Consider the following 219,492-nt stretch of genomic DNA (forward strand, 5'->3'; position numbering starts at 1 on the left):
GTTCAACGACTTCTATGAAAAGAAAAACTGAGAGAGAACATAAAGCTAAAAGCTGAAATAACAGCAAATAAGTAGTAGGAGAATGCAGCAGAGTAAGGAAAATAATCATTATGTCCTCCAGTTATTGGTATAGTTCTATAACTACGGAGATAGCTCAGGATGACCTAAGCTGCTCTAATTATAAAAACAGGAAAAGTTTTAACGTTTCAAAAGTAAACAGGGCGTCTGGCTCACAGGCTAAAATTGGGAACCTGGTTACTAAAGCACCGGTCTGCCTTTCTACTTTTAGACATAACACCAGTGTACCTGCAGTCTGAAAGCAAAGTGCTCTGTTAGGAGCATATGGAACAATCAGATCTCTTATGTATAATAAATCATATTATCTATTAATGTTAGATCATATTAGGGTGTTATATGTAAGAAGAACCATCTTAGATTCCATTCTGGATTTAACAGGGAACCAATGAAGGAATGCAGAAATAGGATAAATATGTTTATAATACTTATCAGAATGCTTGATGCTGTGTTTTGGATCAACTTTATTTTGTTTACCACACACAGAATACAAACAAGGACTTTTTACTTAAAGCAGCTTATTTGACTAGCAAATTCTTTATTTGATTACTGAAACTTCAATAATGAGAGATTTCAGAACTTTTTTGCATCTGGAACACATTAGACCTGACCTCTTCCTATCAAATTTGGTTTATTTGCTGTTATTTTAACTTTTAACCTTCTGCTTTCTCTCCTTATTTTCATCTTCTTAGTAACTACAGCTGAACTGGTGTTCTGTTTAGCTGTGGCAGCTTCCTGCAGGGAGGCATCAGTTTAATTTGGGTCAGCTGACAGCTTTCAACTTTATTTTGTTTACCACTCACATGAAACAAACAAGAGCTTTTTTCTTCAAGTAGCTTATTTTACTAGCAAATTCTCCCATTTGCATCACATCATTGACATGCCACCGTGGCTCTTCTGCAATACGACAAAATTTAATTCACATTCAAAAATACTTTATTGATCCCAAAGAAAAGTTTTATGTTGTAACTAATTTAATTAAAAGATTGCCTGTGATACTCTGTACTACAGCACCAGCATCACTCACCCCACTTATCGCTATACTGTATGGTCCTTCAGAGGGCTGCCAAGGCAACAAGAAAACACACAACACTTGTCAAAACTAGCAAGACAAAGTTTACTTAAACTTTCAACAATCAATCAATCAATCAATCAATCAAATTTTATTTGTATAACACATTTCAGCATCAAGGCATTTCAAGGTGCTTTACATAATTAAAAACAAAATAAAAACAGCATGTGACATTGAATAAACAGAAAGAAAGAGAGAGAGATTTTGGAATTGTTACGGAATTTAAGCGCCTGTCGTCGCTGGACTCCGCCGTCCGTTTAACACGGGTATTATCCAGGCCCCGTCGCCTAACAGGACAAGGTCTCCAACCTTGCAGCACTAGGCTCCGTCCACCTATCACACGGATTTTTGTGCATTATAACACGGGTATTATCCAGGCCCCGTCGCCTAAATAGATAAAAAGAAAAGAAAAAAACATTAAAAACATCAGATAAAAACATTAAAAATGTCAAAAACATTGAAGACATCAAAATCCACACTCTAATCCTAATTTAGCCATAAGCTACGGAAGCGCATTGCTATCACGCAGGAAAAAAAAATTTCGAGCGCTATCACGTTATAACGTGATAGTTATCTCGTTAAAACGTGATACGTATCTCGTTAAAACGTGATACGTATCTCGTTAAAACGTGATACGTATCTCGTTAAAACGTGATAGTATCTCGTTAAAACGTGATAGTATCTCGTTATAACGTGATAGTTATCTCGTTAAAACGTGATACTATCTCGTTAAAACGTGATAGTATCTCGTTATAACGTGATACGTATCTCGTTAAAACGTGATACGTATCTCGTTAAAACGTGATACGTATCTCGTTAAAACGTGATAGTATCTCGTTAAAACGTGATAGTTATCTCGTTAAAACGTGATACTATCTCGTTAAAACGTGATAGTATCTCGTTATAACGTGATACGTATCTCGTTAAAACGTGATACGTATCTCGTTAAAACGTGATACGTATCTCGTTAAAACGTGATACGTATCTCGTTAAAACGTGATAGTATCTCGTTATAACGTGATAGTTATCTCGTTAAAACGTGATACGTATCTCGTTAAAACGTGATAGTATCTCGTTATAACGTGATACGTATCTCGTTAAAACGTGATACGTATCTCGTTATAACGTGATACGTATCTCGTTAAAACGTGATAGTATCTCGTTAAAACGTGTTATGTATCTCGTTAAAACGTGTTATGTATCTCGTTAAAACGTGATATGTATCTTGTTAAAACATGATAATTTTATGACCAGGAAGTGGCGGTATTATGCTAGGCTAGTACAGTGGCTAACATGAATTGGTCAGGTTTCCTATCATGTTTGGTCTACAACATGTAGAGATACGGATGCTGCTTTGCACTGTGGCTAAAACCATTAATAGCATGCGTACTCTGAGCAGGATCCTAAACAGAACGGGACTGCACAGAAGGAAACGTCAGTCCGGTCCTCTAGCTGTAGCGGCGTTCCTGACTGTCTGGATCGAAGCTCAAGTTGGCTTCCGATTGTAGCTTCTGATTCGGGAAATGGCTAAAGGGAGATTATAACGGAGGCTCAGACGTATTTGCTGACCAGTTTCTGTTCAGATTTTTTTTTAACAGTACACTTGCTGAACCACGGCAACGGCTGTTCGTAACCAAGCAACCGAAATCAACAGAAGGCTCATAGTGGCAAAAGACAAAACTAGATCCTGTTAAGCATTCTTCAAAATAAAAGACTTCCTCTCTCCAAAATAAATCATAAATCAGCAAAAGCTGAATGGCCTCCTTTAAGCGTCCTGAGAAACAATCACCTAATGATCCTGATTCATAAATCTCTACTCGGCTTGGCTCCAGCATACTTAAACTTTCTTTTACATAGATCTGTTAATTCCCATTCTTTACGTTTTAACAATATTTTTCTTTTGCATGTTCCACTTTTCTGAACTGAAAAAGGGAAGCAAGCTTTAGTGTGATGGCTCCTACGGCCTGCAATCAGCTCCAGTCTGAAATAAAGATGTCAAAACTGGTTCCACTGGACTTATTTCGAGCGATTCTTAAAAACAGTCGAGATTCTATTAAACAGTGTCACTGTTTTTAAATTCTTTTCTACTGTTTTACACTTCTGCATATGTATTAATTAATTTTATTTTGTAACCAGGTTGCTGTTGCAGACTTCTACCCAGGTCCCTCTTGAAAATAAGATAAGATGTATATCTCAACAGGGTTTACCTGATAAAATAAAAGAAATAAAATAAAAAATAAAATAATATTTGTCAAATATTGGTCAAAGATTTTTAATATTTGTCGACAAACAAGGAGCAAAGAAGAGACACCTCTCCTTTACCATATAGGTGACTTACAATAATGTCTTCTAATGAAGACAAAGAGGGTAGATAAAGATTATTGTGTTGCTTTGATAAAATAAAACTCTGAACTTGAAGATAGTTATAGAACTATTTTGTAGGAATATCATGTTTGTTTTTAATTTCTTCAAGTTACATAAATACCTTCCCTGGAAAATGATCAGACACTTTAGCTATATCCTTAGCAGTTTAAATCCTGCTCTACATGGATTAACATTACATCAGATAGTTGTTGCATTTCTCCCAAATAATCAAGTGTTTTTTGCCAGATCATCATTGTATTTTTCAGAAATGGGTATTTTGTTTGCTTAATTAACCTTTTCCTGCCTGATGAGTACATGTACAAGTCTATAGCAATAGAGATCCAGTGGGACACAATAGTAACCCATTCTGGGGGCTGTTTGGCAGTAAAGTAAAACATTGCTGCCCTGATCTGGGTTGAAATAACATAATAGGTTTGATAACTGTTAACACCCTCTGTCATATGGCAGATATAAGAGAGAGTTTGGTCTACAACATGTAGAGATACGGATGCTGCTTTGCACTGTGGCTAAAACCATTAATAGCATGCGTACTCTGAGCAGGATCCTAAACAGAACGGGACTGCACAGAAGGAAACGTCAGTCCGGTCCTCTAGCTGTAGCGGCGTTCCTGACTGTCTGGATCGAAGCTCAAGTTGGCTTCCGATTGTAGCTTCTGATTCGGGAAATGGCTAAAGGGAGATTATAACGGAGGCTCAGACGTATTTGCTGAACAGTTTCTGTTCAGATTTTTTTTTAACAGTACACTTGCTGAACAACGGCAACGGCTGTTCGTAACCAAGCAACCGAAATCAACAGAAGGCTCGATAGTGGCAAAAGACAAAACTAGATCCTGTTAAGCATTCTTCAAAATAAAAGACTTCCTCTCTCCAAAATAAATCATACATAAAGCTTTGAATTTAATTATTTTTCACGTCACCTTTTGTAATTGTGTACAATCAAGTTAAATTCGGTGAATAATAATCATGTAAATTATACACATATGACTTGACATATGACTGTAAATAAGTAACTAATCATGGAAATTATATTTAACATACAAATGTTAAGAAATCATTTGTTCTGCTTTAAAAACAAACATACATCGACACTTCAAATCTGGAGTAGATTATTCTAATCTACGCTAATGGCAGAATATTTCAAACCTAGTTTGTGATTTGTGAAATCTTTATCTGAATTGAAACCTCAGTAATGAGAGATTTAAAAATATTTTTGCATCTGGAGTGCATTAGAAATAAACTCCTATCACATTTACAATATTTGTTATTATTTTAACCTTCTGTTTTCTTTCACTTTTTTGTCCTAGAGCACCTGCCTTTTTGTGTGGCTTACAAGGATCCATCAGCTGGGATAATAATGCCCACAACTTTTCAGATTCCGATTTATAGTGATGCAACATAGCATCAGAGATGAATAATCTATTCTAGGTCGGAAGTGTCTAAGTATGTTAGCTTTAAAAGTTTAATAGTTAAAGATGCTACCCATCTCCTTAATTGGTCACATCAATATTATAAAAATTACAATATTGCCAAAATTCTTATATGTTTTCCAATCAGTTTCAATTTCCTCACTCCCCTTCTTCTTTAAGGAGCTAAATATAACTTTTTCCAACTTCACTTAAATGGTAAACGCCCGAGAATGAAACTGTCTCTCTTATATCTGCCATATGACAGAGGGTGTTAACAGTTATCAAACCTATTACGTTATTTCAACCCAGATCAGGGCAACAATGTTTTACTTTACTGCCAAACAGCCCCCAGCATGGGTTACTATTGTGTCCCACTGGATCTCTATTGCTATAGACTTGTACATGTACTCATCAGGCAGGAAAAGGTTAATTAAGCAAACAAAATACCCATTTCTGAAAAATACAATGATGATCTGGCAAAAATACTTAATACAAAATACTTAATACAAAAATTTACAAATATACTTACATTTGTGTAAATAAATTTTAAGTATACTAAATATTAAGTGTACTACCTATAAATATATACAAAGTATACTAAAAGTATGCTTGTACCAATTTTGACATTATAACTTTAAACATACTTAAATATAATTGTACCAAAATACATTTTTAAGAAATATATTAAATAAAAGTATGCTTTATGTGAACAAAATATATATTTACCTAAGTGCATATATACACTTGCTCAAGTGTACATTTAAAATATATTTTAAATATGTTAATATGTTTATATTTTCACGATATACCGTTTATTTTTAAGAATAGTGATCAATTAGGAGGCGGTGCTTTTACATGTGTTCCTGTTTTACGTCAAAAAGATAACCCTGCCTAGGAGGAGGTTGTACAGTAGGTTTCCAGTATAAATTGCCACACTGACAGAAGCAGCAAAGCATTTTGCAGTTACTTGCTTTTTGTTTTAACGAGATACGTATCACGTTTTAACGAGATACGTATCACGTTATAACGAGATACTATCACGTTTTAAGGAGATAGGTATCACGTTTTAACGAGATACGTATCACGTTTTAACGAGATACGTATCACGTTTTAACGAGATACTATCACGTTTTAACGAGATACGTATCACGTTTTAACGAGATACGTATCACGTTTTAACGAGATACGTATCACGTTTTAACGAGATACGTATCACGTTATAACGAGATACTATCACGTTTTAACGAGATAGTATCACGTTTTAACGAGATAACTATCACGTTATAACGAGATACTATCACGTTTTAACGAGATACTATCACGTTTTAACGAGATACGTATCACGTTTTAACGAGATAACTATCACGTTATAACGTGATAGCGCTCGAAATTTTTTTTTCCTGCGTGATAGCAATGCGCTTCCGTAGCTTATGGCTAAATTAGGATTAGAGTGTGGATTTTGATGTCTTCAATGTTTTTGACATTTTTAATGTTTTTATCTGATGTTTTTAATGTTTTTTTCTTTTCTTTTTATCTATTTAGGCGACGGGGCCTGGATAATACCCGTGTTATAATGCACAAAAATCCGTGTGATAGGTGGACGGAGCCTAGTGCTGCAAGGTTGGAGACCTTGTCCTGTTAGGCGACGGGGCCTGGATAATACCCGTGTTAAACGGACGGCGGAGTCCAGCGACGACAGGCGCTTAAATTCCGTAACAATTCCAAAATCTCTCTCTCTTTCTTTCTGTTTATTCAATGTCACATGCTGTTTTTATTTTGTTTTTAATTATGTAAAGCACCTTGAAATGCCTTGATGCTGAAATGTGTTATACAAATAAAATTTGATTGATTGATTGATTGATTGATTGATTGTTGAAAGTTTAAGTAAACTTTGTCTTGCTAGTTTTGACAAGTGTTGTGTGTTTTCTTGTTGCCTTGGCAGCCCTCTGAAGGACCATACAGTATAGCGATAAGTGGGGTGAGTGATGCTGGTGCTGTAGTACAGAGTATCACAGGCAATCTTTTAATTAAATTAGTTACAACATAAAACTTTTCTTTGGGATCAATAAAGTATTTTTGAATGTGAATTAAATTTTGTCGTATTGCAGAAGAGCCACGGTGGCATGTCAATGATGTGATGCAAATGGGAGAATTTGCTAGTAAAATAAGCTACTTGAAGAAAAAAGCTCTTGTTTGTTTCATGTGAGTGGTAAACAAAATAAAGTTGAAAGCTGTCAGCTGACCCAAATTAAACTGATGCCTCCCTGCAGGAAGCTGCCACAGCTAAACAGAACACCAGTTCAGCTGTAGTTACTAAGAAGATGAAAATAAGGAGAGAAAGCAGAAGGTTAAAAGTTAAAATAACAGCAAATAAACCAAATTTGATAGGAAGAGGTCAGGTCTAATGTGTTCCAGATGCAAAAAAGTTCTGAAATCTCTCATTATTGAAGTTTCAGTAATCAAATAAAGAATTTGCTAGTCAAATAAGCTGCTTTAAGTAAAAAGTCCTTGTTTGTATTCTGTGTGTGGTAAACAAAATAAAGTTGATCCAAAACACAGCATCAAGCATTCTGATAAGTATTATAAACATATTTATCCTATTTCTGCATTCCTTCATTGGTTCCCTGTTAAATCCAGAATGGAATCTAAGATGGTTCTTCTTACATATAACACCCTAATATGATCTAACATTAATAGATAATATGATTTATTATACATAAGAGATCTGATTGTTCCATATGCTCCTAACAGAGCACTTTGCTTTCAGACTGCAGGTACACTGGTGTTATGTCTAAAAGTAGAAAGGCAGACCGATGCTTTAGTAACCAGGTTCCCAATTTTAGCCTGTGAGCCAGACGCCCTGTTTACTTTTGAAACGTTAAAACTTTTCCTGTTTTTATAATTAGAGCAGCTTAGGTCATCCTGAGCTATCTCCGTAGTTATAGAACTATACCAATAACTGGAGGACATAATGATTATTTTCCTTACTCTGCTGCATTCTCCTACTACTTATTTGCTGTTATTTCAGCTTTTAGCTTTATGTTCTCTCTCAGTTTTTCTTTTCATAGAAGTCGTTGAACTTGTACAGCAGGTTTCATGATCCGTGTTTCTGTGTATTTATTTTAAGGTTTTTCTGTGTTCCGTTTCTGTCCTGTGAGTCTCTGTTTCTGCGTCTTCCCCGTTGATTGATCCCAGCTCTGTCTCATTCCTTGATTACCCTCCCTGTGTATTTAGTCCCACCTGTTGTCTGTGTTCCTCGATCCTCGTCGTACGTTTACTGTCGCATGTTTATGCTCTCCAGTCGTACTGATAAGTACTGGTTTGCTTAGCTCTTGTCTTTCAGTTATTAGTTGCTACTAGTATTTAGCTGTTTGCTAAACTCTCTGCCGTGCTGCCTGTTCTGGACTGTATTGAGCTTCTCATCATTAAATTCATTATCATCTTCATCTGGTTCTCCGCATTCATTCTCACCACCAAAAACACCCCAAGACAGCCGGGATATCATCTAAAGAGTAAAACAGAGAATCCATAAACATGGCATAGAAACGGAGAAGAAGGAGGAAAAGACAAGACAGAATGCAGTATAAATTATGTCTTTGATCGATTGTCAGTAATTTTCTAGTAGGTACAGAAAAGATAACAGTAGATGGGTGGGTGCCCATCTGGGAATATCTTTTCCGGGGCACAGTAAAGGCTGTCTTCTGGCCTGCTAATCGTTCTTTTAATTTCAGCTGTAGAATGCACAAATGATGAGATAAAGCAGATAAAATATAATTGAAAATAAGATCTTGAGCCTCATCTGTGGAAACCATGACAATCTCTTGATAATAATGTTAGAGGAAGCTACATTAACAAGAAATGTATAAGGATTAAATTTGGACAGCACTTTTCCAGATGTGCTGGCTACTTAAGGCAATTTAAAATCATACAGAAACATATGGTGATCAGTCAGCAACTTGGGTTTAAGTATAATGCCTAGGGGCACATCAACACATGACAGGAGGAAACAGGAATTCAACCTACAATCTCCAGATTACAACTATTCTACCCACCAAGTCACTGTTGACCCATTCTATAAGTAAATATGAGTAGTGCAGATTGGAGTGTTGTATATACTTAATCAATGTTTGATTTTCTCAGAAAACTGGTCTGATGGAGCTAGTGAAATCAATTAAATTAATCATTTAATTTCCACTTTTCCTGAAAATCACTGGGTTATGTTTTTACAAGACAGACTGACTGACAGTGTAATAAGACAGTACTTCTACATCTTTACAGTGTGCTGCAGATGTTGGGAATTACTGTTATAGCTTTATCAAACATAACATTGAAGTTCTTCCTCAACCAGGAACTATAGAAGGCTTATGTAAAGTTTGTGCTGTAAGTTTCCCCTTATGAAAAAAATGTACTTTAGTATATTTCAAATATACTTACATTTGTGTAAATAAATTTTAAGTATACTAAATATTAAGTGTACTACCTATAAATATATACAAAGTATACTAAAAGTATGCTTGTACCAATTTTGACATTATAACTTTAAACATACTTAAATATAATTGTACCAAAATACATTTTTAAGAAATATATTAAATAAAAGTATGCTTTATGTGAACAAAATATATATTTACCTAAGTGCATATATACACTTGCTCAAGTGTACATTTAAAATATATTTTAAATATGTTAATATGTTTATATTTTCACGATATACCGTTTATTTTTAAGAATAGTGATCAATTAGGAGGCGGTGCTTTTACATGTGTTCCTGTTTTACGTCAAAAAGATAACCCTGCCTTGGAGGAGGTTGTACAGTAGGTTTCCAGTATAAATTGCCACACTGACAGAAGCAGCAAAGCATTTTGCAGTTACTTGCTTTTTGTTTTAACGAGATACGTATCACGTTTTAACGAGATACGTATCACGTTATAACGAGATACTATCACGTTTTAACGAGATACTATCACGTTTTAAGGAGATAGGTATCACGTTTTAACGAGATACGTATCACGTTTTAACGAGATACGTATCACGTTTTAACGAGATACTTATCACGTTTTAACGAGATACTTATCACGTTTTAACGAGATACGTATCACGTTTTAACGAGATAACTATCACGTTATCTCGTTAAAACGTGATAGTTTTAACGTTTAAAACGAGCGCTATCACGTTATAACGTGATAGCGCTCGAAATTTTTTTTTTCCTGCGTGATAGCAATGCGCTTCCGTAGAAACCTGACCAATTCATGTTAGCCACTGTACTAGCCTAGCATAATACCGCCACTTCCTGGTCATAAAATTATCATGTTTTAACGAGATACGTATCACGTTTTAACGAGATACATATCACGTTATAACGAGATACTATCACGTTTTAACGAGATACGTATCACGTTTTAACGAGATACATATCACGTTATAACGAGATACTATCACGTTTTAACGAGATACTATCACGTTTTAACGAGATACGTATCACGTTTTAACGAGATACGTATCACGTTTTAACGAGATACTATCACGTTTTAACGAGATAGGTATCACGTTTTAACGAGATACGTATCACGTTTTAACGAGATACTATCACGTTTTAACGAGATACGTATCACGTTTTAACGAGATACGTATCACGTTATAACGTGATAGCGCTCGAAATTTTTTTTTCCTGCGTGATAGCAATGCGCTTCCGTAATAAGCAACTCTAAACAGGTGGGTTTTAAGTTTTACAGTTTTCTGGAAGTTTATTCCAAATTTGTGGGGCATAGAAACTGAATGCTGGTTGTGGTTCTGGGGATGCAGAGCAGACCAGAACCAGAAGATCTGAGGAGTCTAGACGGTTAGTACAGCAATAACAGATCTTTAATGTATTGCGGTGCTAAACCGTTCAGTGATTTATAAACTAACATCAGTATTTTAAACTCTATTCTCTGAGCTACCGGGAGCCAGTGTAGGGACTTTAAAACTGGTGTTATGTGCTCTATCTTCCTGGTTTTAGTGAGAACGTGAGCAGCAGCGTTCTGGATCAGCTGCAGCTGTTTGATTGATTTATTAGTCAGACTGGTGAAGACGCTGTTGCAGTAATCAGTGCGGCTGAAGATAAACGCATGAATGAGTTTCTCTAGATCGCGCTGAGACATCGGTCCTCTAATACTGGAGATGTTCTTCAGGTGACTTTGTGACTGTCTTAATGTGGCTCTGAAGGTTCAGGTCAGAGTCCATCACTACTCCAAGGTTTCTGGCCTGGGAACCAGATTGCTGGTTTTCAGTTGTAATAACTGAAGCTGTGGCTTGATTCTAGTTCGCTCCTCTTTAGGTCCAAAGATAATAACTTCACTTTTGTTTCTGTTCAGCTGGAGAAAGTTTTGGCACATCCACAGATTTATCTGTTCTAAACATCTATTCAGTGATTGGATGGGTTCAGAGTCACCTGGTGACATCGTGATGTAGAGCTGTGTATCATATTTGGTTTTGGTGAAGCTTTTTTAACTTGGATTAAGTTGCTCTATTCTAACCCACAGGTCTCGGTTAGGACTAATAATACTCGGTCGGAGAACTTCCTCCTTCATCGTTCTACAAGACAGGGTTGCCCATTGAGTCCCCTTTTATTTGCCCTGGCTATTGAGCCGCTTGCCATCATGCTTCGTTCAAGTCCAACTATTGTGGGCATACGACGTCATAGTTTGGAAGTTAAGGTCTCACTTTACGCTGATGACTTACTTTTATACGTTTCAGACCTGCACAACTCTATTCCGGCTGCTTTGCACCTGCTTTCAGACTTTGGCCGGTTATCTGGGTATAAGCTGAACCTGGGTAAAAGTGAATTGTTTCCTATTAACTCAGCGGCTAGGGCTCTTCCGCTGCATGGCTTTCCTTTCAAAGTAGCCAATGACAGTTTCACATATCTTGGAATTCGAGTTACGCATAGGTATGAGGACTTATTTAATGCTAACTTCTCTCCCTTGCTGTTGAAAGTTAAAGAAGACTTTGAGCGCTGGTCCTTACTTAAACTATCTCTGGTAGCTCGAATTAACTGTGTCAAAATGAATGTTCTCCCCCGTTCTTTGTATCTTTTTCAATGTGTCCCAATTTTTTTAACCAAATCCTTTTTTGGTCGGGTAGATTCTCTTGTTTCAGATTTTCTCTGGGAGGGGAAGGTCCCTAGATTGTCTAGACAATATTTACAGAGACCTAAGCCACTTGGGGGGATGGCCTTACCGAACTTCAGGTACTACTACTGGGCTTCCAATATTGGGGTTTTAACAGCCTGGCTTCAGTGTGGCTCATCCTCTCCTGACTGGCTTGTAATGGAGACGAATTCGGCAAAACCTGTGTCTCTCGCAGCTCTATTGTATTCACCAATTAAATCTTCGACTGTTGCTTACACAAAGAATAGCGTAGTTAAAACCTCTCTTAAGATTTGGACTCAATTTCGGCGTTATTTTGGTCTACAACTCCTTTCTCCATATGCTCCTATCGCAAACAATCATGTCTTTTCTCCCTCTCTCACAGACAAAACTTTTGTGATTTGGTCAAACCTTGGCATTCAGACCTTTAGGGATTTATTTATTGATGGTGTCTTTGCTACCTTTCAACAACTCTCTGCCAAATTTACTCTTCCATCTCGAGATTTTTTCAGATTTTTACAGGTGCGGAGCTTTGTTCATAGTAATTTCCCCACTTTTCCTAGGCTGCCTGCAGACTCTGACCTTGACTCCTTGTTTTTGCCCATTCCTAAGCTGAAAGGATCTATTTCAATTCTTTATACCCGCATAGCCTCGATCCGCTCTAAGTCTTTAAGCTCAATCAAGGCCTTCTGGGAGGAGGATATAGGAGAGGCTATCCCTGACGTGCTTTGGTCACGTATCTTAATACGGGTACATAAGTCTTCTATATGTGCTAGGCACTGCCTTCTTCAATGCAAGCTTGTGCACCGCGTTTACTATACCAGGGCTCGTCTGTCAAAATTTTATAGCACTGTTTCCCCAGTTTGTGATAGGTGCCAACAGTCTCCTGCAAACCTTATACACATGTTTTGGTTGTGCCCCCAGCTCAAGAGTTTTTGGACAGAGATATTTGTTGTTATATCAGACGTGATTGGCAGAAAAATTGATCCCAACCCACAGAGTGTTTTGTTTGGGGTGTTTTCGGGGCCTTCTCCTTTGTCCTCTTCCCAAGAAAATTCTTTATCCTTTATGACCATTATTGCAAGGAGGATAATTCTTCTTAAATGGAAATCACCACAACCTGCTTCTTTTATACATTGGTTGAGGGATATTGTTTATTTTCTTAAACTTGAGAAAATTAGGATGTCACTCCGAGCTGTTTAATATTTCAAAGTCGCTGAAACTGAGGCGTGTCGATGATCTTGATGAGCAGCGGAGGTAGCACCACTGCTGTATTCCTCTGTAAAAAAGAGGAATACAGGTGCATTCACAAAACTAGAGTTCATAAAGAGCTGAAAAGAAAGAGCAATCCTAACAGGGTTTTAAATGAATAAAGAAAAGCTTTTGTTCTCAAAAGAAGTTATTACAACCTTCTTCCACAAATGGGCAGTTGATTGCTTTTATTATTTTACAACACACAGTATTTATTTTTATAATATTTTTACAAAAGTTCCAGAGCTGTGGGCTGCAAACAAAGAAAGGTGGGGAATTGAACCCTCAGTGGATCATTCTGTTTGGATGTGGCGGCTCACTGGCATCAGCGTGTTTTGGATCAGCTGAACGCTTTTAACTTTAATTTGTTTGTCATGCTGACAGATAACAAGCGAGCTTTTTACTTCAAGCAGAATATTTTACTAACAAATTATACCATCAGAAGCTTGCTGTCATGGAGGAAAATAAATTTCCAAGCACTATCATGTCATTGCATAATATAATTATACTAATCTTAGTACAAAGAATGGATTAAATAAAAACATAACCCTGACCCCAGAAATGTCTTCCTAAAATTGAATTGTTCACAGCCACACTAAATGATTCACATTGAAATGCTGAAATCCTGGCCATTTAGACTGATTCAATACTACAGACCAAATACTCATAGGCTGGAGGATGTGTTAATGTAATTTAATTTACAGTTAAGAACCAGCTGAATTATTACAAAACTTATTTCTTTTATTTCTATTCTTAATGCAGATCAGATATTAAAACGTTCAACTTATACAGATAATAAAAATTTAAGAGGTTGCTTTATTTTCTCTAAATGGGAAAGACTGAACTTGTAATATTCAAAGCCTCCCCAAAAGCAACACTTTTTATAATTTATGACCAGCTTTTGTTATTTTTCCACTGATATTTTGATAATTTATCTTTGATAACAAGTGTCCTTCACTTTAACCTAATAAAAGCCTTCCTTTTTTTAGAATGATACCGTTCCTTTTGTTGGAACGGTATCGTTCCTTTTGTTGTCTTTAGAAGGGCCTTTGTAAGGCCACTATGAAGAAGAAAAAACAAATGAGTTCATCATTGGTAAATATTGGTTTAGGAGGCTGAAACATATGCTTTATGATTCAGGTGTGGTTATTTATAATGACGTCAATCCCTCTTCAACAAACACACTTTACAATCCACATCAGTCCAAACACCTGTGGCATTACCCTTTTACTGTAAACATGTCCTGAAACTGTCCATCCAATGGATGGTGGTGGGTTTTGGTGCTGCAACTAATGCCACCAAATTCTTCCATTTAAATTCTATTTAATGTTGGAGACAATATAAATAATAGATGGACATTTATCTACATTTACATGTCTCTATGGTATTTCTGCTGTGGTACCATTGTGTTGTAGTTTGGTTCTTGTGTCCTGGATCGCTACTGCTGATGTGATCACATGACTGTCAGATGATTTAAAATGGTGGTGTACAGAGCCAAGAATTAGAAAGGTCACCTCTGTGATTTGCAACAGTGGGGTTTGCTGCAAGTTTTATATGTTAAATTAAAGACATTTTATAATCTTGCTTTTATAGCTATGTGAATTTAAAAAGTCCTAGAGCATTTTGGGGATTTAATTTGGGGGAAATAATGCCATCAGAGTGCTTTTCCTTTGCATTTTGGCCCACAAAGTAAAATGTTTGGACACCACTGGGTACAGGATTTTATAAGGCCCAAACTTGAGAAGATTGAATAATTTTTTTAGACTTTACAGAAACCATGAATGTTGCAATAACACAGCCAGGAATAGAGACATAGAGTGTGTGTGGTTGATTTTCTTCAACACGTTGATCACCTTCTCTCCTCGACCTGAGCTGCTCTGTCGGTCCTGCGATCTGCTCCTTGATAAAGTCCAGGTCCTGGTTGGCTGAGGCAGAGGCGTCGTAATCAATGATGCCAGAAGATCTCACAGTCTCACAGGTTGAATCTACACCTAGGCTTCATAACTTATTTCTTAATTTGTTTTCCTAAAGCAGATCAGATATTAAAACTGTCAACTAAACCAGACAATAATAAAGATGTAAGAGGTGGATTTATTTTCTCTAAATGGTGGAATAAAGACTGAATTCATAGCCTTCTCAAAAGCAACAGTTTTTATAATTGCTGGCCAGATTTTGTTATTTTTCCAATGATATTTTGATTATCTTTGGTTAAAAAAGTGTCCTAGAGACCTCCTTCACTTTAACCAAATGAAAACTTGTTCAAACTGCTTCTGGTCAGAATAAAAATTAAAATAATGAAATTAAAAGAATAAAATGAATACTTTGAGTCTAAATTTTTCAGCTGTTCAAATGATTTTCACATTAGCGATATACAGTATCTACAAGACTCTTCTTGAGTTTTTTAGAGTGTGGAAGATCAATGACACTTCTACAGCTGAGCTCTGGTAAAGTCTTTTAGATGTAACCAAAAAACAAATGTATAGCACAAAGGAATGAAACACAATGTGACATCTCACAATTTATTTTAAAACAAGTTTATTAAAATGATTACATTCTCACCACTTCTGAGAAAAATGCTACACATTCAAGTCCAGATTGAATGGCACTATTATACATTTAGTCAAGAATAATATTTTATTTAAATGATGCCCAAAGACATATTTGTAATGTCAACAGACCTGGAAGGTGATGACAACAAACGTAATTTACCAAAACTAATTAAGTATGAATAAAACTAATGAATCAAATACCCTTAAACCAAACACCCAAAAAGAACAGAAGAATCACAAATGACAAATCAAATATTTGAATAAAGTTTCAAATGTATCTTTTTTACTGTACTTCTTAATATGTAAATAGTGTCTATGTTAATGAAAAACTTCACCTTTAAGAAAAAAAATCCATATAAGATTAACTTACAATCCTCTTTAAATGCAAAACCAGTTTGTTTGCACTTTTACAAACCCATTTAAATTTGTGCATGGTTATACTTATTGACAAGAATAAAGAATAAAATGCATTTCTTTCAAGTTCTGTGGTTATGCCAACCTGGTTTCAGAACAGGTGCCATGATTACATCCTAAAAAACAGAAAAGACAGATATTGCAAGTTGTGTGAGTGAACAGTGTACATAATAAATGAAAATGCATAAATTGTGACAAAAAGTAAACTACACTGCAGCAAATGTTAATTCTGACTGTTGTAAAAGCAACATCACTGGTTTTTACCTTTGTGGAATCACTTCTTACAGAAAGTGGTGGTGCAAGACTATTAATTAATATAAAGTTATGGATGTTATACTGTATTTTTATAGACTTGAAATGTAAATAGAAAGAGATATTTATATTGTGGAATAAACACAAATTTGGTCAGTAAATCAAATTCAAGTAGATAAACTCCTAATATTTTTCACATACAGGTTAAAATAACATTAGAAAGTGATGAATCACAGCAAACTAAAAATTGCTGATGTCTACCGTATTTGACTAATTACAGCCTCCAGAAATACCTCAGGCTTGATGTGGTTGTGCAGGGCCAAATGTGTTAAACATCTCTCTGTCAGCCTCCAGATCCTCATTACTTGTTCTCTTCGTGTAGATTCTACATTTCTTCTCTTCAAAGTGCTCTGGAAGAAGTAGAGATACCTGAAAGAGATATAAGCAGCACATGGCATTTTTATTGAACCATAAGTTACAAACACTTGTGGTGAAAATTCAAATGATCTCACTTCAGAAGAACACAAGTGACAGAAATGAGCAAATCAAGAATCTAAGAAAATTTCTATTTCATTCTCACCTGAGCTCTGTTGATGGGCCTGGCCTCATCCGGGTTTTGCTTGTTGTAGAACCTCACATGTGTGATGGGATCTTCTGCCCCCATTCCATAGTTATACTTGACTAACTAAATAATAAATAGTTTGAGGTTACAAATAATATTTCAGAGATTAAATTGCAAATATCACAGTTAATTGCCTCAGTCAAAAAAAAAAAGATCCTATCTGCATTAAAACTCACTTCCACTACATAATCGTCTGGGTTTCCCCCTCTGAGATGTTTGTTCCATTGAGCCTAAACAGAAACCGCATAAAATGTTACAACTTCCAGATTTTTACTTAAAAATCAAACATTATAGTTACAGTGTTATTGATTACATTTGAAATGTATGAAGTGACTATAAACAAAAATTACTTCAATAATGGCCTGAGATTGTTGGGATGAAAATTCCCCCAGACACACGTAGAGCTCTCTACGCATCATCCTTTCCAGTATTTCTCTTGACCCCTGAAGCTCCTCGGAAGAGGAATTCAATATCTGATCAAATACAGTATCTACAAGGCAAACAGAAAAACAAAAAAAATGTTCCAAACAAAGAAATAGATTTAAAATCCTCTAAAAGTTGAGATTCTGAGTTTAAACATACAGAAAAATGGCAGAGACTGTTTTTAAACGTATATAAAAAAATACAAGAAAACAGTACCAGAGAAATTTTAGATTTTTTTATTCTCTATTTTCAAACAGAAAGAGTATAATTTGAGCAGCTGTCCATAAAAACATTCCTATATACTCAAAACTCTGACATTTCCTTCAACCCATGCCCCAGTCACCACGTTAATTTAAAATCCTCATACAAAAGTCTGATCTCCAGAATTGATAACAAAATGTTGGGAGGTACTCCAGAAAAAAATACATCTGGATGGAACAAAAACTCAGATGTTTCAATGTTAGAAATGCAATGTCACTTTGTGCTGACTACTCTTTGTTGTAAATTAAAATAGTCAATAATAATGCTGCCTTCCATCTATTTGAGTGCAAGATCTCTACTGTGTTGCAGAGATGAAGCCACCTGAAATGACATTTTCTGCACATACCAGGCTAAGTGAAATTCTGGAATTGCACCCCTAACAAGGTTAATGGCATGAAGCTGTTAACCTTTTACTTGCTCTATTAGGTGCTGTGCATGAGAGGTAAATATACTAATCGTGAAAAGCATTGTGTGCTGAACTGACTGAACTTCAGTGAAGTCAGTTTTAAATCTTCATGGATTGAGAAAATGTTGATGGAGATAGAAGGCACTGCTCAAAAATCTATATTAATGTTATGATCTGTCATTCAGTTTTGAGAAGCCTTTTTATGGAATACGTCTTTTTAAAGGTTATTTGATTAATTTAATGTCTTGGATGGCTACTCTTCACTCTTACTTAAGTAATATGTTGAAGTAGTGGTAATGTATCTTGTGTACAAGGTAGAGTAGCAAGCAGGGTTTTGTAGAAGGAAAATAAGGGTGGGAGGAATCTAGATGAATATACTTCTGATTATGTTCATTACTTTAAGTTTCTGTTCTGTTCAAAAATGGTATTAAAATAAGTGCTGAATAAAATATAAGCATTAAATTATGATTGCTAATGCCAGTTTTACCCATATGGACCTTGTGGATGCAAACTGTATAGCTTTATTTTTATTTCTGTCCCTTTGATTTTGCACAATTAAAAAAAATAGATGTTTATATTGGCCTTAAAATCCACATTTAATCAAACTAACATACTCTTATGTTTTTCTACATTGTTGTGTAAGTTTACTCACCAGTCAGCTTAGTGTATGCCACCATGTCATCAATAGCTGTGGAGAGAGTGAATGTCTTACCATCCTTGCCTTTAATCTCCATGTGCTGATCTGCTTTCAGAAAAGCATCTCTGATCCTGAAGGAAAACCCAGTTTGTAATGGTAAGAAAACATTGCATGAAATAAAAAGTAATAAAGTAGAAAAGCTTCCACCAAACTCCAGGAATGTCAAGGGCTCCTTACATCCACTCTACGCTGTTGGCCACTTTATGCTGGTAGGCTCTTTTGTGCAAAGAGAACCTTGTGTAGAACATGTTGTAGTGATTGAACCCCTCCTGTTGACAATAATGACAACATGTAGAGGCAAATATTGAAATTTAGAATCTCAATGTTGATAAGAAGGAAAAAGAATTAAATCAAACCTTGTCTCTGTAACAGATCTGCATCATCCCATCAACTTTACACACTCTGGCAAATTTAATCAAGCGATGGCAGTCAAAGTTGTTCTTCATACCCAGGTGATGACAGTCCCTGACATATGAGAAGAGGAAAAAATATGTTTAAAAATGTATGGAATTTAAGATGAGATTGAAATTTTGGGAGGAGAATTAAATCCAAAGTCACCGAGCAAAATATTCCCACTTATCCACATCAATCTTGTTCCTGGTGTTGGACACAACTTCATAGAGGAAGGCCTTCTCTCTGGGTCGGCCATGATGTGGCCACTGTTGAAGACGACAACTAATTTTTAAAGTTATATTTTCTGATTCCACAGAAAGAAAGAGTGAGAAAAGAAATACAAATTGTCCTTTGTCAGAAGTGCATTCATGTTTTGATATAATGTGGTGGTTTTATACAGTATAGAAGTATCCCTTCTATTTTTTTAAATTTATTTAACCTTTATTTTTCCAGTTAAACTGTTTTGATGACGACTTCTCACTTTCCTTGTAGAAAAGTACTTTCTCTAATTTACATAAGTTTCTATATCTATGCTTGCAAAGTTTAACACATTCAAAGATGGTGATGATAAGATGGTGGTAGAGCAACATAGTATACCAGACTAACCAAGACCCAGTTGAAGATTATACTCATGCATTTCAAAAACTGAACAGATGGTACCTCAGTAATCTCTTCAACTTTTGGAGGATCGATCAGCTCCTTTATAAAGAGCCGGTCCTCTTCCGGCACCAGGCCATGGTGCTCCATGACTCCTATCAAGCCATTTTCTTCCACCAGATGGTCAAACATGTCTTGAGATGCCTTCTCATGCTGCAAGATGCATAAAATTAGTTATTCTAAGTAGAGACAGTCACATTTCAAGATTAAAGAAAGTTGTATTCTAAATAAATGAGAATCGGCCTAAGTTTAAAGCAGCTTAGCAACTTTTACAAAAATGTTTTTTTTTTCCCCACATATTTCTTAAAACTGTCACTATATTAGGGTAATATACTGAGCACCTCCCAGTGCTAGCACTAGCACTAGCACAGCTCCTGGTCAAAAACAATCAATCAGAGCTAGAAGGAGTGTGTTAGCACCGTCTATCAACCTCGTGTACACACTGCTAAATGTGCTAATGGCAGAGAAACAACTTACCACTCCAGGAAAACCATTTATCCAAGATCATTGCTGGTCATTAGCGTTAGCATTCACCACAAGCTCTGCTATCAGGAAGAAGCAGTGGTGTAGCACAGAGCAAGGAGAGAGTGGGGGTATGAGTGACATACCCCCATGAGGGTGATTGACAGCGCCAAGACCCTCCACCTGGCTCTGATTGGTCATTTCTAATTAGCACTGGGAGGAGGAAGAGCGTGATTGTTTTCACAGATTATTTATCTCATACCACAATGTCACAACATAGTGATAGTTTTATCAAATATGTAAAAAAAAAAAAAAAAAACTTTTTTTTTTTTTTCAATAAAAGTTACTGCTGGTATAATTAGACACAACAGGACACTGAATATTTTCCTTATCTTTAAATTTAGGCAGATATTCTGGTTCTGAGCAGACTTATTTTCAAAATAATCTTTGTATAAATTAAATAAGTAATCTTTATGGAGATGCTGTTAGGATTTTTCAGCAGGACTTGGCAGCTGTCCCTACTACTAAGATACCAAAGCTGTTTTTATGACCGCTTATTAATGAAGCTTATGACAGTAATAAAGCTTATGACAGCTTTATTACCATGGCGTTTCAGTGTTTGAGCAGTAAATTTAAATGCCCTGAAGTCCATGGAGAATCTATAGAGTACTGTCAAGAGGAAGATGAGTGAGACTAAAACCAACAATGCAGAAGAACTGAAGGCCGCTATCTGCAAGGGTTTTGATTACACCTCTGTAAAATCACAGGCTGATCAACTGCATGCTACACAGCATTAATGTAAAATACTATTTTTAATGATCATATGTACATTTACATTTGAGACACTGGAATAGTTTTCATTTTAAGCAAGGTATAATCATAACAATGACCAGAAATGAAGGGTCATTGTTATGACCCTTCATTTCATAACAATGAAGGGTTATGAAAAGAAGGGTCATTTGCATTGTGAATGTACACAAGTAGTGTGTATATTCGTTACACACTACTTGTGTAAGAAATATACAAATATGATTTTCACTTTCTGAAATGAGGGACACACAATCCTCTTTAAGGATATGCTTTTTTTTTTTTTTTGACGATTACCTTTATTTCATTGCATCAGTTTTATTTAGTCTGTTAAGATACCAGCAGGGAGGAGGTATCTCCTCCCTGCAGGGAGGAGAGACTAAATATATTCAGCACTGAATATATTTTTGTTAACCCAGTTGTCAAAAGGACTGGTTTAAGCCTTAAACCAGTCATATTCTTACAAACTAGGTAGTCGACTTCAAATCTTGTCATCTTTAAAGCTGGTCAAAAAAAGAACTTCCATATTCTAACTCCAATTCAAAGAGTGGAGGAAAAATATCAGTTTTCTTATTCTCAAAACTGAAAAAATAAATGAGGCACTATGCCAGTACAGATAAAAATTATTTCTTACGCTCCAGTCATGTCCAGGACGTGCTTTGGGTATAAACATCAGATCAAACATGTGGGAAAACGGTCCATGTCCTGGAAACAGAGGAGTAGAGTAAAAGAAATTAAATTCTGACTCAGAATTAGTATCAAATATCTGAAATTGATCTCTTTCATTCTGGAAATCATTGATCTACATGTCCATTTTTACCCTACAAAGAATATGTTTAAAGCTCAGTTTTGGTTTTGATCAAGTGACATTTCTACTTAGATACACAGATTCATCAGTAAATAATTTCCATGAAAAAAACTGCATATTATTTTATAGATTATTTTTGCAAAGTCAGAAGACTTTTTTTCAAACATAAATGCAGATTTTATCCAAATTATTAATTTTTTTATCTATATTGGTTTCAGAATAGATGCTAAAGAAGTAGAATACTTCATCTGAGTACTGCACTTCATAAAAGGCAACTTTCTAATGCTTAGCTAAAGCAGTGAATATATATCTGTTGCTATATATCTGTGTATTATATAGTGTATAATGGACTATATAATACACAGTGTATTTCTCAGTGTATTGTAAAACTGTCTTTTTGGTTAACACCTCACCCAGGTCATGGCAAAGTCCAGCAATCTGCACACAAAGGACGTCCCTCTTATCAATTCTGAGTTTTTGCTGCTTCTCTTTGAGAGTCTGGAGAAGTTCTCCAGCCAAGTGCGCCACCCTGTACCAGAACAACAACAAAAAGATCTCATACAAAATAAATAAAAAAGGGAACTGATGTGAACTATCAACAGACAACTAATGTTAGCTCTAAACTACCACAGTAATTAGACATTTATAAAGTTATTTTGAGAAGCACTGACATACTTTTGCAAGACACTGTGTAAGTATTTCCCTCTTAAAGGCTTTAAGTTAAAGCCATTATCTTAAGTTAATTAACAGCAATTATGTGCAATAAATACAGACATTTACCCAATGCTGTGTTCAAAGCGGTTGTGGGACGCTCCAGGATAAACGTAATATACTCCGCCAAGCTGCTTGATGTTTCGAAGTCGCTGAAACTGAGGCGTATCGATGATCTTGACAAGGATTGGGTGAAGCTCGATATTGCCATGGATGGGATCATTGAACACCTGAAAACCAGGTAAAGAATCATGTCAGTGTCACTAATTTAAGAAAAGGACCAAAATAATTAATATCTGTGTGAAACCAAAAGGACAGAAACTTGAGTGATAACTTTGTCCAAAAATCCTAACTAATGAGAAAAGAGATGAATGAGAAATCTTATTTACTCTTTAATAACTCTTAAAAACACAGAATATGACAAAGTAGAGTCACAAAAATAGACTTTTAAAATTCAAAAGAAAAAAGTTCTGGAAAGAGAGAAACAGAGTAAATGGGGTCAGAAGTCTGACTCGAAATGAAAATAAAATTTCTGAAATTAGTCTCTTTCATTCTGGAAACCAGTGATCCACTAATCCGTTTTTATCCTAAAAAGGATGAGTTTAAAACTCAGTTTTGGTTTTGTCTGAAGTAAAGATTCTATTTAGAAACAGATATGGCAGTAAATAATAAAATTGTAATAAAAGATATCACCATATTATTTTGTAGATTTTTTTTTCAAAGTCAGACTTATTTTCTAATATAAATGCTTATTTTATCTGAATTATTTATTTTTTTTGTGTATTGATTTGGCAGTAGATTTTGAACAAGTGGAATATGTCCTTTGCCAAACCATATATTGTAAAATGACAATAGTAGTCAAAAGGAGCAACAAACATAATTCATTTCCTCATTTGAGGCAAGGAAGTAGATTTTGAAGAAGTAGAATATTGTGAAACTGTGTTTTTGTTTAAAATCTCACCCAGGTCATGGCAAAGTCCAGCTATTTGCACACAAAGGATGTCAGTATCAGTAATTTTAATCTTGTGACCTTCTCTATCGGTTCCGAGATCTGGCTTCTTCTTCAATTTGAGAGAATGGAGAAGTTCTCCAGCCAAGTACGCCACCTTGTACCAGAACAACAGCAACAAAATGATCTCATGCAAAATAAACATAAAAAAAGGAACTGACATGAACATTTAACATGGAATTAATGTTACCTCTAAACCACCACTTCCTTAAACCATACCATACCATACCAACTTTATTTATAAAGCACTTTAAAACAACCACAGCTGATACAAAGTGCTGTACATCAAAACACAACATAACAATAAAAAAAACATAAAATAAGAACTTACAGTTTAAAAACAAAAACATACAATTTAAAACTAGATCCCGCTAAAGTTGAAAGCCAAGGAAAATAGATGGGTTTTAAGACGAGCTTTAAAAGTGGACAGTGAAGGGGCCTCTCTGACCTGCAAAGAGAGGCCATGACAGAGAAAGCCCTGTCCCCTCTGAGCTTCCTTCTTGATCTCGGTACCTCCAAAAGCAGCTGATCTGCGGACCTGAGAGACCGATAAGGTATGTATGGGTGAAGAAGCTCAGAGAGGTAAGCCTGGGCAAGATTATGTAGTGATTTAAAAACAAACAAAAATGAATCCTAAAATATACAGGCAGCCTGTGAAGTGAGGCCAGGACAGGGGTCACATGTTCCCTCTTTCGAGTTCCTGTCAACAGTCGTGCAGCAGCATTCTGTACCAGCTGCAGACGTGAGAGCAGCGACTGACTGACTCCCAGATAAAGTGCGTTACAGTAATCCAATCGAGTCGAAATAAAAGCATGGATCACTGTTTCAAAATGCTGCCTGGAAAGAAAAGATTTCACTGACGCCAATCACCTTAAGCGATAAAAGCTGGACTTAACCACAGCTCTGATTTGGCTGTCCAATTTAAAATCACTGTCCACCTTAAAACCAAGATCTGTAATAACAGGTTTAAAATAAACCTCCAAAGGTCCCAGGTCAACAGAGGAGGACTCACAGGAGCCACTGGGTCCAAACACCATCACCTCTGTTTTGTTTTCATTAAAATGTAAAAAGTTCAAGGCCAACCAAGCTTTAATGTCACCTAGACATGCCAGGAGATGTTTGATAGAATGTACATCCTTTTCCTTCAGAGGCAAATAAATCTGACAATCATCAGCGTAACAATGAAACGAAATCCCATGTTTCCTGAGGACAGAACCCAGAAGCAGTAAATGAAGAGAGAAAAGCAGTGGGCCCAGAATTGAGCCCTGCGGGACACCATAAGGCATTGAAGCAGCAGATGATTCAGAGTCACTAATTTTGACTGAAATTGTTCTCTCCTCCAGGTAAGACCTGAACCATTTAAGAACAGTGCCACCAATACCTACAACGTGATGTAATCGCAATATTAAAATGTCGTGGTCTACTGTATCAAAGGCAGCAGTTAGGTCAAGTAAAATGAGAATAACATGGCTACCAGAATCACATGCAAGAAGGACGTCATTGAAAACTCTTACTAAAGCAGATTCTGTGCTTTGAAGAGTTTTAAAACCTGACTGGAAAACCTCCAGAATTCCATTGTCATCTAAAAACTGTTTCAGCTGACAGTACACAAGTTTTTCTAAAACCTTAGAAAGAAAAGGCAGCTTCGAAATAGGCCAATAATTAGCCAGAACAGTTTGATCAAGGCCAGGTTTTTTTAAGCAGTGGTTGCACTACTGCATGTTTAAAACTAGCAGGGACCACACCTGAGGACAGACTGCTATTTATAATTGCAAGAACAGGCTGGCCTATGCTGGATAAAATATCTTTAAAAAATCGTGGAGGGACAGGATCACGGGGGGAACCTGATGGCTTAATGTGGCCAACCACATCCTCTAACAGTGAGACAGTCACAGGCTCAAACTGATTGAAAGCAGCCGAGCAAGGGACCAAAACAGAGGGGTCAGAGTCAGGAGCTGTGATAAGAGCCCTGGTACTACCAACCTTTTCAATAAAAAATGCAGAAAATCATCACACACATCAGTAGAAGCTTCCAAACAGGCATTCTGTGGAATATTAAGTACAGAGTCAATTGTGTTAAATAAAACACGTGAGTTATGGCAGTTTGAGAGAATGATATTTGCCAAATATTCCCTTTTTGCCTCTTTAACCGTGCTCTGGTAGAGACGCCAACAGTCTTTTAAAATCTGAAAAGCAACCTGCAATTTATCCTTTTTCCACCTGCGTTCAACATGGCGACATTCCTTCCTTGCAGCATGAGTTCTGTCATTAAACCAAGGCTCAGGTTTAATCCTTGGCTGCCTGGTTTTTAATGGAGCAACCTAGTCCAGGATGGTTTGGGAGGAAGAATAGAACCAGGAACAGAGCTCTTCTGTATCAGAGTGGAGGAAGTCAGATGATCCACAGAGCTGAAGAAAAGCAGTAGAGAACTGAGTGGCAGTGGAAGGGTTAATGATCCGACAGCGCCGAGCAGCAGCGCGAGTTTTAACTGCAATAGGTGTCAAACTGACACTGAATAAAACAGGCAGATGATCCGAGAACACAGAGTCACAGATTTCCAGGTTAGTCACAGGCAGACCACAGGAAATGACCAGGTCCAGTGTGTGTCCGTGCTCATGTGTTGGGCTGGATACGGCCTGCACCAGATTAAAAGAGTCCAGAAGGCTTAAAAAGTCATTTACTAGAGGTTTATCAGGACAACACACGTGTATATTGAAGTCTCCAACAATAAGAACATGTTCATAGTTAGTTATAATCCCAGATAAAAAGTCAGAGAAGTCGCTTATAAAATCCTTATTAAATTTGGGGGGCCGGTAGACGACAGCACAGAAAACTGGGTTTATGTGTCTCATCTCAAATGCCGTAAACTCAAAGCTGGGGAAAGACGTCTGTAGAAAACGCTGCTTACATCTGTAGTCCTGTTTGTAAACAGTCGCTGTGCCTCCCCCTCTCCCCGAAGCCCGTGGTGAATTAAAATAAGAACAGTCCGCTGAGCTCAGATAGAGCACTGGACTCACCAACACTCAGCCACGTCTCAGTCACACACAAAAAAATCCAGGTTTTGGTGACTAAAAAAGTCCCGAAGAATAAAAGTTTTATTCCCAAGCGACCTGGCGTTTACCAGACCAATCCTGGCAGGAACTGGATCATGGGCTTCGACAGGTCGGGAAACCCGGCACAGCTGTCTCAGGTTTTGGAGACACTGTCGGCGCATGTTGAGCCGGGAAGGGCAAGGGCGGCGGTGTAGAGGGGCTTCAACGCCGACCACGGGCACCAAGCAGACATCAACGGGATCCAAGAAACGCCGAGGCACCTGAGAGCCTAAAAATGATCCATGCGATGATCGGGTAAAAGGAGAACAGTGCGTCAGATAAAATTTCAGCTTCACCGGCAGGCCGCTTCGTCTACCGCGACGACGACGACGTCTCCTCCGTGAAAGCAGCGCAGGAACCCGGAACAGGTGACTCGGAATCTCCGACAGAAGCGGGGGCAAGGATTGTTGGCCAGCAACATCAAATAACATCATATCCTGGACCAAAGGTTGGAGGTCTAGTAATGTGTTGCGATCATACACCAGCAGAGACTCAGTTTCGTAGATGACACAAGTCACAAACAGTACAAACATAATCAAACGAGAGAATGACAGAGGAGCAGCCACACACACCGGCGCCATCTTGTTTGAGTCGTAAACATTTATAATTTGTTGTGTGAAGTACTTTGCAAGGCACTGTTTAAGTATTTCTCTCTTTACGCCACTACCTTAAGTTAATTGACAGCAATTATGTGCAATAAAAACAGACATGTACCCAATGCTGTGTTCAAAGCGGTTGTGAGAGGCTCCAGGATAAACGTAATATACTCCGCCAAGCTGCTTGATGTTTCGAAGTCGCTGAAACTGAGGCGTATCGATGATCTTGACAAGGACTGGGTGCAACTCGATATTGCCATGGATGGGATCATTGAACACCTGAAAACCGGGTGAAGAATCATGTCAGCATCACTATCTAAAGAAAAGGACCAAAATAATTCATATATGTGTGAAACCAACAGGACAGAAACTTGAGTGATAACTTTGTTAAAAAATCCTAACTTGCCCAATATTTATTCTCCATTCTGTAATAAGAAATTTTAATAACTCTTAAAAATACAGGATATGACAAAGTAAAGTCACAAAAATAGACTTAAAATTGAAAAGAAAAAATATTAAATATCTCTGGGTAAGTAGTGTGATTAAGATTTTATATGTAAAACTGATTTAACAATTTATTAGTCTTAATAAAGTCCTCCTTTGCAAATGGTCATATTTTTCTTTACTTTGTATCACTTATGGTGTATTTTAAAGAGTATAATTATGCAGTATTTTGTAACCCACCAAGTTATTTTCACCACTTTTGTTGCATAGGAATTGTGAACACAGAGGAACAGAGAGTTATGTCTCCCTCTAGTGGACACATGTCAAACTAAAGTCCCAGGGGCCAAATCCGGCTGATAACAAGCTTTCACACAACTGACGATAAAAGTTATGTGCTCAACTGTTATTTTATTAATCAAATTAAAGCACTTCTTATGCTGTATACTGACAAACTACATCAGTGTGAAAATATGTTCAATTTAATATTAAGTTCTGAGATATTTCTTAATATTTTAACAGAATGGAAGAATGCTTTGATGAAATTACCTAATAATTAGGTAATTTCATCAAAGCATTCTTCCACAACTGGCCCTTTGAGGACATTTATGGTTATGATGTGGTACAAAAATTAAAATGAGTTTTTCACACCTGCTCCAGTAGAAAGTTTTACCTTAGTTTTGTCTGCCATTGTTTCTGAATCATTGTCTGCCATTGTTTCTGAATCATTGTCTGCCATTGTTTCAGAGGTTTTGTAGGATCAGCAGATGGTCAGCAAAACTCTTGAAATGAAGGATCAGATGACTGATGACAAGATGCTGTAAGGAAGGGAAATATTAAAACAAAGACAGACATTCTAGTGTGAAACAGATAACATAGCATTTATTAATATCCTTTCTTTGAACATGACTACTTTTAAAGCAAATGCCAAACAATATTAATCTTTTTTTTTTTCTGTTACTCAATGCAATATTACCAGCGCAGCAAGGAAACTTCAGAGTCACGTCAGGATCTTCAGAATCGAAATGCCAACCTAATTCTATCACAGCAGCAATTTATATTGACAGAGGGAGTGTATCCTCCTCTAGGATAGTGGCTTAATTATGTCAGCTGAGGCCACCAAGACTCACACTGCTGCCCACCCCCACAGACTCACACTGATGTGCGCTTCGTACAAGATGCTTTGACACAAAATGTTTTTTTCTCCACAATTTTGTTAATAGTAAAGAGGGTTAGATACAATTCTATACTATTCTTTTCTTTTTTTTATTTAAAAGGAAAATCTCAAGGAACTCAAAGTGTATACAGCTGTACAGCTGCAATAATCCATACTGTCGGTCACTTGGAGGCAATTTAGAATCACAGAAAAGCTCCAAAAGGGACTCAAACTGTCATGTTGAGGTTAATTTGACGAACCCACATGCGCAGAACGCACTCAGGAGAACCGGTAAGGTTTAAGTCGATTTATTGAATACAGTGAGAACAGATATATTTGTATACACTAGATGGTCTGGAACTGGTGCTCGTCCTCGGTGGTTCAGGTTCTCTGGTGAAGATAACACAGGTAAGAGGCGTTCAGGGGTCGTGGGAATTTCAGTTCAGTAGAGACCTACTTGTTGAGGATTACGTCTGAGCTCGGGAAGGAGTACCGCAGGGATCCGAGGCTGCAGGCTGGACAGAGGGCCGGAGCTTCTCGAGAGGGCGGACAGGTGAGTTGGAGGGAGACGTCAGAATAGGAGCCGGGAGGGAGCCGCTAGACCGGGGAGCTGCCGAGGTTCGCGGAGGTTCAATGAACTCAGGATTTCACGGAAGATGACCTAGGAGAGTCAGCACAGAAGGAGATCACTAGGAGAACAGGTTGGTCGGAGGTGAGCTATCTATGATTTACCATCACAGGCTAACACTCTGGCACCGGAGTGTCGGTGGCTCAGTCCTGATAAACCCCTCCAAATGATGGTAAGTGGCAGCAGGTGTGCAGCTCCAGGTTCACGCCCTCCAGAAGGTCCCAGGATGCCCCCTGGTGGAGAAACTAGAGACCCCCAACCAGCCTTCCCCAGATCCTAACAGTACCCCCCCCTCAATGACCGCCACCTGGCGGTCCCGCAGACCCCGAAGGGAGAGAGGAGCGGTAGTCCGAAATAAGAGACGGGTCAACAATATAAGAGGCGGGAACCCATTGACGGTGCTCAGGGCCGTAACCTTCCCAATCTACTAAGTATTGCCAACCCCTACCCCGCCTGCGGGAATCGACAATCTGGCGGACAGAGTAAACGGGGCCCCCTTCAAACTCTCGGGCGGGCGGAGGGGGTTCTGGTGGCGGGTGCAAGGAACTGGAAACAACGGGCTTGATTTGGGAAACGTGAAAGGTGGGATGAACTCTGAGCGAAGAGGGTAGCTGCAGACGGACCGCTGATGGACTGATAACTGATTCGACTTTGTACGGCCCAATAAAACGGGGGGACAGCTTCTTAGACATGGATTTTAGCGGTATATCCTTGGTTGAGAGCCAAACCTGTTGACCTGGAGTATAGACAGGTGCAGGTTTCCGTCTGCGGTCAGCAAATCGGCGGTTCTGTTCCAGGGTGCGATTAAGGGCGGACACTGCAGTCTTCCAGACAGCCCTGCAGCGGCGGATGTGGTGTTGCACCGAGGTGACAGCAATGACCTTCTCTTCTGAAGGAAACAACGGAGGTTGGTACCCTAATGAGATTTCAAAAGGGGAGAGACCAGTAGCGGAGGAGATGTGAGAATTGTGAGCATACTCGACCCACGAAAGGTACTTGTTCCAGTCGGTGGGGTTGGTCGATGTGAGGCATCTGAGCATGGCTTCCAGCTCCTGGTTCATGCGTTCAGTTTGGCCATTACTCTGTGGATGATAACCAGAGGACAAGGAAACTTTAGCCCCCAAGGCTGCACAAAAATGTTTCCATACCCGCGCTACGAACTGAGGTCCCCGGTCAGACAGTATCTCCTGCGGGATGCCATGTAGTCGAAAAACGTGCTTGACCAGGAGCTGAGCCGTCTGAAAGGCAGAAGGAAGTTTCTTTAAAGAGACCAGATGGCAAGCCTTGGAGAACCGGTCAATAACTGTGAGGATGGTGGTCATACCCCCCGAGACGGGTAGTCCTGTAACGAAATCCAGAGCAATGTGAGACCAGGGTCGTTTAGGGGTAGGAAGCGGCTGGAGCTGACCAGCCGGAAGTTGATGGGATGGTTTATTACGAGCACAGACGGGGCAGGCTAACACATACTCCTTAATGTCCTTGTAGCTCGACGGCCACCAGAATCGACGGGATATGAGCGAAATAGTTCTACTGACCCCTGGGTGGGCAGAGAACTTGGTGGAGTGCATCCAGTTGATGAGTCTGGGTCTGACAGAAGTGGGTACATAAGCCTTGTTGGGCGGACCGGTACCAGGATCGGGTTCAGATAATTGGGCCTGTTTTATTAGATCTTCAACCTCCCAAGTGACTGAAGCGATGGAGCAATTGGGGGGCAGAATGGGGGCCGGAGACCTGTCAGAGTCATCAGGGGAGTACAACCGGGAAAGCGCATCTGGTTTAGTATTTCGGGAGCCTGGGCGATAAGAAATGGACAGGTTAAACCGGGAGAAAAATAACGACCATCGTGACTGTCGGGGGTTAAGACGCCTAGCAGTTTTCAAATAGGCAAGATTTTTATGATCGGTCCAAACCAGTACAGGGTGCGTTGTGCCCTCCAGCCAATGTCTCCACTCTTCAAGAGCCAGTTTGATGGCGAGCAGCTCACGGTCTCCCACATCATAGTTTCTTTCAGCTGGAGACAATCTGCGGGAGTAAAAGGCACAGGGATGAGTCTTATGGTCAGAGTCCGAAAACTGTGAAAGGACGGCTCCTACACCAGAATCTGAGGCGTCCACCTCGAGAACAAACTGTTTGGTGGGGTCAGGTTGGACGAGTATGGGAGCATTAGCAAATAACGATTTCAGCTTCGAAAAGGCGGCGTCTGCTTCGGGAGTCCAGGAGAAGGTGGTCTTGAGTGAAGTTAGAGCAGTTAGTGGCAGGGCGGTTTGACTGTAATTTCTGATAAACCGCCTATAGAAATTTGCAAACCCGAGGAACCTTTGGAGCTGTTTCCTGGTTTCAGGAACAGGCCACTCCAGAACTGCTCTGATCTTGTCCTCAGATGGTCTGACCTGTCCGCCCTCTAAGACATAACCAAGAAATGTAACAGATGGTTGATGAAACTCACATTTCTCAGCTTTGACGAACAGCCGGTTCTCCAGTAACCGCTGGAGAACAAGGCGGACATGTTTCTGGTGTTCTGGAAGACTTTTAGAATAAATTAGAATGTCATCAAGGTAGACAAAAACGAAAATGTTCAGAAAATCCCTCAGGACATCGTTTATTAGGGCTTGAAAACAGGCTGGGGCATTTGATAAACCAAATGGCATGACCAAATACTCGAAATGGCCTAATGGGGTTTTAAATGCAGTTTTCCACTCATCCCCATCCCGTATGCGTAGGAGGTGATAAGCATTTCTTAAATCCAGCTTAGTAAAGATGGTGGCTCCTTGAACAGGCTCAAACGCAGATGAAAGGAGGGGTAATGGATATTTATTTTTAACTGTGATTTGATTGAGACCTCGGTAATCAATACATGGTCTGAGAGAACCATCTTTCTTTTCAACAAAGAAAAACCCCGCCCCTAACGGAGAAGACGAGGAGCGGATTATCCCAGCATCAAGGGATTCCTTAATGTATTTTTCCATGGTCTCTCTCTCCGTCCTAGAAATATTGAACAAACGACTGCTAGGCAGGGGAGCTCCGGGTAACAGGTCTATTGCACAATCGTACGGCCGGTGCGGAGGAAGTGACAGTGCTTTTACCTTACTGAATACTGCAGCTAAATCGTGATACTCCACCGGAATAGCTGAAAGATCGGGTGGGTCTGCCTCCTGCTGGCCCACCGGTGACGGACCTGGCGGCAAGGCTGAGCGGAGACAGGACGAGTGACAGCTAATGGACCAGGAAATTATGTGTCGTTCAGACCAGTCGATGTGGGGATTATGACACGCCAACCAGTCGAAACCCAGGATGATTGCGGAACTGGCAGCGGGAAAAATAAAGAATGAAATCTTTTCATGGTGATTACCTGAGATCAGGAGATTCAGCGGAACAGTTTGGTGGGTTATCTGATGGAGTGCTCTGCCGTCCAGAGCCGAAACCTTCAGGGGGACCTTTAAAGGCACAGTTTCGATGGACAGTTGTTGTGCGAGGCAGGAATCCATTAAATTACGCTCACAGCCGGAATCAACCAAAGCCGAAAGCGTTATGGACTGATCGTGAACGGAAAGAGTGACAGGTAAAAGCAAACGAGGAGATTCTTCTTTAATTTGATGGTCCGCCAGTCTCCTCGCATCTACCAGCGGACCCTGGCTTTTGCCTTCGTTGGACAGGAAGCGATGAAATGGCCCGCTACGCCGCAATACAGACAGAGTTTGGCATTCATACGTCTCTGCCTTTCTTCGAGGGAGAGGCGAGTGTGCCCTATCTGCATAGGCTCTGGTTCTGCCGTTGGTGGAGGAACAGCAGCAGGACGGTAAGGTGACACGCCCTCCACAGCCACTCTCACAGGGGGACTCCTTTTATCTTTTGCCCGAGCGCGGGTTCTGTTATCCAAACGGATAGCCAAACTAATCAACTCCTCCAGGGTCTTGGGCTCGTCTAAAGTAGCTAGTAAATCCTTTAAATCATCATGGAGGGCGTTGTAAAAAGCACTTTTGAGTGCTGGTGGGTTCCACCCCGACGCCGCCGCTTTAATGCGGAAGTCAATGGCTAACTCAGCCACAGTCCGCTGACCCTGTTTAATTTCTAGCAAATCCCGGGAATTTAACGTTTTGTCCAAATCTTGGTTAAATGCTTGCTTAAACTCCTTCAGGAACTCCTCAAAGGTGCAATCATAAGTAGTGGATGAAGAAAATCTTGATTCTGCCCAATCTAACGCCTGACCTGATAGGTGGGAGATTATGAATGAGATCTTGGCTCCATCATGAGAGAAACAGTGCGGGGAGTGATTAAATAATATGGTGCACTGGAAAAGAAATCCCCGGAACTTACTCACGTCACCTGAGAACCTTTCTGGGTTTGGTGGTCGACACTCAGAAGACGTGGAATGAACTACGCCTGTTGCGGTACTGGGACTGGGTGCGGGAGCCGGTTGAGGAGCTGGAGCCTGCTGACGGGAGGACTGTAAGAAGCCCGCGATTTCGTCGAGACGGTTGTTTGCCTCTATCTGACGTTTATTTAGCTCTCGTAAGGCAACATCGTGGCTTTGAATGAGGGAATGTTGTTCCTGTATGCTTCTTCGGAGCGCGTCTGCTGGGGTTTGTTGTTGGCCAGAGTGTTCTGTCATGTTGAGGTTAATTTGACGAACCCACATGCGCAGAACGCACTCAGGAGAACCGGTAAGGTTTAAGTCGATTTATTGAATACAGTGAGAACAGATATATTTGTATACACTAGATGGTCTGGAACTGGTGCTCGTCCTCGGTGGTTCAGGTTCTCTGGTGAAGATAACACAGGTAAGAGGCGTTCAGGGGTCGTGGGAATTTCAGTTCAGTAGAGACCTACTTGTTGAGGATTACGTCTGAGCTCGGGAAGGAGTACCGCAGGGATCCGAGGCTGCAGGCTGGACAGAGGGCCGGAGCTTCTCGAGAGGGCGGACAGGTGAGTTGGAGGGAGACGTCAGAATAGGAGCCGGGAGGGAGCCGCTAGACCGGGGAGCTGCCGAGGTTCGCGGAGGTTCAATGAACTCAGGATTTCACGGAAGATGACCTAGGAGAGTCAGCACAGAAGGAGATCACTAGGAGAACAGGTTGGTCGGAGGTGAGCTATCTATGATTTACCATCACAGGCTAACACTCTGGCACCGGAGTGTCGGTGGCTCCGTCCTGATAAACCCCTCCAAATGATGGTAAGTGGCAGCAGGTGTGCAGCTCCAGGTTCACGCCCTCCAGAAGGTCCCAGGATGCCCCCTGGTGGAGAAACTAGAGACCCCCAACCAGCCTTCCCCAGATCCTAACACAAACTTAAAACTCTGAACTAAGAACTTCTGATCACATAATAGCAATTAACTATATTTGCCATGGTAAACCATTACTGACAACTATAGTGAGTAATCCCTAACATTAATATGATCATACGGCATGTAATCATGTGTACATATGTAATGTAATGATTCTGTGTTTTAGTTCTGCTGGTATCGATATGATTATGTGTATTTGTTGTATGTTACATTTTTGATCTTTATTATGTGTATAAAGTTATAGGCTTCCCCTGACTGACTCTGCTGACTCCCACTCACATGACAGAGATCTGTCATGTGGGCGGGGGATCAGGGGAGCAGCAAGAGGGACCGGAAGAGGAGGGAGTTCGGGGTGTGTTAGCAGGAAGCTAGTTCGGGGAGCGCTACGGTTTGTTGGAGGTGTGGGCTGCGCCTCAAAAATAGCAGCTCGTTTCTACGACTAATAAACCCGTTTGGTGGGACTTCTATCTGTCGTGTTCTGGCGTCATTACACTATTATTGTTATTAAGAGAAAATGTATGTCTGTATCAAACAAGTAGCCCTTCGTGTTACTCTGTACTCATGAAGTAGCATCCAGTCTCAAAAAGGTTGGTGACCCCTGGTCTAGACCCCTCAGATCTTCTGGTTCTGGTCTGCTCTGCATCCCCAGAACCAGAACCAAATGAGGAGAAGCAGCATTCAGTTTCTATGCACCACAAATTTGGAACAAACTTCCAGAAAACTGTAAAACAGCTGATAAACACCGGGTGCCTTTAAATCTCAACTTAAAACCCACCTGTTTAGAGTTGCTTAATGCTGAATTAGGATTAGAGTGCGGGTTTTGATGTCTTCGATGTTTTTGATGTTTTTAATGTTAAAGTAAAAAGTAAAGATAATGTTTTTATCTTTACTTTTTGTCTAGTTATTAACTTTTTGTCTAGTTATTAACTTCTTTTTATTTCTCTTTCACACTGTCTATGTAAAGCCCCCCCTTAAAACGTCCCAGTTCAACGAATCTATATCTAGGGGTGTGAGAATCCTTGTTAAATGACGCTTAACTAAAGTCCTACGGGGTTTAGAGTCCCAGTTGACGGCGTTTCAACTAAAAACCTAGAGGTTGGAGTCACATGCTGCTGCTTTTATTTTAATTATGTGAAGCACTTTGAAATGCTATGTGTTTCCTGGAGGGAGGCATCACCATGTTTTGGATGAGCTGAAGGCTTTCAACTTTATTTTGTTTACCACTCACAGGAAACAAACAAGAGCTTTTACTTCAAGCAGCTCATTTTACTGACAAATTCTGCCATCTGCATCACATGCGTACTGTCACGGAGGAAAACACATTTTCAACCACTATCACGTTATAACATAACTATATAAAATGTAATACATATATTGTATAAACATGTCTTCCAATGTAAGAATTACATTGTATAAACATGGCAATTACATAAACTTGATAATTATATTGTACGAATGTGATCATTTTATCCATCCAGAATGGATGGATAGTGCAGGCATAAAGAAGGCTAGTACTTGACTTACAGGGGTTCATCTAGTTTTCCTTCATGCTTGGTCTAAAAATATGGAGAGATACCGATGCTACTGCACATTGGGTATGAAATCATTACTCTGAGAAGGAATTCTCAGTCCGAACCCAGGTGGTGCCGTTCCCAAGTGACGGTCTGGAACTAGGGTTGCCAGACGTCCCATAAAACACACAATCACCCACGTATTGAACCGATACGGGATACAATTTGTTCCGTATTTCTATAAATGTCTCATATATATGCCTATTACAGACATAACACTAAGTGTAACAATAATGACCAAAATAAAACACACAGGACATATTAAGGTCAGCTAAGTTGTCGTGTGACTTTTTTCTCAGGATCTCGAGAAAGTAAGTCGGCTCGCTTTTTTTTCTCCATGTCCCCTTATGGGCTCCAGGTATCACTTCACCTAACAATTTGCAGAATTCCCCAATAAATATGGGGTGTTTCCTCACATCAACTGTCAATTTCAGCCTTACTATGAGAGAAAATATCCTCTATGTTTTTCTTAGCTCAATAATTCAAGAGGATATAATGAAGATTTAGGTACGGAGTTCAGGTTTCCTTGAACATTTTTTTCAGGCATAGTCAGGGGTCTGTCAGCAAAGGAATCTTGTGAACAAAATCTTAAAACTGTTTTTGAGGAATGTTTTCTTTTGATTATAAAACTATACAGTGGACACCCACTTATTCATGATTCAGTATGCTTTTTAAACCTTTTTTCTTTAAATAAAATGTCTGATTTTTTGTTTCTCTTACTCTCTTCACATTTTCCCAAATGGCTAATCGGATGCTTAATGGATTTATGCTTATTTAAACTTGTATATTTAAAATGTTCCTGTAGGATTAATAAAGAATGCATTAATTCAAAAAGGTTGTAAAATATTTCTCCATTCTGGAATGAATTTTACTCTGTATATTAATTGGATCCATTTGAAAAGTGAATTATGATTCCACCAGTTTCAATTCCTGAAAAAGAAATAAATAGCATCATAACACAGGCGTGGCAGAGATATATCTGTTTGTTTCATGTTAATTGAAAGAGCAATTTAAAAATCTCCAGCATGGTTGGGCTGAAGTCATAAAGTGTGACGGTGATACTGGCATGAACGTAAAATAAGATTTCTTTGCAGCTTGTGATTGTAATTCTTGGTGATGTAAAACAATCACAAAGCAACTTCTGTCTTTCATCTTTAGCTTCAGGTGACTTTATGCTGTCCTCTTGTTTTAAACAATAAACACAAGGATGACTTCTGAACAGTTTATTTCAACATAATTTTTTTCTCAAACCTTCACCAGGGTTACATTTAAAAACCACAGCAACCAACATCATCAGATTTTTTAAAACACAATCAAGCAAAGATCTGATAAGGCCACAACATGATTAGGTAGAATGTAAAAACTCACATCTTTCCATCAGACCTGCAAGGCAAAGAGGAGGAGCAAGCAGAGATATTTTCTGGAGAAACAATAAATAATGGTGTAGCAAAAAATTCAACCAAAACACAACCCTAAATGAAATAAATAGAAAGGGAATTTCTCCCTCATCTCAAGTAATAAAAAAATAAAATGTAAAAACACTTTAAATGTGCAGAGCTGGTTCTTTAAATGTAGCAGAATCAATCATCAATCAATCAATCAAATTTTATTTGTATAGCACATGTCAGCAGCAAGGCATTTCAAAGTGCTTTACATAATTAAAATAAAAACAGCATGTGACATTGATTAAACAGTGAGAAAGAGAAAGACATTTTGAAAAAAAAAAAAAAATTATGACAGTGGTTATTAAAAGGCTGAGTAAAATTTGTGATGAAGATACCGTGTTGAAAATTATAAAAGGCCTTTAACCTGCCTAATGAATATTTCATAAACAAAAGCAATTAAAAGAAACAATAAAATAAATACATATATTGCTAAATTGAACCTTATTTTCTGAAACAAACCTTGTCTAGGACTGTTTCACTAAATCTCTCTCTTCTAATTTCTGTGTTTTGAATAAAAAGCCATTTGTTGGGCTCTTCAACGAATTCGACTTGTATAAAAATATACTTATGTAAAACTCATCTTTGTTTACTTCTCATGTGCAACAAGGGGCAGCTGTCTCTCTCCGCTCACTGAAAGTTAAGTTGAGTCTTAGCTTTCTTGACTCCATTCATGTGAACGTTTGTTTCCTTGGAGCTGCAGCCATCACTGTCCTCGCCTTCGTTGTTGGTGCACCAGCTGGGTTTCAGAGGAGTCAGCTCAGGTGCTATGACATCTCCATCCTACAGGTAAAAAACAAATGTTTCTTAAGAGATTTGCAAGAATGCAAAATAAAAGATTTCCAAGAATGCAAAATATGAGATTTGCAAGAATGCAGGGCTGCCAGAATTAAAGCACCAGTACAGTAGAAGGTTGTGTAGTTTTACCTTTTTTAAATTAAATGCAAATGTGACCTATTTTTACTATACCACCCATCTATACCACCATCAGATACTGATGTGTTTCCCCAGTTTTGGGTCATATGGAGCTTTCAGGGTGGGCTGCACGTATCCATCCATCCATTCATCCATCCATCCATCCATACATACATACATAGATACATATTTCTATTCATGTATTTGAGAGCGCCGTTGCAAAAAATGGGATAAATCTGCCGGAACACTTTGAGCTTTCACAGTGTGTAAAGTTTTCTTGCAGTGCAAACATGGCGCGTGGGTTATCAGCGCTGAACAAACACGCAAAACAGTATCTGATGGGGAAATGCAAATCAACATAACAGAGGATCATATAGAGTTTGTTCCATTTACAAAAACCAAACGGAGTCTGAAAAATTGTAAAAGATTGATAAATGTCTGCGGCTTCATGAGATGATGGTAGAACTACAACATTGTATGATTAATGACTAAATCAAAGAGTAATATCCTAAGTTGTGTCAACAACAAATGTGAGTTGTGTTCATTAGTTTATTTTTACAGTTTCTTTCTAGAAAGTTACTAAAAATAGTAACATTTTAGGCATGTGGTGAAAATATTCATAAACAGTCTGACATGATGCATATTAAGGTTTATTTGGTTTATTTATTACTTTGAACTAATAGGCCTCTGACACTACTCATACATACTGGGTAGTGTTCTGCTACTGCAGGCCCTTAGAAAAGGAGGAAAATCCGTTTTTTAATGTTATGACATAGACACAACATTAAAATGTTAAATATCTGACCAACTGTTTATCCCATGCAGTCTGCAGAAATACCTGAGGCTTTGAGAAGTTCCTGTCCATGCACCACTGAACAAAGTGCTTCTTGGCGGCCTCCAGGGTTCTCTCATCTGTCTTCTTACAGTACACCCTGACCAGCTGTTCAGCAAAGTGCTCTGGGAGAAGTTTAGATACCTACAAGGAATGACGGCACCACATGAATCTTTAGTAATAAATTCAAAACAGAAGCAGAGAAAAATTTTAGACATTTATGTCAAAGGTGTCAAACTGCTGTTTTTGGGGAGAAATAACTTTCAGATTGATTCCTGGTCCAACACGGCTAAATCAAACAGCTAATCTGATTAGCAAGCAAATAGGTTCTACAGAGGCCTGATAATGAAAGAGGAACAGTGGATTTGGTTATACATTAAATTCTTACCTGGTTTTTACTGATTTTTATGGCTTTTGTTGGGTCATCCTTGCAGTAAAAACGAACGTTATTGATGGGGTTCTTTTCCTTCATCCCATAGTCCATCATGATAACCTACAAGAAAAGACAATATTTCACCAAATAAAACCTCAACTGTTTCCCCCAAAAAATAACTCCTGAAGTTTTGCAGAAAGGTTACAAAGACATGTATATATATTTTTTTATAAAACTCACGGTGACAACAAAGTCCTCTGGCTGAAGATCAACATCATGAGAGCAACTGTCGGGAATGGACTGAACCAAATCTGCCTCCCAGAGATCATACATGGATCTCAAACTGTTTTTCTATACCACTAAATGAGATTATGGAGCATCTCATAAAATTTGAATGGCATATTGCTTTATGTTTCAATCTACTGTGTTCACTGAGTGAGTGTGTTCACAATATCCATGAATGGATGGATCAGAATTTCCAGTTACTCAATGCATAGAAACATAAATATTTGTTCATGATCCTAAAAATGCAAGGTCAGAAATTAGCATCCAGTAAGACTTCATGGGACTGAAATCCATCAGCCAAGCTAAGAACCTTCATGGTATCCTGGACTCAGACCAGAGGTCTCATTTATAAACTTGGCACATGGCCTGAAACACCTGCATAGGTTAATTTACTCTCATTTTATAGGTTGTGATCCATAAAAAGTAAGCTTGATAGAAAATGTGTGGTCTTTCACTCAATCTGACCTACACATATTAGAAACAGAGGAAACTGGTGACATAGTGGGTGAGGTGGGGAATTGAACCCACAGTGAATCATTCTGTTTGGATGTGGCGGCTCACTGGCATCAGCATGTTTTGGATCAGCTGAACGCTTTTAACTTTAATTTTTTTACCACTGTTATGACTTTATAATGACGTGTTGTAAAGAATAAGAGGCCAATATCAAGGCGAAAGATGCAAAGTCACATTTTTTAAAATCCTTTTTACAGCGTTTTTATAACTGAAGACAACATAATTACTTGAATGAGCGATAAAATGGCACCATGTGCCTGGAAAATACATATTATCCCCTCTTTAACAAACTACTCAGCAAATACCACAATCTGCTTAATTTCTGATGCACATTGATTAACATTGCTTGTTTCTGCATAACTCACTCAGGTCAGGGCAGAGTGCAACAATCTACACACAACGATGTCACGCTCAGTGATGTCCAGTTCTGGCTGCCTCTCCCTCAGAACCTTAACAAGTTCTACAGCCAAGTAAGCCACCTTTTATCATCACATAACAAGACATCTTAAGTCAGATATAGTGACTAAAACCTACAGATTTTTTCAACAAATATTGTAACAGATGAGCTTTAAGCCATTCAGTGTAAATATATTTTACCCAATGCTGTGTTCAAAGCGGGTGTGGTTTGCTCCAGGGTAAACATAACTCTTCTCTCCGAGCTGTTTAATGTTTCGAAGTCGCTGAAACTGAGGCGTGTCGATGATCTTGACGAGCAGCGGAGGTAGCACCACTTGTATTCATCTGTAAAAAAGAGGAATACAGGTGGATTCACAAAACTAGAGTTCATAAAGAGCTGAAAAGAAAGAGAGCAATCCTAACAGGGTTTTAAATGAATAAAGAAAAGCTTTTGTTCTCAAAAGAAGTTATTACATCCTTCTTCCACAAATGGGCAGTGGATTGCTTTTATTATTTTACAACACACAGTATTTCTTTTTATAATATTTTTACAAAAGCTCCAAAGCTGTGGACTGCAAACAAAGAAAGGTGGGGAACTGAACCCTCAGTGGATCATTCTGTTTGGATGTGGCGGCTCACTGGCATCAGCGTGTTTTGGATCAGCTGAATGCTTTTAACTTTAATTTTTTTACCACTGTTATGACTTTATAATGACGTGTTGTAAAGAATAAGAGGCCAATATCAAGGCGAAAGATGCAAAGTCACATTTTTTAAAATCCTTTTTACAGCGTTTTTATAACTGAAGACAACATAATTACTTGAATGAGCGATAAAATGGCACCATGTGCCTGGAAAACACATATTATCCCCTCTTTAACAAACTACTCAGCAAATACCACAATCTGCTTAATTTCTGATGCACATTGATTAACATTGCTTGTTTCTGCATAACTCACTCAGGTCAGGGCAGAGTGCAACAATCTACACACAACGATGTCACGCTCAGTGATGTCCAGTTCTGGCTGCCTCTCCCTCAGAACCTTAACAAGTTCTACAGCCAAGTAAGCCACCCTTTATCATCACATAACAAGACATCTTAATTCAGATACAGTGACTAAAACCTACAGACTTTTTAAACTAATATTGTAACAGATGAGCTTTAAGCCATTCAGTGTAAATATATTTTACCCAATGCTGTGTTCAAAGCGGGTGTGGTTTGCTCCAGGGTAAACATAACTCTTCTCTCCGAGCTGTTTAATGTTTCGAAGTCGCTGAAACTGAGGCGTGTCGATGATCTTGACGAGCAGCGGAGGTAGCTCCACTTGTATTCATCTGTAAAAAAGAGGAATACAGGTGGATTCACAAAACTAGAGTTCATAAAGAGCTGAAAAGAAAGAGCAATCCTAACAGGGTTTTAAATGAATAAAGAAAAGCTTTTGTTCTCAAAAGAAGTTATTACATCCTTCTTCCACAAATGGGCAGTGGATTGCTTTTATTATTTTACAACACAGTATTTCTTTTTATAATATTTTTACAAAAGCTCCAAAGCTGTGGACTGCAAACAAAGAAAGGTGGGGAATTGAACCCTCAGTGGCTCATTCTGTTTGGATGTGGCGGCTCACTGGCATCAGCGTGTTTTGGATCAGCTGAACGCTTTTAACCTTAATTTGTTTGTCATGCTGACGGATAACAAGCGAGCTTTTTACTTCAAGCAGAATATTTTACTAACAAATTATACCATCAGAAGCTTGCTGTCATGGAGGAAAATAAATTTCCAAGCACTATCATGTTATTGCGTAATATAGTTATATTAATCTTAGTACAAAGAATGGATTAAATAAAAACATAACCCTGACCCCAGAAATGTCTTCCTAAAATTGAATTGTTCACAGCCACACTAAATGATTCACATTGAAATGCTGAAATCCTGGCCATTTAGACTGATTCAATACTACAGACCGAATACTCATAGGCTGGAGGATGTGTTAATGTAATTTAATTTACAGTTAAGAACCAACTGAATTATTACAAAACTTATTTCTTTTATTTCTATTCTTAATGCAGATCAGATATTAAAACGTTCAACTTATACAGATAATAAAAATTTAAGAGGTTGCTTTATTTTCTCTAAATGGGAAAGACTGAACTTGTAATATTCAGAGCCTCCCCAAAAGCAACACTTTTTATAATTTATGACCAGCTTTTGTTATTTTCCACTGATATTTTGATTATTTATTTTGATAACAAGTGTCCTTCACTTTAACCTAATAAAGACCTTCCTTTTGTTAGAATGATACCGTTCCTTTTGTTGGAACGGTATCGTTCCTTTTGTTGTCTTTAGAACGGCCTTTGTAAGGCCACTATGGAGAAGAAAAAACAAATGAGTTCATCATTGGTAAATATTGGTTTAGGAGGCTGAAACATATGCTTTATGATTCAGGTGTGGTTATTTATAATGACGTCAATCCCTCTTCAACAAACACACTTTACAATCCACATCAGTCCAAACACCTGTGGCATTACCCTTTTACTGTAAACATGTCCTGAAACTTTCCATCCAATAGATGGTGGTGGGTTTTGGTATTGCAACTAATGCCACCAAATTCTTCCATTTAAATTCAACTCTATGTTGGAGACAATATAAATAATAGATGGACATTTATCTTCATTTGCATGTCTCTGTGGTAATTCTGCTGTGGTACCATTATGTGTTGTAGTTTGGTTCTTATGTCCTGGATCGCTACTGCTGATGTGATCACATGACTGTCGGATGATTTAAAATGGTGGTGTACAGAGCCAAGAATTAGAAAGGTCACCTCTGTGATTTGCAACAGTGGGGGATGCTGCAAGTTTTATATGTTAAATTAAAGACATTTTATAATCTTACTTTTGTAGCTATGTGAATTTAAAAAATCCTCAAGCATTTTGGGGATTTAATTTGGGGGAAATAATGCCATCAGAGTGCTTTTCCTTTGCATTTTGGCCCACAAAGTAAAATGTTTGGACACCACTGGGTACAGGATTTTATAAGGCCCAAACTTGAGAAGATTAAATAATTTTTTTAGACTTTGCAGAAAATATGAATGTTGCAATAACACAGCCAGGAATAGAGACATAGAGTGTGTGCGGTTTATTTTCTTCAACACGTTGATCACCTTCTCGCCTCGACCTGAGCTGCTCTCTGTCGGTCCTGCGATCTGCTCCTTGATAAAGTCCAGGTCCTGGTTGGTTGAGGCAGAGGCGTCGTAATCGATGATGCCAGAAGATCTCACAGTCTCACAGGTTGAATCTACACCTAGGCTTCATAACTTATTTCTTAATTTGTTTTCTTAAAGCAGATCAGATATTAAAACTGTCAACTAAACCAGACAATAATAAAGATATAAGAGGTGGATTTATTTTTCTCTAAATGGTGGAATAAAGACTGAAATTGTAATATTCATAGCCTTCTCAAAAGCAACAGTTTTTATAATTGCTGGCCAGCTTTTGTTATTTTTCCAATGATATTTTGATTATCTTTGGTAAAAAAAAGTGTCCTAGAGACCTCCTTCACTTTAACCAAATGAAAACTTGTTCAAACTGCTTCTGGTCAGAATAAAAATTTAAATAATGAAATTAAAAGAATAAAACGAATACTTTAAGTCTAAATTTTTCAGTTGTTCAAATGATTTTCACATTAGCGATATACAGTATCTACAAGACTCTTCTTGAGTTCTTTAGTGTGTGGAAGATCAATAACACTTCTACAGCTGAGCTCTGGTAAAGTCTGTTAGATGTAACAAAAAAACAAATGTATAGCACAAAGAAATTAAACACGTGACGTCTCACATTTTATTTTAAAACAAGTTTATTAAAATGATTACATTCTCACCACTTGTGAGAAAATTTTCACATTCAAGTCCAGATTGAATGGCACTAATATACATTTAGTCAAGAATAATATTTTATTTAAATGATACCCAAAGACATATTTGTAATGTCAACCGACCTGGAAGGTGATGACAACAAACGTAATTTACCAAAACTAATTAAGTATGAATAAAACTAATAAATCATATACCCTTAAACCAAACACCCAAAAATAACAGAAGAATCACAAATGATAAATCAAATATTTGAATAAAGTTTCAAAAGTATCTTTTTCACTGTATTTCTTAATATGTAAATATTGTCTATGTTAATCAAAACCTTCACCTTTAAGAAAAAAAAATCCATATAAGATTAACTTACAATCCTTTTTAAATGCAAAAAGTTTGTTTGCACTTTTACAAACCCATTTAAATTTGTGCATGGTTATACTTATTGACAAGAATAAAGAATAAAATGCATTTCTTTCAAGTTCTGTGGTTATGCCAACCTGGTTTCAGAGGTTTCACAGTAGGTGCCATGATTACGTCCTAAAAAACAGAAAAGACAGATATTGCAAGTTGTGTGAGTGAACAGTGTACATAATAAATGAAAATGCATAAATTGTGACATAAAAAGTAAACTACACTGCAGCAAAAGTTAATTCTGACTGTTGTAAAAGCAAAATACCTCTACATCACTGGTTTTACCTTTGTGGAATCACTTCTTACAGAAAGTGGTGGTTTTAAAATGTTAACCTAAACAGATATTTACATTGTGGAATAAACACAAATTTGGTCAGTAAATCAAATTCAAGTAGATAAACTCCTAATATTTTTCACATACATGTTAATATAACATTAGAAAGTGATGAATCACAGCAAACTAAAAATTACTGATGTCTACCATATTTGACTAATTACAGCCTCCAGAAATACCTCAGGCTTGATGTGGTTGTGCAGGGCCAAATGTGTTAAACATCTCTCTGTCAGCCTCCAGATCCTCATTACTTGTTCTCTTCGTGTAGATTCTACATTTCTTCTCTTCAAAGTGCTCTGGAAGAAGTAGAGATACCTGAAAGAGATATAAGCAGCACATGGCATTTTTATTGAACCATAAGTTACAAACACTTGTGGTGAAAATTCAAATGATCTCACTTCAGAAGAACACAAGTGACAGAAATGAGCAAATCAAGAATCTAAGAAAATTTCTATTTCATTCTCACCTGAGCTCTGTTGATGGGCCCGGCCTCATCCGGGTTTTGCTTGTTGTAGAACCTCACATGTTTTATTGGATCTTCTGCCCCCATTCCATAGTTATACTTGACTAACTAAATAATAAATACTTTGAGGTTACAAATAATATTTCAGAGATTAAATTGCAAATATCACAATTAATTGCCTCAGTCAAAAAAAAAAAAAAAACAGATCCTATCTGCATTAAAACTCACTTCCACTACATAATCGTCTGGGTTTCCCCCTCTGAGATGTTTGTTCCATTGAGCCTAAACAGAAACCGCATAAAATGTTACAACTTCCAGATTTTTACTTAAAAATCAAACATTATAGTTACAGTGTTACTGATTACATTTGAAATGTACGAAGTGACAATAAAACAAAAATACTTCAATAATGGCCTGAGGTTGTTGTGATGAAAAATCCCCCAGACACACGTAGAGCTTTCTTCGCATCATCCTTTCCAGTATTTCTCTTGCCCCCCGAAGCTCCTTGGAAGAAGAATTCAATATCTGATCAAATATAGCATCTAAAAGGAAAAGAGAAAAACGAAGAAATGTTCAAAAGAAATAGATTTAAAATCCTCTAAAAATTCAGACTCTGTGTTTGAAAATATATATTAAAAAAACAGAAAAATTTACGAAATTCTTTATTCTCCATTGTCATACAGAAAGAGTATAATTTGAACAGCTGTCTATAAAAACATTCCTATATAGTCACAACTCTGATATTTCCTTCAACCCATGCGCCAGTCACCACGTTAATTTAAAATCCTCATACAAAAGTCTGATCTCCAGAATTGATAACAAAATGTTGGGAGGTACTCCAGAAAAAAGGACATCTGGATGGAACAAAAACTCAGATGTTTCTATGTTAGAAATGCAATGTCACTTTGTGCTGATTACTTTTTGTTGTAAATTAAAATAGTCCATAATAATGCTGCCTTCCATCTATTTGAGTGCAAGATCTCTACTGTGTCGCAGAGATGAGCCACTTGAAATGAAGTTTTCTGCACATACCAGGCTAAGTGAAATTCTGGAAGGAGTTTTTAATTGCACCCCTAACAAGGTTAATGGCATAAAACTGGGGGCTGCACAGTAGTGCAGTTGGTAGTGCTGTTGCCTTGCAGCAAGCAGGTTCTGGGTTCAATTCCCAGCCCCAGAGCTTGCATGTTCTCTCCCTTCTTCTCCCTGTGCATGTGTGGGTTTTCTCCCAGTACTCCAGTTCCTCCCACAGTCCAAAAACTTGACTGTCAGGTTAATTGGCCTCTCCAAATTGCCACTAGGTGTGAGTGTTTGTGCATGGTTGTTTGTCCTGCCTGTGTAACCCTCAATTAGTAAAGACTTTTATTGTTGCGGGCCCACTTCCTGTGATGCCCCAAACTCTTCAACTTATTTAAAGCCCCACCTCCAGCGCAGTTTGAACAACATCAGCTGTTCCACTGTGATTGTGGCTGGCTGTTGGTGTCTTGCTGATAATTTCATCCTGGAAATTCACCCAAATCTCTGCAACAACTGATTTGAACTATTGGTGAGTTTGCTTGTAGGATAGCAGTATTGTTCAGCATGAAAATTTTGCTCGATTGCTCAGCGTTGTTTTATTAGAACAGTCGGCGGTTGTTACCTGGGCCTTCCCCGGGATTATCACAGCTGATCGCAGTCTAATATTGCCCACACTGATCAAAGGTAACATGATCGTTGGTTTTGTGCAAGATTTCTTTTCCAATTTCACTACTTTTGTAATGAATGAACTTGATTTAAAATAGGATGTAGCTACATTTAAGTTGCTATTGCGCAATATAATTTATTTATTTATTTTTTTCTTTCCCCACTCTGCTTGAGTATTTGAGTCATTTTATTTTTCCTTGATTGATATTTTGAAAGTGAACTTTGATTTCAACTTTTCAACCTTAAATTGATTAGTTTGAAATATGATTGATATTCTTTTTGTTTATTTAAATTATGGTTAATTTAAACCTGACTGAAATGTTTAGTTTAATTATTAGATATTTAATAATTACATTTGAATTCGATATTTATTGCATTTGTGTGTTTGCACATATTGTTTGATAAAACACTTAATGTTTTTTTTTGGCCTTTTAGGTCGTTTTTTTTTTTTTTTTTTTTTTTTTTTTTCTTTCCATGATGGTTAAGATCTTCAGATCCTCTTTGAAACTGATGGTGAGCTAAGGACAAGGACTTTGATCTTTGAATTGATTTATTTAGAATTAAGTTGTCCCTCATTGTGTATTTGTAATTGTTCCCCCCCCCCCAACTCATCAATACATTCACACCAAAACTAAAACAGTGCTCGTGTCTTCATTCACACCTCAGGCTCCTTCAAAAACGAACCATCTTCTGATGCTGCTTTTGTAGCCGCAGTTAGCTGCATAGCCCATAACTGTTACACCTGTCTCTGTGATACCCTGTGATAGACTGGCGACCGGTACAGGGTGAACCTTGGCTCTTGCCCGGAATGTTAGCTGGAGATGGGCACCAACACTCCTTCCGACCCCACTAAGGACAAAGGTGTAAAGAAAATGGATGGATGGCATGAAGCTGTTAACCTTTTACTTGCTCTATTAGGTGCTGTGCATGAGAGGTAAATATACTAATCATGAAAAGCATTGTGTGGTGAACTGATTGAACTTCAGTGAAGTCAGTTTTAAATTCTCATGGATTGAGAAAATGTTGATAGAGATGGAAGGCACTGCTCCCAAATATATATTAATGTTATAATCTGTCATTCAGTATTGAGAAGCCTTTTTATAGAACCTTTTTTAAGGTTATTTGATTAATTACATTTCTTGGATGGCTACTCTTTTACTTAAGTAAAAATATGTTGAAGTATCTTGTGTACAAGGTAGAGTAGCAAGCAGGGTTTTGTAGAAGGAAAATGAGGGTGGGGGGAATCTAGATGAATATACTTCTGATTATGTTAATTACTTTAAGTTTCTGTTCTGTTCAAAAATGGTATTAAAATAAGTGCTAAGCAAACTATCAGCTTTAAATTATGACTGCTAATGCCAGTTTTACCCATATGGACTTTGTAGACACAAACTGTATAGCTTTATTTTTATTTCTGTCCCTTTGATTTTGCACAGTTAAAATAAAAAACAGCTGTTTATATTGGCCTTTAAAATCCACATTTAATCAAACTAACATACACTCATGTTTTTCTACATTGTTGTGTAAGTTTACTCACCAGTCAGCTTAGTGTATGCCACCATGTCATCAATAGCTGTGGAGAGGGTGAACGTCTTCCCATCATGGCCTTTAATCTCCATGTGCTGATCTGCTTTCAGAAAAGCATCTCTGATCCTGAAGGAAAACCCAGTTTGTAATGGTAAGAAAACATTGCATGAAATAAAAAGTAATAAAGTAGAAAAGCATCCACCAAACTCCAGGAATGTCAAGGGCTCCTTACATCCACTCTACGCTGTTGGCCACTTTATGCTGGTAGGCTCTTTTGTGCAAAGAGAACCTTGTGTAGAACATGTTGTACAGATTGAACACCTCCTGTAGACAATAATGACAACATGTAGTGGCAAATATTGTCATTTTGAATCTTAATGTTGATAAGAAGGAAAATAATTAAACAAATCAAACCTTGTCTCTGTAACAGATCTGCATCATCCCATCAACTTCACACACTGGCAAATTTAATCAAGCGATGGCAGTCAAAGTTGTTCTTCATACCCAGGTGATGACAGTCCCTGACATATGGCAAGAGAAAATATGTTTAAAAATGTATGGAATTTAAGATGAGATTGAAATTTTGGGAGAAGAATTAAATCCAAAGTCACCTCGCAAAATATTCCCACTTATCCACATCAATCTTGTTCCTTGTGTTGGACACAACTTCATAGAGGAAGGCCTTCTCTCTGGGTCGGCCATGGTGTGGCCACTGTTGGAGACGAGAACTAATTTTTAAAGTTATATTTTCAGATTCCACAGAAAGAAAGCGTGAGAAAAGAAATACAAATTGTCCTTTGTCAGAAGTACATTCATGTTTTGATATAATGTGGTGGTTTTATACAGTATAGTTAATTCCTTCTTTTTTTTATTTATTTAACCTTTATTTTTCCAGTTAAACTGTTTTGATGACGAATTTTCACTTCTTTTGTAGAAAAGTACCTTCTCCAATTTACATGATTTTCTATATCTATGCTTGAAAGTTTATCACATTCAAAGATGGTGATGATAAGATGGTGGTAGAGCAACACATCATACCAGACTAACAAAGACCCAGTTGAAGATTATACTCATGCATTTCAAAAACTGAACAGATGGTACCTCAGTAATCTCTTCAACTTTTGGAGGATCGATCAGCTCCTTTATAAAGAGCCGGTCCTCTTCCGGCACCAGGCCATGGTGCTCCATGACTCCTATCAAGCCATTTTCTTCCACCAGATGGTCAAACATGTTTTGAGATGCCTTCTCATGCTGCAAGATGCATAAAATTAGTTATTCTAAGTAGAGACAGTCACATTTCAAGATTAAAAGAAACTTGTATTCTAAATAAATGAGAATCGGCCTAAGTTTAAAGCAGCTAAGCAACTTTTACAAAAATGTTTTTTTTTCCACATATTTCTTAAAACTGTCACTCTATTAGGGTAATATACTGAGCACCTCCCAGTGCTAGCACTAGCACTAGCACTCCTGGTCAAAAACAATCAATCAGAGCCAGAAGGAGTGTGTTAGCACCGTCTATCAACCTCGTGTACACACTGCTAAATGTGTTAATGGCAGAGAAACAACTTACCACTCCAGGAAAACCATTTATCCAAGATCATTGGTGGTCATTAGCGTTAGCATTCACCACAAGCTCTGCTATCAGGAAGAAGCAGTGGTGTAGCACAGAGCAAGGGGAGAGTGGGGGTATGAGTGACAAACCCACATGAGGGTGATTGACAGCGCCAAGACCCTCCACCTGGCTCTGATTGGTCATTTCTAATTGGCACTGGGAGGAGGAAGAGCGTGATTGTTTTCACAGATTATTTATCTCATACCACAATGTCACAATATAGTGATAGTTTTATCAAATATGTAAAAAAAAAAAGCTTTTTTTTTCAATAAAAGTTACTGCTGGTATAATTTGACACAACAGGACACTGCAAATATTTTCCTTATCTTTAAATTTATGCAGATATTCTGGTTCTGAACAGACTTATCTTTTTTAAATTAAATAAGTAATCTTTATGGAGATGCTGTTAGGGTTTTTCAGCAGGACTTGGCACCTGTCCCTACTACTAGGCTACCAAAGTTGCTTTTAAGACCATGGCGTTTCAGTGTTTGAGCAGTAAATTTAAATGCCCGGAAGTCCATGGAGAATCTATAGAGTACTGTCAAAAGGAAGATGAGTGACACTAAAACCAACAATGCAGAAGAACTGAAGGCCACTATCTGCAAAGGTTTTGACTACACATCTGTGATATCACAGGCTGATCAACTGCATGCTACACAGCAAATGAAGGGCATTTATATACACGCAAGTACACAAGTAGTGTGTATATTCATTACACACTACTTGTGTAAGGAAAAAACAAATATGACTTTCACTTTCTGAAGTGAGGGACACAATATTGTTCTCTAATGATATTGACATTTTTTTGACGATTACCTGTATTTCATTGCATCAGTTTTATTTAGTCTGTTATGATACTAGCAGGGACAGCACTGAATATAGTTTTGTTAACCCAGTTGTCAAAAGGACTGGTTTAAGCCTTAAACCAGTCATATTCTTACAAACTAGGTAGTCGACTTCAAATCTCGTCATCTTTAAAGCTGGTCAAAATATAACTTCCATATTCTAACTCCAATTCAAAGAGTGGAGGAGAAATATAAGTTTTCTTATTCTCAAACCAGTCTGAAAAAATAAATGAGGCACTAAATCAGTAAGAATGAAAATTATTTCTTACGCTCCAGTCATGTCCAGGACGTGCTTTGGGTATAAACATTAGATCAAACATGTGGGAAAACGGTCCATGTCCTGGAAACTGTTAGATATTTTTTGGTATTATCATTTTGTTATTACTTTAGTACATATTCAGTCTAATGTTAATCAGTATTATTGTGACTTTTAGTCTAAAGTGTTCTCTTCCTTATGTGTGTATAAACTGACCTGGAGGTTACGACTGTCTGTTTATCTTCATGTGAGACAGTTAACTCTGTGTTTCCCAGATCTTAAATTCTTCTTGTGTTAGTTTGACCTAGAGCTGAACTGGGCTCAGATCGTAGATCAGATATCACACCTGGAACTGAGTTGCTGGTTTGTTTAGGTTAGAAGTTTTACGACCTTTGTTGTTCTTCCTGACTGCCCCTTTTGGTTGTTCTGCTTGACAATAAAACAGGGGCTCGCGTGGAAGGAGATCAGAATTCTCTGTGAACGGCCTGGAGAGGCCGTGACGAAGAGTTCTCCTTTTGCAAAAGCTTTGTCTATAAAATTCATATACGTTGTCTGTGGTCTTTTTATGTAGGTTCGAGAAAAAGTACCTATCATTTGGTGCCGAAATCCGGGATCTCTCAACCCCCCCCGCTGACAGGCAGAGGAAGACGCGCTGAATCCGTGCACGGCCAGAGTCAACAGGACCTGGAAAGAAAGACCCAGGAAGCAAAATTCTTTGCTGGGCCAGCGACACATGTCCGACTTTGTCTGCCAACGGCGGAGTGACGAGATCCGACTGGACAACCCGAAAACTACAGAAACGTAGGTGAATTTTAAAATGACTATTTTAGAGGTTTGAGTATCCTTGTATGATGTCGCTCTGCTAAAACTCTGGGGTTTGAGTATCCTTGTATGATGTCGCTCTGCTAAAACTCTGAGGTTTGAGTATCCTTGTATGATGTCGCTCTGCTAAAACTCTGAGGTTTGAGAATCCTTGTATGATGTCGCTCTGCTAAAACTCTATTCGAGGAGACCCCATAAGGGTAAGTCCTCACGTAGATAGGAAGCTTATTATTACTGTTCTGTTATTATTGTGCTGATATTGCTGTTTGTTTGCTGCTTTGATGTGTGTGTGCATGAGAGAGTGATTGGAGGTTTAAATACTGCTCAGTATTTTACCTCATATAAAAACGGTGGGGTTAAACAGCGAACCTCTTGTGGATGCAAAGGCGAGATTCTCCCACTCAAAAGAGTTGAAGTGGAGAATACCACAACAAGGTATTTTTAATTGCTGGCCTACTGAAAAAATCTCCAGTTCATAGGACTCCCTAGGAGTCAACGAACCTGGACTAAATTTAAATAAATAAAAAGCTAAAATTGCAAGTAAGTTGAATAATGGGAAATGCAAATTCTTGTAATTCCTCACTTGTTGAGGGCCCCGATGGGGATGAGAAATACATGCTGTCCAGATTTCCTGGTAGCATTGTACACATGAAAAAATGGAAAAAGAAATATAAAATAGATGGAAAACTAAAAATTGATCAATGGCAAACAATTGTGGGAATTTTGGAGAGTAGTGTAACAAGAAAAAAGGGAATAAAGAAGGCTAAAAAGGAGGATGAGCTGAGATGTGCTAAATTATGGTTAAAAGCAGCCATAAATCGGAAAGAACAAATTAAAAAGGTTAAAGACAAAAATTTGTAGAAGCAAAAAACCTATTTGTTAGACCAAAAGATAATAAAGTCATTCTAAGCACACAGAATGATGTAGTGGTGCGGTGAGCACAAGCTCCTGCAACCAACCCTTCCCCCGTTGCTGCAGCAGCTCCGTCTGCCCCAGTCTCAGCCGCTGCAGTCCCAGCAACACGACTGTACCCCTCATTAGAGGAAGGTGCACAAAACTTATATGTTTTTGCACCCTGGACCTTGAAAGAGGCCGGAAAAGGGTAGAAGGAATAACGCCTGTAACAGAAGACCCCGATAAGTGGATAGAAGACATGACTGGATTAATCCATTCATATAGACTAAATGGGGTAGAAGCAGGAGAAGCAGCCATACCCTCATTAGGAAAGGATTGGGCAAAAGTGAGGGGACCACAAACAGGAGAAATCCTCAGCATGATCAGACTCTACCACACCCCAAAAAGTCACACCACCAGACAAAATTGATGAAATGGTGGACACATGTGCAGCTTGTTACACGTTAAGTAAAAGATAAATAAATAAAAGAAATTGAATTTCGGTATGAAACCAGTGCATGCAAAATTATTTTTAATGTTACTAAAAAATTAGGTTTAAGCCTCACAAGTCAGAAATAATTACTTTTAGGAAACACTGGTGTTTGTTTGTTTTGTTTGTTTTGTTTGTTTATTTTGTTTTTTAGTGTTCCTACACTTTCAAAGAAAAACCAGTTGAGAGACGTCTCACTGAAGTAAAAACATGGGAATAACTTCTTTGTATGCTAAATGCGGAATTATGACTTTCCTGAAGGAGGAGAAGCTGAAAAATAAAAATAATAAAATTCTCCCCAGAGAACAATGTTTAATATATTGTGTCGTAATCAGATTACAACACCAACTTGGTGAAATGATCCTTTGGCTGTATAACTGGAGGGGTCAGAGGTCAGAGTAAGGTACCGACCTGGATAATATTCCAGCCTCTTGACTCTCTTAGGCCTTTTTGAGAGGAGGGCTGCCCGCTGACCTCACAGTCTGCAGCACTAAGATCGACAAATTTAGAGAAATCCATTGTTCTCTGGTGAAACGTGACACAGATGAAGTTAACATAAACTTACATTCTACATTTTAAAGGTTAATATTGTACAGGATAAAAGAGACTACAGCTTTTAACATGTTTCATGTTAAAAGTTGAATAAGGAAAGGATTTATGAGTTCTTAAAAAATTGGGTAATAAGCGGCTAAACACTATACGATCACAGGAGAAAAGTTATATGGAAATGTTTGTAAAAAGAAAAAAGACACAGAAAGCCAAACAAACCCTAATGGACTCTTATTTGCTTCTTTCCTTTTCCTGTCTGAGCCTCGCTGCGGTGAGTCTGACCTCCGACCTCAACTCAAACCTGTCCTGCCAGATCAGATGACGTCCCTCCTTGATCACCAGCCAATGACAGTTGATAAAGAAGCGAAAAAGGACACGATGATTTCTGCCACCTGAAGGCACTAAGATGTCCGCTGATCCTGATTCCTTGGACATCTGGGAACTGCCATGCAGCAAACTACTGTATGGAGTCCTGCTGGACGTTTGGACTGGAACTAAATTCATTGGTGGACAACCTGGACATTCACTAAGGGACGGTCTGGACAACTTATCCAACACCAGAGCCAGTTGGACTGACAGGGAGCTGGAGGAGAGGCGGGGGGAGGACCAGCTGCAGCGACGCCAACAGCAGGAGGGGGAAGCGAGAAGTGAGACAGTGGAGAAATGCGAGATAAGTTATACACACACCGCAGTGATAAAGAATGTGCTCACTAATCCTGTTTGCATATAGGAATAATCTACCCAGAAAAGAACATTTTAAAAGGTTTTTAGGTACAATGTTAGATAAAATCGTTCATTTTGTACCCGTTAACTCAGTCCTTAACAGAAGGACCAGTGATCCTCTTAGGGCCCACGGGCCATAGGTTGGGAAACTATGAACAAGAAAAATTATAATCATTAAAAGTTAAACAACAAAAAACTGATAGAGCTATGCAACTAAATTACACCAATAAAAAAAAATGTATTAGAGATTCTAAGCTAATAAAGATTTTCAAATGTTTTATTTACTAGTTTGGAACTAAATTAAACATCTCTAAGTGTTGAAAAAAATTTGATATTGCAGTGTTGAAATATTATGAAATATTTCGTTGAATTTAACTGAAAAATTTAATTTAGAGTTTAACAAAGAAAAACCAAAATATAACCCTGCAATTAAAATACGTGTCTGCTAAAATATCTTCTATAAAACTATGAGTTCACCTGCATTAACTACTAATCCTCCCAAAGACTTTATAAAAGCTTAGATGATTGTGACACATGGGCAATGCCATGTGTAAAAAGGGGGAAAAAGGGAACTACTAAATTCTTACATAAAAAATTTTTTGTTATGAACTCTTGAGTTAACAAATACTGTTAGATGATGATTAATGCTTTTTCTAAGTGGGTTGAAATAGTTCCAGCAAAGCATGCAGATGCTTTGATGGTAGCTAAGGCTATCTGCATTCCACAGAATGTTTAGATTTAGTGAAGCTCTATATGAGCATCACCCCGACAGCTGATGGTCTAACACCTTTTGAAATAATTCATGGGAGAGCTTACAGATTGCCTCTGTTTGTTCCAGAATACAAAAAGCTGATGAAGAACAGACATTAGCAGATTATATGATCAGGTTCCTGAAACAGAAAGAGGTGTTAAATGCAAATTTACTGCCGTCTGATTTTCTTCCCTCGCAGGAAGAGCAAGGTGACTGGGTCTACATAACGGTCATCAAACGAAAGAACTGGACGAGTCCACGGTGGGAAGGACCGTTCCAGGTGCTGATGACCACACCAACAGGTGTAAAGATTGCTGAAAAACCCAGCTGGATACATCTCAGTCACTGCAAGCTGCAGAGAGTGTTGGATCCCTAATCCGGAGTGGCGGGGAAGTTTCTGGCTACACAGGGGTTCCATTTTTTAGGGTGGTTCGTCTCAACGCCAGTGAAGAAACTCGACAGATCCTCACTCTTTAGTTTGGGGGTTCTAACATCTCTGCACGCCCAGCAGCAATGGGGACTCCATATGCCAGATGGATCTTCTACTGCGCTGTGACTGCAGCATGTTTGATGTTTGGAGAAGGAAGCGAGCCTGAGTTCCACCTGCATGACAGCACCGATCTGTGTGGAAGCTGATGAACAGGACTGCTCACGAGGAGAACAAGGTGAACTGCTATGTGTGTGCGCAGCTACCAATCGCCACACACAACTCAGGTCTGCACCCAGGGAGCATCACTGATGACAAACAGATGTGTCTCTATGGCCTGAGCACACAACCACGACTCAGCGTCCCCGTGAAAAGAAGAAAATGCAAATGGTGCAAAAAGGATTTTTCTGTTCTACTTCGGACAGGAGATGCCACAAAAGGACTTATGAACTGTTCATTTGAGGATGACGTACTTCCGTTTCCACAAGCCACATGGAAAATACCAGAGACCATTTCGTTAGCAGGAGCTAAAGTGTACACCTACTGCGACACGACACCGGATTACATCAACTGCATCGCCTGCAGGGGTCAGAGGGCAACCCCCGGCTGCAAAGTCTGGAAGGATAACCCAGACTGTGACAACTTGCTTCAGGAGAGGAGTTTCAACATCACGCATAAGACAAAGAGGAGACAAGTGACAACACTGTGCAGCGCCATAGTGCCAGGAGATTATGGCTCACGGATGTTGGCAGACTGGTACTTCGTATGCGGGAATGAAGCATACATGTTCCTGCCTAAAAATTGGGGAGGACTGTGTGCTGTGGTGCCTCTAATCAACCCGATTGCGTTCATCAGGAAAGCACAGAATGATCTACACACCCGCTCCAAACGAACAGTTATGTCAGAGGTCAAAAGATGGGGAGGCCTAACAAAACATACTGGAGTTCCATGGGAATTCAGGATTTGGAACGGCAGAGAAAAATTCATGCAAAGCCTGTTTCCATGGGTTGGTCTAGGAGAGATTCGGGACCACGTTGAGATAAACAGGTACGGATTACTGCGATTAATCAACATCACATACCAGCTGGCCAATGGCACCATGAAAGAACTGACTGAACTGAGAAACATGGTTATGCAAAACCGTGTTGTCCTGGACTTTTTCACTGCCCCTCAGGGAGGGGTCTGCAAAATCATTGGCCCAACGTGCTGAACTTTTGTGCTTGATGAAACAGGAACTGGAAGAACTTAAACATTACATAGAAAGTGGAACACAAGGATCATCTCCTTTTGATTTTCTTTCTTGGCTCACTTCCAGACCATGGTGGAATTTACTGGTGAAGCTTGAAACACCTATTCTGGGTGTTTTGATTCTTTTTTGCCTGTTCATAGGTTGCATTTTTCCATGCCTACGAAATATGATGTTTAAAACAATTAACACAACTGAAGATGACTTGTGTCGAGTTCTGATGGTTTTCTGAACAGTGATGAAGTTCTGTAATCAATAAACAGATGAATTCATTTGCTGAATGACTCCTACACCGAAAATGTGAAAGCAAGTGGTGTAGTGATGAGAAAACTGCATTTGATTTTTGCTGTTTCTTTTATTTTCATTTATTTCATTATATTACATTTATTCATTGTGAATTTTCTGTGTTTAGCTTAGGAAAAAAAAAAAAAAAAAACTTGCATTTATTGGTTCTTTTCTTTTCTGTGCTGGCTTTTGTATAAAGTTTACACACATAGTACAATGATAAAAAGGGGGGAAATGTTAGATATTTTTTGGTATTATCATTTTGTTATTACTTTAGTACATATTCAGTCTAATGTTAATCAGTATTATTGTGACTTTTAGTCTAAAGTGTTCTCTTCCTTATGTGTGTATAAACTGACCTGGAGGTTACGACTGTCTGTTTATCTTCATGTGAGACAGTTAACTCTGTGTTTCCCAGATCTTAAATTCTTCTTGTGTTAGTTTGACCTAGAGCTGAACTGGGCTCAGATCGTAGATCAGATATCACACCTGGAACTGAGTTGCTGGTTTGTTTAGGTTAGAAGTTTTACGACCTTTGTTGTTCTTCCTGACTGCCCCTTTTGGTTGTTCTGCTTGACAATAAAACAGGGGCTCGCGTGGAAGGAGATCAGAATTCTCTGTGAACGGCCTGGAGAGGCCGTGACGAAGAGTTCTCCTTTTGCAAAAGCTTTGTCTATAAAATTCATATACGTTGTCTGTGGTCTTTTTATGTAGGTTCGAGAAAAAGTACCTATCAGAAACAGAGGAGTAAAGTACAAGAATTTAAATTCTGACTCAGAATTAGTATCAAATATCTGAAATTGATCCCTTTCATTCTGGAAATCAGTGATCTACATGTCCATATTTATCCTACAAAGAATATGTTTAAAGCTCAGTTGTGGTTTTGATCAAGTGACATTTCTACTTACACAGATTCAGCAGCAAATAATTTCCATGAAAAAAAATCTGCATATTATTTTATATATTTTTTTGCAAAGTCAAAAGACTTATTTTCAAACATGAATGCAGATTTTATCCAAATTATTCATTTTTTTTATCTATATTGGTTTCAAAATAGATGCTAAAGAAGTAGAATACTGCATCTGAGTACTGCACTTCGTAAATGGCAACTTTCTAATGCTTAGCTAAAGAAGTGAATATATATCTGTTGCTAGATATATAGTAACAAATATATCTGTTGCAGTGATGTGCGGTCAGGGGAGGCAGGTGAGGCATAGCCTCACCTGGGATTGCGCAACTTCTCGCAAACTGCACTGGCTGCCATTCTATGAGAGCATGTCCGTCCTGTCTGTACGCCAGCAATAAAATGGCTAAAAAACATTTAATACTGATTTTCCATAATTTCGCTTATGCATATAAAGTACAGTCTTTTTTTGTCACCAACTGTGTGTGTATCGTGTTTTGTGTGCGGAGAAGCGATCAGAAACGGCAGAGAACAGACTCAAGGTGAGACAGGCAGTTATCTTGGCAGGGGGCGGTCATGATCCCAGATATTGTGACTGCACAACTGCAGAGTAAGACACAGTGAGCTAGCTATGGAGCTAGCCACACAGTAAATAAGTAGAGCGATATATTTGTTTAATCATCTCTTCCGACGTCAACATTACAGACTACATTTCTACACTTAAACAGTTTTCTAAAGTGGACTTTCAATTGAAGCAGGAGATAACGAAAGGAAGACCAACACCAGAGCTGAAAGTTTTGCTTCGAGACAGTTTGATGATTCTTAAACGTAGTAGAAAAGACATGCCAAGGATAGACTTGGCTTTGGATGAACGGATATTTTTGTGCAGAATTAGCGGTGCATGGATTTCATTGATAAGTAAAGGTAAGACAGCAATAAGATGTTTTTGTTTAGTTTTTTTTTATGAAATGTGCACTTTGTGGGCTACAGTTTGTCTAAATAATTCAGTAAAGTAGAAGCGGTAGCTAATCTACCAGAGAAATTATGTATTAATAAAACATTAAGCCTAAAACGTACTACAACAGACTAAATGTTCTGTTCTGTGTGCAAAATTCTTGAATGTGTTTTGGTGTTAAATCCTAAAACATTAAGTGGCATTGTTGTCAGTTGCTATGGCAACGAGTCTGCGTAGTTTGGCGAATACAGATCACTTTGCTGTGGATCAAAGCACGAAATTAATACCTACATTTCTAAGTTTCACTGAGTTAACGCGGCTATGGATGACATGTAACAGATTATTCTTTTTGCCCCCCCAGCGTTGTATGCCTGCGCGAAATTTCCATACGTCCAATAACATCCATAGTGTATAAGTCGTAAGTCAGTGCCTCACCAGCAATGAATCTCACCGCATGCCACTGATCTGTTGCTATATATCTGTGCATTTCTCAGTGTATTGTGAAACTGTCTTTTTGGTTAACACCTCACCCAGGTCATGGCAAAGTCCAGCAATCTGCACACAAAGGACGTCCCTCTCATCAATTCTGAGTTTTTGCTGCTTCTCTTTGAGAGTCTGGAGAAGTTCTCCAGCCAAGTGCGCCACCCTGTACCAGAACAACAACAAAAAATCTCATACAAAATAAATAAAAAAGGGAACTGATGTGAACTTTCAACAGACAACTAATGTTAGCTCTAAACTACCACAGTAATTAGACATTTATAAAGTTATTTTGAGAAGCACTGACATACTTTTGCAAGACACTGTGTAAGTATTTCCCTCTTAAAGGCTTTAAGTTAAAGCCTTTATCTTAAGTTAATTAACAGCAATTATGTGCAATAAATACAGACATTTACCCAATGCTGTGTTCAAAGCGGTTGTGGGACGCTCCAGGATAAACGTAATATACTCCGCCAAGCTGCTTGATGTTTCGAAGTCGCTGAAACTGAGGCGTATCGATGATCTTGACAAGGATTGGGTGCAGCTCGATATTGCCATGGATGGGATCATTGAACACCTGAAAACCAGGTAAAGAATCATGTCAGTGTCACTAATTTAAGAAAAGGACCAAAATAATTAATATCTATGTGAAACCAAGAGGACAGAATCTTGAGTGATAACTTTGTCCAAAAAATCCAAACTAATGAGAAAAGAGATGAATGAAAAATCTTATTTACTCTTTAATAACTCTTAAAAACACAGAATATGACAAAGTAGAGTCGCAAAAATAGACTTTTTAAATTGACAAGGAAAAAGAAAAAAAAATTATCAGGGTAAGTAGTGTGATTCAGATTTTATATGTAAAACTCATTTAACAATTAATCTTAATAAAGTCCTCCTTTGTACGAATGGTCATATTCTTTCTTTACTTTGTAGCACTTATGGTGTATTTCAAACAGTATAATTATGCAGTGTTTTGTAACCCACCAAGTTATTTTCACCACTTTTGCTGCATAGGAGAACACAGAGGAACAGAGAGTTATGTCTCCCTCTAGTGGACACATGTCAAACTAAAGTCCCAGGATCCAAATCCGGCTGTTCACAAGTTTTTCCTTAACAGTTCGAGATAATAGTTGTGTGCTTAGATGTTATTTTGCTAATAAAATTAAAGTAATTTTTGTCTCTATACTGTCAAACTACATCAGAGTAAAAATATTAATATTTTAACAGTTTGTTATAAGGTAATTTCATCAAAGCTTTCTCCCACAACCAGCCCTTTGAGGATATTTGAAGACATTTATGAACAAAGTGAAAATGGGTTTTTCACACCTGGTCCAGTGGAAACAGTTTTACCTTATTTTTGTTTTCCATTATTTCTGAAACAGTGTCTGCCATTGTTTCTGAGATTTTGTAGGATCAGCATATGGTCACCAGGACTCTTGAAATTAAGGATCAAATGATTAATGCCAAGATGCTGCAAAGAAGGAAAAGATTAAAATAAAGACAGACATTCTAGTATGAAACAGATAAAATAGCATTTATTATATCATGTTATGTTAACATGACTGCTTTTAAAGCAAATGCCAAACACAATGAATATATATATTTTTTCTCTTACTCATTGCAATATTACCAACGCAGCAAGGAAACTTCAGAGTCACATCAGAATCCTCAGAATCAAAATGCCAACCTGCTTCTCTCGCAGCAGCAGTTTATATTGGCAGCTAGAGTGTCTCCTCCTCCAGGGCGGATACACCCTAGTGAGAAGGGCGAGGTTATCTTCTGACGTACAAGAGGAACACATACAAAAGCACCGCCTCCAAATAGATTAATGTCCTTTAGACAATAATACCTAATGCCTCTCAGCAGGACTGACACTTGTAAAACAGGAGTTTATAAATGTGTAAATTTATTTATTAATTTCTAAATAAAAGAAGTGACTGTTTTTCTCTCCATTTTTTAATTACAAGGAACAATTGACTAGATAGTAGGCTGATAATTAAGGTAAAAAAACCAAAAAACAAATCTGTGCTAACTTAAAAGCTATGTCTACTTCTGGAAAATGTATCCTAAATTTGATCAACTACAATTTTTACCATACAGGTCATTTCTCAAAATTGGATTAGATCTTTCTAAATTATCATCAGAATATAAATCGGAAAACACCTTCAACCTCTCAGCGCTGTCTGAGCTGATCAGAGTCTGTACATGCTGCTCGAGAAAACCTGCAATTCCTGACTGAAAAAATATATAAAACAAGCATCAATTAAAAATCTCGTAGGTAAACATTTATACAGAATTGCATTGAATTTTTCATACAAGCAGCATCTACTTCACAACACTAAACCAAACACTGTGGTGCGTTATGCTGATTTGCGTGCTCGGTCGCATGAACACGCAATGCTCCACATCTCTTGCACAGATTAGAAGATGGAGTGAGTTATGATCAAAGAGGCACCATGAATGAAATAAAAAGGTATTTCTTTTGGTAGATAAAATAAGAAAAGAAAAAAAGAGTAGGGTTTGGACATCTAAAACCGTTTGAGTCAACATGTTTTTTCTTCTACAATTACCTTTATCCTGGCTTTTTCTACCAGAGCATTGAATGATATCCAAATGGTTTAAGCAAGCAGTTAAACACTGATATTGGTCATATCAGACAACGTGCACACAAAAGCTTAGCCAAAGTGCAATTCAGAGAGACTAACTGAAGTACCAGTCATGATTTGGGCTGTTGGAGAATAATAGAGAACCCTGTGAGAGTTACCTGAAAATCCATACATGCATGGCAAGAATGTGCAAACTCTATGCAGAAGGAACCCAGGCCAGGATTTGATCCTTGGAACTCCTTCCTGCAAGGCAACTGTGTTACCAGTGCCTCCACTGTGCAGCTAATCCTAAAAAACTAAAGCTACTTCTGCAACAATTATTCAGAAGAACAGAGAATAGTTTTTTTCTTTTCAAACTAGAACTGTTTTTTTGTTTCTCTTTTGTTTTTTCTTTACATTTTGCAAATTAATTAGATCATCTAATAGGAAAAGGGATTTAAATATAAATGCCTGCTGTACATGTAGAAAAACTTTGCTATGTAACATAAAAAAGCAGATTTGAGAAAAGTATAGCCTAAAAATAAAAAAATGAGTTGGGTTTAGGGGGAAAAGAAAAATCAAATGGAACAGGAACTGGTCCTACGAACTGTCATCATTTGTTGTCTCAGTTATGTTACCAATTCAGTTCAAATGATATTTAAGTCCTGGCTGGAATATTGTGATTTGCCGTTTAAAATCTCCTTACAGCTGGTAAAATAAGTGCCACTGACAAATTTCCATCAGGGTCAGCAGAATTCGAACAAATCTATACGTATAAATAAATCATAGCAAATTAGTCCACAGGTGAAGCCATGTGTAAGAAAACAAATGGTTTAGAATTATCTGCAGAGAATTTGGAGAAGCCAGTGAAATAATGGGAGAATAACATTCTGTTTATTGAGGGCAAACATGAAGTCTCTGGATGTCACTGTAAACACCAACTTTAGAGTAAGAATAATAGGACATCTCACAAAAAACAGCATGCCAAAAATTATATTTGTTGGTGTGAAAATCATGGTTTGATTTACTATGAAGTATCGTTTTCAATTTCATCCATAATTTTATTTGTGAAATTATGAGCTCTGATTATTTGTATCTGTGAATTTCTTGGATTACATCTGTAGTGAGTTTTATTTCTTTTGCCCCATTAAAAAGAGTTAAATTAAGAACAATGAAGTGTTCAATACTTAGTTTGCTAGCTTTATTTGTTTGGGAGTAAATGTACAAACATTTATCATTTATGCAACTTTGAGAAAATGTGTTTACCTTTTTATTTTAATTCCTCCATTGCCTCTTAAATATAATAGTGTCTGAAGTACAAGCATATGCAGTATCAAACTATGGGCAACACCTTGTTTCAATCATCCAAACCAACAATGGAAACCTTGATGATAAGAATGAAAAATATCTGAACACATCCATTACTGAACGTGATATAGTACAACAGCTGATGCTTCTTTGTTGTTTTTGATCACAAAACAAACTCATGCCAAGAATGAAACAGGTTCATCACATCATTGACTGTTGCAGCCATTTAAATCCAGATCAACTTGTTCTCATTATGTGGTCAATGGATTCCTGTAGTAAAGGAACTCGACACGAAGACTTATTTACTCATCACTGCCAGAAGCAGTGATTTGGAAGGGTTTCATTTAAAATGGTTGTATCTACCTCTCCATACTTTGAATGAATTTCGATCTATAGCTGTTTAGCTGGGTGTGCTAAAGTATGTTAAAATTTATTATACTAAAGTATACTTTTATTTTTTACTAGGGTTGAGTTACTGAAATCCATTAACTTTTCGACATTATGATTGATTGAATATGAATGTATATGCCAATTCAAACATTACAGAACTACTCTATAGAAATTTTGTTTTGAATAAAAAGGTATTTTATGTTTTTGTCCTGATCAAAATATTAGAAAAGGCCAAATGTTCTTATGTTTACAGTAGACTTAACTGGCCTGTCTAATGCTTTTAAGTGCGTTATGTTTTTTAAATATGGACAATGAAGATGTACAACGAATAAAACTATCTACCAATCAGCAGAAGATTTAGTTTAAAACAGAAGTGAGGTGGATATGTTTTACTTCTCCTGTACAGCTGCAAAGCAGAATAAATGAGACACCAACTGCAATGATGGAAAGACCAATTTTATTTTACTTTGACTGCAATATCTGTATTTTAGAGTTCATCAAACATGTACAATTAAGTACTTTATTGAAAGAGTGTGAAGTTATGAAATATTCCAATAAAAAGTATAGGGAAGGGAATAAAATCCAAGTAATCTTTCATCTTTATATTATTGATTATGCCATTAAGCCACAAAATCAAATAAAAGTCATAAAATAAACTGTCATTCAACTGAGTATGTGCTAATAATCAGTAATCAATGTACATAATTGAAGCCTCTCATTGGTGTCTATGGAAAACAACAGAGCCACAACTTTTATGTCTCCAATTTATGTCATTGTTAGATTTAAGTATTATGCCCTCTTTTGTTTAACAAAATAAAGTCATTTAAACAGAACTTTCTTCAATCTTTGAAAAGATGTTACCTTCACCACTATGAAAATCAAGTTCAATAAACAAGAAATTTGTGAATTGTTTGTGAAAACATATTTTAGTAAAGTATGGTATTTTTAAAGTACTACCCTAAAATACAGTTGTAATATTAAAAGTACATAAAACATTAAAATAAAATAAAAAATAAAGTACAAACACATTGCAGCCAAATCTCAAAGAAAACTAAACTACAAGGGAAAATAAGCCAAGTCTGAAACTAATGATAAAAATAAATAAAAACTTTAAATGTTGCAGCGATAAGTAAAGATTATCCTGAAACCCACCATCTGCAAATTGAAGAACAATATGAGCCTCCCATGTATATAATATGGGATCGTTTCTTACATTTCAGAACTTAACCTTAAAATAAAACTAAATAAAGCCCAACTAAATAGATAATTTAAATATGTTTTTAATATGTAAAACTTTATTTCTTATAACAAAAACCTCCAAATAGGAATCAAAGCATTCTAATATTAACCCTTATTATGAACCCTTTCCTTCTCCTTATAGGTATATTTAAATTGTGCTGATAAACACCTGTTCTTAATAAAAAAAATAAAAAAAATTAAATCAGAGTTTAACAAAAAACCTTCTCCAAATGATTCATATAGGGTTGTTTCTGCACTTACTCTAAAAAACAAGTTTATTTCATATAACTTTATAATTGCTGCCCCAGCTGGATTATGGAAGAGACTCTTCAGAAGCTGCCACATCTTCATTCTGCAGAATATCATAAAAGGCAGATGCTTGTTAAGAGAGTTCAGACCACACACAATAATAACAGAAGCATCATTGCAAACATTTACACTGCAGTAGAGATAAAATCTGACATATTGTGTTTTTTGGACACTAAAACAATTAATCTTTCAAAACACCTAAAGCTGAATACATTTTTTAAAATTTTAAAGGAATACAATGGTTTATAAAATTGCGGGATCTACTCATTCAACTAAAGCAGAAACAATTTCTGTCACAACATATTTACCAATTAAATATAATTGTTGCTTTCAAATGCAGCAGAAAGAAATACCTAAGAAATACCTGGAAATTTGTCGTGTGTGGACTTAAATTTCTTAAATTGCTGCTTGCCAGCCTCCGGATCATTTGTCCTTTTGCAGTAGAATCTGATTATTGTCTCTTCAAATTTTGCTGGAAGAAGGTTAGATACCTAAAAAAAGAGTGTCAAGAACACATACTGCATTACATGGAGCAAATGAAATAAGAGCAGGAGTGGTTTTAATATAAATTCACTAAATTGTGAGCAACAGTATGAATGGAAAGAAACAGAATAAGTATATAAAAAGTAAAAAAATGTGAATTATGTCATTTGTTTGATTCTTACATCATCTCTTTTAAGTTCTTCGGCTTTATCTGGATCGTCTTTTTGGTAGAAACGCACATCCTCTATTGGGTCTTTATCCTGCTTCCCATAGTCTAATTTAATTTCCTAAAATAAATAAATAAATAAATAAATAAATACAAACAATAAAGTTCACAAAAATCAAGATAGTGGCTGAATTACAAAAAATTAAATTTATAGAAGAATTTTAACATAATTACATTTGTTGATGTTTAGGTAGTACATTAAAACTTACATGAACCACAAAGTCCTCTGGCTGCAGGTGTTGAGTGTCACCCTGTTGGTTGATTTTTTTCATTTTTTTTTCCCATTCTGCCTCGATTTTCTTTTTTGAAAGAAAGAAATTAAAGATTCAACATAAGGTCTGATCAGATTCCAAATTCCTCCATCTTGACACCAACAAGATGAAGCTTGACTGATTTATATTTCTAAATCTGTTACAAAATTGTTTTAAAAAATTAAACCTTAGGTACTGAGGCTGAAGCACTATGAAGACTAATTCAGTCTTTAAAGTCTGGATTAGGAGACAGGTGGACCAGTATTATTAATATTTTCCCCAAATCCTTCATGTAAGTAACTAATTTAAAATAAATCATCCACCAAAATTAAAGAGATTACACAGCGATCAGAAACAACTTTAATAATTAATTTATTTACATATTGGTTTTTTAACCGTATTTATTTAGTGTGAATTTGTGTACAGTAACTTGAATCTTTACATGTTTTTTTATTTATCAGTATTTCTGTGATAATAATTAAAATAAATATATGTTATTTAGATTTCATATTGTGCAGTGCAAGAAATAAAACTGTAACAAGTAGCTGAAAAGCATGCTTATTATTCACACATTACCTATCTTTAATAAACAACATCAGGTTTACAGTTAAATAAACACTAACCTTAATTTCTTTGGAGGATTTTTTTGAGTGAAATTCCCCCCAACACCTGTAGAGATCCCGTTTAAGGACTCTGTCCAGTATCTCCTTTCCCTTTTTAATGTCTCGATCAGCAGAAAGGTGGTTTAGTATCTTCTTTACTTTTTCAATGTCTGCATCAGTAGATATGTGCTCCAGTATTTTCTTTATCTGTTCAATGACTTCACCAGTAGGAGGGTGCTCCAGTATCTTCTTTGCCTTCTCAGCATCTGCATCAGTAAAAAAGTACTCCAGTATTTTCTTTATCTGTTCAATGACTTCACGAGTAGAAGGGTGCTCCAGTATCTTCTTTGCCTTTTCAGCATCTGCAGACAGGTGCTTCAGTATCCTCTTTACCTTTTCAATGGCTGCATCAGTAGACAGGTGCTTCAGTATCATCTTTACTTTTTCAGTGTCTGCATCAGTATACAGGTGTTCCAGTATCTTTGCCTCTTCAGTGGCTGCATCGGTATACTGGTCTTGCAATATCTTCTTTACCTTTTTAAAGGCAGTATCAATAGACAGGTGGTGCAGTATGCTGTCTACGTCTTTAAAGTCGTTATCAGTAGACAGGTGTTCCAGTATCTTCTTTGCCTCTTCAAAGGCTGCATCAGTACGCTTGCGTTCCAGTCTCTTTTCTACCTCTTTAAAGCCCTCATCAGTAGACAGATGTTGTAGTATCTTTTTAATGGCTGTATCAGCAGACTGGAGTTCTTGTATCTCCTCTACTGTTTCAGGACCCACATAAGGAGCTAGGTAGGCAAGTATGGCATTTAACTTTTTAACAAGGTGGTCCAGTATCGTCTTTACATAATCAAAGCCCACATCAGTAGACAGGTGGCCCAGTATCTTCTTTAGCTCTTCAATGGCTGCATCAGTATACTGGTGGTCCAGTATCTTCTTCACCTCTTTAAAGCACACACCAGCAGACAGGTGGTCCAGTATCTTCTTTAGCTCTTTAAAGCCTGCATAAGTAGAGAGGTGTTCCAATATCTTCTTTATCTTTTCAATGGCTGCATCAGTAGACAGGTGGTCCAGTATCTCATTTGCCTTTTCAATGGCTGCATCAGTAGACAGGTGGTCCAGTATCTCATTTGCCTTTTCAATGGCTGCATCAGCAGACTGGTGTTCCAGTTTCTTCTTTGAATCTTTTTTTCCCTCATCAGTAGATAGGAAGTCTAGTATCTTCTTTATGTCTCTAAAGTCTGGATTAGTAGGCAGATTGACCAGTATCGTCTTTAGATTTTCAATGGCTACAGCAGTAGACAAGGTGTCCAGAATATTCTTTGCCTCTTCAAACCCCGCATCAGTAGACAGATGGACCAGTGTCTTCTCTAATGCTTTAAAGCCCACACCAGTAGACAGGTGGTCCAGTATTTTCTTTGCCTCTTCATTGGGTTCTTCAGTAGATGAATTGTTCAGTATCTTCTTAGTTTCTTCGATATCTGCTTTAGTACACAGGTGTTCCAGAATCTTTTTTGCTTCTTCAATGCCCGCATCAGACGGGTGGTTCAGTATCTGTTCAAATACATTATCTACAGGGAAGCCAGGAAATAAATAAAACATATTTTATTATCTAGTTACATAAGTATAAAGACAAATTAATTTACACTGGGTAATTTATTCACACCATCAGAACATGCAACCATTTTCTTCCGCTTTTCTGGAGTCAGGTCGCAGGGGTAGCACTCTAAGTATGGAGGCCCAGACTTCCCTCTCCTCAGCCACTTGGGCCAGCTCCTCCAGGGGAATCCTAAGCTGTTCTCAGATCAGCCGAAAAAATATAGTCCATACACAGTGGCGCAAAAAGTGGGTATGCACCGCATGCAACGTATAGGGGTGCAGCACCAGAGGGGGCGCCAAAACCCCGTCTGGAGGGTGCCGATTATGTTTTCCCATACACTTCAGCACGCCTTAATGAGGTAAATCTAGTGCGAGTTTCACACTCAAGGTGTCCTCGCCTCGGGGGGGGGGGGGGGGGGGGGGGTGGATTTATGTTTTCGCATTCACCCGAATAATGTGCAGTTGCGCCACTGTCCCTACAGCCTGAACACCCTCTAGAGAAAACTAATTTGGGCCGTGTGTATCCGTGATCTCGTTCTTTCGGTCATGGCCCAAAGCTCATGATTATAGATCAGAGAAGGAACTTAGATTGACCAGTTAAATCAAGAGCTTCACTTTTTGACTCAGCTCTTTCTTCACCATAACAGACTGGTACAGTGCCCACCTCACTGCAGATGCTGCACCAATCCACCTATCAATCTCCCGCTTCTTTTATCCGTCATTCATGAACATATCCCAAGATACTTAAACTCCTCCACTTGAGGCAGGGCGTCTTCCCCAACCTGAAAAAGCCACTCTACCCTTTTCCAGCTCAAGTCTATGGCCTCAGATTTGGAGGCACTGGTCCCATCCTGGCCGCTTCACACTTGGCTCTGAACCACTCCAACAAAAGCTGTAGATCACGACCTGATGAAGCCAGTAGGACCACATTGTGTGCAAAAAGCAAAGACACGATCCTAAGGCCACCAAAATGGATCCCCTCAACAACTTAACTGCATCTAGAAATTCTCTTCATAAAAGTAATGAACAGAATCATTGACAAAGGACAGCCTTAGCGGATTCCAACTCTCACCAGAAAAGAGCCCGACTTACTGCCAGCAAAGTAGACCGGACTTTGACACCAGACATACAGGGACAGCCCGTGTCAATGGGCGTGGTACCTCATACTCCATCTGTAGTTGGAGCACACTCTGTGGTTCTCCTTTTTGAATAGGGGGACCACCACCCCAGTCTGCCAATCCAGGAGACTGGGGTGGCACGCAATGTTACAGAGCTGCATGAACCAACACAACCCGACAACATCCAGAGCATTAAGGAACTCCTGGCAAATCTCATCCACCCCCGGCACCTTTCCACCGAGGAGCTCTTTAACCACCTTGGTGACCTTATCCCCAGAGATAGGAGAGCCCAACCCAAAGTCCCCAGGCTCTGCTTCCTCAATGGAAGACATGTCGGTGGGATTGAGGAAGTATTCTACCCACTGGCTCATGAGATCTTGAGTCGAGGTCAGCGGCACAACATTCGCACTATAAACAATGTTGGTGCTGTACAGCTTCCCTCTCCTGAGATGTCAGACGGTGGACCAGAATCACCTAAAAGCCGTGCAAAAGTCTTTCTCCATGGCTTCTCCAAACTCCTCCCATGTCTAAATTTTTGCCTAAGCAACCACTCGAGCCACATACCGCATGGCTTCATGGTACTCATCTGCTGTTTCAGGGGTCCAACAAGCCGAAAGCCCCAATAGGACTCCTTCTTCAGCCTGAAAGCATCCCTCACTGAAGGTGTCCACCAGCGGGTTTGAGGGTTGCCGCCATGACAGGTACCGACAATCTTGTGGCCACAGTTCCAATAAGCTGCGTCGACAATGGAGGTGTGGAACATGGTCCACTCAGACTCAATGTCCCTCACCCTTTGAATGTGTTCAAAGTTCTATGACATATAGGAATAAATTCAGAAGAAATAGCACAAGCTATTGATGGAATAAATATAATGGGATAAACTGCTGACACTTCTACTAGACATGTTGATAGTAATTTATAAAAGGCAGTCTTTCACTCTACATGAAGCAGGGACTAATTATTCTACTGCTAAAGCCAGGTATACTCCCAAATAAATGTGAAAACCGGAGAACTATCAATTTACCCAACTCTATCTCAAATTTATCAGCAAAATTCTGGCAACACAATTGGAAAAATGCCACCAGACATAATAAACTAGGATCAGAATGGGTTAATCGTTGGGAGGAAACAATGGCAATATTGGAAGTATCCTGAATATTATTTGATCCAAAAAGAATGTGTCCTTCTGGACTAAATAATTTCATCCTTTTATTGGACGAAGAAAACAATCTCTAAGATTAAATGGCCTTATCAATTATACAATTGAAACCATATATTTACATACACTAACTAAAAAGATACATGGACATTTTGTTGAAGTTAAATCAGACCAAACTTGTTTTAGCTTAGTTAGAATTATCAAAAATATTTACATTTGTTAATTGGCAGGAAACTTAGTGATAACATGTTTTAGAGATGTTTTTTTTTTTTTTTGTAACTTTCATTGAATTTAAATGTTTTACATTTGATCAGTATCAGTATCAAATATAATTGTCTTTTAAACTGTATGACTATTTTGGGTTTACTTCCACAAGTTTCTTGCAACAGTTTGATGGAGTCCTGGCCCATTCCTCCTGACACAACTGGAGGAACTGAATCCATTTTAAAGTCCACTCCAGATTTCAGATCTTCCCACTTCTTATGACTCGTGTCTCGTGATGGCATCTATTTTATGAAGTGCACTGGTTCCTCCTGCAGCAAACCAGCACTACAACATGATACTGCCACCCCCATACTTCACAGTTAGGATGCCACAAGCATCCACATTCTTACTCCAAATGTTCATTGTGTCATATATGCTTCAAGGTCATTATGGCCAAACAGTTCCACTTTAGTTTCATCAGACCATGGGACATGTCTCCAAAAAGTAAGATCTTTGTCACTGTGTGCATTTGCAAACTGCAATCTGTCTTTTTATGTTTCTTTGGAAGTAATGGCTTCTTCCTCATTGGATGGCCTCTCAGTCCGTGTCGGTACAGGAGAGTTTCATTGTGGATAATGACACTGTCTCACCAGCTTTAGCCAGCATCCACACTAGGTCTTTGTGTTTTGTTCTGGGGGTCAATCTCTACATTTTGGAATGAAGTCCATGAAGTTTGTTCAGTTTATTCACTCACACAATTAACAAATTCCATGATGAACTTAAAACACATTGTTTTACCACGCATAACACAGATCATTACTGGAAAATAACAGTGAGTGAATCAGGTCTCCCAAGAAGGTGGAAAATACAATTCCATCCATTCATTTCTAGGACAGAGAACCTGTCTCCTTCTTGAGCAATAAGATAGTTGGAAATTCTTATTATGTATATAATTGTATGAACAGATTAACGAGGCACCTTCAAACATTGGTAAACTGTTCCCAAGGATGAACTACACTAGTGTAGCTGCACAATTCTTATCCTGGTATTTTGGCTGATTTCTTTTGACTGTCTTATCACGTCAAACTAGAAAGCAGTGTGTTTCAGGCGTGGCCTTAAAATATATCCACAGGTGTTCTTCTAATTAACTCAAATGTGTTAGAGGTTTGTTGAAGGAAACCCAAGTAATACAGTTTAAAAGACAGTTATCTCTGATACTGACCAATGTGTGTAAACTTTTGAACTAAAGGAAAATTATAACAAAATCTCTAAAGAATGTTCTCACTAAGTTTTCTCGCATCTAACAAATTACATAATAATCAAACAGAAGAAATTGTGTCAAACAAGAATGTCCACTCCCTCTCCTTTTATTCACATTACTAGTTATATTTATTTTATTTTAATTTAATTTTTCATTTTGTTTTTCATTTTTTCTATTTTCTATTATTTGGGTTAATTGTAGATCTAAAATGGGCTTGTAGTTTTATGTCACAGTCATGTGATTATACAAGAAGAATATTGAAAATGGTACATGATGTATTTTCAAAATGTACAATCTCAGTGAAAATACACTGTGGAAAAAATGTTGATGTAGTGTTAAGATAACTTAAGTAAAATGTCTGTCTACCTCTGCAAACAGGGTTGAGGAAAATAGGGGTAAAAACTTAGATCAAATAGTTCTGCTAATGTTATATTTGCTTTAAATTTATCCAGTAAGTGAAGGTGTTAAAAATATATGTTCAAAGTGGTATTGATATAAATAATACAATATAATTAAATTATGAGTGCTAAGGTTGGTTTTAGTCCCATATACATTATAGACCCAAAAGAAGCATTTATTTCTTAATCTTAAGTTTTTTCTCTTTGATTTTATACAGTTGAAATAAAAAATACATATCTATGTTGGTCTTAAAAATCCATATTTAATCAAACGCTTTTCTAAAGTATTGTGAATGTTTCCTCACCTGTCAGCTTAGTGTATGCCACCATGTCATCAATAGCTGTGGAGAGAGTGAACATCTTTCCATCCTTGCCTTCAATCTTGATGTGTTTATCTGCTTTCAGAAAAGCGTCTGTGATCCTGAAGGAAAAAGCCAGCTTATAATTGTGAGAACAAAAAGAACAAAACAGAAAGTGATAGAAAGTGATAAAACAGAAACTACGGTCTCTAATCTACTGAAATGTCAAGGGCTCCTTACATCCACTCTACGCTGTTGGCCACTTTGTGCTGGCAGGCTCTTTTGTGCAAACAGAACCTTGTGTAGAACATGTTGTACAGATTGAACCCCTCCTGTTAACAATGATAACATTTAGTGGCTAATTTTGGAATTTTGGAATTTTATGTTGATGGGAAGGAAAAATAATGAAACAAATCAAACCTTGTCTCTGTAACAGATCTGCATCTCCTTATCCACTTCACACACTCTGGCAAATTTAATCAGGCGATGGCAGTCAAAGTTGTTCTTCATACCCAAGTGATGGAAATCCCTGATGTATGGCAAGAAAAAACTTGCTTAAAAATTAGTTAGGATTTTTTTATTTTTATTTTTTTAATTTGGGCATATAAACCCACCTGGCAAAATAATCCCACTTATCCACATCAATCTTGTTCCTTTTGTTGGACACAACTTCATAGAGGAAGGCCTTCTCTCTGGGTCGGCCATGGTGTGGCCACTGTTAAAAAGAACACCGAATTGGAGACAAGAACTAATTTTTTAAGTTATGTTTCTGATTCCACAGACAGAAACTAGAAACTGAAAGAAGTAAAAATTAACCTTTGTCAAAAGCACATTAATGATTTTTGACACAATGCGGTTAATCCCTTCTGTTGATTTATTTAACCTTTATTGATCCAGGTAAACTGCTTTGACAACTACTTCTCACTTCCCTTCTAAAAAAGTGCCCTCTCTAATTTATCTAAGTTTCTATATCAGTGATTGCAAAATTTATTATCAATGCATTCATGACATTCAAAGATGGTAATAACATTTGGTACTGCAACATATTATACCAGACCAACCAAGACCAAGTCGACGACTATATTCATAGATTTCAAAAGCTGTACAAATGGGTACCTCAATTGTTTTAACATTCGGAGGATCAATCAGCTCCTTTATAAAGGGAAGGTCCTCTTTCGGCACCAGGCCGTGGTCCTCCATGAATTTGTTCAACTCATTTTCTTCCACTAGATGGTCAAACATGTCTTGAGATGCCTTCTCATGCTGCAAGGCACATAAAATTAGTTATTCAAAAAGACACAGGCACATTTCAAAAATAAAAGAAACATATTCTGGATAAATCAGAATAAAGAGGAAGCAGCAGTATGTAACTTTCACAAAAATATGTTTTTTTTTTACATAATTCTTAAAACTGTCACCATATCATGATAGTATACTGAGTCAGATCATCTGTGAAAAGATCAAACTCCTCCACCTCCTCCTAGTGTTACTATTACTATTATGATCTGAAGAAATGCACAGCTTTCAGCAAAAGAACCCCAACAAATTAGAGCTAGAAGGAGTGTCATAGCACTGTCTAACATACTATTTTTAATGATCATATGTAAATTAAAATTTTCTAAGACACTGATTTTTGGGTTTTCTTTATCTGCAAGACAAATCACAAAAATTACCAGAAATTAAGGGTCGAATATCCTACTGTCAGTGTAACGAATACACAAATATGACTTTCACTTTCCGAAATGAGGGACACGCAATATTGATCTAATGAAATTGACATTTTTTTACATGTATCCATAATGCATTGCACCTGTTTTATTTGTACCTGCCGGAACAGCACCGAAAACATTTTTGTTAATCTAGCTGTTCAAAACACTGGATTAGGGGATGTCATATTCCTTACAAACTAGGTAGTCAACATAAAATCTTGTCATCTTTAAAGCAGTACAAAAATAACTTTCTTAATCAAACTCCAATTCCAAGAATGGAGGAAAAACATAAGCTTTTTTATTCTTAAATCAGTCTGAAAAAATAAATGAAGCAGTAATTCAGAATGGGTAAAAATAATTTCTTACACTCCAGTCATATCCAGGACGTGCTTTAGGTATAAACATTTGATCAAACATGTGGGAAAATGGTCCATGTCCTGGAAAGAGAGAAACAGAGTAAATGGGGTCAGAAGTCTGACTCGAAATGAAAATAAAATTTCTGAAATTAGTCTCTTTCATTCTGGAAACCAGTGATCCACTAATTCGTTTTTATCCTAAAAAGGATTAGTTTAAAACTCAGTTGTGGTTTTGTCTGAAGTAAAGATTCTATTTTGAAACAGATATGGCAGTAAATAATAAAATTGTAATAAAAAATATCACCATATTATTTTATCATTTTTTTTCAAAGTCAAAAGACTTATTTTATAAAATAAATGCTGATTTCATCTGAATTATTTATTTTTTCTCTGTATTGATTTGGAAGTAGATTTTGAACAAGTGGAATACGTCCTTTGCCAAACCATATAGTGTAAAATGACAATAGTCAAAAGGAGCAACAAACATAATTCATTTCCTCATTTGAGGCAAGGAAGTAGATTGTGAAGAAGTAGAATATTGTGAAACTGTCTTTTTGGTTAACACCTCACCCAGGTCATGGCAAAGTCCAGCAATCTGCACACAAAGGACGTCCCTCTCATCAATTCTGAGTTTTTGCTGCTTCTTTTTGAGAGTCTGAAGAAGTTCTCCAGCCAAGTGCGCCACCCTGTACCAGAACAACAGAAAAAAAAAAAAAAAAAATCTCATACTAAATAAATATAAGGAACTGACATGAACATTTAACAGACAATTAATGTTGCCTCTAAACCACCACTTCCTTAAACATTTATAACTGGTTATGAGAAGCACTTTGCAAGGCACTGTTTAAGTATTTCTCTCTTTACGCCACTACCTTAAGTTAATTAACAGCAATTATGTGCAATAAATACAGACATTTACCCAATGCTGTGTTCAAAGCGGTTGTGAGAGGCTCCAGGATAAACGTAATACGTCCCTCCAAGCTGCTTGATGTTTCGAAGTCGCTGAAACTGAGGCGTATCGATGATCTTGACAAGGATTGGGTGCAACTCCAGACTGCCATGAACGGAATCTTTGAACACCTGACAACCAGGTAAAGAATCAGGTCAAAATCACTATCTAAAGAAAAGGACCAAGAATAATTCATATATGTGTCAAACCAACAGGACAGAAACTTGAGTGATAACTTTGTTAAAAAATCCTAACTTGTTCAATATTTATTTTCCATTCTGTAATGAGAATTTTTAATAAATCTTAAAAGCACAGGATGTGACAAAGTAGAGACACAAAACTAGACTTTTAAATTTGAAAAAAAATATAATTTATCTCTGGGTAAGTAGTGTGATTCAGATTTTACATATAAAGCTGATCTAACAATTTATTAGTCTTAATAAAGTCCTCCTTTACGAATGGTCATATTCTTTCTTTACTTTGTATCACTTATGGTGTATTTCAAACAGTATAATTATGCAGTGTTTTGTAACCCACCAAGTTATTTTCACCACTTTTGCTGCATAGGAATTGTGAACACAGAGGAACAGAGAGTTATGTCTCCCTTTAGTGGACACATGTCAAACTAAAGTCGCAGGGGCCAAATCCGGTTGGTCACAAGTTTTCAAACAGCTGACTATAAAAGTTATGTGCTTAAAATGTTAATTTAATTAAAGCAGTTTTTATGTTGTATCCTGCCAAATTACATCAGTGTAAAAATATGTTCAATATGATTTAATTTTAAGCACTGAGCAATTTATTAATATTTTAACAACTTGCTAATGGATAATTTCATCAAAGCATTCTTCCACAACCAGCCCTTTGAGGACATTTGTGATTATGTGGTACGAAATGAAAATGAGTTTTTCCACACCTGCTCCAGTAGAAACAGTTTTACCTTAGTTTTGTCTGCCATTGTTTCTGAATCATTGTCTGCCATTGTTTCTGAATCATTGTCTGCCATTGTTTCAGAGGTTTTGTAGGATCAGCAGATGGTCAGCAAAACTCTTGAAATGAAGGATCAGATGACTGATGACAAGATGCTGTAAAGAAGGAAAATATTAAAACAAAGACAGACATTCTAGTGTGAAACAGATAACATAGCATTTATTAATATCCTTTCTTTGAACATGACTATTTTTAAAGCAAATTAATCAGTTTTTTTTTTTTTTTTTTGTTACTCAATGCAATATTACCAGCGCAGCAAGGAAACTTCAGAGTCACGTCAGGATCTTCAGAATCAAAATGCCAACCTGCTTCTATCACAGCAGCAATTTATATTGACAGAGGGAGTGTATCCTCCTTCAGGGCAGGGTTATGTTCTGATGTAAAAGAGGAAGGCATACAAAAACACAGCCTCCAAATTGATTTAGGGCTCCGTACCTTAGGGTCTCCGTAGAACTGTAATTATTTGTTTTCTTAGTCATGTTATTTAGTGGCTTAATTATGTCAGCTGAGGCCACCAAGATGTTAGATTTGTTCTTTGGTTCTGGAACTTGGGGTAGTGTGTCCTTTAATGAACGCCATACTTTGGCTTCTTTTACTGTGCACTGGCAGTATGGCGGTCAGTGGTTGCTTGTGATTCTGAAGGTAAGCAATACTGACCACCAGCTTCTCACTGTAGACAAATGTTACCTTTAATGTCTGAGTAGTTATTTTTGTATTGTCTTTCTTCTTAATATATGCTATATTTGAATTCCAAAAAAGTAACTGCTTAAATGAAACTTATGTTAGCACAGAGTGGTTGCCTGTGATTTTGAAGGCGAAGATCCTGCCAAGTCAGCAGGATAAATATAACAAGAACATTAAATTAAGAACATTGATGTGTTCAGTACTCAGTTTACTAGCTTTATTTACTTGCCAGTAAATGTACAAACATCTATCATTTATGCAACTTTGAGAACATTTGTTTACATCTTTTATTTCAATTGCTCTCATGCCTCTTAAGATGCTTGCCATACAAACACATGGAGTTTCATATATGGACAACACCTTGTTTCAAACATCCAGATCAACAATGGAAACCAACAAGTAAACACCAAGAATGAAAAATACCTGAACACACCCGTTACTGAACGTGAGATAGAAGCATCAGCTGATGCTTCTTTTTTGTTTTTGATCATCTGAAACAAAACAAACTCATGCCAAGAATAAAACAGGTTCATCACACCATTGACTTTTGCAGCCATTTAAATCCAGATCAACTTGATCTCATTATGTGGTCAATGGATTCCTGTAGTAAAGGAACTTGGCACAAAGACTTATTTACTCATCACTGCCAGAAACGGTGATTTGGAAGGGTTTTGTTTCAAAATGTTGTATCTACCTCTCCATACTTTGAATGAATTTCACTGTATAGCCGCATATTAATTGGCTCCATTTGTCTTGTAAAGTGAATAGGTCACCAAGAATTCACCTGTTTCTCTGCGGGGTTTACCATAAGTTATGTAAAACAATCAGACAAAACAACTTGTGTCTTTCATCTTTAGCTTCAGATGACTTCATAGTATCCTCTGAATTTAAACAATTGTGAAACACAGGATGACTTCTGAACAACTTATTTCAACAGAATTTTTTCAAACCTTCACCAGGGTTACATTCAGAAACCACAGCAACCAACATTGAGATTTTTTCTCTTTTTCAAACTTTCATTCTTGCCTTTTCAGAGAAAAATTGCTTTTCTGGACAACTGTTCCTTCATGTTTGGATACTGTGCAGTTGGACTGATTTTGGGCAACATTTTTCATCTTTTTACTATTTTTGTCATGATGCGTAACCATAGCAACAGGGTGATTTACAACAGGGAGCAGCTGATTAACATGGGAAAAGCTGAAATAATACCATAGCTTAAGCCAGAAATCCCGAGAAAATTATGTTTGTGACTTGATATGCTAAATACTGAGTTTGAATTGAGAATGGAACATTTCTAAGTGATAACGCTGGTTAAAATTAAGAGAAACACACAAAAAAGTTGTGCTGTTACAAAACATAACAGGGATTTTTCAGAGCATTTCTAAACTTTTGAATCACATCGTTGGAATCATAATCCAGAAGTGGGAAGAACATAATCTCATATTAATCTGGTTACAACCAGGTGCCTGTTGTCCAGTTTCTCAAAGAGAAGCCAAATAAATAATCAAATGAATGGGCTCTTTGCACCCCAGCTTCCGCATTCGGGGAAAAACGGCTTGATTGTTTCCGATCCAATAAAAATATCATTTTACACTAGGGCTTGGCCAAGGTTTGTACATCGATCCGAAGCCCCAACAAGTAAGCTGGAGAAAGGTTTTAGATGTTTGCCTCGTTATACATTCAGTGATACGAAGGTGAGTTTTACTTAAACTTTGTGACTAACATTAACCTTAGCTTATGCTAGTAGGCAATATTCTCGGACATTGTTCTTGTAAAAATGTGCTATTTAAGTATCTAAACATTCTAACAGACAATTTTTTTTACCTAATTTTCAAGTATATTATGTGTGTTTATTGTCGTTAGTGTCAGAGACTAACGGGGAGGTTACGGTTCGGGCTTCCGAAGCACAACGGAGCTCAACAAGCCTCATAGCTTGACAGTAGCGCAGCTCTGGTGTCAGATATCTGGTTCCGCTGACCGTTCAGGTTAAAAGTTGCTGCTTTTAGAAAATATGACCGTGTCTTTTAAGGTCTCCGTGTTATTTCGTTTTATTACTTTTGCATATTTCTTGTGAAGAGCTCAGATAGGACGGTGTTTACAGCAGTATGTACAGGTGGATCAGTTGCTCGGCTGTCTGGCTCTGGTCTGCTCACTCGTTCCCATAAACTCTTTCAGGCTGAATACAGAAGTGATTCCATGGAAATAACTCAGGGAGGCTCCTTTGTTTATCATCCGTATCCCTGGTATTTTTAGGCTGATACGGAGTGAAGTGAAGGCTGCAAACTTTGTGTTGTGCAGCGTTAGCTTTAACTGGTAGTGGCAAATATTTACAAGCCACCATCTTCTTAATTCAGGATTGCTTGGAAATTAATGAAAACTTAAAAGCCCATTATATTAGGAAGACAACAATATTCATAGTATTGCGTTTTTTGCATCTGAAATATGACTTAGCTACCAGTCATGGTAACTCAAAGCGGAAACAAGTGAGCCGCATTAGCTCCTGGAGATGTGACGTCAATGCCGTAGGTGCAAAGAGCCCATTGTCCAAGAACCAGGAAACACAAGAAAACAGTAAACAATCCATTCAACAACAATGGCCTCTATGTACATGCACTGTGTATGACTACTGAAGAAAAGGCGTCTTGGAGCTGGTTTAGTTTTCTGCAGAGAATTTGGAGAAGCCAGTGAAAGAATGGAAGAATAACATTCTGTTTATTGACGGCAAACATGAAGTCTCTGAATGTCACTGCAAACACCAACTTTAGATTAAGAATAATAGGATCTCAAAAGAACATCATGCCAAAAATTATATTTGTAGGTGGGAAAATCATGGTTTGATTTACTATGAAGTATCGTTTTCAATTTCATTCCAATTTCAACTATAATTTTATTTGTGAAATTATGAGCTCTGACTCTTCGTATTTGTGAATTACTTGGATTACATCTGTTGAGTTTTATTTATTTTGCCCCATTAAAAATAGTTAAAGAACATTGATATGTTCAATACTCAGTTGCTGGCTTTATTTGTTTGGCAGTAAATCTACAAACATCGATCATTCATACAACTTTGAAAAAATGTGTTTAACTTTTTATTTGAATTGCTCCCTTGCCTCTAAAATATAATAGTGTCTGAAGTACAAGCATATGCAGTATCAAACTATGGCTAACACATTGTTTCAATAATCCAGACCAACAATGGAAACCTTGATAAGAATGAAAAATATCTGAACACACCCGTTACTGAACGTGATATAGTACAATAGCTGATGCTTCTTTGTTGTTTTTGATCATCTGAAACAAAACAAACTCATGCCAAGAATGAAACAGGTTCATCACATCATTGACTGTTGCAGCCATTTAAATCCAGATCAACTTGATCTCATTATGTGGACAATGGATTCCTGTAGTAATGATTGGTGATTGAGACTTATTTACTCATCACTGCCAGAAACTGTGATTTGGAAAGGTTTCATTTAAAATGGTTGTATCTACCTCTCCATACTTTGAATGAATTTCACTCTGTAGCTGCAGATTAATTGGATCTATTTATCATGTAAAGTGAATGATCTCACCAGTTTCAATTCTTGAAGAGGAAAGATCATAACATAGACACAACACAGATCGTTTCATGTTAATTGAAAGAGCAGTTTAAAATGCCCAGCATGTTGGGCTGAAGTCAAACAGTGTGATGGTGATACTGGCATGAACATAATATAGATTTCTTTGTAGCTATGATTGTGACTCTTGGTGGAATCAGTCACCAATAATTCACCTGTCACTCTCTAGCTTTTAGCATTAGTTATGTAAAACAATCAGACAAAACAACTTGTGTCTTTGTCTTTAGCTTCAGATGACTTTATGGCATCCTTTCAATTAAAACAATTGTGAATCACAGGATGACTTCTGAACAGTTTATTTCAACAGATTTTTTTCAAAACTTCACCAGGGTTACATTCAGAAACCACGGCAACCAACATTATCAGATTTTTTTAAAGCACAATCAAGCAAAGATCTGATAAGGCCACAACATGATTAGGTAGAATGTAAAAACTCACATCTTTCCATCAGACCTGCAAGGCAAAGAGGAGGAGCAAGCAGAGAAATTTTCTGGAGAAACAATAAATAAAGGTGTATCAAAAAATTCAACCAAAACACAACCCTAAATGAAATAAATAAAGGGAATTTCTCCCTCATCTCAAGTAATAAAAAATAAAATGTAAAAACACTTTAAATGTGCAGTTCTTTAAATGTAGCAGACCATGACAGTAGTTATTAAAGGCTGAGTAAAATTTGATGAAGATACTGTGTTGAAAATTATAAAAGTCCTTTAAACTGCCTAATGAATATTTAATAAACAAAAGCAATTAAAAGAAACAAATAAATATGTATATTGCTAAATGTAACCTCATTTTTCTGAAACAAAACCTTGTCTAGGACCGTTTCACTAAATCTTTCTCTTCTAATTTCTGTTTTATAAAAAAAAAAAAAAGCCATTTGCTAGGCTCCTCAACGAACTCGACTTGTATAAAAATATACTTATGTAAAACTCATCTTTGTTTACTTCTCATGTGAAACAAGAGGCAGCTGTCTCTCTCCGCTCACTGAAAGTTAAGCTGAGTCTTAGCTTTCTTGACTCCATTCATGTGAACGTTTGTTTCCTTGGAGCTGCAGCCATCACTGTCCTCGCCTTCGTTGTTGGTGCACCAGCTGGGTTTCAGAGGAGTCAGCTCAGGTGCTATGACATCTCCATCCTACAGGTAAAAAACAAATGTTTCTTAAGAGATTTGCAAGAATGCAGAGTCACCAGAATTAAAGCAGTACCAGTAAAAGGTTGTGTAGTTTTACCTTTATTAAATTAAATGCAGATGTGACCTATTTTTACTATAACACCCATCTATATCACCATTAGACACTGGTGTATTTCTCCAGTTTTGCACGTATCCATTCATCCATCCATATTTATATACATGTATTTGAGAGCGCAGTTGCAAAAAAATGGGATAAATCTGCCAGAACACTTTGTTTGAGCTTTCACAGTGTGTAAAGTTTTCTTGCAGTGCAAACATGGCGCGTGGGTTATCAGCGCTGAACAAACACGCAAAACAGTATCTGATGGGGAAATGCAAATCAACATAACAGGATCATATAGAGTTTGTTCCATTTCCAAAAACCAAACTGAGCCTGGAAAATTGATAAATGGCATGAGCAGATGATTGTATAACTACATGTTCATCTTTAAGAGGGTTTTTGTCGTCATTACATTGTATGATTAATGACTAAATCAAAGAGTAATATCCTAAGTTGTGTCAACAATAAATGTGAGTTGTGTTCATTAGTTTATTTTTACAGTTTCTTTCTAGAAAGTTACTAGAAAAAGCAACATTTTAGGCATGTTTTAGGCATAATGCATATTAAGGTTTATTTATTACTTTGAACTAATAGGCCTCTGAGACTACACAGACATATTGGGTAGTGTTCTGTTAATGCAGAGTCTTAGAAAAGGAGATAAATCTGTTTTTTAATATGAGGGGCCGTTTAGGACAAAATTTACGTTTTGTCTCTCACACACTACCAAAAACTCTCGCATACTCCAAAAAAATAGCCTCGCATACTCAAAAAAATGACGTTTTGTCTCTCACACACTACCAAAAACTCTCGCATACTCCAAAAAAATAGCCACGCACACACAAACGTTAACTTTCTCGCTCACATACACCACTACCAGCTCGCTCACATACACTACCAGCTCGCGCACATACACACAAACGTTAACTTTCTCGCTCACATACACCACTACCAGCTCGCTCACATACACTACCAGCTCGCGCACATACACACAAACGTTAACTTTCTCGCTCACATACACCACTACCAGCTCGCTCACATACACTACCAGCTCGCGCACATACACACAAACGTTAACTTTCTCGCTCACATACACTACTAACAGCTCGCACATTCACAAACGTTAACTTTCTCGCACACATACACTGCTACCAGCTCGCTCACATACACTACCAGCTCGCGCACATACACACAAACGTTAACTTTCTCGCTCACATACACTACCAGCTCGCGCACATACACACAAACGTTAACTTTCTCGCTCACATACACTACTAACAGCTCGCACATTCACAAACGTTCACTGTCTCGCTCACATACACTACTAACAGCTCGCACATTCACAAACGTTCACTTTCTCGCTCACATACACTACTAACAGCTCGCACATTCACAAACGTTAACTTTCTCGCACACATACACTGCTACCAGCTCGCACATTCACAAACGTTAACTTTCTCGCTCACATACACTACTAACAGCTCGCACACACACACAGACGTTTATCTCTCACATACACAAGACTAAAGTTGAACACACACACACAGTACTAAGATATGGGGTTCCATTTGTATCAAAAAAACGTAGAAGTCATATGTGTAGATGTGTCGTTGCTATGTGTCGTTGGTCTATGTCGTTGGTCTATGTTGCATGTATATGTAGATGTTGCATATGTCTATGTTGCATATGCGTTCGCTGCATATGTGTTCGCTGCACATGTCTATGTTGCATATGTCTATGTTGCATATGCGTTCGCTGCATATGTGGTTGATGTCGTTGGTCCATGCTGTTGGTTCATGTCGTTGGTCCTTGTCGTTGGTTCATGTAGTTGGTCCTTGTCGTTGGTCCGTGTGGCTATTGCCTGTTTTCTGAGCCATTAAAAAGTCTTGACGTAGGTCATGTATGATCAAATTTTTTATTAAATATTCCAAAAATATTGGTCTTTCAATATCAGTGGTTTCAATAAAATTGTTTTCAAAATGTTAAGATTTCTACCTCGTATTTTCTTTAGGCATTAGTCAGGGCAGCTAAGGAGGTCAAGGGGTCCTTGCCCAGTGTAGGGGGCCCTAAATTTCTTTTTAAATTTGTGATATATCTTCATTTTAAGAAGATTTTTCACTGTTGGCATGTATTTGAACTTATCTCTTTTATTTACTTCAGCGCAGCTCACAGTTTTAAACAAATTCTGTAGGTTTCGGCTTACTTTTTGGGCCTTCTACTGCCTCTAGTGGCGTGGGTTGGTAACACAACACTACCCCACGTGGGGTGGTAGCACAATATAATTACATTACTAGATCGAAATGCCACAAAGTATTTATTATTAATTCTGGCATTAGGATAATAATCATAATAATAATGTCCCTGTGCAAATTAAAATTCCTTGGAATCTTCTTTAAAACCCCAGATATATTTTCAGCAAGTACTGTTATCTTTACAGCCAAAATGAATACAAACTAGAAAACTCATGTGCTCTTTACATAAATTGAGCAAAACATATTCCTCCTCAAGCCAACAATTCACTTATTCTATTGAAAACTGTGACTATAACATGTTTTAACATACTTTTTTCAGAAGTTAAAACTTTCATTAGGAAAGAAGTATCGTCTTTCCTATGTTGTTGGTCATAACTTCTTTCATTAATGAAAGAAGTTTTAACATGCTTCTTTCCTAATGAAAGAAGTTTTAACTTCTGAAAGAAGTATGTTAAAACTATGTTATAGTTTATCAGATTGTAAAATGTTTTTCTTGTCTGTACTTTTTTGTTAACTTAAAACAGCATTTTGGCACTTTTTTCTTGAACAAAGGTCTTTATGACAGTATGTTACAATTATGTTTGTTAATCAGATTGTGTTCCCAAAATAAAACATGTTCTTCATAAAAGTTGTTATAGTGGTCTATAATGAGGACAAAATATACTCAACATCACAGTTTTCAATAGAATAAGTGAATTGTTGACTGGAGGAGGAATATTTTTTGCTCAATTTATGAAAAGAGCACATGAGTTTTATAGTTTTCATTTTGGCTGTACGGATAACGGTACTCGCTGAACATATATATCTGGGGTTTTAAAGAAGATTCCAAGGAATTTCAATTTGCACAGACTTATTATTATTATTATTATTATTATTATTATTTTATTATTATTATTATTATTATTATCCTAATGCCAGAATGAATGATAAACAATAAAGACTTTGTGGCATTTTGACTTAGTAATATAATTACATTAGTTGTGTTACCACCACCACGCCACTAGAGGCAGTAGAAGGCCCAAAAAGATGTGACTAAGTTGCAGATTTAGAAGTATGTCGGAAACTACAGAATTTGCTTGAAACTGTTAGCTGCGCTAAAGAAAATAAGAGAGAGAAGTTAAAAAACATACAGAGGGGGGAAAATCATTCTTTAAATGAAATGAAGATATATCGCAGATTAAAAAATAAAATAAAATCTGAAGGCCGCGGATCTATGGGAAATAGCGCTCCCTTCAGGGGGCCAGGATCCCTCGACCTCCTCAGCTGCCCTGACTAATGCCTAAAGAAAATACGAGGTAGAAATCTAAGCATTTTGAAAACAATTTTATTGAAACCACTGATATTTAAAGACCAACATTTGTGTAATATTTAATAAAAAATTGATCATACATGACCTAATTCAAGACTTTTTAATGGCGAAGAGAACAGGCAATAGCCACACGGACCAACGACAAGGACCAACGACACGGACCAACGACAAGAACCAACAGCATGGACCAACGACATCAACCACATATGCAGCGAACGCATATGCAACGTAGACATATGCAACATCTACATATAAAACATAGACATATGCAACATCTACATATTCAGCAAACACATATGCAGCGAACGCATATGCAACATACACATATGCAACATGTACATATACATGCAACATAGACCAACGACATAGACCAACGACACATAGCAACGACACATCTACACATATGACTTCTACGTTTTTTTGATACAAATGGAACCCCATACAAGACTCGTTTTTTGAATGTGTGAGAGCGAGACTTTTTTTGAATGTGTGAGAGCGAGACTTTTTTTGAATGTGTGAGAGTTGTCACGGAAGAGGCGGGGCATAATTTTTGGATCAAACTGCGCATGCGTAGATCCTAAACTATAATTTTCCATTTTTGACTCACTGTATGTTGTATTACTTAGTATATTTGTGTTTTTAAATATATATAAATATATTGAAACTATCTTTCAATAGCTACCTTATATTAAACTATGTTAAGGACAAATGTCAAACATAGTGCAAATATTTTGAAAACAAAGTAAAAGATCTTGCAGGTATATTAATCTCCTTCCTCCTTCATCAGAAATGAAAAATTATAAATGCACACTATGTGTTGGGAACCTGTGTTTGTTGACTGACTTTTATTTGTCAGGCTTACGAGACAAAAGCTGAAAAAAGATCGATTTTCTTCGCTTTCAAAATAACACAAAACAGCGAAAAAAGACCTCCACACCGGACCTCGTTTATTTATGTATGTATTTTTATTTTGATAGCTGCCGATTAAACTGAAAGTTACACATTGATATGATCATATGAGTAGTTTTTACCGAGAAATCGATCAGAAGCGCCGTGAAAATGGTCAGATTCACCGGATCCACGTCTCTGGCTGCAATGCGCGCTCCCGTCACAGGGGGAACAGATTTTCACGGGGGAACAGAATTTCTCACAAGACCTCTTAATAATTCCTGTAATGCTGGCACCCAGTGGACAGATTGTACTACAGCAATTTTGCTATTTTTAATCAATCAATCAAATTCATTTATTTCTATAGCACATTTAATCTACAAGAAAATTAAACGTTCTATATATATTTAAAATATATATAGCACAAATATACTAAGTAATAGAACATACAGTGAGTCAACAATCGAAACTTAAGGTTTAGGATCTACGCATGCGCAGTTTGATCCAAAAATTATGCCCCGCCTCTTCCGTGACAACTCTCACACATTCAAAAAAAGTCTCGCTCTCACACATTCAAAAAGAGTTTCGCTCTCACACATTCAAAAAAAGTCTCGCTCTCACACATTCAAAAAACGAGTCTTAGTACTGTGTGTTCAACTTTAGTCTTGTGTATGTGAGAGATAAACGTCTGTGTGTGTGTGTGTGCGAGCTGGTAGCAGTGTATGTGAGCGAGACAGTTAACGTTTGTGAATGTGCGAGCTGTTAGTAGTGTATGTGAGCGAGACAGTTAACGTTTGTGAATGTGCGAGCTGTTAGTAGTGTATGTGTGCGAGAAAGTTAACGTTTGTGTGTGTGTGACATTTTAGTATTTTTTTAGTGTGCGTGGCTATTTTTTTGGAGTGTGCGAGAGTTTCTGGTAGTGTGTGAGAGACAAAACGTAATTTTTGGAGTGTGCGAGAGTTTCTGGTAGTGTGTGAGAGACGAAACGTAATTTTTTTGAGTATGCGAGGCAACTTTTTTGGAGTGTGCGAGAGTTTCTGGTAGTGTGTGAGAGACAAAACGTAATTTTTTTGAGTATGCGAGGCTACTTTTTTGGAGTGTGCGAGAGTTTCTGGTAGTGTGTGAGAGACAAAACGTAATTTTTGGAGTGTGCGAGAGTTTCTGGTAGTGTGTGAGAGACGAAACGTAATTTTTTTGAGTATGCGAGGCAACTTTTTTGGAGTATGCGAGAGTTTCTGGTAGTGTGTGAGAGACGAAACGTAATTTTTTTGAGTATGCGAGGCTACTTTTTTGGAGTATGCAAGACTTTTTGGTAGTGTGTGAGAGACAAAACGTAAATTTTGTCCTAAACGGCCCCTCATATTTTAATGTTATGACATAGACACAACATTAAAATGTTAAATATCTGACCAACTGTTTATCCCATGCAGTCTGCAGAAATACCTGAGGCTTTGAGAAGTTCCTGTCCATGCACCACTGAACAAAGTGCTTCTTGGCGGCCTCCAGGGTTCTCTCATCTGTCTTCTTACAGTACACCCTGACCAGCTGTTCAGCAAAGTGCTCTGGGAGAAGTTTAGATACCTACAAGGAATGACGGCACCACATGAATCTTTAGTAATAAATTCAAAACAGAAGCAGAGAAAAATGTTAGACATTTATGTCAAAGGTGTCAAACTGCTGTTTTTGGGGAGAAATAACTTTCAGATTGATTCCTGGTCTAACACCGCTAAATCAAACAGCTAATCTGATTAGCAAGCAAATAGGTTCTACAGAGGCCTGATAATGAAAGAGGAACAGTGGATTTGGTTTTACATTAAATTCTTACCTGGTTTTTACTGATTTTTATGGCTTTTGTTGGGTCATCCTTGCAGTAAAAACGAACATTATTGATGGGGTTCTTTTCCTTCATCCCATAGTCCATCATGATAACCTACAAGAAAAGACAATATTTCACCAAATAAAACCTCAACTGTTTCCCCCAAAAGATAACTCCTGAAGTTTTGCAGAAAGGTTACAAAGACATATATATATTTTTTTTTTTATAAAACTCACGGTGACAACAAAGTCCTCTGGCTGAAGATCAACATCATGAGAGCAACTGTCGGGAATGGACTGAACCAAATCTGCCTCCCAGAGATCATACATGGATCTCAAACTGTTTTTCTATACCACTAAATGAGATTATGGAGCATCTCATAAAATTTGAATGGCATATTGCTTTATGTTTCAATCTACTGTGTTCACTGAGTGAGTGTGTTCACAATATCCATGAATGGATGGATCAGAATTTCCAGTTACTCAATGCATAGAAACATAAATATTTGTTCATGATCCTAAAAATGCATGGTCAGAAATTAGCATCCAGTAAGACTTCATGGGACTGAAATCCATCAGCCAAGCTAAGAACCTTCATGGTATCCTGGACTCAGACCAGAGGTCTCATTTATAAACTTGGCACATGGCCTGAAACACCTGCATAGGTTAATTTACTCTCATTTTATAGGTTGTGATCCATAAAAAGTAAGCTTGATAGAAAATGTGTGGTCTTTCACTCAATCTGACCTACACATATTAGAAACAGAGGAAACTGGTGACATAGTGGGTGAGGTGGGGAATTGAACCCTCAGTGGATCATTCTGTTTGGATGTGGCGGCTCACTGGCATCAGCATGTTTTGGATCAGCTGAACGCTTTTAACTTTAATTTTTTTACCACTGTTATGACTTTATAATGACGTGTTGTAAAGAATAAGAGGCCAATATCAAGGCGAAAGATGCAAAGTCACATTTTTTAAAATCCTTTTTACAGCGTTTTTATAACTGAAGACAACATAATTACTTGAATGAGCGATAAAATGGCACCATGTGCCTGGAAAATACATATTATCCCCTCTTTAACAAACTACTCAGCAAATACCACAATCTGCTTAATTTCTGATGCACATTGATTAACATTGCTTGTTTCTGCATAACTCACTCAGGTCAGGGCAGAGTGCAACAATCTACACACAACGATGTCACGCTCAGTGATGTCCAGTTCTGGCTGCCTCTCCCTCAGAACCTTAACAAGTTCTACAGCCAAGTAAGCCACCTTTTATCATCACATAACAAGACATCTTAAGTCAGATATAGTGACTAAAACCTACAGATTTTTTCAACAAATATTGTAACAGATGAGCTTTAAGCCATTCAGTGTAAATATATTTTACCCAATGCTGTGTTCAAAGCGGGTGTGGTTTGCTCCAGGGTAAACATAACTCTTCTCTCCGAGCTGTTTAATGTTTCGAAGTCGCTGAAACTGAGGCGTGTCGATGATCTTGACGAGCAGCGGAGGTAGCACCACTTGTATTCATCTGTAAAAAAGAGGAATACAGGTGGATTCACAAAACTAGAGTTCATAAAGAGCTGAAAAGAAAGAGAGCAATCCTAACAGGGTTTTAAATGAATAAAGAAAAGCTTTTGTTCTCAAAAGAAGTTATTACATCCTTCTTCCACAAATGGGCAGTGGATTGCTTTTATTATTTTACAACACACAGTATTTCTTTTTATAATATTTTTACAAAAGCTCCAAAGCTGTGGACTGCAAACAAAGAAAGGTGGGGAACTGAACCCTCAGTGGATCATTCTGTTTGGATGTGGCGGCTCACTGGCATCAGCGTGTTTTGGATCAGCTGAACGCTTTTAACTTTAATTTTTTTACCACTGTTATGACTTTATAATGACGTGTTGTAAAGAATAAGAGGCCAATATCAAGGCGAAAGATGCAAAGTCACATTTTTTAAAATCCTTTTTACAGCGTTTTTATAACTGAAGACAACATAATTACTTGAATGAGCGATAAAATGGCACCATGTGCCTGGAAAACACATATTATCCCCTCTTTAACAAACTACTCAGCAAATACCACAATCTGCTTAATTTCTGATGCACATTGATTAACATTGCTTGTTTCTGCATAACTCACTCAGGTCAGGGCAGAGTGCAACAATCTACACACAACGATGTCACGCTCAGTGATGTCCAGTTCTGGCTGCCTCTCCCTCAGAACCTTAACAAGTTCTACAGCCAAGTAAGCCACCTTTTATCATCACATAACAAGACATCTTAATTCAGATACAGTGACTAAAACCTACAGACTTTTTAAACTAATATTGTAACAGATGAGCTTTAAGCCATTCAGTGTAAATATATTTTACCCAATGCTGTGTTCAAAGCGGGTGTGGTTTGCTCCAGGGTAAACATAACTCTTCTCTCCGAGCTGTTTAATGTTTCGAAGTCGCTGAAACTGAGGCGTGTCGATGATCTTGACGAGCAGCGGAGGCAGCTCCACTTGTATTCATCTGTAAAAAAGAGGAATACAGGTGGATTCACAAAACTAGAGTTCATAAAGAGCTGAAAAGAAAGAGCAATCCTAACAGGGTTTTAAATGAATAAAGAAAAGCTTTTGTTCTCAAAAGAAGTTATTACATCCTTCTTCCACAAATGGGCAGTGGATTGCTTTTATTATTCTACAACACACAGTATTTCTTTTTATAATATTTTTACAAAAGCTCCAAAGCTGTGGACTGCAAACAAAGAAAGGTGGGGAACTGAACCCTCAGTGGCTCATTCTGTTTGGATGTGGCGGCTCACTGGCATCAGCGTGTTTTGGATCAGCTGAACGCTTTTAACCTTAATTTGTTTGTCATGCTGACGGATAACAAGCGAGCTTTTTACTTCAAGCAGAATATTTTACTAACAAATTATACCATCAGAAGCTTGCTGTCATGGAGGAAAATAAATTTCCAAGCACTATCATGTTATTGCGTAATATAGTTATATTAATCTTAGTACAAAGAATGGATTAAATAAAAACATAACCCTGACCCCAGAAATGTCTTCCTAAAATTGAATTGTTCACAGCCACACTAAATGATTCACATTGAAATGCTGAAATCCTGGCCATTTAGACTGATTCAATACTACAGACCGAATACTCATAGGCTGGAGGATGTGTTAATGTAATTTAATTTACAGTTAAGAACCAACTGAATTATTACAAAACTTATTTCTTTTATTTCTATTCTTAATGCAGATCAGATATTAAAACGTTCAACTTATACAGATAATAAAAATTTAAGAGGTTGCTTTATTTTCTCTAAATGGGAAAGACTGAACTTGTAATATTCAGAGCCTCCCCAAAAGCAACACTTTTTATAATTTATGACCAGCTTTTGTTATTTTCCACTGATATTTTGATTATTTATTTTGATAACAAGTGTCCTTCACTTTAACCTAATAAAGACCTTCCTTTTGTTAGAATGATACCGTTCCTTTTGTTGGAACGGTATCGTTCCTTTTGTTGTCTTTAGAACGGCCTTTGTAAGGCCACTATGGAGAAGAAAAAACAAATGAGTTCATCATTGGTAAACATATGCTTTATGATTCAGGTGTGGTTATTTATAATGACGTCAATCCCTCTTCAACAAACACACTTTACAATCCACATCAGTCCAAACACCTGTGGCATTACCCTTTTACTGTAAACATGTCCTGAAACTTTCCATCCAATAGATGGTGGTGGGTTTTGGTATTGCAACTAATGCCACCAAATTCTTCCATTTAAATTCAACTCTATGTTGGAGACAATATAAATAATAGATGGACATTTATCTTCATTTGCATGTCTCTGTGGTAATTCTGCTGTGGTACCATTATGTGTTGTAGTTTGGTTCTTATGTCCTGGATCGCTACTGCTGATGTGATCACATGACTGTCGGATGATTTAAAATGGTGGTGTACAGAGCCAAGAATTAGAAAGGTCACCTCTGTGATTTGCAACAGTGGGGGATGCTGCAAGTTTTATATGTTAAATTAAAGACATTTTATAATCTTACTTTTGTAGCTATGTGAATTTAAAAAATCCTCAAGCATTTTGGGGATTTAATTTGGGGGAAATAATGCCATCAGAGTGCTTTTCCTTTGCATTTTGGCCCACAAAGTAAAATGTTTGGACACCACTGGGTACAGGATTTTATAAGGCCCAAACTTGAGAAGATTAAATAATTTTTTTAGACTTTGCAGAAAATATGAATGTTGCAATAACACAGCCAGGAATAGAGACATAGAGTGTGTGCGGTTTATTTTCTTCAACACGTTGATCACCTTCTCGCCTCGACCTGAGCTGCTCTCTGTCGGTCCTGCGATCTGCTCCTTGATAAAGTCCAGGTCCTGGTTGGTTGAGGCAGAGGCGTCGTAATCGATGATGCCAGAAGATCTCACAGTCTCACAGGTTGAATCTACACCTAGGCTTCATAACTTATTTCTTAATTTGTTTTCTTAAAGCAGATCAGATATTAAAACTGTCAACTAAACCAGACAATAATAAAGATATAAGAGGTGGATTTATTTTTCTCTAAATGGTGGAATAAAGACTGAAATTGTAATATTCATAGCCTTCTCAAAAGCAACAGTTTTTATAATTGCTGGCCAGCTTTTGTTATTTTTCCAATGATATTTTGATTATCTTTGGTAAAAAAAAGTGTCCTAGAGACCTCCTTCACTTTAACCAAATGAAAACTTGTTCAAACTGCTTCTGGTCAGAATAAAAATTTAAATAATGAAATTAAAAGAATAAAACGAATACTTTAAGTCTAAATTTTTCAGTTGTTCAAATGATTTTCACATTAGCGATATACAGTATCTACAAGACTCTTCTTGAGTTCTTTAGTGTGTGGAAGATCAATAACACTTCTACAGCTGAGCTCTGGTAAAGTCTGTTAGATGTAACAAAAAAACAAATGTATAGCACAAAGAAATTAAACACGTGACGTCTCACATTTTATTTTAAAACAAGTTTATTAAAATGATTACATTCTCACCACTTGTGAGAAAATTTTCACATTCAAGTCCAGATTGAATGGCACTAATATACATTTAGTCAAGAATAATATTTTATTTAAATGATACCCAAAGACATATTTGTAATGTCAACCGACCTGGAAGGTGATGACAACAAACGTAATTTACCAAAACTAATTAAGTATGAATAAAACTAATAAATCATATACCCTTAAACCAAACACCCAAAAATAACAGAAGAATCACAAATGATAAATCAAATATTTGAATAAAGTTTCAAAAGTATCTTTTTCACTGTATTTCTTAATATGTAAATATTGTCTATGTTAATCAAAACCTTCACCTTTAAGAAAAAAAAATCCATATAAGATTAACTTACAATCCTTTTTAAATGCAAAAAGTTTGTTTGCACTTTTACAAACCCATTTAAATTTGTGCATGGTTATACTTATTGACAAGAATAAAGAATAAAATGCATTTCTTTCAAGTTCTGTGGTTATGCCAACCTGGTTTCAGAGGTTTCACAGTAGGTGCCATGATTACGTCCTAAAAAACAGAAAAGACAGATATTGCAAGTTGTGTGAGTGAACAGTGTACATAATAAATGAAAATGCATAAATTGTGACATAAAAAGTAAACTACACTGCAGCAAAAGTTAATTCTGACTGTTGTAAAAGCAAAATACCTCTACATCACTGGTTTTACCTTTGTGGAATCACTTCTTACAGAAAGTGGTGGTTTTAAAATGTTAACCTAAACAGATATTTACATTGTGGAATAAACACAAATTTGGTCAGTAAATCAAATTCAAGTAGATAAACTCCTAATATTTTTCACATACATGTTAATATAACATTAGAAAGTGATGAATCACAGCAAACTAAAAATTACTGATGTCTACCATATTTGACTAATTACAGCCTCCAGAAATACCTCAGGCTTGATGTGGTTGTGCAGGGCCAAATGTGTTAAACATCTCTCTGTCAGCCTCCAGATCCTCATTACTTGTTCTCTTCGTGTAGATTCTACATTTCTTCTCTTCAAAGTGCTCTGGAAGAAGTAGAGATACCTGAAAGAGATATAAGCAGCACATGGCATTTTTATTGAACCATAAGTTACAAACACTTGTGGTGAAAATTCAAATGATCTCACTTCAGAAGAACACAAGTGACAGAAATGAGCAAATCAAGAATCTAAGAAAATTTCTATTTCATTCTCACCTGAGCTCTGTTGATGGGCCCGGCCTCATCCGGGTTTTGCTTGTTGTAGAACCTCACATGTTTTATTGGATCTTCTGCCCCCATTCCATAGTTATACTTGACTAACTAAATAATAAATACTTTGAGGTTACAAATAATATTTCAGAGATTAAATTGCAAATATCACAGTTAATTGCCTCAGTCAAAAAAAAAAGATCCTATCTGCATTAAAACTCACTTCCACTACATAATCGTCTGGGTTTCCCCCTCTGAGATGTTTGTTCCATTGAGCCTAAACAGAAACCGCATAAAATGTTACAACTTCCAGATTTTTACTTAAAAATCAAACATTATAGTTACAGTGTTACTGATTACATTTGAAATGTACGAAGTGACAATAAAACAAAAATACTTCAATAATGGCCTGAGGTTGTTGTGATGAAAAATCCCCCAGACACACGTAGAGCTTTCTTCGCATCATCCTTTCCAGTATTTCTCTTGCCCCCCGAAGCTCCTTGGAAGAAGAATTCAATATCTGATCAAATATAGCATCTAAAAGGAAAAGAGAAAAACGAAGAAATGTTCAAAAGAAATAGATTTAAAATCCTCTAAAAATTCAGACTCTGTGTTTGAAAATATATATTAAAAAAACAGAAAAATTTACGAAATTCTTTATTCTCCATTGTCATACAGAAAGAGTATAATTTGAACAGCTGTCTATAAAAACATTCCTATATAGTCACAACTCTGATATTTCCTTCAACCCATGCGCCAGTCACCACGTTAATTTAAAATCCTCATACAAAAGTCTGATCTCCAGAATTGATAACAAAATGTTGGGAGGTACTCCAGAAAAAAAAATACATCTGAATGGAACAAAAACTCAGATGTTTCTATGTTAGAAATGCAATGTCACTTTGTGCTGATTACTTTTTGTTGTAAATTAAAATAGTCCATAATAATGCTGCCTTCCATCTATTTGAGTGCAAGATCTCTACTGTGTCGCAGAGATGAGCCACTTGAAATGAAGTTTTCTGCACATACCAGGCTAAGTGAAATTCTGGAAGGAGTTTTTAATTGCACCCCTAACAAGGTTAATGGCATAAAACTGGGGGCTGCACAGTAGTGCAGTTGGTAGTGCTGTTGCCTTGCAGCAAGCAGGTTCTGGGTTCAATTCCCAGCCCCAGAGTTTGCATGTTCTCTCCCTTCTTCTCCCTGTGCATGTGTGGGTTTTCTCCCAGTACTCCAGTTTCCTCCCACAGTCCAAAAACATGACTGTCAGGTTAATTGGCCTCTCCAAATTGCCACTAGGTGTGAGTGTTTGTGCATGGTTGTTTGTCCTGCCTGTGTAACCCTCAATTAGTAAAGACTTTTATTGTTGCGGGCCCACTTCCTGTGATGCCCCAAACTCTTCAACTTATTTAAAGCCCCACCTCCAGCGCAGTTTGAACAACATCAGCTGTTCCACTGTGATTGTGGCTGGCTGTTGGTGTCTTGCTGATAATTTCATCCTGGAAATTCACCCAAATCTCTGCAACAACTGATTTGAACTATTGGTGAGTTTGCTTGTAGGATAGCAGTATTGTTCAGCATGAAAATTTTGCTCGATTGCTCAGCGTTGTTTTATTAGAACAGTCGGCGGTTGTTACCTGGGCCTTCCCCGGGATTATCACAGCTGATCGCAGTCTAATATTGCCCACACTGATCAAAGGTAACATGATCGTTGGTTTTGTGCAAGATTTCTTTTCCAATTTCACTACTTTTGTAATGAATGAACTTGATTTAAAATAGGATGTAGCTACATTTAAGTTGATATTGCGCAATATAATTTATTTATTTATTTTTTTTCTTTCCCCACTCTGCTTGAGTATTTGAGTTATTTTATTTTTCCTTGATTGATATTTGGAAAGTGAACTTTGATTTCAACTTTTCAACCTTAAATTGATTAGTTTGAAATATGATTGATATTCTTTTTGTTTATTTAAATTATGGTTAATTTAAACCTGACTGAAATGTTTAGTTTAATTATTAGATATTTAATAATTACATTTGAATTTGATATTTATTGCATTTGTGTGTTTGCACATATTGTTTGATAAAACACCTAATGGTTTTTTTTTTTTTTTTTTGGCCTTTTAGGTCGTTTTTTTTTTTTTTTTTCCATGATGGATAAGATCTTCAAAACCTCTTTGAAACTGATGGTGAGCTAAGGACAAGGACTTTGATCTTTGAATTGATTTATTTGGAATTAAGTTGTCCCTCATTGTGTATTTGTAATTGTTTTGTTTTTTTTCCCCCCCAATTCATCAATACATTCACACCAAAACTAAAACAGTGCTCGTGTCTTCATTCACACCTCAGGCTCCTTCAAAAACGAACCATCTTCTGATGCTGCTTTTGTAGCCGCAGTTAGCTGCATAGCCCATAACTGTTACACCTGTCTCTGTGATACCCTGTGATAGACTGGCGACCGGTACAGGGTGAACCTTGGCTCTTGCCCGGAATGTTAGCTGGAGATGGGCACCAACACTCCTTCCGACCCCACTAAGGACAAAGGTGTAAAGAAAATGGATGGATGGCATGAAGCTGTTAACCTTTTGCTTGCTCTATTAGGTGCTGTGCATGAGAGGTAAATATACTAATCATGAAAAGCATTGTGTGGTGAACTGATTGAACTTCAGTGAAGTCAGTTTTAAATTCTCATGGATTGAGAAAATGTTGATGGAGATAGAAGGCACTGCTCCCAAATATATATTAATGTTATGATCTGTCATTCAGTATTGAGAAACCTTTTTATAGAACCTTTTTTAAGGTTATTTGATTAATTACATTTCTTGGATGGCTACTCTTTTACTTAAGTAAAAATATGTTGAAGTATCTTGTGTACAAGGTAGAGTAGCAAGCAGGGTTTTGTAGAAGGAAAATGAGGGTAGGGGGAATCTAGATGAATATACTTCTGATTATGTTAATTACTTTAAGTTTCTGTTCTGTTCAAAAATGGTATTAAAATAAGTGCTAAGCAAACTATCAGCTTTAAATTATGACTGCTAATGCCAGTTTTACCCATATGGACTTTGTAGACACAAACTGTATAGCTTTATTTTTATTTCTGTCCCTTTGATTTTGCACAGTTAAAATAAAAAATAGCTGTTTATATTGGCCTTTAAAATCCACATTTAATCAAACTAACATACTCTTATGTTTTCCTACATTGTTGTGTAAGTTTACTCACCAGTCAGCTTAGTGTATGCCACCATGTCATCAATGGCTGTGGAGAGGGTGAACGTCTTCCCATCCTTGCCTTTGATCTCCATGTGCTGATCTGCTTTCAGAAAAGCATCTCTGATCCTGAAGGAAAACCCAGTTTGTAATGGTAAGAAAACATTGCATGAAATAAAAAGTAATAAAGTAGAAAAGCATCCACCAAACTCCAGGAATGTCAAGGGCTCCTTACATCCACTCTACGCTGTTGGCCACTTTGTGCTGGTAGGCTCTTTTGTGCAAAGAGAACCTTGTGTAGAACATGTTGTACAGATTGAACACCTCCTGTAGACAATAATGACAACATGTAGTGGCAAATATTGACATTTTGAATCTTAATGTTGATAAGAAGGAAAAGAATTAAACAAATCAAACCTTGTCTCTGTAACAGATCTGCATCATCCCATCGACTTTACATACTCTGGCAAATTTAATCAAGCGATGGCAGTCAAAGTTGTTCTTCATACCCAGGTGATGGCAGTCCCTGACATATGGCAAGAGAAAATATGTTTAAAAATGTATGGAATTTAAGATGAGATTGAAATTTTGGGAGGAGAATTAAATCCAAAGTCACCGAGCAAAATATTCCCACTTATCCACATCAATCTTGTTCCTGGTGTTGGACACAACTTCATAGAGGAAGGCCTTCTCTCTGGGTCGGCCATGATGTGGCCACTGTTGGAGACGACAACTAATTTTTAAAGTTATATTTTCAGATTCCACAGAGTGAGAAAAGAAATACAAATTGTCCTTTGTCAGAAGTACATTCATGTTTTGATATAATGTGGTGGTTTTATACAGTATAGTTAATTCCTTCTTTTTTTTATTTATTTAACCTTTATTTTTCCAGTTAAACTGTTTTGATGACGAATTTTCACTTCTTTTGTAGAAAAGTACTTTCTCTAATTTACATAAGTTTCTATATCTATGCTTGAAAGTTTATCACATTCAAAGATGGTAATGATAAGATGGTGGTAGTGCAACACATTATACCAGACTAACAAAGACCCAGTTGAAGATTATACTCATGCATTTCAAAAACTGAACAGATGGTACCTCAGTAATTTCTTCAACTTTTGGAGGATTGATCAGCTCCTTTATAAAGAGCCGGTCCTCTTCCGGCACCAGGCCGTGGTGCTCCATGACTCCTATCAAGCCATTTTCTTCCACCAGATGGTCAAACATGTTTTGAGATGCCTTCTCATGCTGCAAGATGCATAAAATTAGTTATTCTAAGTAGAGACAGTCACATTTCAAGATTAAAAGAAACTTGTATTCTAAATAAATGAGAATCGACCTAAGTTTAAAGCAGCTAAGCAACTTTTACAAAAATGTTTTTTTTTTACACATATTTCTTAAAACTGTCACTATATTAGGGTAATATACTGAGCACCTCCCAGTGAAGGCACTAGCACAGCTCCTGGTCAGAAACAACCAATCAGAGCCAGAAGGAGTGTGTTAGCACCGTCTATCAACCTCGTGTACACACTGCTAAATGTGTTAATGGCAGAGAAACAACTTACCACTCCAGAAAAACAATTTATCCAAGATCATTGGTGGTCATTAGCGTTAGCATTCACCACAAGCTCTGCTATCAGGAAGAAGCAGTGGTGTAGCACAGAGCAAGGGGAGAGTGGGGGTATGAGTGATATACCCCCATGAGGGTGATTGACAGCGCCAAGACCCTCCCTCTGGCTCTGATTGGTCATTTCTAATTAGCACTGGGAGGAGGAAGAGCGTGATTGTTTTCACAGATTATTTATCTCATACCACAATGTCACAATATAGTGATAGTTTTATCAAATATGTAAAAAAAAAACAACAACTTTGTTTTTCAATAAAAGTTACTGCTGGTATAATTTGACACAACAGGACACTGCAAATATTTTCCTTATCTTTAAATTTATGCAGATATTCTGGTTCTGAACAGACTTATCTTTTTTTAAATTAAATAAGTAATCTTTATGGAGATGCTGTTAGGATTTTTCAGCAGGACTTGGCACCTGTCCCTACTACTAGGCTACCAAAGTTGCTTTTAAGACCATGGCGTTTCAGTGTTTGAGCAGTAAATTTAAATGCCCTGAAGTCCATGGAGAATCTATAGAGTACTGTCAAAAGGAAGATGAGTGACACTAAAACCAACAATGCAGAAGAACTGAAGGCCGCTATCTGCAAGGGTTTTGATTACACCTCCGTAAAATCACAGGCTGATCAACTGCATGCTACACAGCAAATGAAGGGCATTTATATACACGCAAGTACACAAGTAGTGTGAATATTCATTACACACTACTTGTGTAAGGAAAAAACAAATATGACTTTCACTTTCTGAAGTGAGGGACACAATATTGTTCTCTTTAATGATATTGACATTTTTTTGACGATTACCTGTATTTCATTGCATCAGTTTTATTTAGTCTGTTATGATACTAGCAGGGACATCACTGAATATATTTTTGTTAACCAGTCATATTCTTACAAACTAGGTAGTCGACTTCAAATCTCGTCATCTTTAAAGCTGGTCAAAATATAACTTCCATATTCTAACTCCAATTCAAAGAGTGGAGGAGAAATATAAGTTTTCTTATTCTCAAACCAGTCTGAAAAAATAAATGAGCCACTAAGTCAGTAAGAATGAAAATTATTTCTTACGCTCCAGTCATATCCAGGACGTGCTTTGGGTATAAACATTAGATCAAACATGTGGGAAAACGGTCCATGTCCTGGAAACAGAGGAGTAAAGTACAAGAATTTAAATTCTGACTCGGAATTAGTATCAAATATCTGAAATTGATCTCTTTCATTCTGGAAATCAATGATCTACATGTCCATATTTATCCTACAAAGAATATGTTTAAAGCTCAGTTGTGGTTTTGATCAAGTGACATTTCTACTTAGATACACAGATTCAGCAGCAAATAATTTCCATGAAAAAAAATCTGCATATTATTTTATATATTTTTTTTGCAAAGTCAAAAGACTTATTTTCAAACATGAATGCAGATTTTATCCAAATTATTCATTTTTTTTATCTATATTGGTTTCAAAATAGATGCTAAAGAAGTAGAATACTGCATCTGAGTACTGCACTTCGTAAATGGCAACTTTCTAATGCTTAGCTAAAGAAGTGAATATATATCTGTTGCTAGATATATAGTAACAGATATATCTGTTGCAGTGACGAGCGGTCAGGGGAGGCATAGCCTCACCTGGGATTGCGCAACTTCTCGCAAACTGCACTGGCTGCCATTCTATGAGCATGTCCGTCCTGTCTCTACGCCAGCAATAAAATGGCTAAAAAACATTTACCGTATTTTCCGTACTATAAGGCGCACCTAAAAACCTTCAATTTCCTCAAAAGCCGACAGTGCGCCTTATAATCCGGTGCGCCTTATATATGGACCAATATTGAGCCACAACAGGTCTAGCAACGGACCTTACCACAGGGGCCGCATTTCATTGGCTAATGCCCATTTTACGTCACAGCGCAGCTACCACGTGCGTGACCGTCTCACAAACACAAGCTACAGTACTAAACACATGCTAATGTACATTGTGGACCATCAAAACCATGAATGCCGACTTACCCAGCCTTGCAAGAACAATAGGCATCAGTGATCTTGTCCACAGCTATATGCTGAGGGTGTGAGGATCTGCTGTTTTCCTCATCTGTCGGTAGCTTTTAGCTGTGAAGCGCACAATGTTAGAGGCATCCCGTGGCTCAAACACCTTGATGTCGTCCAAAAAAGATGACATGAACTTGTTGGTTCCCCTGTCCATTGTCGTGGCTGATATTTTGTGAAAATCCGGCAGAAATGCTACGCTAATTAACTCAGATCGAAATGAAAGACCTCATGTTTACACAGACATGCAGTAAGCTGCTTACGTAGTTGGTCCACTACGGTTCTTTTTCCCCCGTAGAAGAAGAAATGCGCGGTGCATGCTGGGATAGTTGTCAGAACGTTGGTTTGTTAATAAAGTTTGATAATACATTTAAAGCCAGGGGGGGAGGGGCAGGGGAAGAGAGACAGAGACTCTCTGCAGCATGTCGGTTGGTCTGTGTTACCCAGAAAGCAGTTGGGCATAATATCGCAACACCAACACCGTGAGTGAAACAACAACTGGGCCAGCCTACTATATAAAGTACTCGGGGACCAGTTCTTTATAAATGTGGATGTGTAATAATAGAGTATGACGCGTCTATTCTATGCGCCTTATAATGCGGTGCGCCTAATATATGAAAAAAAGTCCTAAAATAGGCCATTCAGTGAAGGTGCGCCTTATAGTGCGGAAAATACGGTAATACTGATTTTCCATAATTTCGCTTATGCATATAAAGTACAGTCTTTTTTTGTCACCAACTGTGTGTGTATCGTGTTTTGTGTGCGGAGAAGCGATCAGAAACGGCAGAGAACAGACTCAAGGTGAGGCAGGCAGTTATCTTGCCTCATGGCAGGGGGCGCTCATGATCCCAGATATTGTGACTGCACAACTGCAGAGTAAGACACAGTGAGCTAGCCATGGAGCTAGCCACACAGTAAATAAGTAAAGTAGAGCGATATATTTGTTTAATCATCTCTTCCGACGTCAACATTGCAGACTACATTTCTACACTTAAACAGTTTTCTAAAGTGGACTTTCAATTGAAGCAGGAGATAACGAAAGGAAGACCAACACCGGAGCTGAAAGTTTTGCTTCGAGACAGTTTGATGATTCTTAAACGTAGTAGAAAAGACATGCCAAGGATAGACTTGGCTTTGGATGAACGGATATTTTTGTGCAGAATTAGCGGTGCATGGATTTCATTGATAAGTAAAGGTAAGACAGCAATAAGATGTTTTTGTTTAGTTTTTTTTTATGAAATGTGCACTTTGTGGGCTACAGTTTGTCTAAATAATTCAGTAACGTAGAAGCGGTAGCTAATCTACCAGAGAAATTATGTATTAATAAAACATTAAGCCTAAAACGTACTACAACAGACTAAATGTTCTGTTCTGTGTGCAAAATTCTTGAATGTGTTTTGGTGTTAAATCCTAAAACATTAAGTGGCATTGTTGTCAGTTGCTATGGCAACGAGTCTGCGTAGTTTGGCGAATACAGATCACTTTGCTGTGGATCAAAGCACGAAATTAATTCCTACATTTCTAAGTTTCACTGAGTTAACGCGGCTATGGATGACATGTAACAGATTATTCTTTTTGCCCCCCCAGCGTTGTATGCCTGCGCGAAATTTCCATACGTCCAATAACATCCATAGTGTATAAGTCGTAATTCAGTGCCTCACCAGCAATGAATCTCACCGCATGTCACTGATCTGTTGCTATATATCAGTGCATTTCTCAGTGTATTGTGAAACTGTCTTTTTGGTTAACACCTCACCCAGGTCATGGCAAAGTCCAGCAATCTGCACACAAAGGACGTCCCTCTCATCAATTCTGAGTTTTCGCTGCTTCTCTTTGAGAGTCTGGAGAAGTTCTCCAGCCAAGTGCGCCACCCTGTACCAGAACAACATCTAAAAGATCTCATACAAAATAAATAAAAAAGGGAACTGATGTGAACTTTCAACAGACAACTAATGTTAGCTCTAAACTACCACAGTAATTAGACATTTATAAAGTTATTTTGAGAAGCACTGACATACTTTTGCAAGACACTGTGTAAGTATTTCTCTCTTAAAGGCTTTAAGTTAAAGCCTTTATCTTAATTAACAGCAATTATGTGTAATAAATACAGACATTTACCCAATGCTGTGTTCAAAGCGGTTGTGGGACGCTCCAGGATAAACGTAATATACTCCGCCAAGCTGCTTGATGTTTCGAAGTCGCTGAAACTGAGGCGTATCGATGATCTTGACAAGGATTGGGTGCAGCTCAATATTGCCATGGATGGGATCATTGAACACCTGAAAACCAGGTAAAGAATCATGTCAGTGTCACTAATTTAAGAAAAGGACCAAAATAATTAATATCTATGTGAAACCAAGAGGACAGAATCTTGAGTGATAACTTTGTCCAAAAATCCAAACTAATGAGAAAAGAGTTTAATGAAAAATCTTATTTGCTCTTTAATAACTTTTAAAAACACAGAATATGACAAAGTAGAGTCGCAAAAATAGACTTTTTAAATTGACAAGGAAAAAGAAAAAAAAATTATCAGGGTAAGTAGTGTGATTCAGATTTTATATGTAAAACTCATTTAACAATTAATCTTAATAAAGTCCTCCTTTACGAATGGTCATATTCTTTCTTTACTTTGTAGCACTTATAGTTTATTTCAAACAGTATAATTATGCAGTGTTTTGTAACCCACCAAGTTATTTTCACCACTTTTGTTGCATAGGAATTGTGAACACAGAGGAACAGAGAGTTATGTCTCCCTCTAGTGGACACATGTCAAACTAAAGTCCCAGGGGCCAAATCCGGTTGGTCACAAGTTTTTCCATAACAGTTCGAGATAAAAGTTGTGTGCTTAGATGTTATTTTGCTAAAAAATTAAAGCAGTTTTTGTCTCTATACTGTCAAACTACGTCAGAGTAAAAATATTAATATTTTAACAGTTTGTTATAAGGTAATTTCATCAAAGCTTTCTCCCACAACTGGCCCTTTGAGGATATTTGAGGACATTTATGAACAAAATGAAAATGGGTTTTTCACACCTGGTCCAGTGGAAACAGTTTTACCTTATTATTGTTTTCCATTATTTCTGAAACATTGTCTGCCATTGTTTCTGAGATTTTGTAGGATCAGCATATGGTCACCAGGACTCTTGAAATTAAGGATCAAATGATTAATGACAAGATGCTGTAAAGAAGGAAAATATTAAAACAAAGATAGACATTCTAGTATGAAACAGATATATCATTTATTATATCATGTTATGTTAACATGACTGCTTTTAAAGCAAATGCCAAACACAATGAATATATATATATTTTTCTCTTACTCATTGCAATATTACCAGCGCAGCAAGGAAACTTCAGAGTCACATCAGAATCCTCAGAATCAAAATGCCAACCTGCTTCTCTCGCAGCAGCAATTTATATTGGCAGCTAGAGTGTCTCCTCCTCCAGGGCGGATACACCCTAGTGAGAAGGGCGGGGTTATCTTCTGACGTACAAGAGGAACACATACAAAAGCACCGCCTCCAAATAGATTAATGTCCTTTAGACAATAATACCTAATGCCTCTCAGCAGGACTGACACTTGTAAAACAGGAGTTTATAAATGTGTAAATTTATTTATTAATTTCTAAATAAAAGAAGTGACTGTTTTTCTCTCCATTTTTTAATTACAAGGAACAATTGACTAGATAGTAGGCTGATAATTAAGGTAAAAAAAAACAAAAAACAAATCTGTGCTAACTTAAAAGCTATGTCTACTTCTGGAAAATGTATCCTAAATTTGATCAACTACAATTTTTACCATACAGGTCATTTCTCAAAATTGGATTAGATCTTTCTAAATTATCATCAGAATATAAATCGGAAAACACCTTCAACCTCTCAGCGCTGTCTGAGCTGATCAGAGTCTGTACATGCTGCTCGAGAAAACCTGCAATTCCTGACTGAAAAAATATATAAAACAAGCATCAATTAAAAATCTCGTAGGTAAACATTTATACAGAATTGCATTGACGTTTTCATACAAGCAGCATCTACTTCACAACACTAAACCAAACACTGTGGTGCGTTATGCTGATTTGCGTGCTCGGTCGCATGAACACGCAATGCTCCACATCTCTTGCACAGATTAGAAGATGGAGTGAGTTATGATCAAAGAGGCACCATGAACGAAATAAAAAGGTATTTCTTTTGGTAGATAAAATAAGAAAAGAAAAAAAGAGTAGGGTTTGGACATCTAAAACCGTTTGAGTCAACATGTTTTTTTCTTCTGCAATTACCTTTATCCTGGCTTTTTCTACCAGAGCATTGAATGATATCCAAATGGTTTAAACAAGCAGTTAAACACTGATATGGGTCATATCAGACAACGTGCACACAAAAGCTTAGCCAAAGTGCAATTCAGAGAGACTAACTGAAGTGCCAGTCATGTTTTTGGGCTGTTGGAGAATAATAGAGAACCCTGTGAGAGTTACCTGAAAATCCATACATGCATGGCAAGAATATGCAAACTCTATGCAGAAGGATCCCAGGCCAGGATTTGATTCTTGGCGCTCCTTCCTGCAAGGCAACTGTGTTACCAGTGCCTCCACTGTGCAGCTAATCCTAAAAAACTAAAGCTACTTCTGCAACAATTATTCAGAAGAACAGAGAATAGTTTTTTTCTTTTCAAACTAGAACTGTTTTTTTGTTTCTCTTTCATTTTTTCTTTACATTTTGCAAATTAATTAGATCATCTAATAGGAAAAGGGATTTAAATATAAATGCCTGCTGTACATGTAGAAAAACTTTGCTATGTAACATAAAAAAGCAGATTTGAGAAAAGTATAGCCTAAAAATAAAAAAGGAGTTGGGTTTAGGGGGAAAAGAAAAATCAAATGGAACAGGAACTGGTCCTTCGAACTGTCATCATTTGTTGTCTCAGTTATGTTACCAATTCAGTTCAAATGATATTTAAGTCCTGGCTGGAATATTGTGATTTGCCGTTTAAAATCTCCTTACAGCTGGTAAAATAAGTGCCACTGACAAATTTCCATCATGGTCAGCAGAATTCGAACAAATCTATAAATAAATAAATCTATACGTATAAATAAATCATAGCAAATTAGTCCACAGGTGAAGCCATGTGTAAGAAAACAAATGGTTTAGAATTATCTGCAGAGAATTTGGAGAAGCCAGTGAAATAATGGGAGAATAACATTCTGTTTATTGAGGGCAAACATGAAGTCTCTGGATGTCACTGTAAACACCAACTTTAGAGTAAGAATAATAGGACATCTCACAAAAAACAGCATGCCAAAAATTATGTTTGTTGGTGTGAAAATCATGGTTTGATTTACTATGAAGTATCGTTTTCAATTTCATCCATAATTTTATTTGTGAAATTATGAGCTCTGATTATTTGTATCTGTGAATTTCTTGGATTACATCTGTAGTGAGTTTTATTTCTTTTGCCCCATTAAAAAGAGTTAAATTAAGAACAATGAAGTGTTCAATACTTAGTTTGCTAGCTTTATTTGTTTGGCAGTAAATGTACAAACATTTATCATTTATGCAACTTTGAGAAAATGTGTTTACCTTTTTATTTTAATTCCTCCATTGCCTCTTAAATATAATGGTGTCTGAAGTACAAGCATATGCAGTATCAAACTATGGGCAACACCTTGTTTCAATCATCCAAACCAACAATGGAAACCTTGATGATAAGAATGAAAAATATCTGAACACATCCTTTACTGAACGTGATATAGTACAACAGCTGATGCTTCTTTGTTGTTTTTTATCACAAAACAAACTCATGCCAAGAATGAAACAGGTTCATCACACCATTGACTTTTGCAGCCATTTAAATCCAGATCAACTTGTTCTCATTATGTGGTCAATGGATTCCTGTAGTAAAGGAACTCGACACAAAGACTTATTTACTCATCACTGCCAGAAACGGTGATTTGGAAGGGTTTCATTTAAAATGGTTGTACCTACCTCTCCATACTTTGAATGAATTTCGATCTATAGCTGTTTAGCTGGGTGTGCTAAAGTATGTTAAAATTTATTATACTAAAGTATACTTTTATTTTTTACTAGGGTTGAGTTACTGAAATCCATTAACTTTTCAATATTATGATTGATTGAATATGAATGTATATGCCAATTCAAACATTACAAACATTACTCTATAGAAATTTTGTTTCGAATAAAAAGGTATTTTATGTTTTTGTCCTGATCAAAATATTAGAAAAGGCCAAATGTTCTCATGTTTACATCAGAATTAACTGGCCTGTCTAATGCTTTAAGTGGGTAATGTTTTTTAAATATGGACAATGAAGATGTACAACGAATAAAACTATCTACCAATCAGCAGAAGATTTAGTTTAAAACAGAAGTGAGGTGGATATGTTTTACTTCTCCTGCACAGCTGCAAAGCAGAATAAATGAGACACCAACTGCAATGATGGAAAGACCAATTTTATTTTATTTTGATTGTAACAATATCTATAGTTTAGAGTTCATCAAACATGTACAATTAAGTACTTTATTGAAAGAGTGTGAAGTTATGAAATATTCCAATAAAAAGTATAGGGAAGGGAATAAAATCCAAGTAATCTTTCATCTTTATATTATTGATTATGCCATTAAGCCACAAAATCAAATAAAAGTCATAAAATAAACTGTCATTCAACTGAGTATGTGCTAATAATCAGTAATCAATGTACATAATTGAAGCCTCTCATTGGTGTCTATGGAAAACAACAGAGCCACAACTTTTATGTCTCCAATTTATGTCATTGTTAGATTTAAGTATTATGCCCTCTTTTGTTTAACAAAATAAAGCAATTTAAACAGAACTTTCTTCAATCTTTGAAAAGATGTTACCTTCACCACTATGAAAATCAAGTTCAATAAACAAGAAATTTGTGAATTGTTTGTGAAAACATATTTTAGTAAAGTATGGTATTTTTAAAGTACTACCCTAAAATACAGTTGTAGTATTAAAAGTACATAAAATATTAAAATAATAAAAAAAATAAAGTACAAACACATTGCAGCCAAATCTCAAAGAAAACTAAATTACAAGGGAAAATAAGCCAAGTCTGAAACTAATGATAAAAATAAATAAAAACTTTAAATGTTGCAGTGATAAGTAAAGATTATCCTGAAACCCACCATCTGCAAATTGAACAATATGAGCATCCCATGTATATAATATGGGATCGTTTCTTACATTTCAGAACTTAACCTTAAAATAAAACTAAATAAAGCCCAACTAAATAGATAATTTAAATACGTTTTTAATATGTAAAACTTTATTTCTTATAACAAAAACCTCCAAATAGGAATCAAAGCATTCTAATATTAACCCTTATTATGAACCCTTTCCTTCTCCTTATAGGTATATTTAAATTGTGCTGATAAACACCTGTCCTTAATAAAAAAAAAAAAATTAAATCAGAGTTTAACAAAAACCTTCTCCAAATGATTTATATAGGGTTGTTTCTGCGCTTACTCTAAAAAACCAAGTTTATTTCATATAACTTTATAATTGCTGCCCCAGCTGGATTATGGAAGAGACTCTTCAGAAGCTGCCACATCTTCATTCTGCAGAATATCATAAAGGCAGATGCTTGTTAAGAGAGTTCAGAGCACACACATCAATAACAGAAGCATCATTGCAAACATTTACACTGCAGTAGAGATAAATTCTGACATATTGTGTTTTTTGGACACTAAAACAATTCATCTTTCAAAACACAATACATAACTATCTAAAGCTGGTCTTGGAGTTTTGAACTAAAGCAGAAAATTTCTGTCACAACATATTTACCAATTAAATATAATTGTTGCATTCAAATGCAGCATAAAGAAATACCTATGGTCCTGGAAACTCGTCGTGTGTGGACTTAAATTTCTTAAATTGCTGCCTGCCAGCCTCCTTATCAATTGTCCTTTTGCAGTAGAATCTGATTATTGTCTCTTCAAATTTTGCTGGAAGAAGGTAAGATACCTAAAACAAGAGTGTAAAGAACACAGACTGCATTACATGGAGCAAGTGAAATAAGAGCAGGAGTGGTTTTAATATAAATTCACTAAATTGTGAGCAACAGTATGAATGGAAAGAAACAGAATAAGCATATATAAAAAAAAAAAGTGAATTATGTCATTTGTTTGATTCTTACATCATCTCTTTTAAGTTCTTCGGCTTTATCTGGACCGTCTTTTTGGTAGAAACGCACATCCTCTATTGGGTCTTTATCCTGCTTCCCATAGTCTAATTTAATTTCCTAAAAAATAATATATATATATAAAACAATAAAGTTCACAAAAAACAAGATAGTGGCTGAATTACAAAAATATTAATTAATAGAAGAATTTTAACATAATTACATTTGTTGATGTTTAGGTAGTACATTAAAACTTACATGAACCACAAAGTCCTCTGGCTGCAAAGTCTGTGGGTTGATTTTTTTCAGGTTTTTTTCCCATTCTGCCTCGATTTCCTTTTTTGAAAGAAAGAAATTAAAGATTCAACATAAGGTCTGATCAGATTCCAAATTCCTCCATCTTGACACCAACAACATGAAGCTTGATTGATTTATATTTCTAAATCTGTTACAAAGATGTTTTAAAAAATTAAACCTTAGGTACTGAGGCTGAAGCACTATGAAGACTAATCCAGTCTTTAAAGCAGCGTTTCTCAATTACAGTCCTCAGGCCCCCCTGCCCTGCATGTTTTAGGTATTTCCCTTCTGACACACACCTGAATTGTATCTTTGGGTGATTAACAGGCTTCTGCAGTACTTGATGGCCATGCAATCATTTGAATCAGCTGTTCTGGAATAGAGGCACATCTAAAACATGCAGAGCAGGGAGGCCTGAGGACTGGAATTGAGAAGCACTGCTTTAAAGTCTGGATTAGAAGACAGGTGGACCAGTATTGTTAATATTTTCCCCAAATCCTTCATATAAGTAACTAATTTAAAATAAATCATCCACCAAAATGAAAGAGATTACAGAGCGATCAGAAACAACTTTAATAATTTATTTATTTACATATTGGATTTTTAACCGTATTTATTTAGTTTGAATTTGTGTACAGTAACTTGCATCTTTACATGTTTTTTTTATTTATCAGTATTTCTGTGATAATAATTAAAATAAATGTATGTTATTTAGATTTTATATTGTGCGGTGCAAGAAATAAAACTGTAACAAGTAGCTGAAAAGCATGCTTATTATTCACACATTACCTATCTTTAATAAACAACATCAGGTTTACAGTTAAAGAAACACTAACCTTAATTTCTTCAGAGGAATTTTTTGAGTGAAATTCCCCCAAACACCTGTAGAGATCCCGTTTAAGGACTCTGTCCAGTATCTCCTTTCCCTTTTTAATCTCTCCATCAGCAGACGGGTGGTTCAGTATCTGTTCAAATACATTATCTACAGGGAAGCCAGGAAATAAATAAAACACATTTTATTATCTAGCTACATAAGTATAAAGACAAATTAATTTACATTGGGTAATTTATTCACACCATCAGAACATGCAACCATTTTCTTCCGCATTTCTGGAGTCAGGTCGCAGGGCTGGCACTCTAAGTATGGAGGCCCAGACTTCCCTCTCCTCAGCCACTTGGGCCAGCTCCTCCAGGGGAATCCTAAGATGTTCTCAGATCAGCCGAAAAAATATAGTGCCTACAGCCTGAACACCCTCTAGAGAAAACTAATTTGGGCCGTGTGTATCCGTGACCTCGTTCTTTCGGTCATGGCCCAAAGCTCATGACCATAGATCAGAGTTTGGAATGTAGAACAACCATTAAATCTTCTTCACCATAACAGACTGGTACAGTGCCCACCTCACTGCAGATCCTGCACCAATCCACCTATCAATCTCTTCATCTACTGTTTCAGGGGTCCAACAAGCCAAAAGGCCCAATAGGACTCCTTCTTCAGCCTGAAAGTATCCCTCACTGAAGGTGTCCACCAGCGGGTTCGAGGATTGCCGCCACGTGGTCACAGCTCCAATAAGCTGCGTCGACAGTAGAGGTGTGGAACATGGTCCACTCAGTCTCAATGTCCCTCACCTCCCTTTGAATGTGTTCACAGTTCTCCTGGACGTGGGAGAGCTTTGGGGGGGCTGCATATCCCAGTTATGCCACATGATAGTAGGGTTAATTTAAATATAGGAATAAATTCAGAAGAAATAGCACAAGCTATTGATGGAATAAATATAATGGGATAAACTGCTGACACTTCTACTAGACATGTTGATAGTAATTTATAAAAGGCAGTCGTTCACTCTACATGAAGCAGGGACTAATTATTCTACTGCTAAAGCCAGGTATACTCCCAAATAAATGTGAAAACCGGAGAACTATCAATTTACCCAACTCTATCTCAAATTTATCAGCAAAATTCTGGCAACACAATTGCAAAAATGCCACCAGACATAATAAACTAGGATCAGAATGGGTTAATCGTTGGGAGGAAACAATGGCAATACTGGAAGTATCCTGAATATTATTTGGTCCAAAAAGAATGCGTCCTTCTGGACTAAATAATTTCATCCTTTTATTGGACGAAGAAAACAATCTCTAAGATTAAATGGCCTTATCAATTATACAATTGAAACCATATATTTACATACACTAATTAAAAGGATACATGCACATTTTGTTGAAGTTAAATCAGACCAAACTTGTTTTAGTTTAGTTAGAATTATCAAAAATATTTACATTTGTTAATTGGCAGGAAACTTAGTGATAACATGTTTTAGAGATTTTTTTTGTAACTTTCATTGAATTCAAATGTTTACATACATTTGATCAGTATCAGTATCAAATATATTAAACTATATGACTATTTTGGGTTTCCTTCCACAAGTTTCTTGCAACAGTTTGATGGAGTCCTGGCCCATTCCTCCTGACAGAACTGGAGGAACTGAATCCATTTTAAAGTCCACTCCAGATTTCAGATCTTCCCACTTCTTATGACTCGTGTCTCGTGATGGCATCTATTTTATGAAGTGCACCAGTTCCTCCTGCAGCAAACCAGCACTACAACATGATACTGCCACCCCCATACTTCACAGTTAGGATGCCACAATTATCCACATTCTTATTCCAAATGTTCATTGTGTCATATATGCTTCAAGGTCATTATGGCCAAACAGTTCCACTTTAGTTTCATCAGACCACGGGACATGTCTCCAAAAAGTAAGATCTTTGTCACTGTGTGCATTTTCAAACTGCAATCTGTCTTTTTATGTTTATTTGGAAGCAATGGCTTCTTACTTCTTCCACCAGACAGAAGGATCAGGGTTCTTTGTTCCGCAGCGTTCGAGTCAAGCGCACACGGAGATGCACAATCAACGGAGGGCTGAGTAATGATACCCCGGGATGACTACTCGCTGCACAAGAAAGGAACAAGATCTGTTTACCCACAACCCGGGATTCTGATTCAACTGCGGCCCCACACTCAACCCAAAAGATTTCAATGATGCTGCAGTGGACATGGGGAATAGACAAAGATTGTATATGGATAAAGAACTGTGTTCGTTGAGGATTCTCACCAGTTCACCTTTGGATCTATTCTAAAAGGATTCTGCCAAGACAAAGACAGGACTCCATCCATTGAGGTTGAGGTTCTCTGCTGCCAAAGATCAACTCTGCATCTGGGTTCGAGTAAAACTGCCTCCCCCAAAGCCTCTAATTAGATCAGGACACAGTGTAGGGTTTAGAATTAGGTGAAATTTCAAAATTTTCTTAAATCTATTGATTACTTAATCCTTTAATTGCTGTATGTCTTTTCTCCCCTCCTAAAGCTTGCTAATAAAAATACCAAAGTCTAATTGATGCTGTGGACAGTTAAATTATTTGAGTCAACCAAAATTAATTCTTCTGATTAATGTAAAATCAGTGTTTATGGTCCTAATAAATTAGGGTGGCTTCGTACGTTCTTTAGTTCAGATAAATAATGACCCTATTCCTAGTCGCTAAAATTATCTAAGCGGTAACAAGTGCACGTTAATAATAGAGAAAGAGCTACCGTGAACAGATGTGGTTTATGGGCTCGGGTACCGGCGGGGCTACTCCGGTGTCTGATACATGAACTGAAGCGGGTCATAACGTCTGGATGAAGGTAGTTAGAGCTTAGACGAATCTTTCTCACGCCCAGTTTAAACAAAAGTTCTCTACATTCTTATTTGCGGTAATACCCAGGAATTAGAGGCTTTTCGGACCCGTGAGATGGAGAGCTGGTCAGTAGTCAGTTCGCTGGAGTTTGGGAGGAGTTAGGGGCGTGGCTGAGTACTGTGGATTAACACCTCTCAGTCCGTGTTAATGACACTGTCTCACCAGCTTTAGCCAGCATCCACACTAGGTCTTTGTCTTTTGTTCTGGGGGTCAATCTGTACATTTTGGACTGAAGTCCATTAAGTTTGTTCAGTTTATTCACTCACACAATTAACAAATTCCATGATGAACTTAAAACACATTGTTTTACCATGCATAACACAGATCATTACTGGAAAATAACAGTGAGTGAATCAGGTCTCCCAAGAAGGTGGAACATACAATTCCATCCATTCATTTCTAGGACACAGAACCTGTCTCCTTCTTGAGCGATAAGATAGTTGGAAATTCTTATTATGTATATAATTGTATGAACAGATTAAAGAGGCACCTTCAAACATTGGTAAACTGTTCCCAAGGATGAACTACACTAGTGCAGCTGCACAATTCTTATCCTGGTAGTTTGGCTGATTTCTTTTGACTGTCTTATCACGTCAAACTAGAAAGCAATGTGTTTCAGGCGTGGCCTTAAAATATATCCACAGGTGTTCTTCTAATTAACTCAAATGTGTTAGAGGTTTGTTGAAGGAAACCCAAGTAATACAGTTTAAAAGACAGTTATCTCTGATACTGACCAATGTGTGTAAAATTTTGAACTGAAGGAAAATTATAACAAAATCTCTAAAGAATGTTCTCACTAAATTTTCTCACATCTAACAAATTACATAATAATCAAACAGGAGAAATTGTGTCAAACAAGAACGTCCACTCCCTCTCTTCTTATTCACATTACTAGTTATATTTATTTTAATTTAATTTTTCATTTTGTTTTTCATTTTTTCTATTTTCTATTATTTGGGTTAGTTGTAGATCTAAAATGGGTTTATAGTTTTATGTCACAGTCATGTGATTATAAAAGAAGAATATTGAAAATGGTACATGATGTATTTTCAAAATGTACAATCTCAGTGAAAATACACTGTGGAAAAAGTGTTGGTGTAGTGTTAAGATAACTTAAGTAAAATGTCTGCCTACCTCTGCAAACAGGGTTGAGGAAAATAGGGGGAAAAAATCTAGATCAAAATAGTTCTGCTAATGTTATATTTGCTTTAAATTTATCCAGTAAGTGAAGGTGTTAAAAATATATGTTCAAAGTGGTATTGATATAAATAATACAATATAATTAAATTATGAGTGCTAAGGTTGGTTTTAGTCCCATATACATCATAGACCCAAAAGAAGCATTTATTTCTTAATCTTAAGTTTTTTCTCTTTGATTTTATACAGTTGAAAAAAAATACATGTCTATGTTCTTAAAAATCCACATTTAATCAAACATTTTTCTAAAGTATTGTGAATGTTTCCTCACCTGTCAGCTTAGTGTATGCCACCATGTCATCAATAGCTGTGGAGAGAGTGAACATCTTTCCGTCCTTGCCTTCAATCTTGATGTGTTTATCTGCTTTCAGAAAAGCGTCTGTGATCCTGAAGGAAAAAGCCAGTTTATAATTGTGAGAACAAAAAGAACAAAACAGAAAGTGATAGAAAGTGATAAAACAGAAACTACGGTCTCTAATCTACAGAAATGTCAAGGGCTCCTTACATCCACTCTATGCTGTTGGCCACTTTGTGCTGGCAGGCTCTTTTGTGCAAACAGAACCTTGTGTAGAACATGTTGTACAGATTGAACACCTCCTGTTAACAATGATAACATTTAGTGGCTAATATTGTAATTTTGGAATCTTATGTTGATGGGAAGGAAAAGGAATTAAACAAATCAAACCTTGTCTCTGTAACAGATCTGCATCTCCTTATCCACTTCACACACTCTGGCAAATTTAATCAGGCGATGGCAGTCAAAATTGTTCTTCATACCCAAGTGATGGAAATCCCTGATGTATGGCAAGAAAAAACTTGTTTAAAAATTAGTTAGGAATTTTTTTATTTTTATTTTTTTAATTTGGGCATATAAACCCACCTGGCAAAATAATCCCACTTATCCACATCAATCTTGTTCCTTTTGTTGGACACAACTTCATAGAGGAAGGCCTTCTCTCTGGGTCGGCCATGGTGTGGCCACTGTTAAAAAGAACACAGAATTGGAGACAATAACAATTTTTTTAAGTTATGTTTCTGATTCCACAGAAAGAAACTAGAAACTGAAAGAAGTACAAATTGTCCTTTGTCAAAAGCACATTAATGATTTTTGACACTATGCGGTTAATCCCTTCTGTTTATTTATTTAACCTTTATTGATCCAGGTAAACTGTTTTGACAACCACTTCTCACTTCCCTTCTAAAAAAGTGCCCTCTCTAATTAATCTTAGTTTCTATATCAGTGATTGCAAAGTTTATTATCAATGCATTCATGACATTCAAAGATGGTAATAACATTTGGTACTGCAACATATTATACCAGACTAACCAAGACCAAGTCGACGACTATATTCATAGATTTCAAAAGCTGTACAAATGGGTACCTCAATTGTTTTAACATTCGGAGGATCAATCAGCTCCTTTATAAAGGGAAGGTCCTCTTCCGGCACCAGGCCGTGGTGCTCCATGAAATTTTTCAACTCATTTTCTTCCACCAGATGGTCAAACATGTCTTGAGATGCCTTCTCATGCTGCAAGGCACATAAAATTAGTTATTCGAAAAGACACAGGCACATTTCAAAAATAAAAGAAACATATATTCTGAATAAATCAGAATAAAGGGAAAGCAGCAGTATGTAACTTTCACAAAAATATGTTTTTTTTTTACATAATTCTTAAAACTGTCACCATATCATGATAGTATAATGAGTCAGATAATCTGTGAAAAGATCAAACTCCTCCACCTCCTCCCAGTGTTACTATTACTATTATGATCTGAAGAAATGCACAGCTTTCAGCAAAAGAACCCCAACAAATTAGAGCTAGAAGGAGTGTCATAGCACTGTCTAGCATACTATTTTTAATGATCATATGTAAATTAAAATTTTCTAAGACACTGATTTTTGGGTTTTCTTTATCTGCAAGACAAATCACAAAAATTACCAGAAATTAAGGGTCGAATATCCTACTGTCAGTGTAACGAATACACACATATGACTTTCACTTTCTGAAATGAGGGACACGCAATATTGATCTAATGAAATTGACATTTTTTTACATGTATCCATAATGCATTGCACCTGTTTTATTTGTACCTGCTGGAACAGCACCGAAAACATTTTTGTTAATCTAGCTGTTCAAAACACTGGATTAGGGGATGTCATATTCCTTACAAACTAGGTAGTCAACATAAAATCTTGTCATCTTTAAAGCAGTACAAAAATAACTTTCTTAATCAAACTCTAATTCCAAGAATGGAGGAAAAACATAAGCTTTCTTATTCTTAAATCGGTCTGAAAAAATAAATGAAGCAGTAATTCAGAATGGGTAAAAATAATTTCTTACACTCCAGTCATATCCAGGACGTGCTTTAGGTATAAACATTTGATCAAACATGTGGGAAAATGGTCCATGTCCTGGATAGAGAGAAACAGAGTAAATGGGGTCAGAAGTCTGACTCGAAATGAAAATAAAATTTCTGAAATTAGTCTCTTTCATTCTGGAAACCAGTGATCCACTAATCCGTTTTTATCCTAAAAAGGATGAGTTTAAAACTCAGTTGTGGTTTTGTCTGAAGTAAATATTCTATTTTGAAACAGATATGGTAGTAAATAATACAATTGTAATAAAAAATATCACCATATTATTTTATAAATTTTTTTCAAAGTCAAAAGACTTATTTTATAAAATAAATGCTCATTTTATCTGAATTATTTATTTTTTGTCTGTATTGACTTGGAAGTAGATTTTGAACAAGTGGAATATGTCCTTTGCCAAACCATATAGTGTAAAATGACAATAGTCAAAAGGAGCAACAAACATAATTCATTTCCTCATTTGAGGCAAGGAAGTAGATTGTGAAGAAGTAGAATATTGTGAAACTGTCTTTTTGGTTAACACCTCACCCAGGTCATGGCAAAGTCCAGCAATCTGCACACAAAGGACGTCCCTCTCATCAATTCTGAGTTTTTGCTGCTTCTTTTTGAGAGTCTGAAGAAGTTCTCCAGCCAAGTGCGCCACCCTGTACCAGAAAAACAGAAAAAAAAGAAAAAAAATCTCATACTAAATAAATATAAGGAACTGACATGAACATTTAACAGACAATTAATGTTGCCTCTAAACCATCACTTCCTTAAACATTTATAATTGGTTATGAGAAGCACTTTGCAAGGCACTGTTTAAGTATTTCTCTCTTTACGCCACTACCTTAAGTTAATTAACAGCAATTATGTGCAATAAACAGACATTTACCCAATGCTGTGTTCAAAGCGGTTGTGGGACGCTCCAGGATAAACGTAATACGTCCCTCCAAGCTGCTTGATGTTTCGAAGTCGCTGAAACTGAGGCGTATCGATGATCTTGACAAGGACTGGGTGCAGCTCCAGACTCCCATGAACGGGATCATTGAACACCTGACAACCAGGTAAAGAATCAGGTCAAAATCACTATCTAAAGAAAAGGACCAAAAATAATTCATATATGTGTGAAACCAACAGGACAGAAACTTGAGTGATAACTTTGTTAAAAAATCCTAACTTGTTCAATATTTATTTTCCATTCTGTAATGAGAATTTTTAATAACTCTTAAAAGCACAGGATGTGACAAAGTAGAGACACAAAACTAGACTTTTAAAATTGAAAAAAAAAGATTATATATCTCTGGGTAAGTAGTGTGATTCAGATTTTATATATAAAGCTGATCTAACAATTTATTAGTCTTAATAAAGTCCTCCTTTACGAATGGTCATATTCTTTCTTTACTTTGTAGCACTTATGGTGTATTTCAAACAGTATAATTATGCAGTATTTTGTAACCCACCAAGTTATTTTCACCACTTTTGCTGCATAGGAATTGTGAACACAGAGGAACAGAGAGTTATGTCTCCCTTTAGTGGACACATGTCAAACTAAAGTCGCAGGGGCCAAATCCGGTTGGTCACAAGTTTTCAAACAGCTGACTATAAAAGTTATGTGCTTAAAATGTTAATTTAATTAAAGCAGTTTTTATGCTGTATCCTGCCCAATTACATCAGTGTAAAAATATGTTCAATATGATTTAATTTTAAGCACTGAGCAATTTATTAATTAACAACTTGCTAATGGATAATTTCATCAAAGCATTCTTCCACAACCAGCCCTTTGAGGACATTTGTGATTATGAGGCACTAAATGAAAATGAGTTTTTCACACCTGCTCCAGTAGAAACAGTTTTACCTTAGTTCCGTCTGCCATTGTTTCTGAATCATTGTCTGCCATTGTTTCAGAGGTTTTGTAGGATCAGCAGATGGTCACCAAAACTCTTGAAATGAAGGATCAGATGACTGATGACAAGATGCTGTAAGGAAGGGAAATATTAAAACAAAGACAGACATTCTAGTGTGAAACAGATAACATGGCATTTATTAATATCCTTTCTTTGAACATGACTATTTTTAAAGCAAATTAATGCGTTTTTTTTTCTGTTACTCAAAGCAATATTCCCAGTGCAGCAAAAAAACTTCAGAGTCACCTCAGGATCTTCAGAATCACAATGCCAACCTGCTTCTATCACAGCAGCAATTTATATTGACAGAGGGAGTGTATCCTCCTTCAGGGCAGGGTTATGTTCTGATGTAAAAGAGGAAGGCATACAAAAACACAGCCTCCAAATTGATTTAGGGCTCCGTACCTTAGGGTCTCCGTAGAACTGTAATTATTTGTTGTCTTAGTCATGTTATTGTAGGATAGTGGCTTAATTATGTCAGCTGAGGCCACCAAGATGTTAGATTTGTTCTTTGGTTCTGGAACTTGGGGTAGTGTGTCCTTTAATGAACGCCATACTTTGGCTTCTTTTACTGTGCACTGGCAGTATGGCGGTCAGTGTTTGCTTGTGATTCTGAAGGTAAGCAATACTGACCACCAGCTTCTCACTGTAGACAAATGTTACCTTTTATGTCTGAGTAGTTATTTTTGTATTGTCTTTCTTCTTAATATATGCTATATTTGAATTCCAAAAAAGTAACTGCTTAAATGAAACTTATGTTAGCACAGAGTGGTTGCTTGTGATTTTGAAGGCGAAGATCCTGCCAAGTCAGCAGGATAAATGTAACAAGAAGATTAAATTAAGAACATTGATGTGTTCAATACTCAGTTTACTAGCTTTATTTACTTGCCAGTAAATGTACAAACATCATTTATGCTACTTTGAGAACATTTGTTTACATCTTTTATTTCAATTGCTCTCATGCCTCTTAAGATGCTTGCCATACAAACACATGGAGTTTCATATATGCACAACACCTTGTTTCAAACATCCAGATCAACAATGGAAACCAACAAGTAAACACCAAGAATGAAAAATACCTGAACACACCCGTTACTGAACGTGAGATAGAAGCATCAGCTGATGCTTCTTTTTTGTTTTTGATCATCTGAAACAAAACAAACTCATGCCAAGAATAAAACAGGTTCATCACACCATTGACTTTTGCAGCCATTTAAATCCAGATCAACTTGATCTCATTATGTGGTCAATGGATTCCTGTAGTAAAGGAACTTGGCACAAAGACTTATTTACTCATCACTGCCAGAAACGGTGATTTGGAAGGGTTTTGTTTCAAAATGTTGTATCTACCTCTCCATACTTTGAATGAATTTCACTGTATAGCCGCATATTAATTGGCTCCATTTGTCTTGTAAAGTGAATAGGTCACCAAGAATTCACCTGTTTCTCTGCGGGGTTTAGCATAAGTTATGTAAAACAATCAGACAAAACAACTTGTGTCTTTCATCTTTAGCTTCAGATGACTTCATAGTATCCTCTCAATTTAAACAATTGTGAAACAGGAGCAGCTGATTAACATTGGAAAAGCTGAAATAATACCATAGCTTAAGCCAGAAATCCCGAGAAAATTATGTTTGTGACTTGATAATGCTAAATACTGAGTTTGAATTGAGAATGGAACATTTCTAAGTGATAACGCTGGTTAAAATTAAGAGAAACACACAAAAAAGTTGTGCTGTTACAAAACATAACAGGGATTTTTCAGAGCATTTCTAAACTTTTGAATCACATTGTTGGAATCATAATCCAGAAGTGGGAAGAACATAATCTCATATTAATCTGGTTACAACCAGGTGCCTGTTGTCCAGTTTCTCAAAGAGAAGCCAAATAAATAATCAAATGAATGGGCTCTTTGCACCCCAGCTTCCGCATTCGGGGAAAAACGGCTTGATTGTTTCCGATCCAATAAAAATATCATTTTACACTAGGGCTTGGCCAAGGTTTGTACATCGATCCGAAGCCCCAACAAGTAAGCTGGAGAAAGGTTTTAGATGTTTGCCTCGTTATACATTCAGTGATACGAAGGTGAGTTTTACTTAAACTTTGTGGCCAACATTAACCTTAGCTTATGCTAGTAGGCAATATTCTCGGACATTGTTCTTGTAAAAATGTGCTATTTAAGTATCTAAACATTCTAACAGACGTTTTTACCTAATTTTCAAATATATTATGTGTGTTTATTGTCGTTAGTGTCACAGACTAATGGGGAGGTTACGGTTCGGGCTTTTTACTTACGAAGCCTGACGGAGCTCAACAAGCCTCATAGCTTAACAGTAGCGCAGCTCTGGTGTCAGAGATCTGGTTCCGCTGTTCAGGTTAAAAGTTGCTGCTTTTAGAAAATATGACCGTGTCTTTTAAGGTCTCCGTGTTATTTCGTTTTATTACTTTTGCATGTTTCTTGTTAAGAGCTCAGATAGGACGGTGTTTACAGCAGTGTGTACAGGTGGATCAGTTGCTCGGCTGTATGGCTCTGGTCTGCTCACTCGTTCCCATAAACTCTTTCAGGCTGATACAGAAGTGATTCCATGGAAATAACTCAGGGAGGCTCCTTTATTTACCATCCGTATCCCCGGTATTTTTAGGCTGATACGGAGTGAAGTGAAGGCTGCAAACTTTGTGTTGTGCAGCGTTAGCTTTAACTGGTAGTGGCAAATATTTACAAGCCACCATCTTCTTAATTCAGGATTGCTTGGAAATTAATGAAAACTTAAAAGCCCATTATATTAGGAAGACAACAATATTCATAGTATTGCGTTTTTTGCATCTGAAATATGACTTAGCTACCAGTCATGGTAACTCAAAGCGGAAACAAGTGAGCCGCATTAGCTCCTGGAGATGTGACGTCAATGCCGTAGGTGCAAAGAGCCCATTGTCCAAGAACCAGGAAACACAAGAAAACAGTAAACAATCCATTCAACAACAATGGCCTCTATCCACATGCACTGTGTATTACTACTGAAGAAAAGGCGTTTTGGAGCTGGTTTAGTTTTCTGCAGAGAATTTGGAGAAGCCAGTGAAAGAATGGAAGAATAACATTCTGTTTATTGACAGCAAACATGAAGTCTCTGAATGTCACTGCAAACACCAACTTTAGATTAAGAATAACAGGATCTCAAAAAAACATCATGCCAAAAATTATATTTGTAGGTGGGAAAATCATGGTTTGATTTACTATGAAGTATCGTTTTCAATTTCATTCCAATTTCATCTATAATTTTATTTGTGAAATTATGAGCTCTGACTCTTTGTATTTGTGAATTACTTGGATTACATCTGTTGTGAGTTTTATTTCTTTTGCCCCATTAAAAAATAGTTAAAAAACATTGATATGTTCAATACTCAGTTGCTAACTTTATTTGTTTGGCAGTAAATCTACAAACATCGATCATTCATACAACTTTGAAAAAATGTGTTTGCCTTTTTATTTGAATTGCTCTCTTGCCTCTAAAATATAATAGTGTCTGAAGTACAAGCATATGCAGTATCAAACTATGGACAACACCTTGTTTCAATAATCCAGACCAACAATGGAAACCTTGATAAAAATGAAAAATATCTGAACACACCCGTGATATAGTACAACAGCTGATGCTTCTTTGTTGTTTTTGATCATCTGAAACGAAACAAACTCATGCCAAGAAGGAAACAGGTTCATCACATCATTGACTTTTGCAGCCATTTAAATCCAGATCAACTTGATCTCATTAAGTGGACAATGGATTCCTGTAGTAAAGGAACTTGGCACAAAGACTTATTTACTCATCACTGCCAGAAACTGTGATTTGGAAAGGTTTCATTTAAAATGGTTGTATCTACCTCTCTATACTTTGAATGAATTTCACTCTATAGCTGCAGATTAATTGGATCTATTTATCATGTAAAGTGAATGATCCCACCAGTTTCAATTCTTGAAGAGGAAAGATCATAACATAGGCACAACACAGATCGTTTCATGTTAATTGAAAGAGCAGCTTAAAATGCCCAGCATGTTGGGCTGAAGTCAAACAGTGTGATGGTGATACTGGCATGAGCATAATATAGATTTCTTTGCAGCTTGTGACTCTTGGTGGAATCAGTCACCAAGAATTCACCTGTCACTGTGTTGTTTTTAACATGAGTTATGTAAAAGAATCAGACAAAACAACTTGTGTCTTTCATCTTTAGCTTCAGATGACTTTATGGTATCCTCTGAATTTAAACAATTATGAAACAGGATGACTTCTGAACAACTTATTTCAACAGAATTTTTTCAAACCTTCACCAGGGTTACATTCAAAAACCACAGCAACCAACATTGAGATTTTTTCTCTTTTTCAAACTTTCATTCCTGCCTTTTCAGAGAAAAATTGCTTTTCTGGACAACTGTTCCTGCTTGTTTGGATACTGTGCAGTTGGACTGATTTTGGGCAAAATTTTTCATCTTTTTACTATTTTTGTTATGATGCGTAACCATAGCAACAGGGTGATTTACAACAGGGAGCAGCTGATTAACATTGGAAAAGCTGAAATAATACCATAGCTTAAGCCAGGAATCCCAAGAAAATTATGTTTGTGACTTGATATGCTAAATACTGAGTTTGAATTGAGAATGGGACATTTCTATAAATAAGATAAAAAGTGATAACGCTGGTTAAAATTAAGAGAAACACACAAAAAAGTTGTGCTGTTACAAAACATAACAGCGATTTTTCAGAGCATTTCTAAACTTTTGAATCACATCGTTGGAATCATAATCCAGAAGTGGGAAGAACATAATCTCATATTAATCTGGTTACAACCAGGTGCCTGTTGTCCAGTTTTTCAAAGAGAAGCCAAATAAATAATCAAATGAATTGTCCAAGAACCAGGAAACACAAGAAAACAATCACCAATCAACTCAACAACAATGGCCTCTATGTACATGCACTGTGTATGACTACTGAAGAAAAGGCGTTTTGGAGCTGGTTTAGTTTTCTGCAGGAATTTGGAGAAGCCAGTGAAAGAATGGAAGAATAACATTCTGTTTATTGACGGCAAACATGAAGTCTCTGAATGTCACTGCAAACACCAACTTTAGATTAAGAATAATAGGATCTCAAAAAAACATCATGCCAAAAATTATATTTGTAGGTGGGAAAATCATGGTTTGATTTACTATGAAGTATCGTTTTCAATTTCATTCCAATTTCATCTATAATTTTGTGAAATGAGCTCTGACTCTTCGTATTTGTGAATTACTTGGATTACATCTGTTGTGAGTTTTATTTCTTTTGCCCCATTAAAAAATAGTTAAACATTGATATGTTCAATACTCAGTTGCTAACTTTATTTGTTTGGCAGTAAATCTACAAACATCGATCATTCATACAACTTTGAAAAAATGTGTTTATCTTTTTATTTGAATTGCTCCCTTGCCTCTAAAATATAATAGTGTCTGAAGTACAAGCATATGCAGTATCAAACTATGGACAACACATTGTTTCAATAATCCAGGCCAACAATGGAAACCTTGATAAGAATGAAAAATATCTGAACACACCTGTTACTGAACATGATATAGTACAATAGCTGATGCTTCTTTGTTGTTTTTGATCAACTGTAACAAAACAAACTCATGCCAAGAAGGAAACAGGTTCATCACATCATTGACTTTTGCAGCCATTTAAATCCAGATCAACTTGATCTCATTAAGTGGACAATGGATTCCTGTAGTAAAGGAACTTGGCACAAAGACTTATTTACTCATCACTGCCAGAAACTGCGATTTGGAAAGGTTTCATTTAAAATGGTTGTATCTACCTCTCCATACTTTGAATGAATTTCACTCTGTAGCTGCATATTAATTGGATCTATTCATCATGTAAAGTGAATTATGATCCCACCAGTTTCAATTCTTGAAGAGGAAAGATCATAACATAGACACAACACAGATCGTTTCATGTTAATTGAAAGAGCAGTTTAAAATGCCCAGCATGTTGGGCTGAAGTCAAACAGTGTGATGGTGATACTGGCATGAACATAATATAGATTTCTTTGTAGCCATGATTGTGACTCTTGGTGGAATCAGTCACCAAGCATTCACCTGTCACTCTGTCGTTTTTAGCATTAGTTATGTAAAACAATCAGACAAAACAACTTGTGTCTTTGTCTTTAGCTTCAGATGACTTTATGGCATCCTTTCAATTAAAACAATTGTGAATCACAGGATGACTTCTGAACAGTTTATTTCAACAGATTTTTTTCAAAACTTTACCAGGGTTACATTCAGAAACCACAGCAACCAACATTATCAGATTTTTTTAAACACAGTCAAGCAAAGATCTGATAAGGCCACAACATGATTAGGTAGAATGTAAAAACTCACACCTTTCCATCAGACCTGCAAGGCAAAGAGGAGGAGCAAGCAGAGAAATTTTCTGGAGAAACAATAAATAAAGGTGTATCAAAAAATTCAACCAAAACACAACCCTAAATGAAATAAATAAAGGGAATTTCTCCCTCATCTCAAGTAATAAAAAATAAAATGTAAAAACACTTTAAATGTGCAGTTCTTTAAATGTAGCAGACCATGACAGTAGTTATTAAAGGCTGAGTAAAATTTGATGAAGATACTGTGTTGAAAATTATAAAAGTCCTTTAAACTGCCTAATGAATATTTAATAAACAAAAGCAATTAAAAGAAACAAATAAATATGTATATTGCTAAATGTAACCTCATTTTTCTGAAACAAAACCTTGTCTAGGACCGTTTCACTAAATCTTTCTCTTCTAATTTCTGTTTTATAAAAAAAAAAAAAGCCATTTGCTAGGCTCCTCAACGAACTCGACTTGTATAAAAATATACTTATGTAAAACTCATCTTTGTTTACTTCTCATGTGAAACAAGAGGCACCTGTCTCTCTCCATTCACTGAAAGTTAAGCTGAGTCTTAGCTTTCTTGACTCCATTCATGTGAACGTTTGTTTCCTTGGAGCTGCAGCCATCACTGTCCTCGCCTTCGTTGTTGGTGCACCAGCTGGGTTTCAGAGGAGTCAGCTCAGGTGCTATGACATCTCCATCCTACAGGTAAAAAACAAATGTTTCTTAAGAGATTTGCAAGAATGCAGAGTCACCAGAATTAAAGCAGTACCAGTAAAAGGTTGTGTAGTTTTACCTTTATTAAATTAAATGCAGATGTGACCTATTTTTACTATAACACCCATCTATATCACCATTAGACACTGGTGTATTTCTCCAGTTTTGCACGTATCCATTCATCCATCCATATTTATATACATGTATTTGAGAGCGCAGTTGCAAAAAAATGGGATAAATCTGCCAGAACACTTTGTTTGAGCTTTCAGTGTGTGAAGTTTTCTTGCAGTGCAAACATGGCGCGTGGGTTATCAGCGCTGAACAAACACGCAAAACAGTATCTGATGGGGAAATGCAAATCAACATAACAGAGGATCATATAGAGTTTGTTCCATTTCCAAAAACCAAACTGAGCCTGGAAAATTGATAAATGGCATGAGCAGATGATTGTATAACTACATGTTCATCTTTAAGAGGGTTTTTGTCGTCATTACATTGTATGATTAATGACTAAATCAAAGAGTAATATCCTAAGTTGTGTCAACAACAAATGTGAGTTGTGTTCATTAGTTTATTTTTACAGTTTCTTTCTAGAAAGTTACTAAAAAAAGCAACATTTTAGGTATGTGGTGAAAATATTCATAAACAGTCTGACATAATGCATATTAAGGTTTATTTATTACTTTGAACTAATAGGCCTCTGAGACTACACAGACATATTGGGTAGTGTTCTGTTAATGCAGAGTCTTAGAAAAGGAGATAAATCTGTTTTTTAATGTTATGACATAGACAACATTAAAATGTTAAATATCTGACCAACTGTTTATCCCATGCAGTCTGCAGAAATACCTGAGGCTTTGAGAAGTTCCTGTCCATGCACCACTGAACAAAGTGCTTCTTGGCGGCCTCCAGGGTTCTCTCATCTGTCTTCTTACAGTACACCCTGACCAGCTGTTCAGCAAAGTGCTCTGGGAGAAGTTTAGATACCTACAAGGAATGACGGCACCACATGAATCTTTAGTAATAAATTCAAAACAGAAGCAGAGAAAAATTTTAGACATTTATGTCAAAGGTGTCAAACTGCTGTTTTTGGGGAGAAATAACTTTCAGATTGATTCCTGGTCCAACACGGCTAAATCAAACAGCTAATCTGATTAGCAAGCAAATAGGTTCTACAGAGGCCTGATAATGAAAGAGGAACAGCGGATTTGGTTTTACATTAAATTCTTACCTGGTTTTTATTGATTTTTATGGCTTTTGTTGGGTCATCCTTGCAGTAAAAACGAACGTTATTGATGGGGTTCTTTTCCTTCATCCCATAGTCCATCATGATAACCTACAAGAAAAGACAATATTTCACCAAATAAAACACAGACAAAAAACCTCAATCGTTTCCCAAAAAACATTACCGTATTTTTCACACTATAAGGCGCACCGGATTATAAGGCACACCTTCAATGAATGGCCTATTTTAAAACTTTATTCATATATAAGGCGCACCGTATTATAAGGCGCATAGAATAGACGATACAGTTAGGGTTGCCACCCGTCCCTTATTGAACTTAAAGGACACGATTTGTTCCGTACTCTACAAATGTGAATGTGTAATAATAGAAAAGTGTTACCCAACTACATTATATAGTAGGCTGCCTCAGTCATTGTTTTACTCACGGTGTTGGTGTTGCGATATTGCGCCCAACTGCTTTCTGAGAAACACAGACCAACCGACACGCTGCCGCCGCAGTCTCTGTCTCTCTTCCCCCACCCCCTTCCCGGCTTTAAATGTATAGGGGCTGGTTCCTTGGTAACCCTAGTCGAAGCACCCCGATGAATGTCAAAAGCCACTTTGTTGACATAAAGAATGTCAACAAAACAGTCCCACTCCGGTCGGCGAGGAGAGTTTTCCGCGACTGGGCCGGGCCGTGGCCGGACGATGGTCACCCTTCTTCGTTCGCGCACAGCATGTTCTTGGAGAACGTGGTGCTAAATGACCTGCAGACGACCCGATTATCAGGTTGGTAGATAGATAGGTCAGTCAAACTTTATAAACAAACCAGCATTCTGACAGCTCTCCCAGCATGCACCGCATGCTTCTTCTTCTATGGGCGAAAATGAAGTCGGCAGCTGCTTACCGTAGTTGCTACACCTGTTGTGGTTCAATATTGGTCCATATATAAGGCGCACCGGATTATAAGACGCACTGTCGGCTTTTGAGGAAATTGAAGGTTTTTAGGTGTGCCTTATAGTGCGGAAAATACGGTAACTCCTGAAGTTTTGCAGAAAGGTTACAAAGAGATATTTTTTTTTATAAAACTCACGGTGACAACAAAGTCCTCTGGCTGAAGATCAACATCATGAGAGCCACTGTGGGGGATGGACTGAGCCAAATCTGCCTCCCAGCTGTGAATATTTTCCTTAAGGTAAGAAAATAATTGGTAAAGTGAGCAGCAGACATCTCCGTCTGAGCAACATTAACATGAAACACAAAAACTACTGCAGTAAATCTGAGTTTTTATAAATTATTTCTCACCACAAAGGCCTTATTTTAATTGAATCCAAAATTTGGGATGAACATTTACATTTCTGCTGATTTTAGTTTATTTTCCAGTTTCCAGAATGTAACTTAATGCAGCCTGACTGTGTAATTTGAAAATATACAAACAATTCAGGAATCTTAACTCTCCAATAACCTACATTTACAAAACAGTTATCCAATTACAAACAAACCTGAGTCACGGTCAAGGCTTTGTCTGGCTGGGTTTGCCCCAGACACTTGTACAGTTTCCGGCAGATGATTTTGTGCAGTATCAGCTTAGCTTCTGCAAGCTCCGGAGAGGATGAGTTCAGGATCTGTTCAAACACACCATCTACAAAACAAAGAGAGAAAGAAGAAAAAGTTATTTCAACTCAAGAAACTTGTGCAATTCATTGGAAAAGTTAACCACAAGAGAAAACTTGAAGTCAATGGTAAAAGACCATTAACTTCAAGACTGGCATACCTTTGTGTTCATGGTTTTTCTAAATTATAGTCATGGAGCATAATTTACATTTGACAAGTATTATACCATCTCTTAAGAAAAACGATGCAATGAAAGGAAAACAACTATATACTAAAAAGGTAAGTGACAAATGCATCAGGCCATATTCTGATTTCACACTTTAAAGAGTCACGTATAGGGACTTGTGATTGACAGACTGTTTATGTTACATCAACAGATCTGAGTAAGGAGTCACTATGACTGGCTGCATAGAGATGTGAAAACAGAACGAATCAGCTCTATAGAAAAAGATGCATCTTAATACACTTAAAACTCTTTAAGAATATATTTCAGGGAATCTATTAAAAAAGTGAAATAATTTTCTTTACCGATTCGCTATGCAAAATGTGACATTTCTTACAGTAAATACAAACCCAAATGGTAATTAATTGGATTGCATAAGCAATCTAAAGATTTTTTTTCTTTAGGAAATCAAACAAATCCAACAAATGGGCTGTAGCTTAGATTTTTTTCGTGTAAAGTTGCTCTAGTTGTTACACAACTGGAGAGCTGCTGTATCCCAGTTGCACAAAGGAATGAAAAAAAAATGCTTGTGTCACTTTAAATAGTGAATGCAAACTTCTGGTTTTAACTGTATGTGTACAATATCATAATCACAGGTATTGGAATAAATACTTAGTAGGATATTATATTCCAAGTGCCAAATTATGCATTCCAATACTGTATGTGGCCTGCTGGATGGGTTTTCACATCCTTCGATGGAAATGTACATTTTTTGTAGCCGAGATGTTAAAGCTCACAAACAGTAGTTGGGACACTGATGAAGGAAAATAAAGAACAGAAACATGGAAAGCATGGATTCTTCATCATCATTACATTATTCAACAACACTATTATTACTACGTTTTTATCATATTGTGCCATCTTAAAATCAACCCATGACTTATCACAATCTATGATTCATTACCTCACAGCATATGTTTCAAAGGCTCATTCAGCTTTAATTTGACAAAAAAATTACATGTAAATTTACAAATTTACAGTGTTTATTTCTGACCTGTCAGCTTTGTGTAGGCCACCATGTCATCAATGGCTGTGGACAGTGTGAAGATTTTCCCCTGAGAACCTTCAACGTGGATGTGCGGATCTGCTTTTAAAAATGCTTCTGTGATCCTGTGGATGTAGATCAAACTTATCAGGACTTCAGAAAAACTCCTGCATGGTCCAAGAAGGAAAAACCACAGCAACTGAACAGAGTAATAACTCACATTGTCTCGATGATGTTGCCCACTTTGTGCTGGTAGGCTCTTCTGTGGAGACAGTTCCTAGTGTGGAACATGTCATACAGATTCCCCACCTCCTGTTTAAAACCACATCCTGAATGTTAGTGACCGATTTTCACATTTTCTAACCTGTTAATTAAGAAATTAAAAAATACAATTACACCTTGTCTCTTGTGCAGATGTGCTTCTGCCCATCCACTTCACAGACCCTTGCAAATTTTAGGAAGCGACGATAATCAAAGTTGTTCTGGATGCCTAAATGATAACAATCCCTGAGGACAGAGAACAAAACAATGAAAACGTTATATGCAATAGGAACATAATTCACATTACATGTTGATTTAGAATTGAACTGTCGAATCCAAACAGTTCCCCACCTTGCGAAATAATCCCACTTATCCACATCAATTCCATTCCTCTTGTTGGCGACAATCTCATAAAGGAAGGATTTGTCTTTGGAACGGCCTTTGTAAGGCCACTGTGGAGAAGAAAAAAAACAAATGAGTTCATCATTGGTAAATATTGGTTTAGGAGGCCGAAACTTATGCTTTATGATTCAGGTGTGGTTATTTATAATGACATCAATCCCTCTTCAACAAACACACTTTACAATCCACATCAGTCCAAACACCTGTGGCATTACCCTTTTACTCTAAACATGTCCTGAAACTTGCCATCCAATGGATGGTGGTGGGTTTTGGTATTGCAACTAATGCCACCAGATTCTTCCATTTAAATTCAACTCAATGTTGGAGACAATATAAATAACAGATGGACATTTATCTTCATTTACATTTGTCTATGGTATTTCTGCTGTGGTACATTTACAAGGTTTCCCCAGTGTATTATAGGCCTGGGGTCCGCCATCCTTTCCTAGCGCCACTGCCAGGCTAAGCCTTTCTTGTTATTGCTTTTAGGGAAAAAAAAGAAAAAAAAGAAACTTTTTCCTTTTTTAAGCCGGATTGCAAGCGTCTTTGTTGCTCTGAGCGCTTCACTGGAGCAAATTTATTCCTAAAAGATGTTTATAGAAGATAGGTTTATAGTTTATGCATTTAAAGCCGGACCAATCACACCGCTTTCACCTCTGCGTGTTGCAGTAGCTGGATTAAGTTTACCTCACCGCGGATCCCGCACAACTCCTTTCACAAATAGGACACAGACTAACCTGTATAGATATTTACATCAACCCCCTATGATAAATTATGATTCTTTCCAGAGTTTTTGATCAAGGTAGGACTTTAAACACCACCAGCATTGATCATCTCAATAAACAAGTGTTACATTCATGTATGTGTGGTCAGTGTTAAAATATGAGCATTTATGGGGCGCCTGAAGCCCTGATGGAGCTGCTGACTTAATTTGGATTAAACAAAAGTACAAATAATTGATATTCATTTCAATTGTATATTTTGATTTGTTGTTTTTAAGACTAGTTGTGGGCTTAAGTAGTTTCACTGGCGATGTTTTCCCATTACGTATAATTACCAAGTGATCTTTTTAAATTTCCTGTCACCTTAACATCTTTTAATATAAAAAAATGGTGGACAGCCGGTGGACCGCCTCGGCACCCCGACCACCGGGCTTAGCAAGTTTTCTGGGAGAAACCCTGCATTATGTGTTGTAGTTTGGTTCTTATGTCCTGAATCGCTTCTGCTGATGTGATCACATGACTGTCACATGATTTAAAATGGTGGTGTGCAAAGCTTAACCGTTTGATAAAAGAGCTAAGAACTAGACCAAGAATTAGAAAGGTCACCTCTGTGATTTGCAACAGTGGGTGTTGCTGCAAGTTTTATTATATTAAATTAAAGACGTTTTATAATCTTACTTTAATAGCTATGTGAATTTAAAAAAGTTCTAAAACATTTTGAGAATTTAATTCGGTGGATTAATTTGGTGCTTTGCAAAGCACTCTGATGGCTTTGCAAAGGTAAAGCCATCAGGTTGCTTTACCTTTGCAATTTTGGCCCACAAAGTAAAAAGTTTGGACACCACTGGGTACAGGATTTTATAAGGCCCAAACTTAAGATTAAATAATTTTTTTAGACTTTCCAGAAACTATGAATGTTGCAATAACACAGCCAGGAATAGTGATACAGAGTGTGAGCGGTTTGGTTTCCTCAACACATTGATCACCTTCTCTCCTCGACCTGAGCTGCTCTCCGTCGGTCCTGCGATCTGCTCCTTGATAAAGTCCAGGTCCTCTGGCAGCACCAGACCGTGCTCCTCCATGACCGGTCTCAGGTGGTTGTCATCCACAAGGTAGTCAAACATTTTTAGAGAGGCAGCCTCGTGCTGCAAGATACAAAAACGTATTTAAAAAGGAACAGGTTCAACATCATAAAATCAGCAGAGCGTGAACGGACGACGACTTTCGGTTTGAACAGAAGGAGCTCAGCTGATATCACACCCAGCAGGCTGTTGCAAACTCTTCTTTTACTCACGTTTGTAAAGACTCTGTTTAGTCGTTCTCATGTCTTTATCAGTCTGGGCCGTAAAATGTGCCGTTACCTCAACAATTGACATTAACAGCTCTGTGCAGAAGCCCTGGCTGGCAGAAATGTTTACCTTCCTCAATAAAATCTTCTATAAACTTTAGATCTATAAATTCACAACCTGGTTGAATCCAGCAGACAAGATTTTCTGGCATACTTGAGTTTCTACATCTATAAAACATTTATGTTGTAGTAAACTGGCTTCCACACAGAGGTCGAAGTCTTTTTCCCCACCAAGCTAATACTTCTCAAAACCATCAAGCCATCTAGCTTTTGTGAAGAAGCTTCCCTGTGAAATGCCTAAAAAGCACAGATATAAATGGAGGTTAAGGTCTTTGTTCCTGGTTTAATGTGGTGGAAAATGTATCAGGATAATTATAATATAATGGCCATGCCTTTATTTTAATGACAAGTGAAAAATGTCAGAGTTGCATATCGACAACAGCAGTCACTTGGTTTACAGCTGAACACGTACAGTGCGACTTTTTTTTGACATCTCCTTAGTTGCCAAATTATTTGACTGTGACTCATAATTACAGCTGAAATTGGCTTCAATCAAACAGGGAACACCCTGTCTTGATTCTGGTGCACAAACGGACAAGAAAAACCAGACCATGCACCTCAAGGAGAGGGAAAAAAAAAGTCTTACCTTCCACTTAATTCCTGGACGTGCTTTGGGTATAAACATGCCATCGAACATATGTGAAAAAGGTCCATGTCCTGGAAGGAGAAGAACACAGCAATACTGGGTTTACAGGTTCTTTCAGAGAAATAATTTTCTTTTCTTTCAGAGAAAGAACCTGCAAACTAGATCTTGCTAGTTTCAGAGACAACTAACAAGATCTTAAAAGGGTGTTTGGAGCAGTGTTGAAACAGATTATCAGCAACTCCTCTTCTGTTCTTACACCCAGAAACTGAAGCCAAAGTGGGAAACGTCTGAGATGAAACCCACAAATAAGTTCAGTGTTAAGCCTAAAGAAATAATTTTGGCTAGATTAGACTGGGTTGTGCAATAAATCAAACTTTGAGCTGTACATAGCTTAGACACTCAGCTTTTATGTACACATACTGCAGTATGTGCTTATAACTACATTACTTTAAAGAAACTAATCCTTGGATGGATTGTTTGATACAACAAAGCCGTCTGCCCAGAGCAGCACTGACCGAGGTCATGGCAGAGTCCAGCGATCTGCACGCAAAGAATGTCCCTGCGAGAGATGAGGAGCTCTGGCTGCTTCTCGTTGAGAGCTTGAACAAGTCGTCCGGCCAAGTAGCCAACCCTGTAATCAGCCAAAAACACAACAAAGCGTCACGAGAGAGACACAGCGGTTTTATTACTTGACCTGCTTGATATAGCTGGTCAAGTGAAAACAAACACTTCCATTTTAAAATGCAGCACCCTGCCATTTTGTTCCACATTATAATGTGTTTTATGTGGCAGGCTAGCATTTCCACTTCACGTGCATTATAAGGTGAAAATGAAAGAACAGATGGGTCATAAATCTGTCCTTTATTGCCTCACAGTGGGGAAATTTAGGTGTCACAAGAGCAAGTTAAGGTCAAGCATGCATATTCACATTGAAGGTTTTATAAAATATATAATTTTATATACAAGTTTGTGTATTAAAAAATTATTTACAAGTACAAACTACTGGGATGTGCAAATAACTGCTGCTATAATGATTTTTTATGTTTTTATTTTTTATTTTTAGGAGCAGTTTTAGTTATGTCTTACAGCTCCTGGGAGGAGCAATCTGAAAATATTGAAAATTGCTGTTGTGAGACAGTACAACCAGTCTGAATGAGCTTTTATTTTTCTTTTCTCCAGCAGTTAGGGGAAAAAATCTCTCTAAGTGTGCAAAGCAAGGACAGCTACAAATGAAAGTGACTCACAGTGTCTGAATAGAAATGCATGCAGCAGAATTAAGATTTTATTTGTAAATGCGTTTGAAATAATTTTCTTCTCACATAGCAATAACGCACTTTTTGGTTCATCAACTACAAACCCAATAAATAAAAATAAACTAAAAGCTTGTGGTTCAACTTGACAAACCTTCCGAGGTACTGATGATAATTTTGCAAGGCACCGTGTGAACATTTCTCTCCCAAATCATTACCTAAAGTTAATTAACAGCAATTAGATGCGACATGTAGACATTTACCCAATGCTATGTTCAAAGCGGTTGTGGGAGGCTCCAGGAAAAACGTAATACGTCCCTCCAAGCTGCTTGATGTTTCGAAGTCGTTGAAACTGAGGCGTGTCGATGATCTTAATGAGAAGTGGGTGCAGCTCCACGTGGCCGTGGATGGGATCATTGAAGACCTGACAAACGGGTAGGAAAGATATATTAGAACACGATCAGTTCACGATCAGCAGCATCAAAAAGGGGTTAAAACCAAAACACAGAGGAAACTTCTTCTTCCTTTGTGCTGCCTGTGTAGATGCCCTTGGACCTACAGTCTGCTTAATGTTATCTGAACAGCCTTGACAGTCTGTCTTAGTGGGAAAATGTTTACCTTGCTGGGCTCAGCTCCAATCTGCCACAGTTTCCTGAGGCTGTGCAGAATCTGTAGACGGTCACCGAGACACCTGAAGTGAACAATCAGAAGATTTTCCTTTAAAAACGTCTTCCTGAGCTACACAGATTCAATGTAGAAGCTGAAAAGGAAGTACTGGTCACGTTTCCTTTCATCCACGATGTCATGTGGTTTTGTGGAAAGATGTAAATGCTTACTTTATGCCAATCTTTTCCAGGTCTTCATCCCTGAGGTACCTCAGTCCCACACCTGTAATCTTCTCAGCTGAATCCCATCAGAACAAAAAGCGCAATGTCAGTAAATATGTACAAACCAAACATCCACCTCACGTTTGCCTTGCTAACAAGCATTATATTTATTTGTGACCAACTAAAAGTAAAAGCGAACCTCTGAACTTATCCGTCCACTCTTCAAGTCCTTCTCTTTGCAGGTACTGGCAGGTTTCCTCGACTCCCCACCGCATGAAGCCGGAGTCCGGAGGCGAGCCTCGGACCACTGACACTCCCTTCTCCGGGGTTTTGAACTCCTCATCCGAGCTAGCAGCTGGCCCCATGGGTCGCTTTCGACTCGCCATGTCGAGCACAATAACAGGCGTTTAGCTGGTTGTCTGAATAAAGACGGGAACAAGTGAAGCCGGAAGCAGTTTCTCCACGCTGTCTGAGACGCAGCTGATTCGGCACCAAAAGCTGAGAAAGAAGGTGAAAATTACCCGGGTTTTGTCGTTTCGCCCGAGCAGCTAAGCTAGTTCAAAACACAAGCGACTTTCCGATTATTTATTTCAAAATAAAAGCCCACTTCCCCCCCTTGGATATCCACATCAGTGAAGTGACACAAAACCAAAAATAGTTACCATTATTCGTTTATTTAAATAAATGTTATAGTTAGCATGGTCAAGTTATCTTGACACAACTATTCTAACTCTACTCTCTACATAGTCGATTATACCACAATTTAATTCTCTAAGTTTTTTCTCTTTATATTATTTGTCTCACCACTTAACAGCTAACCATTTTCTGCCAATAAAGTAATGTTCTCTCTATTGTATTTGACAATGCCCTCTTTCACATAACACTCCTAGGCATGATAAGGAATAGTACAGTGATGATAAATGGCTTGAAAATCAGCCAGCCAAGTGTTATAATAGTAATTTGAAATGTTGCTTGGCCAACTACAATCCCTAGTGAGTTTGTGTACTATTATTCTTTATGAAAGAATGGTATGGGGAATTTCTGATCATGTCAATTACACACCACACCTTCAATTGTCCCACACTGCTGGAATTTTCTTGCAGTTTTACAGGACATTACCGACTGACTTTCTGTTTCTTTTCTTGAAATAATCTATTGTCTCTTTTCTGGACATTCAAGCCATTCAAGAACCAACTGATGCAACTGTATGCCTTTTCATCCCATAGATCTTAAGACTCAGAGTTTATGTTTCTACCTATGGATTTCTCTTTCTTTAGCATACAGAAATTGTGTGGCATTTCTGTTTTTAATTTTATTTCTTTTTTCTGCTTTGGCCTCTGACATCCAGCTGGTCATAAAAAATGGCATGGCATCTTGAGATGAGTTCTGCTGAAAGTTTCTTCGTGTTATAATGGAGTTGTCCTTTCCACTCCTCTCACATGCTCACTCCGGAGGAGGGATCGTTAATAACTTTTATTTACTGCGTATTCACTTGAACGACAATGGCACACCAGGCTCAGCAGACAGAATATGAACAATTGAGCTTGTGTCAAAATAAGAAGTGTAAGTTTTTACATAAAATGTATGTGTGGTTATGTGTTTTTGTGCATATTTGGTTAAAATGCATATTCTTCATTTAGTGAAGTAACTTTTACTGAAAATACAGCAGCGTTATAACAATAACATTACTCAAGTAAACATAAAAAGTATGGTGCAGTAACTAGACATCATTTCTTTAACAACAACAACAACAAAAAACTCATGCAAATGTAACTGACTAAATCCAACTATTACCCACCTCTGGTTTATTTTTTGTAGATTGCTGTTGAAGCACTGAAAAGCATTACGATGAAAATTTAGTGAAGTGTTATTTAAAAGAAAAATCTTTCCTTGGAGGCTTGTTTTTATTTTAATTTGGAAGTTGAACACTTCACTTCCGGTGTGACATGAGCAACCTCTTGACTGGTTATTTTGACGTATCTCAATTGACACAGCGGGGCGGGGGAAAGTGTGTGGGTGAATAAATGTAGCATTAGGAAATGTAACGATAGTAAGTCGCATCAATAATTTTTAGTCTCCTCTGATTCCATAAAAAACAAACAACAAAAAATAGGAACATTTATGCATCCAGCGCTGTATTGTTGGTAGGGTATCAACAACAATGTGTGTGAAGAACAAAGAAATGAATGCATACGTACTATGCATGACTTTAATGCAACGATCAAGAAGCACAGCCAACCATTTTGCGTTTTGTTTGCAAAGTGAGACTTTGGGGAGTTAGCAGTAAAAGCGGAAGTATGTGTCTGTTCTTTAGTCATATAAATGACTTTGATTATTGTCTATTTTCATTTTATAGACGTCCAAATTCCTAGGTGTCACTGAATGTACCAAAAAAAAAAAAAAAAAAAAACACTAGCCCGGTTGCGCACTTTTATTGGCTCATTGATTTACAGATTCATTCATTGATTTATTAATTTGGTTGACGACAGTGGGGCCATGATGACAACAACGAAGACTAGGCAGGTTACAGATGTACGGAAACGAGTCAATCGTCTTGCAGACAAACAATACAAGAGACGGACTCTAAAAAGGAAAGCTTCACCCGCTTTACACAAAATATCCTGCTTTGCAAAGTTTTCAGTGCATTAAATTAACATCCCATGCACTTCTACTTGTCATATTTTTTTATATATATAAATAAAAGCTATCCTTCAGACGTATCAAAACTGTATATCTTTACGAGTTTAATCACAGCATATCCCTTATATAGGTCATATTTTCACAAACAAAAAATAGAAGATAAAATATGATTATTTTGCCCTGAAATCACAGTAATGTGAAATGACATTCAATTAGAGAAGTCGGTTCTTGAGGGCCGCGATCCTGCATGTTTTAGTTCTCTCCCTAGTTCGTAGTAACAACCTCCTCAAGCAAGTCAGTATTCTCCTTAGGCCCTCTAACGAGCCATCATTTGATGCAGGTGTGCTAAACCAGGGAGAGAACTAAAACATGCAGGATGCCGGGCCTCCAGGACCGACTTTGGACACCCCTGTGACACCTAGAGCTAATCATGCCTGCACCACTATCATCCCAACAATGTATGATTGGGATTTTGGTTGTGGTATTTCTGTGAAATTGTTCAGCTGTTTTGTAGTGGGGGACTTGCTTGGCTGTGTTTGTTTTGACGTCTGCTGATTGATATTTTGTTGAAACTGCATCTGTGAGTTCAAACAGGTCCAAGAGGAAATAGTGTGAACCTTAAAAGGAACTGAAAAATGTTTTTTTCTTTTTTTTCTGTTACTCCATTTAAAAAAAAGAAAATGAAGGACCATGGAGCTAATCATAAATAGGTATGTTATTTATTAAATGATAAAATTAACCTTTGCGAAATCCAATCAAAACGTCTCAATTTTTTCAATTCTGTCTGCGAATATCTGTCATATTTCAATGTGTTTCAGCAATGACCACAAGATGGCACTGTAGCTCCGGTCTTGGATTGAATTTGCCTTCCTGTACGATCCTGAAAAATGAGTTAAGAATGCGAATCACTTTTATTTATCTTGCCAGCTGCTTTTTGTCGAGCCTGCATTTGTCTGATCTGTTACGAAAAAGCAAAACAAAACACATTAATCTATAAGCAGTGATAGAATGTTAAAACAGATGTGAAATGTTTACCACCAAACAACAAGCTTTACTCAGAAAGCTCACAAATGATGAAAGACAAAACTAAATGTTTGAAACAGAAATACTTTTTTATAAAATGTCTACTTACAAGTCCAAAACACACCACCACAAAAGACGCAGACAATCAAACCCTGTTTTTCACAAGCCCAGGTTTTATTCACTGATGTAATCTTAATTCTTAACCATATGCATTGTTTCTGCAGGGCCGACTCGCAGCATGTTAGTCTGAAACCCAGGTTTATGTCTTGAAACATTTCCCTGTAGATATTTTAGATGTTTGTAAGGATTTTAAGATAGCAGTTTAAAATAGAACTTTCTTCATGTGTTTAATCACTAGCGTTATTGTATTTACATGTATATAAGTGTGTCATATGTTCATAATACTGCAAAAGCCTCTTAAGAGCAGAGCCTCTTAAAGTAGCCCATAAACATTTTTCACCCTTGTGCGCTCACTGGTACTTGTATCCACACGTGAGGCACCAAAGCAGAAAGCCTCTTAGCCTACAAGATTTACTTTGCTAGGTATTTGTAACCACTGCAGATATTTGCAATAGTTCAACATTTTTGTAATAATTTGTCCACAATCCATGCCACTTAGAGAGGTTGTCATCCAGATCAGGCAGGCCCATCGGCGTATGTTTATTTAATATCACAAGGTTTTCAACTTGTGACATTAGGCTTGAATTGCACTGTTAAAACAGGACAACAACTATTAAGAAACGAAAATAATATGACATAAAGTACAACAAAAAAAAGAATGAAGTAATTAGTAATCAGCAACATTTTGTGGCCGTATGAGCAAAATTGTAACATAGAAAACAAAATGCTGTTTAACCTGGGATCCCTAACTTCAGTTCCTTTATCAGCATATATAAAACTTCATTCATCAGCTATTGTCAAAGGATTTCAACTGTCTTTTATTAAAGTGAATATTATGCTAATGTATGCATCTTTTCATGAAGAAGAAACTGGTAGTGCATAATATAATAAGATATAGTGATTTGATTTTAATCATCTAAACATAACATTTTAAGCCGGTTTAGTGAGCAGATTTATTTTGCAGGTCAGCAAGGAGACTGAAAGTCTGGCAGTGGATTCCTGTTGATAGATTTTATTGCTTCCCTGCATCGCAGGGGTTGCAGTTTTATCACTGCGTAACACCCAAACACCCCAGCTTGAACTACAAATCATGGAACAAATTACTGCCACCGGTGTGTTTCACAAAAGGAAATGCATAAAGCTAAATCCATTTTGTGACATGGCATGGAAAATATGAACATATTTAGCGCCTTTATGGCCTACTCAAAAGATAAAAATGTCAACCTGTACTCATTGTTTTTTCCTTTAGAAAAACTACTTTTGCTCAAAAACAAAAGCTGCAATGAAGCCAGTCTGTTGACTAGCACCAGTTTTTCTCGGGACACAAGAACCGAAAAGTAAATAGCAAAAGGTAAGTGAGAAGTTTGATGTTTTATTGTAATGCTCCTTTAATTACGTTATGCTATGATTTATTATAATGAGCTTGATGCAGGTGTTTTTAAAATGACACAAGTTCTTGTTCAGATTTGTGCTTTTTTTGTTCTTTCTCACCAGAAAAAAACATGAAAGTTTGACAACGTATTGATTCAAATAATTTATTAACTGTTGCAGAACAAGTATAAAATAGTTCAACACAAGGAATATCCTTATTTTTTTTATAAAGCACATCTTTTTGCACGGATCACCTTAAACATCCACAGCAGCACAAGTGTGGTTACAGCAAAAAAAAAAAAAAAAGAAAAATAATTCTGCAACTCATTAATCTGTTCAGGTACAAATGAGCAAATTGCACACAGTCAACACTGTGAGGAATAAATACAGGTGTTAAAGGCAGCAGAACTACTTTTACTGCTTAATTCATCTTCTTATTTAGTATTTTCACACAAAATAAAACATAAATTGCCCTTAACTCACATCAGAGTAGCCAAACACCTGGCTCTTGTCACGAATGAATCTCTAATTCTTCCCGTCGAAACATATCTCATGAGCAGAATTGCACAAGAAGAAATATTAGATTAAAACTTGGTGAAACCTAGCTGTAATAAGGCAACACTTTCCACAGAAACAACAAAGTGCCCTTGAGTCTGCTTGATAAAATATCCTAATACGCCAGAGTGAGTTAACTTCTTAAAAGGCTCATAAGGTAAAAAACAATTTCGTGAATAAAATATTACACAAAAGTCAGATTAGTTAACATCTGCATCTGAAATAAAAAAAAACGCTAATTAGATCAATTGCAAACTGTCATGTAAATATGCTGAGTTGCGGACATCACAAAGGGTTATCACTGTAAACAAATATCTGAACTTTGCACGTAGAGATAACTTGTGTTTTTGAAAAAACTTTTAAAAACTAACATTTTGTTGGTCCTCACATTTCTAGTTCACATGCATTGTGTACAGCAGGTGATGTTACACTGTGCAGATGACATCAAAGTGAGCAGGTTTGATCTCAGAGGCGGGTGGTGGACCCCCTTGGTCATGTGCTTGTAGGTGCAAATACGATTACAAATGACGCTTCACATTCCCAGTTAATGTCAACAATTGCCATGTTCCAGAGGTCAGGATCCTTCACTCTTTTCAACACAACAGGTACTTGTTATCACACTATCACAGATCCATCAATTTATTGCTTCTGTCCTTTTTTGTCTCCTTTGACCTCGTCCGCCTCGTTCTCCTCACAGCCGCCGGCGCCGCTGTGCCGCCGTCCCTGGGAGAAAATCCTGGGTTGTGACTGAGCGCTGAGGTCCAGCAGATCAAAGGAATCAGAGGAGAAGAGGCTGTCCTCGCTGACCACACTGGAGGGGCGGCTGCGTCGGCCCTCGGCGTCCCCCGAGGGCTGCAGGAGCTGCTGGAGGGCCTCTGGGAAAATTGCAGGTGCCAAACAGTCAGGTGAAATGGGATTGTCAGGAAGATCCAGACTGCGGGAGAACTTGCCGTTACGTTTCAGAATGCCTTTCCGCCTCCTTACTGCCTCTGTTCGCATGTTGGGACTCTCTTCTGCAGCCGGGAAAGTCTTGTGGGAACCTGACTGACCTGCATCGCTCTCTTGCACTCTTTCTCCAGAACAATTCCGATCGGGAGCTAAGTTATAACCCGAGCCTCGACTCTTTAGTATTCCTTTCTTTGGCATCTTAGAAGAAGGCTGACTGAACGTAGGCGGGTGAGGAAGGGTTTTGGACAAGACATCGACACGCGTGTGAACAAGTGTTTGCGTCCGATGCGGGTGAGGGAGAGTGTTGCACGTCTGGGAGGAAGAGTTTTCCTTTGGAGAGTTGTGGAAGACTGAATCTAAACTCCTCTGGTGCTTCAATATGCCTTTGGGTTTTCTTCTTTCTGGGGTGGAAGTGACCACCGGAGCCGGAGACACAGCTGCTGAACCGACATCAGTGCAGGCTCCCATGGCGGTCTGTGGAATGACATTCTCCTTGCGTGACTTTCTGAGGTTTGAAGCCCCTCCACGGACCCTTGCTCCTCCTCCACAGTCATTTTTTAAGGGTAAACTGAAGTAAAACGAGTTTGATGTCAGCTGAGGACGACAGGAGGAGTCCGAAGTCCTGCTTCCAGGGTCAGATGTCATTTCGCCAGCTTTGCCGACCTGATTCTGCCAGTCGATGTAGCGGGCCAGCAAGGGGGAAGGGCATTCTTGGTGCGGAGCCGTGGGGCAGTCACATACACTCTCATCGTAGCCCCAGTTTACCCACCAGTGGTGGGCTACATCCTCTATCGTGGCCCTCTCATCTGCACGTACCGTCAGCAGCCAGTCAATGAGGGCACAGGCGTCTGGGAGGAACAGATCAACAGCTATTTAAAGAGGCTTAACACAAAGCAATCACACCCGATACGGCTTAAAGACGTTTTTCTCGGAGGTGAACGTTTTATTGATTTACCTGAAGGCGGGTTGGGTCTGCAGTAGCGGCCTTGGCTGATCTGCTCAGTCAGTTTTTTGTGATTGGCCCCATCAAAAGGCATACTGCTGTAGACTAACGCATACAGCAGCACCCCGAGAGCCCAGCAGTCCACCTAACACGCAACAAGAGTAAAATAATGTCTTCTATTAAAACAGTTGGCTTTATGAAACTTTAACACTGTGAGAATGCAAAGAAATATGTTTTGGCATTGATCTTCGTAAAGGATTTGTTTGAGTTCATATTTTTTTATTATCTATTTGGACAGATCACTTTCAATGGGTGCATTCTAACAAATAAACCTGTACACAATTTTTATTCAAACCAAAGGCTGCTGTGATTTGTATCATAAAAAGCAGGTTAACAGCAGCAAAACGCAGATGAAACACAGACTGCAGAACAGATGTAAAGTAACGATGCAATGAATTTATTCAAGTAAGCTTAAGTTATGCTCGAACAGGAAATCCGGTGGACCAACAAAAGGTGACGTTAGAGCAGAGAAGGAAATAACACAACAGGAAGAAAGACAAGGGATGTGAATGAAGGAAACTGGGAGCAGAGAGGATATTGACTGATTCACTGTCTGTGAAGTATCTGAAAAATGATATAACCACATATGTGGAAGAACAAACATATACACAATCTACACATTCTATTCACATATAACTAAAAATCAGAAAGAAAACAGGCAGAAAGAACTAAGGCTGTGTGATATCAGGAAGATATATAATTGGGATCCTGTCCATGATTGATGAAATCGAAAGTGATTTGCTGCCATGAGAGGTAGTGACGGGGAAACTGTTTCTAAAAACACTCTAAAATGCTTTAGAGCACATATGTCAGAGTCAAGGCCCGCGGGCCACATCCGGCCCGCGAGAAGGTTTATTGCGGCCCCTGGGATGATCTTGATTTATTATTAGAACCGGCCCGCAGACCGCAGCAAGCCGGCACCCCGTCTGAAAAAAAGTATCTTCCTTATTTGAACTGTAAGTAGTTCTTTAAATGTTCTGTGAGATGATGTACTTACCCATGTATCCATAACAACCGGAACTTTCAATATCCACCAAGTTATTGCCGAAATATACCGTCTATTAAACGAGTGCCCCCCGGATTAATTACATTCTCTGCAGCTGCAGCTGCGAAGTTACCGTATTAACCCGATACTTGCTGGAAAGTGCAACGTCTCCCCTTTCAGAAACCGTTGGAATTTTTCCACTTAGCGCTACGTGTGGCGGAATTACGGTACTGCAAATTTAGATGTGTCGCCGGCGACACATCTAAATTTGCAGTACCGTAATTCGCCGGCGACACATCTAAATGCCTTGACTCTGACATATGTGGATTAATAGATTTTTGCACTTTATTTTATTGTATTTCAATCCAATTATATTTTAAAAATATTTCAGTTGTGTCTGTTGAAAATTAAAGATTACTGACAGAGCCATAAGAAAATATTGCTTTATTTATCTGATCATATTGGAATATATTTGTTAGGTTTTCAGTAGGTTCAATTAGGTTAACTAGACTATATGCGTCATTTAAAAAAATTTCAATGAACATTCGATCAGTCCGGCCCTCGGCTTGTAGCTAAATTTTTTATTTGGCCCTCCGTCCATTTGACTTTGACACCCCTGCTTTAGAGCATTTAGAAATCCCAAAATTCAAACAATATCCTACAGAAATTACATTCCCAGTCTACATTCCCAGTGTAATTGGTGTTGACCGACCCACCTCTGGTCCGGTGTACGGCAGCCCCTTGACTATCTCTGGAGCAGCATAGAGAGGACTTCCACAGTAGGTCTGCAGCAGGGAGCCCGTCTGGAAATTATTGGAAAGGCCAAAATCGGCGAGCTGCAGAGAGAAGACGTAAAACAAAACAACAGATTCAGATTAAAGCAGTTTATTTTCCTCCCTCCTGCAAGACATAGACAATAAACACAATAACACTCTAAAAACGCAAACTTTCTGTTCGAGTGTACGCATTGCCAAACATTCAAGTTACCTCTCACATCCTGGAATCTGGATTCCTTTTCAGTGACTATTCTCTGCGAATTTGGAGTCGTGCACTGAAAGCACAACAATTCACAGCTATTTTTAATGGTCCAAAAATAGCTCCGCGAAGATTTTTGTCAGTTAATGTGCGAGCAAGGAAAGAGGACGAGCCAAAAACATCAGCCTGGCGCTGCTTGCACGCTTACGTAACGGAACAACCACTCATCCGGGCTGCGAGGAGACATAACCACACACACGGTGCCCCGACTCTATCTGAAGAGATTATTAACATGCACACCAGCCCACTATCACAAGCTCTGGTGTTAAAAATACACGGCAACATTTTTTCCATCACAACAACAGAGACCTAAATACAGAAGGTGACATTGTGTATACAACGTAACTCTGTGGTCTTTATTTATTTATACAGTGGCAATAACAGTGTGTGTTTGTGATGCGATGGTCATAACGTCCCTTCACTTGTTCCAACAGGGTTTTAGACGTCTCAGATGGCTTAACGTGATGAAAAGTTTATTAACAGATGCGAGGAAACTTTAGAAAGACCAAAGAAACCGGCTCAACTCCAACGTAAAAATATTAGAAATGAAGATCTGCAAAATATGAAAAACTGAGCAGTGTATCGAAACTTTGAATCATATGTACTTTGCTTTTTTTTGTCTGCAGTAACACATACATTAAAGTGTTATTGATTCCACATTGAGGTCGATGTGAGGTTTAATGTGCTATGTCAACATACTGTCAAATTCAGTAAATTAGAATATATGTCCTGATAACTCTTACTTGTCAGATTAAAAGTACCTTTAATAAATACCTGCTTAATACAGTACCTTTAATTAATACCTGCTTAATAAATCTAAGCAGGTATTAAGTTTTTTAAAACCACATTTCTGTTTTTTTATTGGTCTGTTGTAATATTTTAACCTTAAATGTCGTGTTTTCGTTACCTTTGAGCAGAAAATCATCATGATTAAGAGAAACACAGATGTTAAGATGCAAGTCTTTGAACTCATTTATATAATACGTTTCATTTGGTGATAGGCTTATTAAAATGAACAAACCTTTTAATAATATTCTAATTTATTGAATGGGTCTGCATTAAAACTTTGATGAGCTTAAAACAGGTTGTTCGGAAATGTTATTTGCTCTGGAAAGTTTTCTTCTTTCACTTTCACTCAGTGAAAGTGATCAATTATCATCATAATTGGCTAATTTTCCTTAAGTATTCACTTCATTCAGACACAGCAAAGCACACAGCAGTCTAAACTGACCCAGACTCAAAGTTATTTAAAGCATGCCTCATTGTTCCTGTTTTCTTACACACGCCATTATTAAGCATTTTTTTCTATTGTGCAGACATAAGATAAACACATGAGTGTTGGTCATTTCCTGCAGCACATGCTGCTGAGAGGTCAGTGTGGCGAGCTTGTTTAGGTTAGGTAAGTAATGAATGAAGAACTGCTGGGAAGTCTGCACATACTGCTTTTTTTTTTTTTTTTAAACATTTTTTTAACCGTCTGCCCAGATTGCTGCTGGATTCTTTGCGTTCCCCTTTGGCCATGAACAGCTCCCATAAAAGGCCAGTAACATCCAGGCAAGGCAAGAAAACATCCCCTGGGTAACTTTATAAGACTCTGCACAATGTTTACTGGGGTTCGGTGGGGATAGTATAAAAATAACATTGTCTTTACCGTGGGGATAAAGTCTTTACATATATGTTCAAAATATTCATCTTTTTTCGACTTAATGATGTGTTTCCAAATATGATTAGCTGGATTTGCTTAGCCTTACCTTTACATTTAAATCTTGATCTAAAAGGATGTTCTCCAGCTTAAGGTCTCGATGCACGACACCATTCTGCAAGAGAGCGGAGACAGAACACGAGAACGTTGAGGCAGGTTATCAAGCAGAGAAATAATTAGTTTGGGCTTTTTTTTTTTTCTTTTTTAATTCTGGCGATGACTCAATCTCCTGACTGGTGCCAACAAGTCAGGAGACATGTGGAGTCTGGAAAATCGGAGGAGAAAAAAAACCCCAGTTTCAGCTCCTTTAGGAGGAAAGGTTTGTTGAAGGATTGAGTGTTTCCATAGATACCGATTTGGCAGTGATTCACAGGAAAAGACAAGGCCTCAATAGATATGTATGACCACCCAGGAAGTCGAGTGACGCAAAGAAACTCTGAGACTCCATTCTTTCATTAATTTCATCCTCTTTGGTCCACTTTTGTGAAGGAAATGACCCATGTCTCCAGAATGTGTTTTCTGCACATAGTCAAAGTTTCTATGCAAGTTTATTGCTATGTTATTGTTCTCGTGAACATACAAAAACAAAACTGGTATATTTGTTAGATCGGTTTATCCTTATTGTTACCATGGCTCGTTTTATGTAACAGAAAACTCTGGAAGTGCTGAAAATACCTCGGTGTGCCCTGCATACTTCTGTGGCACATTCAATTATTCATTCATGCCAGAACATTTGTTTCTATTTTAAGAGTATACTCAGGAGCAGCAGGAAAGCAAATTCCCTCCTCCCTGCAAACTGTAGGAGCTTGGATGTTAATTTGAGTTTAACATGTTGAATTCGTGAAAAAATCAACAAGTAACAAACCGTATTTGTTACTTCCAGCTCAGCTGACTGTCAGGCACAGCTCCTTGCTAGCCGCTGCTGTGTGTTAAACGGATTTAGGCATTTCCCTGGTAATTCCTGCTTTTTTGGCAAAGCTGCTAATTTAATGTTGACATCGACAACAGAAAAGAAGGATTTGGTTCTTCGCCAATTCATAAAGGAGGTCGGTGAATATGTAAATATGTGACTGCGAACAGCAATCAGAGCCTAATGTGCTCCAAAACCAGAGAGATCTGAAACTAAAGTCAGGTTTCAGCACAGTATTATGATTAGGATTTAGTGGATTTAGCATTACGGTATTTACTGACGCTCAGCCGAATACTTGGCACGTGTATTCATGTGTTGCCCCAGTTTATACTCAGTTTCTGTGGCACATCTGAGGGGCGTATGCGTGTCTGACCTTGTGGCAGTAGTGGACGGCAGAAGCAATCTGCCTGAAGATGCTTCTGGCTTCTGTTTCCGGCAGTCGCTTCCTCTCCTGTATGTAGTCGTACAGCTCCCCTCTGCTGGCGTACTCCATCACTATCACAATCTTATCCCGGCTCTCGAAAACTGTCAACACAGCACGCAAGAAAGGTTTTACAGGGAGGGGTTTCCACACATTTTTCATAATCTAATTCAAGACTTTTCAGGACTTAAATTAGGGGAGTTCTCAGACCCAATTTGATTTTTTTTTTGTTTTTACAGTAAATATGGAAATGAACTGAGTTTACTGTAAATATTTCTGTTGACCTGGGGGTTCACACACAAAAACTGTTTATCTATCTAGATGGATGGACAACATTTTTTTAGATTAATTTTCATGGACTTGTTAAAACCAGGGATGAAAACCCCCTTTTTTTTCTCACTCCGATGATTTCTGCAGTCTAATATCAATGAAATTTAATTTCAACTATGGATAATAGATGTAAAATGCTCAGAAAAAGGGTGTGTCAACCTTTAATGTTAATTTACCGTGCTATTTGTCATGATACTCAGCTCTGCAGAGTTCTAAATGTAGATATTTTAAGAACTATCTAGATCCATTTGGGTCAATTTTTAGGTGCATTTTGTGCATTATGGAAAAATATGGAGAAATTATGTGAGCTATGGAAAAATATGGAGAAATTATGTGCGCCAGATAAAGTCAATAAAGTCATACAATAATAATAAGTGTCGATGCGATTTCAGTCGTATTGGGGAAAAAAATGTTTTTTTTTTTAAATGCGCAGATCAGGAAGCCATCTAAGTCACTAGACAAACAGATCAATCTTAGTTGGATGAAGTCATTGTTTATTTTTTTGTTTTCAAGAATAATGAAGACAAAATATCTATGTGAACTGAGTAACTGACTTGAATACGTGATTTTTACGCCTCCCTCTGCTTATGCAACACGGCCTTACCCTCATGGAAGCGTATGATGTTGGCGTGTCGGAGTGAGGAGGTGATCTCGATCTCTCTCTGGATGTGAATCCGATCCAGATCGTCGGTGATGCGTTCTTTTCGGATCGACTTGATTGCCACCTGGGAATGAAAACATACAACTGAGTGTAAACAAATGTTCAAAATTAATTTCATCTCTGGAAAGCTTGTTCTGGAGGTACCACATGGGAAACTGGGTGATGCGGTTCATTTTTCCTTTAACTTCTAAAAATCAGTATAAGCTTACATGCATACTAGAAGCACAGATATACACACTCTCTTGCACAAATGAAATCTGTGGGTATTAGAGGTGATTATGCTGGTTTTAGAGGCTGCTGTCCAGGGAAGCGAGCGCGCTCAGAAGCAGAAGGTTGACAGCTGTGGAGTTAACACTCCTCTTCTTTAATCCCAGGCACACACTGTACCCCAATGCAAACCCCCCCCCCCCCCCCTAAATCCACACATACAGGAGCACCACAACAGATCTCCCCCAACACGAGCCACTAAACCTCTCTGGACAGAGGAACTCTTACAGAAATAGCATGAAGGAGAGGAGCAAAGAGCGGACGTCAGAATCGAACTTTAGATTAATACACACCACAGGATGTGCACAAGCAGAGCTGACATTTAAACACACAGACGACACATCGGCCCCCTGAGCGTCCTCATGGTTGAACTAGACCCCTCCTTCCCAAGGTCACTGCCGTAGCATTCTCAGCTGCTGGAAAAATGTCTACGGGACAACGGGAAGACACGATTCACACGCTCCGTTAGCTGCAGTCGTGCAAGGCGAACACAAGCCACTGAATTCCTGCGAGTGGCCTGACCTTCCATAATTGATGAGGAAGCTATGTAATGAAGGGAAATTGCTGCTTTTTGGGAATGCTTGGCATTTTCGACGGTCAAACTACAGACATTCAGAGACATTTTCCCACATTAACTGAGACTTTGTGCTGAAGTGAAATTGCCATTGCAGGGCTGCAGTCTGCAGTCCATGCTGAGCAGTTATCAGCCGAATGGCACTTGTCCAGTGTTGGCTAACTAGTGATTTGCTGACCTGAATAGCCAGAGCAACAAGAGGAAAGAAAGGGAATAGTGTGGCAAGTGGAATTCATTAGTAGAAGTCCTTTATTTCACCATTTAAATGCAATAGACAGATTTTTTTGAGTGTGTGAAATCAATCAAACTTATTTCAGATATAATTTGTTACCTGTAAAGCAATGTGTGTGTGCGTGTGTGTGTGTGTGTTTTTTTTTTTTTTTTTGCATTTGTTTTCCTAAATTATTGTAAATCAATATTTAATTAAGATAGAGTCTATTCTTCCAAAAACAAGTTTCCACTGACACTTATTTTTGGAGGTGTTTGTTCCACAATATGGGAAAACACTGCATGGATAGCAGGAAGATTTGTCAACAATAAAACACATGGAGGTGATTTGTGAAGAGGGTCAGGGCAAACTGGGATGGGACCTGAATACTGCAGAATCTACACTGACACAAGTCAAACGTTGCTCATCCGACACACATACACACACAAGTCAGGATTATCAGTTTTCTTGTGTGTCTATAAAACCTCTATGTTTTTGTGAAATACGGCGGTGAAAAATCTATACTTCGTTACCCAGGTGTGTTTCGTTGTCAGAGTATATCTAGTAGGAAATTACACAAAGAAAATGGATGGCTGAAATGAGATACTGAATCAAATTTAGCAAAAACAGGGCAGGACAAATTACAGGAGCAATAACAAGTTGTGTTTCGCTGTCAGCATTAGCCGCTGAAAATTTGCATAAAGAAGGCATTGCTCACCCCTTTTCGACAAATTTCAATAGGGGGGAGATTGAGAATGTGTGCGCTTGTATGAGCTCACTCTGCTGTGAGCAGACATCAGAAGCATCGCTGTGCCTCATTGTTCTTCCATATAACAAGCTGAGTGACAAATTCTGAGATTAGAATCGCTGCTTCACAAAAGCAGGAAACATAAGCTGCCACTTGCATGAGTCACCAAGAGCTGATCAGAGTTGTGCTTGAAGTGAGAGCAAAAGAGGTAGAAATCCAGAGGCTATTTCGGGGTGAGAGTAACAGGAGTTTACAGCTCCATCCTCCTCTCCCTTCTCTGCAGGAGGCTGAAAAATTGACATGGTTTTCTGAGTGATTGTGCGTCAAGTCATTATTGAAGTCTAAGATTTCCTGACATGGACATACATGGAGAGGCACACATATGCATCCCAAGAGTCACTAAAGCATCTGCGTAAGATTTAGCTGTGGGATTAGACGGGATCGTTGCCAAACAGACCCTGGACCTCAGGGCTCGGCTAAACACAGAGCCTTAAGCTGTTCCTTTCATAGCCAACAATTACAAACTGTGCTATGTGCTGCTTACAGGGATCTGGACCAAGACAGGCACACTGTAGTAATTTGACGGTAAAGGAAATAGGTCTTCATCATCTCACTCAGGGTGGAAGCAGAGGATTTGGCTTTAGGATTCTATTAAAATATGCCGAGGTGTTCACATGGAGAAAACAAACAAAAAAAACATAATGCAATAAGTGGTAAATGTGAAGATCCTTTTTGCCATGTTCTTCTTTTGCGATTTGAAAACCTGAATTAGTTGGATTTGCAGTTTGCTCCAAGTCATGCAGGGAAAATCAGACATTGAAAAAGAGTTGGTGGGAAGATCACAGTGTTAAAAGCAGGACTATTCTGTAAGTGAACTGTTTAAAACTTGGTAAATTACCTGCAGTTGTGGTTACAGTGTTTTTATAAATTTGCAGAATCACTCGGGTGCTGAACACAATGCACTTTTCACATTTCTCTTCATTTAGAAAAATGTAAAGCATGTATAATTTTCCTTTTTCATCAAAAATGATTAGTATTTTTCTGCTGGTCAAACCTATCAAAATACATTCATGTCTTGTTCTAACATGTTGGAACATAAAATAATTATAAACAATTTTTCCAAGCCTCCATTTGGTGTAAAGACAATGGTCCTGCAAGATAATGCAAAGCAAAACTTGTTTTTCTCTTAAAATACTGCATTACAACTTAGGTCCTATAAACATCTGATACAATTATGTATTACGGGATAAAACACATCAGACACATTTATAATTAGTCAAATCTTAAACCGAAAATCCTTCATTTTTTTTTCTTTGAATTAGTTTTGATCCAATCCTGTGACATTTCTGGCACGTTGGTAATTCTGATCCCAAATCTTCAATTTGCTCTAAAACTCTCCTCTACCTTCTCCTCCTTTTCTTCTGCCCTTTTTGCTGAGCTCAAACAACAGCCCCTTAGCCTTGTTTCCAAAAATAATGTCAGTTTTGTTTCAAAGAATCCCTGGTATGCGCTGGCTAATGGCACAAGGAATTCTGCATTTTCCCCATGTCCCAACAAACCCTCTCACTCTGCTCACACACACACACACACACTCTAGAGCTGCTCTTCATGCCTTGTTTTCTCCCATCCCAATTAGATGCTCAGGGTTAGAGGTGAAGCGACAAGCACAAGATCCAAGCTCTAATTTCCCAAGAACTTCCCACTACTGGCATGTGTTTGTTTTCCAAAACGGAGGGTAGAGGTAAAAGCACTGTGCCTCTTGTTGGTCAGATTGCAGTAGAGTCAGCAGAAATCCACTTACAAGTCATCTGACCACTGTCAGAATCTGCAGTTCGGAAGTAAAATAGATCATATCTGTCAATGCATAAGATGGGTTTTTGCTGGTTTCCAGTGAACTGGGTCAAACCACTGTTGGAGGCCGATTGTAGGGTTCTTATACCCCAAACGCTGAGTGAGTCAGAGCAAAGGCACTTCAGCCTTGCAGAACAGGAAGCAAGTATTCAGCATCAATAATTAAGACCCACAGCAAGCAGATATAGACACAGGGACCACGACACACCCCTGGTACATGAATTTAGTAGACAACAGAACAACATCTAGTATGTATTTCTGTGTTGTCCTTCATCTGGCCCCCTTTTGTATGTTCATCCCTCGCTCCTGGCATCATCTTGGACCTGGGATTCATGTGCTTAAAAATATGAACTCAGAAACTATTTGGTTGTTTGAACAATGTGATTCTACAGAGATTTGCATTTAATTACTTTGTTATCAAACATTTTGATTTGGTGAACCACCCCGTGGTTATCAGCCCACCTCTCATTTGTCCTTCCTAAAAAAAAATAAAATAAAAAAAAACTTTCTAAATTCTAAATTTCTAAACTTTCTGTAACATTTCAAAAACTGGTTGCTTCACAGCTACATTTTACAGATTTTTTTTTCGTGTATAAAATATAAATCCTACAACTGTTACTCACTGTTCTCATGCTGGCTCTCTCCACCGCTTTTTTGACTTTGCCGTAGGTGCCTTTTCCCAGCGTCTCCATCACCTCATAGCGGTGCTTCAGGTTGTGTTTATGCTGGTGCTTCTTCACTTCCACCGGCGCTACCGCCGCGGCCAGGTCCGCCTTCCTTTGCCTCATGTCTGCGCTGCACGGGTGACCGCTGTCAGTCCTCCGGAGCTGCTCGCCGTGGTGGCGCTGCTGATGCTGCTGCTGGTGGTGCTGGTGGCCGCTGGACGCCGAGTCCTGCAGGCAGCCGAGCTCGGAGAGGTGGCTGGGGTTCATCTCGCCTGTGCTGTGCGCCTCACGTCTGCCCATCCTCCCCTGGGCACGGAGCGCAGCTGTCAGGAGCTTTCACCGGATCCCCAAATTGTACAGAATTTGTTGCGAAAGGTGGCGCAGGGAGGCTTGGAGTTGCCCATATAGAGAGTTATAGGAGCAAGAACGAAATCGCAGCGCAGACAAACACGCTAACAAAGATCTGAGTCATCCTGACAGCTACTGTTATTTCTGTTTCTCTCCCAGCTTATGAGCTCAGCAACAGGAGCGTTGGGGACCACATGGTCCACAGAGATGGGTGGAGCCTCCTTATTCCAACATCCCTGCGCGTCACGCCCATCAGGGAATCATTTTGGGTTTTCCGAGGACTCATTCTTGGCTGAGCAGCACATGAGAAGGGAAATATGTCCGGAATGTGCTGCCCTGCCGGTCAGATTGAACCCACTTCCCCCACATCACTCAGCCGTGTTTCCTGATGTTTTACCAGTCAGAGAAAGTAAGCCTTACTCATTTATCCTCTCCTATATTAAGACGAAAGTTCATGAGGAAAAAACAGCATTTCATTGTGTAAAATTAGCTAGACGTAGAAATTGATCAAAAAATTCAACTTTAAATATTAAATGTACTAAATGACCTCTGAATAATTCATATGTAATGCACACCTGGTTAATTGAACTTACTGATAATACATTTTAATGATCTCTTTTTTTACAGACAAAATTAGACACAACAAACAATATTAACTTCACAAAAAGGATTTCAAGAGCAGAAATCTGTAATACATATCCAATCCAGTCATTTTACTGCTATGAAGATGCACATTAAAATGTGCTTCTTATTTTTTTGAGAATTGCTGCTACACTGAATGAATGAGCCCGAGATGCACAAATTTAGTCACACACATTGCCAGAGGTTCCTCGCACTTTTCTGCCAAATGCATCTCTTTGTTAAAACCAGTGTGAAGAATGTGTCACATAAAATCAAAAGGTGATAAAATAATAATAATAATAAAAAAACAGTTGTGCAGGATGGAAAAGACAGTGGAATGTGTTCATTATGCTTCAATGCAACACACAATGTATAGCATTTAAATGTAGCGATTACTGCCCCAGCAAATTTTCACATTATTTTGTTTTATATAATTTAGTTTTTTGCTAGCATCTCCATGATGTGTGACTATTTTTTTTTCTAAATAAAAAGAAATAATCAAACTTCAATCAAAAACGTCTTTATTGAAAGCTTACGCGATCAGATTACATGTGAACTGTTAGTACGCTAAAAATGAGAAACTTCAACAAACAGCGGTGAGACAAAACGAGAACTAGTGTCTTTATATCCACAAATGTATCAACTTGAAAAAAAGAGAACAAAAATCATCGCTTTTAAAAGGTTACAGAGACATTAATCTGTCTACGATGCACGGAGCTGACAGCCGAGCGTCCGTGTCTCGGTCCCAGCAGTCTGACAGCAGCTCCTTCAGTCCAGATCCCTGAAAAAGGTTTAGTTAGTTTACAGTCAACGTGTCACACTGTTGATATTCAGCCACACAACCATGAGCGAGAGCAAAGTCTCGGTTAATACCTGTGGTAACATCTCCCAGTTTCCAGGAATGGAGGGTCTCCTGTCCATCTCAGACACAAACAGGATGAGCCTCTCCAGTGTTACATTGGCATCCAGCTCCAGTTCATAAGGCAGGAGATGCTCTGGAACAGCGCCCCCTGTAGGTGATAGTGTTTGCACAAACTCTGAAACGAATTTAATCTGTAATCTGTTCGCACAATATGAACTGTCTTGCACAATTTAGGATTTTGATAAACATAATGTGGAAAACAAGCTTTAAGCAGCAAACCTATCGGCTACAGTCTGGGTTTCTGCTTTCTTTGTACCACAAAATCCTAAAAGTGCATTTTTGACATTTCTGTGCACATATGGGGAAACAGAAAAAGAGTGTTCAATCAGTTTAAAGTTTATTATTATTATTATTATTATTATTATTATTATTATTATTATTATTATTATACTAAACCACCTGCCATACCAACCAGTTAGGACGTGTGCACAAACTGCATAAGTAGGTGGTTTTAGGAATATCTAGGGAGGGACTTCTGAGGAGATGAAGATTTCTTATAGGTGTTACGTGACATGCTCATAATATCTAGAACTTTTATAACAACTGATTAAGAAATGAAAAGCTGAGTTAAAGGGTGAACTCCTGCAGTCCGTTCGAACATTCAGTCCTGGAGCACCACCCTGTGGTCAATACTTTATAGGATCAAAACCTCATTTATAAAGATCTTTTTCACCTGAGGCTGAACTTAACGGCATATAGTTCAACATTTTTATTGTGTCATCTTTATGTAGAATTAATCCAGATTAGGTAGTCCCTGGACCTCAGGATAATTGTTAATCCAAGAATGGCTAAGACCAAATCAAACTCCAACATGATGATGATTAAAATGTTTACAAAAAAAAAATCACTATAATGTCTTTTATTGTGAAGTTATTTTAAGATCCTAGAAGAATCCACTTTGATTTTGATTGCTCTATTACTGGATGTTGGCTTCAACTTTCAGTGAATTAATCTGGATAGTAAATGAAGATGGCACAAGGTACCGCAGGTAATGTTTCAAATGTTTATAACAACTTAATTTCATATAGAAAATCCCAATCTGTCCCATTATAAAATATCATAAATAAGATGTTCATTTTTTTACTGTGGCTGTTTAAACTGGTCTACACTTTAACCCAATCAATGACAGCAGAATTGGTCTTCAAATAGAGATAAACTTACAAATGGATTCACGTTGCAAAATTGTATCTGAACCAAATAGTAAATCTGAAATTATTCTGGGTTTGGTGCAAAAACAAACTCCTAAAGAATGCAGCTCTGTTCCAAAAAAATCAATATATTACTTTTGTTACAACAGTAACTTACCTGCAAACAAATCAGAGCAGCGCATCCATATCTCCCACAAAATCAGACCTAAGGCATAGATGTCGCCCTGCAGGAGAAATGAGCTGCTGCTGAGGTTCACAGAGCCCTCCAGGATCTCAGGGGACATGTAGTTGAGCGTGCAAAACTGAAGATGACCCTGTTAATTTAAAAAAACAAGCATGGTTCCTTTTAAGAGCTTCAGTAGACATAAAATCGGTCACCTCTAATTATATTGTGCAGATCGTTTCTTTTCTGTTTGAGGTTTTTTTTTTTGTTTGTTTTTGTTTTGTTTTTTTAAATGACATAATTCGGCAGTAACATCTTTGATGTTACTCACCGTGATGGTTGTGGAGTGGTTCCTCCAGAAGCGATGTCCTGAACAAGAACGCAGGATCGTGGAGGATCCAAAATCGCACAAGACACAAGTCCTGTCTGCTCTGACCAGCACGTTGGAGCTGCTCAGGTCTCTGTGGGCAACGGGAGGCTTGTGCACATCTGTGACTCAGACATTTCAAATGCATCCTTTTAGTCACATTTTTCTGCAATGGCTTGTATCCTGCACAGCTGCAGTTGTAAACATTTGTGAGAGCTATGTCTAGATTTCTGGATAATTTACTGATGATAAATTGTTAAAAGTTTTTTTTTTTTTTTTTTTTTAAGGGGTATGAGCTGAAAGATGCTTGGCAGCGAGATTTACGATGAACCTGACAATATAATCCAGCCTCACCCTGCTTGAAGTTTATTATATCCTTCTTATTATTGTTGGCAACATTAGCAAAAGAAGTCAAAAAACTTCTCTGCTGCATGAAAGAGATGTGATATTTTGATAAGTTATCACATTATATCTCAACTGGGTATCAGTTGTTTATGATTTAAAGAGGCATTTGCTTGTGAAGAAGCGATTAATGTATCTCTTTCAGAATCACCTTGATTTCAGCACACTACATGTAAATTTACACTTTTTTTTTTTTGCAAACCCTTTAAAAATGTAGTATTTTTGCTAAACCATGCGGTAGGAATCCATATTTCATCACCCGGCTAATCAAGTTTCTGTAACAGTTTTTGGTTAGAAGGAACACGTCATCGGTTAAGTACCGTCAGATTCAGGTCTCTAGCGTGAATGCTACAATGTGAACAAGCAGACATATTTTTGTGGTGTGGGATTCTGGCCAGTACCATTGCTGCGGAGGTCAGAGTGGAGATAGGAAAGTCCCTCCGATAAGGACTGGCACAGCCTCATGGTCAGCACCCAGCTGCTGGCGTGTTTACACAGAAAGGAATGAAGAGAACCCTGAAATCAAAGACAAGATGACTGTCCAGGACTCAAGGAGTTTGGCACTCAGTCCAAAGGATATATAAAAAAAAGAGAGAGACAATATAAATCCAGCTAAACTGTCAACATCCAAAATAAAAATAAAAGGAGGGATGAAGATTACTCTTGGATCTTTCTTTTTGTTTACCCCAACCAAACCCTTTATGCAGCTCAGAAGGGTTAATATGAGAGGACCTGTTCGTACTCACATGTTCAGCGTACTGGAGCACAATGAGCAGGCTGCTATCGTCTGGTTTCCTCTCCGTGCCTAGAAACTGGAGAATCCTCTCGTGCTTCATCAGTGGAAGCTCATAAACCTCCTTTTCATTCATAAATTGATGCTTCCCGTTTTCAGCGTACACTTTCACAGCCACCATACTTCCCCTTTGCTTCCCTTCATAAACAGTTGCAAAATGCCCCTGTCCAAGAACCTGTAAGATAAAAAAAAAAAAAAAAAAAAACAATGAAAAAGCTATTAAGACTTAATTAAAATGGCTGGAGAACTGGCTGTCAGACTTACCCCCTGCAGTTCAATGTCAGTAATCTGGTTCTCTGAAGTTTTTATTTGACAGGAACATGTTTGTTGGATATTATAGTCCTGACACGTCGACTGCAGATACTCCTCTAAAATTATATAAAACCCTTTAAAGTGGATTGGACAGACATGCAGGTGTATTTATTCTCTTTAAGCAGGCCTGACTAAACATCTGCTAAGATGTTGCGGAAGAGCAGCAAAGGTAAAGGGGAGTTATGTGTCAAAGATAAAGACCAAGGACAGTTTTAGCAGACGACGAAAGAGACTCGAGGTTTAGTGGAAACATCCTGAAAAAGTCATAAAAATAAGATAAAAAGTTCAAACAATCATTCAGGAATTATTTATTGTTTTTTTTTGTTGTTGTTTGATATAAGAACAAAAACACTTGTGTTTGTCTGATTAGGTCATTGCACAGGTGGGATCAGGACAATAGCTGGTTGTGGCCATCAAGGTCCAGCTCTGTGTTGCTTTATCAGAGAAAGAGATCTGGATCTTCACCAGCGTATCTGAACTCACCTTCAATTTGGATCTTCATTTTGGCTGAAAAACAGGACAAAATGAAGAAGAGCAGTAAAGACTCTGAATATGAAGAAAACAGAAATTAATCAATAAAAAAAATTCACATTCAGGTAAGACTTGCTATATACTTTCATAACCTTTAAAACTTTACCCAACTTTAAAGCATATAGATTCTTTAGTGTACAAGTAAACATAATTTTATTCCTCTACAAATTATTAACAACTGCAAAATTGTTTTTTTTTATATAAACAACATTGTTTAACTACACAAAAACGTATTTTAAATTCATTACATTTATAACGAACTTTTATGGTGACTTAAATCTCCATGAAAAACAATTAGGGTGTATTAAACCAGTAATACACTGTTGTGGCAATGACTCCAATAGTTGGTGCAACAGTGACTAATAAATGTGCTGCAGAAATTTTTCATGCATCTTTTCACTGGAAATGTATTTTAAAGAAAAGTAAAATCTTTCATAACATATTTGAGGGACATTATTAATATTGTGAAAAACATAAGAAAACAACCTATGTATTTTTTTTTATCCGGATATACCACATTCAATCAAAATAAGTTGTTCATTTCAAGATTCAAAGTCTGTTCATGACATTCAATGTCCCTAAATGTTCACGGCAGGATCAAAAACAGGGTTCTGATTAATCTTTTAGGAGTAAATCTCTGAAAATCTATTACTGAACCACAGAAGCAAATGAAGCTTTTAGCAAAATGCAAAAAGCACAAATAGGAAGCTGTGTATAAAAGATGGGAAATATTAATGTTTCTCCCAAATCCATTAAAAGGGAAGCTTGAGATGGACTTTGAATTTTTCTCAGTATTTTGTTCTGATATTCTAGTTTCAGCCGTACATTTGATTGGTAAAGCCTGAATATCAAGTACATCCATCTATCTAAGTTGATCTAAGCAGGAGACATTAAAGGTGTTGTGGTAATTCGACATGTTTCCGGAAAAAAAACAAAAAAAAAAACTTCTAAAAACAAAACACCAGAAAATGAAGCTTACTCTTTTCCTTGCAGAGTTTTCTCCACTTGACAGCAATAACGATGAGAACGGTGAGGAACAGAATCAACACCACCACCACTGCTTGTGTGATTTCAACTAAAAGAAAAAAGGGCAAAAAACAAATACAGATCCTTTTCTTTTCTTTTTTCTTTTTGTTTGAATTAGTCACACTTTGTGAAAACAAAGCAAAAATTGCTTTTGGTGAGTACCTGCTATATGGTGGTGGGTTTCCGGAGGCTGTTCCTGTTCTGGACTCAATGAGATGTTTCTGTTGCACAGGTCTGTACTGCATGTACATGTCACAAAGTTATCTATGAAGGGTGGTTGCGCCTTGCAGGTTTCATGTGGGCAAAGCATTTTTACCCTGTCGCACGCTAAAAAAATAACAAACACACGAATAAGAATAATGCATAAACACTCTTGATGTTTGAAAGAATTATTCCTTCATAAATCTTTGTTCTTGGATTTTAAATTAACATAAATTTTGACTGTTTTTCTGTTAAATAACTTCCTGATTCTCTCGTTTGGGCATGGAGCTTTCTCACCGAGCGTGTCGACCTTCAGCTGGCCATTTATGATTCGATAAATGGCCATACAGCAGCCGGTGTTTTCACAGAGCTGCACGGAGCCACTCACATTCCCAGCTGCAGAGTAGCCGTGGTTCTTTATGTTTGTCACTTGGAAAGCACAGCGTCTCTTCTGCAGTAAGGACTGGTGACATATTTGCATAAAGAGACATTCTAGAATGACGAAGAAAGTGTTGATTAATAATTGAACCGGTGCAGGTAGGCATCCATCCATTGTTCTTGACGGTAAAATTGAAAATCTTCAGTCATTCAGGAAACTCTTCCTTATTTTTCCTTCAAAATACATATCATGATTCAACCAGAGGTTGTTTGAATTTGTTTGAACTATTTGCATCAATTTATTTAAAGAATTATTCATGGACCATCTTTTCAGGAGACAGGATCATGCAACACATGCACAGACGGCTTTTGTGGTGTAAAAAATATACCAGCTCTATTACTGCAAAAAGTAAGTTATTCAGAAATTCTGATTGCGTAATCTATGTTATGGCTAAATGGCAATATGAAAGCATGCAGTGAAAATTTTAAAAAAGAACAAGCTTTAGTTCACTCACCCAAAGCCAGGAAAAACCACTTCTTCATGTCGGATTCAGACTGGAAGCTGGGAAGCTGGAAGTATCCTTTCTGAGAATGTCAGAGGAGTTTCCCACGTTTCATCACTCCCACTGACACACCTGCACTGTTATCCTTGTAGAAGGACACTGGTTGCCTTGAAGCCTCTTAAAGATACTCCCAAAGTCGTGGTTATGACTTATGGTTGTTACAAGAGTTCCACTAAATCTGAAGATGCTACAGAATTAATTCTTCCAAATTTTTCTTTTTTTTTTTCTTTTTTAAAACGTAGAACATGGTCAAATCAACACCAAAATGATCATTCTGGCAACAAAACTTCATTCATTCATTCACTGACCATCACAGTTCAAAGATCTACATCCTAAAAAGAAAGGATCCAGGCTTCTGGAAAAATTGTGCAAAAAGAAATGGTCAAAAATACCTTTCTCTGTGAAACTGTATGGAAAAATATTTAAAAAAAAGTGTTGTCTGTTTGTCAAAAATGGTAGTGCAAAGCTTTAGTAGTATAATGATAATTCTAAATTAAATTAATTTCACCGAATATGTAATCTAAATTTCAAGATGAGCTTTCTGTAAAAGCATGTTACTGCATAAAAAAGATTTTTACACATCTTAAACATTTTTACACATCTTAAACATTTTTACACATCTCTTCCAGGGTAGCTATTAAGCTTGGAGTGTACTTTACATAATGATGTCAGGAAGTTTATCCTGAAATTATTGTATGTTCATGTCAAATAAGTTGCAAAAAGGCACCTACGATCTGTTTTTATGCTAAGTTTTACAGACAACTTTTGTTAAAAAAAAAAAAAAAACAATTCTGTAAGCCTCTGAGAAAGTATTTTAATTAAAAGCTATTTAATGAAAGTCATCCATTTTATCTGTCAAGCAGCGAAATGGTTCACATAAACTAAATGCACACAGGCCTATTTCATTTAGTCTTGTTTTGAGATGTATGGCATGTGGGAGTGAAGTGTTTATGTTAGAATGAAGCTTTGTAAAAATGGCTGCTCCTGCAGACACCCCCTCCCCCCTCCAACACACACACATATCAGGCCCCCGCATTGTTGTTGCCCAGAGAGTCAAGAGGAGGTGCTTGCGTCAGGGTGTCAGGAGGTCCCGAGGATTGAGGTTAGCCACCAGACAAACATCATAGCTGTCGTGCATCGCCGCTCGTCTTTCCACAACTGTCCATACATAGTCTGCAGGGTCTAACTCCAAAATCTCCTTGGTGATGATCTCATGACGACCTGCAGTAAACGTATGACAATGATGACGCTTGACCCAAAAATCTAATTTGGGTTAGAAACAATGTCTCATTCGTGATCTTACATTCCTTTATTCTGATGCATCCAGAATGCAGCTTGAAAACCATATACAGGAACAGGAAGTGTCACTCACCAACCCCTTTGTAGTATCCGCAGAGGTAGAGCTTTCCTTCTACCGTTCCTATGTTGGAGGCATTGGTTCGAAGCGAAAGCAGGGATGTAGGGAGCGTTGGACCGGGCCTCCAGCTGTCTGCATCTGGGTTGTAAATTTCTACGGAGCTCAGACAGCGGCGTGATTGTCCACAGTCCTCGCCATCACATCCTATACCGCCTGTAAACACACACAGACAAAAATGTTTCCGTTCAGAAAACTTAAAATAAACTTCATATGCCTTTGCCCAGCTGCATTTTTACACTTTCCATTGAAGATGGCTGGTTCAGTGACTTTGGGTTAGTTGTGTCTATTTTCCTCAGCCGAGTCGGTGACCCAGTTATTGTAACAAATAGAAATGTGTGCTCTGTTTTTCTTCTTCATAGAAATAAAGTTACAGTGGGGACGGAGTGACAGAGATCATTGCTATCAAAAGCTTTTCTTTTTATTGTTCGTTTCTTCCTAACAGTATTCCTGCCCCGGTGTGCCTGAGTTAAGCTGTGTCTTTCCTGAAATGATTTTCTGACTGAGCTATTTCTTCAGTTAATATTTGTGTTCTCTCTTTAGTTCTCCAGGCTAGGTCTCTTTTCAGGACATTGACATGCAAACTTTGGACCCGTTTGTCACAAAAGGTGCCTTGAAAGAATTTTTCGTGTAAATTGTTGCTATATAAATAAACTAAACTGAACTAGGATAAATATGTGTATAGTCCTGGAGTCTGACCTAATATGTAGATTTCTCCGTTGAGTACAGCTGTACCGCAGTGGTACCTGGAGTATTTCATCCTGGCACACTCTGTCCACCTGTCTTTGCTCGGGTCAAATCGAAACACTCTGTTACTCAGCTTGTCAGGCTCGTCATCTGGCTGGTCCTGAGGCACGAGAGGGACGATGGGCAGTTCAAAGACAGGAAAACAGGGAACTCACTTAGAAATCAAAGGAGCTTTTTGTTAAATTATAGAGAAGAGTTTAATCTATGCTTGAATTTAATCAGCTAAGAAATGGATAGTTTTTTAAACATCCTTCGTTGTTTCTACCAGTAGGGGGAGCCAAAACGTTTTCATTTGCATAAACATTAATGAAAATAATAAGATCAAATGTTCTGATGACGGAGAGCCATTTCAGCCAAGATGAAATAAATAAATAAACAGCTAAATAATTGAATAAATAGATAAATATTCTTTATTCCTATTTATATCTTTTTATTTATAAATCTATGAATTTATTCCCGCATTTATTTCTGCCTGTCCTTTTTCCATTTTCCTTATTCATTTGTACTTATTTGTTCCTGATTCATGGGAAATGAATAAGGGAAATGAAAAATAGTACAGGAAGAAATAAATGTGGAAATAAATAAAGAAATAAAAAAATAATAAACAAATACAGTAATAAATAAATGTATAAATAAGCAAATATAAATAGGAAAAAAGAATCCATTTATTTAATTAATTTTGGCTGAAATGGCTCTCCATATTGTTTAGGATTTTTCTATTAGTTGGCCCAAGCCTACACGAAGCATCGCTTTTCCTTCTGACACATGATCGCATACACATTGTACCTGTGGGGTCCAGCCCCCCAGCACGTAGAGACGCTCCTTCAGGCTCACAGCGCAGTGGCAGGCCAAAGCAAGAGGTAAAGGAGCGAAACTGAGCCAGCTGCCTCCTCTCTTCAGCGACCATCTGTCCACACTGTCCGTTATGACGTAGTGATTGCGCACTTTCATCTGACCGCCGACGAGGTACAGAGCATCTCCGACCAACCCCAAAGCGTACATGTCTCTGTAGGGTGCAGAGCAGAGCTTCACCCAGATTTTCTCCTCAGAATTACTGTATCTGAAACAGAAACAGCGAATTTTTTTTAAATGTCTCATTTTCCACATACGGTGCCTTGAAAAGTGCCCATGCTCCTTTTCCCCATTTCGTATCTATACATCAACATAATTCAGTATTTTTTGTTGAGATTTTATGACTGGCCTGTGTGTGGTGTGTGGAGTGCATGCAGCTTTCCTGAACTCCATCAAATTCTTTGATCAAGGTGTCTACCAGTGTTGAGCATCTGGACATTCATTGCTGTCTCTCAAACTCAGTCACAATAGATGGGGAGCATGTGTGAACATCAGTTTATAAGTATTTCCAATTTTCTGCTGCTGTGCACCTGTCTTTAATGAGAGGGTGATTAACAGGCTTCTGCAGATGGTGGAGGTAAGCTAAGGAGTTACTGTAATTATTTGAATCAGTTGTGGTGGAGTGGAGATGCGTCTAAAACATGCAGTCCCCTGGGCTCTGAGGACCAGGGGTTGGGAACGTCTGTCCTAAATGGCTTGTAGTAAAATGCAAATGTGATTTATCGTTGCTATTATTCCAACGACAGGGTTTTTTTTTTTTTTTTATGCCAGTCTTCCATTAAGACCAGGTTTGTGGAATACGTGATTAAAGTTGTCTTAGCGGTTGTTCAGTTCCTCGTTAGGTTAGGTTAGGTTAGGTAAAACTTTATTAATCCCATAGGGAAATTAAGGTTGTCTGTTGCTCACACATTAATTCATAATTCATTAAAAATCGTACAAAATTTTGTATTTGTTCAATAAGCATCTATAACAACTAAAAAGAGAGTTGAACACATGCATGCCACCATTTTTTAGTATTGTTTCATCACCTTCACAAAATAATGGCCTACATTATTTTTTGCCTAAAGATGATTTTGTTGGGGAAAAAAGCACTACCTCTTGCAAAATAAATCACTTATGGCAAAAAATGTAAAAAAAAAATAAAAATAAAAAAATAATAATAATAATAATAATAAATCACATAGGTCATTATTTTTCAAAAGTGACGATTTGGAAAAGTATTCAGTTGTAACAAGTTCAAGAAATATGAATGCTTTTTCAAGGAATTGTCCTAACTTATAGATATCCAGCCTCTTCCTCCTGTGTTGATCCTCTGCCTCTGCAGCCACCAGTATGCTGCTGTCCAGGGTCACTGCTCCTGCTGTGACCTGGCCCTGGCCGCCACAGTCCCTCAGAGGAGACGGGATGTAGTAGGTCTTTCTACCGAGGGGTGCAAAACAAAAACTTTGGTCAGCAAGTCCTCCACGTCTCGCGGGCACACCCTCGGTGTTCACTCCACCCAAACAAAGCAGCAAATCCGTTGTCTCCATGCCGTATCGAAGAGGTGGACGAGCTGGAGCAGATGTCTCACAGAGACCTGAGGTCTGCAGGGCAGCATCGATCATCCCAAAGCACTCTGCATCCCGCAGCAGCACCTAGGACATTTATTTCTACATTTTAAAAAATCTACACGCTCTATCTGATAATGTTTTGATATTTTTTTGGTTATGACTAGTAACCTCATTGTTTGGTTCCCATCTCACCGGGTTCCTCCTCCTCGCTTTCCGGAGAAATCCAGGATCCACCAGCTCTAGTCGCACCCGCCGGAGCAACTCCACAGCCTGGGTTTCGCTCTGAGAGTTGTCCCTGTGCCTCTCAACCCACCGCAGCACCAACTCAAGCACGAGTTCCTCCTGAGATATGTTGAGGTCATCCGATCCCAGGAGAGTCCCGAGACGCGGGGCATCAAGGTCCAGCACTTCTTCTTCCTCACAAACCTTGAAAGATGCAGAAAATAAACTGATGATATGTTTTTTTTATTTAGTTATTTATTTTAAATATAAGGCTCTAGTTGAAAGAAAATTTGACAGCATTTGTTTCACCTGGGTAAAGTGTTGACAGATGTATCTCAAAGCACAGTCAGCCAGATCAGTAGCACCAAGATCTCTGGCCCAATAGTACAGCCCAACACAGTTTGAGGCGTCCATGTGGGCCTCCATGTGGCTCTGACACAACCTAAAAAAACGGCATTGTGGGAAGTAAAAACCTTTTAGCTCCTGTATAATGGTCGCTGGTTGTTGGAAATACAACCACACCGAGCTTATCATCTCACCTAAAAGCTCCATCCACGTGGAGCAGGAAGGCAGCAGCAGCCACTCCCTGGATGTTGTCATTACAAAGAGGGAGTTCAGCAGAATACATGTACTTCAGCAGCAGTTCGAGGCTCTGTGCAGCTGTGTCTCTGAGGGGCACCTCTCCTCCTCGAGTTTCCTTCAGACCACATGTAAACATAGCCTGCAACCAAACAATCACTTGGTTTCAATAGACTAGACAATAGTTTCAAACAGTTTGGCCAAACACAGGCTGAGACGTCTTGTGTTGTCCTTTTAAATCTTTAAAATCTACTCTCTGCAGAGTGGCATGTTAATTTATTTTTTTTACCTGGAAGTAAGGGCTGAATGCAGACAGCACCACCTTGTGGCATGGGAAGGAAATACCCTCTGCAAGCAGGACCACGTCAGTGAGCTCCTCAGCCGCTCTCATTCTGGCGAGCTGCCTGAGCAGAAATGACCCATGCTGCTCCTGAGCAGACGGCTGCACCTCGCTCTCCATGGAGGCTTGTTGTAGACGACTGTGCCACTGATGTCAGCTTGGGGATAAAAACGTGATATTTTATGCAAAATGTGTCGAAGTAAACAGGGGATAAAGATTCAAGCTTATTCTCAAATCTTACTTTATTCCTCTGTTAATTAAAAAGCAGCTAAAAGATAAAGGCCATCCATCACTTCCAGAGGCATGCACAGACAATTCAACATGAAGAACATAATGATAAGCGCCGTTTGCAAAAAATATTTCTTTCCCCTATTTTTGCAAGATCAGTGCACGGGTTACACTGTTCTTACGGAGGAATAATAATTAGTTGGACAGTGATGGACTGTAAGAAGACTTTCTATTTTCTACAGAAATGTTTTCCTTCTGCTGGGAATAATTAAGTTTTCTGATTGCAACGTTTAATATGCGATGTAGTAGAAGTTTGGGTCCTGACACTGAGTTTTAAGTCATTCATTTTTAAGAAAAGTGGTTTAAGAATCATCAAGATGTAATGCGAAGGTCTTAAATAAAATTGACTTATTATAGCTTGCATGAATAATATGCTTTACTTGTAATGAAAAGGGTGAAAATGTAATGGGAAATGTTACCTTTAAATTCAGTATTTTCTTACATGAATTTAATAGTCGATCACTAAGTGAAACAGAGCCGAGTGTCTGCTGGATGTCAACGAAGCGGTGTAGCTCGGAGCCCTGCTCCAACTGTTGGAATGCGAAGGTCATCTTGAAAAAAAAAAAACGGGAGGAGGATGTGTGGTTTCGATGCAGCGTTATAAATGTGTGTGGGCTGCCTGCAAACAGCCAGAGCTCTGGGGAAGACTCCTGGTAGCGCAGCTCTCTTCATTCTAGCAAGTTTAATTAAAGTCTCAGAGACAAAGAGTTCAATTCTCATCATGTACTTAACAGAAAGTTTCACAACACTGGGAGCATAAATGATCCATGCTGTTCCTGAGCAGACGGCTGCACCTCAGTCTCCATAGAGGCTTGGTGTAAATGTTTGCACCACTTCTGTCAGTTTAGGGATAAAAAAAAAACCAACAAAACGTGATTTTATACACGTTCCACAAAAGTGGAAAGAGATTGAAACTTATTCCGAATTTGACTTTATTCTTTTGTTAATTCAAAAACAGTTGAAACAAATGCATTCAGATGATGTTCTATTTCGAATGCAATGTGTACAGTTGATCTCAATGATGTACAAAGTGCAGCTGTCAGAAAATACGAAAAATCCTTCCGATGCTTTTCCCTCTAAGCATACAATAGACAGTCAATGAGTAGGTTAAACATTCACAAGTCACTTCCAGGTGCATGGACAGGGAGTTCAATGTGAATATAGACACACTTGAGAATGTCTTTAACAAACTTAAGAAGCATAGTAACAAAAATAGTCATACCTGTTTCCCAAAACCAAGAGGTTTCTCAGCGTAGATCTCATGAATTGTCACATTACAAGCTACGTCTAAGGCTTGTTTATGAAGGTGTGCTGCACTTGTCCTCTGTGCTATTTACAGCTTGGGAAGGCATAGCAGACAACATCAAGCTCATAGATGAAGTGAGTTTAAAATAGACCAGCCACTGCAAGCAGAGCTGCAGCTGAGTTTATGTTTACAGCTACGCTACCTCTCATTCTAACATCAGTGCTCCATTTCAATTTGAATGTCTACAACAATACAAGTCACTGTTTTTCAAGAGAAGAAAGAAAATCTCAAACGTTTCAGTCTGGATAAGACGGCTAAGCCACCCTACTTAAAAAGCAGGATGTGTGTGAACTGTTTTAACTCTGGGTCACGCATGTTTTCATGCTTTATCAAAGTCTAAATTGTGAAAGGCAATTGTTTTTGTCCAAAAACGGAGAGTAGTGATTGATTATATGACCGAGCCTCTGGAATCAGCTGACCGAAACCCGAAACCTGGTGATTTGGAATGAGTGAATCCACAAACTGAGAATGGAGAGAGAAAAACAGAGCATGCATATGCATAAAGTACTCAGACTGTTGAATAAAGCCATGGAAGATTTTCACATAAAGATTTACAACACATTTACAGGGTGTCATAGTGCAGCAGACATCCTGTCAGACATCACGTAACTGTTGCAAGTAGAACAGTCAAAGTCACAGTGTACTGAACCGAATTAGGTTTATTGTTATATCTGTGTAAACAACTGATGATATGGGTCAAAGCAGACTTGTTTGTCACATAGATCTTCCCTTTTCATGTCACTCATGGATGAAGTGCAGTTTGCAGTTTCTGTCACGTGACTTCATGTGGCGGGAGGTGTGTCTGTCTTCCCGACAGGTTAATGGAGGTGACATGATTTTCCACACAGACTCATTACAGGCTGACTATTTGCTAACAGTGTTTCATGCACAGTTGAGCATGCTACCTTCCACAATCACAGGAGAGAGTGGCATGCATGCACGGACATTTGCTCCTTTGGTCAAACTTCTTCCAACCTGTGAGCATTCGGACCTTGGAACGCAGGTTTCACTCATGTAGGCCTCAGTTTACACTTGATGTGAGTACGCGAACTTTGGTCTGCAGATCTTTTCCTGTCAACAATGACAAGGCAAGATCTGATTTTTAAAGCACGTCTTAAAAGTTCTGTAGGTCTGTCTATAGGGAGCATCAAACGGCTTAGTTTAATGGCTCTGCAGAGATGTTTCACTCATCCCACCGGGTTTCTATCCAGACCCTGGATCTGTCATTCAGGACCAAAATGCAAGCCTGCATGTTGAGGGTCAAACCAACACTTATAAGAAAAAGAAGGCAACCTCATAGTAGACAAACAAGAATAAAGTTATCATGATAAGAAATGGAGCACAACAATCTGACAATCGGTACTCAGATGCAAAACAATGGCAGAGAAACAATTAATTAGGGATCCTGGTCTAACATAAAATGAACAAAATGCTAACAAAACATCAAGCAGACAGGTTCACATCAGTTTAATTATGTGGTTAATACTCACAACAAATGTTGTCTCAAGGCACTTCACAAAAAAAAAAAAAAAAAAAAAAAATCATTCCACCTCATCATGGATACCTTATCAGGAATTAAGTTGTGGAGAATTAAAGCAATGTCTAAAATTTCATTCATCTCACAGGGCTCTGTTCAATCCATCATCAAAAAAAGAGAAAAGTGAGCAATAACAACTTCAAACCTACCAAAATATGGACAGTCTACCCAAACTGAGAGGTCAAACACAGGAGGTGTCAGCCAGCAAGCTGCTCCAGTGGTAACTGGAGCAGAAATCCACAGATGGGATAAACTGTTTACAGGACATTTATCAGCTATGCACTCCACAAGTCGAGAGACAAGAAATAAGCCAATTCTGTCAGAATGTTATTAGTACTCCCATTGCCAGTTTCCCAGGAGCCTTGTAGTTCATGAAGCAAAGCTAGAAGAATGTGATTTGGTCAGATAAGACCAAATTTAACTTTTTGGCCTCCATGGAAAATAATATGCGAGGCTATAAACACAACTTTCTTCTATGTGGTACTTTGTGTGGCTTTGTGTCATAAAAAGGTTTGGTTTGGTTTGTCATGTTAGAACATGACAAAATGCAAAACTTTACAATCGCACAGTATTATTTACCAGCTACTTACAAAAAATAACTTTATGAGCTTCAAGTTAGAAAGAGAACAGACTGCCTTTTAAAATGTTATTATTTAACTTGTTAAAGGAGACAACTGATTTAACCTGGCTTTTAGTTCTAGATGAGAGCTGATAGCAGCCTGAAGGTGAGTGGAGACTCTCATAAAGATGCAGACACTTCAAACTCAAGATAACAGAGATTTTTGAAGGATGTTTGTGTTTGATCAGGCCTAACATAGGTGAAGATTTAGCAAACAATAATCAGTGCAACTTAGCTGATGCTGATTAGTTCAGAAAAAAAGGCGTTAGAAGATTTTGCAAATTAGCAACGTAAAAGTAAATAACATAAATTTTAAAGAAAATGATATGAAATGCAACTTTTTGATGCATAGGTTTATTGCTTTTAGCATTTTTCTAATATAACCTCCTTAAAATGAGGTCAAATGTTAGCGTCAAACATGCTGAGATCTGGAGGAACTACTCACAAGATGTCTGACTTTGTCTTTGCATAACTGTCCCTTGATTCAATGTTCTCTCATTCAAAACAAGCTGTTCTTTCAGCTGTGCTTGGTCAGCAAAATGTTCCTGGGTGTTAAAATCACACATTTACGTGTGTGTGTATGTGTATGTGTGTGACAGGGCCCATGGTTAATATGTGGAGGACTGTTGCATTTAACACTGATCCATTGGAAGTTCCTGTTTTTTCTTAAGTGGAATTTCCTCATGTGGGTCAGCTATTCCTTCACTTGAATGCTCAATAAACCATTGGTTTTAGTAGTAGTCACTGAGTAAAAGACAGCGAAAAAAACGACTCGAAATGTATAAATGTAAATGCTGCGTGGTGTCCAAGATAAATAAGATCAATAAATTATATCAATAATAAAACCCTTTTTTCTGATTCTGCTTGCAAAAAAAGCAATAAATTTAAAATTAGATTTAAATAAAATCCCTCCTTGTTTTTTTTTCTTACAAGACATTTTATTCAGACATGCATAGTAGTTCTCAACATTGAACATCAACCTAACAATCAAAATTAACGTCAATAATAAAGTAATACATCTCTGCTGAGTTAAACCTACATACTTTTAAAGTAGTTTTTTAGCAGTGTGCATTAACATGAGTGCTATCAGTTATCATTATTTTAACCTGACTGTCAAATGAAAACAAATTTACATAAGCTAAGTGCAAAAATCAGCAAAAAAATCAATAATTTTTATCCTAAAATTTAACAATATGCCCATCATCATATATCTATATATATTTTTTTATTTTAAGGCTAAAGATAGAGAGATTTGACGCTTATTTTAAAAGTTTTATGCTAAAGATTGAATAAGAAACTTTAATTGTGATTTTATCTTAACATCATCAAATATCTGTGATAGTCCAAGGCAACTAAAAGGTTTTGGCAAGGAGAATGAGTAAAAAATCTGGAACCCATGAAAAGTTCACAAACTGTGAGATTTTCCAAAGACTCTGTTTCAGTTTCCAAGCTACTTTGAACCAAAAGTATTTTTTATGACTTTTTTCACCCCCCTCCCCCTTCCCTTTCCCGTTAAATATAAAAATAACATTGAAAAGAAGTGTTGAATGTTCTAGGAATCCACTCATACATTTTATGATATGTTGGCTGCATTTTGCTCAGTATGGAAAACAAAATCATAACAGTTCCTTCAGAGCGAATGTTCTTTGTTCATAAAATTCAGGATGTCATAAAGATAAGATTTCAGTACAACTTGTTCTTACACACAAACAACACCGATGGATGCTTACAGAACACAATAAACAAGTATATATGTCAGGGGGGCCCAAAGTCGGTCCTCGAGGGCCGGCATCCTGCATGTTTTAGTTCTCTCCCTGGTGGTAGTAACAATCTTTTCAGCATGTCAATGTTCCTCTTAGGTCTTCTAACGAGCCATCATTTGATCCAGGTGCGTTAAACCAGGGAGAGAACTAAAACATGCAGGATGCTGGCCCTCCAGGACCGACTTTAGGCACCCCCTGATATATGTGCTTGTTTGCTTACCTGAGTATCAGCAGTGCTGGCTCTAGACCAAATTTAACAGGTAGGCCACTGTGCAGCCAGTGTTTTCCATGGGGACACAAAGCAAACCTGTGAAACAAAACAAAACAAAACAAAAACCTGGGTAATATTTCATAATTTATTATATTAAGCAAGCCAAAAAACTTCTTGTGGCTCCGGGGTGGCAATGTTTCAGACCCTCGATCTAGCAGATGAAAACTGTGACCCTATCTCAAACGAATGAAGCTAAATATGCAACACCTTAATTTTGAAATTTATAGTTAAAGTAAAACTGTGAAAGTTAGAGATGAAATAGGTCCAAAATATCAATTAGTTAGGGTTCCTGTGCCAGTGCATATCATCATATGTAACTGATTTAGCATTATTTCTTCAGTAGATGGGCCAGCATCAGGAAGAGTAGGCCCATATTGACTCCTGTCCAGAACTGCCCATGAGAGTCAGGGATGGTGTCTCTTCTGGAGACAGGAGAGAAATGTTCACTCCCACACACAGGTGCAGATTCTCACTCTCAGTCACTCCCTCAGCTTAAAAGGAAACAAGCGCTGTTACTCAGTACTGAAGTATGGTGACACCTGATGCATCTCTTTCACACACAGAGACCCTTGAGCAGAGAGCAGGAGCCTTAAGCAGACAGAGGTTTGATGGTTGTTTGCAGATTTTGCTCGACCAGACGAAACATGGAGGATGGATACACAACTTTTGGGGAGTACGTCGTCCACAGGGAAGTCCTGGATGAGTCCCGCCTGGAAACGGTGGCCCAAAAAGGGACATGGTCCACCAAACCGACCGTTAGCGAACGGATGAAAGACATGCTGAGGTAAAACCAAAGAAGAGAAGAAATGTGAGGGTGGAGGCGCTGCTGACAAATGATAAAAAAAAAAAAAAAAGGAGACAGAAATATGCTCTGGACAGAAGCACTGGATTTCAAACTTAGTGTTGGATCTTTAAAAGTGCTTTGATAATATAAAACAACTAATAAATATAGACAGGATCAGAAGAAAAGGTATTACAAAAGTTTTCTGAGAAAATTACAACATATGTCAAGCAAGCTTGTGTATGCTTTGGCTGTAGATGCTCTTGCAGTGTAATAGGAACAGCAGTGGTTTTATCCTGATCTCTACTGTATCTTGAGGCCAGCTGATAAACCTCTCAGCATGTATCTTATTTGACTGCATGCATAAACATGAACAAGGTCTTGTTGGTTAATAAAGACAAAAAGGTGTCTTCAATAACCTGCAAACAAAACACTGAGACAAGGTTTGCTTCTTTCTGCTTTTTGGTTTGTTTGGTTGGTTGTTTGTTTTGCTGCAGGTGCTCCGTGTCTCAGGTGAAGAACGTACTGCTGACCTGGATTCCCATTCTCTCCTGGCTGCCAAAATACCCATTTCGAGAAAATATCATAAGTGATTTGATGTCTGGCTGCAGCGTGGGAATCATGCATCTGCCACAGGGTTTGTATTCATGCAAACTGAGTTCTAAGTTTATTGGTTTATTTGCTAAAAAATTTGACTACGTGAAATTTAGGGGGGGTTTAAGCACTGATGCTTCACATTTAATGGGAAGACATGGGAGCAAACAAACAAAAGTAGTTACAGTCTTCAACTGGATTTCTTCTTTTGTTACATAAGGTATGGCATATGCTCTCCTGGCCTCTTTGCGCCCCGTGTTGGGACTTTACTCCTCCCTCTACCCGGTGCTGGTTTACTGTATCTTTGGCACCTCCAGGCACATCTCTATTGGTGAGAGGAAACATCTAACTGAGGAGTCATTGTTGTACAGTGGAACAATGTCCTACATGTTGGAGGATTTTATTTTATTTTTTTTGTGTGTGTGTCCAGGTACATTTGCTGTGATCAGTATCATGGTTGGCAGTGTGACAGAGAGGCTTGCACCTGACAGTAACTTTATTTTAAATGGCACCAACGGGTCAGAGATTGTGAACTTGGCTGCAAGGGACTCGTATAGAGTACAGGTTGCGTGTTCCCTCACAGTCCTGTCTGGAATCTTTCAGGTGAGTCTTTATGTTTACGTCCACTCTGATCTCATCACCGTGGGTGAATTGCCTGAAGATTAATTTTTCTCTTATTTTTCTTTTGGAAGCTCCTGCTGGGCTTGGTGAAGTTTGGTTTCATGGTGACGTACCTCTCTGAGCCGCTAATTCGAGGCTACACCACAGCATCGGCGTGCCATGTGTGCGTCTCTCAGCTCAAATACCTTTTTGGAGTCAAACCAGCTCGCTTCACTGGCCCATTCGCCCTTGTTTATGTGAGAAAAATAAAGAAATTCCAAGTTTTTTTCTCTTCCATTTCTTTTAAGTCAAAGTTGCAGTCGGTGCTTCTATTAATTTTAAGCCGTTAACCCCAGAACAGATTTCAACATGGCAACAGTCATCACATTAAGATTTCCTGCAGGGATGTACTTCCTACTTTTACTGCTCCCTTCCATACAGACCCTGGTGGATGTTTGCAGACTTTTTCCTCAGACGGAGATCCCGGAGCTGGTGGTCAGCCTGGTGGCTCTTGCTGTTCTCATCATTGTTAAAGAACTCAATAATTGCTACAGACAGAAGATACCATTACCAATCCCCATAGAGCTTATAGTTGTGAGTACTTTGCATTCTCTCTTTCGTTTTCACTTAACCGTTTGCATTTCTCTTCAAATTCCACTAGGGGGTAGTGTAACCCTAAATTTGAGCTGAGTGAGGAACGGTTTGTAGCTTTCCTAAAAGAAGTGTTGTGTATGTGTGCAATGATTTACTCAGTGTATCAATTTTAAACTAGCATCCTGTTTGCCATTACTTTCCATCAGATCATCACAGCAACAGTCGTAACCTACTTTTGTGGACTCAACACTGAATATTCAGTTGATGTGGTTGGAGAGATTCCCACTGGGTGAGTTCACATGTCTGGCTTTAAAATGTGGAAGATTTTTAGGCAAAAACAGAAAAACAAAAGTAGATAGGCAGGTGGACACACAGAAATGGAAATAGTATCAAATTTCAGGAGTACAGCAGCAGTTTCTAGGGAAGAGACCCTGAACATTTTCCTAAAAAGTCAAATAATAAGAAAAACAATGGAATGTTTCTTTTTTTTTTCCAGAAATCGGCAGTCAATTACTGAATCTGCTTCTTATTGTAGCTACAAAACAAACAAACAAAAAACAATTGTGTTTCCTCAGGTTCAAGCCCCCTCGTGCTCCTGACACCACACTCTTCTCACAGTTGATCGGCGATGCTTTCGCTGTAGCCATCGTGGGCTACGCCATCAACATTTCACTGGGCAAAACGTTCGCCATCAAACATGGCTACAAGGTGGACAGCAATCAGGTGAGGAGGTCACGCCCTCATGCATCTGACAGTTTCAACTGAGGCTGAATCACGGCTCTGAATTTAGAGTTTGTTGTCTGATCACTCACAGCTGTTCATGGCAGTCACACTTGTGGAAAAAGTGACTGATCAAGCCTCATCCTGACCACAAAGACAGGAATAACTCCTCTGCTGCACGGTCTCTTGCAAAACATGCTATGCATGCTGTGTTACTAAAAACTTTATTTTGCAAACCAATACAAAGCATAACTGTATGTAGAAGGACAATTATAAATGATTTTCAAAGCCTGTTAGGAATAAAAATCTGAAACTGTGACATGATATTTGCATCCAGCACCTTCAATTGTGACTCTTAAATGTGTTTTGAATCACTGTATTGCTGAACATATTTTAGTTTTTTATTTTAGTTTTATTTATATAAGAAAAAGAAAACATTAAAGGTATTAATCAGGATTGCATCCATAATGCTGACAGAGGAGCAAAATCAGTAAAACATAACCAGGAGTTGGCTTTAAATCCTCATTTCTGCTGCACAAAAAATTAGTTCATTAAACTAGCTGAGGCACATTCAAAATATCTGTGGAAAATAGACGCTGATGTATGTTTAGATCCACTTTTCAGTAAAAAAAAATAAATAATTTTGAGGCTGAATATTTAAATCTCGAAAATGTCTTTTGATCTGTACCAACTCACATTTACATTATTTCATTTTTGCCTCCAGAAGTTACATTATGAAGACTCTACATGTTGAGTACAGTCAACCCAACAGTGAATAAATGCTGGTTCACCTTTATGATAAATCATATTTCAGAATGCTATTACATGATAAATGTTGCAACTTATCTGCAAGTAAACGGAGGTTGTGGTTTCAATTAGTCTAAATGAACTAGAACAGACGAGCTTTGATAAAATGTTAGACAGAAGTTGCATCATATAAAGTCAGTATAAGTGGAAAAAAGACAACAATAACACAATTCAAATGCCATACAATAAGGTGCTTAAACAGTTTTTTGTTGCAAAGAAAACTATTGTATTGCATCAATTTACCAAAGAAATCTGTATTGTTCCATCAAAGCGAGTTGTCTCCAAGTCCGTTTAGTCATTATTATATTTCTATCATGCACTCTGACATTTGTTAGGTCTCTGAATCTTCCCTGTGGAGAGAAATGGACTTACAGCACTCAGAACCTCTAAATGGACCTGTTAAATGTTTCATGCTCAACAAGCTTTTCGTGATCAAATGTCTTAAACGTGCTGCTGGCAGCTGATCTCAGAGTGCAGTAGCCAGACTAAGACATCTGAATAAACAGAACACTATTGTCCAGAAAAGTTACAGAATCCATGCAGTTCATGAAAACAAATTAAAGGTCTCACAGCAAACCACTGAAAGATGAAATCATATTAGCTTTGAAAATCATTTACATTTCAACCAGTAGGCCTAGGTAATTAACATTTCACTGATGTGTTTTTTTTTCTGTCTTGCTGCTTTTCTTTTTCAAGGAGTTGGTTTCTCTTGGCCTCTGTAACACCATCGGTGGTTTATTCCGGTGTTACGCTGTGACATCCTCAATGTCTCGAAGTCTTGTACAGGAGAGCACCGGCGGCAAAACTCAAGTAAAACTAATTTTAATGTGATCATATTGTGAAAGCAAAGAAAAATGAAATAGGAACTCTGCTGTAGAATTCAGCTGCAGTCAGATGTTTGGTTGACATTTCTGTACATTTTGCAGATTTACTTTTTGTTCTGGCATTTGTCTTTTGTCAGGTTGCTGGGATGATCTCCTCCGTTATCGTGCTCATTGCAGTTTTGAAAATTGGCTCCTTGTTTGAAGATCTCCCTAAGGTACCACGGTTTCCTTTCTTCTCTCACTAACAGTGGTTTCTGGTAACTTTTTGCATGCTTCTCTAAGATGGAGGGTCATTTCACTGTTTTTAAATACTCCGAACTGAACCTAATCATCAGTGCTGATCGGTCATGAGGACAGACAGCAACAACAAAAATCTTGTTGATTGGCATCGCAACATCCTGGGAATGAGATAAACAAGGCAGCAGAAATTTAAAAACAGGTCAAACATCGACTGAATTATTCTAAACTGATCAGTAACACCACTACTCGTTACAACACTGTTTTGGATGGGAAAACCTATAGGAAAAAAATGATTTTAAAGCTCACCAATAATCACTACAATCCATCTTAATTCAAATTCAATTGAGAAATACTTTTTTCATCTCAAAGCATTTTAAATTTAGCTACAAGTCATATCATCCAAGCATCATCAAAGACTCGTGGACGGTAATGCTGTGGGCAGTTAGGATCTCCGGTTGAAGTCAGTTTTGCAATAAATCTTAACAGGCCTCTGACTAATGACTGCTGCTATGACAGCCTCATGACTTGCTAAAAGTTCAGTATTCAGACAACAAAGATGATATTCTTCAGTAATATGTCCTGGATGACACCGTCAGTTGAAGTGTCAACTTCATTCCCTTCTCTTTCTTGTCTTTGGTTTTGCTCTGCGTCGATGAAACCTCCTTTTCAACTCCTCTGGTATTCGTGGTTGTAGTTCAGGTATTTTGGGTTTTTGAGATGCGGATCAGCTGCCTCCAGCTGTGAAAACAATGCCTTGTTGGCATGGCGACACATCATAAGAAGTGCCCAAAAGTAAAAACGAGAAAAAAAAATCCTTCCAACTGCACAGCATCAAAAACCCAAAGGGAATAAATACCTCAATCAAAAATCTTTTGAACTAATGTCTACAAAAAGAACAAATCAGACAAACACAACAGAGCTACTCCAACATCCTGCCAACATGAGCAGAATTCATACCCAGTAAAGCTGGGGATTTTGTCTGAATTCATCTGTGTTTCCTCAGGCGGTCTTATCCACAATCGTGTTTGTGAATTTGAAAGGAATGTTCAAGCAGTTTATGGACCTGCCCATGCTGTGGAAGACCAACAAGGTTGACTTGGTGAGTCTTTTTCATCCAATTCAATTTAAATGAAGTCTGTGGAGCTGCTGACATGTCTAACTGCTGGTATCGTTGCCATGCAGCTTGTTTGGCTGGTCACATTCATAAGCACCATCCTCCTCAATCTGGACTTGGGTCTGGCTGTCTCCATCGGCTTTTCCATGCTCACAATCATCTTCAAAACACAACTGTAACAACACGCCTTTGATCGTACTTACTGTGATCTAATTAGTAAAAGGTTGCAGGGCAATACTTGTTTTAATCATATAACTGCTACTCATTTCAGACCCAGGTACTCAATCTTGGGCAATGTGCCAGGCACAGAGCTGTATCTGGACATAGACGCCTACAAAGAGGTAACATTATTGCTCCAAAACAAATCATCCAAGTTTTACTCAGTTTCCCTTTCTTTACTTGTAGTATTTTAGCATTGGATGTTGCAATATTAATTTGATCGCTGGTTTTGCAAAGGTCGAACATCTTCTCAGAAACAATGAGAAACGTCCACAGGCCTCAAGCTCTTGAGTTATTTTGCTGTAGTTCTATATTGCTTTTATATTTTCTTATTAAAGCATACATCTATACTTGACTCTGATAAGGCAATGAACAAGAGCGGTACAAATGTAAACATTAGCAGCTCTACAACAGGTTAGCTCAGTGGCACTGTCAGTATACATGTCACTTCAAAACTGGAAAAAGGTTGACTGCTTTCTCCTGACTGGAGAATTAGTCTTTGAAACGTTCAGAGTTCAGCAGGCATTTTGTTCATGATTGATGACAGGATGGAACTTCAGCTGCAAAAATTAGGGTTCTGCCTTGATGGGTCATGATGAAGAAGGAGCTAAGCAAAACATGAACCTTTCAATTTATGGTTCAGAGAAAATTATGACTGAGTTGTTTTTGTCTATTATTGCATCCATGTAGGCCAAAGAGATCCCGGGAATAAAAATCTTCCACTCATCAGCCACTATCAATTTCACAAACGCTGAAATGTACTTGGAGTCCCTGCAAGAGAAGGTGTGTGCATGTGTGTCCATGACAGTGCAATACAATCGCTGTCTGCTGGTAACATTAGCCTCTATGGCTTCATTATTTCTCTCTCTTGCCTCAGTTTCTTTTTCTTTGTCTTAATTATGACACACAAACCCTCTGCAGAGTGGAATCGACATCGGAAAGCTGCAAACTGAGAAGAAGAAACAAGAAGCCAAGCAGAGGCGTGAACAAGAAAAGCAGAAAAAAAGAGAAAAAGATGAAGCAAAGAAAAATGTATGCATTCTGCAAAAATAATGTTATCCTGGCGCTAGCTGATATTTTTTAGTCATTACACTTTTCCTTTTTTGACAGAGGCTAAATAAGACTAAGGATAACCAGAATGGTGTGGTTTTGAGCATGCCAGACACAGATTCAGACATCTCTGGCAAAGGTCAAATCAACTGGGGTTATCATTCCAACAGAGTCACATCCGACTCTGATTCAGACTCGTATGAGGTCTTCACTGTGGATTCAAATCAAGGTGAAGGTGGGAAGAAGAGCTGCTGTAGATCTGGGACTCACAGCATCATTCTGGATGTCTCAGTGACCAGCTCTATGGACACAGTTGCTGTGAAGACACTAAAAAATGTACGTCTGTATCTGGATTTCCTTCTTGGGTGAAGAGCAGCAAACGTTGAATAAAGTTTTGTTCTTATTTCAGATTTTCAGTGACTTTGGGGACGTTGGTGTGACCATCTATCTAGCTGGCTGTCAAGGTAAAGCCACCCACAGACAAAACAGAGACAGAAGTGATGTGAATACAAAATCAAGGCATTAGTTTTTGATAGTGAATGCATCGAGGTCTCAGCCTGTGAGGCGCCACATTGTTCCGGATGGTGCATACAAGTCAAGCAGAAATATATCAGGATGATATGCGTTCCCTATGATGGTCAGCTGAATTATTGTAATTCTGCAAAGTACAACAAAATTCAGTTCTTACCTAATCAGTGCATTAAAAAGGCAAAAACAAACACAACAAAAAACAACCTAAAAACAGATGAGTAAATAACACACACATAAACACAGCAGTCTTTTAAAGTCATCAACACTGCTCTGTCTTTATGTGCTGTAAACACAGCCTGTGTGGTGGAGCAGATGGAAAGGGCAAACTTCTTCTCCGAGGCCGTCCCCAAGAGCTGTTTGTTTGTGTCGGTTCATGATGCAGTTCTTCACATTTTCAAGAAACTGGGACAGGAGGACAACGATTTTGTGAGTGAATCACACTGCAGAGGCATTAAATGATAGCTTTTTGCTACAAATAAATTTTCTTTTCTTTTTTTTTTTCTTTTTTTTTTTCCAAGGTCTGATTTGTCTATTTCTCTTATTTCAGGATGTTTCTTGTGTTACCCAAATGTGACCAGGAGGGGTCGCATTTTTTCAATTCACGCAGTCTTCAACCTCTCCTCCCCCTTTGCATGTTTCACCGCTTTCCATTGGCTGCCACTGTCTCCTCCCCTCTCATTCACCAGGAGAGAATGCGCCACCTTGACATGGCGGCCGGTTGCCAGGGAAACACAGGGATCTGTTGCCTTGGCGACCAGCTTTTTATGATATGGTATAATGAGATGGCCAGGAATACGTCACTGCGGCTCTCTTGCTGTGTGGTGTGGAGTGTTTGAGATGGCGGAGGGTGGGGGATGAGTGGGAGAATGTAACGCAGGACTAATGAGAGTCTGTATTTATGGCATCCATGAGAGGGAGCAGAGAACGACTGGAAGGCTGGGGCTAAAGGGAAACTTATGGTGTGTGCATATTCACCAGTCTACACTTTTGAAAAGGAAAGTATAACATCTGCCTGTCATTTGTGACTAATGTGACCACAAAAAGCGTACTTTCTGTTACATTCAAACACAGGGGCAGCTTTACTCAAACAAATGGATGGACTTATATCAATATTTGCAACTCGGAGTAGTCATAACGTTTAGCTTATTTCTATAAACTGCTAATTTTGAGCTTACCAAGAGTTAGCTAGCTCTTGGCTAGCTCAAGGCCAGAATAGATGATCTGGCCTTTTCTAACTTTTTGTTTTTTTTATTTATTTTTGAAGATGTTTTGTTAGGTGCAAGCCTACTTTTAAAATACTGGTGCACTAATCAGACAAGCAAAACAATATGACTTCCTTGCCACACCCATAAGATGAATGATCAACTTGCAGAAAACGTTAATAAGTCACAGATTTAATTTGTTCTTTTCATGCAGCTGCAAAGGTAATAAAAGGATAGTGCTGACTGTTCTGAAATGGGGTCTTTTGGATCTGTTACCAGGCAGTATCTTACTTGCAGTTGTTTCAATGTGGATTTCCTGTCATGTTTGCATGGTATGTTTATCTACCTCCAAACTCTACATATCCATAGATAGTGATTCTTGAGAATAGGGACAAAACAGGTCCTATGGATAAAGCACAAAATGTGAATAAAATATACACAAAATATATATTTTTTCAAATATCTGACTAAACTAACCTGGGTCATGTGAGCACAACAATTATTGTATATTTTCCTGGTGTTTGCTGAATATTTTTTTATTTTAAACATTGTAGTCGGTGGATGATGCCTGTAAAATCCCTTGTCCAGGAGCAGAACTCAATACATTATAATAGTTTAAAACAAATAAAGAAATACTAAAATTATATATTACGACAAGTATAAGCAGTCATATAAATAATTATAAAAGTATCAATAAATTGAATTAAAAATATATTTTTATATATTTTCCAATTCCATTGAAATTTGTCCCTAGTTTTTGTCAACACCGTCAGACATGAAAAAGAATGTAAAAAAAATAAGGCATTATTGGGGGCACCAGAACTTCTGAGGACCCCATGAACTCTTCCTTTCTCTTCCTTTGCTTAGAGTGCTAGTTAGCTCTGGTTAGCTTATGTTATTCTTTAGTTTTTTCTTCTTTTTATTCCTAAATTGCTTGTCACAACCATGATGTGTCAACACCATAACTGACAATTTACAAAACTTTGATGAAATTTTGTGAAATAAAAGCTTAATTTTGGTTAACTGTAAATATTTCATGGACATGATGAGCTACAATATGACCTCCTTCAGGATAACATCATATAAATTGAAGTAGTTTGGCTTTTCGTCAGCTCCGTCAGATGTCAACTCCATCAGAGTTTTTGTGATTTTTTTCAGTGAAATTGTTGTCAAATCTCACTTAAATGTGCAATTAATTCATTTTAATGTATTTTACATAAATTGCTTCACATGTACATACTTCACATGTATCAAGTTTTTAATTTTACTCACAGTTTGTCACCACCTTCAGTTCTGTGTCAACTCCGTCAGATAGACTTTTTGTTGTTTTTTGTTTCAAATAATATTTAATTTGTTTCTTGAGAAGCATTTGTCGGTAAAATGAGTGCAAATATCACTAATAGGGTATTTTAAAAATCATTTTATATGTATTTTGTCAGATGGTGATGACAAAGTTCTGGGCCAGGTCGATTAAAAATTTAATAAAAAAAAAATGTTGCAACTGGAAGCCTGCACCTTAGCATCTTTACATTTCCAAAACATTATTTGTCATATTTGCATACATAAGGTTGAGAAACAATAAAAAAATGGGAAAATTAAAACCCATTTTGTCCCTATTCTCAAGAATCACTGATAGACATATTTTTAATTGACATTTAAAGTCAAATAATTTATTCATATATATATATATATATATATATATATCATTCCATGGGTATCTCTTCAAAACATGCATTTTTGAAGAGGAAGAGAAACACCTTTTTTGACAACATAGGTGTCAAACTTTTTTTTTATTTTTAGCACTTTTGATCAAGTTTAGCAACTTTTTAACATTTAAACTCGAAATCCATTTTTATGTAAACATAATACCAAGTACACTTTTTAACATTTTTGTGTTTTTCATTAATCTTTTCTGTCTTTTCAATGAAAGGTTGCTGCCTGATCTATCTTTAATTGCAGTTAATTAAAAGATAGATCAGGCATTTTAATGTACTTTTTTCTCTAACAATATCACTTGGATTTGTCACTTTTTTAATATAATTTATTTAATAGGTATGAATGATAATGAATTTATTGTATTATCTCCAAGTAAATGGATGGAAAAAAGTCACTGATCCATCAAATATACATGAATAGATTTATTTTAGTACTCATCAAATTCTGGAGAATGTTTCAGTTCATAAATATTTCTGTTGAAAGCATTAAAGACATATTTTTAGTCAGAATTGGTTTAAATAACTTTATTTCCTGTTGCCACATTAAAAGACCTTGTATTCCATGGAAACGTTGCTTCTTAGCATGGGTGTTTAATCATCTTAGATTTTAGATGGTAGAAGAAAATTAGAGGATTTGATGCTGGAGCTTCTGAAGGAAAATACCAACCTTGTTAAACCGGTAGACGCCCAGGAAAATGATGTGTTTGACATCGCAGGGCTCATATTCCACTGAACTCCACTTCCAAACTACCCCATTCAGACATTTGAGGTAATTGAACCAAGAAGTTGTGCTTCCTGTGTATTGTGTGTATATATTGTACATTTTAGTGAGTGAAAACAAAGAAATAAAGACCCTTAACAACACAGTACATGTCTTCATCTGATCATTTATTGCTTCTCTCTGTTCCATCCCAACAACTCTCTCTCGTGCTTGGTACACAGCTCAGTTGGATGCTTCTCTCTTCTCTGAACATGTTAATAATCCTCATTAATCTCCCCCCCCCAAAAAATAACACTAATTCACAACACTACAATACACAAGATACTTAAGTTAGTTTATAATACACAGCTGGAAATGGTGAGGCATTGTCTTGTTGTGATTATATATTTTCTTTCTTTTCATTTATTTTTTTATTTTTTAAAACAAATGGAAGTCATTTTTCGTACACTTAATGAAGTGAATACAGCTGGCAGAAATTACTGTCCATAGGCAATGTGACATGTAATTGAAGGTAACACTGCCATGGTCCAACACACACACACACGCACACACGCACGCATACGCGTGCACACACACACACACACACACACACACACTCCCTTACATACACATGCAAATGCCCACGCACGTACAGATACACAGGGCATGGGCACACATGCAGCTACATGCATACACACTACGACGGTGGGATTTCACTAGCAGACATGATGAGAGCTCATCTCGACAGTTTTAACCAGAGGTTTCTCCTCATGTGAAACAAAATGCCTCGCTGACTGAGGGCCGGCTGAGGCTTTATATATACTGACAGAAAGGTGCAGAGAGGGGAGACACTGCAGCTATGGCAGACACGATAACACCCACGATACGAGAAAGGGACGAGACAGCACGAAGGCAGGAGGACGGAGGGAAGGACAGAGAGCAGGAAGCCAGCGAGGTAGAGTGAAAGAAACAGAGCAGAGGGCGTGACTTCATGAATGCAGGTGTGTTTCAGTTCTTCTCCAGTGTTTTCTTTGGTCCATTTGCCCAGGATCTTTTTTTTTTTTCTTTTCTTTTTTTTCCTTTTTGTACGTTTTAAAAATTGTAAAGTGTTTTACTGATTTGTGTTTAGTTCAGACAAGGCCAATGTAGCGTTTGTGCATGTTTTGGTGGACATGTGTTGCTGAGATCAAAGCTCAGGTCGTCAAATTACACTCTCAAAGAGGAGGGTGCTCTTCGTCTCTGCAGCGGGCAGCAGCTTGGCCTCGCTTTCTGGCGCCAAGTACTCCAGGTGGTGTCTGCCCCAGATGGGGGTAGTTAGGTTTTGCCACCGCTGCAGGAGGGAAAGACAATAAAAACACGACAAGCTCTGAATCAGGAAAATGTTCAAGCTTGTTGTATATCCAAAGAGCCAGAATTATTCAAATGTATCATTAACTGAAAGTCCCAAAAAAAGATAATCTCACCTCCCGCAGAGGTCCTTTGCATCGCAGCAGCTTGTAGAGAACAGTAAGAGGAATACAGAGCATAGAAGAAAGAGCCAGTGCCCACCCAAGTGCTTCTCCCCATACAGGGTAGGTGTACACCGTGTTGTAGGTGAGAGGTTGGTAGTTCACCACGTGGAAGAGGAACACTGCCTGCATAAACACATGAAACCCCATTAGGTTAATACAAACCGGCAAAGTCAAATAGAAAGGGTCCGAAGCCTCACATACCACGCAGACGAAAGGCGTGATGTAGGACCAGCACCACTTCATGTAGGGTAAGGGCTGATAGCCAATCATACGAGCCACGTCATCCATGAAACGGTCTGCGCCTGAGAAGTGGGACACGAGGACGTCGTTTTGAACCGGCCAGCTGCGTAGTTTCTGTTGAGTCTGCTGCAAGGAATTAACTCACCATAAACCCATGCGATCACGACACACTCCCAGAAGGCCTGCCACAGCAAAGTCATGCCGCTGGCGGAGTAGTAGTCAAAAATTTGGAACACATACATCCCTCCCTGACGGAAAACAGAAAGAGCATTCAGAATCTATTCACTGAATTACTTCATTTACTTTTATCCAGTACATTATTAATCTGCTCTTAATATTTTAATGAAACTTTATGATGACCTTTTAATGTAACTTTCTTACCATCACAGTAAGTTATGATAAAAAAATAAAATAAAAATACATTCAAAACCCTTTCTGTACCTCTGTGACCATGGACAAGTCAATAAGGAAGCAGATGATGCAGCAGATGGCAGCAACTACTTCTCGTCTCAATGAGGAAAGGGCAGATTTAGGAGGCAGCATGTCCATGAGTCCTGTTATCAGGCCTTCCACCCCTACGAACTGAACAATAGAGAAGATAGGAGAAAAGTTCACGAGAATCTAGTAGACAACACAGTGGCATAGAGGCGTTTGGAAGTTTTCTACGTTATTACCTGTGGAAGGCATTCGTCAGATAACGATATCAGAAAGTTATAATTTCAAAACTGCTAAAAAAGTTCTGACTCTCCCGACAGATTGAAGTGTTTTTAAATGAGATGCCAAAGGAAGGGCTGAAGTGACTGGAGCGTTCGCTGGCTGTACTTTTCCCCTCACTTGCAAAGAAAAACAGGCAAATAAAGCTGACTGAAAATATCTCCAGTCCAAAAGAACAGATACATTCATGGTGTGGAAACTAAATGAGCCACCCATCACTCTCAAGGTAAAACTACAGTCTCTTTAAAGCCCACAAATAGCTCTATCCAAGAAAACAGCTTGAGTAATTAGCCAGCTGTTATCCCTGTGTTCAGAGCCACGGCTGCTTCAATACACAAACAGCAAAAGACAGCAGGCTAAATTTAAAGGTTGTTTATTGAAGGTTTTCACTTTGTATATATTTTTATGGCTTTTAGTTCCAGTTGAGCAGAATATTTTAGCTTACTGATCAACAACTGGGTTTTATTTTATTCATGCCAATAGTTATTTTGTCTGGCTATGTTTCACTGCTTTCATTATCTTTTTGTATTTTGCATGTTTTACTGATTCGTTTACAGCAATTAGTCACTTATTCTTTTAAATGTAAGGTAGCGCGGAGTACCTTTTACTAACAATCCAAACCCAAAATACAATAATTAAATATTATATTGTGTTATAAAAGCACCATAAGCAACAGCAGGAATAAAAACAGCTTTTCTGAATTACGTAAAATCAATTAGCTTGTGATATATCTTGTTTACATTTTTTATGCATAAAGCGCTTTTTTAAATGACGTTACAGCACTATTTAATAAACTTCAGGAGAAATTAGTAAGAATCTCAAACCAGCCCATGCCTGTCTGGAAGCAACAACATCAGGTTCAAACTCAAAACATCTTTTTTTTTTTTTTTTTTAATCAAGAAGTTAATATGAAGTGTTACAGCGAACACCGAGTTCTTTGTTTCTAACAGACTGCTGCATGAATCCGCTCACTGCTCAGTGTTCCCGTCAAACCGCAGATGTTCAATCTTACTGAAAAAGTGCTTTATACACTGGAGATTTGAATGGCATCCCTTTCCAGTCTCCTCGTGCAACAATGTATTTATGGACGCTTGCAGGAAAATAGTTTGGCTTTCAAAATAGAACATCAAACTTGCAGCACGTTCTTGTGCAACGTGGCATTGGCAGAAGGAGAAAGAGAAAACTAAAACAAAAGGACAAGAAATGAGGACAAGAATGGAAAGTGAGAGTAAGTGAATGGGTCTGAGAGCAGACAGACACTCTCTGTGTGAATCAGACAGAAGTTTCATTGAGAAATCTCCGGACTGGTAGACAATAGATGTAGGCCTTGGCTCAAACAGGAACATAGCAAAGAGGGTGCAAAGAAACGCCGTAGATGTGGTGTGTTTAAGTCGTTTGGAAGTGAGTCAGAAAAAGGCAGAAAATAAAAAAAGTGTCTGAGCTACATTGTGGATGAATGATTTTAATACCTAAATCATATTCATGCATGTTTTTGTGCGTTTGGGGATGCACTTGAACCAAGTTTTTTCAGGGTGAAATTATTATACAAAACACAACCTCAATTCATTTCTCATATGTTTTTGAACTTATTTAGATTAGGGAATGATGTTCTGAGATCTTTTAGCCAACTTTAAGCTGTAAGGGATTTCTTGATTCTGCAGGTCAACCAGAAATCAGGTTTCATAACTTAATAATGGACATGGTGTCACTTGGGCCAGGTTAGTCTAGATATATTTATACTAAATCATCATTTCAAACATGTATCTTTTAACCTTAGTCATTATTGTCTGATACTGAACTACTCATCATTTGAAACCTTTAACTGTGGATATAAAAGGAGAATCAGAATAAATCTGTAAGAGGATAAAAGCTTTTTGTCACCACAACATAGACACCTTTGACTGTATAATTTAGCAGTCACATAATTGTGTGAATTGGAGAAAAACTGGAGAAAATTCACTGTTAAATTAACAGTGAATTGTGAATTGACACCCAGCTTTTGTTTTTAAAACTCCCTGAAGCTGAATGTTTCCAATAATTCCACCCTGGATCAAGAATAGCTTAAAGTCTTCCTTAAAGTCGCAGAATTACTACGACAATTATATCTGTGGTGCATTTGTGCAAACGTTTCAAACTGGATGCACTTTAAATTTAAATAGAGTCGCAGTGTCAGGATAAGACGTTGAACTCAGTTCCCTCTGAGCTAGCGTCTTTCACCAAGGTCAAGTCTCAGCATTACCTGACTGTCCAGGCCCAGTACGAGTAACATGAAGAAAAACAGCGCTGCCCAAAGCGGTGCCAGAGGCATCAGAGTCACAGCCTTGGGGTAAGCTATGAAAGCCAGGCCTGGGCCTGCACACAGAGAAACACAGTTAGAATGACAAAACCCTTCGATACTGAGAGTGACTCATAACTGATGAGGTGGACTCACCACTCTCAGCCACCTTACTGATGTCTACTCCCTGTTCTGCAGCCATGAAGCCCAGAGCAGAGAACACAACGAAGCCAGCAAAAAAACTGGTTCCACTGTTGATAAGAGCCAGGACAAATGCATCCCTGCAGGGAAATGCAAAAAAAAAAACAACAAAAAACAATTACACAAAGAAAAAAAAACGTGGGGAAAATATGTCAGAGCATATGACGTAACGTAGGCTTATGTAACACACTCAAGACAGACCCAAGCAAAGAGGAGATAGCCTGGGATGGTAAATTAGAGATCAATAGCAATTTCTCTGAAATACATAGCTGTCTTAGATGGCATGTAGCAAGGAGAGCTAATGCCTCCGACTGCCAGATAAGTTGCACTTCAAATCTATATTTCCAGTTTGTGTGCTATTAGAAGCAGTCATGTGAGTTAAGTGACTCATGCTGGAGTATGCTCTCTGTTGGAAACACTGAGGTACACTTCAGAATCTAAAAAAACGTGTCTGTTTTTGGACTTCTACGCAACTATAAGTCCAACTGTATTGAGGTCTACAGTAGCACAACTCCACTCGGATATGAGGAATGTATAAACAACATCTGCACTGGTTGCTGTAATATTGTTTCATGGTAATGTTCATGAGCACCCTCCTCTATGGGAAAATGTCAACAGCCTCTAGGAATCAATTTTCCTTCCCCAGTGCGTTTTTTTTTTTTTTTTTTTTTTGCTCTTTCCACAAGCGCTTCTGTGACTTTTTCCTGTAAACAAACAGAAGCAAACACCTTGAATCCCTCTGAGTAGAGACTGTCTGAGAATGTGTGCCGTAATCCCGATTTATTACAGCACAGCATTCAAACAAGGACGAAAGAAAATTCTTTGAAACCAAATGGAGCTCAGTTCAGGGAAATTGATTGCTTTATTTCTTATTAACGAAAAGACGGCATTAAAATAGTTTGAACAGCAGCTGCCTTCCAGTCATTACGGCTAATGTGTTCATTTTCAAGGTACCCTGTCAAATGGTTCCGAACAACACTGTTAACAGGTCGATAGAGCGTTATTTTTGAAGCACCATGGCAAACATACCATTAAAGAAAGCTGTTGCCTGGAAAGGCATGTGTACCTATTGAACTTTTTCACATTATGCCCTATTGCAATTAGGGATTGCAGTGTCCTTCATGGCAATTTGATGTGACAGAACAAGACAGAGCAGTGCATAATTGTGAAGAGGAAGAAAGTTTCTTCAAATTTCTTTGCATTATATTTAGCTGACTTTTCATAAAGGAAATCCTGTGCAACCAACTGCTTTCAGAAATCACTCAAATAGCAAACATACATTAGTTGTGAGTAAGAATAGACCCAAGTGTCCTTTGAAGACCCCAGGGCTTTGTAAGAGAATGTAATGACCTGCATGTGTAACTCAGGGTGAGGCAAAAAAAAAAAAAAAAAGGGCCACTGCTCATCAACCTGAATACATCATTGCCACTGTTAAAAGTTGGTAGTGGCAGTATTATGATGTGAGGAAAAACAGATACAGAGCTGAAGAAAAGATGGATTAAGCTAACTTCAGGATAATCCTTGAACAAAAACCTGTTAGAGGCTCTTAATCACCTGAGACTCAGTTCACCATCCAGCACAAGTAAACTAAACACCGAGCCAGAGCTATAATGCAATGATTTAGACCAAAGTGTATTTGTGTGCTAGAAAGTCACAGTTCAAACCTAAACTGAGAATCTGTGGGAAAATGTTAAAATTGCTGTTCAAAGACAGGTTCTCCATAAATCTTACTGAACCTGAGCACAAAATAATTGGGGAACGTTTTAGTCTTTACATGAGCAGTGGTGGTGGAGAGATACAAAGACTTGCAGCTGTGATAGCAGCATGAGGTGATTCTACACTCGATGGAGTCAGGAAGGCTAAAAATAAATGCACACCACAGTTTTTTTATTTCTATCTGTAAACGTGACAAAAAAAAACATATTTATTTTTCTTTCATTACTATTCACCTTTATTTGCATTGTTTAGTTGACATCACAATAAATACTATAAAGTTTGTTATTCCAAAGTGAAAAATGTGAAAAAGTTCAACGCAGATAGAAAAGTTTTCAAAAACACTGCGTTTCCTGACCTGTTGCATGTGTGAGAGCTAACATTTACCATAACAGAACATGATCTTGTAACTTCCAACTACGGTTAAAGAAGAAAAGAAAATGTCTACCAGCAAAATATTTATGAAATCCCTTTTTTATGAGCATTCCAAATGTGCAGGCTGTGTTGTGAGATTTACCACAGAGGTCCACACTACTATTGCAGAATTATGCAACTATTGCTCAATGTCACAAACGTTGCTGAAACATGTGACAGCGCATGCAGCAAACCAAAATGAAGCCATATTTGGACAGAACTTTACGCACACTTTCAGGAAAACTATAGGAGAAATATTCTTTAAGTTGGAGCAGTCTGCCCAATAGCATTTTGCATTTCATTTATTCTTCGAACGCATTACCAAGTTTAGTATTTATAACACCCATAGAACAGTGGACACATTACGTAATAAGACACTGGAAGACCAAATGAGAGTGAATTGGGAGGAAAAGTAAGGTCATCACTTCTTTTTCAAAGTGTCCTCTTTTCAGAATCAGCAGTGTCTGGATTTTATGCCGTGTAAAAACTCACTGGTAACAGTTGTTATGGAAGCGGTTGTAGCTGCCCAGTGCAGTTAGGGCACCAAGTCCGATGGCATAGGAGAAGAAAATCTGAGTGCCAGCATCAATCCACACCTATCATGGAAAATTAAAAGACTATTTCCAACGATCCTGATCCATTCATTAAGAAGTCTGTGTTTGTTCAAACTCTTTTATATTACTTGGTTTCTGGACAGTAAAACAGAAAAAAGCGTGTAATGGAAGAATGTTACCTGTGCTTCTCCCAGTTTGGACCAGTCTGGTTTTAGGTAGTAAACAATTCCATCCAGAGCTCCAGGTAGGCTGACTCCATGAGCCAGAAGAACCACCAGAACCAAGTAGGGGAACAGAGCTGTGAAGTACACAACCTAAACAAATCGCACATAAAAAAAAAGAGCTTCAGGTGCACTTCTTTACAATCTGACACTAATTGATTTTTGATTGCTGATGTGCAAGGAAGTCCTAATACTACATGACTTTGATTAGTACTTAGGTGTAGCTTGTTGAACAAGATTTTATTTAGAGATGCCCAAGAAAAGGAGGCTAACTGCAAATAAACAGCACACTTTTCTCAGCGGTTAAACAATGTTCTATTATCTTTCCACTTCACTATGTTGCTCTAGTACTAAAAGATTTCAGCATGGCAAAATGTGGAAATATTTAAAGGTTTTGAAAACTTTTGAAACTTAAAAAAATATAAAGGATAGAGTTAATTTGGTTCAATTCCTTTGAGCTATTGTAGAATGGTTCTTGTCACTTCACATGGGTGATTACCTGCTTTTGCAAATACTCAAAGCACAAGCAGAAGCAGATTACGCACTTCCTTTAGGAGATGTGTAAGGGACTCTGGCGGGTTACTGAGAAGAAAAGGTGGCCTGTTGATGGAAACCCAGAAAACACGGACACTCCCTGCAACAGTGGGTGTTTCGGTACACCTTTTCTGAAAGTTCTCTGTGTCAAGTTATTATAAGGAGGCCGCTCCCAGTCACCATGTAAAAGTGTGAGTCTGGCGGGAGTAAAATAGTGAAAGAGCACAGTTTGTCTTGGTCTGAGGTAAACATGGGCAGGAAAAGCCCCCTTTGAGCTTGCAAACATGTACATAGTGGAAAGGCAATAAGCAGCTTACAGCAGGTCGGTTCAATCTGATTCATTATTTTTACTCTCCCTCTATAAGCTTTAGCTGCTGTGGGAGTCACAAGAATTTACATTTCTACATGTTACAAAATGAAGATTTATGGCAACGTTTTGAAGAAAATAAAAACAAGAAGTAGCTAAGTGTTTGCTCAGATTACATTCTAAGAAATACTTGGGGATCATCAAATGTTTTAAAGACTTTCAGAAATAGGGAAGCATTCTAAGGAAGTTCTTTCATTTCAGTCCAGAGCCCTCCTCTATGCTAAAGCTGATTTGGAGCTGAGAAGGGAAAAAACGCTGCAGTTACTTTCCCTTTCGCATTCCCAGCAAATGTTTGTGTGTGCCTTTCATACAGCCTGCCAATGAGGCTATAAATAATAATCTGGTTTATGAAAACCTAAATAATGACACGTGATGCTAGGTAGGTGTTAGCATTTTGCCTCTACATAAGACATTACCTTGCCAGTAGATTTCACTCCTTTCCATATGCAGAAGTAAACGATGACCCAGGTGGCTATGAGACACAGCACCATCTCATAGCAGATCACGCCGGGTTCATGCAGGCCTCCAGAGAGACGGAGCACTTTACGTCTGGAAAGGAAAGCAGGAGACTGATTCGGGGCTAAATTAGGCAAATAAACAAAACAGAAAGATTTCAAAAGTATATTCACAGTGAAACAACTTAAATGCTGTGATTGAACTGAGCTGTGTTTTTCCAAATCAAATTACTAGTTTGGCTTGCAAATTGAGAAAAACACAGCGACATCAAATATACAAAACGAATTTCAAACGAGGAAACTGTAACTTTGTTCATGTCTTTGTTTGGCTTCAGTTTCTAAATTTCGTCACGCTCAAGTGAAGGGATCTAAACCTACTCCCAGAACTCGATGACCGGGGAGCGCAGACCCTCAGCCTCCATGCAGCTGTTATTGATCAGGAGAAGGGAGGTCAGGTTCAGCGGGGGCAGGGTGGACGAGAGGTTGGAGGGGGAGGCAGCAGGCGTCGGCAGAGCGCTGCGGTTGTGGCAGGCGCGTCGGAAGTCCTGTGTGCAGTTGGGGGTGTTCCAAGGGTGTCCGCAGGTGGCCCACGGCAGTGGGTCAGTGAAAGAGTGGAAGAAATAGTAGAGGCCCCACACCAGTATCATGATGTAGTAGGTATTACAGAAAAACACAATCACCATCGATGCTAGTCCCAGACCTAGAGAAGAGAGGAAAGCGTTTGATTCCCTCAGCAGAACTGAGTATCAGACTTCACCAGAGAATTACTGAGAAGTATTTACCCTTAAAAAGCGGAGCAATGTTCCACGCAGAGACTCCTCCTTGCTTCATGAACTGGCCCAGTGCGATCTCCAGGAAGAAGACAGGGATTCCCCCAATGAACACGATCAGCAAGTAGGGGATTAGGAAAACCCCTGAAAAACACAAATTCACGCAGACTATTTAATGCATCTCCTTTTTTCTGTACCGCCCGTTGATTTTAGGTGCAAAAAGGACCCGCCTGTAACAGCATGTCAATTTGTAGTCACCTTTGGGAAACAAAGCAGTACACTGACCCACAGCTAAGTTCAGTAGTTACCAGAACAATTAATTGTAGCGCAAAGTTCATGTTTTATTTTTTGAGCTTTTAACCTCTGTGTTTTAGTAAACGTGCTGGATTTGGAACTATTAGCAGTCCTTTGGAAACCACAGAGTTAAAGTGAGGATCTACATCAGTGCATGTCTGAAGGGCCGGAGTCCTGGAACTTTTAGGCGTCTCTCTGCTTCAGCACATCTGGCTCCAGTATTAGCTCATTAGCAGAGCTCTGTAGAGCCAGACTGCATGCTAGTGAGGAAGGTCTATTGTTTAATCCAAGTGTGAAGGACAAGGGACTCATCTAAAAGTTGCAGGACTCTGCAACCTTGAGATATGCAGTTTGAGACCACTGGTCTACACTATCTAGGGCAGGGGTGCCCAAGTCCAGTCCTCGAGAGCTACCATCCTGCAAGTTTTAGAAGCATCCTTACTCCAACAGACCGGGATCAGCTCTACAGAGGCCTGATAACGAGCCATTCATTTGATTCAGGTGTGTTGAAGCAGGGAAGCATCTGAAAGTTGCAGGATGGTGGCTCTCGAGGACTGGACTTGGGCACCCCTGATCTAGGGAATACACACACAGGAACTTATATTTATAGTTAGCAAAGCTAATCACAAGCATACAATGATAAAGAATGTTTCCAATGTCACACCCAAAATATTTGGTGTTTTTTTTTATTTTTTTTTTATGAGCAACACATCGCTTTACAGTGTCTGCTCTCATCTCTGTTCCTAATATAATTACATATTGGGAATTCAAAGCAGGAAGGCTAGAAATAAGTATTTTCTTTTGATCGCTGTTAAGTTGCTGAAGATGATAAAGAGAAATTGGAAGTTGGCAGAAACTAGTTTTGGCAGGCCAAAGTTTTGAAAAAAAAAATGCAACAAGACACCAGTAAGAAATTATTTATTTATGTCTGTATTATTATATATCAGAGATTGGGAAAGTGTTTTCATTTTCTACTCCAAAGAAATACAAATTGTAGGAAAGACAGGCGCATTGGCAGAAACAAAGTCTAATGCTAAAAGTAAAAACCAGGTTTAAGGTTTTAGGGACAACTTGGAGTTAAGAGGTAAGAAAAGACAAAATATGTGAAATCCATGGAGGACAGACCAGATGTTCTGTGTGAAATAACCACAATGTTTCCCTTTTTCACAAGTGTTTTTGACACATTAGTAGAGTACGGTATCAGACTTTGACTTGGAAGCTGCAAGGTGACAAGGCAGAAAAAGGAGACGATACGAGGACAATCGACAGGAAGCCGAGACATGTAGAACTTGGTTGCGCTAATGGCTTTCTGCGTTGTGCTAATCCCTCTTTTTGGATTCTTATACTGCAGCACAAGTGTGAGCTGATCAGCGGAAGGGGGGAGAAACCCACAGAAATGTGGCATGAGCCATTCAAATCACTGAATGGAATTTCAACCACTTGGTTTTGTTAATAACAGAGGCGAGCGATGCCAACATAGTGCGCAGATGGGAGGGAGTCACATGATGGCGATGACGCAGAGCAGAAAGAGGCCGAGAAGAAAGGAGGGAAAGATGGATAGATTACATGAGAGGCAGGCAGGGAACTGGGACAGCGCTACGGAGCTCTGACAGAGAGCAACAAAATAAATATCACACACCGAAGCAACGACTTTGCTCTGTCACTTGACAGCCTCTTTCTTTTTTAAATGCCGTTTCTCTGAGAGAAGGGAGCTCTAGCCAAATAAGGAAACATTTGCGAGTCAAAGAGAGAAAAGGGTTGGGAGAGCAGGAGAGAGAAAGACACAGAAGCCTGCGCTGACATATCTCAACATATTGTTCAAATTATCAAGTCGCAGGCTTCTGACAGGCTTAAATAAATCCTGTGTAATCCGAAGAGGACGAGACACATTGGCTGATTTACAGAGAAACATCTGATTTGTAGGGGATTACTTACATAATTTTACACTGGTTTAGTCTTTTAGTGTTTCACGCAGGCGGCTTTTTTGCTTCATTTACAAACAGGTGTTGGAGGAGACTTTTGCTGTACAACGAAATGTAATTGATCAAATTGTCGCTCCGCCCTCGAGTTGGTCAAGGGCGCAGCAACTGTCGCAGATGAGAACGTGCTGACGCCGAGAGGACGAATGGACGGGCTATTACGTAACACATCCATACGCCTCCCTATGCTGGAAGAGAACACCTCTGTACGCATCAGGACTGCAGGATAGGCGCGCAGGGGGCGCACTGTGTGAGGCTGAGTATTGTTATATGATACCAGTAGGTGGGTATCAGCGTTACTGGTCACAAGACACACACACATACACGAGGGAGGGCGGTGTTATCACACACTCAGCTTTATTTCAATGAAGCACCTCGTAAAAAGAAACTGAAAAGTGGGTAGGGCAGCAATAAAGAAAAATCAAGGGCAAAAGTCATAGTGAGGTGAGGTAACTCTTGGGCAAAGTGACTTACTTTACCAACCTGACATAATCTCGATCGAAGGCGTGATAGGGAAACGAAAGCAGGACAAACGCAGCTGGACTATTTGTTCTAAGCCCAACCGTTAAGTAGCGGCTGGCTATAATAAATAAAGAATCACGTGGAGGCTGAGCTTTAGAGCTACGTGTTCAAAGGCACGCAGGCCTTTCTAGACCTGCCCTTACAGGACTGTGGCTCACCATGTTGGCAACAAACCATACGTACTGTGTGAAGTGCACTTACAGATAAAGCTTCAGTTACTGAGTCTTCTTTTTCATGAAAATCCAATTTACGTACACAATAGGAAAGTTATATAACCTCACTTTTTGACTTGAAATGGACTAAACCTTCTCTTTACTACAGATCTGGTTACGGTTACCAAAATCATTTCTACTTGCTAAAAGCTTGAATAATGAGCAAGAGATTTGCTTAGCCAATGTATTAAACAACTTTTGATACATATGCTTAGCATTTTCACTGTTTTAGGTATGCCTCTACAAGTATGACATAGATGACATGACATGTATTGTAAATCTCTAGTTTTGACAGTATTTTGTCATTAAAATGACTCTAAGTCATTGGACCTACACTTATACTAAAGATTATTGATGCTCCAGGGTCATTTTAGATTAGAAATTATTTTCATTCAACTGAGAAGTTTGTTTCTGTTAGGAAAGGGGGCAAGCATCTCACAAAAGATAATAAAGCCCAACAAAAGCTACATCACTATATAAGTAAAAGTTTTTTATTTGCATTTGAATAAAACAGCATGTTGAATTTTTGCATACACTTCCCAAGAATCAGTTGAAAAATCTTTATTTGGTGTTATAGTAAAACCTTCTTAAAACTGGTGACCGGCTTTTTGCATGTTTCTACTGCTATTTTGATTATTTATCTTTGGTGATGACCTCCAAGTCTTTGAAGCTGGAAGGCCTCCTTGCTATCACCCTAATATTTAGCTCCAGATTCTTTATCAAATTCAAGATAGGATTCCGGCTGGGTCACCCCAAAACACTCGTATTACTTCCATCTAGAAGAAAAAAGACATTAACCGAACTCTACCAGCGATATGAATAATTCTGGGTGGTTTCACTCTATTATGGATGTTTTGTTGTACTTGAGAAGCGCTGAAGAGGTCAGCATTTGTTTATTTATGTAACAGATCAGGGAAGCATTCAGGGCCTGCATTCAATTCCTTCTTTGTTTATGTCAGTTCCTCACCAACACAAAACAGACGGTTGGCGATGGCAGACACAAAGGAGAAGTCAGGCAGATGGAATTCCAAAATTTTTAAACTCAAACTGATAACGGACCAGATGATCCCACAAGGCTGTGCAAACCAACTGAATACCTACCAAAATAAAGATATTTGAATCACTCCATAGTAAAAAAAAGAAACTCTGGAACAAACAGAATTGTGTCTAAATCGATTCTAGGGTTTTAAATAATCTACTGTTGAAAGGGTTTTTAATTCACCTTAAGTATTCAGTCGACATACCATAGATTCCACCATGTCAATACTAATTACAGAAAGATGAAACAAAAATGTGTTCTGTGTAAAGCCTATCACAACCCAAAAATTCAAGAAATGTGTTAAATATGCAAAGCCCCAGAACTCAAAGCGAGTGCACTTTAACTCATAACTGTGGAATGACCTTCAATCCAAATGGTTAACAAGCTAATGTCGAACTCTTATGGAAGAAAGCTATGCAGATCAGATGATGACAAGGCTCATCAGGAATTGTGTTAATTGCACTGAGGAGTTGATTCTCATTAGGGAAACACACGGGGCAGAAACTGCTGAATAAGTTGGTGGAATGCAAGGTGCTGCATTTTCCGTGTACAGCACCCCGCTGGACGCTTTATCAAAAGTATGACTATCTTTAATCAAAGTGAGTTTAATTTGCATTGCTTGTTTCCTTGTGGTTGTATTTCAGCTGAACTGAACAGAAAGCACACGTACAAACACTTTGAACGGACCAAACACAGATGGAGATCATGAGGGAAATTTTAACATTTTCAGTTCTACACCTGATCATTTATTAGTTTGAAGTGGATTTACTGATAAAAATGAAAAACAGTCTTTATTTTCCCTTGCAAAGTATTCCTGTAATTCATTGAATATAAACTAATTTTCATTTTAAATAATCAATTTATGTGGAAAAAACACATAAGTCACTACAACATGATATAAATATAAGTGAAACGATTAACAGCGTGATCTAATATATATTTTTTTCTAGCAGCAGGCCTGTATTTTATATTATACAGCTCTGTGTGGGTGAGAACTCTCAACATGTCATATTAATAATCGGGTAAATTAACTCTGTGTCCTTTCATAAAACACTTTGATAGATACCACATTTAGCTTCCTGATTTTCTTCCTTTAAATGGTCCTAGACCAACTGGAGAAACATGTGAGCAATCAAATTTTGAAAAGCTTTTTATTCTATAACATTTAATTAGAGATCAGGCCTTCACTGATCTGTGCCAATTTCTGATGTTTTTATGTGTGAGTTGACATTTTTGATTGTGGATGAGTTAAATTTTATTTCTTTTTGAAAGACTGATGTTTAGAGGATATTTTGTCTTCAGATTAACCTAATTTATTAAATGAAAAAACAAAAAACAAAAAGAAAACCTCCTAATCCTAGAACAAAAAAAATGTGCTGTTGGTTTTTTTGGTAGAGGTAGTGAGAAAATAAAGAAATGACATTATCCTCATTTGTTCCTGTGTATAAATGATGCATAGGGTCCGAATCATAATCTGATTATTACATAACTCAGTAACAAACCTTCAGCTAACAACCATGTCATTTCTAGACGTGTTTTATAGTGAAAACAGAAATGTGAGTGTCTAGATCTTTTTTGCATAAATGTATTTGACCTGACTCAAAGACTTGCTCATGCCGATTGGTGCAAAAATGTTAAATTAAATTAAATACTATGTAACATCATCCTGTTTTTATGAGCATTTCTAAATCTCAAGCTACTTCAAAGTTTCTGAAAGACAGTGCTGAGCATCAGACATGCTCAAGAAAGTCTTACCATGTCTGTATTTTCAGTGTGCATGTCTGTGTGCGCTCAAAGCAGAGACCTAGAGCGGCCTTTGAAGCTCACCTCCTCCGTTCTTGTAGCAGAGATAAGGGAACCGCCACACGTTGCCCAAGCCCACAGCGAATCCCACGCAGGACATGATGAAGTCCATCTGTCTGGTCCAGGTCTCTCGCTCTCCTTCCTGTCCCGCCACGGCCCCGTTCCCAGTCCCTGCTGCGGCCCCGTCCTGGGTCTGCGGCGGGCCAGCCCCAACACCCTCTCCACACCCCAGGTCGGCACCAAGCACCGGCACCAGCGGGCGAGCTGACCCCCCGCTCTCCTCCTCGGACAGGGCCCCTGCCTCCGTCTGGGAGACACTGATTTCATCTGAACACAGAGAGAGGGGTCAGATGACAAAGGAAAGGGAGATGGGGTGAGGTGAAGCAATGAATGGATCTGAAATGGATCTGTATGAGAGCCAGACCTGAATAAACCAGCAAAGGAGACTGTGACACATTCTACATCATCACAGATGACCCACTGTCTCTGAGACCACACATACAATGAATGGGAACTAAAGAGGCTTGATTCCCATTCATAAGCACATCTCGTCACAAACCTTCTGTGTCTTGCAATTTTATATTTCGAAGCTACCGGTACTGTGTTGGAGTGTACTGTGATCACTGATCCCTCCCCCGATGTTCATTCTCTGTCTGCGTCTCACAAGCGGCGTGATTGGTGTGCTGCAGCACACAAGCCCAGCAGAGCCACCTCGGCGCAGCTCTTCTGTTACTCATAAAGCTTTTGTTTCCTCTGTTTTACATAACCCACTAAATAAGGGTGAGGCCACGTCACTTTTCACCAGTGGCATTCCAGGATATGAGGAGTCAGACGCCCTGAGATGGATGCAAAGCGGGGCAGATGAATCCAGATCAGAGCAGTTTAAAGGGTGTGTGTGCGCGTGTGTATACGGATGAGGAGGGAAGAACAAATTGGGAGAAATTATTCAGGCATCAGCGTGGAAAGACGATGTCTTTGGTTTGAGATGATTCATGTGAGGAAGAGCTGCGTGGCGTATTGTTAATTAAAAATAAATCAGCAGCCTGGTGGAGAATACAATGAGACAGGATAGTATATATATATATATATATATATATATATATATATATATATATATATATATATATATATATATATATATATATATATATTCTATAGATGTCGCTAAAAAGGACCCAGCATAACAGAAAGATCAGCCTTACCAAGCTGAGGAACAAAGTACACAGGATTTTCATTGGAAATAAAGTGAATTCTCCTTTCAGAGGGTAACTGTTCAGTTTCAGTATGACTGGAGGCTGCATGTGCCATATTTATTGTCATGTCTCATGATGCATTAAGCAATAAAGGCAGAAGCTGGTAGAGTTCAGTTGTTGTGTCTGATCCCTGGTGAATAACGTGAAAACAGCGATGTATTCATTTATCTAAAGGTGTTGAAATGTCTGCTAAATGTTTAATCAGCTGTAAAGTTAAAAATAACATTAAACAGGATGTCCCTTACCTTGGCTGTTCTCTTCCAGCTCAGGTGACATGTTAAGTGAAGAAAGAAGCTGGTAGTTTTTGTTATTGCAGGGGAAGCTTTCAAGTTTTTTTAAGAATATCTGTTTGTTTGAAAAAAACGTACCCGGCTGGCTCAGAGGGGGAGACAGAGAGATGTAGCCACAATGTAGGCTACACTGCTCCAATTGTTCTTGTTGTTATTTGAGTTTGTTATTTCTTCTCTCTGAAATAATAAAAAAAAAAGATTCTGTTTTTTTTTTAAATATCACACGTTGGAACCCCTCAGCTCAGCCGAAAGAGATGGAAAAAATGTCACAAAGCGTCGCGGTCAGTTGAGCCGTTGACAAGGAGGAGATTCAAAAGCAGTCGACGAAGCACTTAAAGGTAAGCCTGAAGAATCTCATGGATAACCCCTTAAATGAAAAATGATACTACGCCTAAGGGGAAATTATTTGTATGATTATTTGATTCAGCAGCTCGGTTAGAAGTCCATAATCCCTGTTCTGCGAGGTGCCGTGGTTCGACGGCTCGGAGAATGTGATCCGCTCCACTCGACGGTCCGTTAGCTGTGGCGGACGCTCTACCCCCGCCTCCTCGTGCTGCCGGCCGACTGACGTGATTGGCTGAGGGGAGTTCCCTGTGCTGTGCGCGCACAGCATCAGCAGCAGCCCTCAGCCACAAAGCGTCACGACAAGGATGCGTTGATTACGTCCTTGACCTGATATCAATGGGAATGATAGCGGATAGGATAAGGACACAGCGCTCTGTCTGATGCCGTCTGGTTTGTTTGTTTGTTTGTTTCTAATTCATCCCATATCTCAAGGCCCCAGGAAATCCGTCTGACATGAACTGGGTTTTTTTTTAGACTGTATCGAAACCCGTAATCAAGTAAAATCAATCATTGACTACTTTAAAGCTATCTTAAAAATACGCAGAGAGAGGAAAACAAAAAAAAAAAACAAACATTTAAGTTTTTCTTTGGTCACCCTGCCAAAAGAAGATCTAACCCTGCAAACTCGGTGCAATTATTATTATTTTTTTGTTGTTGTTGTTTATTCTTACATAAATGTTGGAAGAAGGAATGCTGACGTCATTTTTAATATGTTTTCCTCCAGATATTTGTGTATTACACATTCAGTGTTTTAGAAAATATTTGAGAAAGAGTGGTAAAAAAAAGTGTAACTCTTTAGAAGGTGTCAATCCCATTACATCTGGCATAAAACTAACAGAAGGAAGAACATTATACTAACAGGAAGATGTGATTCTATTGCTATGATCTGGGGATTCTTTGCTGCTTCAATACCTGAAATACTTGTCATAATTGATTACATAAGTTATGCTCTTAAGCAGAAAATCCCTAAGTTATCAGTTCGTTGCCATAAGCTCAAGTATACAGTTGGGTTTTGCAGCAAGATAATAAGCTGAACCATTCAGAGGCAATATGCCTGCCTCTGAGCATCTAACAAAACCTCTCAAATCAGTCTTTTGTATTGACTGAGTCAGTCTGGACTTAACTCCAACTGAAATGCTGTGGAAGGACTTTAAATATGATCATGATTCATGATCAAAAGCAATCTAATGAGTCTCAATTAACACAATTATCCTGGAGACAGTGGATCAAAATTCCTCCACTACACTCTTACATCATGTGCCAAGTTCGACTGGAAAATTAAATCAGTATATTCATAAAGCTTGTCAGCAGAGGGAAGCATCAAGTGTACTAAGATTTCATGGTAGATGGCAGCTCTGTTTTTGGAACATACTGGACCAACAGCAGAATGTGATATGGCTCCCCAACAACTTGAATTCTGTCCTTCACTTTTCCTCCTCCTCCTCACTGTGCGGCCCTGATTTCTTATTTTCATTAGAAAATAGGGCTTCTGAGCAACAGTCCTGTCATTCTTTTTCTTAGCCTGGGTAAGAGGCTTCTGGCATATGATTCATGAGTGTGACAGTTAAAGCCCATGGATACGTGCGTGTGTGGTAAGTCTTGATGCACTGACTCCAGACGCTGTACTTTTAGAATGTCTCTCATATCTTTGACATGGTTTGGTATACAACTTTCCCAAGGCTGCAGTTATTGTTGACCTTTTCTGCAAGTTTTTGTTTCGCTCAACTTCCCATTCACATTTTTGGACCCAGCATCCAGGAAATGTTTTGAGCAATCGCATTTTCTGTGATGCCCTCCTTATTGCAGTTCTGCACCGGACTTTGTAGGTCATAATTTGGATATTAATTAACATTTGATTAATAAAAACATATTTTTGCCTTTGCTTTAAATAGCATGTATTATTTTTCACAATATTTTTGGTTTTCACTTGCTGTCAAAATTTACAAACATGTAAACAAAATATATCAATGTATAACTGATTTATATGCAAGCTTCACTCTATTATTTGAATTAAAATACATCAACTTTTCAGTGATGCCTTATTTTACTGAGATTGCCTGTATCATCAAAGTTTAGGATGGAGACCAATTCCAGTCTTCACCTCCATTTTAGAAACCTAAATGATCAGTGAAAGGGTTTGAGTTATAAATGTTGCAAGAGACAAAAATAATGTCTACAACCAATGTAATGATAGTTAATAATGTTTGTCAAGTGTGATAACCATTTTGACTTATTGCTGGCAAACTTAATTGATAGTCGCAGTCCCAAGTATTCTACTGTTAATTTGAGGGACTATCATATGATTGTACAAAAACAGGTGCCATCCAATTTCAGATTTAACTTTCTAACATTTATAATGTATTAATGACATTAACAATTTTAAGAATCAACTGTTCCAGCTCATGAGATTGAAACATAATTTTTGAGTTGTATTGTAGGAAAGGTCTTATGCAAATATATGTCTGTATAACAGAGGTTAATTAAAAGACTGACTTTAAATTGTATTAATTGTGGGGTTTTAATCTTTGTCTAAATTAGTTTCGTTTCATGCCTCAGATTCGTGGGACATACTTGATGATGGATGACACCTAGTGGCCAAAATGTGGATCTTCATCATCACAAAAAAAAAAACAAAAAAAAAAAACCACTCAAACACCATTAATAAAACACAGTTTTATATAGTTAACATCTCAACACACACAAGTACAATGTGCACACTTACAGATTGGGTGCAATGTCAACCATTTATAAATACCCATGTCTTTAAATAAAATTACTAATTTGTGGTAATAAATAAATAAATAAACAGTCTGAGACAATAAATATATTATTTGTGTGTGTGTGGGAAAAAAAAAACACTCAGCAAAACATATCAAAGACGTACATTTGTCTTTTACCTGAAGGACTGTCTGTGTATTATTCTGTCCAGCCCATTTTAATCCTGACTCCTGGTTTCACAGGATGACGACAAAGTCTTATTAAATAACACTTCAGTGCAACAGATCAGTAACTCTGGACATAGATATGAAGAACAGAGCTAAAAGAAAAGATCTGAGAAACATTTTCCCTCAGGAAACACATTCACAGATGAACATTGTGGTAACTTCTAACAAAAGGCTTCACTTTCAAAGCAATAAATAAGAAAATAAATAAGAATAACCTGAAGCAGGGGCAGAAGCCTCACAAACCAAAACAAAATGCACACTAGCTGGCTTAGCTCTTACATTTGACTGCATGTTTTTGCATCTCTCCTCATTTTGTTTAGAAATAGCTATCGCTCTATATCGGTTATATATCGTTAAGGTACGGTTTAGGTTAGAAGCATTTACACTCTTAAATTTCTGGATAATGTTTCTTATAAATTAGAAATTAAATTCTAGGGAATTGGCCCCATCAATATTGAAATCATGATATTTTATGAAAAGAGATATTGTGATGCTGTTATGTGCAATTATCATATCGACAAAGAACAATGCAAAAGTCTGGAGCCTGCCCTTATCACTTAAATTTTGCACTTAAAGGCCCGACCTGCTTATATGAAACTGAAGTGGTCTTGAGATTTTCACAACTCTTTAACAATAACTAAGTTAAATATATTTCTGTTCAATTCTTATACTTAAAATGTGTCAAAGGAATGTCTTTTCAGCTCTGTGATCCATACACATTAACCTATGAATCATTAAAGAACAAATGATTCATACTAAATCTAGTGCTGTGCCTACACAAACAATTTGACTGAGAACCAATAATAAACTGTCTTTTGCTGTTAAAGGTAAATAAAAATCTAACAAAAACTGATCTTGGCTAAATTATTGCATAACCTCACTTAATACGTTGTGGCTTTAAAACAATCTGAAGTAACTGGCCAAGTGAGGAAGAAACGAGGATTATGATTTGACTTAAAGCAGATGATTAGCGTCTGCTGATCACAGCTTTAGGAAATAGAAACAAATTGAGCAAAGGCATAAAAAAGTGGAACACATATGCATTATGTAGCAGCTGATCTCAGAGTTATGTAAGTTTTCAGCTCTTTGGGAGTGACTTTTTAGCGTACAAATGCTGTAATTTTAAAATTACCACAACGTCTGGGTCCTTTTTAGCCACATCTATAAAATAATGCGGGCTGCTCCTTACTTTTGCAAAGTCCTCCTCGTCATCTGATGTTGTGTAAATGTCAGTCAGACCTCACTAGACGGAATGACTCCATTTCCAAAGCAATGTTTTGGTGTCATGTTTGTTTCACAGCCTGGCTATAGATCCAGGTGGAGGTCGCTGTGTGACAGAGACTGGTAGTGCTCATCCATACCAGACTTGGCTTGATGCCTTTGAGCAACTAGTCTCTGGTAGCGAGCCTGCTGCTGGTGATCAGGGTCCACATTCACCCAGCTGTTGGCCACCCACTTTACTCCTCGCTTGACTGGACAATCACCATGCAGGGAATACTCGTCCAACTCCCCCATCCAACCTGGAGAAACACGGAGGAATCAGCAGCCAAGACAGTTTACTCAAACTTTTTGGTTTATATAACCACCAACATAGATACTAGAAATTAAAAAAGATGCTCATATTTGGATCTACTTTGATTCAGGTCTAAATATGAGCAACATGGGTTAATGATCACACTGTTAAGATTATGTATATAACAAAAGTTTTTTTTTTTTTTTTTACCTCTGCCATCAGAGAGATGATTATACCAGAGGAGAGCTGTTCCAGCAGTTGGGGTCAGTCTCAGGTTCCCTTTGCCACAAGCCTGTTGAGTGTCCGTCAAATCAACTCCATCCTGGACCAAAGCCTAAAATACACGTAATCAATAAACTTGAGGCGTCTAAGCTTTGCTGCATTCCATAAAAAAGCTTCATACAAACGGATGTACACAAATCCAAATTCACCTGCTCATTGTAAGTACGATTGTCAGCCACAGGAAAGGTACTTTCACCACCGTCCTCAACAGAGCTGAGGTAAAATAACACCGTCAAATACCTGAAGAGAAACAAGCAAACAAATAAAACAGAAGAAAAGGAGCACCGATTTCTTAGTGCCTCCGTTTGCAGAAATAGCAACATTTTGAAAGTCAAAGAGCAAATCCAGAACTGAGACGCAAACAGAACGTGAAAAGGAAGTAGTGTACGAGAAGCTGCATACCTGCAGGAGACCTCTGTGAGAGCAGACGTGTTTCCTGCCAGCCGTGTGTGTGCACACGTGGTCTCTGACTGAGGCGAGCTGCTATCGTAGTGAGCGTTGGTGAAGTCTCCGTGCTCGTAGCGGGAGACCTGCAGTGGCTCACTTAGTTCCAGAAGTGCAGAGGGCAGACGAGTCAGAGCGATTACTCTGAGTAGGAGACAGGAGGAAACAAAAGAAAAGTGCTCCACTTTAATACAAGCTGTATGTGTGAAACAAAATGGGGGAAGTTTGTACGGGTAGGGACCTTTTCCTGAGGGTTTGCAGAACACGGTGAGATCCCAGCCCCTGAAAGAGCCATGTATGTCTGTTTCTCTGCTTAAAGTGACTGTGCAGGCTCCCGCTTCGCTGTTGCCGTGGACGCTGGGACACATCATAAATGCGCCGAAACTCTCCGAGCGTCAGTATTCCTGCAAGGCACATAGAAAAGTTGAGGTCTCATTAAAAGAGTCTTCCAGTATGCAGGGTTGTGATTCCAGTTCAGTGGAATGAATTCCTGAATTCCTGTTTAGTGAAAACCCTTTCTGGGACCTGGTTTTTAGTAATTTTTTCTTTGTTCAGCCATGTGCTTATTCTTCAGCTAAAATTGTCCTGAGTTCCCCTGGGAGACCCGTGTCCCAGTCGCAACAATAGCTCTGGGGTGCCAGAGCAGAGGTGACTAGAGGACAAGGCAGCTGGGGAATACATGGTATCCGGGGGAAAATTAAGAGAAAGGCCTGGCAGACAATCGGGTTTTAATGAGATAGGACGAGGCCCTTCCGGATGTGGAGAACGCCTGGCATGGCACAATGGTATCGGGTCAAAATGGTGTCACCCCTCTTCCTGCCTTAACATTCACAAACACTTGCACGCAACCGCAGCCACAAGTCAGCTATTTACAGTGTCTTTACCAGAACAAAAGCAGGGACCACACACACACACACACACATGCACACGCGCACACGCACGCACACACACACGCACACACACACACACACACGCACACACACACACAGACTAATTTCAAGAATCCTGAAAATGTATTCAGAGATCCGATCATGCACCTAGAAAAAAGGCCAACTGAAGTTCTAAAATTGAATCAACATTAAATTTTGAAGGTTTCTACATATTTTTTTTACAACAAAACTGCATATTTTTCAGAGTAAAATATCTCAGTTCTCAATATTTTTTAAAGCTGAAACAAAAACACGCAAAAAAAAATCAGGTCAAGTTTTGAAAAGGAAACAAATGAGTGGAAAAACAAGAAAATCTGGAAATAAATGTTCACTTATTAGCACTTATCTTCTTTCCCCATAATTATCCAGACATGAAACATTCTTCTATGAAATTCCAGACCTTTCCATTTTGCATAGAAATCCAACTTTTTCTCTACTATCACCCAGAGCACTTAGAAATATGCATATGAATTACAGAAGGACTAACCTGTTGGAGAGGCTTCCAGGCCAGTCAGTATTTGCCGTAAGTTATCAGGGCTTAACCACGTCCCATCTCGAGAACGAGAATGACTCACAATCTAGAAGGGAAACAAAATCATGTGTCTTTTTGCAAAAAAAAGGCAAAACCATAAATTTACAATTCATAATTTCCATTTTAGAAATGTGCACTCCTCTTGCATCTGAATGTGGGTGCGCTGTTATCCTGCGGATACCTCCTGCTTCTGAAGAAACCCGTCTTGGTTCAGGTCCAACAGACTGAAGACCTCTTCCGTGCTCAGAGAAAGCAGTGGCTGGTTTAACTGTGTTTGATCTTGGCTAGGTGTTGCTGCCTGGCTGTCCATCAGACCTTTGAGCTGGGCCAGCTGTACCACCACACGGCACTCCTCCTCCGATAGGAAACCAGGAATCTCTGCAGAAAAAAACATGAAAACACATCAATAAATGGTATCAGGCAACACAGGCACACACGCGCACACACACACTACAAATTTGATGTGAAAGACCAACATAAAGTAGTGCAGATGGAGGGGAAAACACATGGTTTCAAACTTCTTTGCAACTTAAATGCTGAAAATGTGCCACTCGTTTGCATTTACCGCCTCACTTTTGCTACAATTGCTATAGTCTGGTCTGACTAAAGCAGTTTATGCCATATGTTTATATCTCTAAAGTTTTATTTTGGCACTTACTGTAAAAAAAACAAAACAAAAAACAACAAAAAACAAAAACAAAAGGTAGGAAGGTATAGTAAATATCAGACTATTTCAGAATATTTACATGAAGGTCCTCCTTTAAGGTTTAAGGAGTAAATGAACTGTGCATCTAACGAGTGCAGGTTATTCCCCTCGGTCTGTCTACATTGAGCCACTTGTGGGTATAGCCTGTCCCTCAGGCAGCTTTAATGAGTGGCAACATAGAGAAAGGAAGTACCGGTGTCAAGGAAGTAGAAAATGCTAAAATCAATTACCATAATGCAGGAACACAATCTGAATCTGCTATGCTCGTTCTCATTTTGCCTTCATTCATTGTATTGAATGAAGGCACAATAAAGGCCAAAACATTTTTTCCATCTGTTCTAATTTCCAAAATCTTCTCTAGATTGATTGGCAGTCGAGTCTTAAACATGCATATTGTTACTAAATGCACGTAGTTATGATGTACTGTTTAATAATTTGTCTTTTCTCTGCTGCAGTCCATCTGTGTCTTCCTGCCGTGACCCTTCGGATAAAGAGCTTCCGGCAGGTTGGTTGCTTGTACAGTACAAGCCTTGTTTGGCAACCGTATCTTTTATACTGTACCCTTGGTTAATCCCCATTGTCCAGTCAAGCCTCATTAATCTGGACAACTGATATGAATGAAGAGGGACCGAGGCTTCCTCTTCTCCCCCCCATGGCTGTCTGTCTTTCTCCCCCGGAAAGGAAGTGACCTGCTTGTCAGAGCAGGAATCAGGCCATGGCGACGCAGTGGGACATTTTGTTTATATCCTCTGCACATGCTCACACATGTAGAGCTGCCCATACAGAGTTCAGTTGTTGTTAACTTGGTTAATAATTACCTCGGGCTCTGAGGACATCATTGTCTCCAATATTACCGGCATTTTAATCATTCAGCGTACAGAGTTACATAAACTTATTCAGATTAGAAATCTTCTCTGCAGTCCTGAGTCAAAGCTAGGTGCCTATAGAAAGAGTAAAGGAAATTCTCTACCAAAGACTGAATGTGGCCCTTGATTTAAAGTGTAAAGAAAAGAAGAAGAAAAAAAGACAAGATCAATTTAAAAGTTGTTTATAAAAACATCACCTTACAAAACCTCAAATCTGACAAACAATATTAAATTTACTCAATAAATTAATGCACCTCTCTCCTGGCACCCCGTCCCTACCTCCTACAGCACACTACACCTCCCCTTTTCTGCTTCTATGCAAATCTGTTCACCACCCACTATAAATACATCCATTCTGACAACATCCCCTCCACTTTAACCAAGAGATCATCGTCACTTCTTGATTCCCCGCCCCCGTTTTAACTTTCTGACGACAATGTTCTCCCAGTTAGCTTCTTTGCTCCTTCTCCTCATACTTGCGGGGTCCGGCAAACCGGTGAGTCTACGCAGAGGTCAAGCACAGCTGGACGGACATATCAGGACAGAAGACGCACTTCAATCTGTGTTTAAGGACAAGGGCAGAGACCTGACAAGTGTGGACAGCAGGAAAGAAGATGTATTTGGAGATTCTCCTTCTTCAAAGCAAGAAATCGCAGCGGCAGCAGAAGATGGAGAAGCGTGGGGAGAGCATGGTGCTCCGTCTAACTTCAGATCCACACACTTAATAAGCGACGGTAAACTGTGGGATCCCCGCTTCTCTTCTCGATGTGTGCCAATCCCTTCCAGCATGGCCTTGTGCCACAACATTGGCTATGACACCATGCGGATCCCGAACCTCCTAGGCCACGATTCCCCAGCTGAGGCTGTCCAGCAGAGTGCCAGCTGGTTGCCACTGTTGGCCAGAGAGTGCCATCCAGACGCTCGCATTTTCCTCTGCTCTCTTTTTGCTCCGATCTGCCTAGACAGGTATGTTTTGTTTCCACAAAGTAGAATAGAATGTGTCAAAAAAAATAAAAAACCTGACTCAAAAGACTGTGGCGTTCTTATTTTTGTCACTTCTTAGAGCCATTATCAATGCAGCAAATCGCACCTTAGAATAAGAGTTTTCAACCGACACCGACAGGGTCATCAACAGATGACACAATTTAGAAATGATGATAATTGGTGCTAATCTCAGAAAAAAATGCTCTGGTTTCACACAGAAAGTTTAGTTAATCACAGGACAATCGTCTCCTTTTTTTTTTTATCACATTAGCATATTTTAGCTGGGTGGTGTGTATTCCTAAATCTATTTAAAACCTTTCTTCTAATCACTGCTGTCCATTTCCCTCTCCATGCCGTCTTTGACAGGTTTATCTCCCCCTGCAGAAGTTTGTGTGAATCTGTGCGGGACAGCTGTGCGCCAATCATGAGTTGCTACGGCTACCCCTGGCCTGAAATCCTGCGGTGTGACCAGTATCCTGCAGACCACCTCGTGTGCATCTCCTCCATCACCAACGCAACTGCTTACACGGGGGCGCGCGGAGGTGAGCGACCGCACACGTGTGATTGAGTCGAGTTCATTAAACCAATTATTCAATTGGTGGTTTAACGGTTTCAGTGCCTCAGGCAAGCTGTCGGGACTGTGAGCTGGAGGAGGCCTCCTCCCCAAAAGAGACACTGGAGAACTTCTGTAGGAGTGATTTTGGTGAGTGCCGACATGTCTCGTCCAACAAAAACACTCCACTTCTTTTATTGAAAACAAAAGTCAATATTGCATCTCTGTTCATCTATTATCCTCCCAGTTGTGAAGCTGCGTCTGACGAGGCTTAGGTATAGTCCAGTAAGTCTATCTCAGTTCTCCTTGGCTGCCAAGCTGGACGTCTTAAAGCGTGGGTCTCTACTAGGTGGGCAGATTCGCTCACGCATTGAACTGTGGCTAGAGAGAGATGCCACATGCGTTCGGAACATGACCCGACAGCATCCACGAGGCGGCACCTTCCTAGTAACCGGGACAGTCCAGGGGGAACGCCTGGTGGTCAATAAGGCTTACGCTTGGCAAAGAGAAGACAGAAGCCTCACTGCAGCTGTGCGCAAGTGGAAAAGTCACAGGTGCAGGAACTAACAACTTGCAGAATCTTAGAACATTCTAAGTGTGAGATCAACCGAACAGGGCGGATAGTTTAGAAGCTTGCCATAAAGCTGCAGCTTTAAATATTTGTCAGACTTTTTAAAAGGAATTCAAAGCAGTTTAGAACTGAAAAATTATAGTTACGGCACATTCAGGATTGAGAAACTGTCACTATGACAGCTGAGCATAAAAGATGATGGGAAGATGATAGAAAATAAAATGTAAATACTGTGTTTCTAAACTTGAACTTAATGTTGCTGGTTTATATATTTCTAATTCATTTCCTTTTTGAGTTTTCTTTCTATCTAAATCTGCTTATTGTATTTTCTAATTAATAATGGTGAAGTAAAAATTCTATCCGTTTCATTCTTTTTATATATATTTCTGAAGGTTGTTGTTGAATTATGAAAAAATGCATCCAGTGTGTTTTTTGAATACATTTTGTTAAATAAATATTGCAGCATCGTTTCTGTGACTTTAATTTTGTTTCATCATTTTGGACAAAATAAACCATATTTCTACAAACGTCAGGTTTTCTTATGGGGAAATGCAGTTTCATCTGAAATGTAACTTCCACATATTTATTTTTTTTCTGAGCCTAAAAGCAGTCATGTCTATTATAATCTGGATGGTCACTGCCTTCTGAGTACTAAAGATAGAACAACTTTTCTTAAAAACCTGTTTAGGGATCTACAAAAGTGGCACATTTAATTATTTTCTGTTCTATTTTGTTGTTATTTGGGGGAAATTCTTTTTTTCTTTGAAAAGCATTTATAGTGTGTTTTGTAGCTGCCATGTACACTCAAGGTACCCTCTCATATAGGGTTTCTAGGCGTTCTGTCAAACTGGTTGTATCAGGTACATCTTGCTAATGTTCCAGACGCCTCAAGTGGCTGCAGGACAGTTGATGTTTTCAAATCAAAGAATGTGAACCACTCTTTGTGAATAAATAGCAACACATAATGCAACCGAGTTTTTCCACAGATGGCAGGTCTCATTCAAGTATTACAATTTACTTACCAAACAGCAAAGGTTTCAGACTGAGTGTTCTCATCTCGTGTGTTCTGTCTGGTACTACAGACACATGTTGAACATGTCCAACCTGGAGAGGCACAGAACATAGTTTTAATGTAGAAATAGTGAGGAACTGCATATCTGCAAAACAATATGGTCTTTTTTCCTATTTATGTGTAATCTATATGTTGCTTGATATATGGACATGCTGCAAAATAATTTTCCATTGGGAAAAATAACATTACTACTACCATTGAACTGTGCAAATGATTTAGCAGTTATCTTGTAAGTACTTACTGTATAAAATACTCTCGAGCAGTACTGTCTCATATTACATTTGTGATCAGTGTTGCGAGGAATCAAATCAGGACATTTAAGTTCTTATAAATTACACCAAATATCTTACTCGTATCCCCTCCATACGATGTAGGCTGAAACTCTGACTGTATTCCTCCACATGTAACTCTCTCCCTGATGGAGCAGGTTGGGGCAAACGCCTGTCCGTGTTGATGACTGGAGCAGGGGACGCCCCGTCCCCACTTACTAAATCCCCGGGGCCGTTGTTGTAGTGCACGTAGAGTAGTAGGGCGATGACATTCAAGATGTAAACATGGAAGAAGACCATGACCACCACGAAATAAGCCCGAGAGCAAACATTGCTTCTCTGTATGTGCAGCCGAGTAGATCGAAGAGGAGGAATATTGTAAGGTGGTGACAACGGCTTCTGGCTGATGTCTTCGTGTTCCAATAAATCTTCTTGAGCTTCGTCCATCATTTACAACACACGGTTAGATATTATTTTAAAGTGTTTACAGTGTAACGTAAAAACACAAACCAGCCAAGCTTGAGCTATCTTGTAAAATGCTAGCTAGCTATTTACATTAGCATACTTGGGCTGTTCAGCTAGCTACAGAGTTAGCCCCATTGCAAACTTCTGTTTTTTTTGTTTGTTTTTTTTTTAAGAAAAAACGACACTATCGTGTCTGCTACTGTTACCCGACGAATCAGGACAGCATCGATTGAATAACCAAGTGCAGTGACAATCGTTTTCTTTAATAAATACATGTGTCGTCATTATATAAAAGCTCCTAATCCCGTTCTAGCTAACTGACAACTGCGCTGCCCCTGACAACCTGCCTAACAACAAGATAGTCCGCGATATTCGTTGTTCATGAGCTCCTGTAAAGTGTTAGCGACCTCTACCGGGCAGTGCCCAATATCAAGGTATGTTTAAATGATATTTCCTCTAAATTTAACATTTTAGCAGAAGGAAAGCATTGTTGGTTGATTTTTTTAAGTTTAAAAAGCGTGTTCGCAGAATTCTGAAACGCACGTACCAATTTGTTAAGTGATTCTGTGGAATGCTCTGAGGTCTGCAACTGGTATAAACTAAAAAGCTATTTTTGCTCTCGGTGCAGCTAAATGAACGCCAATCAGAGCCACAAATGTTATACATGACTATTTGAAAAACGACAACGTATAATTTTTTTTTCTAAAATATATCTAACGTAGGAAATGTGCTCTGATTTTTAAAAGAATCACCATCTTATTTTTGTTTCTTCAATAAGAAAAACACAAAACTTTAGGAATAAGAGGATTGGAACGTTTTTATTCCATAGGATGCTGATATGTGTGAGCAAAAGGCATATAGATTCAACATGTCAAGAAAAAATTGTGTAAACATGTGGTACTTGCATGGGCGTAGGAAGCGGGGGGGACGCGGGGGACATGTCCCCCCCAATATTGGAGAGAGCCACATTCGTCCCCCCCAATAATTTCACTGCAGTTGCGAAGAATTTTAAAATCTTCCACTCGCGTGCTTTTATTTTGAAGGCGCATAACAGCGCATTCAGCAGAGCGCTTCCTCCTCCTCCCCCCTCTGAACGGCTCAGAGTAAAGGCAGCAGCAGATGGAGTCAGAAACTCCGTTTGAAGGAGGTAAACGATCTGTCAGGAATGTTGCCATGAATATCGCTCGTTTATAACATCTTGTTGTCAGTTTACTTTCATATATAGAACTAAATCTTTTTGGTTTAGCTGTTTAAATTCTGGAATAGTCACATGTCCAAAATGTTACCACTAACTTTAACAGTTAGCTAGTCTAGTCACAATGATTTAGACTGAAACAGCAGCAAAATGAGCAACACCTGATCATACTCGACCACTTAACATGTGTTTATATATTATATTATATTATATTATATTATATTAATATATTTAGGAGAACAGCAGGGCTAGAATGATGTTGAAGAAAGGTGAAGAAGCTCTGGTGAGGTCTTCATTTAGTTTATTGAAATATGTATTAACTGTTTTTAATTTTTAAATAAACTAAGCTATTTTATTATGAGAGGAGCAGGTCAGGGAAGACATAGGAGAGCCAGGTGGAGTTTCAGGGTGTGAAGATATAAAAATTATATTAATTATAATAGAACCAGAAAGGCAAACAGGAGGAGACTGATGTCAGGTTGATTTCTTTCAACGTTTCAATATGTTTTCATTATTTCCACACCATAAGGTTGATGGTTAGAAGACAATAAGAAAAGTGCTTGAGGAGAGATTTAAAAATAAATTAGTGAAAATTTTTGCTACACAGTAAATAGAGTTGAGATGTATAATAATGTATACATCTGAAAATTAAGTTTAAATTCTCATTCTGTATGATAAAAACATATTTATATTTTTTTTATGTATTTAGTTCACATTCTGACACTGTACATTACTGAAGTGTCTGTTGTAAATCCATGAATCCATGCAGGAACATCAGGCTGCAGAGAGTCAAAGGGAGGCAGAGACAGAAACACATATCCTTAGATATTTTAGTTAAATGTTTGCGGCTGAAAATGACAGGAGAAAAAAAACATTTAGTCTTTTTGCCTCAGTGTTTTTCATGGATCTTTGGTAAGTTACTGAATGCAGGGCTGGAAAGTGAGACTGAGTTAACAGTGAGGAGCTAAGGTGTCTGTTAGACGTGAAAAGTATAATTTTTGTTTATTTTGTAGATCAAACTGTTGCACTGATGTAGAGAGTAGTTCAAGAAGAACAAAACTTGTTTTTTTAGATTTTATTTTTGTTGGTCAAACTGCTGTATTGAGTTTAAAACTGTTGTGTCTTATTTTATGAGCTGTTTTCTACTTTGGTTTTAGAAATAAGTAGAACCTGTTCAATTGCCAGTCAATTTATATCAATGCATTTTGACCAATAAGATACATCAGAATCTGGTCGGCTCTGTGCTACCAGAGTATGTAGCTTGCTAGTTGTGAGGCAAATGCTAAAGTGAGTGTTCATCCTGGAATGACAGTCATTATACTGCATAACTTTAATCTGACTATTGGATTGTAAATAGTAACGTGTTAGAATACTTGTTACTGAAACAAGGGTCAGATTAGAGTAACGCGTTACTGATGTGTTGATGGCATAATTGTTTGACAATTCTGCTCAAGCTATTTACTCATCTGTCAGGTTTCCGATATGCGTCCCCCCCAATGACAGACTCGTTCCTACACCCTTGGGTACTTGTCATTCTGTTGTGGGAAAGCTGCTAAAACCACTATTTGTCATCTATATATATTTAAAAACAATTGTCAGTCGTTTATCATTTTTATCCAAAGTTATAAAGAGTCATTGAGAAAGGTCTAAGGAGCCACTTGCGTCTAAGGAGCTGCAGGTTGCAGACCCCAGCCTGGACGAAGAAATTAAATAAAATATATTAATAGTTTAAGAAAAATATACATAATTATTGATGATAATAATGATTATTATATAATCATGAAGACAGATTTAACCTTTTGATTCTAGATATCTAATAATGCAAACACAACACACTTCTCTTATTTAGCCGCAAGGTGGCGACAAAAACACATGTCAGAGACTCCCGACTGTGCTGTGTCATTTGTGATAGCCGACGTATATGTCGGCTGCCGGGTAATACTCATAAAGATTCTCTTTCACAAAAGCAGCAATAAGGAAATGTTGCAATCCACACATTGCAGGTGTATGAACACAATTTCAGAAAAGAATGGAAACATTCAACTTGTACAAAGTATACCGTAAATATGTAAA

At 38.0% G+C, this 219,492-nt stretch overlaps 13 protein-coding genes, 2 long non-coding RNA genes and 1 pseudogene across 20 annotated transcripts; 3 read left to right on the forward strand and 13 right to left on the reverse strand.

Annotated features, from left to right (window-relative positions):
* Positions 1-15,833: 15,833 nt before the first annotated feature.
* LOC148158440 (deoxynucleoside triphosphate triphosphohydrolase SAMHD1-like) lies at positions 15,834-27,459 on the reverse strand. Its single transcript, XM_088007533.1, has 16 exons — positions 26,908-27,459; positions 24,235-24,324; positions 23,739-23,759; positions 22,847-23,022; positions 22,480-22,595; positions 21,893-21,963; positions 19,993-20,142; positions 19,498-19,598; positions 19,296-19,404; positions 19,117-19,208; positions 18,895-19,010; positions 17,503-17,642; positions 17,329-17,382; positions 17,111-17,215; positions 16,824-16,959; positions 15,834-16,394 (listed from the first exon to the last, which is right to left on the reverse strand). The coding sequence occupies exons 1-15, from the start codon at positions 27,457-27,459 to the stop codon at positions 16,825-16,827; spliced, it is 2,028 nt and encodes a 675-aa protein (XP_087863659.1). The 3' UTR covers positions 15,834-16,394; position 16,824.
* A 138-nt stretch (positions 27,460-27,597) lies between these two features.
* On the reverse strand, positions 27,598-28,958 carry LOC148158441 (uncharacterized). Its single transcript, XR_015763827.1, has 3 exons — positions 28,892-28,958; positions 28,589-28,733; positions 27,598-27,753 (listed from the first exon to the last, which is right to left on the reverse strand). It is a non-coding gene; the product is annotated as an uncharacterized LOC148158441 (long non-coding RNA).
* A 405-nt stretch (positions 28,959-29,363) lies between these two features.
* Positions 29,364-29,838, reverse strand: LOC148158442 (uncharacterized). Of its 2 annotated transcripts, none has more exons than XR_015763825.1 (3): positions 29,804-29,838; positions 29,529-29,732; positions 29,364-29,461 (listed from the first exon to the last, which is right to left on the reverse strand). It is a non-coding gene; the product is annotated as an uncharacterized LOC148158442 (long non-coding RNA). The 2 variants fall into 2 exon arrangements; XR_015763826.1 differs by having other exon boundaries at positions 29,529-29,760.
* An 8,438-nt stretch (positions 29,839-38,276) lies between these two features.
* LOC148158443 (deoxynucleoside triphosphate triphosphohydrolase SAMHD1-like) lies at positions 38,277-78,343 on the reverse strand. Its single transcript, XM_088007310.1, has 14 exons — positions 78,207-78,343; positions 61,238-61,398; positions 60,872-60,987; positions 52,309-52,379; positions 50,684-50,833; positions 50,194-50,294; positions 49,997-50,103; positions 49,815-49,906; positions 49,593-49,708; positions 46,778-46,917; positions 40,354-40,464; positions 40,129-40,233; positions 39,747-39,884; positions 38,277-38,776 (listed from the first exon to the last, which is right to left on the reverse strand). Exons 7-14 carry the CDS (start codon positions 50,021-50,023, stop codon positions 38,624-38,626), a joined length of 882 nt encoding a protein of 293 aa, XP_087863436.1. The 5' UTR covers positions 50,024-50,103; positions 50,194-50,294; positions 50,684-50,833; positions 52,309-52,379; positions 60,872-60,987; positions 61,238-61,398; positions 78,207-78,343; the 3' UTR covers positions 38,277-38,623.
* Positions 56,350-59,167, forward strand: LOC148158444 (uncharacterized; annotated as a pseudogene).
* LOC148158445 (uncharacterized) lies at positions 65,543-78,327 on the reverse strand. The gene is made up of 14 exons (XM_088007304.1): positions 78,207-78,327; positions 77,240-77,400; positions 76,891-77,006; positions 76,331-76,401; positions 75,372-75,518; positions 74,870-74,970; positions 74,676-74,784; positions 74,496-74,587; positions 74,262-74,377; positions 68,239-69,788; positions 67,574-67,663; positions 67,321-67,425; positions 67,020-67,146; positions 65,543-66,698 (listed from the first exon to the last, which is right to left on the reverse strand). The coding sequence occupies exons 1-14, from the start codon at positions 78,270-78,272 to the stop codon at positions 66,694-66,696; spliced, it is 2,856 nt and encodes a 951-aa protein (XP_087863430.1). The 5' UTR covers positions 78,273-78,327; the 3' UTR covers positions 65,543-66,693.
* Positions 78,344-82,837: 4,494 nt separating the features above from the next.
* On the reverse strand, positions 82,838-106,562 carry LOC106918355 (deoxynucleoside triphosphate triphosphohydrolase SAMHD1-like). 2 transcript variants are annotated; one of them, XM_088007308.1, is made up of 15 exons: positions 106,475-106,562; positions 106,212-106,332; positions 105,274-105,434; positions 104,912-105,027; positions 102,185-102,255; positions 100,589-100,738; positions 100,107-100,207; positions 99,908-100,016; positions 99,726-99,817; positions 99,504-99,619; positions 96,684-96,823; positions 90,287-90,397; positions 90,060-90,164; positions 89,678-89,815; positions 82,838-83,691 (listed from the first exon to the last, which is right to left on the reverse strand). In XM_088007308.1, the coding sequence occupies exons 2-15, from the start codon at positions 106,251-106,253 to the stop codon at positions 83,539-83,541; spliced, it is 1,605 nt and encodes a 534-aa protein (XP_087863434.1). In that variant the 5' UTR covers positions 106,254-106,332; positions 106,475-106,562; the 3' UTR covers positions 82,838-83,538. The 2 variants fall into 2 exon arrangements, with proteins under 2 accessions (XP_087863434.1, XP_014843521.2); XM_014988035.2 differs by lacking the exons at positions 82,838-83,691; positions 89,678-89,815; positions 90,060-90,164; positions 90,287-90,397 and adding exons at positions 95,051-95,618; positions 96,006-96,141; positions 96,293-96,397; positions 96,510-96,563 and having other exon boundaries at positions 106,475-106,559.
* A 3,036-nt stretch (positions 106,563-109,598) lies between these two features.
* On the reverse strand, positions 109,599-120,894 carry LOC148158446 (deoxynucleoside triphosphate triphosphohydrolase SAMHD1-like). The gene is made up of 14 exons (XM_088007307.1): positions 120,752-120,894; positions 119,789-119,949; positions 119,443-119,558; positions 118,883-118,953; positions 117,922-118,068; positions 117,420-117,520; positions 117,225-117,333; positions 117,045-117,136; positions 116,811-116,926; positions 112,444-112,589; positions 111,569-111,646; positions 111,326-111,430; positions 111,019-111,153; positions 109,599-110,747 (listed from the first exon to the last, which is right to left on the reverse strand). Exons 1-13 carry the CDS (start codon positions 120,791-120,793, stop codon positions 111,019-111,021), a joined length of 1,419 nt encoding a protein of 472 aa, XP_087863433.1. The 5' UTR covers positions 120,794-120,894; the 3' UTR covers positions 109,599-110,747.
* A 6,152-nt stretch (positions 120,895-127,046) lies between these two features.
* Positions 127,047-137,969, reverse strand: LOC106918359 (deoxynucleoside triphosphate triphosphohydrolase SAMHD1-like). 2 transcript variants are annotated; one of them, XM_088007305.1, is made up of 16 exons: positions 137,616-137,968; positions 137,426-137,492; positions 137,208-137,280; positions 136,853-137,013; positions 135,855-135,970; positions 135,340-135,410; positions 134,332-134,490; positions 132,573-132,673; positions 132,359-132,467; positions 132,181-132,272; positions 131,970-132,085; positions 130,641-130,780; positions 130,232-130,327; positions 129,145-129,249; positions 128,763-128,900; positions 127,047-127,898 (listed from the first exon to the last, which is right to left on the reverse strand). In XM_088007305.1, exons 1-16 carry the CDS (start codon positions 137,800-137,802, stop codon positions 127,746-127,748), a joined length of 1,884 nt encoding a protein of 627 aa, XP_087863431.1. In that variant the 5' UTR covers positions 137,803-137,968; the 3' UTR covers positions 127,047-127,745. The 2 variants fall into 2 exon arrangements, with proteins under 2 accessions (XP_087863431.1, XP_087863432.1); XM_088007306.1 differs by lacking the exon at positions 127,047-127,898 and adding an exon at positions 128,187-128,254 and having other exon boundaries at positions 137,616-137,969.
* A 4,751-nt stretch (positions 137,970-142,720) lies between these two features.
* LOC106918361 (NUAK family SNF1-like kinase 1) lies at positions 142,721-155,964 on the reverse strand. Its single transcript, XM_014988040.2, has 7 exons — positions 155,392-155,964; positions 151,064-151,184; positions 150,082-150,233; positions 148,848-148,913; positions 146,778-146,897; positions 145,029-145,161; positions 142,721-144,921 (listed from the first exon to the last, which is right to left on the reverse strand). The coding sequence occupies exons 1-7, from the start codon at positions 155,731-155,733 to the stop codon at positions 143,765-143,767; spliced, it is 2,091 nt and encodes a 696-aa protein (XP_014843526.2). The 5' UTR covers positions 155,734-155,964; the 3' UTR covers positions 142,721-143,764.
* A 942-nt stretch (positions 155,965-156,906) lies between these two features.
* LOC106918363 (bone morphogenetic protein receptor type-2-like) lies at positions 156,907-162,453 on the reverse strand. Its single transcript, XM_088007312.1, has 10 exons — positions 162,229-162,453; positions 162,020-162,115; positions 160,993-161,016; positions 160,462-160,565; positions 160,151-160,372; positions 159,806-159,920; positions 158,967-159,124; positions 158,630-158,786; positions 157,276-157,412; positions 156,907-157,183 (listed from the first exon to the last, which is right to left on the reverse strand). The coding sequence occupies exons 1-10, from the start codon at positions 162,374-162,376 to the stop codon at positions 157,085-157,087; spliced, it is 1,260 nt and encodes a 419-aa protein (XP_087863438.1). The 5' UTR covers positions 162,377-162,453; the 3' UTR covers positions 156,907-157,084.
* A 1,553-nt stretch (positions 162,454-164,006) lies between these two features.
* LOC106918362 (kelch repeat and BTB domain-containing protein 12-like) lies at positions 164,007-169,399 on the reverse strand. The gene is made up of 9 exons (XM_014988042.2): positions 168,862-169,399; positions 168,533-168,714; positions 168,303-168,435; positions 167,964-168,197; positions 167,497-167,855; positions 166,156-166,429; positions 165,322-165,469; positions 164,581-164,778; positions 164,007-164,429 (listed from the first exon to the last, which is right to left on the reverse strand). Exons 1-9 carry the CDS (start codon positions 169,030-169,032, stop codon positions 164,281-164,283), a joined length of 1,848 nt encoding a protein of 615 aa, XP_014843528.2. The 5' UTR covers positions 169,033-169,399; the 3' UTR covers positions 164,007-164,280.
* Positions 169,400-174,680: 5,281 nt separating this feature from the next.
* slc26a6l2 (solute carrier family 26 member 6, like 2) lies at positions 174,681-184,226 on the forward strand. Of its 3 annotated transcripts, none has more exons than XM_088007314.1 (18): positions 174,682-175,480; positions 175,975-176,114; positions 176,292-176,674; positions 176,764-176,928; positions 177,113-177,265; positions 177,472-177,554; positions 177,841-177,988; positions 179,489-179,602; positions 179,754-179,831; positions 180,860-180,955; positions 181,039-181,145; positions 181,242-181,311; positions 181,880-181,972; positions 182,111-182,221; positions 182,300-182,575; positions 182,649-182,703; positions 183,066-183,196; positions 183,318-184,226. In XM_088007314.1, the coding sequence occupies exons 1-18, from the start codon at positions 175,305-175,307 to the stop codon at positions 183,342-183,344; spliced, it is 2,406 nt and encodes an 801-aa protein (XP_087863440.1). In that variant the 5' UTR covers positions 174,682-175,304; the 3' UTR covers positions 183,345-184,226. The 3 variants fall into 3 exon arrangements, with proteins under 3 accessions (XP_087863439.1, XP_087863440.1, XP_087863441.1); XM_088007315.1 differs by having other exon boundaries at positions 176,292-176,402; positions 176,502-176,674; positions 183,066-184,226; XM_088007313.1 differs by having other exon boundaries at positions 174,681-175,480; positions 183,066-184,226.
* Positions 184,227-186,554: 2,328 nt separating this feature from the next.
* Positions 186,555-204,284, reverse strand: LOC106918366 (sodium- and chloride-dependent creatine transporter 1). The gene is made up of 14 exons (XM_014988047.2): positions 203,704-204,284; positions 202,230-202,532; positions 196,369-196,500; positions 195,965-196,286; positions 195,548-195,680; positions 194,189-194,323; positions 193,948-194,051; positions 191,284-191,408; positions 191,092-191,204; positions 188,580-188,720; positions 188,284-188,386; positions 188,100-188,200; positions 187,851-188,021; positions 186,555-187,717 (listed from the first exon to the last, which is right to left on the reverse strand). The coding sequence occupies exons 1-14, from the start codon at positions 203,732-203,734 to the stop codon at positions 187,589-187,591; spliced, it is 2,043 nt and encodes a 680-aa protein (XP_014843533.1). The 5' UTR covers positions 203,735-204,284; the 3' UTR covers positions 186,555-187,588.
* A 2,467-nt stretch (positions 204,285-206,751) lies between these two features.
* On the reverse strand, positions 206,752-216,612 carry LOC106918369 (transmembrane prolyl 4-hydroxylase-like). The gene is made up of 9 exons (XM_014988057.2): positions 215,841-216,612; positions 215,441-215,522; positions 210,920-211,116; positions 210,694-210,784; positions 209,519-209,681; positions 209,236-209,421; positions 208,983-209,073; positions 208,762-208,885; positions 206,752-208,558 (listed from the first exon to the last, which is right to left on the reverse strand). The coding sequence occupies exons 1-9, from the start codon at positions 216,207-216,209 to the stop codon at positions 208,344-208,346; spliced, it is 1,518 nt and encodes a 505-aa protein (XP_014843543.1). The 5' UTR covers positions 216,210-216,612; the 3' UTR covers positions 206,752-208,343.
* LOC106918370 (secreted frizzled-related protein 5) lies at positions 212,747-214,414 on the forward strand. The gene is made up of 4 exons (XM_014988058.2): positions 212,747-213,276; positions 213,661-213,836; positions 213,911-213,997; positions 214,095-214,414. Exons 1-4 carry the CDS (start codon positions 212,747-212,749, stop codon positions 214,412-214,414), a joined length of 1,113 nt encoding a protein of 370 aa, XP_014843544.1.
* Positions 216,613-219,492: the final 2,880 nt, after the last annotated feature.

The sequence above is a fragment of the Poecilia mexicana genome, unplaced genomic scaffold, assembly GCF_051168715.1.
Source record: "Poecilia mexicana isolate PSO_F unplaced genomic scaffold, ASM5116871v1 scaffold_7, whole genome shotgun sequence".
Taxonomy (NCBI): Eukaryota; Metazoa; Chordata; class Actinopteri; order Cyprinodontiformes; family Poeciliidae; genus Poecilia; species Poecilia mexicana.

Excerpts from the sequence above, each read along its gene's own strand:
- LOC148158440 (XM_088007533.1), bottom strand. The coding sequence starts at position 27,459 with ATGGCGCCGGTGTGTGTGGCTGCTCCTCTGTCATTCTCTCGTTTGATT. Across the intron at positions 23,760-24,234 it reads GTCATGGCCTCTCTTTGCAG|CTGGACTTTGCCATGACCTG; the intron begins GTCAGAGAGGCC and ends GTGTGCAAATAG. Across the intron at positions 19,405-19,497 it reads AAGTGGGAATATTTTGCTCG|GGACTGTCATCACCTGGGTA; the intron begins GTGACTTTGGAT and ends CTCATATGTCAG.
- LOC148158443 (XM_088007310.1), bottom strand. The coding sequence starts at position 50,023 with ATGATGCAGATCTGTTACAGAGACAAG. Across the intron at positions 40,465-46,777 it reads AACCTCAGGCCATTATTGAA|AAAAACAGTTTGAGATCCAT; the intron begins GTATTTTTGTTT and ends TTAGTGGTATAG. Across the intron at positions 38,777-39,746 it reads GGAACTTCTCAAAGCCTCAG|GATGGAGATGTCATAGCACC; the intron begins GTATTTCTGCAG and ends TTTTACCTGTAG.
- LOC148158445 (XM_088007304.1), bottom strand. The coding sequence starts at position 78,272 with ATGGCAGACAATGATTCAGAAACAATGGCAGACAATGATTCAGAAACA. Across the intron at positions 69,789-74,261 it reads GGCATACACTAAGCTGACAG|ATAATGTATTTGAACAGATA; the intron begins GTGAGGAAACAT and ends GCTTCCCTGTAG. Across the intron at positions 67,664-68,238 it reads AATCCTCCAAAGAAATTAAG|AAAATCGAGGCAGAATGGGA; the intron begins GTTAGTGTTTAT and ends CTTTCAAAAAAG.
- LOC106918355 (XM_088007308.1), bottom strand. The coding sequence starts at position 106,253 with ATGGCAGACAATGTTTCAGAAATAATGGAAAACAATAATAAG. Across the intron at positions 105,028-105,273 it reads CGCTTTGAACACAGCATTGG|GGTGGCGCACTTGGCTGGAG; the intron begins GTAAATGTCTGT and ends GTTCTGGTACAG. Across the intron at positions 90,398-96,683 it reads AACCTCAGGCCATTATTGAA|AAAAACAGTTTGAGATCCAT; the intron begins GTATTTTTGTTT and ends TTAGTGGTATAG.
- LOC148158446 (XM_088007307.1), bottom strand. The coding sequence starts at position 120,793 with ATGGCAGACAATGATTCAGAAACAATGGCAGACGGAACTAAG. Across the intron at positions 119,559-119,788 it reads CGCTTTGAACACAGCATTGG|GGTGGCGCACTTGGCTGGAG; the intron begins GTAAATGTCTGT and ends TTTCTGGTACAG. Across the intron at positions 116,927-117,044 it reads GCCAACAGCATAGAGTGGAT|GATCACAGACGCTTTTCTGA; the intron begins GTAAGGAGCCCT and ends TTTTTCCTTCAG.
- LOC106918359 (XM_088007305.1), bottom strand. The coding sequence starts at position 137,802 with ATGGCGAGTCGAAAGCGACCCATGGGGCCAGCTGCTAGCTCGGATGAG. Across the intron at positions 132,273-132,358 it reads ACATCTGCACAAGAGACAAG|GAGGTGGGGAATCTGTATGA; the intron begins GTGTAATTGTAT and ends GGTTTTAAACAG. Across the intron at positions 130,781-131,969 it reads GGCCTACACAAAGCTGACAG|ATGGTGTGTTTGAACAGATC; the intron begins GTCAGAAATAAA and ends TTTGTTTTGTAG.
- LOC106918361 (XM_014988040.2), bottom strand. The coding sequence starts at position 155,733 with ATGGGCAGACGTGAGGCGCACAGCACAGGCGAGATGAACCCCAGCCAC. Across the intron at positions 148,914-150,081 it reads CCGTCCACTACTGCCACAAG|AATGGTGTCGTGCATCGAGA; the intron begins GTCAGACACGCA and ends GCTCTCTTGCAG. Across the intron at positions 146,898-148,847 it reads ATCAAGATTTAAATGTAAAG|CTCGCCGATTTTGGCCTTTC; the intron begins GTAAGGCTAAGC and ends TTCTCTCTGCAG.
- LOC106918363 (XM_088007312.1), bottom strand. The coding sequence starts at position 162,376 with ATGCTTTGCCCACATGAAACCTGCAAGGCGCAACCACCCTTCATAGAT. Across the intron at positions 159,921-160,150 it reads TGCTCCAGTACGCTGAACAT|GGTTCTCTTCATTCCTTTCT; the intron begins GTGAGTACGAAC and ends CTTTGATTTCAG. Across the intron at positions 157,184-157,275 it reads ACTGGGAGATGTTACCACAG|GGATCTGGACTGAAGGAGCT; the intron begins GTATTAACCGAG and ends AACCTTTTTCAG.
- LOC106918362 (XM_014988042.2), bottom strand. The coding sequence starts at position 169,032 with ATGGAGAGCGAGGTGCAGCCGTCTGCTCAGGAGCAGCATGGGTCATTT. Across the intron at positions 168,715-168,861 it reads CATTCAGCCCTTACTTCCAG|GCTATGTTTACATGTGGTCT; the intron begins GTAAAAAAAATA and ends GTTTGGTTGCAG. Across the intron at positions 167,856-167,963 it reads AAGCGAGGAGGAGGAACCCG|GTGCTGCTGCGGGATGCAGA; the intron begins GTGAGATGGGAA and ends TAAATGTCCTAG.
- slc26a6l2 (XM_088007313.1), top strand. The coding sequence starts at position 175,305 with ATGGTTGTTTGCAGATTTTGCTCGACCAGACGAAACATGGAGGATGGA. Across the intron at positions 176,929-177,112 it reads GCCCATTCGCCCTTGTTTAT|ACCCTGGTGGATGTTTGCAG; the intron begins GTGAGAAAAATA and ends CCTTCCATACAG. Across the intron at positions 177,555-177,840 it reads GTTGGAGAGATTCCCACTGG|GTTCAAGCCCCCTCGTGCTC; the intron begins GTGAGTTCACAT and ends GTGTTTCCTCAG.
- LOC106918366 (XM_014988047.2), bottom strand. The coding sequence starts at position 203,734 with ATGTCACCTGAGCTGGAAGAGAACAGCCAAG. Across the intron at positions 196,501-202,229 it reads CTGCTACAAGAACGGAGGAG|GGGTTTTCCTAATCCCCTAC; the intron begins GTGAGCTTCAAA and ends TGTGTTTTTCAG. Across the intron at positions 196,287-196,368 it reads CATTGCTCCGCTTTTTAAGG|GTCTGGGACTAGCATCGATG; the intron begins GTAAATACTTCT and ends TCTCTTCTCTAG.
- LOC106918370 (XM_014988058.2), top strand. The coding sequence starts at position 212,747 with ATGTTCTCCCAGTTAGCTTCTTTGCTCCTTCTCCTCATACTTGCGGGG. Across the intron at positions 213,277-213,660 it reads GCTCCGATCTGCCTAGACAG|GTTTATCTCCCCCTGCAGAA; the intron begins GTATGTTTTGTT and ends CGTCTTTGACAG. Across the intron at positions 213,998-214,094 it reads CTTCTGTAGGAGTGATTTTG|TTGTGAAGCTGCGTCTGACG; the intron begins GTGAGTGCCGAC and ends TTATCCTCCCAG.
- LOC106918369 (XM_014988057.2), bottom strand. The coding sequence starts at position 216,209 with ATGATGGACGAAGCTCAAGAAGATTTATTGGAACACGAAGACATCAGC. Across the intron at positions 209,074-209,235 it reads CTCACAGAGGTCTCCTGCAG|GTATTTGACGGTGTTATTTT; the intron begins GTATGCAGCTTC and ends GTTTCTCTTCAG. Across the intron at positions 208,886-208,982 it reads ATCGTACTTACAATGAGCAG|GCTTTGGTCCAGGATGGAGT; the intron begins GTGAATTTGGAT and ends CGTGTATTTTAG.